The following is a 288358-nucleotide window of genomic DNA, read 5'->3' on the forward strand; positions in this document are numbered from 1 at the left end:
TCTCCCCATCTATCTGTTTCTCCATGTGTTGTCTCATGTCATAAATATAAAGGGAAGGGAAAATACCTTTAAATCCCTCCTGGACAGAGGAAAAACCCTTTTACTTGTTAAGGGTGAAGAAGCTAAGATAACCTCGCTGGCACCTGACCAAAATGACCAATGAGGAGACAAGATACTTTCAAAGCTGGGGCGGGGGAGAAACAAAGTGTTCTCTCTGTCTGTGTGATGCTTTTGCTGGGACTAGAGCAGGAATGCAGGTCAGAACTCCTGTAAAGAGTTAGTAAGCAATCTAGTTAGATATGCGTTAGATTCTATTTTGTTTAAATGGCTGATAAAATAAGTTGTGCTGAATGGAATGTATATTCTTGTTTTTGTGTCTTTTTGTAACTTAAGGTTTTGCCTAGAGGGATTCTCTATGTTTTGAATCTGATTACCCTGTAAGGTATTTACCATCCTAATTTTACAGAGGTGATTCTTTTACTTTTTCTTGAATTAAAATTCTCTTTTAAGAACGTGATTGCTTTTTCATTGTTCTTAAGATCCAAGGGTTTGGGTCTGTGTTCACCTATGCAAATTGGTGAGGATTTTTCTCAAGCCTTCCCCAGGAAAGGGGGTATAGTGCTTGGGGGGATATTTTGGAGGGGAGACGTCTTCCAAGTGGGCACTTCCCCTGTTCTTTGTGTAACACTTTGGTGGTGGCAGCGTTTAACCTAAGCTGGTAAGAATAAGCTTAGGGGGTTTTTCATGCAGGTCCACACATCTGTACCCTAGAGTTCAGAGTGGGGAAGGAATCTTGACATGGTGGCAGAACGGTGGGATTTATCTGAAATCAATTTGAGATTTTTTTTTTTTTGAACCAGAAGCACAGAAGGATTTTAAAAGATTTTAAAGGGCTTTGTAAAAGGGGACAAAGCAACAAGCATAACAAAAGGACATAATTTTCCCCCTTTGGGCTGCTTGAAAGCAGGTTTTAAGCTGAAAAACAGTTAGAGTTTTTTGTCTCTGCTTGGCAGCCAGAGTAGAGACGAAAGGGATTTGTCTTTTGTGAGCTGGAGTTTTCTCTGCCTAAAGGCAGGGTAGTTAACCTCCTGCAGGGAAATTCACAAGTTCTTCACAGACCTGAAGAGGTGGGGTTTTTTTAAGCTAAGAGCAACTAGAGGGTTTTTCTGTCTATTTGCCTGGAGACAAAGGTGTTAGGTTTTTTAAAGGATTTTTCTGTAGGCTGACAATCACTATCCAAGAACATCGGTATCCGGTTACAGCACAACCTATTTTTGTTTTGACAAGCCAAGTTTTGTTTGTTTGTTTGATTTCTAACTATCGGGTGTAAAGTTAGTTAAAAGCAGAGAGGCTAACATGACAGAGCCCAAGGCAGAACCAGCCAAAGAGGCTGCCCACAGGAGAGAACTGGAGGCAGCGAAAGAGGCAGAAAAAAACCAAGAGGCTGCCCACAGGAGAGCTATGGAAGCAAGGGAAAAAGAAATGGAGGAGAAGGAAAAAGAGGAAGCACGAACTGGAGTTGGAGAAGGTAAGGGCTGAGCAGAATCTACTGGATAACCCTAACCAACAATCCTTCCCCAACAATCACAAATGGGAGTGACTGTGTCCACAGTATGATGAATCCAGTGATATTGCTCAATATTTTCTCATCTTTGAGAGACTGTGCACTCTCCATAAAATTCCTAAAGCTCACAAGATGACCACATTGGTTGCAAAATTGACTGGAAGAGCTCTGGACATATTCAATAAGATGCCTATTGATGAGGCTTCTGACTAGAATAAGTTCAAGGATTTAGAGTCATAGAGTCGAAGATAGTAAGGTCAGAAGGGACCATTATGATCATCTAGTCCGACCATCTGCACAACACAGGCCACAGAATCTGACCCACGCACTCCTACGAAAAACCTCTCACTTATGTCTGAGCTATTGAAGTCCACAAATCGTGGTTTAAAGACTTCAAGGAGCAGAGAATCCTCCAGCAAGTGACCCGTGATTTGGTTATAAAGCAATTTCAAATTACATCTGAAACGTACAGAGTAAAATTTTGAACCCTTAAGAGAGGGCCTGGACTAAGTAATGTGACTTATCTAAACCAGACGAAGGATCTGTTAGATAAATGGGTCCAAGGAAAGGATGTCACTAGCTTTGACGAAATGTGTGATTTGATAGCTCACGAGCAATTCCTGAATATGTCCAAGGAGGAAATAAAACAGTGTTTATGGGATAAGGAAATGGACTCAGCAAAAAGTCTTGCTTCTTATGCTGATCGATACGAGCAGTCCCAGACCGCCAGAGAGGCGGGGCAAGCCGGAACAAAATGGGTGGAGGGAGGAGAGAGGAACAACCCTGATCACAGTTGGAGCGCATACCAGAAGGGACACCCTCAGACCACACCCTACTACCGGGGGCAGCCCAAAGCCCCAGCTACACACCAAGGAATACTCCAGACACCTTATCGTTCTGCCACACCGTTCTCCAGCAACCCACCTCGCCCCAGTGACCCGTCAGCTGGATGATGTTTTAAATGTAATGAGCTGGGGCATGTAAAGGCCAACTGCCCCAAGAACCCCAACAGATTACAGTTCATTGCACTGGGATCACACCAGAGGTCCTCAGGCCCAGATACCTCCCAGATATCCTCAGAGCGGAGGAAAACTGTGAGTGTGGGCGGGAAGAAGGTCACCGCGTGGAGGGACACCGAAGTACAAGTGTCGGCTATCCATGCTTCCTTAGTGGACCCAAATTTAATCGACCCAGCGATCCAAGTGACAATTCAACCCTTCAAGTCCAACTCTTTCAATTTGCCTACAGCCAAGTTGCCTGTCCAGTACCAGGGCTGGTCAGGAACATGGACTTTTGAAGTTTATGATGATTATCCCATCCCCATGCTGCTGGAGGAAGACTTGGCCAATCATGTGAAGCTAACCAAGAAGGTGGGAATGGTCACCTGCAGCCAGGCTAAACAAGCTGTCACGCCTAGCTCTGTTCCGGAAACTTCTATCAGGACCTGGTCAGAGGTGATGGAACTGGACTCCATGCCAATGTCAGCAACAGCAGCAGTGAATCAAGTCCCAGAGACCCAGACAGAGCCAGCCCCAGAACCGGCAGAAAAACCAGCACCAGACCCATTGCCAGCACTGAATCCAGTACTTGCAACCCCAACACCAGAGGGCCCCACGGAACCTGAACCAGCAGCAGCCAATAACTCTACACAAGAGGCTCAGCTGGAGCCTAAACCCCAACATAGTGCACCAGTGGAGAGTGGTTCACAGTCAATGGAAACAGCCCCATCCCCTACATCACTTCCAGAGGGACCAAGCCTAGGTCCACAATCCAATGAGGAACTGATGTCTCCAGCATCAAGGGAACAGTTCCAGACCGAACAGGAAGCAGATGAAAGCCTCCAGAGAGCTTGGATGGTGGCACGGAGCAACCCACTGCCTCTCAGCTCTTCTAATCTATCCAGAGAATTAAAGGTTTGTCAGTTTACAGCCCAGGGAGAAGATGACGCTGAGTGGCCTGAAGGTGTCTACTACGAAGGGAAAAGTGTTGGTGGCGTGGGAGAGGTGAACCTCTCCATGACCCTTGGGCGTATGCAGCAACAGCAGATCAAGGAGCTGTGCATTAGCTATGCGCTGACATTCTCAGCCACCCCAGGACTGACTGAATGGGCATACCACTCCATTGAAACAGGTAATGCTCACCCAATTAAAGTCCAACCTTACCGGGTGTCTCCTCAAGCTAAAACTGCTATAGAACAGGAGATCCAGGATATGCTACAGATGGGGGTAATCCGCCCCTCTGGCAGTGCATGGACATCTCCAGTGGTTCTAGTTCCCAAATCAGATGGGGAGATACGTTTTTGCGTGGACTACTGTAAGCTAAATGCTGTAACTCGCCCAGACAACTATCCAATGCCACGCACAGATGAACTATTAGACAGACTGGGACAGGCCTAGTTCATCTCTACCTTGAACTTAACCAAGGGGTACTGGCAGGTACCACTAGATGAATCCGCCAAGGAAAGGTCAGCCTTCACCACCCATGTCAGGCTGTATGAATTTAATGTACTCCCTTTTGGGCTGCGGAATGCACCCGCCACCTTCCGAAGACTTGTAGATGGTCTCCTAGTGGGATTAGGAGAATATAAAGTCGCCTACCTTGACGATGTGGCCAAATTTTCGGATTCCTGGGCAGACCACCTGGAACATCTACAAAAAGTCTTTGAGCGCATAAGGGAGGCAGGACTAACTGTTAAGGCTAAGAAGTGTCATATAGGCCTAAACAGAGTGACTTACCTTGGATACCATGTAGGTCAAGGAACTATCAACCTCCTACAGGCCAAAATGGATGCTATCCAAAAGTGGCCTGTCCCAAAGTCAAAGAAACAGGTCCAATCCTTCTTAGGCTTGGCCGGATATTACAGGCGATTTGTAACGCAATACAGCCAAATCGTCGCCCCACTGACAGACCTAACCAAAAAGAAACAGCCAAATGCCGTTCAGTGGACCGAAGAGTGTTAAAAGGCCTTTAACCAGCTTAAAGCGACACTCATGTCTGACCCTGTACTAAGGGCCCCAGCCTTTGACAAACTGTTCCTAGTAATCACAGATGCATCTGAGCGTGGTGTGGGAGCAGTTTTAATGCAGGAAGAATCGGATCAAGAATTCCATCCTGTAGTGTTTCTCAGCAAGAAGCTGTCTGAGAGGGAAAGCAACTGGTCAGTCAGTGAAAAAGAATGTTCTGCCATTGTCTATGCTCTGGAAAAGCTACACCCATACGTTTGGGGATGGCGTTTCCACCTGCAAACCGACCATGCTGCGCTACAGTGGCTTCATACCACCATGGGAAATAACAAAAAACTTATTTGGCGGAGTTTAGCTATCCAAGATTTTGATTTCGACATCCAAGACATCTCAGGAGCTTCTAACAAAAGTGGCTGATGCACTCTCCCATGAAAGTTTCCCAGAATCAACTGGTTAAAATAGTCTTTGAGATGTGGAAAATATTGTTAGTCTTTATATACTTGGAAGTATATTTAGAGGTGCATGTGTCTTATTAACTCTGTTTTCTCCTAGACCTCCCGGAAGAAATCACAGCCAGCGTTTCACCCTATCTGTGATTTGGGGGGCATGTCATAAATATAAAGGGAAGGGTAAACACCTTTAAATCCCTCCTGGCCAGAGGCAAAACCCTTTTACCTGTTAAGGGTTAAGAAGCTAAGATAACCTCTCTGGCACCTGATCAAAATGACCAATGAGGAGACAAGATACTTTCAAAGCTGGGGCGGGGGGAGAAATAAAGGTTCTCTCTGTCTATGTGATGCTTTTGCCGTGACCAGAGCAGGAATGCAGGTCAGAACTCCTGTAAAGAGTTAGTAAGCAATCTAGCTAGATATGCATTAGATTCTGTTTTGTTTAAATGGCTGATAAAATATGTTGTGCAGAATGGAATGTATATTCCTGTTTTTGTATCTTTTTGTAACTTAAGGTTTTGCCTAGAGGGATTCTCTGTGTTTTGAATCTGATTACCCTGTAAGGTATTTACCATCCTAATTTTACAGAGGTGATTCTTTTACTTTTTCTTGAATTAAAATTCTCTTTTAAGAACGTGATTGCTTTTTCATTGTTCTTAAGATCCAAGGGTTTGGGTCTGTGTTCACCTATGCAAATTGGTGAGGATTTTTCTCAAGCCTTCCCCAGGAAAGGGGGTATAGTGCTTGGGGGGATATTTTGGGGGGGAGACATTTCCAAGTGGCCACTTCCCCTATTCTTTGTGTAACACTTTGGTGGTGGCAGCGTTTAACCTAAGCTGGTAAGAATAAGCTTAGGGGGTTTTTCATGCAGGTCCCCACATCTGTACCCTAGAGTTCAGAGTGGGGAAGGAACCTTGACATCTCATTTTATTATTAGGTTGTAAGTTCTTTGGGGAAGGGACAGTATTTTGGTTCTGTTTGTACTGTGTCTAGCACAATGGGGTCCTGGTTCACGATGAGGGTTCCTAGAAACTATAGTAATACAAATAATAAATAGTAATAAATAAAGGGCATATCTTAGAGGTACAGTGTATGAAATGTACTTCCTGGAATTAAAAAACGTACATGAGTTTCCTCATATGCATAATCAATAGTGAGCTGTCTCAGTACATGCTAATTTTTCACATCTTTTAGCTAACTCAGGGATCCAAATGTAAAATCATAGACATTAGAGGTGGAAAAGACCTGCTCAGTCATTTTGTTAATCCCTTTGCCATTGCAAGTTTGTTCCCTATAGTATATTCTCAAGTGCACTTGAGGGCATCATATGGATTTGTGACACACTGTGTGACTTTGGCTCCACAAACCAATGACTGGATTACACTCACCCACCTGTGGTTTATTCATTGGTTCAATTCAATAAACTCGGACTTAGGATACAAGCATTGCCAAAGTTAATTAATCAACTCCGATAGCCATTGCTTCAGAGAAGTCCTTCCTCTATCATTTCCATTTGTCAGGGCAGATTTCACTACAGTATAGGTAATATTTTTTGATTATTAACAAAGCCAAGAAAAAATTGTAAAATGTTGCTTATATGGTAGAAATATTATTCATCTTATTTATCCATTGCACCACTGTGTGGGAGAACACAGCTCAGTGGGAATTGCAATTCCCCCTCATATATTATGTAAACAGCATTTTGTTAAACATGTAGCATACATCTTAGTAATATAACAGCCATACAATTTTTGACTGAGGAATAGTATGGTAATATGCTTTTCAGTTCAAACAAAGCTGTAACCCTAACTGCCCCATCTTGTAATACTGTACGTATTGCAGGCATACAATATTGTGGGTCTATATATAATTTTGGATTCCATCAATCACAAATAGATTATTAGGAATACAAGTATATATTATATTAATTGTATCTCTTGCTAATGCATATGTTGGCTAGGTTATTTAGAACGTCCAGTTTTAGCAAATTAAAATTAATTTGATACTTAATCTTAGTCACTGTTCTGAGTTATTTTTATTTAATATTTGTATTATGGTAGCACACAGCAGCCCTAACCCAGATCAGATCCCACTGCACTTTCCACTCTACGAAGAATGAGAGACAGTTCCCACTTCAAAGAGCGTACAGTCTATATAGACCAGACGGATAAAGGGTGCAAAAGGAGGCATAGAGAGTGTCTCCTGAGTCTTAGACCAGTGACCTATAAAGAAAAAAATAATTAGAATCCCATCTTGGATTAGAGAACCAGAACAAACCTCACAGGAAACCTATACTTAGCTAGAGGTAAGACGTGAACAGTGGCCATATTTGTCAGAACATGGAGCACGGATCTGGATATTCTGTACATGCAAGATTGCCAAAGAAAATAGCACAATGTATAAGGTAAATGCTGCTACTGTTGTAGTGCTCTGAGATACACCTACTTTTTTAGGGTTTTTTTCCCCCCAAAACAAAGATCAGACGTGATCTCCCAGTGATTGAAAGAGATATAGACAAGCAGGTTAGGCACAAAATTTCACTTACCGTAAAAATACTCTATGCTGGTTTAGAAGTATCCTGTGGATCCTAAAAACCTATTTTTGGAATCTGCTACTCCACCAAGAAACTTTTAATAGGCAATTGATATCCATTGTAAATGCTGGTCTCCCAACAGCTTTGTTTTTACTGTTGAAAAGATGGCAACATACCCAGCAGGTTAACTAATGAACTGTATTTCCTAGAATTGTGCTGACGACATTGACGTTATCAGTTATGCTTATGACAACAACACAGGCAATGAAGGAAAATCCATTTGGTTTGTGTTCTCTGAGAAACAGAAGGAAAAGTAAATCAATTATTTGCCAAAGAGAAAAAAGGAAACCATGACAGGAAAAAAAATTACATGCTGGCCCTTAGACAGCAAAAATAAGAATTAAAATATACTTTGTATTATCACTTTAAATTGCTCTAAAGGTGATTCTTGGAGTAGGATATTGTGGGCTTACAAGTATATTCTCTCATTACTTCCAAGTCAAATTTGCTTAGTTTTTCAGTCGAAAGATTAAGGGTGAAATCCTGGCTCCTTTGACTTCAATGGGAGTTTTGGAACCAGGATTTCACCTATAGATTCAGTGCCCATTGAAGACAGCAATACAGCCATGGGTCCTGATCTCTCCAGTGCTATTTTCAGCACCGGGATTGTCCATGACTTGCTTGGCTTTGCAGCCAAAGGCAGCCTACTGTCCCTTCATGGGAACAGACAGCTAACTCTGACGCTGGATCCATAGACTAGGATGGCCTCCTAGAAGAGGAAGGTATAGAGCCTCTGTTGTCTATTAGTGTGGGCTCAAGGAGGGTAGGCTCCACACTGGGAGTAGCCATCTGTGAAATGGGAATCCTGAGATGTATGTGTCTACTTCTGGGAATGTGGAGGGGCAAAACACAGAATCACAGAAAAGTAGGGCTAGAAGGGACCTTGAGAAGTCATCAAGTCCACCCCATTGCACTGTGGCAGGATCAAGTAAACCTATATCACCGCTGACAGGTGTTTGTCCAAGCTGTTTTTAAAAACCTCCAATGATGGGGATTTCACAACCTCCCTTGGAAGACTATTCCAGAGCTTAACTTCCTTATCGTTAGAACGTTTTTCTTAATACCTAACCTAAATCTCCCTTGCTGAAGATTAAGTCCATTACTTCTTGTCCAACTTTCAGAGGACATGGAGAACAATTGATCACAGTCCTCTTTACAGCAGCCCTTAACATATTTGAAGACTGTGATCAGGTCCCCCCTCAGTCTTCTTTTCGGAAGACTATACATGCGTATGGGTTGTTTGTTTTTAACCTTTCCTCATAGGTCAGCTTTTCTAAACCTTTTATAATTTTTGTTGCTCATCGCTGGACTCTCTCCAGTTTATTGACATTTTTCCCAAAGTGTGGTGCCCAGAACTGAACACAGTTTACCAGCTGAGGCCTCACCAGTGCCGACTACAGCAGGACAATTACTTCCCATGTCTTACATATGACAATCCTGTTAATATACCCCAGAATATTAGCCTTTTTTTGCAGCTGCATCACATCGTTGACACTTATTCAATTTGTGATCCACTATAAACTCCAGATCCTTTTCAGCAGTACTGCCACCTCACCAGTTATTCCCCATTTTGTAGTTGTGCATTTGATTTTTCCTTCCTAAGTGAAGTATTTTGCACAGAGCCATCCCTAGGGTACAGTGAATCTGGGCGACCGCCCCAAGCCCGGCACTTTTTGGGGTCCCGCGCTTCGTGAGAAGGCGGGCAAGGAGGTGAGATGGGTGGCTGAGGGGGGGCAAGGAGGAGCCCCCCTACCAACCTTCCCCTCCTTCCCGCACCTCCTGCCCGCTGGTTGGCCCTGCCAATCAGCGCCTCCCACTTCCTCCCAGGTCCTACAGCGTCTGGAGCTGCTGGGGGGCAGGAGCGAGGGTGCAGCGCGCTCGGGGGCGGAACTGGGCGAGGCAGGGAAGAGGCAGGGCTGGGGCTTTGGGGAAGGGGTGGAGTGGGGGTGGGGCCTGGGCAGAGCACCCCCCGGCAGATAGAAACTCGGCACCTATGTCCTGGGCCCCGCACTCTCCTAGAGACGGCCCTGATTTTGCACTTTGTTGAATTTCATCTAGCTGAATTCAGACCAATTCTCCAGTTAGTCAAGGATGTTTTGAATTTTAATCCTTTCCTACAAAGTGCTTGCAACTCCCCCCAGCTTGATGTCATCCACAAATTTTATAAGCATACTCTCCACTCCATTATCCAAGTCATTAATGAAAATATTGAATAGTACTGGACCTTGGACTGATCCCTGCAGTACCCCAATAGATACGCCTCTCAGTTTGACAGCGAATCACTGGTAACTGCTATTTGAGAACAGTTTTTCAACCCGTTTTGCCCTCGCCTTATAGTAATTTTTTTTAGACCAGTGGCTCTCAACCTTTCCAGACTACAATACCCCTTTCAGAAGTCTGATTTGTCTTGCGTACCCTCAAGTTTCACCTCACTTAAATACTACTTGCTTACGAAATCAGACATAATACAAAAGTGTCACAGCACACTATTACTGAAAAATTACTTTTATGTTCTCATTTTTAGCATATAAATATTGTGCTTACATTTCAGTGTATAGAATATAGAGCAGTATAAACAAGTTATTCTCTGTATGAAATTTTAGTTTGTACTGACTTAATGCTTTTTATCGGTTGATGTACCCCCTGGAAGACCTCTACATGAACCCCTGGTTGAGAAGAACAGTTTTAGATCACATTTCCCTAGCTTGCTTATGAGAATCTTATGTGGGACTGTGTCTAAAACCTTATTAAAATCAATATCAGATCTACCGCTTCCCCCTGTCCACTAGGCCAGCAACCCTACCAAAGAAGAAAATTAGGTCAGTCTGCGCATGATTTGTTCTTGACAAATCCATGCCAGCTGTTCCTTATAATCCTATCATCCTCCAGGTACTTACAAATTGATTGTTTGGCCATGACGGAAGTGGTCCAAGAGCCCTGGCCCAAATGAAAACGAAGAGTTGGATTTTCATAAGCGTTCAACACTAGCCTAGCAATGCTTCCCTTTGAAGTCAAGAGGGGAGGTAGGCCAATGCTGAGCATTTATAAAAATCGCACCCCAAGTCTTTTGCACCATTACACACCTAACATTACTAACTCTAATGCCACTAAACAATAAAAATTAGGGGATTTATAGAATTTAAAAATGTGAACTTGTTCTGGGCAAAGGCAGCTAGCTGTGAAAAAGAAGAAATTTTGGGTAGTGGAGACCACATAGTTCTTTATTAACATTAGCTCTAAACTGGTGGTTCCCAAACTTGTTTCGCCGCTTGTGCAGGGAAAGCTCTTGGCAGGCCAGGCCGGTTTGTTTACTTGCTGCATCCGCAGTTTTGGCCGATCGCGGCTCCCAGTGGCCGCGGTTCACTGCTGCAGGCCAATGGGAGCTGCTGGAAATGGCACGGGCCAAGGGACGTACTGGGACAAACTACTGATGCCACAAAAGCAGGCGTGTATGCCCCTAATAGGTAGTGCTTTCCAGGAGGTTCTTGAATTTCAACAGCACAGTGGAAGCAATAGCATGTATCCCACCAGTGTGAATATGCAGCCACCACCTTGAATAAAAATAGCAGCTTTCATTTAAAATTAAGGTCTTGTTCATATTTGGGAGTAGCTTCAACTCAGCTACCAATGGTGAATAACTGATTTTACCACTTGAACTTACCCTTGGTAAACTCACAAATAGCAGCTTTCCTTGTTGGCACTTGAATGGTAATGATACCCAGCTCTCATATAGCACTTTTCATCAGTAGATCTCAAAGCGTCTTGTATTTATCCTCACAACATATTATTATCTCCATTTCTGGGGACTGATGGCCGACTCCCAAATATAGATAAACCCTTAGGTCCAGATCCTCAAAGATACTGAAATCAATGGGAGTTAGGCATGTAACTAGTCTCTAGCCGTTATGGTGACAAAGGAAATCTTCACCATATGAAATGAGTGTAAACCTACAGCATAAAGCAAGCACACAAGGAGAGGGATGATCATATTATAAAGATCAATTGTGAGCAGTGTCTTGTTTTGGAGGGTGGACTTTGATTTTTGTCAGTGGATCTTGGCTAAGCAACCTTGTTCTATCCTCTCCATCCCCTCAGTGACTTCATAATATATAAATCAGTATTCCTCAGGATGCCTACATTTGCTTTCCGCAAGGTGCTGCACCTGCAAGATTACAAGCAGTGCACACTGGTTGCCTGGGGTTACAGAAGACAGAAGGAGAGTGCACCTGAAACACATTTCCCCACCCAAAATGGCCTCTTGCTTGGGCTTTGTGATCTGTGTCTGTCTTGGAGTGCCAAGGACTTCAGTACAAGAGTTAGTTTTCTGTTTGTTTTGACCTTCCTGTGTTTTACTAATGTGAACGGCAGATCTGTCTTCCAGTTGGGGATGGGGGAAAATACTTAAGGGCAAAGTTAACTGTCCAAATGATGAAGCACAAAAATCCTAAAATCTCCTACCCATACTCATCAGGCAGCTTGAGCGTTATAAGCTGGCCCATTGCCTTGGGCTGCCTCCCCTCCCTGGGGCCTCCTCTCGCTTTTTGACTTGGCTCTGACATTGAGGAGGTTGTGCAGGTGCTGAAATACTTATGCCTAGTCCATCAGCAGCAAAGCAAGCAGCGCCAGGAAAGCCGAATAACGGATCGCGTCCTCCCAATTACCAGGGCCCAGGAAAACAATGCAATTAAAATGATAGATTGGCTGCACCAGCGAGCAGGGCGCACCGGGCGGCTTATTTAGCGCAGATTTTCCTTCTTCGTTGTGGATTGCAGCGTTTTGGACCCCCTTTCACCAACCCCCGTCTAAGGCGAGGAGCGAGCAGCGCGGGCGCCTGGCTCCAGGGGTGTGTTCGGAGGCAGCGGCTCACAGGTGCGAGCCCCGGGGGGAGGGAGGCGGGCTTCTCCGTGCTAAGGGGCTGAGTCAGCAGACTGGAAAGAGAGGGGGCGCCGACGCGACCCTCCCTGTGCTCCCCGGCCATAACGCGGCTCCGCAACATCGCCGTCTAGAAGGGGGCAGGCTCGGGGAGCGCCGCACGCCCCCTTCTCGGCCCCCGCCGAGCGCCGCTGCCCCCGGGAGAGAGCGACGAGCGCTCGCGCCGCAGGAACAAAGCCCCCAGCCCCACCCAGCCCCTTTGCACCGCGCCTCCTGCCAGAGGCGCGGGGAGGGACCTGCAGCTCCACCGGGAGCCTGGGGGCAGCGACGCCCCCAGCCCACCCCCATACTTGTGCCGCGCAACCCCCCGCTGGTACGGCTGCCTCACGAGGTCACTGTCCCCTCCCAGCCCGCTTGTACCGCCGGGCGCTGACCTCGACGAGGAGGGAAGAGCGACGCGCCTCCGCTGCTCCATGCCACGGCTACCCTGGCGGGAGCAATGCACCCCCCCCCCCAGCCGCTTCGCGCCGCCGCCCCAGGACCTTGCCGGGGGACTGCGCCCCCCACGCCCCTTTGTAGCGCTGCTGCAGAGGGAGCCTTGCATCCCCCCTCCAGCTGCACCAGTGGCCGGCGCAGGGGGAGCTGGTAGCGCGCCTCCCCCGGGGCCCCTTTGTGCTGCTGCTCGGATCTGCCCTAAGACACGCGGCGGATGCGTCACGGCGGAGGCGCTGCTGCTGCTAGCAACGCGCACAAGCCCATTCACCTCAAGGCAACCCATCCCCGATCGATCCTTTCCCGCCCCCCCGCCCCAAGCCGCTCCGGAGAGCCGTCCCAGCAGCTCCGCCATTTCCGAGAGCTGAAACAGAAGGGCTTGGAGCATCCCCTGCCTTGCACCCACCCACCCACCGGCCCCGCACAAAGGGAAAAGGCAGAGGAGTAGGTGGGGTAAGTCCAAGCCTGTTCTTTCCCGTAGGTAGCGACTCTTTCGGCTGCGGCTATTTGGGAGAGGGGAGGAGAGCTTCATGCCCAGCATCTCGTGGTGGGGAAGGACGCTGGAGGGCTTCTCGTTGCGCTCTGCTCTCTCGCCCCCCTCTCCTGGAGATGGGCACGTTCAGAGTCAGCCGAGAAGGGATGGATGCGGAGAGGGGGGCGATGTCGCTGGGCAGAGAGAGATGCAGAGATGGGGACTGTGGAAATGGATTGATGGACGTGGGGGGGAAAGCTGTGTCGATGGAGAGATGCGGTGAAAGGGGCTGTGTGGATGGAGGGGACTGCGGGGATGGATGGATAAACTACATAGAAGGATGTTGCATTTCCACTTGATGTTATTCAGGGCTTCCAGAAAGCGCTCTGGAGAGGATGCCATTCGCCCTTGGACTGGGAAGGAATACAGAGTTTTAATTAGTCTTCTGTTTAAAAAACAAAAAACCAAAAAAAAAAAAAAAACCCAACCTCCACCTCCTCCCAAACTGTGACACAATTATAGCTTATGCCTTCCTAATGACAATTCAGAAAGTAATAGCAATGTAAAAAAGTGGAATTAGATCACTTGAGATCAACAGAAGAAATTTTCCCTGAGGGGAAAAAAACAAAACAAAAACGTGTTTTAGGATTTGTGTGTTTGGGGCATATTTTTGGTGCAATATGAGTTTAAGACCTATCACTGTGTTAAGGTTATCATTTTTATGTGTGTGTACTTGTAGGACTTTTTTTTTAAATTTTTTTAATCCAGGAAGGATGGTGAAACTAGGGAATAATTTCAGTGAGAAGAGCACAAAGCAGCCCCTTTTGGAGGATGGATTTGACACTATCCCCTTGATCACACCCCTGGATGTCAATCAGCTACAGTTCCCGCCTCCTGATAAGGTACAGTAGGCTACAGTTTCCACCACAGAGAATCACACCCAATCTCTCTCAAACAACAGGAGAATCATTTGTGTAATAAGCCATTTAGAAAACTCCATTTATTAGAGGGCATTTTAAGGAGTGGCTATTTCTTCTTGAGAAAAAAATAAATAATTAAGCCAATGATCATCATAAACATTTCAGTAAAAGTGATTTTTTTTTTCATTTAAATGCCATTAGTTATCATTAAAACACATATTATAGGGTTAGATGGTACTGAAAAAATCAGTGATAAGTACTTTTAGATTTCTTTAAAAAAAGAAAAGGAGTACTTGTGGCACCTTAGAGACTAACCAATTTATTTGAGCATGAGCTTTCGTGAGCTACAGCTCACTTCATCAGATGCATACCGTGGAAACTGCAGCAGACTTTATATATACACAGAGAATATGAAACAATACCTCCTCCTACCCCACTGTCCTGCTGGTAATAGCTTATCTAAAGTGATCAACAGGTGGGCCATTTCCAGCACAAATCCAGGTTTTCTCACCCTCCACCCCCCCACACAAATTCACTCTCCTGCTGGTGCTAGCCCATCCAAAGTGACAACTCTTTACATAATCAAGTCGGGCTATTTCCTGCATAAATCCAGGTTTTCTCACATCCCCCCCCCACCCCCATACACACACAAACTCACTCTCTTGCTGGTAATAGCTCATCTAAACTGACCACTCTCCAAGTTTAAATCCAAGTTAAACCAGAACATCGGGGGGGGGGGGGGGTGGAAAAAACAAGAGGAAACAGGCTACCTTGCATAATGACCTATGCAAGGTAGCCTGTTTCCTCTTGTTTTTTCCACCCCCCCCCCCCCCCCAATGTTCTGGTTTAACTTGGATTTAAACTTGGAGAGTGGTCAGTTTAGATGAGCTATTACCAGCAAGAGAGTGAGTTTGTGTGTGTATGGGGGTGGGGGGGGGATGTGAGAAAACCTGGATTTATGCAGGAAATAGCCCGACTTGATTATGTAAAGAGTTGTCACTTTGGATGGGCTAGCACCAGCAGGAGAGTGAATTTGTGTGGGGGGGTGGAGGGTGAGAAAACCTGGATTTGTGCTGGAAATGGCCCACCTGTTGATCACTTTAGATAAGCTATTACCAGCAGGACAGTGGGGTAGGAGGAGGTATTGTTTCATATTCTCTGTGTATATATAAAGTCTGCTGCAGTTTCCACGGTATGCATCTGATGAAGTGAGCTGTAGCTCACGAAAGCTCATGCTCAAATAAATTGGTTAGTCTCTAAGGTGCCACAAGTACTCCTTTTCTTTTTGCGAATACAGACTAACACGGCTGTTCCTCTGAAACCTTAGATTTCTTTGTTGCTTTGGGGATACGGTGTAGTATTTTGCAAGCTTGTCTGTGATATGTTGTCATTCTTTTCATTGTATGTCCTTATCTTCAGAATCTGTAAGGCAGCTGTGAAAATTCATTGGGGGTGAAATGTATCCTGCTGGCTGTAAGACCTCCCAAAGTGTGGAAGCATTGCTTTAGAACTCCACAGGGTGGGCTCAGGCAGGACAGCCACACAGGGAACTTCCACACCATTTGTGTGTCTCAGAAGGGGCTCCATGCTGATAAGCCAACTGGAAAGGGGAAGCTGTGGATAGGATAGTGGCTGGGCTACTAGATGCATAATTAACAGATTCTGTGGTCCAAAACTCCTGAATAGGGTGTGTGGATTAGTATCTGCTGTTCCAGCCCATAGGCTGGAGTGTGGATCAAAGAAAGGTTGTACTGCCACCCCCTATCCTGCCCACTTGGGGGAGAGGCTTGTATTTCACCTCCCTGACCGCTGCTAGTGGTCCCTTATGCAAAGCCTGATTATTCAAACTTTGATGCAGAAGGGCAAATGCAGAAACCTCAAGACATTTTTTCATTCCCCACACAAATAATCTGATAATAATTATCAGTTATGGGACATAATGGAACAGATACAAGAAAACAGTTTTGTGTTTTGTGTTTTTTTTTTTCAAACATTCTTCCGTTTGTATAAGTTAAAAGCTTACTGGTCTCTGGTGTTGATACCTTCTGAAAAATAATATAAGCAGCCATAAACTTGAACTGGAAATGGTCACTAAATACATATGGTAACAAATTTCATGGTGAGTTTTTGCTTCATAATCTTTGAAGGCTTAGTTCTTTTCTTAGATAAATGGTAGGTATAGGTTGCATATCTTGAAAATCTCATGTGCTCTTACCCTAGAGATAAAGAATATCTGTAAAATTGTCTAAACGTTCATGTATGGTGACAATAAGGGTCTATTTATACCCTCCATTACATGGGTGTAACTTCCATTGACATTTCTGTATAGTATGTGGTCACCACTTGGCAGGCACTTTAGATGGGATTAGCCCATAACATTGGCTTCAAAGCCTGAGAGCCTGTTTCTGCCCTCAGTTACATGTATGTAATTCCTGTGCTGAGGGCAGAATTGGACCCAAACGCTTTAAAACTGTTGTTGTGGCTGACTGTGTCTGCCAGTTGGTGAGCAGACAACCAGTTAGCAGGGTCCTGCATCCAGAGGCCAAACTTGCTGAGTGTGCATGTTATATTACTCAGCTGCTAAGCAGAGCCTTGAACCAGGAACCCCTGTAGTCCACAGGCAGCAGATTAATGAAAATGGAGCCACTGTGGTTAATCCAGTAAGAGCTGTACTAAGTTTGTCATTACTGGAAGTTGTTCTTTGATTAGTACGTGGTCAAGTAGCACTGGGCAGAACTCCCACTGCAGATAACAGGAGTTGTGTGAGCAGAACCAAGGGCAAGTTATGGACCCGAACAGAGGACTCAAACATTTGGTTAGCATTTCTTCTTTCCCCACTGCTCATCTGTGTGTGTGTGGTGGTTCCTTTGTGCAATCATTTACAACGAGTAGAAGAGTATTTTACAGGCCTCAATGGGTCCCTTTTGTGCCCAGCCAGGTAAGATGCTTCTTAGTTCGTAGACCACTGATACAGACTTAAATGTTTTTTATTTTTTAATAGAGCTCATATTAAAGATGCCAGTAGTAGAAAGGATTGACAGAAATCAAATTCTGAAGTAGCAGTGTAGTCTTGTGTAATAAATGTAAGTACATATTTCACATATCCAAGCTTATGCAGTTACAAAGCTCTGGTGTTGCAGTGAAGCATAAAACCTTCATGAAGAGTAGTGACTAATGCTAAGAATTTGATGTTTTTGACAGTTTCTAAATTAAAGGCTGAATTGATTTAAGTATACTTTTGGTTATATTAAACAAAAGAAAACATTATATAACCAGGCAGCTACAACTATGATCACTGTCAGTTGGATGTGATTTTTTTTGAATGCCTGCAATTATGCAATATGATGAAAGGGGGGTAGGTGGGGGGGGAAAAATCCCAAAACCAATGAACTCCCATGATGCCACTGAACATAATTATAATCAAAATGAAGATAGGATGTTTGGAAACTAGTTTCCAAAACTAAGCACATCTATGTAATATTCTAAAGATATTGTGTATGTTTTGTGGAATTGGGCCCAAACCATCATGTTTCAGAGAAGGAGCTGGCTGAGAAAGTAGGCAAACCCAAAGCTTTTGGTTTAGTGTCTGGCTTAAGTGTCACAGTTCTGCTTTCAGAGGTGTATAGTTCCCACTGACATCAGTGGGTTTCATCTAATGACAGTACTGGGCCCTAAAACCAAAAAGGATACAGAGTTATAATCTTTGGAAGATGACAAAATATGGAACAGATCATTAAGGCTTTGGGAGGCAAAGGGAGGATTGTGCCCAGTTTTGAATGCGATGCTATAGAGACGGTATTGGAAAAAGTTGTAGAAGATGATGCACTATAACTTTGTGAAGGAATAAAGGAATCTAGATTTCTATTCACTAGAATACAAGAGATTAATAGGGACATAACTGAGGTATGGAATATTTTAAGGATATGATGATGAGATGGAATTGTTTGATGGGGCTTTTAGGGCCTTATGGGATTTCAGGAGTCTCTTTACAGAGAAGGCCTGTGTGCAGTTACTACCATAGGTAAATATTTTTTTTAAAAGTTAGCCTGACACTTGAACAATATCACAGCATAGATGCAAAACACAGTATGTAGATAGGTGGGTGGGTGGATGGACCTACACTTCTTTCAGTCCCAGAATGCTACTGTGGAAGAATACTGCTATTGTTACTATGTTGTCATCCGCTCGATTTTATTTTTATTTTTTTAAACTGACCTCTTAATTGACTATCTGATCCAGTCAATCTCTGGTTTCAAACCTCACTAGTTGAATTCCCCTGAAGCTGATAGAGATGACCACTGTGACAGACTGACTATCCTGAACAAACCTTATGGAATTAAGATCAACTTTATTGAATTAAGCTAAATCGTATTGAATTTGGGTTAATATCTTTGGAGTACATTGTACTAAAAATGCAATTGTGTATGTGTTGTTGTGTATCTTCTCTAGTAAGGAGGGGGAGGCTAATGTACTGCCTCTGTTTTCAGACCTTTGAAACCCACTTCCCCAGCCTCCTCCCCAGAAAGGTGCACAGATACTAGCTCAAACTGGATTTTCCAGGGACCAACAAACAAAGGAAGAATTTTGGGATAAACAGCATGGTTTTAAACTGGCTCTTGACCTTCTTCCTGATCCAGTAAACGGACAGGGCCCTGGTCCAGAGCGGGCCCCAATCCTTTGGGAAGGATTGGAAGGACTGGGCCTAATGAGGCCCCATAAGACTGGGTGCTTGTTCTGAGCTGAAGCTGTGATGAGCTTGTAACCAGAAGGAATCCCCTTGGGTGAGGGGTTGAAGGACTGCTCCTGACAGACTCCATGTTAGGGTGATTTCTAGTAAGCTTATTAAAATGTGTATAGGTACTTTTATTGTTTTTTAGTATATTTTCTTCGTAGTGCTTTTTTACCTTAAGAATAACATAAGCGTGCATAGGAAGTGTTGTGTGGTATCTTATAATGGTAGCAATTACGCCTGGTAACAGTCTCTGAAAAGAAAGCAAGTAGGTGTCCTTGGGCAACCTGTCTGTGCTGGGAGTAACACAGTGAAGGCAAAAAGAAAGGGAGTACTTGTGGCACCTTAGAGACTAACCAATTTATTTGAGCATAAGATTTCGTGAGCTACACGAAATCTTATGCTCAAATAAATTGGTTAGTCTCTAAGGTGCCACAAGTACTCCCTTTCTTTTTGCGAATACAGACTAACACAGCTGTTACTCTGAAACAGTGAAGGCAGAGAACTGTGCTGCCTGGAAATACCCCAGTCAGAAGGGAGAGAGATGTGGATCGTCACCCAGAAGGACAACAGCTGGGAAGCTGAAAGCCTGAGAGTAGATTCCCCTCACTGGTCCAGCAAGGGCAATACAGGTGCAGTTATATTTGCTCTTAAAATATACTAAAGGAATGGGGAAACAAATCAGCACCACATCATATTTGATCTTGACCAATAGTGGATTGAACTAACCAATTGCATTTCTGATGGGCTCACATGCACCTACACCCCTATGCACAAATAAAATGTAGCAACATAGCAATTCAGCGTTTAAACAAAACCAATCATTTGTGGAATAGTCTTCTAATTATATGCTCCCTTCAGCTTCCTCAAAAACACATGGAAGGGAAATTCATCAGTATTTGCTAGTTGAAAAAGGGTAAAATTGATAGGAAGGATATTTTAATGTCCTCCATGAGGGAATGATATGTAATAGGAAGAATTAGTTATCATCACTAGTGTGTCTGATGCCAGTGAAAGTAGATAAAATGAATTCAAAAAATTACTTGGTGGTTGTGACCCAAAGCACCCCTGCATTTACACACTACAGTATTGTAAAAATCTTGGCACAAAATATGCCGTATGAGGTATCATTTGAAAACTAATAACTCACTCATTAATATTCTTGTATGATGTATGTATGCAATGGGTATTAAGAATTATGAATCTATGCTGCAATTATAACAGTGTGTGTAAACCAGGTGTGTTGGGGAGTTGTTAAACGGGTGTATCCTGAACAAAGGAGTTTGTGTTTCCATCAATTTACATGTAAACAGGCCCATCAAGCTAACAAGAGGTGGAGGAAAACACACTAACAAGTGGGAGAGAAGACAGGATGGTGTCTACTACACCCAGCAAGAGAGAGAAGCTTGGTCTGGGTATTACTTTTCAGAAGAATCCATTTCAAACTGGCCTATAAAGACAAGGGAGCTGTACCTCAAGTGATAAGCAATTGAATCAACAAATTGAATGCAATATTAATGCATCATGTAAGATCTTTTATGAATGCATGCCCAGATAGGAGGGACTGTCACAGCTGTCCACTTGTCCCTATGTAAATTAGGCATGGTGGAATCAAACAATAGAAATCCCATTTACATAGAAATCACCTAGGGGATGGGAAGCCCACAGGAAGAGAAGAACAGTATGAGGTCATCCTTCCTCTTGAAACAAGTTCATTGGACTTTGGAAAATAAAAGTAAAGATGGAAGCCATCTTTGGCATCCACCACTAGACTGACACAAGAGGCCAGAGTTCTTGCAAGCTGAGAAAGATGGGCCTTAAAACCAAGATGCAGGGGAGGGGTTTGGAACTGAATATAGGTGAGAAACCTGCTTAGGCAAAGATCTTTCATCTAATAAGACAAGGGAAGCCAGTCCCTTGTATTTTTGTGGAAGGTCCTGACTGAGGGAAAGTCAGCCATGACTTGAAGAATGACCTGGTTAGCATAGGTGCTGGGAATAGGTGTGCGGGGGGTGCTGCAGCAACCCATGGCTTCCATTATATACCGAGTTTACAGTTTGGTTCAATGTCTCTCAGCATTCCCACTATAAAAATTTGTTCCAGCACCCCTGCTGGTGAGAGGAACTATCTTGAATAAAGCCTGTATCTTGTTAGATTAAGTTTTAGGCTTTAGTTTTGTTTTACTTATACTTGAACTCACTTAACCTATGTTTATTTTGTTAATTTTTTTCATTTTTACTCAGTGCTGTGTTTTACAGGGAAGTGTGTATTTACCCTGGTTAGCTTAATAAGCTGTGATGTTTTGTGTCTTTAGAGGAATAAACAAACAATATTATTTCTCTGAACTTTCCAGGACAGAGCTGGGCATTGCAGAGCACACAGTTTTGGGAAAACTTGGGACTGGGAGTGTGCTGGAGTCACACTGCAAGTAGTAACCCAGACTGATGAAAGCCAGAGTTAGGCTGTTGACAGGCTGCTGGGGTCAGGGCTGTCTAGCACACAGACAATCAGGGTGTGATCTGCATGTTGGTAAGCTAGTTATGAGCAGCCCAGGTTGGAAGTTACAACAGGAAAGCATTGTGAGGCACCCAAGCTTACAGGGCAGGTGGTGACAACTCCTCACCAGTCCAGATTCCACCCCAGAATGTGACAATGGTATCCTTTTAATTGCATTGGGAAATTTACATTATTTCATATGTAAAGCTATGACCAAGAATAGTCCCATGTCTAGTGCAAAGCTAGGTGTTTTGGGGAAATAAGCCTTAGGGTGTGCAGATCTAATTAGTAATCAATCGCTTTTTTGTTGATGTTTTTGATAAGGTTGTGGTCAAAACGAAAACAGAATATGAACCTGATCGCAAGAAAGGAAAATTTCGTACCCCCAAAATAGCTGAATTCACAATCAGCATAACTGAAGGAGTTTCGGAAAGATTTAAGGTAAGCAAGGCTATCTATGCTGTTAATAACTCAGTTGCTGTTACAGAACTACACTCAATCAATTACCAACTATAGTCAAAGAAAACTTGATTTAAAGAACTAAGATATGGCAGAAAATTTTTTAAAAATTGAGTGCAACTACAGTATCTCAGCATTAGTAATTAGGACCAACTCTTGCAATCCTTACATCCAGGTACTTCACTCCTTACTTTGACAAAAATCCCATTGAAGTTTGTCCGTGGAAGTTCAGCATGATTAAGTGGCGAGTATCTTACGGGCATGTAACTCCCATTATGTGACTAATACTCCCATTAGCTTTAGGGGAGAAGTACTGTACAGGCATCCACTTTCTTTTTTGCTTATTTTTTTTTACCGTATCAAACACATTCTGTTAAAGGAGCAGTCTTTTCCCCAATGTTATTCCTTGTGATGGTCGGTGAATTTGAATGCACTGATTTGGTGGCTCAGGGAATTAGTAAGATGGTGGCGAACAGCTCTGTTACTAGTTCAAATTTATCCCCTAGTATGGTGATGTATGAAAACTCTTACCATCTGATGCCTGTTCAGTGAAAGTGGGTGGTCTAAGTCCATTCCTTGGTGAAAATGTGTCCACATCACAATAACTCCCTTTGTAGGTAGTCTGACAGAGACAAAGGACTTACCGGATGAAAAGACTTGAATCATTCCTCCGCCCCAGGATAGGGTTCCTCAAGCCATATTAGCAAGGCAAAGTGTTGAAATGTCAGCAACAAGGCAAGCTTCTGTACCTGTTCTGTCAAACTTCAATTTCCTGTCTGTCTGGCACCTTGCACAGGCATTAAGTTCACTCAGAAAACATCTTTAAAATATTTTGTGTGTGATGGCAGTTTAAAGTGCACAGACTAAAACATGGCTAGAAGGTTTAAGGTTTAGTTTGGAGATAGAATGCTGGGCTGAAATAAAGAACCATATTCTTTTCCCAGTGCACATGTGTAACTCCCATTGGTGTTAATGGGAGTTTTGTGGGCACATCAAGAGAAGAACATACTCTTTAGCATGCAGAATAGAACACAGCAACCATGCATGAACAATGATTCTGAAAGTTCTTTAGGCCAAAAGCTGCCCTCAGAAGGGTACAGATAGCTTGCTTTGATTTCAGTGACAGCTATATGCATATAGCCAACAGTGGAACTGGAGTCTTTGTGCCTGTGTTGAGAGAGAGCTGAGCAAAGAAGACCTCTCTGAGCAGCAAGTACATTGCTTGTAATATTGTTGTGCAGTCATTTCTAATTTGTACGGCTGAGCAGTTAGAAGCATACTTGAAACAAAATGTCTTTTAGATATGACTTTACAATTACCTCTCTGGGATTAATCTCAAACTACAGGGTTGCTAGGTAGTGCTGCTAGGTAACTGCTGCATCAGAGATTTCTGTAAGATTTTTGTATCTCTGGGGAATTGCATGATGAATCACACTATGGCTGTATGTCTAGGTTTCTGAAGGGAGGGCGTGAGGGGTTGACCAATTAGGAAAATTGTAGTTTGTTTAATAGAAAACAGTAGTTTCATACAGAACAATCAAGCCCTAAAAATGTCCCTCAATTTCCTTATAGCAGTGTTAGGATTAAGTTATGCTGCTTTGTAACATTTTAGAAAAGACTGACTGCTTCTCCAGCAGAGACTATTGTTATATTCACCACTCCCAGTAGTAAACAGTTCATGAATAATTGATAAAATTTCATAAATATGCAGATGAAAAGAAGATTGTTGTGGGATTTTCTCCTGGGTCCTTATTAATTGTGAACCATCATGTTAACTGCTGCTGCTGATTTCTGAGAGAGCAAAAGGATGTTTGTTTGAAAGTCAAATATTTGCTATAATTATAAAATGCATTATTTAACTGGTAGGATATTGACTTTGGCTGGTGTGCATGGAAAAAGCTTCAGAAGCTGTTTTAATGACTTTAGTATTGTACATCAGCTATGCATATGCTTTCTGCAGACTAAAAACATAAAGTTGCACTAAAAATATAAACAAACATATTTCCTAATAATTCACATGTGTATTCCAAGATGTAGTCCTTAAATAAGGACAAAGCAGATTGTATTTTGGGGATTCAGTAGTGCAGATCATCTAAAGCTGTGCTTCTTAAGAAGTTCTACATTATGACAAACTAAGCAGACAACAGGTGCATATGTCATATACCTCATTTGTTTCAGCAGTTGGGTGAATAGGAAGTTGTAAAATATATTCATTCCGACTACACTATCATAGTTATAATACAGCTGAAATTGTTTTAGAGTAGAATTAAAGTGTAATTTTTCCCTATAGCTTAATTAGATATATACAGTCAGATTCTGTTTGTTACTTCAATGCAACTGAAATCAGGATTTGTCCAAAATGGACAGAATATGGACATTGTGTATATATGAGAATCCAATTCTGGTTTTCCGCAAGTAACCACTCTGGTATGGACATGAATTTAAATGGCTAGTTTAGAGTATAAATAGATGTCTGTGGAATTACTGTGGAGAAATATGGGGAATTATTCTGTCACCTTTGGAAAGCCAGCTTCAATTGAATTACATGTAGAGGTTTTTATCTTGTCTCCAACAAGTTGTCCACAACACAGAAACACTACACATAGTTCAGCATGGCTGGCAGTCTCTGCTCAGAAGAGACCTATGGTGGGAATTGTGGGAAGAGGAAGAAGCTATTGCAGGTCAGAATTGAGGTGCATTGACACCTAGGAGTGAAATACTGATTCAACTGAAATCAGTTATGACTCCCATTGACTTCAGTGGAGCCAGGATTTCACACTAGATGTTCGATATTCCTCCCATTGAACACTGGCATAGTGATGCACACGCTGTCAGCTGCACACAACAGTTTCAGAAATAAAGTGGTGCACTATTGAAAGATGATGCTTTTACCTTTTGTGAAATAAACCTTGGTACAGAAACACAATTTAAATGATTTGGAAAGTAAATGTTTCAGTTTCCCCAATACATTTCAAGCCTTTTTTAAAAAATTGTAGTACATTTTATAATCCATGTTGTACTTACAAAGGCAAATGAATTCTTCAGACATTATCCTTGACATCTATGCACACATCAAACTACACAGCCAAAGTCCGAAGCCTATCTGCAACACAAGTCATGTGCTATGAAGTAACAAACAGTTGTTTAAATGTTTACAAGCGGTTATGGGAAAGCAAAAGAGGCATCCTCCTAAAAAAAAAAAACAAAAACAAAAAAACCCCAGTTTTCATTATTCACATCCTACAGTTTGGTATCTTTTCCCTATTATTTCAATAAGCCATTTTAATAGATGGAAGAAATGTAAGTGTATACAACATACTTAAAGGTTTCATTATTGATCTACTTAAAGGGATAGAATCAATTTTAAGAATGACCTTTCTCTCTGAAGAGACTCAAGGTGGGTGAGGTGATATCTTTTCTTGGACCAATTTCTATTGGTGGAAGAGACAAGGTTTCAAGCTTCATAGAGCTCTGAAGAAGAGCTCTAATGAAGAGTTCTGTGAAGCTTGTCTTTTCCACGAGCAGAAGTTGGTCCAAGAAAAGATATCACCTCACCCACCTTGTCTCTCTTGTACCCTGGGACCAACACAGCTACAACAACACTGCAGACATCGTTTTATCTCAACTTTTTGCCGGCTGTTCCTATTCATAACGCCTAAAGTTTCTGTAACTGAAAAAGAGACAAGAAAAATATATTTCTGTATTTTGTTTGTTTACTTTGTGGATTTGATGGCACATTGGCTCCAATTCAACAAAGCATGTAAGTACATGAGTAATCCCATTCCTATTCAGCAAAGCACTCGTTTAAAGATAAGCATGTGCTTAAGTGCCTTTGTGTCTAGTCATTAAGGCCTATAACCTGTAAACACTTAACTCACATGAGTAGTTCTTTTGATTTCAGTGGAACTACTTGTGATTTAAAGTTACATGCATGTAAATATTTACAGGACTCGTGCCTTGGTCATGTCTTCATATTATTTGTGAAAATCTTTCTTTCCCAGAGCAACAAGTGTGAGGATTTTTATTTTTTCCCAATAGAACTGCCATTGTAAAATCATGCACATGGGGAGGGGCGCTCTGGGGCAATTGCTTTTTTGTATTTTTGGATAATATCAAGTTGACAATATAACTTTTAAATATCACTGATTGAAAGGTGTGTGTTTGCTTACAATGGGAACTAGTAGATTTAATGTCAGCCGCAAAATGGGAATGTAACAACATCTTATCTGGTCCACCAGCTGGCTGCCATGCCTCAGTTTCAGTAGAAATCCTCTCTTTCTGAGACATTGCAACACTCTACAAACAAACTGGCTGCCTCCAGACTTAAACGCTTCCTTGGCCCTTCCTCAGGCTCCATAATCCTTTCCCCAGCCTGTCATCCCCAGTGCCTGCCCTAGTCCTTGCTCACAGAGTTTACAAGGTTCTTCACTTCACGGTCACAGGGTTTCCCCAGAGTTGTCTGTGTAATCCATTGGTTCTGTTTACTATTGTGGGCCACACATGCAGCCCAGTGTGTTATGTCACATGGGCCGCAGTTGTGTGCTGGTTAGGCCGCAAGTTGAGAACCACTGGTAGTCACGGAGGTTACAGCACCACCAAATGGTGGTGCTATGTCTTCTCAATTACAAGCCCCTAACTCTAAATCCTATGCCATAGACCAGTGGTCACCAACAGGTCGATTGCAATCGATCCTAGAGGATCTCTTGGTTGATCGTGATCTCTGCTGGCACAGCAGGGCTGCCGCTCAGTCAGGCTCCCTACCTACTCTGGCCCCACACCACTCCCGGAAGCGGCCTGTGGGGGAGAGAGGGGGGTGAAAGGGGGTCTCCCTCTGCATGCTGCCCCTCTCTGCAAGCACAGCCCCGCAGCTCCCATTGGCTGGGAACCAGGAGCTATGGCCAATGGGAGCTGCGGGGGCTGTGCTTGCAGAGCGGGGCAGCACACAGAGACACCTACTGCCCGCCTCCCCGGGGCCAGAGGGGCACGTTGGCCCCTTCAAGGAGTCGTGCACCCCAACACTCTCTGCCCTAGCCAGAGTCCCCGTCCCACCCTGTGAACCCCTTGGCCCCAGCCCAGAGCCTGCACCCCCTCCTGAACCTCAACCCCCTACCCTAGCCCGGTGAAAGTGAGTGAGGGTGGGGGAGAGAGAGAGTGATGGAGAGCGGGGGGGGGGGGAATGGAGTGAGTGGGGCAGAGCTTTGGGGAAGGGGCAGGGTAGATCCTGGGTTGCCCTTAAATTCAAAAAGTGATCTTGGGTCTAAAAAGGTTGGACACCACTGCCATAGACTGTCCACTCTAAAACTGCCCTCTTTCTCTGTTTTCAAGGACAACTTCCTATTATATCTATCTGCCTCTTCCTAAATCCTTTAGCCAATCCCCTCATAGACTCCATTCCTGGCTCACTCTCTAGTTGGAAGCACCTGGTCCCTGGCTAACTTCCCCTGCCAGTTGTCATCTTCCCCAGACTCTTCTGCTGCTGGCCTTTTATCAGAACTCTCACTTCCCTGGAGCATCTCCCCAGCCAAGTCCTGCCTCCTCCCTTCTCTCTCTTTTGAGAAAGGCAAACTTAATATCTTGCTGCTTCTCCCATCATGCATAGCAGCCTAGCCAGTAATTCTGAGACATCTCCCATCCTCCTTAGCTTTAAGAGGCTGGGCCTTGGAACAGGGCTGCCCATAAAGGCAGTTCTTTTTACCGGGAGTTTTAGAGGGAAAGTCTAGGGCAACGTGTGCTGGCCATATGGCCAGATCTGACACAGCATGTTAGAAATATCCTTCTGAAAGAAGGTGCCTGTTACTCTTTTGAACTAGCAAAAGCATACACCATATGCAGTACTGTAGCAGTTTAATAGAACTGTTATGTATAGTTTGAAGCGTTTCATAAATCAGAATTAATATGGGTTGAAACTTAATGTAGGTTTGAATATTCAGTCTTTGACTTCCAGTTCCCATTTTTTCTCAAGGCTGACTCTTTCTCTTTTTACCATCAGGCTGTGTTGTCTCAGGCTGTGCTATCACAAGAGCTCATAAACTAGGAGGGATGAGCTCACTTGGATGGGATACTGTGCGCTTCCTAGGGGTACCCAGGGCAGTGAGGCACCTCGCTTCCACCTCCCCTTAATATGATGAAGCCTTGTCTGTGCCTGCCATGGGTCAGCTCCCCAACTCCACTGGCAATGGGCAACACCTAGCATTCCCCTCCCAGCCTATGCAGGTTGTATTGTCCCTCTGCAGGTTAGTGATAAACGTACCAACCCCTGAGTTCTCCAAGCATCTCCCTGGAGTGTCCAGCCCGTTTCCTGAGACAGCATGCTGCCAGCTTGTTGCTTTGGTAAAGGATATCCTATTATGTCTCTCTTTGCAACCCCATATATGTCAGAACAGTCCATTGACCTTTATTCCCATGGTATGTTTTACAACAGCATTAACCTGCAGTGATATAGCCAGACTTAGTCTTGAATAATTACATTCTGCCTGCCTAAAATTCTCCTGGATAACAATAGACTTCTCTGTGTGGCCTAAACTGTTTTGCATTGTTGCTGTATTTCCTCCCAGACGTGCCTGCATTTCAGTGGTAAGTGGAACAGATGTATAGGTTGTGAGTCACTTGGATGAAAGGTAAATACAAGTTTTCACTCTTTAGTGTGGCATCAAGTGTGCTAGGTACTTTACAGACAAATCAGAAACGAGGTTCCTGTTCCAAAGCGTCTGCAACCTAAATTGCTTAATATGGAGACAGAGACTGGGGGATGGAATGCGACGAAAAGTAAGTGGCTGAGCAGGGAAACCTAGAGCATGCCATGTTAGTTCCATGTTTACTAACATGAATGTTTTTAGGAGGGGAGGAGTAAGATTTATATGCCTCCTGACGGATGTGTGCTTTGAGGAAAAAATTTGATGGAGGGGAGAGTGGTTAACCCAGTCTATCAGGCTTCCAAAGGCTTCAGGCAGAAAGGGGCTAGTTGAAAGACAGTGTGGAGGTGAGGACACAAGGAGCAGTAAGCCAAGTAACTGAACAAGAGAAAGTAAAAGGAGAAGAGAACAGAGATGGGAGCTAAATTGCACATGGCATTGAAACAAATTGACTTTTAGCTAAGGTGGTTAAATTTAATTCAGAAGGGGAGGGGAAACCAGTAAGGGATTTGAAGAGGGGCAGACGGTGTTTGAGCAGTGGATAACTTTTTGCATTAGCATTTTGGGTTGGTTGAAAGGGAGCAAGGTAAATGTCAGCAAAGTGAGAGAGGAGGAGGTTGCAATAGTCAAGGAGAGAGGTGAACACCGCTTCGACAATACGTGTAGGGGAATGGATTGATTAGAAGATCTTGTAGCATTACATCTGTTGCTTTTCAGACTTTTTGATTTTTGTGTGTATCATTTGCCTCTTCCTATGTTAGTTTAATTGTCAGAACCCGGGAGTTTTGTTTCTTTAGTATCTCCAAAATCCATAATCATTTAACTGTACCCACAGTAGGAACCTTGGTTCATTTGTTAGTCATCTCTTGCCTAGATTATCGTAATGGGCTTCTGCCACAATTCTGGGATTACTGACAGGTGCCTCCTGCTGTTTGGGTGCTGCAAAACTTGTAGGGGACCCCCATGTGCATAAACAGGAGTCTCAGAACTGAATAGTCTGTCTGCGTTTTGAAGGGGATAGGGCTCCTGGCTCCCACTCCCCATGTCCTTTCAGTATAGTTCCGTATTCCCTAACCTCGGGACTTTCACTTAAAATCTATTCAGAAATCTGTCATATGCTTAATATATTGTCACCTCTTCCGTCTGAGGAATCACACCACAGTGCTGTCTAAAACCAGGTGAAAAGGACTCTTTTAAAGAACAATATAATAGAAATATTTACATGAACTGTTTTTGTACTTATAAAAATCATTTAAAGGGGTAATCACTCCTGTGCAATGGTGGAGACCCAAACGCTTCCCAGGAGAGTACTCGGGCATGCACGCTCACTAGCAGACACGCTCTCTGCTCCCACTGTGTCGGCACTCCGGCCATGAGCAGAAGAGATGTGAAGTCCCCTTGGGGACAAGAACAGCTGTGTCTGTACCAGGATTTCTACCTTTTTCCCCCATCTGAACAAAGGATGAGGGTGAACTGCCAGGACCACTGTAGGAGGAAGAAAAGAACCTTCCCCTAGGTGAGGGAGAGGATGAAAAGCTACTGGAGGGAAGCAGTAGAGTGACTGTTTCAGTTGGGAGTCATGGATGTGGAGCACCTTGCTCATGTCCTTTGCCTCCATCCTCCCACCCCTCAAATTGCCGTGGGCAATTGGTTGTTCTTGGGGGGGGGGGGGTGGCCATGGGGATCGAATGAGGGTTCTGGGGGGCGGTGGGTGAGACTTGCTATAAAGATGGGGATTTGAATGGGGAGGATCAGTTGTGTGGGAGAAGTGGATTTCTTGCCAGGTGATTGGATCAGAGTCTGGAGGGTTGCTCTGGGATATCAAAATGAGGGTTATTGTGTGATCAGGGGAAATTTGGCTGTTGGCAGGTAGATGAGGCTTTGGTCAGGCTATAGGAGAGGATGAGTGAATTGGGTGGAACTGAGGGGAGTTCAGATTGTAATCTACGGACTTTATTCTTTCCCTCTCCTTGCATATGCCTCTATGGATATATACAAGGAGTAACTTGTATCTTGGAGGGGGGAAGGATGGGAGGAGGATAAGACACCTGGTTGGAAGGAGCCAAGAGATTTCTGATTAGGGATTTGGAAATGTAGCATGGTTGTAAATTGCAAGCATCACAGGAATAAGAATTCACATTTGAATGCCATTATTAATTAATTAGGTAATATATTTTATAATAGTGTGGGATAATGGTAAGACCTGGGAACAGAGAATTGGGAGACCTGGGATCTATTTCCAGTTGTGGACTGTGTGACAATGGGCCAGTCATTTAGGACCTGAGCTGCAGAAGCACTGAGCACCCACAGCTCCAAATGAGGTCAGTGAGAGATATTTATAGTCAACACCCCTGAAAATCAGCCCCCCAAAGCCTTATTAGCAAGGTGCCAAGCACCTACAACTCCCAGTAAAATTGCAGGATTGGACATAAGAATGGCCATACTGGGTCAGACCAGTGGTCCATCTAGCCCAGTCCCCTGTCTTCCAAGTCACGTAATTTTGTTTGGCTCTGTTTATTGTTGTTTCTCTGGCTGAAACGTGTGCTATTTTTTCTGATTTTTTTTTTTTTTTTAAAAAGCCTTTTGCAGCATCTAGGCACATGTGCATCCATTTAGAATTTCAGTTAAAAATAACAAGGTCATTTCAAAGACAACTCCCCAAACAACAAATATAAAACACTCAGGCTACACCTCTCTCAGGCAAAGGCCTGATGAGATAAGCTCTGCAACATGCCCTTTAGCTCAACCATCTTGGGTTTCTAAGGACAAGGGGAGAGCCCCACCCGCAGTTCCATTCTGGGAATGGGTAGTTTGAACACGGGAGCTCACATCACAACCATCAGGATGATGCTTAGGGAAAGAGATTGTCTAACGCCCTGCTCCAGCACCCTTTCAAGTCAATGGGAGTCTTTCCATTGACTTCAGTGAGCATAAAGACCCTCAATCATGGGGCTTTTTTAGGTCAAAGTCAACACCATGAATTTTACTCAGTAACAGACTGGTAACCAGTGCAGTCTGTTGAGCACAGATTGTCACATGCTCTACCACATGCACTGCTAGGTAGCTGGGCAGTTGTATTTGGAGTTTCTAGTCTTCAAAGGTAGCCTTATTTTGAACACATTGCTGTATTTCCATTTGGAGGTGGCAAGACACTTCTGCAGTGCAGCCTGCATGTGATAAGTTGCTGGTGCAACCTATGAATTCTAGAGCACTGAGAATCCAAAAAGGACCCCCAGACTGCAAAGGTCACTAACAAAAAAGTCTCACATCCCCTAACTAGAGGAAGCAGATAACACTTTCTCCATACCCTCTGGATGGTTTTCTTGCACCCACCAGTGGCAGTTCTGTCATATCTAGATTGATCTTAAGTTGCTGACATCCAAACCCCTGTTTTGGGAAGGCATTGGGAAAGGAAATACACCTAACCAATGCAAGCTAGACTTAGAGCTTATGTTATCCTGATACTGCTGCCCCAAACCACCTCATTCTGTCCCAGCAGGCTTAAGCACATATTGAACAGGAAAGGTGACAACAGAACCTTTCAATACAAGGGCCTTTTGTATTAATTTAGATGGAATAAATGGTGCAGAGGTGTTAACCCAGTCACTGTCCAGCATTAAACAGTGTTAAAGTCTGGGGCTTGTTATACAGAGACCTCAGCTTGCTTAGAACCATGGAAAATCCACATTAAACATTCTTTTAACTTTTTATTAAAGAAAAGCAGGAAAAACCGTTAGAACACTTGAAATGTACAGTAGTGAGGTTTTCATATTAACAACATCCCTTGTTTCCTTTCCCTTCCGCTTGAGAGAGATTTTTAGAAGGAAACCCCCCTTGTTTGACAGTCTCTTAGATGGTAATAACTGTCCTTTTGGGGTAAAGAGAAGCTAGTTGAGATGGGCAGGAGAAGTTGTTGTGACCGTTGCTGTTAAAATCCGATACCGTTGAATCCCAGGTGGTGGTTGGGATTCAGCTGGCCTGGTAGAGGTGGTGATGTCATCTGGGTCCCTCTTTCTGGCCTGATATGGTCAAGACATCTCTCAGGATCAGGACGACGACGGCCTGGGGTCCCAGGAGATGGTGGGGATGGCAACCATGATGGTGAAGCTTACTCCAGTAGCCACCTTCTGTTCTTCCTCTTCCTCTCAAAGACTTTCTTTAAGGACCCCAAAAGGGAGTGATGGGTGGAACAGCCCATCCCCTGATAACTGAGGGACAAAACAAGGCCAAGTTTCCAACACACCAATTGCAGTCCATTAATTTCCGGACACTTTCTTGTTTACCAAGCATGATCTCAACATAGTCCTGGAGTTATACTAATTGTCCTTTTTGTTAGGACTAATTCAGTTTTTGTGTCTGGTAATTAGTTGACCAACTTTTCATGGTTTAATTCCCAAGCAGACACAGTTATAGGCCCAATTGTCACAACAGCCCTCTAGGCAATGAACAAATGACTGGAACTATCTTCTGTCTTCTCTAATTGGGAGGAACAGGGGCACTCTTGCTACTCTGTTCACCACTTAGTGGTTAATTACCTGTTTGATTTTTTTTCTTTTATTGCAAAGCACACTGATACTAGACAGGTGTTAAGTACATTAATGAGTGATAATGTAATAAGCAATGCATTAGTAACAAGAATGTTGTATTTTCTCTCCTTGCAGGTAACTGTTCTGGTCCTTTTTGCCCTTGCATTCCTAACATGTGTTGTATTTCTAGTAGTCTACAAGGTTTACAAGTATGATCATACCTGTCCGGAAGGATTCGTTTTCAAGGTAAAGCACACACATTCTAGAAAAACAGAAGAACATGCAAAAGTGTCTCTGCTACTTTTTCCTTATCCTTGGGGAAAGTTATGTTTATTTGCATAATTTAATTTTTTTATAGAATAAGGCTCTCTCTATTTCTTTCTGCATACTCACCACCTCACTTATCAACTATCTCATAATTTTCATAATGTTCTTGATTCTTTTTGCTGCTGCTCCAGAGATCAGGCGAACATCATTCTTAATGCCTGTGCACTTAAAATTAGGTAATCTTCACCTGCAGCTGTTTGAAAGATGTTCTTAGTTATTAGGCAAGATGGATATCACGTGTGCCCCCAAATTTATAGGCCATAGGAAAGAACAAAGATATAAATCTAAATCATGGAGTGAAGCATCTGGACTCAGCTCCTACTTTGGATTTATGACAGATGTATGAAAGTTGTCATAGTGTGAGTGAGAGTGTGTGTAAAAAGTTCTTAATGCTCTGGGGGGAATTCTGCATCACTGCACATGTGCAGAATTTATGTCCCCTGCAGATTTCTTTGCTTCCCTGCAGAAAAATGTCTTTTTGAGGGGGAAGCAAAGGAAAGACACAACAGTCATGCGACCCTCTCCAGCAGTATGTTTCGGGTGCCCAGGCAGCTGGCAGAGAAGTAATCACTGTGGGGCAGGGGTTGGGACTGGGGAAGACCCAGCTGGTGGCTCCTATCCTGTGGTGGGCTCAGCTGCTAGTCCCAGCTGGGCTCGGGGGGATGGGACTTCCTCTTCCCCCTGCACGGTATCTGGGGCCAGGTCAGATCCCAGATTTCTCCCCCAGCTGCAGGAAGCTCTGCAAATCCTCCCACCCACTTCCTGAATGCATCGCTCCTCAGATGCAGCAGGATCCCTACACAGGGAGCTGCTTCCCCCATCTGCCCAACCCCTGTGTATCCAGACCCCCTCATACCCAAACCTCCCACTGAGCCCCCGCCCCATTCGCCCTGCACTTGGACCACCACGACGAGCCACCTGGATCCCCACCCTTCTGAGCCCCAACCATCTTCACCTGGACCCCCCTGCAGAGTCCAATTACCATTGCACCCAGAACCGCCCAATAAGCTTCTGCACCCGATCCCCCCAGTGAGCTGCCTGCACCCAGATTGCCCCACACAACACTCAACCCACACCTGGATTCCCCCCCACACTAACCCCCTCCACACTTGGATTCTGCCTTGCTGAGCCTGCCTGCCCACACCTGGTACGAAGGGGAAGAGCCTTGGGGTGTTTCTGGGGTAGGCCCAGTCCTTGTGCTGTGTCAGAGTTGAGGTCAGGAGTCACACCAAAGGTCACAGCCAGAATTGCAGTGAGGAAGCAGGAACAGGCACAAGGAGTGGGAACCAGGCGAGGAGGCAGAACTTGATCTCATGTTAGAGATCTCATCTCTGGTTAGCAACTGGCTGCGTCAGGAACAGGACGCTTTATGCTGTGATATGTCCAGTCAGCAGTCTGCTGCTAGTGAGCTGATCCTGTTGAGCCAACAAGTTCAGCCTCTGTTTGTGGGAGTGTTAGCTAGTTTCCTGGTGGCACAGATAGTAAGGCTTTCACTCAGCAACTCTGCCTGAGTTCAGGAGATCAGACTTCAGTTTCTGTTTATGCCTTGGAGATTTCCTGTGTGACCTTAGGCAAGTCACTTGCTGTCTGTGCCTGTCTCATTTTTAAAATGGGGACAATAATACTTTCTCCTAACCTGTGTCCGTTTTGTCTATTGAGATTGAAAGCTCTCTGAGCAGGGACTATGTGTTTGTACAGTGCCTAGAATGATTATCTCAGTTGGGCCTGTTAAATGCTACTGCAATAAAGGCTGTTTCTTCCAGGAAGACTTGTATCATATTCTCCTCAGCAGTAAACTCTCTACATCCTCCCATACTTGAATTGCTGTCCCATGTGCTCTGTTGTCTTTGCTTGCCTTTTCTAGCTTGACTGGTCAGTGAAGGGAAAACTTCTTACCTCTAATTCAGCATTTCTGAGGATATTATTTGACTGGATTCCTACTCTTGGCCTTGTCCTTCTAACAAAGGACAGGTGGGATCTCCCATGGCTCTCAAAGCTTTCTGGCTGTTTAATGCACTGGTACATACAGCTCATGCAAAGACCCTTATTGCTACTTGTTACGGTCCCAGTGGTGAGGGTTTTGTGGAGACTGTTTCCAAAAGGAAGTGTAGATCTATGACCATCTCATGGTACAAGGGATCGTAAACTTACATTTTGTCAGATAAATCCATAGAATATCAAAGCTGTGCTGCAATAACGGATTTGCATGTCATGAGGCCTAAAACTGACGCAATGCTGACTTGAGTCTGTCTTTGGTGCCAATGTCTGTGCCTCTTTTCTGGAAGATCAGGCAAAGCTCTGCACAAATGTCACATTCTGAGACCAAGGAAAAGTCTGCACCAGCAAAGATTACTTTAACTGTCTTACATTGACCATGCAGCCCTTTGGGCAGACTGTCTATGCTAACTTTGCCTGCACTGAAGTTCTCTTGCATCGACGTCCCCAAGACTAGGATGCTGATGTGCTTTGCTTGCAAAGGGTAAAGAGTGTCCCGCATCAGTAGTTCTAGTGCCATGCGATATCTTTGCAAAAGGCCATGCTGCCACGTCCTTGAGTCAAACTTAGTTTACTCTACGCTGATGTCCACACATTGTGGGCCATCTTCAGACTGAAACAACTTGTTTTTAGGCCCTTGTTGAATCGATGCCTGGCTGTGATGGGCAGTCCTACCATGTCATGGATGCCTCAGGCTCCATGGTCTCAAACCTTTACGTTGTTCTGTACATCCAAGGCTTCAAAGTGTCTGTGTTGGCTTAAAAATGCTATATTGTCATCTCCCATGGCAATGGTACAGCTGCTTAGACCATGAAGGCCAGCTGTATTAACATTACCTAATCTGAGGCTTTCAATGTTGTTGGTCATGCTTGGAGCACAGCTGTGTGGAAATCTCATGGAAGTAAGATCCTGCTTTGACCATAAAATGTCATGGATGGCTTTGTCAGTTCCACATGACTCTCTAGCTGCCCTGAGGTGGATCACATGGCATGTTATGCACTGGAAATACTTCCATCGAGACTTTAGTAGCTATGCTCTATGGAATAGCTTTGCAACTGTGTCACAACCATAAAATGCGTGTGTCTTGACTCCTGCTTGCAGGCCCAGAGGGTCCTGGATTGTGAGACAGCTCTGTAACTCAACAACCAAGAACTGAGACACAGGAAATAACTAACTGCTTCTCATCTTGACACTTTAGGGAGTCAGTGATCCTGTCCCAGAGAGTCTGACGACCAACCTTGTTGCTTCTAAAATAATCATGGTGCAGCTCTGTGCCAGTGGCTCAATAGCATAAATTTGTGTTGGCTCCTAATTTGGCCTTGTGGGATAGCTTTATAGCCTTTAAGCCTTTCCACAATGAAGTCTCCTTCCACCAGGCAGCAGACATAAAGCCATGGCTTATTTAGATGCTGGGTGAATTTTGACATTGTGAGCCTAACCCAGATATCTGCTATGAGGTAGACTGCACCTCTGAAGCACTCTGAACTGGCTACATACTGGTCTGACTTACAGGAGTCTCAGCTGGAGACATGGGTCATTCCACTCTCATCTAAACAGCCTGGGTCAGTTTCTCCAGGATATGGAGTTACCTTAACATACCCATAAAGGAGTTTTTAGCCCCAGATGCCAGAGTGCTTGCGTTCTGATGAACCCAGAGACAACAGGTCAAAACAATTTCAATAGATCAACTAGAGGCCAGCACAGCCTTGCACATTACACCTGAAGCTCCACAACAAAATTAGTGGAGCTGAATAGAGTCACTCTCCTCCTAAAGGAAGCATTGAGGCCATTAATGCAGCCCACCTCAAGAGAACTCAAGAGCCATCCTGATGCAGTCAAATTCAGGTCAAGCTGGAAACCACAGTTGCCACAGGCATGAAGGGCTCTGCCTGTGACTAGCTACTGTAGCAGGCTGTGAAAAAGACTGGTGCCCCAGACTTGAGGTGTACACCTCATCTCTGTCACCCCTCTGTGTTAGTTTCTTTTCTAATGTGGGCATTAGGAAAACTGATAAAAAGGATTCAGGATGATGTCCTGAACTAAGACACAGGCTGCAGGACAGGTAGAGGTCTGGAACCAGCCTCACAAAACATTTACAACAGGGAGCTCATTTGGTGGCTCTGACCAGTGCCTTACTGGTGGGGAATGTTCAAGAACTCTGGGCTGGGCCATACAATAGGTACATCTAGGAGTTCCTCAAAGGGCCAAAAGCCTTTCATTGCGAGTAAGAATCCAGTCAAAATGGGATCTCTAGTATGTGTGTCTTAAGCTGTTCTGCCATGTGCTGTATACATCTGTGACTGTAAAAAAAGAAAAAAAAAAACCTTAATAGGGGATACTGTGCCATTTGGGAAGCTATTCTTTGGGTGTGATGAAATAAAGTGCATTTATGATCAATTAAAGATCCTGTGGTACCTTTTGTACTGCAAGTAGATTTGGCTTGGTTCCAATGCTGGTAATTCTTCTGTTTGCCCCCTGCAATTTTAATTAGGTAACTAGATTGTGCCCCCCTAATCACTAATAACAGCTTAAAGTATACAGCCCCTTTCATCTGTAAGGCACGCCAAGCACTCTGCAAACATTACACGTTCACTGTGATGTATCAGTTTTAAATGTAAGAGCAGGAAAGTCAGGGAATGGTACCATTAAGGTTCTGTTAGAATCACATACAGAATGTGCTATATCCATGTAGTAATTTCGATATGCAACGCAGATGAGTTGGACACCTGACATGGAGTATTTTAACTCAGTTTGTCAAAGTTATAAGCAACTGAAGATAGGGGCCTATAATGAGAAGAATCAGGCATTGCTTCCAGTTTGTGCTATAATGAAACACAGTTGCCATAAATGCCAACTACAGAAGCATTTTAATCATTTTTCTGTTTTAGTGCTAATGTAAACTATTCTAGTTTTTCACATTAAGAATTGATATTTTTAGATGACCATGTGGTTGCTGTAGCTGAGCAAAAACAGCTAAATGATTACTATCCCGGAGTTACCCTTGCCATTCTTCACCAAGGCTCCCATCCTCCAACTGTCTCTGGGTGCTTTGACCACTGTGCTCATACAGAGCCCCATTGACTTCACTGGGGCTCTGCGTGAGCCTAGGACTCTGCTGATATGGGGTGAAATTCTGGCCGCATGGGAGTCTGTGGCAATGCTTCTATTGATTTCAGTGGGGCTAGGACTTTATTCATGGAGCCAGTTGTAGGATCCAGGCTAGTGATAAGACAAGACAAAGCGGAAAATCCAGGTAGATTGAGTCTATCCAACAAGATTCACTGTCCCTTGTCCTATGTTATCGTTAATCTGACATGCATCCAGCTTTTGTAAACACTGAATGGATGAATGGGTTAAAACTGCAAAGTCATCAACTCCAATGTGCTCTTACAAATTAAGAATTTCAAAAGGGTGTTTACTGAAATGCTCTTTGGCAGCAATGCTTCCTGCACTGGTCAGGCCTACCACAATATTTTATTCTTCAGACCCTTTCTGATAGATATAACACATACAACCTCACAGTTTTGGTTTGCCTTTACTTTTTTCCTTAAGTTTTGTGTGTGTGGCCTACAGAATGGGGCTAGTGTTTATCTAATGCATGCTCTACCCCAACATTTTAGGACACAAATTATTCTAAATTAATACTTTTCATTGTATCTCCCAGAATATCTTGTTTTATTTTTGTCTGTCTCTTTAAACATTAAGCTGTTTGGGGAATCCAAGTTATTGGTACTCAATTAAAAGCCACTTTCTTTTCTACTAAGGTGAGGATTCGACAAACAGAAAAGTAAACACTGTTAAAGTGGTATCTAGTCATTAAGGTTGTAATTTTAACATGCCCTCTATTGTGCCTGAGAAGTGCTGCCACTCAACTTTATTGCTGTTGTGGAGTTCTGTGAGAATGCTATTAAAATGTATTGTGTATTTGAACATGATTTATATAAATATTCCATTTCTGTAAGGAGACTTCGCATACTATTTCTTTTAAATGTGCTTCTAGCTGAGGTAGACGTAATTAGACTTCTTCATTCTTCAAACTGATCTGAGTAGTGCAAGTACCAATACCTTGGGGAAAAAAAATTATTTTTAGTCATATTTTCCTTCATCATCTTCACTTGAACTAGCCTCCTAAGCAGAGTTGAAATTGCCTTAGCTAGTACTGGTGTTGCTTACTACATCATCACTGGAATAATAGCTTATAGCTAGCCAACCGATAATGAAAGCATGCACATGTCCCCATCTGACAAAGTTTTCAAAAATAGGTGGCTACATTTAGACTCTGAAATCCATATTTAGAAGCCTAAGCATGGATTTAAGAGCTTAACTTTAGCCATGTATTTTTGAAAATCTTGGTTTCTTTTTGTGTAAACACATACAGGCATATATTTTTTTGCTGTGGCATTAGGTTTACTACACTGACATAGTGTGTTCATAGTTTGGCAACAGCATATTTGTTAGCCTGGTTTCAGTCTGTTTTGAATAAAAGCTATTAAAGTGCCTACAGCCATATCTAACTATGGAACTGTAGCTTTAACTGCTTGAATTGGCTGACTGTTGTATTGAGAGGCACCAAAAATGTCTGGTTCTAGACATTTAAAGCCTTTTAAAAAACCTTGTTAGGGTAACAAACTAAATTTGACTGCTTGATGTTGTCTGCTATTTTAGAGTGTCTGTATAATAACTACTGAAGTATAGTGGAATACAATTGCATGACTATTGTCCCCTGGGGACTCATGAAAATAAGATGTGATCTAGGAGGTTTATCACAGTAAGGAATGTATTCCAAAATAAATTTGGATCATTGAGACCACTGTATACTAGTATCATCACAACGATTCAACAATATTGTGTTGCTTCTAGACTCACACACAAGAAAATCATGTAGACTATAAAGAGAAGTTGCTTGTCTTTGGAACAGTCTCTAATGTAAATGGTGGGTTTTCTTCCAGAATAATCAATGCATTCCAGCTGGATTAGAGAACTACTACTCTGAACAAGACTCCAGTGCTCGAGGGAAATTTTACACTGTCATAAACCACTACAATCTGGCCAAACAAACCATCACACGCTCAGTGTCTCCGTGGATGACAGTACTGTCAGAAGAGAAATTGTCTGAACAGGAGACTGAAGCTGCTGAGAAATCAGCTTAGTGTGATAAGCTAATTATTATGTCATTTGAAGGTAACTAAGGGACTTTAAGGAACTTTTCATTAAATATAATTATGGATAATTTAGAGGTTACTCATGTTTATGGTGCAATTGCTTCTGTTTGCTGATACTGCTTTGCAAAAAATAAAATTTGCTACAAAACATTCATGGGCATAAAATAAGGTGCATATCAGCGTCGCTTTAGAGCTCTGACACCATTTTCAATGTTAAAAAATTAACTTTAGATATTTTCTTGCAATTTACTGGATGCTGACAATTTTTCACTGGATTTTTCAGTGGTTTGGACTTCACATAATGTGCTTTATTGTCTGAACTGATTTTGTTTTTATTATGTAGCCATTTTTGCAAACTGAACCACCGTAGCCATAACTAGAGTGATCTCTTGTTTAGCAAAGAGCTGTATTTAAAACTTTTGTTTTCAGCTCAAGTAAGGCTGATATCAAGGACATGCTGTAATGATTAGAATGGAGAAACTGTCAGGTAGCATATTTTTCTTCACTGTTGATTTGTAAGTGATAATGAAGTTCTCTGCAACAAGGCATGCTCAATGTTTTATTATTACTGTCAACAAAATTTCACCACATTGCCACTATGGCTTTAGTATGTTAGGGTGTGCACTGAAACACAAACTAGATAGGACACAGTGGGGAGAGAGACACATTTTTAGCTGTGGATTTGTTCAGGTGGTGTAAAAGCAACTTAAGAACTGGAGGGTGTTTTGATGAGAAAGGACATCCTTTGATCACACTGAAGAAAGAGGCAGAAAGCCTTTCACTCTAGATATAGTCTGTAATTTGTCTGATATGACAGAGGGAGCAACATTTAAAAAAAAAATCCCTTTTATACAACATTAACACTTTTTTCCCCTTTTTATATATTCTGAATAGCTTTGAGTTAACTATGCTGTTTGCAATTTGCTAATTTTTAAACTACACGACATCACAAGTGAAACTAGTGTATTAGTTTACGCTACTTGCTGTTTTAAAGTGACATGTCAAAATTGAGTGAAGAAGCATAACTGTTTATGTATGATTTTGGAGGAAAAAAGATGTAGACAAGCCTAGTATTGTGGGTGCACGTTCAAGTTTGATGTTTCATTGTATTGACAAATTTCTTATTTTGTATGAAACCATGGTTTTTTCATTTAATCCTAAATATGCATTACAAAAATAATTTTATTAATCTGCTGGTTAGACAAAATAAGTGTGTGAAGCTTTTAGGTATGAGATTCACTTTTCCTTTCATGTTACTTGAATGTGATATTTCTAGTGGACATGTCAAAAGTTTCATTGTTATAGGCACTATACAAAAATGAAGGGAAATCATTGGTTATTTGTCTAATTCTGTAGTAGAACAAATTTGGTCAGCTCCACTTTTGGGTTTTCTTTTAATCCATTATTAATGTATTTAGTATCAAGAATTTTACATACCAATAAAGTACAAAATGGCCACTGCTTCTCAATTCTATAGGTTTGATACCAAACATAACAATGAGTGTGCATTATATAGTTATGAACTATAAAAAGCTTTGTTATTATGCTGTGTGGAATGCATAAAAAGCAATAAATTATGTGCCAAAATTTTCTTTGCATTTTTAAAAAAGTTCAAACTCCTGTAAACACATTACAACATACCATGTTTTGTCTGCTAGTAGACATGTACTTTATTGAATGTAAATTAATTCACATGTAACTTTTGACATTTTCACTTCATACAAAATAAAGAATAAGGATGATATTGCCTGTTGCATACAGTATGTTTACATACATTTCCCAAGACACACAGTAAAATGAACTTCGAAATCAAAATTTTTACCAAAAACATGAATTCAAATTTTATAAGATTTGCTTCTCATTATTATCCTCTAGCGATGTAATTTAAAACTATATTTTTCCCTTAACCTTAGACCACTAAACAACTTCATTGTAGAGCCAGCTGCTGAACAATAAGGCTAGTTACTATCCTCAAAAGAAAACATTCAAAAATTTCAAGCAGCTGGAAACAACTCATTTGGTGACTGATACTGTACCCTTTGAAGTCAAAGAGTTTTCTCACTGACTTCAGCAGGAGGTGGTTCATAAGCTCCTGGCTCCAACAGGAGGTGGTTCATAAGCTCCTGGCTCCAACAGGAGGTGGTTCATAAGCTCCTGGCTCCAACAGTTTCTGAAGTGTGGGTTTTTGTTTTGAACAGGTAGTTAATTTTAATACTTCAAAAAGTTTGGCTTCTATATTATCTATTCTTCGGCTTTGCTCCAACATCTCAATACATCAGTTGCATCACAAGGGGTTTACTATAATTTAACAAACATGACACTTTCCAAACTTCTTGGAACCTAGTGTAAGTAAAGCTTTATAACAGTGTTTAAAAGACAGTTATTTCCCAACAAATACAAGTGACCCCTGCGCAAACTAACTCTACAGGAGTAGGAGTGGCTGTCATACATGAACAAGGTCTCTACACTTTGTAGTGAGTGATGTGACTAAAAAAGAAACCTGAGAAAACAGATAGAAAAGCTCAACCCTGTCTGCATTGCAACAATTTTCTTCTTTGTACATCCTGTCTACATTGTGAACTTTCCACTAATTGGTTTGGTGGGCTAAAATTTCCTAAACGTATAACTTACATTTTATTGAAAATTTCTTGCAACGTACTAAACTGGAGTCTGCTTTTCACTTGCTAGCTGCCTCAAAGTTTTTAGCTTTGAAAGACTACCTGTTTTATGAAGTTGCTGAATGGACTCAAATGGTGTTGATCTGTTCACTGCAAGAGTGGTACATACACACTTTTTTGCAGGAAAATATTTTCCAGTCACAACAGTATGTCATTTGCAGATAGTGTATCTTGCTTTGAGAGGAGGAATGTCTAAATCTTATTCAAACATAGCACATAATAAAACAAAGCCTAACTGTCATACCAGTCCAGGAAAAGCAAGGAGAATGAACACATTACAAGGAAGAAAAGGATCCATACTCGAAATCCAGCATTTTTTTTGATTGCCTGTAGGAAGATATGAGCTCAATGACTATTTTTCCCTAAAAATACTGATTTCCATAATATGACTCAACCAACAGTCTATCTGGGCCCAGTCTGGCACCTCTTTAAGCCAGTGGAAAAACTCACCATTGACTTCACTTAGAGAAGAGTTAGGCCCATATTTCTCTAGATTCTCACCCCATGACTCAGGCCTCAAAATTCCAAAAGCAGAGTCAGCAGAAGGGAAAAAAGGAATCCCCCATCCCACCAATAGAGTTGGGTTAGTTAATGATTAGAACTGTTCATTCTTGTGCATGGCATATGTTCTAAGAAAGCGATACAAGAATTGATTAAAAATGCATACATTATCTATTTAAATGCCAAAAGTTAACTTTAAGAACAAGAGAAATGGCTTCTCTAAACAGTTTATTAAAGCTCTTTAGTGATTTAAATAATAGCTGTTACTGAGGGCTGATTTAACATAGCTCAAGGCAATATTTAAATATTGTAAATGACCAAGTCCAAGTTTAAAATACCAAACACTGATTCCAAGATTTGTTTTTCAACTGAAATGGGAAGGATGGGGGGTTATTTTAGACTTCATATCAATAGACTATCATTAATAGTATCAGTCTCAATTAAATACAGAAGTTTTCATTTGTGGATCTCAGAGTTTTAAGGGGAGGGAAACTGAAGCACAGAGGTTAAGTGACTTCCCCAAGTTAACGTGCATCAGAAGATCTGTGTTTTAGTCCCAGCTCTGCCACTGACACACTATGTGACCTTAGGAAAGTTAGTTACACTCTCTGTGCCTCAGTTCTACCAGCTGTAGAATGAAGATAATGATGCTTTGAGAGCCATGAATGAGATGCACTGTACTTAAGTGCTGAATATTATTAATAATCTATTTAGTCTATTGGCAATGAGTCTAAAAAAATTCATCCCTGCCATCATATGCTCTGCCTGCTAAGCCATGTTACCTTTTGGATAGTTGAATATGAGAAATAACAATCCTAAATCAAGTCTCTGAAAATAAAGTCCCAAACAGATTTTCAAAAATAAGTGCCTAATGATAGGGTCCTAAATTCATGTTTAGGCATTTAGATAAGACAACCTGTAAACAAGACCTTATGCAGTATGGGGAAGGGCCTCTTCGAATCAAGATAGCATATCAAGACTGCATTCCCATCAATTTCAGTGGTGTCTTCTTCCACCAAACTCCTTTGCATAGATGACTACATGCAGCCCAGGGTTATCCTCATCTTTAACAAGGAGGTAAAGACCAGCAAAGTTTACAGGTCCCAGTGGTTGTTCAGATCAACATTAGTGAAACATGAAGTTTCACAGGCTACACTTCAGTGTAAGGGATCCGGGTAGCTTCCACCCACACTGCTATTGCTAATCAGATATGCCCATAAGGCAGCCTGCAAGTTGTAAATATTGCCATAGTATAGGGTATTGCTTAGGCAAAAATGCTTTGATAGCTAGGAACAATAAATGCATCAAAACACTACTTAGTAACATTACCTCTCTTATGTCTTCATTGCCTTCTTTGATATTCTCTGTTGCACCCACGACTAACTGATGAATATTGTCAATTTCAGTGTCCTGTTGAGCAAGAGTTCCATAAAGACAATGACAAATTCTGTAGAAAAATGTTAACTGTAAAGATCTGGGTCAGAATAGATCACAACTATGAAGTAAAGAAGTATGTGTCTTAATATTTTATGTGCATCTTTACCAATCTTCAAGGAACTGAGGGTTAATTAAATCTTAAATTTTCTGTCTATGTCACTAGGACCCTGAAATCAATAGAAAAACTTCCATTGACTTCAGTAGCCTTGTATCAGACCTACGTGTAGCCTATAGTTTTTCACCAGTTGTCTTAGGAAAGATGTTTAGTTTCCAAAATGCCATTAACTGAGCATAAGTAACAAGCAACATTAACAATACATTGTTCTGGAGCAAAGAGACCTTACTAGGAAGATGTATCTACTAAGAATATTATGCAGGAAAAGCCATTCGGTATTTGGCTTTGAAACACAACTTTTAAGTTCCATTTTTCCTCAGTGTCTGGGTTTTCTTTTATTCACATCTCTGATAACGTAATGTAAATAAGACACAGAGCAGTTTCACAACAGAGAAATGTCTGCAGGAAAAGCTCATTTCTCTTAAGCATACAGTTCAGTTGTTTCTCTTGACATTTTGACATTACAGCAGCAAACATTTTTTACCTGTTGCAAGACTTTTTCTGTGAATATCTCTTGAAGTCTGGAGATTTCAACCACTTTCCCTTCAATTTGTCTTGACAAAACAAAACAAAACACCCCCCCAGATATGTCATTGTGTTAGTGCAAAGATTTTCCACTGTAGATTACTCTAGACTCACATCCTCAAACCCAGCAAATCATACTATTAATATGGTAGTCATTTTGTCAGCAATTTTAGTTAGCAGTAATGTACAAATATTCCATGATTTATGGTGAGAGGGAGTGGAGCCTGCACAGGTGCTGGAGTATACTGGAAGTTCTGTAGCAGCTTCACTTATCTTAACAATGAGGGTTATCCAAATGAGATGGAAATTAATAATACAAATACAGTAGCCCTTAGATTAATTAATTATTTTGACATATCTATTTTATGATGATCCCATGTTTAAAATTTTTGATTGCTGAAGACTTGTATTGACAACACATGTATGGTAGAAGTTGTCAGAGAAAAGATGGAGAGGTTTGGTAGGTGGGCAGTTGGGTCTTTTGCACCTGGAGAAGCATGGGAGATAATTGGGCATTATAGGATAAACACAATCTGGATTTATCTATCTATTAAAAAGATCAGCAATGAAACAATTAATATTTAAATGGCTATATTTGAGTTTTATAACCCATCAAATGGAAACCAAACATCAGATTTTTTTCAGGCTGCCTGCAGACTCGGGAAACAACATGGCATGAGTTTACATTCAGTTCACATTTTCAAGGTTTATACCCAACTTTATGGATTTAGCTTTTTAAATGAAAGTTCATATTCTGGAGCAAGATATTAGCAAGGGGTGGATTCTGTAGCCCTGGAACACAGGGGACGCTGGTTATAAAACATGCAAACGCAGCAAATAAGAGAAAGTTGTACCTCACTTCATCAAATAGGCTATTCATCTCACCAACAAGTCGCTGGTTTTCCTGTTCAAACTAAAGGAGGAAAACAAAACAACAACAAAAACCACATGAAGTCACAGATTGTTGTAAAAGACATTCTAAACAAGAAAGCAAGATCTCAATATTAATTATAAACATTGACTGTTAGTGAATTAATTAAGAGCTGCAGAGATCTTTCTGTATTACTCACCCCAGTTTGAGAAGTAGAAAAAACCAGCATGAACATGTTTGCTTTAACCAGCCACCTGAAAAGCCACTATTTTCCTCTTTTCCCCCAAAGATGAGCCAAAATGGTTCTACAGATTTGCTCAATACACAAGTACACAAAAGACACAATAAAAGCAACAATCCTCCTGATTTAACATATGTTTTGACTTGAGAAGCAGCCATAGTATATGATATTATTCTAACCTAGTGTAGTATGAAATTAAGAGCATGAGTTTGACAAAATATGAAACCTTCTGACATCTAGTACTGATACTTTAGAAAATAAAGCAAAGGCCAGTACAATTGCAGTCTCTCTAACTTGTCACTTTCCATTTTAAATTGGGGTTACTTAATGAAATAGCTTTTAAATGTACTATTATCATTACATTTTCCAAGCAAACAACCATAAACAAATTTTATTAGGGAAATAAGCTCTTCTTTCAGAGATGGACTACATTAATTGCCAATTCATTTGCAGTTCACCATAGTAGTTTTTGCATCATGCTCATCCAAAAAGACTAACAGAGATCTGAAAATGATTTAACAAGTCTGCACAGTCAAACTGTAACATATAAATAACAGGCTAACTGCAATCCTCACCTTAAAGAAACTGTTCCAAGAAGAACCAGTTTCTATGCCCTAATCACCAGATGAAACTCTACGTAGATGGGGGATGGGATTTTCCAAAGTGCCTAAGTGATTTAGGAGAACAAATCCCATTGAAAGTCACAAATTCCATTTGAAAACCACACCCAGGGGAATTCAGAATTATGTTGATTACTTCTCAAAGAGCAGGTATGCTTCTGAAATCGCCCACTATAAAGTTTCAGAGTCCCTGAACAGCTATAGGTGGAAAATGCTGGGTTGATTTATTTTGTGTGAAAATTTTACTGGATATGAAACCTTAATACTTATAAGACACATCCTAGGTAGGATGCGCCTGTGATATATTGTATTTCTAAATATAGAGCCCCATACGTAGCAGTATGAATAGTGGAAAATGTGGTCCTTGCAGTCCAAATAATTTGACACGAGAGCGGAGTGAAATAATCCAGCACCTTAACTGTGCAAAGAGAATGAGTATTATTCCATTTCCTTCAAGAACACTTGGTGTTTACACTGAACTCATCTATTAAAACACTTCCTTTGTGTTTTGCATAAGCCAATCGAGTTTCAATTTCATTAGCAATAAAAATCCAATGCTTCTGCATTATAGGGTTGCCAGGTGTCCGGTTTTTGACTGGAATACCCAGTCAGCAGTGCTGACCGGATCATTATAAGTCCGGTTGGTGGTGCTGCCGGCAGGGCTGGCAGGCTCCCTGCCTGGCACCACACGGCTCTCAGAAGCAGCCAGCATGTCCCTCCGGCTCCTAGGCGGAGGGACGGTCACAGAGACTCCACGTGCTGTCCCCACCGGGAGCAATGGCTCCGCAGCTCTGTCCAATAGGAGTTGGTAGCAATCTGAGCAAATGCCAAGTATTTCTAAGAAACAGAAGTTCTGTAGGGATTAAGCAAAAATTACTCAGAACACTATATGTCAATGCAAAAAGTAGAGGAATTTAGTAACTGCCTGAGAACCACTATCTTTAACAAGACAGACAGGTAGTTACATTCATGTGAAATTAGTCTCATGTAGGTAGCTAGACATTTCGCTTTCTACACAGACATTACTGAAAATGCCCTCACTAAGCTGTATTTTTTTAAATGATGGACAATGTAAACATTTCAATACTTCAGAGTAATTTAAACATTTAATTCATCATTAATTTTTTCAAGATACTGCATGTAAATCAATGTGCACAATATGGCACAGAGCTAATCAGACTCAGCTTTTGTGCAGCTCCAATCTGCATAAGTAGGCAACTTTAATGCCATTATGCTGCCATCTTTCAAAATTAATCACAATGTTCGTTTCTCACCCTAGTCACTTTCCCCCCAGTCCTCTTAGCATAAAAAAGGATTATGCTCACAGCACAAATTTTTCAAAAGATCTACTTTTATCTCAAACTAATTGACATTAATTTGAAAATCCTCAGAAAATTCAATCTTTATTTACAGATTACATGCTGTAAATTTCAGGAAGATACACTGGAATCTTTGTACTAACCCAGAAGTTGAATCTTACTTTCAGAGATTCAAGAGGCTAAATCAACACTGTCTCCATAATGTCTACTAGTTGATCCATATTCCTAGGATATGCCGTTGAATACTGTGTATAACAGTCCAGTATTTTTCTTTCCTGCTGATAACACTATTCCAACTTTCCAACACAGCAACAGTACAAATTCTTTTCTTTTTGCTTTTGGGTACAGTCAGGCACTTCTTCCCTTCCAAATGATCTTAGTTCATAGAGTGACCATTAGACCATTCCAGGAATAGAACATACCAAGCAGATCTATGAGGAGGAAGTTTGCCCTTCAAGAAAGGAAGCCTGAATTTTAGAATATTTCTTTTTAGGATATACTGTTCTGGGATTTATTTACTCATTACGGAGAGATGCTGTCACAATGTGACTGGTCCCTTTAAGGAGAATTGGGATCAGCCCCGTATATGCCATAATTAATTAGCTGCTTCCCAGCCTGAGAGGGCAGGATTAAGGAGTGTCAGCTGATGCTTTAATGTACACCTGGGTCACAGAAGAAGGGCTGAGAGAGATCAGTCTAGAGTGGAATCACAGACAGCAGGCAGGCTCCTGTGAAAGGCCGTGAGTGATGGTCCGCAGGAGGCTGGGTACTCCAAAGCTATTAGCCTTGTGGCCTGGTGCTCTATACCAGAATAGGGAAGGACGCAAGGAACAGAGCCCAGCAGGGAACGTGGACAGTATTCCAGGGGAAATGGCCTGGGGGCTGAGCGCTCGATCCCAGAGCCAGACAGACTCTCAAAGGTAGCCCAAAAAGGGGCTGGGAATGGAGCCTGTGGCTGAAGAGAAGCTCTTGAAAGGCAGAAGAACCTTGTGTTTGTTGGGAATTTTAGCTGACTTGTGCTATCCTGGAAGAAGTGTTTGTTTGTGACTTGGTCACATCTCTAGAACAACCTAGTGTCTGGAAAGCTGAGGCACTACACCTTCGGGAGGAAAACCGAGGCAGGGGGTGCCTTCAGTGCCCAGGTTTGGCCAGCAAGGGGCGTTACAGAGCAGTCACCACCCCACAACAGATGGTCTTACATTTTGAAATACTGTTTTAGTAACTGTGTGTTATTTACTTCATTCTGATATTTAAAATGAGCATTAACCCATTAAAAGGAGCTAGTGTCCAATTAATATTGCTTCAACATTCACAACAGAAGAGTGGGTGCTGACTATGATAATTTTTAGCAAATCCATTCATCTGTTTCTTCCCCAAATGTCCTATCCTGTCTACAGATATATCTTTAGGGATGGCTTCGTAACAGCTACATTCCATGTATCAGGAATATTCAACTGTATCAAATATTCACAGCCTGGCCTACCCATCCTCAACTACAGAGTGATTCTAGGGGAGTGATATCTAGTGATACAAGTTCCCTTTCCCCACAAGCATTGAAGCACTCTAGAAAGTCTCTTCCAGAGGTTCAGTCCTATCAGCAGTAATCCATCCATAGTTCAGCCTATTCCCCTGCCCACAGATTCATGATTAGATCATGGCAGAATTCTAACATCCCAACCTAAATGATTAAATTACCTCCCATCACAAGGACCCTGTCTTTGGAGACTCTTCCTCCAAGGGAGCATGCATTAACAAAATCTAATGACTGGTATAGACATAGTTACAATTATAGTAATGAATGGCTAGAAGAGTTAAACCCGTGGGACCTGATTCACCATTGCACTATGTCAGGTTTACACAGGTGTAAGTATTAAATGGAGTCACACCAGTGTAAACCTGAAGTAAAGTGGTGTACCGAGTACAGAAGGTCCAGCACCAAATAGTCAAGATAGTCATTGACTGGAGAAGGCAGCCAATTTATAGCTGTTGGTAAAATTTCTGGTGCTGAATTTTTCACGCAGGACTATTCAAACTTGTTCATGCTGCTGCGGGAATAAGTTGGAACAGTCCTGTATTAAAAATTCAGCACCAAAAATGTTACCGTTTTTTAGCACCCTAGTAAGAATTATATAACCAGTTTAAAAGTCAGATTTTCAATACACAGTAAATGCTTGTGATCTGTTACAAATAGTATAAATCCACTTTGAGAATGTATTTTAAAAGAAATCCCAAACCCGCTACTCATATTTAAAAAAAATATCCCTAGATAAACTTTGTAATTTGAAACGATGGCTGATGAATTATTTGGTCTGCACTGTAATAAACTATGATAGAATAGTCAATTGAACAAAAGGTTAGAACACACCACATAATACATCAATATGTCACAAAAGAATTTACATGATAGGAACATAAAACTGAAACGACAACAATCTAAATATAGCTCAACTATCTATGGCTTAATAAAGAAAGCGCTTTTTATGACAGTAAACTATGCTGCTACAAAAGGATGGCACAAAGTGACAAATTGCTTAGACTTTGTCCAAGATTTAATGAATAGAAGTAATAATCAGAGTTCTTTTTTGTTATCCCAAGAGACACATCATTAAATGTCTGTATGTGATTTCACCGTAGACAAAAAATAATAAGATGAAAGTAGTTGAGGAAAATTAGACCTTTTCAGAACAGACACAGCAGAAACGGATTTTACTCCACTCAATCTGACCACAAGACATCTGCTTACAATAACTATAAAAGCATTAATATACCTGCACTATGGGATATAAATTAGGATTTATTGTGCAAATCGTACAATAGTCTGCAACCATTTTGGACCATGTAATGATCTCTCCTATGGGTGAAATAATGAATTAAATTGCTGTTGTAGCCATATGAGAGAGGTTTAACTCATTATTTTACCCTTAAGAAAGATCATGAAACACTGATTGTGAATTATGGGTATAATTTGCCACAACACTTTAAAACCAATACTCCAGTTTCTACAGTATTTCTCACCCTTTGGGAGTCAATTTACTTAAAATAAATGTAACTTCCATGCAATTGGACCATTATTCACAGAAAAAGAATTAAAAGAGTAAAAATTAACTATTCCTGTAATAGCATACATAAAAATAGAGGAGAAATGTCTAAACACCCCTTATCAAATCAGCTATTGGATGCTGTGAGGATTCATTGACGTTTGTAAAGCACATTGAGATTCTTGCATTGAAGACACTAGGTTGTTGCAGTGTTGTGATGAAGCATGTTATCTGGTACAATGTCCTAATACAATGCTCAAGGGAAGAGCATATAGCTGCCTGATTTCTGCTCGTACTAATGTAACTCCACTGAATTTAGTTTTCGCACATGAATGGAAAAACTGGGTCCAGCGTTTTGTCAAACATTTTATTTCTGCCAGGGGAGAAAATCTTTCAGAACAGCTTGTAAATTTATCAGCTTTGAGTTCTTGTTAATTAACACAATAATATTAAAATAACCTAAAATTCATCAACATATGCACAAAATCCTTTGGCTAGGTGCCAGCAGGTTTCCAAACCTCAGGCATACCTGGAGAACTATTGCTCAAAAATGCTTTCAGGTGTTGGAGACAGTGCAGTTTCATTTCAGCAAACCACTACACACATCCCTGCATTTTGTAAATACCGTCATCTAGTTATATTTAATAATAAAACTATTCATATTGGGTCTAGAAAATGCTAGAAGCACTTTAAGCATCAATCAATTAGAGGGAAAAGATTATATCAGTAACATTCTTACTGCTCATATGAAAAAAGAGAGAGAGAGAAGGAAAGAGGGCAATACCAGGAAAGAATGATTACTCACCTCTCATAACTATTGTTCTTTGAGATGTGGTGTAGATGTTCATTACACTACATGTGTGGGCATCCCGTGCACCGGTGCTGACGAGTTTTCCTTAGCGGTATCCATAGGGGCCATGCCTCTGCCTGGTGCCCTCATGCTCCAAGCCAAGGGTCTAAAGGGCAGAGCCATGCTGCCCACCCTTCACTTCCTTCATACCCGACCCTCAGATTAAACATCTGGAAGTTTGGGGAAGGAGGGTGAGCTCTATGATGGACATGCAATGCATCTTGAAGAACAACAGTTATAAGAGGTGAGTAACGGTTCTTGCTTCTTTGAGTGGTTACATATGTCCATTAAACTAGGTGACTCCCGTGCAGTTTCCACTGGAGGTGGGGCTAGGAATCTCACTGGAAGAGGGACTGCAGAACTGCTTTCCCTACATTAGTATCTTCCCTTGACTCGGTGGCAATCACAATGTCTCGATCACATTGCTGCTCTACAAGTGTCCACAATAGGGATGTTTCCTACAAATGTTGTGGACGTTGCGTGCTCTGGTTGAAAGCACAGATGGTGTTTCTTGAGCGGTGGAAACCTTAGTGTTGTAGCACATGACAACAGAGCTGATGATCCACTTGGACAATCATTGTTCTGCATAGGAGACTAATAGTTGAGAAGAGATCTGAAAGGGCTTCATTCTATCTAGAGAAAAAGCCAGAACATCCAGAATGTAGAGCTTTGGTTCGTCCTTACAAGCTTGTGGCTTTGGAACGAAAACCAGTAAACATACTGACTGATTGAGATGGAAGACATATACTCCTTTGGAGAGAAACTGTGGCCTAAGCTATATCTCGTCCTTAACAAAACAGTATATGGAGGATCATGGACATGCAGCTCACCTACTCTCCTCATGGAGGTGACGTTCACTAAAAAGACCACAAGCAGGAGGCTAACAGACCAAAAACGGGGACCCATAAGGGCAGATAACACTAATCCCATTTGAGAGGGTGAGAAGCTAAAGTACCTTACTTACAGCTTTGATTAGTGTTGGCCATATTCACCTCTTATAATGCTGGTGTAGCAAAAGAGATCAACTCTGGGTAAGATATCAGTGATTTTTCAGGTAGGACTCCAGCGCTTGAACTGCAGGTATGGTGTAGCCTACACCTCCATCAAAAGAAAATCAGCCAACCAGTTCAGGATTGACTTTTGGCAACATTTTAAGTAAGTTAGGGCAGGAGAGAGGGTAACTCTAACTATAGCAATAGCTCACTTTTGTATGCTTCTTTCACCTCTTGTTTCCTGCTATATTTTCCAGTGCTATTTGCTCCAGTACTAAGGGAAGCTACTTTTCCTTTTATGCTAACAAAAACACATTTGAAGTGAAAATTTGTAGTTAATATTTAAAAGTAAACTAATGCACAATCCCAGGAGCAATTTACTTACCATGTTAATATATTACTCTGCAAGCAGAGATTTAAGAAAAAAATCTCAGTAGCATTCTGCATCTGATGCTCCACTGACCAGGCTATTACATTTGGAGCTAAGGTTAAAACTTCCAACACAAGTTATTCCACTAGCCTAGGCATAGCAGGGGTGTCAGGTCGTTGTCATGTTTGGGGTATCATCCTGCAAAATGTCGGCAGAACAAGGCATGTTAAAAATAAAAGTGACAGGATGGCCTTGTATTTGTTTATTTAGCTCAGAACTTCAATGTTGTTTTTAGGCAGGTTTTTTGGATATGTCAAATTTGAAATGTCACTCGTGACACACAGCAGATGAAGTGTAAAAAGTGAGTCGGTTTAGTAAGATGGACAATGCCAAGTGCAAATATATAAAAAATAAAAATGAAGAGCAGGAGGAGTTTGAAAGATTGCATGGAGTAATAATGCACTTTCTAAAAACATCCAGCAGCTATCCCTTAGGAATAGCTGACAGAATGTCAGACTACAGCTAGTTCAGGACTGTGAATTCTAGAATTCCTTTCGTCATCTCATTGTGAATATTTATTTCTCAATCACTTAAAAAAATCTTGAAATACTATATAGAGATGCCATGAAACTTTATCCTAAACTGCTAGAATAAAGAGTATGGCAACTGGTCCAAAACCTAGTATATAGCACAGAGCCAAAAGAAAAGACAATAACAAGAAGGTTATTAATCAACTATTAGAAAACCATTTTTTATATATAGCAACTCAAATAGCTGGTGTTAACCTCCATTTGACCTGCAGGAGATTTACATGGAGAGCTGCAACATTAGCATGCAGACTGCTGGAAGAAAACAGGCCTCTGTGAAAAGTGGCTTTTTTACGTCAGATTGAGAAAAAAAAAGATGGTAACGTGTGAGGAGGAGGATGTTGTCATCATCCAGGGAAGCCTGTGAAGGGCTTTAAGTAGGATCATGTCTGCTCCCTTCTCTTGAGAGGGGCCACATTCGCTCATTCTCAATATGGTCTGCAATTCAGGGGGCTGTTTTGGTCCCTCACCTTCCTCCTAGACACTCAGCAACTGTGGTCAAGAGTATTTGTTTTTTCAATCTGCAACTAGCTAAGTTAGTCTGACCTTTTTCCTTAGATATAGCCCTTCCCACAGTTATTTATACCTTTGTCATGTCTAGGATGAGTATTATAGTGCTCTACCTAGGACCTAAGTTCCCTCTAAGCTATATGGCCGCCCAGCAGTCTATCCAGTGTCTTGCACTTCAGGTACCCCTCCCCCCACTGCTGCGCTACTCCTTCCCTCTGCCTTGGAGCCCTTGGCCAGCTGCTCCTGAGAGCCTCCTGCTTGCTGTGCAGAGCGGAGGCGGGGGAGGGGGGGAGAGAGAAGGGGGCACTGATGTCAGGGTGTCCCCTTCCCCCTCCCCCACCCCTGTACCCCATCTCCATAGAGCAAAGGAGGGGACATGACAGGGTTCAGGAGTGGGACAGAGCTTGCTGGCAGCTGCTTCTCTGTCTGAACAAACAGGCTTCAGACTGGTGAGTGCCAATCTACTTAAACGGGCAGCATACTTAAAGGGCCAGCATGCGTCTCTCTCTCTCACACACACACACTCAGTGTGTGTCTCTCTCTCTCTCTCTCTCTCACACACACACACACACACACACACACACAGAGTCTTTCACACTCACCTCCCAACACATACTTGTATTATTGTGGTTGTTACTTCTTGATACTTCCTGCAATGCACACATATTCTCTGTAATTTTATTCTTTCAAAGTGCTGTTATTTTAGTTTTTTTATTGGTCTATGCCTTTCATAATTTTTATTTCTCTCTTACGCTTACATTTAATTCTTTGAGTAGTGAGTTCTAAAATGCCTAATCTGTCTTGGCTGGTGTAATTATCCCTATAGGTAACTTTTTAAAAATATATATCTAGTTTTTTGTTTCTACTGGTGGCACATATCCGCACATTACCTCAATATTGATACACATAACAAAATTCAATCCGCACATGGATGGAAAAAATTAGAGGGAACATTGCCTAGGGCTACTCTTGAATACCATCATGGAACTTCAGATACTGCTGCATTCAACAGCCTTCTGCTTAGCAACACTAGTCATGTTGAGGACATTACAACCTATAGCCTGTTTGTTGTTATGCTTCTGGTTTGCTTCAAAGTGCAATACAAGGTGTTTACTTTAAAGCCCCACGAGACCTGGTTTCCGAATACTTTGGGTCCTGTCCACACTAGAGAAAGTTCAGTGACATGGAGACCTCATGTAGATGGGCTACAGCTGCTACGTGCGTTTTAAAGCACTATGTCAATCAGCTCTACCAAGAGCAGGGTTAACTGACACAGAGCATGAAATTATGGTGATAGCCAGTGGCCTATTTACACCAGGACTCCCAATATGGCTGACAAGGATAGCGCTAACCTGGTGTTAGCAATGGCAGGAAAGATTCAGAAAATTTCCCTAGTGTAGGAAGAGCCTCAAAGACTGCCTCTCTCCTTACCTACCCCCTTCTGACAATTGGGATCAGAGCATTTGTTAGTCCCAGGGTTTGAGTTTTCTAGCTTTCCAACACATTGCTCTGAGAACAAGCCTCATAAAGTGGCAAAGAGCTGCACAGACAGCTGTGAAGGAAAGCTTGCAGGCTGCCTATTCACACTAAAAAAACTACTCAATCTCTTTTGTAAGCTCTAAAAATTCACAGATAAAAAGAATAAAATTACATAAGAGTAACTGGCAACAGAACAACTCGAACAGGGACGGCAATAGCAGCAGCAACTATCTTTATCTTCCAAAAGTTTTTTTATGCTTCTCTTAATGTTGCCATGACTTCCTTGGTTTGCTGATTTAAACAGCAAACCCTAGCAGTAATTTAAAAGGACAATTTAAATTTAAATTTCAATGGGCAGTTTTAATTGCTGAAAAATACTCTCTCACTAATACCATGGCTGCACAGCAATCTCTCTTTTTTTGTAGCAATTTTAAATATTAACTGATACTAAGAATTAGGAAACCAAGTTGAAAAGGCACATTTGTTATTAAGTTCCTCTGCACAAAAAGCAAGTCGAGAGCCAAGTGAGAGTGTGTACTGTGTTCCTTAATGCACCATATGCACAGATAGCATTAGCTGGAAAGGTGGGCGGGAGGGAAGATATAAAACAGAATTTACCATCTGAATTTCTTCAGGTGACAGTTCATCTTCACCTTTGCCATCCCCCCACAGCCCAAAGTTGGAGTTGGCATCTGTCAGATTCTGATCTGTAAAGATAACCAAAAATCCCAAACACATCAGCATACTGAAATGTGAAGCTACAACCACCGCTTACTCATTTAGTATCAACTATCAAATGATTAGATTTCATTTCTAGTTAATTGAGATTCATGCTCTACATCTATCAGCAGTTCACACCGCTAAGGTACAAGTGCAGGGCTGGGGCCAAAGATTTATACACCCGCTTAATTTTGTCACTGGGAGGAGCTGCATTGAAGTATGGACGTTGCAGCAAGTAGAACTACTCATAGCGCATAAAGTTAAGCCCGTGCAGAAGCCTTCGCAGCATCGTTTCCTTTCTCAGGAAACGAGACATCTGTAAAAGTCGAAACAAAGTAATTTCTCCCATAATTTGCACTTTAACAGAAATATATGTACACTTTTGAAATTGACACCAACTGTATGAAGCCATTACCTTTCCTGAGATTTCAGAAAACCACCTCCTTGCTACTCACATTATTTTGCAAAATTAAACCCAGAACCTCATTTCAAAATATTAGCATAAACCTCCCAAGACTGATTTCGTTTCCTTATGTTGTTGACTCTGAAGATTATGGCCCCAATCATCAACTGATTCCTCACAAAGGGTCTGCCTACATGCAACAAGTCAGATCAGGCTCCATCCTGCAATCACTTAACACCAATTTTTATTTTTTTACATACTGGAGCAGCCCCATTCATCTCAATAGGGCTACTCTCTCATAAGTGAAGTTGCCTATTGATTTGCAACACTGGGACCTAAAACATCTTAAATATATAAGTTCTGAAAATGGAGTATACAACAGAAATTGAAGTTTAAGATTAACTACTACAAGGTACTTCTGTACAAGGAGAAAAATACCACTTTCTTTTCATTCCTTTTATCTCAAAGGAATCAACTGATTCTGACATTTTGTCTGTTTTGGCAAGAAGCAGCATCAGTACCCAAAGTGTCGGAGTTTTTACCATATCCCTGGGAGGTTCTTTACTACCACACAACTGGGACGTTGTTACAAGCCTCAGCACAGAGATCTGTGCCATCCCACAAGGGACTCTATGCCTTGGTTGCTTAGAGTTACCAGATTCAAGTAACAAAACTAAGATGCAGAAAGGATTTTGTTTCACTTTTTAGTAGGTTTTGGAATTGCTGTTAATCATAATATTTTTCCTTATTTAGATGCTTAGATACTTTTTTATTTGATTTATTGTAATTGTTTATAATCTTGTATCTGAATGTTTTCAATTAAATAAGCAATGTTGATGCATCACTCTAAGAAACCAGGTTTCAGAGTAGCAGCCGTGTTAGTCTGTATCCGCAAAAAGAAAAGGAGGACTTGTGACACCTTAGAGACCAACAAATTTATTTGAGCATAAGCTTTCGTGAGCTACAGCTCACTTCATCGGATCCGATGAAGTGAGCTGTAGCTCACGAAAGCTTATGCTCAAATAAATTTGTTGGTCTCTAAGGTGCCACAAGTCTTCCTTTTCTTTTTTCTAAGAAACCAGCTTCTCTTGGGAAACCTCTGACAGCAGTCTGTTTAAAAACAATTTCATGAGAGATATTTTAAGGGGATATTTTCCTCTTGCTCTTTGTTACCAGAACATCTGCATGAAACCCATCTTTTTTTAAAAAAAAACGCTTCTGTTACTGCTCATTCCTTCTCCAAAAATTATAGGACTGGTTTCTGACATCACAACTGGTTTCTGTAGAAATGTTTGCAATGTTACAAACAAGGGATTGTGAATGAGCAGCAGGATCAGCTTAGCTCTTATGAAAACCAGACTTTTTGTTTCTTACAAGTGCCCTAACTAATAAAAGCAAGTTAAGATAAGAAAACATATAAGATTGTTTACAAATAATTCTGGTTATATTTTCCCTGGGGCATCATCAGCTCTTTACACGTATTTCACAGAGACATAAATCATTTTATTTAGATGTTACACCAAAATTATAATGAATACACGTCACTTCAGGAAAATATCCTGTTCAGTTTTCAGTGAAGTAGTTGTTCAAGATTTCATCTGTCATTCTGAGCTTATTCACTTGATTCAAAGAAAAGAGGATAATTAGTTTACGGAACTGACTATAAAATAATAATAAATATTCCCTTTTTTATCCCCAAGGAACCAATTATTTACAGGCACTGCCAATACTTGGCAAGAAACAGTACGTGTATCCAACAAGTTCATTAATAAGCAAATACTTATTTGGTATAGGTAAGGTAAGCAGCAGGTGAGAGACATTCTCTCATCTTCCCAGATTTCAGAGTAGCAGCCGTGTTAGTCTGTATCCGCAAAAAGAAAAGGAGTACTTGTGGCACCTTGGAGACTAACCAATTTATTTGAGTATAAGCTTTCGTGAGCTACAGCTTGCTCTTGTCACTACAGCACGTTTCCTGCTACTGGGAAAGCAGATTTTGGGCTTTCCTGGGGTATACCTTAATGCTGCTCAATGATTATGATTCATCTAGCAAAACCTAGAGAAAGAAAAATATCTATTTCCTAGGATTGCTGAAATAAAGTACTTCATATCTCTGTTGTTTCTGAAAGATGCATTAACTGTTTTAAATAACTATCAAATTCCTTTTAACCCATTTCCAAACTGGTTTACTTCACACTGAAATGAAAGAAGTGCTAAAATGAAGGATTAATTCAGAAGCTATAATTTATATTTCATGCCATAAACAAACTGTCCTGTTTGTAATAAGCAAATCAAAATTGGGCAATATATAATCTTTCAAGACTTATCAAACACCAAATGGGCATTTCCTACAATGATCCATGTTTTTTATAATTCTGATGTAAAAAAGGTGTTCAGTATCAAAACAAAGTAATCTAATCTGCCAGAGAACAGACTAAACGATGATGAACTCAGGAAAAAGATTCATCCAAGATTCCAAATGTTCTAACAAAGGGCAGAGTACGTGCGGATTTGGGCGAGAGCTATGCTCCCAGCAGGGAACAATCTTTGTAGCACAGATGTTTGTGTAAGAGTGCCCAGAGGCTATGGTGATAGACACTTCAGAAATGCAAACGATCACCATTCCCCAAGCTACTGATACCCCATGGAAAATATTCTATTTAGAAATAACCTTGATTCTATTTTTTCAATTTTCTTTTGTTTGTTTTTTATTACAGAAAACACTTCTACGAAATGAAAGGTCAAAAGATTTAAACTCACAATCCTAGTCTCTAAGGTGCCACAAGTACTCCTTTTCTTTTTGCGAATACAGACTAACACGGCTGTTACTCTGAAATCCCCTATTGATAGCATCACCATCATTTTCACTACTGTGATGCCATAATGAAAATTATGGTTTTATAAACAATAGCAGCAAACTCTTAAGTCAACCTCATACAGTCAACAAAGAATACGGGGTGTAGGGTGAGTGGGGGTAATGTAGGCGTGTACAAAATATTCCAGGTAGAACTATTTTCAGAGAGACCTCACAGTGTTCTCAAAGAGTAATTAGCATCTCTAAGAGCTCTGCATCAGCTTTACTTATATAATAAAACACACTTTTAGCTACTTGCTTCTAAACAATTAAAGGTAGGCTAATAATGAAAATAACTAGCACAATCAAGTCTGAAATGCGGTGAAAGGTGCAATAAGTGACACCTCTTTGCAGTGTAATCTTGTTATCAGATCTGATGGCCCCAGGCAATCAAAGACTAGAGTCTCTTGTGGCATGACACAGATTTCTGAGCTGAATATTATAACCGTGCTCTGGACGATTGAGCTGCACAGAGTTGTCCAAAATTGCAGTGGTGTCCTAGGCGTCTGGAACCACACAGAACCACTGACGCTACTACTACATTGCCGGTTCTCTGCAGGAGCGCCTCACAGCTGTAAGGTGCTGATAATATGAGCTAAGGAAAAACATGACTTTAACCTACATGCTGCATTGCTCAGACTTACTATGGAAATGTAGGTTTCAGAGTAACAGTCTCTACGTAAAAGAATAAATGGACACAAATCAGATGTCAAGAATTATAACATTCATAAACTAGTCGGAGAACACTTCAATCTCTCTGGTCACGCAATCACAGACATGAAGGTCGCTATCTTAAAACAAAAAAACTTCAAATCCAGACTCCAGCGAGAAACTGCTGAATTGGAATTCATTTGCAAATTGGATACTATTAATTTAGGCTTAAATAGAGACTGGGAGTGGCTAAGTCATTATGCAAGGTAGCCTATTTCCTCTTGTTTTTTCCTACCCCCCCCCCCACAGATGTTCTGGTTTAACTTGGATTTAAACTTGGAGAGTGGTCAGTTTGGATGAGCTATTACCAGCAGGAGAGTGAGTTTGTGTGTGTATGGGGGTGGGGGGGATGTGAGAAAACCTGGATTTGTGCTGGAAATGGCCCACCTTAATTATCATGCACATTGTAGGGAGAATGGTCACTTTGGATGAGCTATTACCAGCAGGATAGTGAGTTTGTGTGTGTGGTTTTTGGGAGGGGGGTGAGGGGGTGAGAGAACCTGGATTTGTGCAGGAAATGGCCCAACTTGATTATCATGCACATTGTGTAAAGAGTTGTCACTTTGGATGGGCTATCACCAGCAGGAGAGTGAATCTGTGTGGGGGGGTGGAGGGTGAGAAAACCTGGATTTGTGCTGGAAATGGCCCAACCTGATGATCACTTTAGATAAGCTATTACCAGCAGGACAGTGGGGTGGGAGGAGGTATTGTTTCATATTCTCTGTGTATATATAAAGTCTGCTGCAGTTTCCACGGTATGCATTCGATGAAGTGAGCTGTAGCTCACGAAAGCTCATGCTCAAATAAATTGCTTAGTCTCTAAGGTGCCACAAGTACTCCTTTTCTTTTTTATGGAAATGTAGCATGTACCATAAACAGACACTCACAGTCTGCAGCTTTATGTCTTTTAGCAGGGTCAATTTGAGAAGAAAAAGCTTACTGTAAAGTTTCAGAAATGTAGCTGGTTAAGTAGATAAAACTACAGCATCTGAGGATTAAAATGTTTGTATGTGCTGAGGGACCATTCAAAATTAAAGCCTTCATTCAGAAATGGAGTTTCCACTTCTCCCCAATCATCCTTCCGTATGACATGTAAAATCACTGCTCAGAGGGGCTTGCCTCTTTCACCAAAATTGTTTAAGAAAAGCACTCAATAGCTGATGACCAGAAATACCCTTCTGATTAATAGACTGTCTCCATGTACATATTCCCCTCTATCAGATGCAGTCTGACCCAAACTTCAAGTAACAGTCATCCCACGTTTTGTTTCCCTCTAAACAGAATTTCAGTGCTATATATCATATTCATACAGTACCCAGGCTCTTCTATCAGATCAAACGGCAGAACTAATGCTGGAAAAGCACTTGTTTCCATAACATCATTTAGAAAATAGAGGTCCCTTTGGGGATGAACCCTGAAACTATCCTTGAGGTTGCTGGTACTGCACAGAAAGGCTTCCTGCAAAAAAGTTCTGCCAGTTTACCTGCCCTGATGCAGACTTAGAATATGCTTACACTGCAAAAAAAAAAAGGTGTGCTTTTAACTTGCATTAGCTAACCCACCTTAGCCAACTCAGCTTAAAATAGCAGCAAAGACACAGCAACTCAGCTTTTAATTCAAGTTAGCAACTTAAATTCAACCTCAGGCTCCCTAACCTGAATTAAAAGCCAAGATGCTGTGTCTTCATTGCTATTTTAACCAGAGCAGGCTAATGCAGGTTAGGTAACCTGAGTTAAAAACACTTTTTTGGGAGAGAGGGGTGGTTTGCAGTTTAGACATACTCTGAGAAAGCTATCTTGACAGATAGAGGAGAAAAGTGAGACACATCTCACAGGCTCAGGCAGACACCTTTAGAGAATTTCTAACACTATCCTCAGGCTCCAGCCTAAAGGGAACTGGCTGAATTGAATACTTATCCTAAGTACCATTTTTAACAACCTCGCTATCAGGCAATGCTCATCTACTGATGGACAGGACACAATCCTTTCAGAGCAAAAATCAGGATTGTGGTTCACAGGAACCAGATATTTGCCATCCCATCTGCCTCCTCTCCCTCAATTCACACACACTTTTTCTTAACATTCCAAATCTTTGTTGTAGGTGCTAGATTGAGTGCCTCCCTTGGGCTTTAAAAGAGCAGATGTTCTTTTAATAATATAGGAGGCTAATTTTCAGACAGCCTGCCCTTTTATCAGTTAAGGAAATTCTACAGAATCTTACAGGACCTCAGGGCAGATGCATTTAGAGGAGTACTAAAAAAGTGAGAACCAAGATATTCACAGAGTTGGTTTAATACGGGTTGAGCTGTCATATCCTAAATATTGGGGGAAAAAAATCAGGAAATTATAAACAACCAGGGAACAAAGGCTTTTGGGAAAGTTTATAGTGATCTCTGCTGGCAGCTCTGCGTGGAAAAATGTGCTTCAAAAAAAAGTTTTTGCCATTGGCTGAAGAATGCTTCTGAAACATGCCACAAAGTTTAAGACTTTGCTGCCTCACTCTCAGAATCTGCTTTGCGACAGCCTGGTTACCATAGGAAGGGAGAGAGAAAGAAGAGGAGGTAAAAGTGACAAGAGGAAGCCTTACAATAGCTCTGTGATCTGAAAAAAGAAAAGGAGTACTTGTGGCACCTTAGAGACTAACACATTTATTACAGCATAAGCTTTCGTGAGCTATAGCTCACTTCAGAGTGAGCTGTAGCTCACGAAAGCTTATGCTCAAATAAATTGGTTAGTCTCTAAGGTGCCACAAGTACTCCTTTTCTTTTTACGGATACAGACTAACACGGCTGCTACTGTGTAATCTGTGATCTGAGGAAGGTATCCAGTTGGGTGAAGAGTGCCTGCCACAAAAGTAAAAACGAATAGGATTGGATTCTTACCTTTGTTTTCCTCATAAGCAGGTTTTTCTTCAGATTCTTCTGAAGAATTCTTTACAATTTTTTCAGGGAAAGAGGATGCTTGAGCTTTATTGCTCTGTTCAGGTTCAAGCCTGGACCTACAACACAAGAGCCCATAATTTAACTAAGTTTATACAGCTGATTCTCCCTAAAATGAGAATAAGGAGTTGATCAAAGATTACTTAGAAATATACCATACAGTAAAGTCAGCCTTACAAAACTCTTACGAAAATTTACCAGCCAAGACACAAAATCTATTTACCACCCTTTACCATGATGTTTGAGAATAATAAAGAAAATGAAGGACATTTTACTCACTCCAGAAAAAAATAATTACTTGCTCAGGGTAAGCAAAATATTGTATCCATTTATTGCAGCCTTACTAAGGATTACAATGAACTTCCTTTGATAAACCTAGCATATTAAAATGTCAATTCTAAACTAATTTGTTTAAACAGTCCTCTAATACCAAACATGCTTTCTGTTTGGCCAATGGCCAATTCAACATTACTTTTCAAGTAATCTTTGAGTTCTTACTGTATATATTGTCAAAATATCATCAAGCAAAGGTAACAAAATATAAACTCTGAGCATCTGGTTTCAAACATAATTATCTTTATTCAGCAAGCCAACGTACTCCAGTAGTGCAGCCAGTAAAGGAAAATTAATCTCACATATACTGTTTGCCAAAGAGCATAGCAGATACTTAGAAGCAAATCAAGAAAGTTTGTATGTGATGTACAGATTTATTGTAAAGTAACTCCCTGCAACTGTCTGTAATATTAATAAGTGTGCTATGAAAAGAGCATTGGGCTGGGACCAGGGGTGAAAGTAACTTAAAGGACTTACCTGTATTCCGGAGTCCTGAGCAGGGGGGCGTAGCTTCGACAGGAAGAGGCGTGGTCTCAACCAGAAGAGGCGGGTCCTTTAAATACCCGGGCCCTTTAAATCAAGATTTAAAGGCCCCAGGGCTCCGGCTTCAGCTGGGAGCCCTGGGGCCTTTAAATCACCCCCAGAGCTACCAGCTGCAGAGGCAGCTGGGAGCCCCGGGGCTCAGGGGCGATTTAAAGGGCCCCAGGATCTGGCCGCCGCTACCACAGCAGAGCTCTGGACCCTTTAAATCACTGCCAGAGCCCTGCCGCCACTACCTCGGGGCTCTGGCAGTGAGGCTTGGGTGGCGCTTTAAAGGGCCCAGGAGCTCTGGCCGCTGTGGGCAGCCCCGGGGATTCAGAGGGGCTGATTTAAAGGGTGCGGGGCTCCCCGCAGCGGCCAGAGCCCCTGGCCCTTTAAATCAGCGCTGAAGCCTTGCCACCACTACCCCACGGCTCCGGCAGCGGGGCTCGGGGGGCACTTTAAAGGGCTCAGGGCTCCCCACAGGAGCCGGAGCTCCTGGCCCTTTAAAGCGCGGCCGGAGCCCTGCCACCGCTACTCCAGGGGCTCCAGCAGTGGGGCTCGGGCAGCACTTTAAAGGGCCTGGGGCTCTGGCCACTGCGTGGAGCCTGGGGCCCTTTAAAGCACCAGCCTGGGGAAGCCGGTCTGGTCCGGCACGGCATACTGGCTCTTGCCGGTACGCCATACCGGATTGGACCGGCTTACTTTCACCTCTGGCTGGGACTTAGGAAACATGAATGGCATCCTCAGCTCAGCCACTGGCCTGTTTAGTGATTTTGGGCAAGTCACATCATCTGTAAAATGGGGATAATGATGCTGACCTCATTTGTAAAATGTTTTGAGATCTATTGATGAAAAGAGCTACATAAGATCTAGGGATTAATTAATGTATTAATTATTATTATTAAAAGACCAATTAAAATATCAGTTATTTATTCAGCGATCTCTTGCTAAATATCCGTCACACATATTTCTCCTAAAAAAATACAGAAATAGAGTAATAGTGGAATTTAAAATGAGCAGTAAACTTCAGTGGTTTGTATTTGTCAGCTATGAACTCTAATAGCAAGGGACTGGAGGACTGAAGCTAAACTGGTATGCTGTTATATGGAGAAACTAAATAGCAGATCTGACCTCTTTATATTTTTTCAAGTATTGATGAAAATTTGCTACCCAAGAATGCAAATGACTGATAAAAACTATCAGGCAATAACACCTGCCAACCCAGTGCACTAGGTATTGCAGTAGCTTTCTCTAACACACAAAAAATCTCACATATGACCTTTTACTCTGTCTAAATACTTGTGTATAATTCCTTTGGTATGTACCCAGTTAGGATATTAATAAAAAATGGAGAAAGTGGGATAAAAAGTCTAATCTGCTCATTCTCACTATATTTAAAACAAGACAAAAAGAGAGGTAACATGAACTCTGGTCCTATAAATTAACTACAAGAACTGGGTCTTGGGGGAAGCATGTACAGTAAAAAAAAGCCTCCTGCATCTGTACTATAGATAGAAATCTATGACTTGCTGAAGATGACAATAACAATTTGCATAATTGCTCTGAAAAACAATACAATACTAATTCCCCATGTAAATGAAAACTAACTTGAGTTGAATAAAAGATCTGTTCTCTCTTTAAAAGCTGTATCCACTGCCAGAGTTTGCAGTCTGTACCTATGAACAGTTTATAATAGGAGATAAAATATAATTTTAAATATCAATTAATATAACTATTTTTAACTGATTAGGCACATTTCATAAAATCGTAGCAATGTAGGGCTGGAAGGGACCTTGAGAGGTCATCATGTCCAGCCCTTTCTGCTGAGGCAGGACCAAGTAAACCTCGACCATCCCTGACAGCTGCTTGCCCAACCTGTTCTTAAAAACCTCTAATGATGGGGATTCCGCAACCTCCCTTAGAAGCTTGTTTCAGATCTTAACTACCCTCATATCTAACCTACATTCCCTTTGCTGCAGATTAAGCCCATTACTTCTTGTCCTGTCTTCAGTGGACATGAATAACAATTAATCATATTCTTCATTTAACAGCTTTTAACATATTTGAAGACTATTACCAAGTCCCCCACAGCCTTCTTTTCTCAAACTAAAGGTTATTTTGAATTCTAATCCTGTCCTCCAAAGTGCTTGCAACCCCTCTCAGTTTGGCGTCATCTGCAAACTTTATAAGCATACTCTCCGTTTCATTTTCCAGTTATTAATCAAATGCTGACTCGTACTGGTCCCAAGACTAATCCCTGCAGGATCCCACTAGATACACTCTCTGTTTGACAGCAAACCATTGATAACTACTGTTCGAGTACGGTCTTTTAACCAGTTATGTACCCACTTTATAGTAATTTAACCTAGACTGCATTTTCCTAATTTGTTTATGAGAATATCAGAGGGGACTGTGCCAAACACCTTATTAAAAATCAAGATATATTACATCTACTGCTTCCTCACCATCCACTAGGTCAGTAACCTAGCAACATAAAATGGAAGGGTAACAGCCCACTTCTCTTAACATTCATTTTGGGAAATTAGTCGAATCTAATTGGCAGAAGTTTTGAATACACAAAGCCAAATTATATTATGTCAGGAAATTACAACACCCAGATAGTTTGTTTAAGATTTAGAATGCTCATCTAAATAAAGAGAAACAAGATTTACTTATATAATACTAAAAAAGGCTCCTATTAACAAGCATATATTTAATGCCTGCTAAACTGCAGTAAAGAAGATCTGATGAAGGATTAATTGACTTTTAAATAAATATATCCCTTTATTTTTTGTAATCCTTACCTTCCAGAGTATGCTAACATACCCATTTTCAATTAACAATTAATAAAAAGTCTGCAATGCAGCAGACTTTAACAAAACCTAGTTTAAATAATAAAACAAATTCTTATTATCACATGAAGTGTCTACTGAAATCCGTAGGGAAATTACAAATCAACTAGTTGAAGGCATATGAAAAAAACCAATTTTTCTTTAAGTCATCAGAAAGATTGGTTTATGCCCTGTGATTTATTTAAATTGAATTTTAATTTAAATAGCAATTTAGCTATTGCATCACATCTGCAGTGCATACAGCCTCCACCTGGTTAACATCTGTTTTCTGGTCCTTACACTGGGTAAGACTGGCAAAACAACATATTTTGGTCTTTTACTCAAGATTTTATTTAAGTGTTATACTGTGGTTTAGCCTTGAGAGAAGTTCTAACTTCTAGTGTATCTCTTTTGCTCCATTGTTAGCGCACATAAAATTGATTTGTTTTCCCCATTTACTTCAATGAGGCATCTTGAAAATGGGCTTCACATGGAGGTGATAGCACAACAACATGGTGAGCAGAATAGCAGGGAACATTTATTAGCTTAATTAGATGACGGCTGGAATCAAACTGTTTTTTTCTTCAAAATTCAATATGAAGAATACTGAATCTGACAAGATTTTATGCCTAATGTGCAAGACTTTATTGCTGGGTTGGTTTTTTTCCATTGTGTTGTATGAGAAGCTGCCTCTCAATGGGTTACAAAAAATTGTAAGGCATTATCCTGACTTTCTAATATAGTTGGTTTGAACCTCTCCACAAAAGAAAAATAAAATATATCTTACAGCTATTTATTTCTAAGGGGAAAAGCCTCAAGTGAATCCCATCACCTCTAATTACAGATTTTGTATGATTCTGGAGATACAACATCCCAGAGGATATTTAAAGACCACCCCACTAGTTTTAATTAAAATAATATCTGACATGTTCGCACTCTAACCAGATAAAGGAGTATGAGTTCTTTGAAAAATGTTTGAGACTTTAACTACTGGCACATACATTGTGCAATTTGTTATTTCCACATGAAAACTTGCCTCAGGGAAAACAGGGTTAAAATGTGCATTGTGAAGACTCAGAAAAAGTTGGCAGTATTACAACTTTAGAGACTTTGGTTTTTAGAAGTGACCAACTTTAAATTGTTAACTTTCTCACTCAGTCTCCCCACATGAAAATGAACAAACCAAAAAGAAAAAACTTGCAGGCAGCTGTGTTTGTAACCCTTGGTTGGAAAAAAGCAACAACCTTCATATTCTTTCATAGTAGCCTTCCTTGGATGACCAGATGTTTCAGGGGAGTAGTAAAACAGTACTAAGACTTTTCACCTCTAGGTGACTAGTTCGAATCTAACTCATGCTAGTGGCAGGAGAAAGCTGTTATTTTCCAATAGCTGTTTGATGAGCTATGAGTTTGTGGTTTCAATCCAGTTTCTAGTTAGTCCACATCACAAAAAATGCTAACTCAAGCATTCTTTTATCCCTCTTAGCAGTGTCCGCAGAAAGATCAGAGCTGAATGGGCATGAAGAGTGAACAATTACACACGGAGAGGGTATCCTCCCTATCAGGTTTGAGGAATATTGTCAGGTTGCACTGTCCCCAAACTGGATGATCTTACACACAGTAGCATAGATCTAATTTTAAAAAGGATGGATTACAGAGGCAATTTCAGATCTACACAAGAGTTTCCTTGTATTTGTGGGTTTCAAGTCAGATTGTTAATCCTTCTTTTAACAATTCTGTGGTTTATTCATATACTTATCTGAAATCTGGAACAAATGGTTATATATTTTAGCATTCAGCATTTTATAGCCTTCACGGTGTGACACAGGCATAAAAAGTACGAATATGCAGCCGTTCACAATGAAAGCTGCACATATTGTTGCTTCTAATGAATATGTGCATCAGCTGAAACTTGCTAGTCCCATGCACTAGGTTCACATTTATTCAGCTAAAGAGTTACATAGGGAACCAGGCAATTTAAAGTAACAGTACTCACAATCTTTTCTTATCTACCATTCGTTTGACTCGGATGGCTCTTTGTTCAGAGTACAGCTTACACACTCCTGTTCAAAAATGTCAAGAAGAGCAGAAAAAAACGTAGTTAGACGACCATGATTTTCTCTCAGAAATTATCAGTATGATCTTAAAAATATGAAAATAAAGAGGTTGACAATATTGTACAATCAAATAATTATTCACTTTGAACTGTTATACATTTGTAGAAAAACATGCATAAGGTACTTTTTAAATAATCTTCAATGAAATCCAAGACAGCTGCTCTGTGCTCCCTCACTTGTGGGGATTGGACGTTCTTGTGTGCTGAAATGAAAAATTTCAAGATAATATTTTACACTTTGTGTTGAAGAATATGAAAGCCTACCTTTTCAGTTTTCCACAGAATATACTCTTTATATACAACTTTATATTTCCAAAAATCTATTAGTATATTTTAAGAAATTAAATTTATATCTTCACAATAGCAGTTAAAGAAAATAAAAAATAGTATCACGTAGTTTACCTTTTATCATTGCTCGTAGATAGTTTCTTCAGGTTCCCTAGTTATGTGTCAATTACATTTGTATTAAAAATAGACTTTTGCTGAAGCTAAGCTTAAAGAGACAAATCTAAAGACTCAACTTGCCTGTAACGTACTAGACTATAGACTCTCCAGGATAGAGATTGTCTTGATATTTATGTCTTGCCCAGTGCCAAGCACCAATTTGGCCCTTAAATATTTATGTTTTTTATTTTAATAACATATAGCTCCCATGGCTACATTACAGAAATACATTTCTTATTAGTGCTGCAGATGTGTATCTATCTATCTATGGAAGCTTAAATTTGATGCAAACCTTTGGTACACTTATCACATATTAGGAAAGACCGGCTTTTTAGCAAGTCAACCTAGGGTTATCCAACCCTGACACAGTATGCCCACCCATTCCTTGAATTTATCTTTACCATGTGTTCCAGTCTCCTCTCTTAATAGTCTACTCCCTGTGCTGATGGTCCTCTTTGGAATGCTCCCATTGGCATTAGTTATAAATCGGGCTTCTAATTTTAAGATTTTAACCAATAAACACAGATAAAACCTCTCAGATACAAAAAATGAAATTGGTGTTTATACAATAAAGACAAGAAATAGATACTTGTTTCTAAGGGCTTGTCTACACAGAGCAGTAATACAGACTACAGAAGTGTGATTTCTAATGTGCACTAAAGTGTTGCAAATTAACTGGTCCATGCAGATCCTGCTGGTGAGCACTAAGGGTACCCCAGTGTGCTTTAATGTAGTGCTGTTTGAAACAGTACTATGTTAAAGAGCATATGAAATATTACAAACAGATTACTCATTACAGTATATTTGAGTAAAATATACAAAGAATGTATACAAAGAGAGCCCCAACCTCCCCTCCCTCAATTTTTGGACATCTACATAAAACTCAAAAATTGCTAAAAAGAATCCCCCCCAAATAAAATTAATAAACCCCCAAAATCAAAACCCTAGTTAGAAATTATCTTTTATCAGTTCAATCAATTTTGTCCTCTTCTTGTAGCTTGACCTGTCATGATTGACCATGACCTTGGACATGCCACGTACTGACATGACTTGGTGCATGCAATCAAATCAATTTTAAAAAGGCAAAAGAACACTCAGGTCATGAACCCTCATAAAATATATCCTGCAAGGCTTTCATCTGGATATCAGAAGCTTCTTCCTCATACTATCAAGATTGGCCATATTCCTTTACAAACTCAGTATCCAGCAGTGGCCACAATATTCCAAGCGTGCTATCAAGAAAACTTTGCATAATGAAACCATTGTCACTTAGTTGTATACAACTAATTCTTCTTGGCTTGTCTATATGAATGTTTAGTTTGTGGCAAGCGGGGGTGTGAATCTACTAACAGTTCCCTAGTGCACTTTGATCTACCCCGCTTTGAACCAGGAGTAGATTTAAGACAGTGGTGGGCAACCTGCGGCTCATCAGGGTAACCTGATTGCGGGACGCAAGACATTTTGCTGATGTTGACCATCAGCAGGCATGGCCCCCCGCAGCTCCCAGTGGCCACGGTTCGTCATTCCCAGCCAATGTTTACTCAAACAGATGTACATCAAAAATAATTCCACTGAAGTCAATGGAGTTACAAGGGTTTAAGTGAATGGAAAATTAAACCCTATGTATCTTTCTTTTTAAAGGTTGCTCAGAATATTGTTCAACCTTCAAAGTCATATCAGCATTTATCATTAACTCTTCAATAATTAACATAATCCATTTACCATTTTATTAATTTTACCTTCTGTTCTCAGCTGTTGAATGGCATCAGCACATGTCCTCATAAATATTTGAGCATCTTGATCAATCTGATCACGTTCTGGGTCTGTCATCCTAATGTATTCAGACATAAGATGGCTGAGGAAAAAAATGAAATACTATCATTTTTTTAAAATCCTGTATAATTTATAAATGTATGTTTTGACCTTCCTTTCTCTACTTCTCTTCATTGAGATGTATTTATTTATTTATTTTTGTGTCAAGTTATTCAGCCTGATTTTCATAAAGACCAAGAAGGTGCAATGGGCCACTCTCAAAGTACAATACCCAGCATACTGGTGGAATATCACTAAAAAACAGTCACCTACCTTTCTGTGACTGTTGTTCTCCGAGATGTGTTACACGTCTATTTCACTGTGGGTGCGTGCATGCCTCGTGCGCAGTTGTCAGAGAACTTTTTCCCCTCTTCAGTACCTATCAGGGCAGCTTGAGCGCCCTGGGCCGTCGCATGCCACTGCATGCATGTATAAGAGGACAGAGCCACCCCGACTCCCTTCTTACTGGATAGACTCCGATAGAGAGGAGGAGGAGAGTGGGTCATGGAATGGACATGTGCAACACATTTAGAAGAACACCACTTACAGAAAGGTAGGCGTGACCGAACGTACCCCTGTATTCACCACTATAGTAATAATCTTTGTACAAAATAAGCCTTGCGAGGTAGCATTTGAAAATTAACTACTCACTAGTCAGTAAGATCATGGTGAAATGTGTGTAGCAACACTATAGGTAAAGTTATAAACATAAGGGGAAATTATGACTCAAGGTGTTTACCAGACAAGTTTGGAGGGTGGGTAAAACAGTTTCTCAAAGTTGACACCTCTAGCCAGGTGTCATCAAAGCTGATGGGCAATCACCTGTCATGTGGCCATGCTTTGGCAAGGAATGGGGGCAGGAACAAACAGATCTGCATTTTAGCAAACAACAGCATGGAACCTCTTACACCACAAGACTCCTTGTCTCCGTCCTCACAGCAGGAATTAACTTTATCTCAGGGTAACCCTTCAAGGAAATGCATTTCAAAGGGGGACTGGACTACAAAGTGAGGGGTAAAAACACCTCATGGTATCTCTTCCTATCCATCTCTCTCTCTCTCTGACCTAAGACAACAAAAGGAAGCAGCCATTTGACTTTTGGAGAGAACCTGACCTGAAATTTGGACAGCCGTGTTGTTGGGATCATGTGGTAAGGATCTGATCTTGAACCAAGTCTAATTTGTTAAGTTTTAGCACAAGAAGACATTTTCTCTTTATTTCTCTTGTAATCATTTCTGACTTTAATGCCGTATGGTTGTACTCACTTAAAATCTCTCTCTTTGTGGTTAAATAAACTTGTTTTCTTCTTGAATCAAACAAATCCAGTGTTACATTCAAACTGAATTGTTTGGGTAACCCCATTTAAAGTAGCAAACTGTTGGACATTTTTCCCTTACAGGGGCAACAAACCTAAAATATTTTAACTTTCCAGGAAAGGGCTGGACATTGCAAAACCCACATTTTGAAGGAAAATTCAGGACTGGGAGTGTGTTGGGATCACCCTCCAAGTAGTAACTCAGGCTGGTGGAAGCCAGAGTGTGACTGGAGTATGCTGGCAGGCTGCAGCTATACACAGACACTCAGGGAGTTACCTACATTCTGTTTGGCTGTTTGTGAGGGGCTCAAATTGGGAGCTACATCTGCAAAGCATTGTGAGGTACCCCAGGCTGCAGGGCAGGCAGTGACACAACCCCTCACTGGCTGGATTGTACCCCGGAATGTCATAGTAGGTAAATATTTTTTCTTCTTTGAATGATTGCACGTGCCCATTTCACTGTAGGGGAATCACAAGCAGTTTAACATGGAGAAGGGATCGGAGTCTACCTGAACAGTGATTGTAGAACAACCCGTCAGAAATTGGCTCCATTCCTACACTGACTGGAAATGGCATAATGAGCAGCAAAAATGTGAACCGATGACCAAGTTGTTGCTTTGCAAATGTCTTAAATAGGTACTTGCACAAGGAAAGCTGCTGAAGCTGCTTGAGTGGGCAGAAGCTCTAGGAAGTGACAGGATATTCGTTAACTGGTAGCACAAATGAATGCAGGAAGAAATTCACTAAGGGGAAGCCAGTTGGCCTTTCATCTTGTCTGCAGTCATGACAAATAACTTACACTGAGGATCCAAAGGACCCAGTGTGGTCCCCCCAGCCCAGACGAGTAGCTGGAAGACAGATGCATACCCAAGGACATGCTATATGGGGAGCTATCAGAGGGAACAAGAACAACCAGACATCCCAGGCTTCGCTATAAAGACACATGCAAGCGAGATATGGAGGAATTTTGAATTGCTCCCAAACAAAGGGAAATCTTGGCAAGTGATCATAACAAGTGGCGCCATTATCTCCATCAGGGTATCAAAGTCCATGACAGGAGCTGACTCCTACAGCTTGAAGAGAAAAGTGCCCACAGGAAGCAAGCAACTCCCAACCAAGACACACGTATTTGCAACTGCCAAAGATCATGCAAATCTCGGATTCGACTATTCAGTCATATGGGACATTGAAAACCATTTACATCATAGGCTGCAATTCCCACCGTCTCTCACTGATGAAAGGATGCCAATATCAGCGTGGTCCAAGTAGAAGGCTAACACTCTTAACATCCAATGAATGAAGTTTATCCTCATCTCTATGTATGTGAGGCTTTGGGAAGAAAACTGGCAAATAATTTGCTTGGTTAATGTGGAAATTGGAAACCACCTTTGTCAGGAATTTTGGGTGGAGGTGGAGGTAAACTTTATCCTTCTAGAAAACTGTACAAGGAAGTTCTGAGACTAAGGCTCTCAGCCTGCTGAGGTTACCACAACCATAAATGCCACCGTCAGAAAGGTGGAGTACGGAGCAAGACACAAAAGGTTCAAAGTGTGATCCCATTAATTTTGCTAGCACCAGGTGGAGATCCCCTGGAGGAACAGGTTCTTGTGCCTGTGGGTATAACTGTCTAACCCTTCTAGAAATCTGATATTGGGACTGCAAAAAAGCAATCTATGACTCACTGAAGGATGGAAAGCTGAAATTGCTGCTAAATGTACTGTAGCAGAACGGTCAGACCTTGATGTTTTAGGTGCAACAGATAGCCCTAAATGTGGTTGATGGAGGCTTGCACTGAAGAGACATGTTTCTGTTGAGCCAGATAGAAAAACATTTCCATTTAGCCAGGTAAGTACACCTAGTTGAAGCCTTTCTACTATTCAGAAGTAATTCCTGAACGTCTTCTGAGCAAGCCCTTTCTAATGGTGTTAGCCAGGAAGCATCCAGGCTGTCAAGCTTGCAGATTGCAGTGGAGCAGATGGCCCTGGTCCTGAAAAATCACATCTGGGTGCAACAGAAAAGGCAGACGAGATCTCATTGACAATGCTAGTAGGGTTGAGAACCAGTGTTGTCAAGGAAACGCTGGTGCTCTCAGTACGAGGTAAGCATCGTCCTGTTTGGTCTTGAACAAGACTCTGGGAAGTAATGGTATCAGAGGACAGGCATAGAGCACAGAGTTCTTTCATGGTAGCAAGAAAGCATCCATTAATGAACTCGGACTGTGATGCCCCCAACCCTCCTCCATGGAGCGGAACTGATGGCGCTGAAGGTGGACTAGATGATGGTCACAGCAGACAGTATTTGAATCTCGGATTGGCCTCTCACTAGCCTGTCATCCAGGTAGAAGAACACATGGATCCCCAACCTCCGAAGATATGCATCTACCACCATCATCATGCACTCTGTGGGGGGCTGCTTATAGGCCAAACAGAAGTACTGCAAATTGGTAGTGGCTTCCATTCACTATGAACCTGAGAAATTTCCAGTAGTCTGAACAGATCTTTAAGTTGAGGCCAGCAGGGAAGGAGTAATAGAAACTAGGGTAACCATGCAGAACTTTATTTTCCTCAGGTATTTGTTTCACTCAGATCTAAAATAGGCCTGAGATTGCCTTTTACTTTGTGAATAAGGAAACAGCAGGAATAAAAACCTTTCTCCCTGAGAAACAGAGGAACTTCTGCTATGGCGCTGTGACACTCTGTACCTCAGGGGAACACCCTGCACGCCCATGTTCATCCTTATAACATGATTGTGTGGTAACCAATACAAAGTTTGTCATGTCAGGTATCTTTGGAAGGCTCATGGTGCACTGCACACTGTTGTTATAGTAATGTATATAGTTATGAGGCTGAAAATGTGTCCTCATGGCTTAAAACAAGCCCAAACAAAACTCTCCAGGAGCAGAGGGGCAGTTCACACCTCATCAGGGTACGTATGGGACAAAGCCAGCCCGGCCCTACAGGAACAAAGGACACTAGCCTAGGCAGCAACAAAGGATCTGTTGGACTCTTGAGTGAGTCACCCCTCTTTCCTTGGTCAGTTTGGGACTATAAGGTAATGTTCACCTGATTCTGATGGGGTCGGGACAGGGGAGCAAAACCTAGGGAAGAAAGAACATGATAAAAGGGAGAGACTTTTGCCATGCTCTCTCTCTTCCAACTCCATCTACAGACACCGCCAACAAGCGACTAAAGCACTGACCAAAGGGGAAAGCCTAGCTGAAGGGCAACCAGCCAGCATATGGTGAGAAGCATCTAAGTTTGTAAGGGCACTGAAAGTGTTAAGATCAGCTTAGAATGTGTTTTGCTTTTATTTCTTTGACCAAATCTGACTTGTGCATTGACTTATAATCACTTAAAATCTATCTTTTGTAGTTAACAAATTTGTTTGTTTATTCTACCTGAAGCAGTGCCTTTGGTCTGAAGTGTGTCAGAGACTCCCTGTGGGATAACAAGCCTGGTACATATCAATTTCTTTGTTAAATTGACAAACTCATATAAACCTGCAGCATCCAGAGGGCGTAACTGGACACTGCAAGACCGAGGTTCCTAGGGTTGTAACTGGGACCGGAGATATTGGCTAGTGTCATTCAGTTGCACAATCCAAGCAGCGGTTAGCCAAAAGTGCTCACTCACGTAGCTGGGAGCAGCTTACATGCCAGAGGCTGTGCGTGAACAGGCCGGGAGTGGGGGTTCTCACAGCAGAGCAGGGTAAAGCTGGCTCCCAGAGTCAAGGATTGGAGTGACCTAGCAGATCACTGGTCCAGATAACACCAGGGGAACATCACAGGTGCCCACTAGAAGGAGAGATTCGACCTCCTGCTGAAGAACAATCTCATGAGAGTGGTTCCTGAAGAGGGACAGGGAAGGCAGGTGGGAAGGGGGATAGAACCAAATTGAAGGGAATATCCCAGCTCCACAAAGGTTAAGACCCACTGAAGAGTTGTGATACAAGTCCAAGCACAGAGGAAGTGGGAGAGACTATTGCAAAACATAATCGGTAGGAAAAGATGGGCCTGTAGGCACTGGTATATTGCCCTAAACAAACCTGTCAAAATGTGTGTCTAGACTGAGCTGCTGATCAAGAGAAACCTACTGTCGCAGAGGAGAAGGGAGGTGGTCACCTCCTGTAATTCCTGTCCCTTATTCTCTGCAGGTCTTGGGGCTCAAGCTCCGATATCTGTAAGCTTGCTGTGGTGGGAACTGCTTCCTCTTCTTCCATAGTGTATAGATTCCAAGTGGCTTCAGAGTTATCCTGGACTCTGCTAAGCTATGTAGTGGCACACAACAGCAGAGAGCGCTTGAGCCACCCTGACAGATATCACTGAGAGAAAAGTTATCTGACAACTGTGAAGGAGGCATTCACACGCCTACAGTGGAATGGACACATTCAATGAAATAATCAATATTTGAGAACATGCTTTTTGGGATTTGTAAGAAAAATAACATTTGTGGAAACATTTATTTCATCCCATCAAACCCCTAGATGAAAGTCCACCACAGATTCTCTTTTACCAAACTGAAGAAAAAAGAAAAAAAGAAACATGCAACTGAAGGGGGGGGAGGGGAGGAGAGTGATAGCTCAGTGGTTTGAGCATTGGGCTGCTAAACCCCGGGTTGTGAGTTCAATCCTTGAGGGGGCCATTTAGGGATCTGGGGCAAAAATTGGGGATTGGTCCTGCTTTGAGCCGGGGGTTGGATTAGATGATCTCCTGAGGTCCCTTCCAACCCTGATATTCTATGATTCTATGAAGAACCCACCATCTATTATTCTCAGTACCTGTTCTTTTTAGACAGTTTTTGGTTCTGAAAGTAAAAGATCCATGTTTCAGAAGCACACTAGCTTACTCAGTAGGATGTAGGACCAACTCAAATAGTGAAAGAACTATAAAAATGTGGAGATTATGAGTTCCCTGAAATTCATGTGTTAATCATTTCATACTCTGAACTTGCCCTTTATAATGCACACGGCTTCACTTCTACAAAATCTCTGACTTCAAAGGACAGCACTTGGAAGAAGGTGTATGGAACAGAATATATTTAACATGATATAGGTTTATCAGATAACTGAAAACATCTACTACTGCTTGCCTCTTTATTTATAGATGATATATTATGCAATTAATAGTTTCTAACAACATTTTACAATTAGTCTTGTAGTTCAGAGATAAACTAAAATGGAAGCAAACATTTGGAAGCAAACAAAGGGTCAAGTACTACCAGGGAGTTTTAAGCAGAACTCTCCATTCAAAGGCAAAACAGGTCCAATGCATTTAAGTGCCCACATTATAGCTTTAGTTTTTTAATTCAGTGTATTATATTAACAACATATATAACACACTAGATACCCAGTAAGATAATATACAAGGAGAGAATATCTACGGTCTGACTGTATCCACTTTTTAGGGATTCCATAGTTGCTCTGTACATGAGAGGGTGATCAAGCTTTTATTGCGGTGATTTATTAGATATTTATCTCAGCCCTCCTGGCTATATATCCACCACAGCACATTACAACCCACTTTAAAACCATAAATGGAAACCTTCCCCCCAATTTTAATTAGTGCAAACCTTTATATGTGACCCAACTCTCCCATTTGTTTACAGCATGTATATTATAAACATGCACATATAATTCTATTTATGTATAGCATATAAAAGTAAAAAGTGAGATAGTTGGTAATCTGTATTTTATTCTGTTTGGTTTCTTATTATTCCCAGCTATGTGGTATACCAAATGCATCACTGAGGAGGTCAGAGTTGCCAATGAGAGCAATTCTAAATGCGAAGTACTACAAAATTATTTCAGTTTCTTTAAATAGAAGATAAACCAGCTAATCCAATTAGGGGAAGAAATGGGGAAAATTTTAACTCACAGGTGCAGCCACGTATGCTTCTTCCATTTACATAGTTAGCCATTTTATTTGTGGGGTTTTGTTTTTTTTAAGAATTGAGAGGTTTCATAAATCTGTGAAAAAATCCCAGTAGGAATTCTAGTCTTCCTAATTTGCACTTTTTAAATAGGATTTGGAGGATTAATGCTCAGAGATTGTCTCATTTTAGAAAAACAGTAGAAATGCCATCCCACAGCCAGATTAAAGTTATATATTTCAAACATAACAAATTATTTAGAGACAGATCATGAGTGATTATATAAAAGAAAATAGCAGCAATTATTTGAAATTATATTTCCATTATTTCAAAGTGTTACATCGAAGTGTTTTGTCAATACCTGAAAAAGACAATGCAACTGTGCTGCAAAGTATTGGTTATTATTATTATTTTCTTATGAGAGATTTACAGTGTACATATAAATTCCTCACCCACAGTATAATAAAATGAATGCCATTAAACATATTGGGACAGATCCTCTGCTTTGCTCCACTCCCTCTCCATAGCTCAGGCAGTGTTCCTCTGACTAGGGTTCACTAGCGTCCCCACAGGTATAGAGCCAGTAAAGCCAGCTTTTACACCAGCCTCCACATAGACCAAATATTGCGCTATGAATCATAGAATCATAGAATATAAGGGTTGGAAGGGACCCCAGAAGGTCATCTAGTCCAACCCCCTGCTCGAAGCAGGACCAATTCCCAGTTAAATCATCCCAGCCAGGGCTTTGTCAAGCCTGACCTTAAAAAACTCTACGGAAGGATATGCTATGCCGCATATCAAGGTAATTGGGGATGGGGCATACCACAATGCACTCCAGCTATCCATAGCTGGTGAATGGTCACTAGGGGAATATTGTCAGATGGAGTAGAGGTCTGCCTGACCTCAACCCGATTAGCCCAAATCCGACAGGAGTCATTTTCAGACCCAATGTGAACCTGATACTTCCCTCCGAACCTGTCTCAACACTGCCACCTCATCCTTGGGGCTTGGTCTGGTGGGGACTCCATACTCCCTACGCCCAGGCCTGCAATCCATCTTCAGCCACCTCCTGCCCATGGGGTCAGTGTGGTAGTGGCCGTGTGCCCCACTCCTGCCTTCTGACACTGCCTTGCTATGCTGTGTGTGCTGCAGAGCAAGCCACGTTGTGACTCACTGGCACACTCTCTCCACAGCACACACAGCATAGTGAAGTAGCAGTGGCTGGCAGGAGCGAGGCACACAGCTGCCGCTGACCAACCCCACAGGCCGGAGGAGATGATCAGAGACTACCCAACCCAACCTGCGCCCAAGAATGTCAGGTTGTTTTCAGACTCTACTCAACCTAAACCAGACACGTGTCGTCAGGTTTGGGTTGGGCTGCAAGATTCTAAGCTGGAGCACCTTACAACAGCCCCTGGGCTTCTCCAACATGTGATCCACATGTGATTGTCTCTTCCTGTCACATGTCTCAATCTGTTCTGCAACGCCAGGTACAGGGCAGGGAAGTAGTGTGTCAAGATCTAGTATGTATATTTGTAGAGAGAATTAGAGGAATAACGGACAGCAATTTCCCATCAAATAAGCAGAGGAACTAACCAGCAATGCGCCTAGCCACAGCCTTGATAGTGAGGAGACATTCCGATTCCCCAGAGAACACACATCATCACCACCAAAAAACTCTTAGCTCGTGAGAAGCACCTAATACTCCACTCAACTCAGGACTTGGGCATGAACAGTAAACAACACATAAGCATTGCAACCTGGCCTCGGTGAGGTAGATACCCCTCCAGGTTTGGCAAAAGGTTCAGGTCAGACGATGCTACTAAATGACTGTACTTGTACTGGCCAAGCAACTGTAAACCACCATGTCAACCCATCTATCCAATGGCAAGGCTCTAGTAAACCGATGTATCATCATGGTCTTGATAAAGAGCCAGTTGCTAGCTTTTAAGACATGTTATTTCTATGATCTGCTATATCATTTGAGTAGGGATTTTCTTAAAGATTTGGAGGAAAAACGCTGCTTAAAAACCTTCAGTCAACCATTTAGACTTCTGTCAGTATCTCAAAATATTGTAGAAATATTTTGGAATGATGCCATTAATAAGTTAGATTTTTAAAATATAAGTAATATAAAATAGTGTCCATAACCTTAGTGGAAAACAAATGTGAAAATAAATCTTTCTAGTGAAAGTAAATAGGGTATATTCTGTTCCTAAAGGGAAAGATATATATTTTTGAAATAGACCCAGATGACCTGCAAATTTAAGTACATGAATACAGCAAACTTATACTTCTTTCTGTGCTGTGATAATGTGATTTAATCAGCACCAAAAAAATGTATGGCAATGTGCAGGAGCCAGAGAAAGACTTTATTTTCAGTCTCTAAATTAACTATTTTATTTTCTATTACTGGTTAACATCACCTGAGCGCTCTCAGCTGTATAAAGGGAGCATGCTTTATTGAGTTCACAAATAGTTAACTGATTTGGTGTTTGTTTTCAAATACTGTTAGGTTCATAAATGAAATATAAGTCTCTGGTAAATAAAAAAATGAAAAACAAACAAAACAAAGCTTATTTTCTTTTTTTCCAATTTATATTGCTTGTCTGTATACCCAGGCTATATTAGATGTACAAATATCTAAGAATCAGTATAATTCATAATGAGGTAACATTAAGCACTGCCAAGCCAACACCAACTCTAAAACAATATCCTCCTCACTCAACACACCCTGAGAAAGCCTGAATAACTACAAAAAGAAAAGGAGTACTTGTGGCACCTTAGAGACTAACCAATTTATTTGAGCATGAGCTTTCGTGAGCTACAGCTCACTTCACATATATTATAACAGCTAATTAACTGAATTCCAGTTTACAGGAAAGAATCTATAAATGTCAGTTTAACCATGGTGGTTTTCTGACATGTGACAGGAATCAATATTTAACCTTCTGATATTTTCTGTACTGATCATGGGTGTAAACACTCTTTGTAACTATCACTAAGCTTTAAAAATAAATGTGTTTACAATTCGAATAAACTCTGCTTTAGGAAAGTCTTTGACTCTGTTCATTTTTTTACTTTCATTAAAATATATGCAATGCCGCAAGTAACTACATCTAACAGAACATGTTCTCTGAACATCAGTCAGAAATTTAATATCCAACCAGGAAACAAATTATTAATGAGCAAATTGTTGAGACAATGACAAACCAGATATTAACAAGCACTTAAAATACTATTATTAAACAATACTTCAAAACAGCTTGATAGCACCTCTCAAATATTAGCTAATTTATTTAAGGCCATAACTAACTGCCAAATTTTACCCTCCCCAAAAGGAGGATTGTGACGGGTTAACCCCCACTCTGGGGTGCCACCTGATATACTGGGGTACCACTGTTCCACCCGACAGGGCTCCCTCACCCTGCCCTGCAGAGCCAGGCCCTCAAGCCTCCTCTAGCACACACACAGGTAGGGAAACACTCAGCTGCAGAAAGACAAAGACACTTAAATCAGGACTTCATGGGGAGTCTTTCAGCTAAGGAACTGCCCAGCACTCAAGTGCACACCCCTCTGGAGTGTAAACCAAGATTCCCTCTAATTTTTTCCACCCACGTGCGGAATAAATTTTGTTATGTGCACCAAGGTAATGTGCAGATGTGCACCACCAGTAGAAACAAAAAACCTAGACATAATATATATATTTTTAAAAAGTTACCAATAGGGATAATTACTGCAGCCAGGACAAGTTAGGCATTTTAGAACTCACTACTCGAAGAATTAAATTAAGTGTAAGACAGAAATAAAAATTATGAAATGCACAGATCAGTCAAAAAACTAACTGAAAGCTCTCCTCCTGAACCATGTCCCCCTCCCCAACTCTGTGGAGATGGGGTACATGGGCAGGGGGAGGGGAAGAGACAGAGTGTGCGTGTGTGCACGAGACACACACACACACACACACACACACACACGGAAATTGTGCGTGCTGGCTGCTGGGGAAGGCTCTGAGAGACCATGCACTTTCTTTTTAAGGCACTCACTCACCCGAAGGCCTGTTCAGACTTCAGAGCTGCTGCAAGTCCTGGGCCCTGTCCCCTCTACCCTGCTCTGTGGAGATGGGGTACAGCAGCTGGGGGTGGGGGGACACCCTGACATCAGCACCCTCCTCCCCCTGCTCTGCACAGCCAGCAGGAGGGTCCCAGGAGCAGCTGCAGGAGCAACATGGCTGCAAAGCAGCAGGGGAGAGGAGCACCTGAACACATGCTGCCAGCTGGATGTGCGTGGCTCTGCTAATCAACTGCGCGGCACTTGAATCTCTCCTGGGTGGCCACCCAACTGCACAGCTTACAGGGAACACAGACATAAACCCCAAATTGTATTGTCTTGCACTGCACAGAGAACTGTATGGCGTAAGCTAATTGACATTAACCTCCTCCCTCAATGTGGAGGAAGATATGCACAGCTTTTTGCCCCCCCGTTATGAATTTTACAAACTGGTTTAGAGAAAACAAAAAGAAGTTTATTAACTACAAAAGACAGACTTTACATGATTATAAGGGATAGCAAACAGATCAAAGCAGATTACCCAGCAAATAAAAACAAACACGCAAACTAAGCTTAATACACTAAGGAATCTGGTTACTAGTAGTAATTTCTCACCCGAAATGTTGTTTTGCTCTTTCTTGCAACTTATAACTCCAGATATTTCTTTCACAGGCCAAACACCTTTTCCAGCCTAGGCTCAGTCTCCCCCTACCCCTTTTGTCTTTGTTTCTTAGATTTTTCCAGGAGTCATCCTGGGTGGGGATTCAGCGAAGAATGAATCTTGATTAACTCACTTCCCTGCCTTATAGAATTTACATATGGCAGGAATCCTTTGTTTCCCAGTTTGATACCCACCCCGTATTAGTAGTTCAAGATGGAGTTCAGTACCAGGTGACATAATCACATGACCCTGCTATGTCAAAGCAGCATCCCAGGAAGCTTCTCAGGAAGGTGGGAGATTAACATCTTCAAAGTCCAATTGTTCTCCCTAATGGCCCATCCATTGCATTCTGTCTGGTGGGCGTTCCCCTGGTGTAAACCCACTTGTAATTGTTACATAGTCAATATTCCTAACTTCAGATACAGAAATGATACATGCACACAAACAGGATAATCATATTCAGTAAACCATAACCTTCCCAAGGATACCTCACATGACCCATCTAGCATAGAACACCTCTTAATTATGCCATATTCATATCATAACAATATCTCTACGAAGAATATGGGATGCAGTGTCACAAGGGTAAAGCCAGAGAGTGGCTGTAGTTTAAAAAAAAAAAAAAAAAGATCAAAAGGAAAGCGGAGTGACAACTAAGGCTATCTCTACACTATGCACCTTTAGCAACATGGCTGTGCCGCTACAGCCGTGCTGCTAAAAGGTGTGCAGTATAGCCGCTGTTTGTCAACAGGAGAGAGCTCTCCTGCCGACAAAAAACTTCCACCCCAATGAGTGGTGTTAGCTCTGTCAGCAACACTCCTGCTGATAAAACGCTGTTCACACCAGTGCTTGTCGGGGACAAAACTTTTGTCTTTCGGTGGGGTGTTTTTTTAACACCTCTAAACGCCCGAAGTTTCGTCTTTCGCTTGCCAGTCTAGACAAAGCGTAAGACTTACAAGAGGCGGCGATCAAACAAAACTCTCTGGACATTACTGATAAACTGTTTCTTCTCTCATCTTTGCAGTGAAAATACTGGGCCAACAGGTATATCTATTTGCCTAATGATTGCTGTTTGCAGTGTATTTGTAGCCATGTCAGTCCCAGGATATTAGAGACACAAGGTAGATGAAGTAATCTCTTTTATTGGACCACCTTCTGCTGGTGAGAGAGAGAAGCTTTCGAGCCACACAGAGCTCTTCTTCAGGTCTGGGAAAGGTACTTCCACATCACAGCAAAACGCGAAGTGAAACAGATTGTTCAGCATAAGTAGTCAGCAAATATTGTAAGGGACTATTCAAGGTAGAGGGGCATGTTAACTCCTCTGCAGTCATAGGACAAAAAGAAGGGATTAGTGGTTACAGATTGTGTAATAAGCCATAAATTCAGGGTCTCTGGTCAGTCCATCATTTTTAGTGTCTAGCAGAGTAATGGATTTAAGCTCCCAGGCTTGTCTTCTGAACGTGTTGTGCAGGTTTCCTTTGAGGATGAGGTTACCACTTTGTGAAAAGTGTTCACCCATAAGTAAGGCTAAGATTTTGTCATGGTTATTTTTAGTAAAAGTCACGGACAGGTCACGGGCAATAAACAAAAATTAATGGAAGCCGTGACCTGTCTGTGACTTTTGCTGCTGCAGTTCCATGGTTTCCACTGCCACCATGGGGGCTGGGAGCTGTGGCATTCCCTCGCTGCCTGCGGAAGCTGGAAGCTGTGGGGGGGCCCTCCACCCACGGCAGCAGGGAGAAGCTATCACCTGTCACTGGAACCCTGAAGAGGGCCCCCTCAGGAGTCTGTTGTCTGTCCCTGAAGCCCTGCCAAGGCCCCGCTGGCTGCCAGCTCCAGAGTCCCACAGGCCCTGGGGCTGAAGCACAGAATGTCACGGAGATCTCTGGAAGTCTCGGATTCCATGACCTCCGTGACATAAACGTAGCCTTACCCATAGGTGATGAGGTGTTTTTGTCTTTTATCATTTTCCTGTGTGAGTTCATTAGAGAAAGTAGTAATTGTTTGGTTTCACCCAGATAATTATTACTGGGGCACTTAGTGCACTGGATGAGGTACACCATATGTTGTGATAGGAATGTACAGAACCTATGGTGTGTTGTAGGGAGTGTTGATCATTGCTGTAATGGAGATAAGTCTGCACAAGTTATGCAAAACAATCTGTTCCACCTTGCATGTTGCTGTGTTGCTCATAGTACCTTTTTCAGACCTGAAGAAGAGCTCAGTATGGTTCAAAAGCTTGTCTCTTTCACCAACAGAAGTTGGTCCAATAAAAGATACTACCTCACCCACCTTCTCCTTGTTTTTGACTTTAATGTATAAATGGAGCCTGTACTTCTTAATGAAGATTAGATTTTTTTTCTTCTAATTTAAAAGGGGATAGTCAAGTAGTTAAGGTCTAAGGTTTTTTTTTAAATAAGTTTTACAAAATCTAATAAATTTAATTACTTTAGTGCTAATGAAAACATTATTTTTAAAGGTTTCAGAGTAACAGCCGTGTTAGTCTGTATTCGCAAAAAGAAAAGGAGTACTTGGGGCACCTTAGAGACTAACCAATTATTTGAGCATGCATCCAATGAAGTGAGCTGTAGCTCACGAAAGCTCATGCTCAAATAAATTGGTTAGTCTCTAAGGTGCCACAAGTACTCCTTTTATTATTTTTAAAGTCAACTGCACTGTGTTACACTGATCTTTTGTGCTAGAACATGAGGAAAAAATACTGAGATCGACAGACCAGTCAAATTTCACTAGCCAAACAAAAATCCCAGCATAATTAGTGAAAAATAAATTTGATTTTTAAAATTGATATAATTTGAATAGTTCAAGTCATTAAAGAAAACCTCTTAAGGTACTGAATGAAATATTCATTAAGAGTGGTAGACAGATAGCCCTAGAGACTATGATCCTCTCTTTATCCACAGATAAGTACATCATGGACAACAGAAACTTCACCACACTCTCCCAGCAGCATACCTCAGTACTAAAGAAACAATGAACGATTGCACAAAACCATATTTTAAAAATATCTGTGGAGAACCTGAAGCTATGAAATACTAAAGAGCGGGAGGCAAAGGATGCAAACAGATACTCCTATGAAGATGAGGTTACACATCTTGTGCAGAAGCTGCAATTCTTTGAGGTTTGTCCCCCTATGGGTGCTCCACTTTAGGTGCACATGCACCTCTCGAGCCCTTGATTGCCGATTTTTCCACTAGCAGTGCCTGTTCAGGTCGCACATGTGCCCTATGCCTCCTCGTGCCAGATACAAATCTACATAGGGAAATATATATGTGGAACTGCCCTCGGCTACTTCTCCACCCGAACATATCCACAGAGAACAGTCCAAAGCAGAGGGGAATGAAGGGGAGGTAGTGGAGCACCCACATGGAGACACATCTTGAAGATCTGCAGTTACTACAAAAAGGTGCACTGGATGATAGTAGGTAAGTAACCTAGTCTTCTTTGAGCAGTGCCCCTTTGGGTGCTCCACTTCAGGTGACTTCCAAGCAGTTTCCACAGAAGGCGGAGAGAGCTTCAGAACTGAAGACAATACTGCAGTACCCAGAGCATCATTAGATCTGAGAGCATGGATTAAAGCACAGAGCTCTGAAAACGTAGGTACTGAAGCCCATGCAGATGGACCTGATGGCAGCGTCCACAACACCTAAGGATGCTTGAAGAGTGGTCTTGGCTAATAACTGGCCCTCTGAAATAATGGACTGGACTTGCTTCCTACTTTTCTGTGGCAGTTGTTCAATAAAGGCCATCTATTTATAGTTTGTGAAACTGTATCTGACCATGAGTGCCTGATAGTTTGCAATACTGAACTGCAGGGTTGCTGGTGAATAGAACTTCCATCCAAATAGATCCAGTCTCTTTTGTTTCTTGTCAAGTGGAGTAGACCTGGAGAAGTGTTGCCTGCCCACTCATTTCCTGAATGGCCTACTAGGGAGTATGGTGGAGGATGGAAATTTGGAGTCCTCAGAAGGAATGTAATACTTTTTATCCACCCTTTTACACACTGGTGGAATAGTAGCAGATGTTTGCCACAGTCTTAGCTGGTCCAGGAGCACCTCGTTGATGGGTAACATCGCCCTGGATGTTGTTGCTGACTGTAGGATATCCAACAGCCTGTATTGTGAATCCCTGACTTCTTCAACTGGAATTTGAAGCATATCAGCTACCCTCTTTATGAGGTCTTCAAATTGCTGAAAAACATCAGCCATGGAAGGTGGTGGCAGCATAAGCATTTTGTCTGGTTGGGTGAGGAGAAAATGAGATGGGTGTTTGAGGGTGGCCTCTTTATGTGCCCTGGCCTCCTGCTCTTCAAATGTCTCCTCCTGTGGGAAGATTGGTTGGAGAGGACAGGATTGAACAACACTAGTCTCTGTTTGACATGGTACCAATGGTCTGGAGCAGTGGTTCTCAACCAGGGATATGCAGAGGACTTCCCAGGGGTACATCAACTCATTTAGATATTTGCCTAGTTTTACAAAAGGCTACATAAAAAGCACTAGTGAAGTCAGTAAAAACTAAAATTTCATACAATGACTTGTTTATATTGCTCTACATACTATACACTGAAATGTAAATATAATATTTATATTCTAATTGATTTATATTATAAATATATGGTAAAATTATAAAGTAGCAATTTTTCAGTAGTAGCGTGCTGTGACACTTTTGTATTTTTGTGTCTCATTTGGTAAGCATGTAGTTTTTAGTGAGGTGAAATCTGGGGATACACAAAACAAATCAGACTCCTGAAAGTGGTAGAGTAGTCTGGAAAGGTTGAGAGCCACTGGTCCGGAGAATTGCTGTCGGTAAGCAGCCTAGAGATCCTAGTATGGCCATTGCAGCAGCCCCCTTAATGTATGGGCACTGTGGGAATCCATCCTGGAAGCAGGGGTGATATGCAGGGTTGGTCCCATCGCTCTTAATGACAGTCATGATCTTCTCCGTGACTGTCAATGACAGGATATGTTCCTGACAGGATAAGTTGGGGAATCCTGGACTGAAAGAGAAGAGACCGACTGGGAATCCCATTCACTTTCCTCAACATTGTCCAGTGGAGGAGTCCCCATAGAAAAGGGTGGAGAGTCCTGTGGTACCCAGGGATGGTAGCAGCCTGGAGACCGAGGTCTCAATACCAAAAGATGCTCAGTACCCATGAGGAGCGGGGATTCCAACTCACTTGTTATGAACAGGTCCCTCACGTATCCAAACTGTTGCAGTATCAAGCAGGGAATCGGTACCAATGTGGTAGCTGAGGAAGCAGTAGCTGAAGCTGATGATAACTTTGACGGCAGGCATATTGATGTAGGTGCCCATGGAGTCCGGCGCCATTGCTTGCTCGGTACCAAGTGCTGAATGGGTAGGTGCCAATGACAGGACTGAGCCTGACAGCACCGGACCAGATGAAAGTCTGTACTCCATTTTTTGGGAGCCCGCTCAGAAGCCTCCACCTTCCTTAAGGGAAGCCAGCATCAAAGTGGAAGGGGCACTGGATCTGTCCACAGACAGATGTACGTGCGGGTGAGGGGAGAAGGGGTGTGTGTGCATGTGTGTGTGTTTGTCTGTCTGACCTGACTCAGATGCTGGTCAAAGTGAGCATTCCATCATTAACAATTTGAGCTTAATTTCCCTGTTCTTCCTTGCCCTAAGCTTGAAAGTTAGGCAGACATTGCATTTCTGGGAGACATGGGACTCCCCCAGACAACAGATATACTCAGAGTGGCCATCGCTTACAGGTATAGCCTCTCAACAGGCGAGACAGTGGTTAAAGCCCAGCAAGCCAAACATGCCATGCCAGAATGACATGACTCCCCAGGGGAAAAAAAAATTATCCTCTCGCTACTAACACTTATTAACTGACTATAAGTATGCTAAAAACTAGGTATGCTATCAAAACTTAACAAGCAACAACTATAAGTATACAAAACAGCTGAGGCACACTCAAGGTGGGCATGCTAGAGCTCCATCTCAGACTGAGGTGCTTGAGAAAGAACTGAAGGCAGTTTGCTTCCACATCTATATATAGACTCAGAGTCTGGCAGCAGAGCATGCCAACGGGCACTGCTGGCGGAAAACTCTCCAATCAAGAGCTCAAGAAGTGCATATACACCTGAAGTGAAGCACCCACAGAGACACTTCTAAAAGAATATGACTGTTAGGAGAAGCAAAACCAATAAATTAGGAAGGAAAGCAGATGGATTTTTTGGGTTACAGAACATGAGATCTTTTACAATTTTATATGCTTTCACTGCGATATATTATCATTTACGTCATGAGAGCAGATTATTCTACTCCTTGGCATCTATTCATGGGAAACTGAGATCTATTGGAAATTATTTTTCATGAAAATAATGAGCTCATGACAATTCAGCAACCTACTATAAACATTTGACAATACTGTATATTTTAGGTTTCCACTTTAAATACAGGCTCTATTGCTATTGGTGCTAGCATCTGTGGAGAAACATTGAGGATTACTGCTGTAAGAGATTACAAAAGAGCATTTCCAAAAAGCACACGGCAATATTTTTAAAATCCAACGTGAAACTAGACTACTTTTCACTCCATCCATCACTTCACTTTTAATCTCCCTTTCAAGACAGGTAAGCCAAATACAGTATGAAAAGTTAGTGCATCCAGAATATTCAAATAATTTAAGAGTTAATATACACCCAATTATTACTGACAGCTCTTTTTCCTCATTGCAGTTACTGAAATTCCACTACTGTACCCATTCATATTGTGGCTTTCACAAAATAAGACAGCCTTTTTTGTATTAAATTTACAGCACCACCTATTTTGTTGTTCATTAACTATTCCAACCAATATTACAAAAACAAGAGTTTATTATACCAAGTATCTTTATGCTGGTTTCGTTTGTTGTTTTGGAGATACAGTTACTCTTTGTCTGGCTTTGGCGTATGTCAATATGTACAGATGGGCTTGATTTTCAGAAGACCAGAGCACACATAGCTCCTGTTGGCTTGAATACAGTTGAGTGTGCTCAGCATTTCTGAAAAATCAAGCCCTTAGTGTCCTTTTTTGGCACACACAACATTTGTTACCAATATCGGGGGGAAAAAAGGGCACTCAGTAATTTGTCAATTCACCATGGAACACCTTTTGATACCACTGATCATATGGCATTGCTGACACAGCCACAGAGCCTCACAGGGTTGGAAGGAGTCGTTATTGAGTGGCTCTGTTCATCTGTTACCGAGAGGAGCCAAAGGGTAGCATGGATGATTGCTCATCTACTTCCAGCATTCTCTAATGGGAGGGGTTCTATCTTGTCGTCACTTCCATGCACCTGTGAGGCCTTTGGAGGAAAGGTAGAGAGATGATTTGGGACTCAAGGTCTTCAATATTCAGTTGACATTCAGTTCTACATCTGCAAAAAGAAAAGGAGTGCTTGTGGCACCTTAGAGACTAACCAATTTATTTGAGCATAAGCTTTCGTGAGCTACAGCTCACTTCATCACTGCATCCGATGAAGTGAGCTGTAGCTCACGAAAGCTTATGCTCAAATAAATTGGTTAGTCTCTAAGGTGCCACAAGCACTCCTTTTCTTTTTGCAGATACAGACTAACACGGCTGCTACTCTGAAACAAGTTCTACATCTGTATTTCATCTGGCTTGGCTAGTGCAACTGATTAGCTTACCCAGTGTCCTGCCAGAATCAGGAAGTGGATAGGGCTGGCTGCAACTCAAAACCCCAGTTATGCTGATAGGCTGGGAAAAAACACCAAAGAAACTACAGAGTGGTATCAATGCCCTCAGCTGGAGAAGACTGCCCACATTCTTTTACTCAAGTTTCCAGTTGGGGAATCCTGATGGCTCTCCAGCTGATGCTGGAAGTTTATATAGCAGCAGAAGCCACAAGTAGTTTTTATTATTTATGCTTGACCAGTATGCTTCTTTTTCAGATATGGGCATTGCCACATTTGCTTTTGTCATCTCACGAATGAATTCTAGCATGATCCTTTACACAGGGCTACACTCCAAGACAATTTGGAAATGTCACCTCGTGCAAAATTTGATGGCCCATTTGTTAAAGGGTGTTTCTTGCAGGAAGCACATGATACATCTGTGTTCTATGATCTGCATGGGCTTCCAATTCACTTTTAGGTGAAATGTAAGCTGTTGGCAGGGCCCTGGTAACCTCAGAGGCTACCTTTTCCTCCATATGATACCATAGCACAGAAGATCATCTTAAAATGCGAGTAGGTTGGAGGCATGGTAATTTCTATCTGGGGTATTCCACACTTGAATATACTTCCCTTGTCAATTAGCCAAAGACTGAATGTATTGATTTTCAGGTTACAGTGCAAGGTTCATTTTCTCTCTCAGACTTTTTGGTGGACTGGAGGCAGGAAGGAGGAAGAGAAGAATGATTAGATAGAGTTGGAGTGAGATGGAGTAAGTCCTAGTTTGAGGCTTCTGGGAGAATTTAGGTAACTGGTTCAAACTGTTTATAGTCTTCACAATGAGTGTGCTATGACCCTAGGGCACTGGATTGGCATATTTTAGGAAGAAAGAAAATAATATGACTAATTATCAAGTATTTTAAATTGAACTTTCAAACATCTGCTTATAGTCATGGAGTTGATAAACGGGAGACCTTTCCTCTACACTCTCCACACTAGTTTTCCATGGAGTGGAATGTTGTTCACAGTGTGTAAATACATATCGATACACTTATTAAGGTTGACAGGTATCAAAAAGCGTCCCTAAAGATTACATTTTCCTGTTTTTAAATGTTTCCTACAGATTATTTGGACTGAGAACTCCAAATTTCAGGTTGCGTCAATATTAAAACCTCAGGCCTTAGACTGTGACCTACCAAGAAACAGAAAATGCTAAGTTTGCTGGGATGGTAGATGTAAGGCTACAGTCACATTACAAGCAAGAGGTCTGATTCCCAGTTCAGGCTGACATAGCTCGATGAGAGCTCGAGCAAGTACAAATAGTAGCGTAGCTGTGGTAGCACAGACAACAGTGGCACAACTTAGCAATGCCAAGTACAAAACCACCTGAACCTGCGCTAGCTCTAGTGTGACTATGTGTACACCAGCTGGGAATCACACCCCTATCTCACAGTGTAGACATAGCCTAAGTGTGCATGCTACAGCACCCCTTAGCTTTTCCTACCAGCGCCAATCTTGTAAACAGACAAAGGATTGAAAGAGACAAGACACCTGCTCCTCAGGCAGCAAATAAATTCAAGAATGTCAAATGTTTCCTAAATTGACTTAAGTAAGGATGGTTTTACTGTCACAAAACCAAATATATTCTCCCCGTAAGTTCAAGCATGCAGAATTGACTCCTCAAAATTTCCATGTAGGAAAGGAAAGAAATTCAGAGGTAGTGGTATTCCAATATGGTGTTCTCAATGAGGTCCCTAAGTTCTGGAATTCACTTCCCAGAGTTTGAATCCTTATCCCGTGCCATTCATCATCGATCTGCTCAGGCTTTCCACCGATCACTTCGGGCATGTCTACAGCACAACTAGGAGGCGTAATTCCCAGCTCGAGTAGAGGTGCACATACTTGCTCTGTGGAGCTGGTGCACTAAAAGAGCAGTGCGGCAGGGATGGCACAGGCAGTGGCTCAAGCTAGCCGACGGAGAAGAAACCTAGGATCGCAGGCAATGTTATACTCAGGTGGCTAGCCTGAGTTGCTACCTGCACTGTCCTGGTCACACGGCTATTTTTAGTGCACTAGCTTGAGCAGCTAGTGCCTGTATATCTCCCAGCTGCTATGCAGACATAGCCTTAGTAGTAGGCAACAAATCTAGCTTATCCTGAATGGCATATGATCTGGTATGAAATTGATCAGCAAACTGTATATTTTGTTTTAAATCATGTCAGTGTGCTCATGAAATTTTAGTGGAATCGTTTTATACATTTGAAAAATCAAGTTTTAAAACATAGAGACTATTTAAACACAATACAGACTTACCTGTAAGCATTAATATAATTCTTTCTGTGTTGCAGAAGAAAATCTTTCAGTTTCCCAATATTAGTAATCTAAATAGGAAAGTAAAGTAAAAATGTTAACTCCACAATCAGCTAAAATGGATTTTTAATATATTTCTCTTTTCTGTTCCATTTTAAATGTACAAATATCAGTATGTCTTGTGCACTTGAACTATATACTAAACTACGACCTATTCTGTAATTCGAGACTATAATTATAAAGGCTACACAGAGCTCTAAGTTATTTATACAGATTCCCCGTTGCAATAAGATTCTCATTTTTATTATATATGTAGCCAATGCATAAAAATCGTATAAGGGAGAAAAGTTTAAGTGAGGGTCCAGCTTGAACAGAAAAAAGCACTGTATTCAAAAGGCGATTACGTGAAGTATATACTTAATCACTAAATGTAAACTGAATGTTGGCAGGCAATGATCAAGCACACATTTTAGAAAACAGGTTCCTTAAAAAAAAGGATTTTTACAAAAAATAAAATACCAAATTATACATAAATGCTTTATAAAACAGAAAACTTGACCCAAAAATTTGAGTTCAATTGTAAGAACGAACCTCATAGCAGCTACATTACCCATGTCCACCAAAAAAGGGAAGCAAACTGATCAATATTATTTATCTGAATATTTTTACCTATTTTTGCAGTGACTGCTTTATTATCCAGACTGACTAATCCCTGCTCCACCTCAACCAAAAAACTTAAGCCTATCAAGTAACTCCTCACAACCATTTCATGATCAATTGCAGAATTTGAACATATCTGAGTGCATGTGCATGCAGAGGGGAAGCTGTTTTTCCACCCACCTCTCCATTTTACACTCCTCCTGTCATTAGTCCATACATTTTCCTCTATATTATCTTTACACTCTCCCAAAGATCACTTAAAGGGAACGATGAACAACCTTTTATGAGACTTCAATGCCTTTTAACAACTTTTAAGTCTGGGTTTAAAGAGGCTGGTACCATACAAGATGCAATTTGGCACAGAGAAAGGAAGAAGTCTCAGAAATACAGCCTTTGTTAGCCCAAGGAGGGAAATCCCCAATGTGATTCCCTTACTGAGCCTAAAATATGGCTCAGTATCTTTAAAAACATTTTTTACATGTACACAATGACTATGTAGAACAAAGAAAGTTTTCAAAGGAGAAACCAAAAATCTCTCTGAGGTATGTTAAAAAAATGGTATTAATTATTCAGTGTACAAAAATTTGCTAGGAATTTTACAGAGTACAGCAAATTATGTTGTTACAAATGCAGAATTATGACATTTGGTTGAAAATAAATATCAGGCCATGATGGGGTAGCTGGTGGCATGGCTACCTCTAAAAAATGCCCTATGACAAGGATGTCAAGGTGAATAAAGACCACCTTAAAATAAATCTTGTTGGAGCAGGTGGGCTCCAGTAGTCTCAGTAGGCAGCTCATTTACAAGGAAAACTCTGATTTCAAAGTTCCAAAGTTGTCAGCATTGGACAGCCAACCTGTAAAGCTTGTCCATTAGATACGCTCATAAGCACTGATGTCCATGACAAGTGTACCTCAGAGTTAGGGCATTCCCTGCAAGCAAAGTGCAACAGCCTTGCCTGGCTGTTGTAATTGGTTAAGGGATGCTAAAGTTAAAGGGAGTGAGTAAGCTGAAATATGCAAGCTGGAATGTAGAAATGCTGACTGGAAGAAGCTTGGAGCTTTGTGCGGTCTTAAAGAGGAAGAGAGTAAATGTGGCATGTGTACAAGAGACTTAATGGGAAGGTCAAACTTCAGACAAAATCCACTATTCAGGGAGTTCAACTTCCTGAAATGGTGTTGGAGTTTTTCTGGATGGAACCATCCAGAAACATGTGATAGAAGTTATCAGACAGTCAGACCAACTGATAAGCATTAAACTGAGTTGGGAAGAGGTAACTCTCCATATAGTCAGTGGGCACGCTCCACAGTTAGAAGAGGGTCAAAAGGTAAAAGAGGAGTTTTTTGATGAGGAGGTGTGTCTTACTGGAAACATATCACTCAACAAGAAGATAATCATGAGAGCAGAGGTAAATGCATGTGCTAGAACAGGCTGGATATGAAACAGTCCATGAGGGCATAGCACAAGAACCAGAAACCCCAGGGGTCCTACAGGCTTGTCTGGCACTGAACATGGCGATTACAAACACACTCCGGTTTTCTCTCCTCTGACTTATGCCAGTGTCTCACATTGATCTCTTTTTAACCAGAAGAGCTGTAATACGCGATGAGAGTACTGTGAATCAGCACAGACTACTTCTTATGGACTTCTGAGGATTCTGCATTCTGAAACATCTGAATCTCTGGGCATCGGAAAGGTCTAAGTGGGGGAAACAAAGATGGGAATGAAAAAAATCTTTAAACAGGAAGTAATGTGTAGATTTCCTGATTACACACAGGGATCTGAAAATGATAAGTGGTACAAACTAAAAACAATATTGCTGGAAATGGCACATGAAGTCCTAGGAGTGATGAAACCAATGTTCAAAGAAAACAAAGGGAGACATGGAGGTGGACTCTAAGTTAAATAATCTGTTGAGAAGAAAAAGGTAACTTTTAAAAAATGTCAGGCCAGTGGGCGTAAGCAGTGAGTGATCAGATGGAATGTATGGAGGCAAAAAAAAAAAAAAAAAGTTGTGAAAGTTAAAAATTTGGCCTGTGAAGAGCTAAATAACTGACTAGGTGGATATGAGGGAGAAAAAGCCATCTACAAACTTTCTAAGGCAAGAGAGAAAACGAAAAAGGATGTGAATGAGTTTACTTACATTAGAAATGAACATGGTATATTGCAAACAATGGTGAATCAAAGTTTGGGGCGATTATTTGGAGTGATCAATAAGGTAAACCTAAGGAAGGAACTGAGAACTGGGGTGTGATAGATTACATAGAGGAAGAAAAGGTTGCAGAGGCACTAAGAAAAATGAAAAAGGGGAAAGGCATCTGCATCAGATGAAGTACCGGTGGATGCGCTGAAGTCACTGGGAACAGAAGGCATCAAGTATTTTACAAGTCCATTCAATTATATTTTTAAAAGAGAGAAAATGCTGGATGAATGGGGTAAAAGCTTTATGGTGCCCATTTTTAAAAATACAAGCAATAATATTCTGTGTATTAACTGAGTGATAATTAAGCTGACATCCCATGCTACAAAAATATGGGAGATTATTGAAAAGTGCCTGAGTGAAACAGTTGAAATTTGGAAGTGTTAGTAAGGACTTATGCTGGGAAGGAATATAATTGATACCATGTTTGCTATTTGAATCCTCTTAGAGAAGTTCAGAGAAAACAGACAGCACTTGGACATGGTCTTGGTAGACTTGGAGAAGGCATATAATCATGTACCAAAAGAATTACTTTGGTGGAGTTTGCAACAGAGGTGTGTGCCAGAAGGGTATGTCCATCTTATCCAGGATGTGTGTGATGGTGTGACTACTGTAATCAAAACCAAATGGGGTACAGCAGAGAATTTCTAGTAAATGTTGTACTGCACATGGGGTTAGTATTGAGCCCTTTTTTATTTGTGGGTGTCTTGGAGGTGATAAGTGAAACTATATGAAGAGCTACCTTGAAATTTGTTGTTTGATGATGATCTACTGATATGTAAGGAAGATCGTGAGACTGTGTAAACCAACTCTGAACAGTGGCAACACAGTTTTGAGCAGGCCTGACTTAGACTGAACATTGGTAAGACTGAGGCTATGGTAACTGACAGAGGCAGACCATCAAAATAATATTACAGGTAGAGAGCTTAGAAGAGTGAAATAATGTAAATACCTAGGATCAATGGTTGCTGATAATGTGGCCCTCTTGACTGATGCCTGGTATTGTACTAAATCTTTTGGATCAAATGGTGGCAATGGACCCCAATTTACTGTGATAAAAAGATGCCAGTATAAAGGTTGAGTGTATAAAACTGCTATTGACCACAATCTAACATACAGAACAGAGATCTGGCCAGTCACAAGAAATCAAACCAGTATGTTCCACCAGGAAATGAAGATGTTGAAATGGTCAAACCGTAGGAAATGAAATGGTTGTGAAGGGTTTAATGAGGGTTGCTGCAATTGAAAACAAGTTGAGAGAGGCTAGGCTAGGCTACGCTGCTATGGACATGTGCAATAGAGACCTAAGAGTTACATTGGTAGGATGGCCTTTGCAATGATTGTGGATGGAAGATGATAGAGGGAGAGGCCAAAGACATGGATCAGATATGAGCATACTTTAGAGAGACCAGGCTGCCATGAGTTTAGGAAGAAAGCTTGCTTATTTGTGTAACTATGTAAGTAATTTAGTTGTACCTCACTACACATAAAAACATGCATGTATTTTTTAAAAAAAACCTTACGCTCTCTACCCCCTTCCTTCTCCAATTGCCCCTTCTTACAATTCATAATTTTAGATAAGATTTTCCCCTAGTTTAATTTCTAAGGCTTTCCATGTAGTAAATAGAGGGCAAAATACTGGCCACACTGAAGTCAAAGGGAATTTTTGCTACTGGCTTCAATGGGGCTGGGTTTCACCCTGTTTATTATTAAAATGAGTTGTCAAAGGAGAAGTAACCTGGAGTAGTAACTTGGATAATAGGGCCCGAAGGGGAACCAGGCAAACTCTTCTACAAATGTGTGGGATTTCCAGGTGGTTTTCTTCTCATCTTTATTTGAATTTGTTTTCTGTATGCCCTCTTTTCCTTGCCTCCCACTCCATATGGTGTGACATGTATTTTATATATACAGTATATTCATTAGAACAAAATATAAAAACAAAATATATTCCCAAATTAGTATTTCTATACAGTGTCTGCACAGAAAAACATTACTGAACAGGCAGCAAGAAATTGTTTCAGAAAACAAAAAGTAGAAATGTAAAATAGTGACATATTTCACATTTAAATTAACATGTAAAAATAAACAGTAAAGTCAAAAAGAGGCAGATTAGCACAAATATATAAATCTCTCTCAGTGGCCAACATTACTGCATGATGAAAGTGTCCTTCCAAACTTTAGTTAGGAATGGTTCACATAAACAGAAGTCTAGATTACAAGCAAGAAAGCTGTGGTAAGAGAAGTATTTCAGCCGTTTGCATGCAAAGTATTCTATCTGTGCTGAAATTCTCTTCTCACATTTTAAATTGCATTGACACTACTTTGCCTCTCCTCCATTTGTAACATTATTTCCATGAATTTGGACTCAGACTGACATCGTTATGCCTCCACTCACATCAGGCTTTTATTTCCCAGGACTTGCACCAGAAAAGAGTTTTTCCCCCTTTCCTTAAATCCTAACGGCATCCCCTCTGTGGCCATGTACTGATGCTGTTTCTTTTTGCCTTTTCTCACTTGCCTCCGCAGTGTTCTATTGACATGTGCTCAGCTGGTCATTGCCATAGGCATACATTGACCCAGACAGGTCACTGTGAAAAGAAAAAGTTTCACTAAAAGGGACTAGACATTTTACTTACTTTTTCAAAACACCTAGCCAATGCTTTATGTACTATGTTTATTTTATATCACAAAGAATCTATCATAGAAAAATACCCATGAAACTCCATAAGTCCATTCCCCTTCAGCCTGCTGAATATCCGCTATAATTTGTTCATCCACCATAAATAAGATGCCCTCCCCACAAAACACACTGCTATTCCCCCAGGAATAGCAGTAGTAGCCTTCTTCACACATTGGAGAGGTAGGGAGTGGCAGCCGGGGGGGGAGGGGGGGTTCCAATTGTACATATCCCAGCAGCTGGGATGCATCAGCTTAGGTAGGTGAGCTGGGCCCATTGCACTCTTTTCCTCCTGCTACACAAAAAGAGTCCCCTATTGTAGCATTAGTGGTGGGACCCCCACAAATTACAGGTGTAGCTAACACCTCACTGAGTTGCACAAAAGAATTTACACCTCTGAGAGTTACTGTTTCTCGCTGACAGCAGATTCAGACCTGGTCTACACTTAAAGATTAGGACAACATAGCTATGGAGCTCCAGGGGTTGAAAAATCCATACTTATGAGAATAACTATGATGACTCCACCGCTGGGGTAGACACAGCAAGGTTTACGAAAGCATGCTTCCATCCACTCAGCTGCCATCCCTCGGGAAGTGTTCCTACAGCAATGTAAAAACCCTTTATGTAGGCTGTACCTATGCTACAGGGTTATGCCGGCATTACCATGATGCCATAGCTATACTGCTCTAGTCCCTATAGTGTAGACGCGGCCAGATAGATATTACTACACCAGTTACACTAATGTCACATTTTCAAGCTTTTCTCTGCCATTCTGAGGGCTAAGAAACTACTTTTTTTAAATGAAAGCTCAGATTCCAACATCACAAGACTCCAGAAACTGCAGCCCTAGACATGAAACTGTAGTGCCAATGACTTAATCTTGTCCTGCCCTCCAGGAGATATCTGGGAAGTTAGTCAGGCCTTATAGACCATCATGGCATTCAACAAATGTAGGCTCTGTTGGACCAAAAAGGTGGCAACAGAGTTACAGAGTTGAGGGCCCCTCACTGAAGATGCCGTGATGCTACCTCCTCTTTCAGCTGTGTATCTGCTGCACTATTACTTGAGAGACAAAGTCTCTAAATCAGTCATTACCAAACATATACGACATTATCAAATCAACAATTTAAGTAGGGTACTAGAGTAATAAAATTCTGCTGCAGGCTCGCACCTTGCAAATTACATTTTTAAATTTAAATTTAGTTTTTTTATCCTGCTATGGTTGGGGTGAGATTTTTTTTTAATCGAATATAGAAATAGAGTAGGATTAAGCATTTCTAATATCTATAAAGAAAAATAACTTCCAATAATAACTTATATCACAAATTGCAACCCAGTCTAATCTTAAAACACCACAAAACTAAGCACCCAAATCACAGTAATATTTAAAAATTCTCTCATGTAATCCTATTAGAGAGAAAATGCTTGACTCTTGATCCTCTAGACAAGAGTTAAATGAAAATTCAGTATTGTGATACATAAAGCATCCACTAGATGGCAACAGAAAGTTTCAGTGTCATGCCAGTATCAAAGATTCTCTGTAGAGTACATTCACATTTGTAGTTTTAATATGGCATTTTTTTAACTTTAGGTCCCAAGCTTTATATACTTTAAAAGTTGTATCTTCATTTAGACAGCATCTTGAATGCACACGTATTTAGTTTTTAAAAAATAATGAATCTAGTTATTATTAAAAACATGAGAACAAATGTTGCATTTAGTGCAAGTCCAACAGAAAGGAAGCTGTGAACGGTTGCCATCTGCTATCACAGGTGGCATGCACAACTTTATTTATATTTGAATAGCAGTGGTACATACATTTTTATTTTTGTATTTTTCAAAGTGGGATACTTTTAATAAATGAAAAGAGATAAACAGGAGAACATTTGCTAAGAAACACCTTCAAAAGACACATACAAATCAGGCTGAACAACTTGACTTGTATCATTTTCGTATCTCAGCAATATATACAAAATTTCTGTTCTACTTGCAACAAGCACTCATGAAACTGTATGCTCCAATTTGCATAAATTTACCACTGCAAGAAGCAGCAGCATGGTTTATGATTAAAGTGATTGGAGTATTTCTATGACATATTGTAGGGAAATTCTGCAGTACTGAATAATTATTTTCACTGAACAAATGTGGCATTTTGTCAAGTTTACACTTCCATCTGAACAATAAAACACTATTTCCTGCTGTATGAAGTTGCTAACTATACGTTAACTTTAAAACTTTTTGAGATGCAGTTTGTAAAAAAAACAAAACAAAACCCAAAAAACTTTAAAATACCTTACAGTGATGCACTATAGAACAGCTTTTACATAAGTTTTCTGTAACATATATGTAACATGTATGCTTTTTAACTTAAGTTTTAACAGAAGTTAAAATCTAAAGCCAAGGTGCTGTCTTTTTTTTTAAAGGAATCCTAAAAGTTAAGCTCTAACTCCATATTTAGACACCTAAACAACAGTCCTGATTTTCAATAGTTTTGAGCACCCAATAGATCCCACGTAAAGATTCACAGAAGCTTCTTTGCATTTACCACTAACCCCTCTTGCTGAGTAAGCAAACGATGTAAGGTTTTAAAAAAACTGCTATATTTATAAAACTTTGTTATTATTATTTTGTTTTCTACAGTGGAATTTTTGTTAGTTCAAACACATCCGTTGACTGTCAACAGAACACATTTTAGAAGGATTTGTGACTTTCAAACAGCAGCCAGAAGATATACAGACACTGCCTGGCTCAAACATGAAAAGCTACAGCCTCCGTAGAAGTGGGAGATGTACCAACAGCTATAATTAAGCTTGCATACATGTTTCCATTATAAAACCCTGTAACCTAAACTTCCAAAACTTTCACCTTGTTGGCTGAAATTTTCCAAATCTGGCCTCTACTCAAAGGTGAACTTTTCTGGGAATTTGGAGCGAAACGTATTCAAAATTTAAGAGTACAAGGGGAGTTAAAACCAATGAACTTTTTCCATAATTAAAAAAAAATTCTTGTTTTGTTTTATTTCGTTTTAAAAACTACTAAATAGCAGGTTTCAGAGTAGCAGCCGTGTTCGTCTGTATTCGCAAAAAGAAAAGAAGTACTTGTGGCACCTTAGAGACTAACCAATTGAATTTTTACTAAATTTTTTTCTACTATTTTTTTATTTACTATTTTACTATTTTTTTTACTTTTCTTTTTACTAAATAGCAGGAAAAGTTAGAACTAGAGGACATTTGGCAAGGATATAGCTAAATAGCTCTCACTGAAAAGTCTGTCAGTGAGAACTGATACTGATTTCATAGAGTGCCACTTTCAAAGGTTCATAGTAAAGCCCAGATCCTGCCAAAAAGTTACACATGTGATTAAGCATGGTAGCCCCACTGAGTCTGCACACAGAGGGGTGCACAAAGGGGGGCAAGCAGGGGCACAGGCCCTCCCAGTAATCATCTCCACCATCATCCGCAGCTTCTGCCCTGGGCCCCGACCCAGGGTTCCCTTCCCTGAGCTCCTCCTCCCCCCTTTCTGCCAGGGTGGAAGTCGGGCTGAGCACAGCAGGAGACATGCCTGGGAAAGGCACGGCAGCTAGTGCTGCCCCTGAACCCCACTAGATGGCGCCCAGAGCAGGGAAGCTGGGCTGACAGCAAAGTTCAGTGAGAGGGGGCCCGGGAAGCCAGCTGAACCCTAGGGTTGCCAAGCCTCCAGGATTGTCATGGAGTCTCCAGGAATTAAAGATGATTTTTTAATTAAAGATTATATCATGAAATGAAATCTCCAGGAATATGTCCAAACAAAATTGGCAACCCTACTGAGCGCCATTCCTCGCCCGCAGTCTCCAGTAAGTGTTTGGAGCCCGGGACAATGGGGGTAGGGGGAGGCAGCGAGAACCAGTGGGGTGAGAGAGGCAGCAGGGCCCGGAGACACTGTGGGGGTGGTGTTTAAAGTGCCCTCCCCCCCACAGTAGTCACATTTAAATCCCTGAGCACACCCCGGTCCGCACGTGTAACACTCTGCAGGATTGAGGACTAAACACAAACTGCACATTTTGCATGGGGATTTTTTTTTAAGCTGATTAAGTGAGTGGCTCAGAAATGCTGAAGTGTATCTGAGCACAATGTCTTTTTGGCTGTGTGGTGAAAAGAATACAAAAAGGTGCACATGGGTTCTGCAGAATCCCTTGGTTCAGATACTGGCATCTTGCAAGGAATGAAAGTTAAGAAGGGAGTTTAAGATGAGCAGGCAAAAGCTCTACTATGAGGCACTTCAGGAAATGCACATATAATACACAAATTTACAATTTAGAAGCTGAGATTCAGGGCTGACTCTCAAACTCGTTTCCAGGACTTCTAGCTATACATTTCAGGAGCCTGAGGTCAGTATACAATATGCCATACTATATATGCTGCAATTCCTAAGTACAGAACATATGATGAAGATTAAACCCAAATGTTCAACTTCAATTCTGAATTTCCTGGTTCAAATAATACTGGCTTCACACCATTCTAATAGTTTTTGGTGGCTGATTATTTCTAGTCCATCACGTGGTACTGTCCTATATGAATTTCCTGAAAAAGGTACATTACATCAAAATGACAACTGCCCAGTTTTCAGATGATCTGTTTCTTGAAGATATACATTTGGTTTAGGTTTCCACTGCAATGTTGAAGTTCCTAAAATAGGTCATACAGATCAATTGGTCTTGTAATCTGAAACCCAAAAGAGCAAGTAATATCTAAACAATAGGACACGGGTGGCCCTGCGCTTAAATGGGGTAACAGAAAGCCAGGAGACAGTCAGCCTGGCTACCTCTAATCTCATGAAAATTGTTACCTTGTTTGGTTTTTGCTTTACATCAGCAAAAGGATTACACCTACAACAACAACAATCCATAGGGAAAGTCTAAAAGGTAGAGCATAATTCAGAACTACCTTATTAATAATGTAATTTACATATTGTATCACAGATGTTTGTTCTATAACAATATTTCTCCTATGACAGAAATAAATGTTACAAAACAAGTTTTATTTTTAAAAACAAAACACAAAAACCAAGCCCAATGCAGTTTGACTGTGAAAAAAGTAATCCCTGTAAAAAAGAGATATGTGGATGTTCCAGAAGTCAGTTCTTGGTTCTACATACATACGAGGACACAATATGGAGCACCAGGACCTCTGCCAACAAAATTATCCAAATTCCAAGTTAAATCCAAAACCATACTTCAGAATTCTATTATCTTAAATCACATTCCTTTCTTCCATTGTGGTCTCCTTCAAAGTAAATAAGGCATGAAACTTTAAGCAGTAAAAATAATAATAAAAAAAAAGTACTTGTAAAGTGTTTATTATGTATTTCTCCATACACCTAGTGAACATTCAAATATTTTCTGTTTGGGGAAAGCCAAAAAAATAAAATCTAAACACATGCCTGCAAAATTTATATTAACCATTGCAAAGACAGTATCCAGTAGTGATAAAAGAAATCATCTGATTATTTATCATTTGTATTAAGATGCAATAGCTAATAAACTATTACCAGTTTTATAGAAAAAAACATTTCATTTTACACAGTATCAAAATGACCAAAAAAAACCCAAAAGACATTTTAAAAGCACTCTCTAATATAATAAGAAAGAAAGTTTATTTTGGAATGAAACATTATTCATTTTATAATTTTACTTTATTAAGCATCTATTTTTATACATTGTACAAGGTTCAAAAATTATCTCACTGATGTCGATTTTTATTACTCTCAGTTCATATTTTAAATACTACAACTTTTAAAATATATTCTGCAGCTGCATCTGATCATTTTCATTTTTTTCTATTTTACAATATAAAGGTGGGCTGAGGTTTGGGGGAATTTAAGTCAGTTTCAACTTACGTCAGTGAAGAACATTTTGCAATACTGTTCTTAAAAATGAGCAGTTCAAAATAGGATCTAGAAGATTTTGTAAAAACACATGCTGGATAGGCCATTTTTAAGAAGAGTGCAATTGTTACTAGCGTTTTGATTTTAAATTTAGTTTTACTAGACAGAGGATGGTAAAATTAGGTCCTAATCCTGGTAAATTACTTAAACACTATCAGTGCTTCCACTGACTTCAGTGAGCACTGAGAACACTCAGTATCTTATAGGATGTGGGTCACTGGTTGTTTTGCTATACATTAGAAACTTAGCATTGTACTTAAACCAAACTCTAGAACTGTGCAAAAAACAAACAAAAAAACCCCAACACTTTCACAGCTTCAGAATATATTTTATGTTTTCTAAAGCCAAAAGATACAATCTTTATCAGACAAAAATCTGTGTAATGATTACTTAAGTGTATAGGTAGAATCATTCTATGAATTGCTAAAAATATAAAATTTGAAGACAGAAACTGCTTTATTTAATAGATTACTTGAAACAGAAACTTAGGAACTTTAAAAAAAGTAGAGTACATTTTGAATTAATGGTAATAATGCATACAATTAGCTTTTGTGGGATTTTTAAATGTCTTAACAGAATAGATTAGTTTGCTACCTATGTGTACACAAACTATACAGACATTTTATGAGAATGCACTGTAAGCAATGACAATTAAAGGGCTCAAAGAACACATCCTGAACTCTAGACCAAATAAATGGAAGATCTCACATAGTCAAAACAGTCTAAATTTTCAGCTCTACTCGTCTGCTTATATTCACTCTCTCTCTCTCTCTGTCTCTGGCAACAAGCACATTCAATAAGAAAAAAATAGAGGCAACATCTGATTTTAATAGACCTTCCCAATTTGTTTTTTCATGTTTGTTGTCCAACTCCAATCATAACTTTCCTTAACATTTATATTTTCACACAACCATCCAAACCTCACTGACTAAAATACAAACCCCACAGCAATTGTGGGGGATGTTTTGCTTGAGAGATAAAAGCAAACTGGTCAAAATATGTATTTGCAATAATTGGCCTTTACTGTTGTTGTTGAAAAGACTCAATTTTTGCAACTTTTCAGTAACTGCATTAAACTTCATTTGTGTCTTTTTGTAAGACATATTTTTTCTTTTCCCTCTGTTCTCACAATTGAAACTCATTTAATATAAAATATTCTTGACTCAAATAGATTTTTAAAAATGATAACATTTCCAGTCACATAACACATTCAGTAATGAAATGTTTTGATTTTTTTCTGAAGTTCATTATGAACTTTTGAATCCAAGTTTACACACTCCAGCCCCAATCTGAAAAGACTTGCACATAAATATGCTTAACTTGACTTCAGTGGAACTAGTCATAATGCATGGGAAAAAGCAGGTAAAGTCAATAGGACTACCCACAGTGTATAAAGTTAAGCATGTGCTTAAATCTTAGTTAAATCAGAACTTAGCATGTGAAAACAATGAGGTGACTATTTGTTCCCACTGAAATCAGCAGGGGCAGGAATCACAAGGGGGACTCAGGAACCTAACTGCCCCCTTAGGCACCTAAGTCCAACAGTTAGGGGTCACTTGCATTCACAAAATCCCCTGCTCTGCTGCCACCTAACTCTGTAGGCATCTCAGTTTCCATTGTAAAGTCCCCTAGGTACGTAAATTTTTGCTAGTAGGCATGTGCACTAGTCGGCATGCTGCCTCAGTTCTGACACTGTCAAGCAGCTCAGTGCCTAACTTACGCCTAACCCCGATGGGATTCACAAAGGAGGGTCTCCCCATGCCTATTGCACTTACAGGGCTCCACCTGGTGGTGTTGGTGCCTCCCTTTTACTTAATACCCCAGTAGCTGGAGCACTGAGCCACGATGTGGCCTGGACATAGGCATCTGATTCCCTGAGGAGGGTGGGGTTTAGGTCACCCTCCGCCCTCTACATTTACTACTGGCTAGCTTAGGCAGCTTCTCACTCAGCTTGTTGACTTCTGTGAATCTCTTTTTCAGGCATCTAACTCTCCCTATGCATTGCAGAGGAAGCCTGGGAGCCTAGCTTGGGGTTGTAAATTCCATTTGGTGGCAGGGCGTCTGAAAGTTAGGCTAAGTGTTGCAGAGCCTAAGGGTACGTCTACACTGCCCCACAATTTAGATTACATGGGTGTAAATAGCAGTGTGGACTAAGTACTGCCCTGTCCCTGTGTGGGCATGAATTTAAATTTCCCTAGTTCACATATAACCCCTTTTGAAGAGGACTACATTAGTGTGAACTATGGACTTTTAAGTCTGCACCCACAGCGTCCACACAGGGAATTACACTGCAGCATTTTAGTGCACACTGATATTCACATCGGGGTGTGTGTGTGTGGGGGAAACAGGGGAGTGTAGGTATGCCTTAGTCCCCCCTTTATGAATCTAGCCCCAGGACTAGACTGACTTCAGCGGAAGAGACTGTGACCTAAAACTGTAACACAACCTGGTAACAGGGTGGTGCATGATATAGGGCTCACAAATAAAAATGGTGTAATATGACAGAAAATCAGCAGAAGAGAAACTGATTTTACTTTTAAGATATCATAACCAAGCATCTTTTAGTTCATTAAATTCTGCATCAAAACAGATATAAGTAATTGTACACTGGCTTTTGAATTTAGAATTTTATAGATAGCTATTAGTATAATTTAGACAAGCAAAACTGTCATTATTTATGCTACTGTGCTCAGGGCCTTCTTTGAAAAACTACACTGTAAAGCTTTGTCACAAATATTTCAAAGGGTACATTTAATATAATCAATCTCTAAGGATACCATCTTGCAGGATCCTCACCCTTATCTCCCTTTCTCCAAACTGATGGAAGTTAAGGTTTTGACCCTTAAGAGCAAAAACAAAGATGCAAAGTGTCAGCCAGGCTTCTTACTGGATACCATTCACCACCAACTTCTAAGTAAAAAGTGATATCTTCTGAACATTCCCATCAGTTCTTTGGCCAGTTTGCTTAATAAAGAAGCTGTACACAGGATCTCTGTGACATCAGCTACTGCTCCAGATATCCTTCAGCTACCAGTGATGCTCATCTGGTATATTTCTTTGGGCCAATCTTTCCTTCCATTCAGGTCCAGTTCAGAGTTCTACAGTTTTGAAGCCTTTGCCTTAAGCACTTTGGGGTAAGACAAATACTCAGTTATCCTATTAAAAAGCCTTTTATTGACAGACATACTGTGTGCACATTAGTTTAAAAGAGATTCAGGAATACTAATAGAATTGATAATTATTTTGTTTAAGTACAAGAAACATTTTTTTAAAACTAGCAGAATCTTTTGACGTAAAAGAAGCATTTTAAGTGCAACTACTTGAGAACTATGGTTCACAATGCTTTAGCAAATGGCCAAAGTTGATCCTATCAAAAGAGAGTATGGGCACAAATCATCACTCAGAACTAACTCAGGAGTCCTCGAGCTGACGGTAAAATTCCATTAGGCACTGTGCCTTTGAGAAGATGGCTTGGGTCTGCATTTTAGTAGATGGCTTCCTAGGTATAAGGAAAAAATGGTTACTAACCTGTTCTGTAACTGTTCTTCAAGATGTGGTGCATATGTCCATACCACTTCCGGTGTGTGCATGCCCAGTGCACTAGCAGAGATTTTTCCCCATTAGGGTGGTGCACGTACCCTCTGCTGCTACACCCAAACCCCCTTCAGTTCCTTCTTATCAGACAGACTCTGATATAGAGGAAAAGAAGGGTGGGTTGTGGAATGCACATGAGCAACAAATCTTGAAGAACAACAGTTACAGAACGGGTTAGTAACTATTTCTTCTTTTTTGAGTGATTACACATCTTGATCCCACTTCAGATAACTCACAAGCCGTTCAATCTGGAGGTGGGATCAGAGTCTACCTGAATAAAGAATGAAGAACTATGCATCCAAATCGGACATCTGACTGTTGACAAATGGCATAGTGAGAAGCAAAAGTCTGTTCCAATGACCAAGTTGCAGCTCTACAAATGTGCAGTAGAGGCACTTGAGCCAGAAAACCTGCAGAGGCCGTATGCGATCTAATTGAATACGCTAGCACCCTGTTTGGCAGGTACACTGGCCATGTCATGCCACAAACATATACAGGAGGAAATCCATGATGAGATTCTTTGAGATGAGACTGGAAGGCCCTTCATCCTGTCTATGACTGCCATGAACAGTTGTGAGGATGTCCCAAATGGTTTAGTGCCGTCCAAGTAAAACACTGATGCTCTCCAAACATCCAATGTATGTAATTTCTCGTCATCCTCCCAAGCATGAAGCTTAGGAAAGAAATATTGCCTGATAGACATGTGAGAAATGACTTTGGTGAGAAATATGGAATGAGGGCTTAAGTCCTTGTAAACAACTGTATACAGTGGGTCAGATACCTGATTCTCGATTCTCCTATTCTCCTGCCACCAAAAAGGCCACCTTCACGGAAAGATGAAGCAACAAACAGATGTGTCCACTCTTTGAATAGCTGGCTATTAGCTTTGGTAACACCAATGTGACATTATCCAGGGTAAAACCTGGAGTTTAAAACTAGGTTCACCAGGGGAAGGAGACCAAAGCCCTGAGGTAAGTGGGGACGTGGGATATTGGGAGGGAGACAACCAGGAGAGCGCAAGAGGGGAGGGCTCCTGCCTCATACTGAGAAAGAGGGATGATCAGCGAGTTATCTCAAGTGCCTATACACAAATGCAAGAAGCCTGGGAAACAAGCAGGGAGAACTGGAAGTCTTGGCATAGTCAAGGAATTATGATGTGATTGGAATAACAGAGACTTGGTGGGATAACTCACATGACCGGAGTACTGTCATGGATGGATATAAACTGTTCAGGAAGCACAGGCAGGGCAGAAAAGGTGGGGGAGTTGCACTGTATGTAAGAGAGCAGTATGACTGCTCAGAGCTCAGGTATGAAACTGCAGAAAAACCTGAGAGTCTCTGGATTAAGTTTAGAAGTGTGAGCAACAAGGGTGATGTCGTGCTGGGAGACTGTGATAGACCACCGGACCAGGGAGATGAGGTGGACGAGGCTTTCTTCTGGCAACTAACGGAAGTTACTAGATTGCAGGCCCTGGTTCTCATGGGAGACTTCAATCACCCTGATATCTGCTGGGAGAGCAATACAGCGGTGCATAGACAATCCAGGAAGTTTTTGGAAAGTGTAGGGGACAATTTCCTGGTGCAAGTGCTGGAGGAACCAACTAGGGGAAGAGCTGCTCTTGACCTGATGCTCACAAACAGGGAAGAATTAGTAGGGGAAGCAAAAGTGGATGGGAACCTGGAAGGCAGTGACCATGAGATGGTCGAGTTCAGGATCCTGACACAAGGAAGAAATGAGAGCAGCAGAATACGGACCCTGGACTTCAGAAAAGCAGACTTTGACTCCCTCAGGGAACTGATGGGTAGGATCCCCTGGGAGAATAACATGAGGGGGAAAGGAGTCCAGGAGAGCTGGCTGTATTTTAAAGAATCCTTATTGAGGATGCAGGAACAAACCATCCCGATGCGTAGAAAGAATAGTAAATATGGCAGGCGACCAGCTTGGCTTAACAGTGAAATCCTTGCTGATCTTAAATACAAAAAAGAAGCTTACAAGAAGTGGAAGATTGGACAAATGACCAGGGAGGAGTATACAAATATTGCTCAGGCATGCAGGAGTGAAATCAGGAAGGCCAAATCACACTTGGAGTTGCAGCTAGCAAGAGATCTTAAGAGTAACAAGAAGGGTTTCTTCACGTATGTTAGCAACAAGAAGAAAGTCAAGGAAAGTGTGGGCCCCTTATTGAATGTAGTGTGGGCCCCTTACTCAATGCTTTTTTTGCCTCTGTCTTCACGAACAAGGTCAGCTCCCAGACTACTGCATTGGGCAGCACAGCCTGGGGAGAAGGTGACCAGCCCTCTGTGGAGAAAGAAGTGGTTCGGGACTATTTAGAAAACCTGGACAAGCACAAGTCCACGGGGCCGGATATGCTGCATCTGAGAGTGCTAAAGGAGTTGGCGGATGTGATTGCAGAGCCATTGGCCATTATCTTTGAAAACTCATGGCGATCAGGGGAGGTCCCGGACGACTGGAAAAAGACTAATGTCATGCCCATCTTTAAAAAAGGGAAGGAGGATGATCCAGGGAACTACAGGCCAGTCAGCCTCATCTCAGTCCCTGGAAAAATCATGGAGCAGGTCCTCAAGGAATCAATTCTGAAGCACTTAGAGGAGAGGAAAGTGATCAGGAACAGTCAGCATGGATTCACCAAGGGCAAGTCATGCCTGACTAATCTAATTGCCTTCTATGACAAGATAACTGGCTCTGTGGATGAGGGGAAAGCAGTGGACATGTTATTTCTTGACTTTAGTAAAGCTTTTGACACAGTCTCCCACAGTATTCTTGCCAGCAAGTTAAAGAAGTATGGGCTGGATGAATGCACTATAAGGTGGATAGAAAGCTAGCTGGACTGTCGGGCTCAACGGGTAGTGATCAATGGCTCCATGTCTAGTTGGCAGTCGGTATCAAGCTGAGAGCCCCAAGGGTCGGTCCTGGGGTTGGTTTTGTTCAATATCTTCATTAATGATCTGGAGGATGGTGTGGATTGCACCCTCAGCAAGTTTGCAGATGACAGTAAACTGGAAGGACAGGTAGCTACGCTGGAGGGTAGGGATAGGATACAGAGGGACCTAGACAAATTAGAGGATTGGGCCAAAAAAAATCTGATGAGGTTCAACAAGGACAAGTGCAGAGTCCTGCACTTAGGACGGAAGAATCCCATGCACCGCTACAGATTAGGGACCGAATGGCTACGCAGCAGTTCTGCAGAAAAGAACCTAGGGGTTACAGTGGACGAGAAGCTGGATATGAGTCAACAGTGTGCCACTGTTGCCAAGAAGGCCAATGGCATTTTGGGATGTATAAGTAGGGGCATTGCCAGCAGATCGAGGGACATGATCATTCCTCTCTATTCGACATTGGTGAGGCCTCATCTGGAGTACTGTGTCCAGTTTTAGGCTCCACACTACAAGAAGGATGTGAAAAAATTGGAAAATGCCCAGCGGAGAGCAACAAAAATGATTAGGGGACTGGAACACATGACTTATGAGGAGAGGCTGAGGGAACTGGGATTGTTTAGTCTGCAGAAGAGAAGAATGAGTGGGGATTTGATAGCTGCTTTCAACTACCTGAAAGGGGGTTCCAAAGAGGATGGATCTAGACTGTTCTCAGTGGTAGCAGATGACAGAATGAGGAGTAATGGTCTCAAGTTGCAGTGGGGGAGGTTTAGGTTGGATATTAGGAAAAAAACTTTCACTAGGAGGGCAGTGAAGCACTGGAATGTGTTACCTAGGGAGGTGGTAGAATCTCCTTCATTTGAAGTTTTTAAGGTCAGGCTTGACAAAGCCCTGGCTGGGATTATTTAGTTAGGAATTGGTCCTGCTTTGAGCAGGGGGTTGGACTAGATGACCTCCTGAGGTCCCTTCCAACCCTGATATTCTTTGATTCTATGATGGAGAGCTGTGTCCCCTCAATTCTCTAACCTAGTGTGCCTCTACACTGCTTCGCTATGAGAGCCACCACTCCTGGTCTGCTCACACACAGCCTCTGGCATGTAAATCACTCCCAGCTATTTTGTATGAGTGCTATAGCCAGCCACTCATGAATTACACTGTAGGGCAATATCCGCAAACTCCCAGTCCTAGAGTTTCCCCCAGAAATGTGTGTTTTGTACCGCCCAGCACCCTCCTGGACAATACAAGTGCATATAAAGTTCATCATTTCATTAACAGAAAATGATATGCACAGATCCTGTTATCTCAAATGGAGTTTCCCAAACACTTCGGTCCAAGCACACTGGTTTAGATAAATCAATAAAACAAGATTTTAAGTGGTTACAAGTAATGAGGCATAAAAGTCAGAACTGGTTACAGGAAAATAAAAGGTAAAACAATTAATATCTAACTTAACATGCTAAATGAACTCAAAGCAAAGGAATCTCTCACCAGATGCTTTAGCAGTCTGACTGGATGGACTCCTTTCAGCCAGGGACTCCCCCCCCCCCCCCCCCACAGTTCACTGTTACTTTCTTGTCCTTCAGGTGTTGTTGATGCAATGAGTAGAGAAAAGGGTAGGAGTATTTGGGGGCATCTGTTCTCCTTTCTTATTGTTCTCGAGGTCCCTTCCAACCCTGATATTCTATGATTCTTTTTCTTTGAAAAATTACCTCCAGCTGAGGGTCAAGAGACGGATGGTCTGGGGAATGAGAACCTCCAGCTGTTTCTTTTCCAAAATGTTGACTTCTTGCTCACACCCTTTTTCCTGCTGAAGAATGGCCTCTTAACCAGGTGATTGTCCATTTGATTTTGTTGACACCTGGCTGAGGCATTAGTTTGCCCTTTCCCTTTGGGGAACTGGTTTGTGCCTGATTTCCTAAACTTGGAATATGTCTTAGTCATGTTATATGGTAGCATCTTATAACTTTACATACAACACTGCCACACATATTTTACCAGGAAAATACTGATCAGCAACTTCTGAGTTTTCAAATGGTACCTCACAAGGCATACTTTGTACAAAATCCATTGTAGTTTTGTTAAAAGGGTGAACATAGGGATACAGAATGTCACAACCAAGCTTAAGTCCCAAGGGGGAATAGGATTATGTGGGGACTGCCCCCAAGTCTGAATAATAAGTCTGACTATATCTGGCTGGAAACACTGCTATTGGTGACTGGGGAAATATCTGCTAAATCGATCTGCCAGAATGTTCTGGGCACTCGGAAGGAGGGAGGCTTTGACGTGAATTGAATTGGTGATGCAAAACTCCGAAAACAGTACCGCTTCTTGGCATAGAAAAATAGATCTGGTCCCTCCCTGTCTGTTCACATCGAACACTGCTGCCATGTTGTTTGTGAGAACTAATAAATTCCTTCCCTCGATATGAGGAAGGAAAGCATGACAAATTAGACAAATGGTCTCAACTCTCTCATCTGGCAAGACAGAGATCTTGAGTCTGTAGAGTCCCCAGGTAAGTTCCCCAACCTAGGGCAGAAGCATCTGTAACCAGAGTCAAAGTAGGTTGGGAGGGAATAAAAGGAACTTCCATATATACATCAGTTGGGTGCATCTACCTGTCCAAAGAGGCTAAGACAGTGGTGGGCAACCTGTGGCCTGTCAGGGTAATATGCTGGCTGGCTGCAAGACAGTTTGTTTACATTGACTGTCCGCAGGCACAGCCACCCTGTCATAAATATAAAGGGAAGGGTAACCACTTTTCTGTATAGAGTGCTATAGAATCCCTCCTGGCCAGAGGCAAAACCCTTTCACCTGCAAAGGGTTAAGAAACTAAGATAACCTCGCTGGCACCTGACCCAAAATGACCAATGAGGGGACAAGATACTTTCAAATATGGAGGAGGGGGAACAAAGGATCTGTCTGTCTGTGTGATGCTTTTGCTGGGAACAGATCAGGAATGCAGCCTTACAACTCCTGTTAAATTAGTAAGTAATCTAGCTAGCAATGAGTTAGATTTCCTTTTGTTTAATGGCTGGTAAAATAAGCTGTGCTGGATGGAATGTATATTCCTGTTTTTGTGTCTTTTTGTAACTTAAGGTTTTGCCTAGAGGGATTCTCTGTGTTTTGAATCTGATTACCCTGTAAGGTATTTACCATCCTGATTTTACAGAGGTGATTCTTTTACCTTTTCTTTAATTAAAATCCTTCTTTTAAGAACCTGATGGATCTTAAGACCAATGAAAAGAGTTTGGGTCTGTGTTCACCTGTACAAATTGGTGAGGATTCTTATCAAGCCTTCCCCAGGAAAGGGGGCGTAGGGCTTGGGGGGATATTTTGGGGGAAGATGTCTCCAAGTGGGCTCTTTCCCTGTTCTTTGATTAAAACGCTTAGTGGTGGCAGCATACGATTCAAGGACAAGGCAAAGTTTGTACCTTGGGGAAGTTTTTAACCTAAGCTGGTAAGAATAAGCTTAGGGGGTCTTTCATGCAGGTCCCCACATCTGTACCCTAGAGTTCAGAGTGGGAAGAAACCTTGACAAGTCCGCAGCTCCCAGTGGCTGCGGTTCACCGTTCCTGGCCAATGGAAGCTGCGGGAAGCAGCGCGGGCTGCAGGGATGTGCTTCCCGCAGCTCCCATTGGCCAGGAATGGTGAACTGCAGCCATTGAGGGCTGCGGGCAGCCATGCCTGTGGAGGGCCAATGTAAACAAACTGTCTCGCGGCCTACCAGCGGATTACCCTGACGGGCTAAGATTCCTTAGCCCACCACTGGACTAAGATTCCTGTGGGCACTCAAACCCACATGTCCAGTGGGTGACAAATTGTGTGAATAAAAGCCCTCTCCCCCCGTGCAATGGAGGAATGTCCTCTATGGCTCCAACAGGGGAGACTGGAACTTCCAAAGGAGGATCTCCTCTTGAGAGTGGTTCCTGAAAAGGGATCAGGGAGGAAGGAAGGGGGGTGAGAAGGAGGGATAGGAACAAACTGAAGAGTATCTGAATTCCACCGTGCTTAAGACCTACTGGTCTACAATAATGAGTCCAAGCATTTTGGAAGTGGGATAGCCACTGGAGCCAACGTCCACACTACTATTTTTAGAGTGCTAGCTCAAGCCAAGCTAGCGTAAGCCTGTTCACCTGGGCTGGGAGGCTTATACACCCTTAAACTGCTGTTATGGCCTATCATGAGAAGATCTTCAGGGAAGCAAAGCTACAGGTAAATAATTTTCTCTTGAGGACTAAAAGTTATAGCTTAGATGTGCAGACTGAAATTCATCCCAAGGAAGGATTTGAGAATTCTGTACATTATGCATCAATAAGGACAGTTTTAGGGATACTGAAAATGGGAAATAGACATTTTTCTTAACATCCAGCAGATTATTTTAACATTTGTAAGAAAAGACTTGTAATTGTCAGTCAATCACTGAATACCTGACAATAGAGTTTGTTTGTGTAGCATGACATTCCATTCCTCCCACCCTCTCCAAGCTAACAATTCTAGTAAAAAATTTTAAAAAGCCTATTTCCTGTAATTTTGGTTACTTTAGTGTACAATTATTTTACATTTTTATGATGCCACTGGGGTACCATTACAAATTTTTTTTATGCATTTAAACCTAGGAAAGAATGTAAGTAATAGTTTCTCTTAAGGAGAGGCTGTCAACCCTGTTCTGAACAAACACAATCTTTCTTTAAAGCAATCTAGAGATTTATTTCTCCCTGTAACCATAGGAATTAATCTTGAGCTTAGACAAAATAGCATAAAATACCATCTATTTAATGAAAATCAGAACACTGCTATTGCAAATTAGGGTTGGTATTTTTTCTTTAATTGAACAGAAAGTTCTGTATGTAGTCATAGGACTTTACTTGATGGGCTGCTTCTTACAGCTTAATTGTACCCAATTAACCAATTTCAACAAAGCATTTAGATTTCCATGCATTTTAATTTTACTCCAAAAGGGCATCAATCAGGAAGAAAAAAGTCATTAAAAAAAGCCATGTTCAATAGGAGAGTTCTTTTAATGATGTCAAGCAGCCAAGAAAAATCACAATTACATTGTGAGGTTAGTAAGAAAACAGCACAAAAAAACTTAAGTATGATAGACAAGACACAACCACAGACTGAGCAATATATTTATGTCAGCATGACTATAAAATGACAGGACATTATGAAAAACAGTTTTCATCATGGAATAAAAGTATTTACAAAGTTTCATGCAGCAGTTCTGTATTGGGTTGCCACGGGAACCCGGCAGTGTACAGTCAGATGTACTGACCGGACACCAAAAGTCTGGTTACCGCAGGTGGGAGAGGAGCTGGGTCATTAATTCATGCCAGCCCCTGCTCAGCTGGGGTCGCCTCCTACCTGCTTCTTGTGGGCAGGCAGGCAGGCTCCGTGTCAGGCTGCAGCTCCAGAGCAGAGGGAGCATAGCTGGAGGGAGGTGGAGTGGATCTAGCTATGGGGGGCGGAAACAGCAGTGAGCGATGGGGTAGGGAAGCAGAGAAACAAGTGCACAGTGGGGCCTGAGGAAGAGGCGGAGCAGGGATGGGGCCTTGGGGGAAGAGGCAAAGCAGGGGCAGGGCCTTGGGGGTCCAGCTGTCTATAATGAGAAAGTTGGCAATCTTAGCTCTACATGCTTTACATCTTAGTAAACTACAAAGCCACAACAACAAGTAGCACAATGTCATACAAGGAACTATAAGATTAAAGGAATTACTTTTTTATAGCTTGGTTAAAAGAGAACTAAGGGGGACATAACTATCTATTATTTTTTCGGCAAGGGAGAAAAAGTAATTGTTTAGGTTCACACAAGGGAGCATAGATAGGTTTGATGTTATAAAACCATTGAAAGGAAAATGTAGCCCAAATACCAGAAAAATATTCACACTGAGGTATATTAGATTGGAATAGTTTCCCAAGGGAAGTGGTGAAAGCCACTTAAATTTGACTGGAAAGGCCCTGGAAAACATACAGCTGGGAATAATTTTAAACTCACAGGCAGCTGTCCCCAGTAGTCTTTTCCATTTCTAATTTATATGGATTTTATGATCGAGTCCATTATATGTAGATTTACAAGGATTAGATTTTTGCTGGTCAATGTCGATTTCACAACATCCACAAATGAAATAATATTTCCACTAATAATAATGACCTTAGAGTTTGATTTTCTTACAATTTAGATGTGATGTTGACAATTTGTGTTTTAAGTTATAAAGCTTTAATTTTTTTAATATCAACATCTGTTTAGATTTAATATTTATCTGACCCTTCCCCCGTAATCTCCCACAACTTTCAACTTAAACTTTGAAAATTTAAATCAATAGAAAAAATGCTTGACACAATTTTGTGCAACTGTGAAAATTAAACTAATAAAAATGTTAAAAGCTTAAAAATAAACAAACATAGATATCTGTCAAAATTTAAAAAAATATAAAAATAAAATTCTGCCAAGCCCAATTATGAGACACTGTTTTCTACCTGCACACACTCCTTCCACCTGAGCCTACCCAAGTAGATACGAAAATCCTTTTAGCCCTTCAATAGGTCGAGTTTTTATCAGACACAATGTATTATTAGCTTGCCAATAATCATACCACATACTTAAGGACATGTGTTGCAGAAAGACATGGAATGACATTTGCAATGCATTGAGTCTGTCCGTGGACTATCTTCAGCTGTATTATGAGAAAATATCAGAACACATTAGGCAAATAATTCCAGGTCTTTCTCTTGGCTGGGAGGCCTACCATAATTAGAACCCATAATTACCCTACCTCCTACTACATGATGAATGGAGTAAGCAGGTCTGGTGTATAACTGAAGAAAAGATGGTGCAAATCTTCAGAGAAAACAACAGAAGTTTAGAAATATATAGGAACCATTCTAGAGACATGGCCAAGCTACCTTTTCTGTCATTATCTGGACTGCTTTCTACACTGATAAATTTTCTACCAGGCTTGATGCATTTCCTCAGTTTGAAAATTTGTAAGCTTCTGTTTAAGATGTTTCCTCCTCAAAAGTACAAACTTTCTCCATAGATTAATTTTTAGTTCAGCTTCAGACACTAACCAAAGAAAACCCTGTGAGGAAGTAGCAACTATAAAGATGGATAAAGGAAAGGGTCCCCAGAACGGTATTTCATTATATTAATAGTTTTTAAAAAGTTGTTTTTGTTTTAAAAAATAGTCTTTAATTAGCAATGTAAATAGAGAGAAAAAAAATCCCACCCTCATGCCAAACGCGTGAGAGATTTGATGGCGAGAGCCTCTTTTCAGACTAATCAGGCTAAAGTAATCGGTTTACCGACAGATCTCTTTATAGCACCTCATTGGAGCAGAGACTGGAACCTCACTCTTCAGGTACATCTACATCAGGGGTGGGCAAACTTTTTGGCCTGAGGGCCACATCTCGGTATGGAAATTGTATGAAGAGTCAGCTGGGGCAGAGGACTGTGGTGCACAGGGGTGGATGAGGGCTCCAGCTGGGTGCAGAATCTGGGGTGGGGCTGAGGGGTTTGGGGTTTAGAAGGGCACTCTGGACAGGGATGAAGGGGTTGGGAGGGCGGGGTCTGAGCTGGGGCAGGGGATTGGGGCGCACGTTGGGGGTGAGGCTCTGGGGGGGGGGGCTGGGGATGAGGGGTTTGGGGTGCAGGAGGGTGTTCCAGGCTGGGATCAAAGGGTTTGGAGGGCGATCAGGGCTGGGGAAGGGGAGGAGGCAGGGGTGCAGGATCTGGGCAGCGCTTACCTGAAGCAGCTCCTGGAAACAGCGGCCCATCCCCCGTTCAGAGGCGGGTCCATGCTGCTCTGCACGCTGCCCCATCTGCAGGCACCGCCCCCACAGCTCCCGCAGTTCCTGGCCAATGGGAGTTGCAGAGCCGGCGCTTGGGGAGGGGGCAGCATGCAGAGCCCCCTGGCTGTTCCCACTCCCAGGTGCCACAAGGAGCTGCTGCACATGCGGAGCGGAGCAGAGCAAGGCAAGCGTCTGACCCCGCTCTCCGGCTGGAGCACCAGAGCGGGGAAAGCTCCCAACCCCGCTCCCCAGCGGAAGCTCAAGGGCCGGATTAAAAGGTCTGACGGGCCGGATGCGGCTCACAGTTTGCCCACCCTTGATCTATACAGTGAAGAAAAACCCACCGCATGGCTGCGGCGGCCCAAGCTTGGGCTGCAGGGCTATAAAACTGCAGTGTAGACAACTGGGCTTGGGCTAGAGCCTGGGATCTGAGACCCTGGGAGGAGGCAATGTCGCAGAGCCTGGGCTTCAGCCCAAGCGTCTACACTGTGGTTTTTAGCTCCACAACCTAGCCCCAAAGCCCAAGTCAGCTGAGCTGGGCTCAGAGACATGGTGCAATGGGTTTTTTTTAATCACAGTATAGACATACCCTTAGGGCTGGTCTACACTATAAAGTTAGGTTGGCTTAACTGCATTGCTCAGGGCTGTAAAAAATTTCACACCCTGTGCGATGTAATTAAGCTCACCAAAACTCAGTGTCAGTAGAAGAATTCTTCTCCAAGAGGCAGGTTTACTACAGCGATGGAAGAACCCTTCCACTGCTGTACTAAACATCTACACCACAGTGCTACAGAAATGCTGCTGTAGCAGTGCAGCTGCAGTGCTTCTAGTGTTGACATACCCTAGGGTTGGTCTCCACTGAAAAGTTACATCAGTACAGCGACATTGCTCAGGTTTGTGAAAAATCCACACCCTGAGAGATTTACGTAAAACAGTGTAGACAAAGCCAGCTGGAACTGCCATGTGCCACTGTGCTGCACACAACAGCCTTGGAGACCTTCACAGCTGAGGCAGAACCGCTATTGCCTGCACCAAAGCACAGAGCCCTGATGTCTGAGCTAGCAGAGAATCTCTGCTCTCTTAGCAGTGTAGATACCGTGGCAGCTAGGACAACCACGAAAGGTATATGGTGCACATGCACACCAGCCCATTCATTACACAATTGCCTAGACAGACAAAGCTTGCCCTCAGAACTAGCTGTTCAGATCTTACTTCTGACATCAACATAAGAAATCTCTGTGTACCAAGTGCTTCTACCCCGTAACTTCCAGTCTTTGCTCAGGCTTGTCTGAGATGGGATCTTGGGACCTTTCATTCCCAAATCCAGAATTCTCCCCTGAGAGCAACAGGCCCTTCGGTGACTACATCACCTCCTCCTCATATGGGACTTTATCCTGGCCATGGGGGTTGAAATGGACTCCTCCCATTCCCAAAGCACAGGCCCCTCCCCACAACCAACTGAGCTGAACGAGGGTCTCAACGGTTAATGGCAGGACACAGCCAAACAGTTCTGACTCCACCTCAAGGTTTGGTATTAGGAATATTTTGCTGTATTATCTCTGGATTGTTCTAAACTTACATATAAGCTTAAAATATGGCTTTAATTGGTGTTTGTAATAGGACTGTCAAGCGATTGAAAAAATTAATCGGGATTAATTGCACTGTTAAACAATAACAGAATACCATTTATGTAAATATTTTGGATGTTTTCTACATTTTCAAATATACTGATTTCAATTATAACAGAATACGAAGTGTACAGTGCTCACTTTATATTTATAACAAATATTTGCACTGTAAAAAACAAAATAAATAGTATTTTTCAGTTCACCTAATACAAGTACTGTAGTGCAATTTCTTTATCATGAAAATTGTACAAATGTAGAATTATGTACCAAAAAACCCTGCTTTCAAAAATAAAACAAAGTCCACTCAGTCCTATTTCTTGTTCAGCCAATCGCTCAAACAAGTTTGTTTACATTTGCAGGAGATAATGCTGCCAGCTTCTTGTTCACAAAGTCACCTGAAAGTGAAAACAGGTGTTCTCGTGGCACTATTGTAGCTGGCGTTGCAAGATATTTACATGCCAGATGCGCTAAAGATTCATATGTCCCTTCATGCTTCAACCACCATTCCAGAAGACACGAGTCCATGCTGATGACGGGTTCTGCTCGATAACAATCCAAAGCAGTGCGGACCAACGCATGTTCCTTTCATCATCTGAGTCAGATGTCACCAGCAGAAGGTTGATTTTCTTTTTAGTGGTTCGGGGGTCTGGAGTTTCCGCATCGGAGTGCTGTTCTTTTAAGACTTCTGAAAGCATGCGCCACACCTCATCCCTCTCAGATTTTGGAAGGCACTTCAAATTCTTAAACCTTGGGTCAAATGCTATAGCTATCTTTAGAAATCTCACATTGGTACCCTCTTTGCTTTTTGACAAATCTGCAGCGAAAGTGTTCTTAAAATGAACATGTGCTGAGTCATCATCTGAGGCTACTATAACATGAAATATATGGCAGAATGCAAGTAAAATAGAGCTGGAGACATACAATTCTCCCCCAGGGAGTTCAGTCACAAATTTAATGAGCGCATTATTTTTTTAAATGAGCGTCATCAGCATGCAAGCATGTCCTCTGGAATGGTGGCCGAAGCATGAAGGGGCATACAAATGTTTAGCATATCTGACACACAAATATCTTGCAACACCGGCTACAAGAGTGTCACAAGAACACCTGTTCTCACTTTCTAGTGACACTGTAAATATGACATTGGTGAGGCCTCATCTGGAGTACTGTGTCCAGTTTTGGGCCCCACACTTCAAGAAGGATGTGGATAAATTGGAGAGAGTCCAGCGAAGGGCAACGAAAATGATTAGGGGTCTGGAACACATGAGTTATGAGGAGAGGCTGAGGGAGCTGGGATTGTTTAGCCTGCAGAAGAGAAGAATGAGGGGGGATTTGATAGCTGCTTTCAACTACCTGAAAGGGGGTTCCAAAGAGGATGGCTCTAGACTGTTCTCAATGGTATCAGATGACAGAACGAGGAGTAATGGTCTCAAGCTGCAGTGGGGGAGGTTTAGATTGGATATTAGGAAAAACTTTTTCACTAAGAGGGTGGTGAAACACTGGAATGCGTTACCTAGGGAGGTGGTAGAATCTCCTTCCTTAGAGGTTTTTAAGGTCAGGCTTGACAAAGCCCTGGCTGGGATGATTTAACTGGGAATTGGTCCTGCTTCGAGCAGGGGGTTGGACTAGATGACCTTCTGGGGTCCCTTCCAACCCTTATATTCTATGATTCTATGAAGTGGGCAGCATTATCTCCTGTAAATGAAAACAACTTGTTTGTCTTAGCGATTGACTGAACAAGAAGTAGGACTGAGTGGACTTGTAGGATCTAAAGTTCTGCATTGTTTTGTTTTTGAGTGCAGTTATGCAACAACAACAAAAATCTACATATGTAAGTTGTACTTTCACGATAAAAAGACTGCACTACAGTACTTGTACGAGGTGAATTGAAAAATACTGTTTCTTGTGTTTATCGTTTTTACAGTGCAAATATATGTAATAAAAAATAGTAAAGTGAGCAGCATACACTTTGTATTCTGTGTTGTAACTGAAATCAATATTTGAAAATGTAGAAAAAAACCTAAAAATATTTAATAAATTTCAATTGGTATTCTATTGTTTAACAATGTTATTAAAACTGCAATTAATAGCGATTAATTTTTGAGTTAATCGCGTGAGTTAACTGTGATTAATTGACAGCCCTAGTTTGTATATATTTTTTCTTTATTTATATAGGAATTGGATACAGTGCTCTGGTCAACTAATTTCTAAGTAATTATCTACCAAAAAACTTAGAGTTTTCAGGTGCCTACGTAGTCCCTGGAATCATAGTTAAAGTTCCCCCCCAAATCTGAAATGGCGCTCCTGCCCAGCCCTGGGGAGGGGGAGAGGCCCCCAGGAGGCACTGATTGACAGCTGGCGCAGCATCCATGGCCTGCACCAGCCACCCTGCCACTGTGAGAGAGCAATACTGCTCCCCACCTCCAGTGGGTACTCCCACCACAGGTACCCACTCCAGCACCCCCCAATATCCCTCCCAGTACACAGACACCTCTCCAACACCTCCCAACTACTTCTTCCAGTGACCCTTATCTGTACTCCCCCCCCCCCCCCCAGCAGTGTCCTCTAGTGTGGAACTTGAAATATAGTAAGGCTAGGGGTCGCTCCGTTCTCACAGCCTCAGTTGCTGGAGCTGGAGGGAGCAAGTCTGCCCTGCCAGCAGCAGCCACCTTCCCCCAGAGCCTGAGCTGGGTACTGGGCTCGGGCTGTGTGACCACAAGCCCAGCAGCCACAGGGCTTGGGCAGGGCAGCCCGGGGGGGCAAGGGGCAGTTCCGCTCTGCACACAGGGAGTGTGGGGATAGTGATGTCACTGCAAGGGCAGGTCCCTGGGTTGTGAGGAAGGTGTGACCAGACTGCTGAGAGGCAGGTGCCCAAGTAGGAGAAGTACTCCAGGGAGCACCTTGCATAGCATCTCATGGCAGCCAGGCTCTGTGGGCAGGGGGTGGCACCAGGGGCGTCACTGGCCATTGCCGGGTTCCTTCGGGGCAAAGGCAAGAGCATATCAGGGGTACATCTTGGAGCTGTGCCATCCGCCCTGCTTGGGGAGCATCTGGCCACGCAGAGGTGGCAGGGAGGGCCGCCAGGCAGCCATACAGCGCCCCGGCTCCCTCAACACGGAGGGCCAGGGACTCGAGTGGGCCGGGCGACTCCCACCAGCTTCTGATCTGCTGGCTCCTGGCAGGAGGTGACAGTTTTCAAACTGTGGGGCGCATCACCCTAGGGAGGTGCACCCCACAGTTTGAAAATGTCTGTGCTAAATGGAAGGCAGAAACTGGGGCGGGGGGGAGGGGATCCCACATGACCACCCCCCTCCCCCCCACACATCACCTCTGGGGGCATAAATGTGCTTGCTCGCCCCAGGCACTAAAATGCTTAGTTATGGCTCTGATGGCAGTGCTGGGAATACACCCCCCTTCTCTGATTCCTAGCCAAGTGTCTTATCCACTAGATCATGCTGCCTCCCACAGTTTGGTTGTGAGAGCACATGACCATGCCCCAAGCCTCCAGTGAGCATCCCCCCAACTCATAGCAGCATGTAGCCTTTTGGTAGGGGAGGAAGCAAATGAACAAAATAATTGGGGATGAGATGCAAACAAAGAAGAACAGAAAGCAAAACAACAAAAAGGAAAAGAAGGGTGGAGGGGAGGCACAAGAGAAGAAAGGAGTGGGAGTGGACAGAAACAAGTAAACAAGCAGCAGCTGATCTGGGGCATAGCACAAGTGCATATGGCGGGGGTGAGGAAAGAGACTCTCATTCAACATTCTACAAAAAGGGGCCTCCAAGAAGGAAAGGATGATGGAGAGTAAATGTCACTTTACTTCCATCTTTTGTTGGGGTTTGTGTCCCTTTTTTAAAATTCTGCAGAGTGGGTGATGATCTGAGCAGTGAGAAGAGGGAGTGGATGAGCTAGGGAACATGGGAGTGGGAAAAAAGCGCAATACTAAAGAGGGAGGAAGGGAGGAAAGCAGTAAGAGAGAAGTTGCAGCAGAGGGACTGTGAGCGAGGGCTGAGCGTTGGCAAAAACCACCAAAAAGAAATAAATCTAAATCATCACTTAGCCAAGATATGTATTAAGTCAGTGTTGCAGGAGAAGGAGATATGAAAAGTCTGCAGTTATCTGAATGTATATACCAAAGGTGCGGGAAGAATTATTTGAGTTATACAGACAGATATTCATAAAAGGCAAAATATAGGCTGGATATCAGGAACAAATGTGTGACAGTGAGCGCTAGTAGGCTGTGAAGCTGGCAAGGGAAGGGGCAGAAGATTCCTTATCATGTTAAACTAAATCAACATAAATCAGATTAAAATAGAACTAAGAGTATCCACACATGGTTTTGCACAAGTATAACTACATCAATTTAAACATCACACCTTTAATCAAATGTGTGCAACTCTGATTCTTGGGAAAATAAAACAGAAAAGCAAGGGCTGAGAAACAGAAGAAGAGAGGAGAGCAATCAACAAGGAAGGGAAAGGAATTTCTACTGTTTATCAGGGTTTTCATTCACACACACCATCCTCTTTTTCATATCATCATCCTAGATCATCATTCACACAAACTGGAAAAATGAAAGACTGCCGTTTGGTGCATAGGGAGGATAAGAACAATGGCCAGAGATCTGCAGGCCACTAAGTCATCCCCACGCCAATTTTTAATTATCTTATTGCTCAATTAAATGAGTAGTTTTTAATTCCATGGTGCATGCTAATAGAAAAGGAAGTACAGAGAAAGAAAAACAGTATCAGAAAGGGACTGCCTGGACCATAGACAAAAGGAGACTCAAGACCGGAATATACTGAAACAAAGCCTACATGAAATACAGACTGCAACAGAACCAGACATGAAAAGAGTGATACACTGTGACAGAGCAAATAGAGCCAGAAATAAAAACGCACATACAAATAGAGAAAAAACAAAAATCAAGAATTAGAAATAAACCAAGAAAAATATGGGACGGGGAAAAAAAAAAGAGATCCCCTAAGAAAGCATGAAATAGAGGAGAATGGAATGACTTTTTAACAGGATAATAAGCAGTAAGGAGGAATCCAGCCATTGTAGTTTGTTATAACATTTTACTTTTAGATTAGAAATGACAGCACCAAGAAAGCAGGGTCATATTTTCAACATTTAGTTGAAAGGATGCAGCTAAACCAAAAATGTGAGCACTCAGTGATTCTGAATCCATGTATGATATTTCCATCACAAATTAGGTCTGGAAAATGTGGATGCAACTGCAGGGACAGATTTATGAAACTCTGGTCCAAAATATTACAAGGGAAAGATTTCCATTGGGACGCAGAGGACATTTACCATCACTTTTAAAAACAAACTAAAAAACCCATCAACACTAGAATTTCTCTTTTTAAAAATACAGTTGTTCATTTTTGAACACCTGCTTTACAAATATCAAGAGTATGTAATCAAGGAAATGACGAAACATACACCAGGCAGTATCAGAATGAAATGTAACCTGGTTTCCTAATATGGATTCCATAACCATGTTGTATCATCTACACTACAAACAAAAATTGTGTTAACCCACAGACAACCTGAATCACAGCAAACAATTGTGCACTGGTACCAATAGACTGGTAGTATAGATGGGGCCATAAGTAACCTAGTAAGTTGTATACTATGTATACATACAGTAAGTTGTATTCTATAGCCCCAAGATGTCTTTTTTATTTGTTTCTAACTACCATAATATCCATCACAATGTACAACCATTTTTTGTTAACAGTCTTAACATTTTACTAAGCTTCAGAACTAAACCACCTTAAGTTGCATGGAGGCTGCGAGACATCACAAATATTGATATAGGTTGTCTACAGACTCAGGAAGACACTGCTTTAGTTTACTTTCAGAATAATCTCTTTGCAACCATGAAAGGCTAAAAAAATTATTTGTTAATTAAAGCTGAAGTTCTGCAGAACTAGGAGATGAAAAAGAAATTTTGGTGCACGCCACAGGGTCAGCACCACAGAGGTAGGAGGTCTTTTGTATTTCTAACTGCTGTGAACCTATACACTCAACTTTAATAACTAGAATCACAATTTTGAAATGGATGCCTAACGCTAGGCTCCTGAAATAATGTTTTGTCAGATTTTCAACCTTGTTAAGTACCCGCAACTCCTACTGAAGCCAAAGGAGGGGAGACAGGTTCTCAGCACGTTCAGAGAAAAACCTTTAGAAATGAGTAGCATATATAATTCTGGCATTTCCTAACTTTTCAGAACTCAACTTTGCAACCTTAATGTTCTTTTAACATAATTTTTGGTGTGTAATATGGGTATATTACAATGGCATTTCTGGAATAATATCTTGAATGTCTTAGGTATTATGTTTTGCTTAAAAAAATAGCAACATGAACACCCAGCTAATGAATGTAAACTACAATTAATTAATCGAGAAAACTGGCATCAAGTGACTTTTTCCAAGCTTATCAAGCATAGAGAGAGAATACATTTTGAACAACACAGACCCCAAAAAATAAGCTTCAACTTTTATTAGACACCTCACTTTCATAGTCATTTAACATCTCAATCTTATCAGTTTTTCCTGGCTAATAGGTGTTTATGACCAACAAGGAAAGCTATTTAAACATGAAAAAAAAAAAAAAGCCCTAGCGTTGCAATAAATTAGAAAAGCTGATTATTCACTGGAAGAGTCGGTCTTCTTTGTTATAAAATGGTAGCTGAGAACGTGAGAAGTCATCACCAGGTTCATTCATTCTTAAGTAATTACACCAACTACTACACAATATTGATTTCTACACTATTACAAATCAGAACGTTAAACTAGATATGTCTATTACTATAGTCATATCCCTTTCTCTCACTATTTGCACTCCAAAAAACCCCTATGATTCATAATAATGTATGTTTACAAAGGTTATTTCTTCATGTTTCAGCAAAAGTCTTATGTATGAACATGTGTTAAAAACACAATATTTATTCTTCACACTGTTGCCATCAACGTATGAAATGAATGAAATTACCTTACCACCAAGAGTCATTACTTGTTAGGGTTATGTTCTGTATAGTAAGACAGGCTCTGTTTGCATACTATATATCATTCTTATTGTACAGACCACTTTCTAATTAATGGTTGCATATATAAGCCACCTTATTAATCACTCAGACTGGTAAAATGGAAATATTATTACTATCCGATGCAGCACACACCATGTATTTCCCAAAGATAAAATAATGAACTGGTGGTTTATATACTTTGTGAGCTGATAACACAGAAGTTGTCTGACTTAGGACTTGGCAGCCAAGGACTCTGTACCAGCTACTGCAATTTGGAGCAGTGGAGCCTGTTCTTTGAGTATGCTTATGTGACTGAACATATAGCCCATTAACTCTGGCTATAATCCGCTTTTATCCAGAATCCCACCTGAAACAATCCCACCGAAACAAACAAACAAATAGGTGAAATGACAAACTTTTACCCTGGTTTCTGATCACTGCCAACAGGCAAGTTAGGCAACTGAAAAGCCTATCTTGATTACATTTTTCAGAATAAACCAAAAATTATTTTCTCAGGATGTAATGTCTATTTATGTGACTGCACAACAGAATTTAAAAACATTGGTTTCAGAGTAGCAGCCGTGTTAGTCTCTATCCGCAAAAAGAACAGGAGTACTTATGGCACCTTAGAGACTAATAAATTTATTTGAGCATAAGCTTTCGTGGGCTAAAGCCCACTTCATCAGATGCATAGAATGGAACATACAGTAATATATATATATACACATACATACAGAGAACATCAAAAGGTGGAGTTAGCATTGTTAGAACTCTTCAAAACTTAATCTAGTACAACAAAGTCTCAATTAAAAGCAGCACTGTTAAAAAAGACACAGAATTGTAACAGCTGATTAACAAAAGCTTTTGTTGCACTTCAAATGTGTTAACTCAATGTTGAGAAAGTAAATACTAGGTCCCCATCCTGCAAAATTCTTACTAGTAGGTGCAGATTTATTAACTTCAAAAGGACTAAGACCAGTAGCTAGCACTGTGCCCAGCAACAAGAGCTTTCATGATCTGGCAACTACGTAGCAAAATGAATCCTTTAAGAGCTATCAAACCAAACAAAAAAAATAAAATTAGATATAAATTCAAGTTTTAGACTGCGGTCAATTGAGGTCTAGACAAAACCCTACATTTGTTCACTGCCTAGTCTCCAGTCTGCTCCAAGTTTGAAAAGGTAATTGAACTCTGTCTGTAATTACTGGATTAGACACAGATGGGCTCTATACATTTCAGGGGGGGAAAGCACTGTTTTGATTCATTTTATGATTGCCTGTAAGGTTGAACTTTTCAAAATGTACTTTCATCTGTTAAATGGTTTCTCAAATTCTCAGGGGTATATCTTCAATAACTGATGTTTTAAGCAATTTGGGCCTATCAGATCCTGTCTTTGAATGTAATAAGCTGCCCATTTTCTAGTATTATAAACGTGCATGTAGGTTAATAGCTACATCTCTTACATATTTTCAAAATTGCACTTTTTTGGAAAACTGAAAATTTTACTCAGCAAGGGGTATATAGAAACTCTTAGAAATACTATATTTTAGGGTGAAAAATATCTACACAGGAATCAATAAATTATCCAATTAAACCATGAATGCTCTTACTCATAACAGCAGTCAGATCAACTCCCTACAGTAATTGATAAAAGATAGGCTTTTCAGTAACTGATAAAACTTCTCTTCTAGGCTCCAATTCAGTAAGGTATGTAAACACGTTCCTAATTTTAAACATATTCTCATGCTTAAAGTTAGACATGTGCTTAAGCATATTACAGAAATGGGACTTAAATACATTTTAACAGTGAGGTTTCCCTTCCAGTGAACCACCCCATCCCCCAAAGCAACAAGCAAAATTGTGGAACATGACATGCCATCTGCTGACCATCACTGTTTACTTTGCTTGTATTTCACGAGTGAAATCCTGTCCTCACTAAAGTTAATGATACTTTTGCCACTGACTTCAATAGGGCCAGGATTTTGTATATCCTTCCCCTGTAACCCTTTTCTATCTAGATTGTAAGCAGTTCATGAAAGGGACTATCTAGCTTCCTGTTATTCTATGTCTGCTAGTGCCCTGCACAGTGGAGCCCTGATTTTGGTTGGGAACCCTGGCCATTACCATAGTACAAACAATAAATAATAATTTAACAATAACCAATCAGAATGCTATGTAGCAGCGAAGACTGTAGCCTCAACACATAAAGGGAAAGATTATTTAAATAAAATAAGACAGATTTTTATATTTTACTATTAATATCTCAGAAGTTGCACTTCAGCCTTTTTGTTCTGCATAATAATCTTCCAACTAGAATATGAATGAGCTGTATATGAGCAAAAATACATGTAGGTCCTTATCCTGTGAAGAGATCTGGCTGTGCAGACCCTTACACTCAAGCAGTTGCTTTTGCAGGATCAGACAAGATTGTCTACATAGGGAGTTATTCTGGAATTGTTATTCCTAATTTCCATATGTAGATGCTCTTATTCTGGAATAAGAGTGCCTTAATCCTTTGAAATAAAGCACTCTTTATTCTGGAATAAAGTAGACTTAATTGGGCATAGTTAATCCACTGAAAGTGTACATTTTGCCTCATTTCACATTAGTTTTTGTCGACAAGCCCTAAGAGAGTATTTCATCAAAGATTTAGGATCTAAGCACTCGTAATAAGGATAATATCAAATATGTTAATGTAAACCCTCTTGTCTCCATATGGGATGCTGAGAGAGGCTGAAAAGTATGGCATTTACTCCAGGGAACTTCAAATGTTTAATATTTTAATCACATTACTTTCAAATGATTCTTCTCTTCTCACTAAGGGCCAAACCCTGGTTTTATTGAACTTAGAGGTAGCTACTGCAAAAGCTTAAGTGGAAAGATGCTTCAGAATATATAAGAATAATGTTCATCATACAACCTCTATGACAAAAACGTACCAATGTCCTAATACATGGATTGTGTAATATATAGTGACAAAGTCCCACTGAAATCAGTAAGAGTCTACAAGTATATTTCCATGGTTAATATAATTGCTGCACAATATGATAAAATAGTTGTTCTTATATTTTAGGAGTTAAAAAGTGTTCTGTTCATGGAAATGCCCTCATACAAGTAACAAAATTAAACACAAAGCAAAAAAATTTCAAATAATATGAAGAATCTTAAAATATTTCTTTTGCTTTCTTTTATGTAGTCATAGTTATTTAATAACGCTGACAACACAGCCACCCCTACTCAAAGCCAAATTCTGCCCTCAGATGTGCATGAATGACTCCTATTGGTGTAATGGCAACTATTCACATGCACTCCAGAGCAGATTTAGACAATGAATATTTGTAATTATTTCCTAGATCTCTCCTGCGTGCTTTTGACTACATTTCATTACAACAAGAATAATGTTCATATGGCTATCTATATGGGGTAACACTGTTAAAAATAAACATATAAAAATACACACACACCCCATTTTAGGAAACAAAGGAAAAGGCTTCTTTTCAGCCCATCATTCTTGGGGGTGGGTGGGGACTGGACTTTCTTTTTTAAAAATGTACAATGTTTTATTTTTCCTACAAAAGAAAATTATGCTAAGTGATATTCCAAATGGACTGTGTGAACTCACAAACTACATCTAAAACTACTATAATTTTCCAGGACAGGGACAATAAATTTTCAAACAATGCTACCATCATAGACCACAGTATAATGCACTTTATATGCCACAAAGCATAAGGACGGTAAATATGAAATAAAATGATAATGCAAGGTCAGATTTTATTCAAACTGTTTAATTCTTAGGTAAGTTTTTACAGTGTTCTCTTGATTCTTTACATCTTTGATTCTGTAATCAAAATACAGATGCAGCATCTGTGTTTTCATAAGTGTTTCCCATCTGTAATATTATATAATGGGTTTATAAGCAAGGCAAGAATTTAAGGTTAGGAAACAAAGAATATCATTGAACAAAATTCATATTTTAATGAGCCAGTTGCACGTATTTTATTGCAGAAATTGAGTATCATGATTTTTTTAGAGAAATGAGAAGTAGAATACATGAGAAAGGGATACCTGATATATGTATGAAACTGAGATGGTATAAAGAGCAAAGCCGTTCAAAGGATATAATTATTTAATCCTCCCATCCCTCCCCTCACTTCTCAACTCAAATAGAATGATTAAATATTCTTTGGATTTGAGTATCTCCACTGGTATTTATGTAGGAAGAAACCACAATACCAAACTATTACAGAAAATAGAGCTTTCTTAATTCACAAAGGTAATTTCTACAACCAGTTGTTAAACTAGGCACAAGACTAAATTCAAGACTGGTTCAGCTACATTAGAAATGCTTTAAATTAATGCATCATTGCCTAGTTCTCTTATTATTAAAATGAAGACAGAACATTCATAGATTCATAACTTCTAAGGCCAGAATAGAACATTATGCTTGTGATCAGAGGAAGGATGGTCCACGGGTTACTGCATTTGCCTGGGTCTCGAGAGACCTGGGTTCAATTCTTTGCTCTGCCATAGACTTCCTGTGAGACCTGGAGCAAGTAATTTAATCTCTCTGTGCCTCAGTTCCACATCAGTAAAGTGGGGATAATAGTACTTCCCTTCTTACATGGGTGTTATGAAGATAACTACATTAAAGATTGTGGGGCATTCTGAATAATAATGGGGATGATAGTACTGTACGCATATAGATGTAGTTTGACCTGCTAAATAACACAGGCCACAGAATCTCACACAGTAACTCCTGCATCAGGCTCACACCTTCTGGTTGAACTAGAGCAGACCTTTTAGAAAGATAACTAATCTTGATTTAAAAACTTCAAGAGATGGAGCGTCTACCACATCTCTAGGATCCTAAGGTTAATTACCTTCATTGTTAAACATATGCACTTTATTTCTAGTTGGAATTTGTACGATGTCAGTGTCCAGCCACTGGATCTTGTTATGCCTTTGAGAGATGAAAGAGCCTTCTACTACAGTATCAGAAATCATCCACATAAGTGCTTCTACATCATGATCAAGTCATCTCCGAACCTCTTATTGGATAAGCTAATAGGTTGATTTATTTAGTATCTCACTGCAAGGCAGATTTTCCAGATCTCAGATGATTCTTGTAGCTCTTTTCTGAACGCCTTCCAATTCTTCAACATCCTTTTAAAAGTGTGGACACTGGCCACAGTATTCCACTGCTTCATTAATGCCATATTCAGTGACAACACCATCTCCCTACTTCTACTCAATATTTCCCTGCTTATTTTATTAAACTAGATTTTAAAATTAAATCTTAGTGTTTAAAAACGTAATATCATTATTTCTGTGTACATCTTCAATTGGCCAGGTTATGCTCTCACATATTTCCCGATGAAGTCAATAAAAGCAGTATTTGCACATCTCCCAGTACAATTTGGCCTATGAATCTTTGAAAACTTTCAATAAATCCTTTAGATAATGAAATCTGCTGTACTCCAATTTAAATCTACACGGTGAAACTCTTTGCCCGCCCTGAATAATACAACAAAAATTATACTACATATATTATCCAGGTGGATCTATCTAGAGTACAATATAGAATAAAAGCTGAAGAAAAAAGAAATTAAAAATAATCAAAAATTTGTAGCTATCATTTAAAAATAAAACCTCTGTAACCAAGTTCTGAAAGAATATCCCAAGAACACGCACATCTGTTTAATATTACAAGCCAACTGTCAACATCCTAAGTGAAGTTTTAATTTAATATTTTTTCTTTCTTGATGTTTTACCTTTAATCAATGCCTCGTGAGAGTATCAGCTTTCTACAAGAAACTGTTAAATATAAAGAAATGTTATTGTAGCATGTTTATAAAATCATAGTTCGAGAACCTTTTATTTTTCTAAAGCCTGACCACAACTTAATTATCCGCAGGACATTCCAAACTCACAATTGCAAGCTCCAGTTCCCAAGCAATTTTAAACAGTATCTACTGTACAGGACATAGGGTATTCCAAATACCACAACATGGTTATATTTCCAAAAGTCAGCATTAGGGCCTTTAGACCTGGTTTTTATTTTCAATAAATATTTGTTTCTCCACAAATCTTTAAATGGTTATCATCACAATCACGTTTTTATTTCACATGTCAGTTTGCTATCTCAGTTATTTGTTTTTACAATTAAAGTAAGCTAGGTTTATCTATCTTTGCATAATATATTACCTCCAGTTCAAAGAGTTTTGTTAGATACCTATTCAACTCTCACCTCCATTGCTCATACTCTTCCCCTAATCAAATAAAAACAAAAGAAAGAAATTCCCAGGCAAAAACTTTGTAAACCTGGAGTTAAGTTTGAAGGAATGTATCACTTAGTTCAGCCAAAAAAACCTCTTAAAAGAATGCTGGAGTTTCCTCAAGTGACAGAAACACTAGAAAGCTTGGAAATTCCACATTAAGTTTCCACTTTACAATATCTTCCAAACTATTTGAAGGTATGCAAATACACACACAATCCAATTACTCAAGCAACCTTAGCTCTGCATACATAGTGCCAGTCTGAGAACAACCAGAAATTCTGAGACTGTGTCATGAGAGGTGGTTGGAAATTCTCCAAGAGAACGTTTTTCCATCAGAAAATGCTGATTCTTCAAATTTGAGATTTTCCAGGGTACATGTCAGTTTCTACAAAAATTCCAACAGAAACTTGTCTGGTTTCTTGCTCACTCACCCACCTCCCTGTCTCCTCAGCAGCCCACCTGGTGGGATGCTATGAGGTTGGAGCTCTCCCTCAGTTCACCTGATGGGCTACTGCAGAGGCAGAGCTCACAGGCTGCCATGGAGCCAGGCATTCCAGTGTCCTGGGGAGGATATTCTGCTTTGAAAACACCAAAACATTCCCCCAGTGGGAATATTTCAGTGTTTCCAAAATGAAATATTGCAGAATTTCACTTCTGCAAAAAATGTCCAGTGTTTGGCTTTTCATCCTGATTCAGGATAACAAAATCTCCAAAACCTTGAAATTTTTTTACAGTAGTGAAATTCAGTTGGCAGCCAGCTCAAAGCCTTCTACATCAGAGTTTCAACTCTTTAGTGACCACAAAACATTAAGACCTTGCTCTTAATTTTAGTGAATCTGTCTAATTAACTGATATGCTTTTTCTCAGAGCTTCTGGGGGATACGGCTACACTGCACACTAAGCCCAGGCCCTGTCCCAAGTTTGAGCCCAAGCCTCCCTTCCATCCATTTTGCAGTGTGGACATAGGTCAAGCTGCATACCAGAAACAGATTAAATCCACAATACCCCAGGAGAAAAACAGTCAACCAAAAAAGGAAATACCTGACAGATGGTGATTCAAGTGCTGATTCTGCACAAGTTAATTTTTTCATATTCATCTACATCTAAGCACTTATATGGCCTCCATGACACCTTAGTATAAATTAAAAATAGATAACCGGGTGAAAATATTTTAAAAAATTTCATCCATTGTGGGCTTCATCATGAGGACTTTATTTACCAGGAAAATAATACTTAGGAGGAGGATGGATTACCTTTAAATGTATTTGTTTTTTCAAAGATGTGAGACAAAATATTTGTGTAAACAGAACAAAAGGCAGAAACTTAAACTTGAGTATATGATGTACATGTGTTTGTACTATACTGCTGTTCTACCCCCAAACAAAGGGAAAGATGGAAGCTGAGGCAGAATGAAAGGGTGAGAAGGGGCAAACACACACCGGAAAGGTTGGCACCTGACAACTATGAAGTGTTATTTTTGGCAGACAAAGGTTTGCCACCACTGCCCTGAAATCAGGAAACTTATGTCTTCAGTAAAGTAGCCACTATTTATCATTCTAAGCAATTATTTTAAACTGTAATATTTTAGTTATTAGAAACATTTTTCAAAAATTGTTGGCAACAACTCTCCCCGACCCCACAACTTTACCCTTTAATTGCTCTAACTGCTAAAGATGTAATTCCAATCCTTAACCTACTTATTCTCCACGTTGAAAAACATTTTACAGGTATAGTCATGGAGATCCCAAGACCAAGAACATTACACAATATTTTACTGACATACAATATCTCTTCATCAATGCTGAAACAAAAAGAATTTTAATCCATTAGGTGCCAAAAAATACAAGGAAACAGCTTGACATTGAGATTTTACCCTAGCATCTAATTATGGTGATAAAAACAATTCCAAAGATACTGCAGCATAAATCTGAGCACATATTGATAGCAAATATATATTACTATTTGTTTACATAATACAGTTTCTTTGGTTTTTCAGCTCTGAATGCCCACATCTTAAGTACTTCCTACTCACCTACCTTTGTACCTGTGCTGAGAGAGACAATACGTCAACCAAAAACCTCCCATTTTGTTGCTGACAAAATTTAATGTATAATCACGCTAGAGTCCTAAACTACAGTACCACAATTGTATTTCTGATAATATGGTAAAAGTTTCACGGCACAAAGTTGCTAAGATCTATGATCTCTCTGAAATTCTGTTAGTCAGAGAAAGGAAACCACTTCGGCCTGCTTCTGTATTCAGCAGATACTATGGTGAACAGCATTCTAGAAATGCCCAAGACAAATAGGGTATCCCTCCCTGCCTCATCATGATTTTCTTTTTTTACGTCACCATAGTATAAAATTAAAATGTGGGACATATGCCATACACACATATAAAAGTTCAGGCCTACCTCCCCTCCCCTCTAAAATAAGAAAAGGGAGAAATGAGAATATTCAGGTCTCTCCTGAAGAAGAAAGAGAGCTGAGGTATTCTCAAAGCAAGCAACATCTGGGGAAAAAAACTCCCCAGTGGACAACTCTCCAAAGAATGAAGCTGGTTTTCTGTTTGCTCAGCTAAATTTCAAATTTCATTTTTGCCTTTTTCATGAGTTCTTTAATTGCAGAATCCAAAATTGCCAACAATATTAACATAATAGAAGTGGTCAAAATGGTCGGCCCATCCTACTCCCAAAATTTAGAGATACAGAACATCTGCCAGAATAATAAATAAATAAATAAATAAATAAATAAAGCATAACAAACAAAATTCACTAACCTAAAAGTTCTCTAGGTTTTTCCTTGCTTTCCCTTCTTCATTCCCTTTTTTCTCCTCCCATTTCAGACCCATTCTATCATTCTCCATGCCATTTTCTGTTTTCTCCCTCATTTTCTCTCTCTCTCATTTGTCCTATTTGTTGTGTCCCTCTCCCTACTCTGTGTGTTCAACTATCTCTCCTCCTCTTCTGTTCTCTCTAGCTCTCTGGATCTCACTCAGTATTCCACTTTATCTCCAGTCCTCCCCCCATCTCTCTCTCTCTCTCTCTGTGCCTGTCTTTCCCTATCACTTTGTTCCTCCACTTAAGTTCACTCCCCTTCTACTCCCTCTGAGGCTCTCCCCCCACTCTCCTTTCTGTTTCCCCTTTTCCTGGGGTTCATCCCTTGCCCCAAGTGTGGCCTGCTTCTGAGGAAAGCAGGAGGCAAAATCCTCCCTTCTTCACCAATCCACCATGTGCTAGAAGCTTGTAACTGAGCCTCTGTTGAACTTATCCTGTACTTGTGGCAAGATGTCAAGTCTGCAACTCAGAGGAGAAGCCAATTCAACTGCTAGCCAGCAGCTGAAAAGAGTTTACAGTGGCTCTAACTCCATCAACAGGAGCCTAGGGAGTTCCTCCCATAGTTAAAACCCAGTAAAAAAATCCCCTTCCCCCTCTCATCCAAAAAAATCAGTGACCCAGGGGCATCAAAGTTAGCCCTGGAAGACTGAAATGGGAGGATGGGGAGGAATGAATATCCTCCATCACAGAGGGCATATGCCCTCACAATATTGAGTGGCAGACTTGGAATACTTTTGGATGCTTCACTGCCACTGGATGGTGGATTAGCCACAGTGGCAAAAATGACTAGCAACTCGGGGGGGGGGGGGGGGGGGGCAGAAATCACCGTAATTTTCAGCCCTGTCATTTTATATTGAGAAAACAACTTATACAATGGGGTTAGGAGTTTACTTTTCTTTTTTTTTTTTTTTTAAAAGGTAGCTGAATTTGAACTGAAATTTAAGAGATCACAAAAATAAGGACACTCATAACTACATCCTCCAAAGGCTAACCATGTATACTTGCCACTATTTCTTAAATTAATTTGGCTGAAACCAGAAACAGTCACATGGGGACCATTAGTTGATTGAATTAAAGCTTTTTATTCTACTCTGAAATCATTAATATCTTTCCTATATCATTTTCTCTCATTGCTTTTCACTCTTTCTTCTCCAGCACTTTTAATATGACCTTCATAGCTTCCCTCAACTTTTTAGGACAAAATTCTTCTCTAAGAAGAATGGAGGGAATGCAACAGGGGAGGGAAGGGGCAAGGGGGGATGGAAATAAAAAATCAGGGCGAGAATAAATCGGACACCACTTTCAACCTCAGTTATGAAGCAGAATCTGACATTCATACTGGAAAGAGATGCATTTAAATTGTGCTGAAAAAAATTTACAATTTGGAATCAGTCAAAAGATAAAAGTTTGTGTGCAAGTACTGTACAAAACACAGCATTATCAAGGAATATGTTATGAAATAATGAACTTTTTAACAGTTAGAAGGGGGAGAAATAAATCTCTTTTGTTCCTAATGACCTCAGCTATGAGCTCAATTTATTAGACTCTAACTCATTGCCACAGTAAAAAAAAAGTGAACTGAAAATAACTTGTAGTCCAAAATTGGTCATATTAATTAATTTCTACTAAAGAGTATAATTTGCAATACCAAGAATATGATATATTACATTTTCAGGCATATGTTCTCTTTTGGGAATTATTAGGTAACCATTAGAGTCTATAAACTAAACAGTAAATCTGTTTAGGATTATATATATAAGGATTCTAACAACTTCAATTCTGACATTTTTGGCAGTATTTGTTGTCCCATAGTATCTCTCTGAGTGAGATTTTGTAGCACTAATTCTTATGGTGTATCTCATCACAGAAAAACTAATTAACTATGATGAAACAGACTCCGTTCTGATGTTGTCTCAATTTTCTCATAGATTTAAATGAAATTAGTCTCATGAGCAGAGGTTTTCAGGATTAGGCCTCATCAATTATTATATCCTACAGCAAGCCTGAATTTTTAGCAAATACAGTACTATATTAACATACATAAAGTGTTAAGGAACTCATGCCACTATGATATCAGTAGCTTCCCTTAGTCACCGATCTAATTTTCTAGCATAGACCAGTCCTCTGTCTCATCCACCACAGAAGCTGGTCCAATAAAAGAGATTATCTCACCCACCTTCTCTCTCCTATATCCTGGGACTAACATGGATACAACAACACTGCAAACATTATGAAACTATTGCAATATTATGGGTAACAGCTATCTTGTTTGAAATCTAGATCCAATTAGCTAGACTAGCAGCGTTCTATTTCTGCCTGTTGTTGCTGCTGATTACATACTGGGACTATGTCCACAAATGTTGTTCTCAGACCCCCTTCAAGTCAGTAAAGAATAGCCTGATGGGATTAAAGCATCTACATTTGGGCCATTTGGTTTTACCATATAACAAGTCCAAGAGACTGCTTTGCTGTAAGTGTATGCATGATTTTATTTTTGTTTGTTTTTGTTTTTTAAATAAATGGAAAAACTGTCACCACTGCAATGCTACAGGACAATGAGAACTGTCTTTTACCAATGGCAATATATCAGGAACGGCAGGTGGGTTGGTGGTTAAAAGCTATGTTAGACACGCATATACACTGTCATTTGTTATGGATTTGTAGTAAAGTGTAATTTCAGACACTAAACCGCTGAGATGGGGAATTTTTCTTTTCCTCCTTACTCAGTACCTGTATAAAGAAGTCTAGCATATTCTTGATGTGTACACTGGCCCATTATGGCAATTCTTTTTTTAAAAAATGATTATATCATCATGTAAACTGAAAACACCCCCAACCACATGAATTTTATGTGCACCAATATGAAGGTGATGTGTCACACATCATTCCATATCGGTGCCATTAGCAAAATTCATTCCACACAGGGACGTAAAAAATTAGAGGGAATACTGGTGTTTTCCTTCATCCACGTGTCTTACTAGTAACTGGGAGACCCTGACACATCCCTTAAAAATGGAGTCTTCAAGGACCCCTACAAAGTGAATATATACTATTGTCTCATAAACATCCTTCTTTTCAATTATTGGAAGGGAAAATGAAAAACAAACTTGAAAATCTTCTGTAAAGTGGTAACACTGATATCCTGGGAAACCTAGCTGTGGTAACAATCTCTGTGACTAGTTGTGTTTCATTCCTATACCAATCCAGCAAATATTCACTGGTGATGAGGCTAGGCATCTTCCCCATTTGGATATCTCTTAAAGCTTCTTGAATGTTTATGTACCCATTGCACTGCACATTATATCCTTAGCTCTACTATAATTTCCAGTTTTAATCATTATTGTGATTAATTAACCGATTAATCCTTTTTTTGGGTTTCCCTTAATACTTGGGAAATAAGAATTGTACTAGGGTGTGCGGGGTATTGATAATCAGTGGTTCACAGTCGTGCTGGAAGGGCATAATGAGTGGGGTCCCTCAGGGATCAGTTCTGGGTCCGGTTCTGTTCAATATCTTCATCAATGATTTAGACAATGGCATAGAGAGTACACTTATAAAGTCTGTGGACGATACCAAGCTGGGAGGGGTTGCAAGTGCTAGGATTAAAATTCAAAATGATCTGGACAAACTGCAGACATGGTCTGAAGTAAACAGGATGAAATTCAATAAGGACAAATGCAAAGTACTCCATTTACGAAGGAACAATCAGTGGCACACATACAAAATGGGAAATGACTGCCTAGGAAGGAGTACTACGGAAAGGGAACTGGGGGTCATAGTGGACCACAAGCTAAATATGAGTCAACAGTATAACAATGTTGCAAAAAAGGCGAACCTCATTCTGGGATGTATTTGCAGGAATGTTGTAAGCAAGACATGAGAAGTAATTCTTCTACTCTACTCTACTCTGCACTAATTAGGCCTCAGCTGGAGTATTGTGAGGGAAGGGGGATGGAGAAGAAAAGGGGATAGGGGAATCACGGGGGGGAAGGGGAATCCTGGCATGCAGAGTCCCCTCGGCAGCAGCTGGGGCTCTCCCATTAAGCAGGCCCATTGAACCCTCACCCTGACAAACCCTAACCCCTACACATGGACCCCTCCGACAAGCCCCCCAGCCCAGAACCCCACTGAGCCCCACTCCTCCAGCATCCAGCATCCAGACCCCCCCATGAACCCCCAGCCCGCCCTGCCAAGCCCCATCTCCCCACACCCAGACCCCTCCGCTGAGCCAAACCACCATCACCTGGATCCCCTGCAGAGTCCCATAGCTCCTGCACCCAGAACCCCCCATGAGCCCCTGTGCATCCAGATCTCCCACTGAGATGCCCACACCCAGACTGCCCCACACAGAAACCTCCCACCCCAAACCTAGATCCCCTCCACACTTGGATCCTGCTAAGCTGAGCCTGCCCACCCACACCTGGTGCACATGACACAGAGGGACGGGGCCCTGGGGTGTTTCTGGGGAAGGCCCAGCCCTTGCACTGTGTCAGGGTTAGGTGCAGCCTCACTGCCAAGTCCCTGTACTGGGCGAGGTGGGGGCTTCGGGGTGATCTCCCACCCCAATGCAGCCAGTGTCCTGTGCTCCCCACTGCCATGCTGGAGCCACATTTATTTATTGACAAATAAAATGTGCAGAATTTTGCAGATTTTTAAAATATTGTGCATATACTTTTAAATTTTTTGGCGCACAATTCCCTTCGGAGTAAAGGCGGGTGCAGTACCTCTGGACTGGCAAACTAGGGGGTCCCAATCTTTAAGAAAGGAGATCAGAATATGTGTTCCAACTATAGGGGGAAATCACACTCCTCAGCCTCCCCTGCAAAGCCTATGCCATGATGTTGGTGAGGAGGCTATGCCCATTAGTTGAACCTCGGTTTCACGAGGAACAATACAGAGTCCGTCCTGGCCGTTGAACAACAGACCAGCTCTTTGCTCTCGTGAAGATATTTGAGGGGTCATGGGAGTTTGCTAATCCGGTCTACCTTTGTTTTGTAGGCCTGCAGAAGGCATATGACCACATTCCCTGAGATGTCTTGTGGGAAGCATTGCAGGAGTTTGAGATGCCAATGCCACGTTTGCATACTATCTGGTCTCTCTATTCTTGGAGTGCGAGTCATGTCTGTATTCTTGGCATTAAGTCAAGTTCATTCAAGATGAGCATTGGACTCCGCCAAGGGTGCAACTCGTCCTCAACTCCCATTCGTGATTTTCATGGACAGGATATCAAGACGCAGCCAAGCTGTGGAGTACATCTGGTACAGGGACTCGGAGATGGCATCTCTGCTCTTTACAGATAATGTTGTCCCTGCTTCTTCAGACTGTGATCTTAGATGCACACTCAAACATTTTGCTGCCAAGTGTGAAGCGGCTGGGATGAGAATCAGCACCTCCAAATCGGAGATCATGGTCCTCTCCCGGAAGAAAGTGGACTCTTCTCGCCAGGTGAAGGGGAAGCAGCTGCTTTAAGCAGCTGCCTTAGTGGAAGAGTATCTAGGGGTCTTGTTCACAAGTGGTGGTAATTACGAGCGGGAGCCTGACTGGTAGATTGGAGCAGCAGCGACACTAATGCAGGCACTGTACTGGTCTGTGGTGGTGAAGTGGGAGCTGAGTTCTTGGATGAAGTTCTCAGGTTACAGGTCAATCTACATTCCCATCCTCACCTATGGTCATGAACTTCGGGTAATGACCGAAAAGGACAAGATAACAGGTATAAGTGGCGGAAATGAAGTTTCTCTGCAGGGTGGCTGAGCTTACTCTCCTAGACAAGGTGATGGGCTCGGTTATACGGGAGAGCCTCAGAGTAGAGCCACTACTCCTCCGGATCGAGAGGAGCCAGCCGAGGCGGTTCGGGCACCTGATAAGGATGCCCCCGAAGAGGCTTCCTTTGGAACTCTACTGAGCAGGTCCCACTGCGAGGAGGCGCCAAGGCCAACCCAGGACACGCTGGACAGATTATCTCTCCCATCTGGCCTGGAAACACTTGGGAACACTTTTAGAATCCCCCAAGAGATGGAAACTGTTGTGGAGGAAAGGGAGGTCTGGTCCTCCCTACTCTCCATGATACTGCCACGACCCTCACTGGGAAAAGTGGCATAAAGGAAAAAAGTGGAAAAAGAAGAAATGTAAAAAGAACAACACGTGACACAGAACATACAACATATAAAACTATAAGGCTAGGCAGGTGGAACCAGAGTTTTCCAAAGCAAATACAATGAACAATTTAACATAGTAAGCTGAGTGAGGAATATAGAAAATGCTATTGGGGTTAGTCAGTGGGAAAAAAAGACATACGCTGACTGAGACCAACTGTTGATTCTTAAAAGAAAAGAAAAAAAATGTTTGAGTTAGTAACTGCACTTCAGATGAAGTTCATCCAGGACTCTGTTTGTCTTGAATGACTGTAACAAAAGAAACACTATTAAACAAATGATTAATTTTTTTAATATACTTAATTCTTTACTTTACCCAAAGGACTTTATAAGTTTTATGTTTGCCTTTCCCCCCTACTTTCTCATATGTGTGCAACCATATGTTGTCTGCTTGCCATAGGACTTTCACCATTGCCTGTCAGCTTTTTAACTTAGAACCAAAGATGATAAGATTAACTGACTTTACATATTTAAAATCATGAATAAATTTAATTCTTTGACTGTTAAGGCAAATAGATTTTAGTGGAATTCTTTTAAAAGCCTATTAATTTTACACATGCCTTCCTCTTTAAATGGGGTGTGACGTTCCTGAAGTTTTTCCTTTGTATATTGCAGATTGTAAACTGTTGACACGTTTAAGCTGCTCACATGTCCAAACTGCAATTTTACTTGACCATTTTCTCTGTTTCTAGCAAAAACTTAACATACATGTTTTCATGGATCTGGGTGGTATGAGGAATCCAACATCATATTTGCTCTTCCATGACTTAACACAAACTTTTTAACAAACTATTTGAGAGATCTATAATAATTAAAATTACCAGTGGCCGATATTTTAACAGAAGAGTTCACCAGAGTGAAGGAGGGGGAAGAACACAAATCAAGCTCATCATTATCCTCTTCCCAAAGAGGCAGATGCGGAAAATGCAGCAACAGTGACAGTGCCCTTACGTTTCCTTAAATTCTCTATAGTTTGATAGCACTCTCTCCGTTTGGGCACATCACTACGCATTTTGTCTTCTCACGACACATATTCTGTGTTGTTTTTGGTTTCTCGCTGTCCCAACACTGTGATTGATTTTCACGAAGAGCACTGGCCACAGCCTTTTTTAATCTGTACTTTTAACTGTTTGCGGGACTAACACCTTTTAACTTGTCCCACACACAAGACCGTTAAATATAATTCTTCAATACATAATCCCTTTTTATGGAAGTTCTTGTATTTCTGTTTTTCAGAATATTACTCTTAAAAGTCTTTTCAACTATGTCCTACCGTTCTTCCTTGGCTAAGACTTTTGTATCAAATCCCCCTCTGTAGGAGATTATAAACTGTTTGACATATTCCTTCATTATGATAATGAGAACTTATTTTCTGACCTGTTTTTTTTTTTTTTTTCCAATCCCACGGCTAGGGGCTCCCTACAACCTCCTAGGCCTTGTTAATACTCCAAAAGTCTTTAGGTCACAATCCCAAAGACCCAGAAGTGGCAATAAGAAATCCTGGACTCATCCCCATCCAGGAAGTGTAAGGTGGTAAACAGAGTCACAAGTCCACCCAATTTAGGCTTACTCAATTTTCACCTTTACTTATAGAATTTCAGACAGAATTATCATCACTCATGGTGACTGAACACATATTTATGCCAGATGATAAAAAGATAAAACAGAACTGGTAGGGAGTCCCAGTTTCCACACTGCAGAAAGTTCTCCTCTATTTCATGACGGTCATCGCCACCTCCGATCCCTGGTCTGGTATTTCAGCCCCTTTCCTTCAGTTTCTGATCCAGTGTTTCTCCAATTTAGGCCTTGTTCACCTGGATCTTTTTGGACATTTTCTCATTACATTTTTATAAACCTTTCCCCAACCAACATTAAGCATTTGTTTTAAGTAACCTGTACAATACACATGCTCAAGCTTCAATTTACACAGCCTTTGCTGTGTAAATTGAACCCTTCCACACAATGTTACCTTTGTCCTGTCAGCAATAACATCATTTTAAGCAAATTAGCAATTCTATACAAAAAGAGAACCAGCAAAACCACACTCATGCCATCAAGGCCTTGACTGAAATGTTACCTCATCTAAACTCATTTACTATCCATAATTATAAATGATTAAAAATATAACTAACAATGCTCTCAATCTTGCCATTTAGCCATTCTTCATATTTATTTTTCAATATCATAGTTCAGTACGTGTGTATTATCATGCCTGGTGGGGTGGAGTGGGGAGCAATTAAAGAGCACTCGGACCCCAAAATGTCAAAGCTTTTTAAAATCTTCTTTAAATATGGGTTTTCAAAGGCCTTTTTCACTCAAAGTCTATCCCCGATAATGTCACGGCTAACCTGGTGGCTGAACTTTGTGACTTTGTCCTTACCCATAACTATTTCACATTTGGGGACAATGTATACCTTCAGATCAGCGGCACTGCTATGGGTACCGGCATGGCCCCACAGTATGCCAACATTTTTATGGCTGATTTAGAACAACGCTTCCTCAGCTCTCGTCCCCTAAAGCCCCTACTCTACTTGCGCTATATTGATGACATCTTCATCATCTGGACCCATGGAAAAGAAGCCCTTGAGGAATTCCACCATGATTTCAACAATTTCCACCCCACCACCAACCTCAGCCTGGTCCAGTCCACACAAGAGATCCACTTCCTGGACACTACAGTGCTAATAAACAATGGTCACATAAACACCACCCTATACCGGAAACCTACTGACCGCTATTCCTACCTACATGCTTCCAGCTTTCATCCAGACCACACCACACGATCCATCGTCTACAGCCAAGCTCTGCGATACAACCGCATTTGCTCCAACCCCTCAGACAGAGACAAACACCTACAAGATCTCTGTCAAGATTTCTTACAACTACAATACCCACCTGCAGAAGTAAAGCAACAGATTGATAGAGCCAGAAGAGTTCCCAGAAGTTACCTACTACAGGACAGGCCTAACAAAGAAAATAACAGAACGCCACTAGCCGTCACCTTCAGCCCCCAACTAAAACCCCTCCAACGCATTATTAAGGATCTACAACCTATCCTAAAGGATGACCCAACACTCTCACAAATCTTGGGAGACAGGCCAGTCCTTGCCTACAGACAGCCCCGCAACCTGAAGCAAATACTCACCAACAACCACATACCACACAACAGAACCACTAACCCAGGAACTTATCCTTGCAACAAAGCCCGTTGCCAATTGTGCCCACATATCTATTCAGGGGACACCATCACAGGGCCTAATAACATCAGCCACACTATCAGAGGCTCGTTCACCTGCACATCCACCAATGTGATATATGCCATCATGTGCCAGCAATGCCTCTCTGCCATGTACATTGGTCAAACTGGACAGTCTCTACGTAAAAGAATAAATGGACACAAATCAGATGTCAAGAATTATAACATTCATAAACCAGTCGGAGAACACTTCAATCTCTCTGGTCACGCAATCACAGACATGAAGGTCGCTATCTTAAAACAAAAAAACTTCAAATCCAGACTCCAGCGAGAAACTGCTGAATTGGAATTCATTTGCAAATTGGATACTATTAATTTAGGCTTAAATAGAGACTGGGAGTGGCTAAGTCATTATGCAAGGTAGCCTATTTCCTCTTGTTTTTTCCTACCCCCCCCCCCCCCCCCAGATGTTCTGGTTTAACTTGGATTTAAACTTGGAGAGTGGTCAGTTTGGATGAGCTATTACCAGCAGGAGAGTGAGTTTTTGTGTGTGTATGGGGGTGGGGGGGATGTGAGAAAACCTGGATTTGTGCAGGAAATAGCCCAACTTGATTATCATGCACATTGTGTAAAGAGTTGTCACTTTGGATGGGCTATCACCAGCAGGAGAGTGAATTTGTGTGTGGGGGGGTGGAGGGTGAGAAAACCTGGATTTGTGCTGGAAATGGCCCAACCTGATGATCACTTTAGATAAGCTATTAGCAGCAGGACAGTGGGGTGGGAGGAGGTATTGTTTCATATTCTCTGTGTATATATAAAGTCTGCTGCAGTTTCCACGGTATGCATCCGATGAAGTGAGCTGTAGCTCACGAAAGCTCATGCTCAAATAAATTGGTTAGTCTCTAAGGTGCCACAAGTACTCCTTTTCTTTTTGCGAATACAGACTAACATGGCTGTTACTCTGAAACCTGTCCTTATGTTTACAAATCATTACAACACACACACAATTGGTAATTTCCCCTGTGTTGTATTTTGAGAGATGTCTTAATTTTAGAGCCTTAATCATCATTCCCCAACAAGCTCCAGCAACTTTGCAATAGCTCTGCTGAAGTCTGAGATTAATCTGAACTAACTATCAGTCTAAAGAAGACAATGATTGTGGTACAAGATGTGTTGACTGCACCAGAAGTTTTACGAACTAGCACCACTGTAGAAGTTCTGCACAAGTTCTGTTATCTAGGACCAACTGCATCGGATAACTTCTCTTTTGACAATGAGCTTACTGCTCATATCAGAAAGGCAGCTACTACATTCGACCAACTGATCAAGTATATGTGGAATAAAAGGAAACCAACATTGAACATCAAGATATGGGTCTACCAGACATGCATTCTGAGCATGTTTCTGTATGATGGCAAGATCTGGACCACCTACAGCAGGCACAAAAGAAGGCTAAACACCTTTCACATACTTTAAATATCAAAACTCATGACACCAAAGAACTTGCGAAAGCAAAAATTACGAAGTCTAATTTGCAAACACAGACAACTCCATGAGCTTGTTCATCTGTGCCGGATTGATGACTGACATACTGCAAAAGGATCTCCTGTATGGAGAACTTGCAGATGCCCCAAGGTCACTGCACAGACCTAGCCTCAGGTTCAAGGACATTTGCAATAGGGACTTGAAAACTTTCATCATTGACACCCCAAGCTGGGAAGATGCAGTAGCAACAAGCCACACTAGAGGACTGCACTGCACCACAGAGTCAAAGAGGCTGATCAGAGGTAGTTGCGAGAGAGAAAAGTGCAGAAGCCATCAAGCAGATAACTGGCTTCATTCTCTGTGCCTGATGCCTGCATTGTAAGTGGCATGGACTGTTGCTTGAGAATTGACTGTTTAGCCACTCATGATGCTTGATACACAGTAAGTGAACTGCTTTCCCAATTACACCAGAGTCTTTCAAGACAGTCAATTGCCATATATTTAATCAAAAGACTAAAATGTTGATTTTATGCATTCAATTGAACTTCCATCCAAATAGAGCTTGACACAAAACAATCTCAAATAAAGAATTAATCCTCTTCTACCAAATAACAAATCAATCACCATTTTCTAACAATTAAAAAAAAAAGAAAAATTAAGAATCTGAATAAATGTAAATTAAGCTATATAATTATTTAAATAAATGTGTATAGATACAATGCATCCTCCTAGATAGCAAAAAGAAGCACCAAATTTATGTAGAGGCCACATATATGTTGATTTCAACATGTTTTAATGGCTACCAACTAATGAGAATCAACCTTTCTTAAGGAAAATAATGTTGCCCCTTTTCGACCTGAGCAGCTAGTCAAACTTTGGGGCACTGGGGATATTCCAGCTGGGAGTAGAAATTGGTGATAAACAGGTATTTCGTTGAGGCAGTTTTGTTTATTTACAAATGCGTCTCTGAATGCAGAAGGAATCAAGCAGGAAACAGCTTCTTTTCTTCACAGCGCCAAGAGCACTTTTTTCAGCCTGCATCCCTGACCCGAAAACCTCTCCCCAGTTTTCTTTCAAGGTCAGACACTGGCCTTTCAGCTGCATCATTAGAATCATAGAATGTCAGGGTTGGAAGGGACCTCAGGAGGTCATTTAGTCCAACCCCCTGCTCAAAGCAGGACCAATCCCCAATTTTACCCCAGATCCCTCAATGGCCCCCTCAAGGATTGAGCTCACAACCCTGGGTTTAGCAGGCCAATGCTCAAACCACTGGGCTATCCCTCCCCCCTTCATTCTCTGGTCCTCTGTGTTCTACCTATTTTCTCAAACTCCCTCACATGCTACTCAGCAAACCCTTCCACCCACCAACCCACCCACTCAGTCCAAACTCCCAGGGAGGTTCACATAACCCTTATCTTAGGTAGGGGCTTGTGATTAATTTATTCTTATGGTTATGCTAATTCAAGGACCAGTTCACACCCATCCTTCTCAGCAGGGTTTAAGTCGACCCATAACAAGGTTTCACCCAGCTCATAACAATAACTAAAAAGTACAAATGCAAAACGTGATTAAAATGGATTATTTAAATCAAAGTTTCCTGCTTGCTGATTTAAATCATGATTAAAATCGGTATATTTAAATCGCTTTGATTTAAATCCATCCACCAACCAGGGCTATCTTGAGCACATCAGACCTATTCCCTCTATTCTCTACATTGGCTTCCCATGGAATATTGAGTTGAGTTCAAGGTCTTGGTCCTTATCTTCAAGACACTCAATCGCCAGGGACCAGGATATCTAAAAGATTGCCTAAATCTCTGTGATGAGGACCATGGTTCAATTACTCTACTTTTCAAACACAGTGGAACTTTCTACCATAAGGGCAAAGCTCATCCATGCAGAATGTAGAGCTTTCTTGCAGGCTGGTCCAAAACTGAGGAACAAACTTCCACAGAAAATAAGGACCGTCACAACCTTCACCACCTTCTGCTCCAAGTGCAAGGTACACTAGGATAAACACACAGCACCATGTAATTATTTATAAACAAACAAACCTACCTAAACAATACATGACACACAGAATTTTGCCCCGAGAAGAAGCTAAGAGAACAAACCACACACGACAGATGTTAGTTATGTTGCTTAATGCACTATCGGAAGGTGCGCTGATACGTTGGTGATGGAAGGTGTACAAGAACCTATAAAGAATCGAATAGACTGCAATAGGATGGCCTTTATCTGTGAGCATCTCATACTTTCTGAAAACTACATTAAATAATTCATCTTTCTGACATGGATATTTACTGTTCCATAAATTGTGAAAACTGTGCTTTGGTCTAAATTTCTATTGTTCCCGAGCATACTCTACTATGGTTAGTTAGCCCAAGGCCTGCAGAATTACCCTCTGCTGATTCTGACTTATGAGCTCTTGGAAGAGGTCTGGTGGTCTGATATGTTCCCAACATCTTTTTCTTTTAAATCAACCAAGCCTGTATGCATAAACATATTTGTATAAAAATTAAGAGTTAATGTCAGGTTTCAGAGGAACAGCCGTGTTAGTCTGTATTCGCAAAAAGAAAAGGAGTACTTGTAGCACCTTAGAGACTAACCAATTTATTTGAGCATGAGCTTTCGTGAGCTACAGCTCACTTCATCAGATGTTTACCGTGGAAACTGCAGCAGACTTTATATACACACAGAAATCATGAAACAATACCTCCTCCCACCCCACTGTCCTGCTGGTAATAGCTTATCTAAAGTGATCAACAGGTGGGCCATTTCCAGCACAAATCCAGGTTTTCTCACCCTCCACCCCCCCACACAAAATCCACTCTCCTGCTGGTGCTAGCCCATCCAAAGTGACAACTCTTTACATAATCAAGTCGGGCTAAGTTAATGTGTAAATCAACAATTAATTTGCAAGTTAAATTGCCTAGCTCTGGCAAAACCAGCTACATTTGTAATTGCAAGCCTGTAACAAAGTATTAGAAAGAGGTGCTCTCTCTCCCATATAATCAAATCGTGTTTTGCAGTAGCAAACAAATTATAGTTTATTTTACTATAAGCCCTACCCAGACTTAGTTTAATTTGCAAAAAGTCTCTTGCCTTTACAGCAAAAATAAATGCCTCGGACTGCAGCTTATAGTTTGCATTATTTTCCCTCTTAAAATCAAACTGTATCTCCATAAAACAGCTACGACCAAGTTTGCAAGGCCCTAAAGGTTGCTACACAGCCTGCTCTGGTTTGGCTGGAAAATTAAACTGTGGGTTGCCATTCTGGCAAAAATACTGTGAACTACTTAATTAGCTGACAGGCCCATATCTAATCTCTCCTGTGAAGTTGCCAGAGACCACTCGCTGACCAGGCATCATGTTGAAACTGGAACTCAGCCTCAGGTATCCTTAGCAGAACACTTATCCTTGGTTCAACTCATTTCTGAAGCAATTGCTATGTGGCTGAGATCAGTTATGATGGGATAGCCTAATTTTGGCAATTAATTGATCTTTGACTATTAGAAGTAAATATGCTTAATGGCCTGTGATGGGATGTTAGATGGGGTGGGATCTAAGTTACTACAGAGAATTCTTGCCTGGATGTCTGGCTGGTGAGTCTTGCCCACATGCTCAGGGTTTAGCTGATCGCCATATTTGGGGTCAGGAAGGAATTTTCACAGTTTTAAGTGATTTAAGATGAGAGATTTCCTGGAAACAAGCTTCCAGTTTTGATAAAATTGTGGTGGTAATTTGACTTTATCAATTATCTTAAACTAACAAAATAGTCTTTAAATGGGATTTTAATTTAAGAATATTTCTACCTATGCTAGACTGTAAAAGCTCAGTTTATAAAAAAAAAAACTAGATAGAAAGATCATTACTATTTTTAACAAAAATATTTATTTCAGAGACTTTCTCACTCCCACCTCTAAATCCATTCTTCTGCAAATCACTGATATTGTCAAAAGTAAAATATTCCTGTGACATTATGCCAAAAAGTGCAAAAACTCTGCAGATACCTTCCAGCAAAAGTGCCACAACATTTTTATTTCTTAATAATACATTTTCTCTCTAATATATATATTTTTGTTTCCAGTAACTGCAGGTTATATATTTCATTTATATATATCAGGTCACCTCTAGTGTATGCAGGTACAACTCCACTGACTTCAATATTTAAACCAGGATTGAATTTAGCCTATTAAATATATTTTTTAAAAACTGCAACTCCAGAAACAAACATTTCTCTGGTTGTTGACTTTAAAAAGTGGCAATTCATTAAAGCTGTTCAAGCTTTTAAAGATGGTTGGAATTATAGACTAAAACCCAAAAAGGGAGATTAATGAACAGAAGGCAGGTAAGGTTGTCAAGAGGTTCATGGTGAATACAATTTACCACATGGTTATGACGCTATACCTGTATGGTGTGTAACATTTACCTGCACACAGAACATATACATAAATCTGCAACTCAGCTCTGCATGAGTAGCAGTCAAGAAAACCACTGACAGTGTCTATGGCCCCAGTTCTGGAAAATTAATTATGCACATACTTAAGTTTATTCATGTGAGTAGTTCTAGTAACTCCTATGCCACTATTCATATGAGTACATTTACACTCATGCATAAATGTTTGCAGGAGCAGGGGCTATAGAAAGGGAGATGACTTGGTGTCTTTGGAAATTCTGGTCTTTGCAGGCAACAGAATCAGCGCAAATGAGTACAGACTAGAGGCTATATAACATCACCAGAGACTGTACTACGTGTCATTATTATAAGCAATATGCATGCCTTACTAAGGATCTGCCAAGTCACTTGGGGGAGGGGTTAGTTTTAAAGCGATAATGTCAACCTGGAAACTAGTCCTTTTTTTTTTTTTAAAGCGTTGAGAGCAATTTTAGGTTCTCCTGAGTCCCCACACCAATTGCTGAGCGTTTTACAAGGATACTGTTTGCTATTATTTTATTTATTCTAAGGTTTTCTTTCTCTCGTCTTCTTGCGTGAAAGTCCCACACAAACCACAGAAAGTCAACGGCCACCGGGCAGATTTCTTCAGAAGCGCCCGGCCAGCAGCTGGGTCTTCGTGGGAACGGAGCCTTTTAAAAGCCTCCTCCTAAAGCCCGCAGCCTGCCCTCTGACCCGCGAGGGCAGAGCCTTGCAGCCAGCGAGGGACTCGGCGGGCACCGCAGCTGGCAGGACGAGGGGGTTACAGCGGGGAAAGAGAGACAGCGCCCAGGCGGGCGCGGGGGTTGCCAAGTGCACGAAGTAAAAGGGGGAGAAGGAGAAGGGAGCCCCCAGCCCATCACTGCACGGCACTCATCTGCGGGTCACCTGGAGCTGCGGAGGGGGGCTGGGGGCTCGCGGAGAGGCGCCGGTGCAGACGGGGCGGTTGGCTGTGACTACTATTACCCCCCCCCCCCCTCAACTATCTTCCCCCCCGGACGCCTGGGTCCCCTCCCCGGGGCAGTCCCGACGCCGGCCCCCGCACTCACCACCTCGCGGGCCCGGCAGGAGAAGTCGCTCTTGGGCCGCTGGCTGCCCCGCTTGAGCAGCTCGTCCCTGGGGCTCTCGCCGGCCGGGACCCCCAGCGCCTTGTTCCGGGTCTTCACCGTCTTCACGCTGGCTTTGAACAGCAGCGTGATGTCCACGGCCATGGCGCTCCGCTCCCGCCGGCCCGGCCCGCGGCCACCGGCTGCCAGACAGACAGACAGACCGGCTCCGGTCCCTGCGCACAGTCCTCCCCGCGCAACTCGGCCCGCCGCGCGGGGTTCCGCCGCCTTATCCGGCCGGCCCCGGCGCCGCGCCAGGGGGGGGACGCCAGAGGCAGCCCTAGTCCCAGCATGAGACCCCCCCGACCCCCAGGGAGACCCTGCACTGCCCCAATGTGTGTGTGTGTGTGGGGGGGTGAGTCCTCAGGGAGACCCTGCACTGCCCCAGTGTGTGTGTATGGGGGGGGTGAGCCCCCAGGGAGACCCTGCACTGCCCCAGTGTGTGTGTATGGGGGGGGTGAGTCCCCAGGGAGACCCTGCACTGCCCCAGTGTGTGTGTATGGGGGGGGGGTGAGTCCCCAGGGAGACCCTGCACTGCCCCAGTGTGTGTGTATGGGGGGGGGGTGAGTCCCCAGGGAGACCCTGCACTGCCCCAGTGTGTGTGTATGGGGGGGGGGGTGAGTCCTCAGGGAGACCCTGCACTGCCCCAGTGTGTGTGTGTGTGGGGTGAGCCCCCAGGGAGACCCTGCACTGCCCCAGTGTGTGTGTATGGGGGGGGTGAGCCCCCAGGGAGACCCTGCACTGCCCCAATGTGTGTGTGTGGGGTGAGCCCCCAGGGAGACCCTGCACTGCCCCAGTGTGTGTGTCTGGGGGGGTGAGCCCCCAGGGAGACCCTGCACTGCCCCAGTGTGTGTGTGGAGGGGGGGGTGAGCCCCCAGGGAGACTCTGCACTGCCCCAGTGTGTGTGTGTGTGTGTATGGGGGGGGGTCAGCCCCCAGGGTGACCCTGCACTGCCCCAGTGTGTGTGTATGGGGGGGGGTGAGTCCCCAGGGAGACCCTGCACTGCCCCAGTGTGTGTGTATGGGGGGGGGTGAGTCCCCAGGGAGACCCTGCACTGCTCCAGTGTGTGTGTATGGGGGGGGTGAGTCCCCAGGGAGACCCTGCACTGCCCCAGTGTGTGTGTGTGGGGTGAGCCCCCAGGGAGACCCTGCACTGCCCCAGTGTGTGTGTATGGGGGGGGGTGAGCCCCCAGGGAGACCCTGCACTGCCCCAGTGTGTGTGTATGGGGGGGGGTGAGCCCCCAGGGAGACCCTGCACTGCCCCAGTGTGTGTGTATGGGGGGGGGGTGAGTCCCCAGGGAGACCCTGCACTGCCCCAGTGTGTGTGTATGGGGGGGGGTGAGTCCTCAGGGAGACCCTGCACTGCCCCAGTGTGTGTGTATGGGGGGGGGGGTGAGCCCCCAGGGAGACCCTGCACTGTCCCAGTGTGTGTGTATGGGGGGGGTGAGTCCCCAGGGAGACCCTGCACTGCCCCAGTGTGTGTGTATGGGGGGGGGTGAGTCCCCAGGGAGACCCTGCACTGCCCCAGTGTGTGTGTATGGGGGGGGTGAGTCCTCAGGGAGACCCTGCACTGCCCCAGTGTGTGTGTGTGTGGGGTGAGCCCCCAGGGAGACCCTGCACTGCCCCAGTGTGTGTGTATGGGGGGGGTGAGCCCCCAGGGAGACCCTGCACTGCCCCAATGTGTGTGTGTGGGGTGAGCCCCCAGGGAGACCCTGCACTGCCCCAGTGTGTGTGTATGGGGGGGGGTGAGCCCCCAGGGAGACCCTGCACTGCCCCAGTGTGTGTGTGGAGGGGGGGGTGAGCCCCCAGGGAGACTCTGCACTGCCCCAGTGTGTGTGTGTGTGTGTGTATGGGGGGGGTCAGCCCCCAGGGTGACCCTGCACTGCCCCAGTGTGTGTGTATGGGGGGGGGTGAGTCCCCAGGGAGACCCTGCACTGCCCCAGTGTGTGTGTATGGGGGGGGGTGAGTCCCCAGGGAGACCCTGCACTGCCCCAGTGTGTGTGTATGGGGGGGGTGAGTCCCCAGGGAGACCCTGCACTGCCCCAGTGTGTGTGTGTGGGGTGAGCCCCCAGGGAGACCCTGCACTGCCCCAGTGTGTGTGTATGGGGGGGTGAGCCCCCAGGGAGACCCTGCACTGCCCCAGTGTGTGTGTATGGGGTGGGGGTGAGCCCCCAGGGAGACCCTGCACTGCCCCAGTGTGTGTGTATGGGGGGGGTGAGTCCCCAGGGAGACCCTGCACTGCCCCAGTGTGTGTGTATGGGGGGGGGGTGAGTCCCCAGGGAGACCCTGCACTGCTCCAGTGTGTGTGTGTGTGTGTGTGGGGTGAGCCCCCAGGGAGACCCTGCACTGCCCCAGTGTGTGTGTATGGGGGGGTGAGTCCCCAGGGAGACCCTGCACTGCCCCAGTGTGTGTGTGTGGGGTGAGCCCCCAGGGAGACCCTGCACTGCCCCAGTGTGTGTGTATGGGGGGGGTGAGTCCCCAGGGAGACCCTGCACTGCCCCAGTGTGTGTGTATGGGGGGGTGAGCCCCCAGGGAGACTCTGCACTGCCCCAGTGTGTGTGTGTGTATGGGGGGGCAGCCCCCAGGGTGACCCTGCACTGCCCCAGTGTGTGTGTATGGGGGGGTGAGCCCCCAGGGAGACCCTGCACTGCCCCAGTGTGTGTGTATGGGGGGGGGTCAGCCCCCAGGGTGACCCTGCACTGCCCCAGTGTGTGTGTATGGGGGGGGTGAGCCCCCAGGGAGACCCTGCACTGCCCCAGTGTGTGTGTACGGGGGGGGTGAGCCCCCAGGGAGACCCTGCACTGCCCCAGTGTGTGTGTGGGGGGGTGAGCCCCCAGGGAGACCCTGCACTGCCCCAGTGTGTGTATGTGTTGGGGGGGGGGACTCCCAAGGAGACCCTGCACTGCCACAGTTATGGAGGAGTATAAAAATATTGCTAGAGCATGCAGGGGTGTAATCAGGAAGGTCAAGGCACAATTGGAGTTGCAGCTATCAAGGGATTTGAAGGGTATCAAGAAGGGTTTCTATAGGTATGTTAGCAACAAGAAGAAGGTCAGGGAAAAGTGTGGGACCCTTATTGAATAAGGGAGGCAACATAGTGATATATCTTTACTTTAGCAAAGCTTTTGATATGGTCTCCCACAGTATTCTTGCCAGCAAGTTAAAGAAGTATGGATTGGATGAATTGACTATAAGGTGGATAGAAAGCTGGCTAGATCGTCGGGCTCAACGGGTAGTGATCAATGGCTTGATGTCTCATTGGCAGCCAGTATCAAGCGGAGTGCCCTAGGGGTCAGTCCTGGGGCCGGTTTTGTTCAACATCTTTATCAATGATCTGGATGATGGGATTCATTGCACCCTCAGCAGGTTCGCAGATGACACTAAACTGGGAGGAGAGGTAGATATGCTGGAGGGTAGGCATAGGGTCCAGAGTGACCTAGACAAATGAGAGGATTGGGCCAAAAGAAATCTGATGAGATTCAACAAAGACACGTACAGAGTCCTGCACCTAGGACAGAAGAATCCCAGGCACCGCTACAGGCTGGGGACCGACAGGCTAAGCAGCAGTTCTGCAGAAAAGGAGCTGGGGATTACAGTGGACAAGAAACTGGATACGAGTCAGCAGTGTGCCCTCGTTGCCAAGAAGGCCAATGGCATATTGGGCTGTATTAGTAGGAGCATTGCCAGCAGATCGAGGGAAGTGATTATTCCCCTGTATTTGACATTTGTGAGGCCGCACCTGGAGTATTGCATCCAGTTTTGGGGCCCCCACTACAGAAGGGATATAGACAAATAGGAGACAGTCCAGCAGAGGTCAACAAAAATGATCAGAGGGCTGGGGCATATGGGGCTGGGGCACTTATGAGGAGAGGCTGAGGGAACTGGGGTTATTTAGTTTGCAGAAAAGAAGAGTGAGGGGGGATTTGATAGCAGCCTTCAAGTACCTGAAGGGGAGTTCCAAAGAGGATGGATCTAGACTGCTCTTAGTGGTGGCAGATGAAAGAACAAGAAGCAATGCTCTCAAGTTGCAGTGGGGGAGGTTTAGGTTGCATATTAGGAAACACTATTTCATTAAGAGGGTGGTAAAGCACTGGAATGGGTTACCTAGGGAGGTGGTGGAATCTCCATCCTTAGAGGTTTTTAAGGGCCGGCTTGACAAAGCCTTGGCTGGGATGATTTCGTTGGTGTTGATCCTGCTTTGAGCAGGGGATTGGACTAGATGACCTCCCGAGGTCTCTTCCAACCCTAATATTATATGATTCTATGAACCCCCCAATGAGACCTTTCACTGCCCCAGTGTGTGTGTATGTGGGGGGGTGAACCCCCAGGGAGACCCTGCACTGCCTCAGTGTGTGGGGGGGCATGAGTTTCCTTTCCACCCCCAGTGAGATTCTGGACTGCCCCAGTGTGTATGTGTGTGGGGTGAACCTCTCCACTGCCTTACTGTGTGTGTGTGGGGGGTTATCCCCCTCCATCACTCAGAGAACCGTGTACTGTCCCATTGCGGGGGGGTGAGCCCCCTCTTCAGTCTCCAGTGAGGCCCTGCACAGCCCCAGTTTGTCAGATGGGAAGGGGTGAGCCCATCTAATATCAACAGGACTCCCTCCAGGAGTGGTAGAGGTCCATCAAGACTGGGGTTTGGGGAATAATTTTTCTTCAATTGAATCATGTAAAATAAAAATTGGAAGTGTTCGTGCATTTACTAAAAAGATCAATATCTGTCTTTGGATCTTTGCACTCTAATCCCATTTACTTCCATGACAGCTCTGTATGTATCCAAGAGCATAGTTTAGTCTTATGTTTAGCATTCACTTTTTGTTTCTTAGAATAAACATTTTGTATACAGTAAAGGAAACACTTAGCCATTACAAGCCAACACTAATTTAAAGCCTTGGTCACACACACGAATTTTCCAGTATAGCAATACTGGCCAAACCCTCCTAATACAGATGCAGTTATATGGTCACAAAAGTGCTTTTGCCAGTATCTCTTTTTCTGGTTCAGTGAATGAAACAAGTTGTATTTGGCAAAAGCACTTTTTTGTTGGTATAACTGCATCTACACTAGGGCTTTTGCCAGTATAAGTGTCGTAAAAAAAATCATAACTCTAACTACATAGGTATGTCTGCAAAACTTGTAAGTGTAGACCTGGCCTTAGGGGGGTGTTTTCATGCAATGTTTTCTTATATACAATATTGTTATGGCAGGTGTCACCAGGTGGTGCTATTACAGTGTGTTATAGTTGTCCAGTTCTTTTTCTCGGGATATGTCTGCACTGAAAATGTGTGCCACTGTAGACACTACCTACTACCATTCCATTCCACCATCAACCTCAGCCTGGACAAGTCCACACAAGAGATCCACTTCCTGGACACTACGGTGCTAATAAGCTATGGTCACATAAACACCACCCTATACCGGAAACCTACTGACCGCTATTCCTACCTACATGCTTCCAGCTTTCATCCAGACCATACCACACGATCTATTGTCTACAGCCAAGCTCTACGATACAACCGCATTTGCTCCAACCCCTCAGAGAGAGACAAACACCTACAAGATCTCTATCAAGCATTCTTACAACTACAATACCCACCTGTGGAAGTGAAGAAACAGAATGACAGAACCAGAAGAGTACCCAGAAGTCACCTACTACAGGACAGGCCCAACAAATTAAATAACAGAACGCCACTAGCCATCACCTTCAGCCCCCAACTAAAACCCCTCCAACGCATCATCAAGGATCTACAACCTATCCTGAAGGACGACCCATCACTCTCACAGATCTTGGGAGACAGGCCAGTCCTTGCTTACAGACAGCCCCCCAACCTGAAGCAAATACTCACCAGCAACCACACACCACACAACGGAACCATAACCCAGAAACCTATCCTTGCAACAAAGCCTGTTGCCAACTGTGTCCACATATCTATTCAGGGGACACCATCATAGGACCTAATCACATCAGCCACAATATCAGAGGCTCGTTCACCTGCACATCTACCAATGTGATATATGCCTTCATGTGCCAGCAATGCCCCTCTGCCATGTACATTGGTCAAACTGGACAGTCTGTACGTAAAAGAATAAATGGACACAAATCAGATGTCAAGAATTATAACATTCAAAAACCAGTTGGAGAACACTTCAATCTCTCTGGTCACTTGATTACAGACCTAAAAGTGGCAATACTTCAACAAAAAAACTTCAAAAACAGACTCCAATGAGAGACTGCTGAATTGGAATTAATTTGCAAACTGGATACAATTAACTTAGGCTTGAATAGAGACTGGGAGTGGATGGGTCATTACACAAAGTAAAACTATTTCCCCATGTTTATCTCCCCCTCCCCCACACACTGTTCCTCAGACATTCTTGTCAACTGCTGGAAATGGCCCACCTTGAGTATCACTACAAAAGGTTCCCCACCCTCCCCGCTCTCCTGCTAGTAAAAACTCACCTTAAGTGATCACTCTGGTTACAGTGTGTATGGTAACACCCATTGTTTCATGTTCTCTATGTATATAAATCTCCCCACTGTATTTTCCACTTTATGCATCCTATGAAGTGAGCTGTAGCTCACAAAAGCTTATGCTCAAATAAATTTGTTAGTCTCTAAGGTGCCACAAGTACTTCTTTTCTTTTTACTACCTACACTGTTGGCAAGATAATCCACCTCCCCAAGAGGTGGTAACTAGGGTGGACAGAAGAATTCTTTCATCGATCTAGCACTATCTATACTGGGGGTTAGGTCAGCATAGCCACTTCTCTTGGGGGTGTGAAAAATCCACAACCTGAGAGAAGTAGCTATGCTGATGTAAATTCCCAGTATAGATCCACCCTAGTTTCCTCAACCATGGGAAGACATGTTTATTAGAATTGGTTAGTTGATTGAATCAGGTTTGTTCTCTGGAACTGGGCATTTTTGTTAGGTTGAGATTCCCGAAAAAAGGGTTGCATGCAATCTGTTGACCACCTCTGTTCCATGACTGATGTATAAGTGTAAATAAAACAAGTTAATGTGTCAATGATTTCTCCACTGGGAAGCTGAGCTGCAGGGCCCTGGACATCTGCTACCACTCAGCAGAGGGGCAACGGTAGTCTCGGAACATAACACTGGTGATGAAAGAAGGGGCAATAGTATATTGCACTTTGAATTGTCATGCAGTGACACTAGCAACTCCATGGAAGGGCTGGAGAAGACTTTAAGAAATAACATTTGTTATGATTAATTAATATTATTGGGGCAAATTCATTCTCCCCAGGGAAGCAGAAGTAGCCAGCCTTTGTGCAAGAAGAGACTGCAGGCATAGAGGGGAATGCAGTCTCACTCAGCAGGCTATGATGCTTCCCCCCCCATTAATTTCTGTACATGGAGAAGGGATAGGAGGGTGTGGATATAACTGGTGAATCTGCATAGAATGTAACCTCCAACTCTGCTCCCACAGTTCCCCAGCCTGCTATTGGCCCATAAACTCCCATGGGAGTCCCCAAAGAGCAGAACTCCTCCCCCCTAGAAATAATAGGTTCACAGCTTGGCTCATAGTAAGGTATTACTAAAAGAGAGAAGGTGGCAGAATCAGGATCTAGTTCCTATGTATTCTTATGCTTATGGAGGCTGATCCAAAAAATAAAAAGTCAGTGGAAAGTTTTTCATTGACTCCAATTGGCTTTGGATAAGATTTAGAGTTTTTATATTATTGGACTGTAGCTAATATAGCTCTTATGCTATTTGATTGTACTGTAGCTCTTAGGAATATAAAAGACGTGTTTGAAACCTTGACATTCATCTTATCTTCCTGTGTTCAGAAACAGCATTTCATTGGTGCTTATTTCATATCATGGCCTATTCCATTTTTGCTTTATTATATGCATGTAGGCACTTATAATTAAACAGTATATTAAACATGATTTTGGAATGAAAATTTGAACTATTACCGTGGGTGATTCACTATTGGCTGAAAGGGTCATATTAATCCTATTTGCTAAAGTAAATAAAAATCTGAGCAGTGACTGGGATAACAGAAAAAGAGGGAAGTGGGAGCTTCAGCATATTAAAGCAAAATAGATTTTAAACCACAAAGTATAATTTAGGTCCTGATTCTGAAAAGACTTACGCACATACTTTGTGCACTGTGAATTCTCTTACTGAGGTCAATTGGATTACTCACAATGCATAAATTAAAAACATACATAACTCTTTGCAGGATCAGGATTTAAGACTATAAACTCTTCAAACCAGGATTGTGTCTTTACTTGTATTGTTAGATCCCTGCATGCTTTTAGGTGCTAAGACATAATGTGTGGGTGGAGAATGAGATATTTTTCATCTATTTACTGAAAATAGCAAAATTATAATATTGGTTAATTCATAATAAAATTACAGAACCATTCTTGAACTTTTACAGTCCTTAAAACTTCTACTCAGAGTATGAGGACAGAAGACGATATATTTTTCAGTGGCAACATGGTGTTAAAATTTTGCATAGCTGATCTCATCTGTCAGCAATAGACTGAGTAGCTAATCTGAAAGAGGAAAAAGTTAAAATATTTTTTTTACCTGGAGAGAAGGCTGCTTAAATGGTCTTTCTCATTAGGTATATAATACCCTTGTCCTCTTCCGCAGAGATAAACAGATAGCTTTGTAGATTCAACTACTTTAAAATCAGTTGCTAAGAACTGGTTGCCAGACCTTTTATTTGAACTTGATCCTAGCTTCCTGTATACAGTAACTGCATCTACTCAGTGGTTATTTGCAGTTCCACAGGCACGCACCTTGTTTTGAAAGTTTAAAGCTTAGTTTGGGGCCAGATAGGTTTCAGTAGTACATGCTGTAGCTTCCTGTAATTGCTAAAAAGACTAACCTTGAAACTTAAGATTTTCAGGTTGGAGTAAATTTCCTAAACACACACAAAGAACTACATTCTTTCCATAAGCACAGCAGGTAAATATGTAAAAATGTATACACTGAGGCCTCAGTTATACCTCTGCAGAGAGAGACCCAAGCAATGCCTGGAGGCATTAGGCCTTTGCAAAGTATAATTTTCCAGCCATTGTGAGGAGAACTTGGTGGGCATCAGAACTTGATATATCTGTGCAACAGCAACAGGTGTATCTAGTGCTGTCCCCAGTGCAGCCCTTCTGGGATAAATGGGATCTGGGACAGGTTAATCCTCTGCAACACAAGATTCCCTGTCACATGCAGTCTCCTGTACATGAGTAGCTCAGTAGAGGGAAAGAAGCTCCTGAACTTTCTCCTCTCCAGTACACTCATGCTGGAGCAGCAATAATTTGGCCATAACTATATAAAACTACCTCAAATGTATTTTATGTGTTCCATATTTTTTTGGCATAGAAACAGCAACTCCTTTTATGTGATGTTAATGTTGAAAACTTAATCAACATATCAAAAGGTAAGGCAATTTGCTTACAAATCACATTTGTAATCATGGCAAATCAAAAGGGGAGAAAAGCTGTATTTGAAGATTGTTTAAATCACTGAGCAAATTGCATGCATTCTCACTGGCCCAAATTCAAAGTAAACTCAGCAACTTCATGGATGTGTAAAGAACTCTTTTTCAGAGTTTAAAACTAAACTTAGAAAAAAGTACAGTGTCTGTATGAAGAGCCTCACCGAAAGAATGTTCAGTATATACTTAATGTTAAGAACATAAGAAAGGCCATACTGGGTCAGACTAAAGGTCTATCCAGCCCAGTATCCTGTCTATCAACAGTGGCCAATGCCAGGTGCCCCAGAGGGAGTGAACCTCACAGGTAATGATCTAGTGATCTCTCTCCTGCCATCCATCTCCACCCTCTGAGAAACAGAGGCTAGGGACACCATTCCTTACCCATCCTGGCTAATAGCCATTAATGGACTTAACCTCCATGAATTTTTCTAGTTCTCTTTTAAACTCTGTTATAGTCCTAGCCTTCACAACCTCCTCAGGCAAGGAGTTCCACAGGTTGACTGTGCGCTGAGTGAAAAAGAATTTCCTTTTATTTGTTTTAAACCTTCTGCCCATTAATTTAACCTGGTGGACTCTAGTTCTTATATTACGGGAACAAGTAAATAACTTTTCCTTATTCACTTTCTTCACACCACTCATGATTTTATATACCTCTATCATATCCTCCCTTAGTATCCTCTTTTCCAAGCTGAAAAGTTCTAGCCTCTTTAATCTCTCCTCATATGGGACCCGTTCCAAACCACTAATCATTTTAGTTGCCCTTTTCTGAACCTTTTCTAATGCCAGTATATCTTTTTTGAGATGAGGGGACCACATCTGTACGCAGTATTCAAGATGTGGGGGTAACAAGGATTTATATAAGGGCAATAAGATATTCTCCATCTTATTCTCTATCCCTTTTTTAATGATTCCTAACATCCCGTTTGCTTTTTTTGATTGCTGCTGCATACTGCGTGGACGTCTTCAGAGAACTATCCACAGTGACTCCAAGATCTTTCTCCTGATTAGTTGTACCTAATTAGCCCCATCATACTGTATGTATAGTTGGGGTTATTTTTTCCAATGTGCATTACTTTACATTTATCCACATTAAATTTCATTTGCCATTTTGTTGCCAAATCACTTAGTTTTTGAAGTTCTTCACAGTCTGCTTTGGTCTTAACTATCCTGAGCAGTTTAGTAGCGTCTGCAAACTTTGCCACCTCACTATTTACCCCTTTCTCCAGATCATTTATGAATAAGTTCAATAGGATTGGTTCTAGGACTGACCCTTGGGGAACACTACTAGTTACCCCTCTCCATTCTGAAAATTTACCATTTATTCCTACCCTTTGTTCCCTGTCTTTTAACCAGTTCTCAATCCATGAAAGGATCTTCCTTCTTATCCCATGACAACTTAATTTACATAAGAGCCTTTGGTGAGGGACTTTGTCAAAGGCTTTCTGGAAATCTAAGTACACTATATCCACTGGATCCCGCTTGTCCACATGTTTGTTGACCCCCTCAAAGAACTCAAATAGATTAGTAAGACATGATCTCCCTTTACAGAAACCATGTTGACTTTTGACCAACAATTTATGTTCTTCTATGTGTCTGACAATTTTATTCTTTACTATTGTTTCAACTAATTTGCCTGGTACTGACGTTAGACTTACCGGTCTGTAATTGCCAGGATCACCTCTAGAGCCCTTTTTAAATATTGGAGTTACATTAGCGATCTTCCAGTCATTGGGTACAGTAGCTGATTTAAAGGACAGGTTACAAACCATAGTTAATAGTTCCACAATTTCACATTTGAGTTTTTTCAGAACTCTTGGGTGAATGCCATCTGGTCCCAGTGGCTTGTTACTGTTAAGTTTCTCAAATAATTCCAAAACCTCCTCTAGGGACACTTCAATCTGTGACAATTCCTCAGATTTGTACCCTACAAAAGACGGCTCAGTTTTAGGAATCTCCCTAACATCCTCAGCCGTGAAGACTGAAGCAAAGAATTCATTTAGTTTCTCTGCGATGACTTTATCGTCTTTAAGTGCTCCTTTTGTATCTCGAGCGTCCAGGGGCCCCACTGGTTGTTTAGCAGGCTTTCTGCTTCTGATGTACTTAAAAAACATTTTGTTATTACCTTTTGAATTTTTGGCTAGCTGTTCTTCAAACTCCTTTTTGGCTTTTCTTATTACATTTTTACATTTAATTTGGCAGTGTTTATGCTCCTTTCTATTTACCTCAGGATTTGACTTCCACTTTTTAAAAGATGTCTTTTTATCTCTCACTGCTTTTTTTACATGGTTGTTAAACCACAGTGGTTCTTTTTTCGTTCTTTTACTGTGTTTTTTAGTTTGGGGTATATATTGAAGAGCCTCTATTATGGTGTCTTTGAAAAGTGTCCATGCAGCTTGCAGGGATTTCACTCTCGTCACTGTACCTTTTAATTTCTGTTTAACTAACCTCCTCATTTTTGCATAGTTCCCCTTTCTGAAATTAAATGTCACAGTGTTGGGCTGTTGAGGTGTTCTTCCCACCACAGGAATGTTAAATGTAATTATATTATGGTCATTATTTCCAAGTGGTCCTATTATAGTTACCTCTTGGACCAGATCCTGCGCTCCACTCAGGACTAAATCGAGAGTTGCCTCTCCCCTTGTGGGTTCCTGTACCAGCTGCTCCAAGAAGCAGTCATTTAAAGTATCGAGAAATTTTGTCTCTGCATTTTGTCCTGAGGTGACATGTACCCAGTCAATATGGAGATAATTGAAATCCCCCACTATTATTGAGTTCTTTATTTTGATAGCCTGTCTAATCTCCCTTAGCATTTCATTGTCACTATCACTGTCCTGGTCAGGTGGTCGATAATAGATCCCTACTGTTATATTCTTATTAGAGCATGGAATTACTATCCATAGAGATTCTATGGAACATGTGGATTCATTTAAGATTTTTATTTCATTTGATTCTACATTTTCTTTCACATATAGTGCCACTCTCCACCCCGCACAACCCATTCTGTCCTTCCGATATATTTTGTACCCCAGAATGATTGTGTCCCATTGATTGTCCTCACTCCACCAGGTTTCTGTGATGCCTATTATATCAATATCCTCCTTTAACACGAGGCACTCTAGTTCATCCATCTTATTATTTAGACTCCTAGCATTTGTGTACAAGCACTTTAAAAACTTGTCACTGTTTATTTGTCTGCCCTTTTCTGATGTGTCAGATTCTTTATGTGAATGTTGCTCTTCTGATCTGGCCCATACTTTATCCTCTTCCATCCTCTCCTCCTGACTAAAACCTAGAGAATCTCTATCAATAGACTCTCCTCTAAGAGAAATCTCTGTCCGATCCACGTGCGCCTCTGCAGCCATCGGCTTTCCCCCATCTCTTAGTTTAAAAACTGCTCTGCAACCTTTTTAATGTTAAGTGCCAGCAGTCTGGATCCACTTTGGTTTAGGTGGAGTCCATCCTTCCTGTATGGGCTCCCCCTATCCCAAAAGTTTCCCCAGATCCTAATAAATATAAACCCCTCCTCTCTATACCATCGTCTCATCCACGCATTGAGACTCTGAAGCTCTGCCTCCCTATCTGGCCCTCCACGTGGAACTGGAAGTATTTCTGAGAATGCCATCATAGAGGTCCTGGATTTCAGTCTCTTTCCTAGCAGCCTAAATTTGGCCTCCAGGATGTCTCCCCTACCCTTCCCTAAGTCATTGGTACTTACATGTACCACGACCACTGGCTCCTCCCCAGCACTACACATAAGTCTATTTAGATGCCTTGAGAGATCCGCAACCTTCGCACCAGGCAGGCAAGTCACCATATGGTTGGTTCTCCTAGTCATCACAAGCCCAGCTATCTATGTTTCTGATGATCGACTCTTCCATTACTAACACCTGCCTTTTCCTAATGACTGGAGTTCCCTCCCGCAGAGAGGTAACCTCAGTGTGAGAGGATACCCCACATCATCTGGAAGGAGGGTCCCAACTATGGGAAGGTTTCCCTCTGTTCCCGTTGACTGCTCTCCTTCTCTGGACCTTTCAGACTCCTTAACAGCACAGGAGCTGTCTGACCGGAGGTGGGACAAATCTACAGTGTCCCAGAAAGCCTCATCAACATACCTCTCTGCCCCCCTACAGCTCCTCCAGTTCCGCCACCCTGGCCTCCAAAGCCCGTACATGGTCTCTGAGGGCCAGGAGCTCCTTGCACCGAATGCACACATACGCCACCTGCCCACAGGGCAGGTAATCATACATGCTACATTGAATGCAATAAACAGGATAGCCACCACTCTGCTGCTGGGCTTCTGCCTGCATTTTCTCCTACAGCTACCTAGGTTAATGATAGGGTTTTTGTTTAAATCAAGAAGTTTTGATTTTTGTTTAGTTTAAAGGTTTTAAAGAATGGCAAGTGTACCTCACCCCCTTTCCAAACTCCCTCTCGAAACTCCCTGTTAGTGGCCCCTGGTCGCAAAGCTCTCTGGTCGCTTGCTCACTGATTTATAAAGCCCTGGCCTTCTTGGTAGCCCTGACTAAGGCTCAGCCAATGAACAGACGCTTCTGTTCATGTATAGAAAGATGGATCTGAAGAGCACACTACTTTCCAAGTTGGACAAAGTAAGTTGCATTGTCTATGGCAACAAATTGCATTTTCTGTGGCTGCTAGATACTAATACAATTTGCAATAACATCAAAGTTATATTATTTCTTTTGACTCTAGACCACTACTATCCAATCTGCACCAAAAAAATCCTTAAAACCCAATGTATCATTTCCTAAAATCTTCTGTGATATGGGATGTCCAGGGAAACATTAAAGTCTGAGTAAGGGTTTAGGGAAAAACAACAACCTGTCTTTATCATTATTCAGGGACATGGGTACCCTATAACATTAAACCATTTTTAAATTGTATTGGAGGACAGCTGTATGGTAAGTGTGTCCCCTGATATGGTAGATACCATCTAAATTACATGATCAAAGTGCTAAAGATTTTTTTGTATATAGTATAAACAAAATTATGGAGCTTTATAAAGTTTGGCTTTCTACAACATTCAGGGCTGAATCCTGGCTCTGCCAGTTGACCCACTGTGAACACTAGAGGGAGCTAACAGAAAGAGTCAGGAGGAAGGGAGACTGTGACAAGAGAGTGGAGCTATTAGAAACTCCTTTGATTTTATGGCAGTAAAGAATAAAGTGGACTAGGTTTGATGCAAATTGAATTAATGTGGTCTATTATTAGGGTGGATGCAATTTCTCTGCACCACTTTTTTCCTCACTTCCAATGGCTATCCCACAGTGCTTTGCAGGTGAACACTGATCTGTCTGTTCACCTGTGTGCCCTCCTCTGGTCTGGTGTCAAGTTCTCAGAATATCCCCTCCCCCCTTTAAAAGCTGACACAGGGACAGAACTTGCCCATTTGCTCCTGGAATCAAGGGTATTAGCATTCTTGTGATATGACTAGGACAGCACTCCAGAAGCCCTACAACATGCCTCAAGCTGTTTGAGGTCATGCTGAGACGCTGGATCTCATCGCCTCATCAACATAGGAAGCTCTCGTGGCCAGCCACCAGAATAGAGACCTTTTTGTAGACTTTGCCAAGCAGATGTCCGAGAGGGGCCATGACCAGGGTACCAACAGTGCTGGATAAAGACCAAGCAACTCAGGAGTAAGTACATTGAAACGAGGAACAAAAGGGGATAATCCAGCAAGGGACATGTGACCTGTCCATTTTTATGATGAACTGGGCAGGATCTTATGCAATTATAGCACAACCCGTCCAAGACACAAGCTGCGCCTGCAGGCTGCACTCTACCCCTCAATGAGGACAATTGGCAAGGCCAACTGGGGATGAGCTGTCCCCTCAGAGCCAGGATCTTTTTGAAAAGCCAAGGGCAATATACCTTCATCCCCATTTGCATCGGGCAAGCCCAAATCCCAGCCAGAAATACTAGCTGGGACTGAAGAGGCAGATCCTCTGTAGGGAACTTGGGCCTGGAAGTAGCTATGCTTGCAATGTATTATTTATTATTATTGTGCTATTCTGCCATTCTACCTTCTCTCTGGGTGACCTTTGAGAATCCAACCCCTGCCTCCCTCCTTCCCATACATGTTTCCAAAATGCTAGCTGCTCCGCTCGGGCGATCGGCTTCGGTCTTCTGCTAAAGCCACAACTATTGACAATTTTCAGGACCGAGGGATGGAGGGCACTTGCCCATTCCCCTCTTTCCCTTTCCCTCAACTCTTTCTGCCTAGCAAACACCTTTCCCCCTTAAATCCTATTTGCCAGCCCAATATGGAGTCTGGCAGCACAGTTGCTGCCCCAACCCACGCCTCTCTCATGGCATATTTGAATAATGAAAAAAATCATTTGTGCAAAACATGACAGTTTATTGAGACAATGGTTACAGGGAAAGAAGCTTGGTTAGTGTGTTTGTAGTTTACCTGCGGTATACATGGACATTGCATGCGTGGGGTACAAAGGTACAAACAGGACTATTCCCTGCTGAAGTTTAAATGCTGTGTATTCCAGCTGACAAGCATTGGAGGACTCTGATTATTTTTCTCTGCACTTTTTCTTCTTGTCTGCAGAAATAAAGCAGAACTTAAGCCCAAGGAATTGCTCAATTTTGGGTTCACACACTGTAAGGAATAGCCACACACACCCATGCCCCATGGCATAGCTCGCAAGCCCCTCCCACTCCTGCAGCATTTCTGGAGGGGCCATCCTGGTGAACAACTTCACAGGGTTTGTCACTGGTCTGCTCTTTGCCTTTTTGAATAAGATCATTCTCCGCCTCCTAGTCACCCGCCGCAGTCTAGGTTCAGCCTAAAGGAGATGCAGGGGGGCTTAGCCCTGATGTTCCCCCATATCCCCTCTGACATCATAGAAGTGCCTCAAATACATAAATACAAAGCATTTCTATGGCCAAGGAGAGCATGGGAAAAGACAGGGAGATGCAAAGGCCACTCATGGCATTGTGCTGAGCCAGAAGACTCTTGTTCAATATCTTCATAAATGATCTGGAGGATGGTGTGGATTGCACTCTCAGCAAATTTGCGGATGATACTAAACTGGGAGGAGTGGTAGATACGCTGGAGGGGAGGGATAGGATACAGAAGGACCTAGACAAATTGGAGGATTGGGCCAAAAGAAATCTGATGAGGTTCAATAAGGATAAGTGCAGGGTCCTGCACTTAGGACGGAAGAACCCAATGCACAGCTACAGACTAGGGACCGAATGGCTAGGCAGCAGTTCTGCGGAAAAGGACCTAGGGGTGACAGTGGACGAGAAGCTGGATATGAGTCAGCAGTGTGCCCTTGTTGCCAAGAAGGCCAATGGCATTTTGGGATGTATAAGTAGGGGCATAGCGAGCAGATCGAGGGACGTGATCGTTCCCCTCTATTCGACATTGGTGAGGCCTCATCTGGAGTACTGTGTCCAGTTTTGGGCCCCACACTTCAAGAAGGATGTGGATAAATTGGAGAGAGTCCAGCGAAGGGCAACAAAAATGATTAGGGGTCTGGAACACATGAGTTATGAGGAGAGGCTGAGGGAGCTGGGATTGTTTAGCCTGCAGAAGAGAAGAATGAGGGGGGATTTGATAGCTGCTTTCAACTACCTGAAAGGGGGTTCCAAAGAGGATGGCTCTAGACTGTTCTCAATGGTAGCAGATGACAGAACGAGGAGTAATGGTCTCAAGCTGCAGTGGGGGAGGTTTAGATTGGATATTCGGAAAAACTTTTTCACTAAGAGGGTGGTGAAACACTGGAATGCGTTACCTAGGGAGGTGGTAGAATCTCCTTCCTTAGAGGTTTTTAAGGTCAGGCTTGACAAAGCCCTGGCTGGGATGATTTAACTGGGAATTGGTCCTGCTTTGAGCAGGGGGTTGGACTAGATGACCTTCTGGGGTCCCTTCCAACCCTTATATTCTATGATTCTATAAAACATGCTCCTGTTAGGCCAGGACCCAACTATAACCTTCAGCCCCTGGACAAAACTGGCTACTGGCACCAACACCAACTTCCCCTCACCAAACCCGAACAGGACTTGTCCCAGAGGCCATTCCCCTCTGAGGTCCAACATCTGCCCACTGAAAACACTGGCTCCTGGAAGCCCAGAACTTTTGAGCTCTTCAATGCACCAGAAAATGTTATGCTGGGGCACTCAACTCCAGGACCCCTGTGTATAAAAAGAGGCACAGGAAAGACCTATATGGGCCTCTAATTTAAGCCTTCCCACTCCTCTGTTATTTTTGCACTGTCTGCATTGTTGAACTTTCAATATGGTTTACACTGTGTTTTTATTTAAAGGTTTGCTCTTTGTTGGTCAGTAAGTAGATTGCTTTGCTAAATGAATTTTCAAATAAAACATAGGTTCAACAAAAACTTTATTTTTGGCTTTATTACTGTTGTTTCATAATAAAAACCATTTCAAATCCATTTTGGCCCATTACAACTCATCACTGCATGTAACACATACAATCCTTTAAATACAGCTAAAATAATTCATAGAGTTTTACAAACAAACTCTACTGCACTGGCTCACAGTCTATCCCAACCCCACCTCCATGGATTAGCAACTGGATGTATAGCTACACATGTTCTATCATGAGACTCAAAATATGAACAATAGACAACCCTGACAATATTCCCTCAGGTGCTAGTGGTCTCTGTGGGGTGCCTTACTGGTTGCTCGAATCACTGAGCAAGTCTCTGCACCTCAGCCTCCCACCCGTCATTAAGACATTCCCCTTGGTCTCACAATTACTGCACAGAACACAACACATAGCTATAATGGTTGGGGCTTGTTTTCTGCTTCTTGCAAATAATTCCATAAGCAGTGCCATCTCCCCGTTCAGACAGCCAAATACCCACACAACTACCATTTTTAACTACTCAAGGGATAGTTAAAATGTTCCTTCCTTCTGTCCAAGTGGCCTGTGTATGACTTCATTAACCAGAGCATCCCAGAATAACTGGACCAGCTTCAAAACCAGCAATGTCCAGCGTGGTCCTGGGGCAAACCTTCCTTTCTCCATTAATTTAAATAGAACGGAGTTCTGAAAGATCCCAGCATCGTGAACCCTTCCAGACCACCCAGCATTTATGTTTGTAAACCTGCTGCAGTGGCTAACCACTCCTTGGTGCACCATGGAGAAATAGCTCCTTCTATTTATAAATTCTGTGCTTTGAGAGGTGGGGAAGGGCATGATAGACACATAGGTTCTATCAATTGGCCCAATACAGTCTGAGAACCCCCTGCATATAAAGCCATCAATGTCTGAGCATTACCCAGCTAGACAGTATCTTAAAATAGCACAGCAAGCCTGCATGACAAAGGCCCCAACAATTGATCTTCCCAAGCTAAACAGGTTGACTATAGACCATTTACATTCTGAGGTGGCCAGCTTCCAAAGGGCAATGGTGTCCCCCTTCTCCACGGGCATGGGGCACTATATGTTGGTATAGCTGCTGCTGTAGCTCTGGGCTCAGTTCCGCACAGATCTCAAAAAAGGATGCAGTCCCCATCCTGAAAATCTCTCATCACTGCTGATTGTCCCAGGTCTGCAGACCCATCCTCTCCTACCATTCCATGCTGGTTTGCTCTCATGATTGGGACAGAAACAGTGCTGCATGGTGTGTAGTTGATCCTGGAACAAATCCTCTAGTTCTAACAACTCAGGATCCTGAACCTGCCGCAAGAGGTTCACAGTGTTCTCCTGCTGCCAGAGGAGCCTCTGATGCTGTCATTGAATATTCTCCTGCACCCCCGCCCCATCTGCTTGATGGTGGGCAAAGTCCAATGCTGAATGTGTCCAGGTTTGAATGTTGTGACACAGCCCAGGCAGTCTCTCCATATTCATGCATGCCACCATAGCAGCACGGTGCATTTTTAGACCAGTGCTGGCAGACAGCCATTCAAAATAGTGCTAGCTTGCTGTGACCTACCGGAGTCAATCCAGACCATTGAGGGGGCTATGTCACCCCTGTCATGCAACCTTGAGTGCCTTACAATGCCTTGCTGAATTAGTTCCCACTTGGGCTGCTCACAAACAGCTTTCCTGCACACAAGCCACACCCTGAGTGTCTGTGTTGATCTGCAGCCAGTCAGCTACACCCTGGCTTTCACCAGCTTTGGTTATACTGTAGGGTGACCCCAGCACACCCACAGTCCTGGATTTTTCCCCAGAAATGTATGTCCTATACTGCCCTCTACTGGACAGTACAAATATTTTAAGTTTTATTTTACTTTAAGGGAATAATATACCAGCTTATTATCTTAAATAAAGTTACCCAGACACTTCAACTTAAATACACTGGATTAGATAAAACAGTAAAACAAGATTATTAACTACAAAGAAATAGATTTTTAAGTGATTACAAGTAATGAGGCATAAAAGTCAGAAATGGTTTCAAGAAAAATAAAGATATAAAGCTTACTAGTATCTAACTTAACAAACTATATTAGAGTCAAGCAACAGTTCTCACCAAGTGCTTCCAGCCAGATTACTGATCAAACTCTTCATGACATCTCCCCACTACCCTGAGTCCAGCAGCTGTTTCCTTTTGTCTTCTCAGGTGCAGTGGCCATAAAGAGAGAGTGAGGGATCCCTTGGGGTGTTTGTCCCTCCTTTTTATAGTTCTAGTATCCCCCTTGAAAAACCTTTCCAGCTGAGAACGAGGAGACAAATTGTCTATGTGGAAGGATGTTCCCTGCTGGTTATTTTCACCTGTTTGGGATTTCTTTGTTTTACCTTTCTGCTTGATGACTCTGTTTGCTGGTTAAATGCAAATTAAGAGAAGTACACACTTCTGTGTTTAGGTAAGACCTGTTTGCTGACTTCTGCCTGGGCAGGCTGTGGGGTTTGGAACATGTGTTAATAACATCATACAGGGGAATCTTAGAACTTCACATTCAGTGTTACCACACGTATTTTATCAGGGCAGTACTAACCAGCAATTTGTGTGTTTTCAAATGATACCCTACAACGCATACCTTGTACAAAAATTATTACAATAGTGTGTAGGGTGTGGACACAGAGGTGTATTCCATCACACTTGCCCAGAAAGGAAGCATGGGTGGAGACAATGGAAAGAACTTTTTAAAAAAATATTTGAACCCGCCTGGCTTCCACATGCCACAATTCACAGCTCTAACAATCCCATGATGCATGCTGCTCCGCCACAAAGCAAAGGACCATGGATACCCTGCAAGAACGCTACTCCCTCAGTTAGCAGCAAACCGCCCCATGTGTTCAGATGATGAAAACTGAAAATGGAAGAGGAATCCCGTGTGCATGCTATTGGTGTGTCATGCATACTGCAAGTTATCAGATGCCCATCAAAAAGTTTTGCACTAAATCCCCCATGAAGACCTACCCTTAGGTTAAGTATTAGTTTGTTTCCATTTCTTACTGCATTCATATTATGGCATCATTAGGATTTGCTAGTTGGAATATGTATATTGAGAATACAAACATAATAGAAACATAAGAAATGTCTTTTCTTTTTCATTTAAATTGATGTTTATTTGTGTTCTCTTGTTTCTACTCTCTTGGCTTCATCCTCTGCAGTCTGATATTTCATCTAAAACGGGGAAGAAGGATTGTAAGAAGACTTTGGCAAACTGTAGTTATACATCCCCTAGGAAAATACAATCCTTTTCAGTGAACACAATACAATGAGGAGGTGTCTTATTACATAATTGAAGAGACAATGTCTTTTGTATGCATTCTGGTTCACTTTTCACACTAAATTCATCTTAATAAGCATCTGCTTTGAGTAAAGAGAGTTTTGTGATAATTCAACCATGACCTCTCTAGAAGTCCAAATTATTTCACTTTATGTCTCAGACTGGAGTATTCTTTTGAAACATTCCTCTTTACTGTATGATAATCAGTGTGTTAACATGAGTTGAATAATCCCATCAGTCTAACTAATGTTGATATCCTGGCTCTTGTGCTCTTTTCCCGATAAACTCATGATTATGAAATCACTGGCTTTACAACCGAAACTGGAAGATACATAACTGCATTTATCTTATCAATTAGTCAGCCATTAGACTTTTTGATATTTATTCAAAGAAGAAAATAAAAACCTTTTCTAAACCACCAATACAACAAAATAGAAAGTAAAGTCCTTTTAAAGAAGGCTTTCTTTTAATTTTAGAATATAGACTGAGTTGAGGTGTGTGAAAAATGCTTATTCTGATTTGTCAAATTATATATAAACTTGGAAGGATTAGATTTTTATTGGTAAATGTTGGTAAACGTCAATTTAACCATATACACACAAAGGAATGAAAACATATTTAAATTAGGGCTGTCAATTAATCGCAGTTAACTCATGCAATTAACTAAAAAAATTAATCACGATTAAAAAAATTAATTGCAATTAATTGCACTTATAACAATAGAATACCAATTGAAATTTATTAAATATTTTTGGATGTTTTTCTACATTGTCAATGTTGATTTCAATTACAATGCAGAATACCAAGTGCACAGTGCTCACTTTATATTATTATTTTTGATTACAAATATTTGCACTGTAAAAATGATAAACAAAAGAAATAGTATTTTTCAATTCACCTCATACAAGTACTGAAGTGCAATCTCTTTATTGTGAAAGTGTAACTTACAAATGCAGATTTTTTGGTTAGATAACTGCACTCAAGAACAAAACAGTGTAAAACTTTAGAGCCTACAAGTCTACTCAGTCCTACTTCTTATTCTGCCAATCGCTAAGACAAACAAGTTTATTTACATTTATGAGAGATAATGCTGCTTGCTTCTTATTTACAATGTCACCTGAAAGTGAGAACAGGCGTTCGCATGGCACTTTTATAGATGGTGTTGCAAGATATTTATATGCCAGATATGCTAAACATTCGTTTGCCCCTTTCATGCTTTGGCCACCATTCCAGAGAAGATGCTTCCATGCTGATGATGCTCGTTAAAAAAACAATGCATCAGTTAAATTTGTGACTGTACTCCTTGGGGAGAGAATTGTTTGTCTCCTGCTCTGTTTTACCCGCATTCTGCATATATTTCATGTTATAGCAGTCTCAGATGATGACCCAGCACATGTTCGTTTTAAGAACACTTTCACAGCAGATTTGACAAAAGGCAAAGAAGGTACCAATGTGAGATTTATAAAAATAGCTACAGCACTCAACTGAAGTTTTAAGAATCTGAAGTGCTGTCCAAACTCTGAGAGGGACGAGGTGTGGAGCATGCTTTTAGAAGTCTTAAAAGAGCAACACTCTTACAGAACCAAAACCACCACAAAAGAAAATCAACCTTCTGCTGGTGGCATCTGACTCAGATGATGAAAATGAACATGTGTCAGACCGCACTGCTTTGAATCGTTATCAAGCAGAACCCATCATCAGCATGGAAGCATGTCCTCTGGAATGGTAGTTGAAGCATGAAGGGACATATGAATCTTTAGCACATCTGGCACATAAATATCTTGCGATGCTAGCTATAACATTGCCATGTGAATGCTTGTTCTCACTTTCAGGTGACAAGAAGCAGGTAGCATTATCTCCTGTAAATTGTAATCAGCCTGGTTTGTCTGAGTGATTGGCTGACCAGGAAGTAGGGCTGAGTGGATTTGAAGGCTTGAAGGTACATTGTTTTATTTTTGAATGAAGTTTTTCTGGTACATAATTCTACATTTGTAAGTTCAACTTTCATGATAAAGAGATTTCACTACAGTAGTTGTATGAAGTGAATGGAAAAATAATTTTTTTTTGTTTTTTACAGTGCAAATATTTGTAATAACAAATAAATATAAAATGAGCACTGTTCACTTTGTATTCTGTGTTGTAACTGAAATGAATATATTAGAAAATGTGGTAAACATCCAAAATATTTAAAATAAATGATATTCTAATGTTGTTTAATAGCGCGATTAATCATGATTAATTTTTTTAATCATGATTAGAGATGAGAACTTATTAGAGTTTGATGTAAGGATATTTACTCTGTATATTTTGACATGTGATGTTGACAATTTGTGTTTAGAGAGTAATAAAGCTTTAAGTTTTTGAATCTCAGCGTCTACTGTCATTAAATAATTATTGTCTACCCCCTCCATAATTTCCCACAACTGCAAAAATTTAACTTGCTAAAACTAAAAAAAGTTTCAAAAATAAACATCAATATTATCTGTCAAAATTAGAAAAAAAAAATTGAGTTCTGCCAAGCCGAAATATGTAGCGATGCCTGAGTAGCGATAATTCAAAAACTCCATGGCTGATCCTATTTACTTTGAAGTCAATGGAAATCAAGAGTATACAGCGACTTGCTAAATAAAGCCCTGTTTTGACATTCCAATGCTAACATATTTTCTTTAAATAAAAAAAGCAGCAAAGGAAAGAAAACCATAGCAAAAGCAGGCACCTTTGTTTTTTTGTGATTATCTGCTCAAAAAAATTATATTAGCACATTGCACACATTTAAAAAAAAAACTGTTCAAAATACATTTCAGTTACATTTGTTGGCTGTCAGAGCTGTAAGACCAGAAAGGGGGAAGCTCAAATGAAGCAGGGCTGGACTGGGCCAGGGCTTCAGTTGGAGACCATGTAGGTCCTGCAGGAAGTGGCTTGGTGATTTACTCAGTGACACTCTTCTCTCTGAGGGTCTGATCCTGCTCCCATTGAAGTCAAATGATAAAATTAACATTGACTTCAATGGGAGCAAGGATGGGCCTAAATCAGTACGGAATTTATGCTTTTACGTGGTGTTCACAGGTGCATAAAAAGGAGCTTGTAATTACTATTGGTCATTAACAATTCCATAGCATTTTTTATATGAATAAGAATGTTAGCCCTACTGTCCTGACCAAAACTCAACTCCAGTACTCATATTTACCTACTTTAAATTCCTCCTGCAGTTTCAGTTATTTATAGTATTTTTCTTTACTTTGTCCAATATTTGTGTACTAGTGCTATTCATTTTCACATGGGCTATGCTTCCTCCCAGATGAGCTGGCATTTCAGGGGTAGGTATATATACACCTTCTCTACCACACAGGGGTTTTGTGGGACTCAATTAGTGTTTGTAAAATACCTTGAGATGGAAATGCAAATTAGATTCTATTTTAAATACATTATTATTATAAATCTAAACTGCAATTATACATTTAAAAATATTTAGAAGAAATAAATATTTAACTCAAACTCCTTTATTGTCTCCCCAGACTCCTCCCTCCTATTTCTTTCTTCCACCCCAACAGCAAAGTCAGAACATTTGTTTTATTTAAGAGAAATATTTATCAAGCAGCTTAGTGTTTGGCACAGTACAAGCTGCAAATACACATATAGGCCAAGAATTTCAAATGTCATGAGTGATTTTGGCAGCCTCAATTTTTGGGTATCCAATTTGAGACACTTTAAATTGTCAGAAAGGGCTAAATTCACACACCCTCTAAAAATCAGGTTCATTTAAGTTCTCTTTCAGCTTGCTTACTTACACCGATCTCAGACTTGTCAATATTAATACCCCAAAATACATACAACTTTCCCAGCTTCACAACTTTCTTTCAGGTCTAAACTATAACCACACACGCTCAAATGCACAATTTTAACTCGGATCTCCATACTTTTTGTTTTTCAAACAACACATTGTAGACTTCAATGATACAGGTATGTCAATAGGTAATTTTTACCTTAATTTAGCTAAGTTTGAGTGTGATTATGAAGAACTAAATGTGAGCATAATAGCTGGGTATGTAGTTGGAATTGACAGGGAAATTTGTTTTGGAGTGGAGAGAGCTGTAAAATGTCTTTATGTGTTAACATGTTAGGGTAGTGTGGCATGTGAGTTGAGATTGGTGTGCTTATGGATGCTCATTTAATTGGTGATTTCCTTGAATTTTAGTGATTGTGTTGCTAGAAAACACACTTCAGCAATGTTAACTGTCCATTTAAAGTGGGGGCTTGTGTGGGATTAAATAAGAATATAATTTTTGGCTACGAGAAAATTATGTTAATTAGAAATTCTTTGGGTTAAGTGTTACCTCAACACTGCCAAGGTGATCTTTCATGGGTGGACCTTCACTGTTTGGGTGGAATGTGGAATACTGACTGTATAGCACCAAACCTCTTGCGCCAGGTCCTGCAGATGTGTTTCCATTGGAATATAATGTTCCATGGTGCTTTGGGGGCAGGAAGGGATGGAGAACTGTAACACATGCTCTCTGAGATACCAATCTATACAGACTTGTAGAAAACCAGCTGGGTCTTTATTAACTCCCTGTGGGTCATAGATCATAGTTGCTCATAGAATATCAGGGTTGGAAGGGACCTCAGTAGGTCATTTAATCCACCCCCCTGCTCAAAGCAGGACCAATCCCCAATTTTTGCCCCAGATCCCTAAATGGCCCCCTCAAGGATTGAACTCACAACCCTGGGGTTAGCAGGCTAATGCTCAAACCACTCAGCTATCCCTCCCCCCCAAAATACTGCAAAGAACAAAGGGGGGGTCCCATTCAGAGCTGTTACTGAGAAGCCAAAAGAGAGTCCAGGGGAGAACACTATGGAATGAAGTAGTACTGAGGGGCATCCCCTATATAAATGACTCTATGCACCCAAGATTTGGGATGTCTTTCCCTGTGGACCCTGGAGATCCACGGTACTGACAGGACTTATCTTTGTGGCCCTAGAAGCCCCTTCCTACTGAAGGGATAGTTCATAGAAAATGCCATGAAGTCAAACCTCACAGTATTTTTCTGCCTGTCTGACCCTCTCCTACAATGTTCTTGAGAAGGATAAATCTAGCTCCTTGTCAAGGTTCCTTCCCCACTGTGAACTCTAGGGTACAGATGTGGGGACCTGCATGAAAACCTCCTAAGCTTACTTTTACCAGCTTAGGTTAAAACTTCCCCAAGGTACAAACTATTTTACCCTTTGCCCTTGGACTTCCACTGCCACCACCAAACTTTATCTGGGTTCCTGAGAAAACATTGTTTGGAAACGTCTTTCCCCCCCAAATCCTCCCAACCCTTGCACCCCACTTCCTGGGGGAGGTTTGGTAAAAATCCTCAGGAATTTGCATAGGTGACCACAGACCCAAACCCTTGGATCTTAGAACAATGAAAAACCATTCAGTTTCCTTACAAGAAGACTTTTAATAGAAGTAAAAAAAGAATCACCTCTGTAAAACCAGGATGGTAAATACCTTACAGGGTAATTAGGTTCAAAACATAGAGAATCCCTCTAGGCAAAACCTTAAGTTACAAAAAAGACACACAGCTAGGAATATTCATTCTATTCAGCACAGCTATTTTCTCAGTCATTTAAAGAAATCATAATCTAATGCATATCTAGCTAGATTACTTACTAAATTCTAAGACTCCATTCCTGTTCTGTCCCCGGCCAAAGCATCACACAGACAGACACAGACCCTTTGTTTTTCTCCCTCCTCCCAGCTTTTGAAAGTATCTTGTCTCCTCATTGGTCATTTTGGTCAGGTGCCAGCGAGGTTACCTTTAGCTTCTTAACCCTTTACAGGTGAGAGGATTTTTCCTCTGGCCAGGAGGGATTTTAAAGGGGTTTACCCTTCCCTTTATATTTATGACACTCCTCATTGGGAGTTTTGTCTCAGTAAGGAATATGGGGTTGGGTCAATTATTAATACATTACTAGCACCTGATTTGATTATGATATGTGTACATTTCACAAACAAAAAGATGTACTAGACATGTGTTATCACTACCTAAATGTGAACACTTTAGTACATCGTGGATAGGGTGACCAGACAACAAGTGTGAAAAATCGGGACGGGGGTGGGGGGTAATAGGAGCTTATATAAGAAAAAGACCCCAAAAATCGGGACTGTCCCTATAAAATTGGGACATCTGGTCACCCTAATCATGGATAATACTAGCATTAGAATTAGTCCTAAAGAAGTAAGTAAAGATTTCAGATTATGGCCCACAGATTTTTTTCAAATTGATGTGCAAAGCCCTATATTAGCCAACCCAGTCACACATGGGCATATCACATTTTAATTTAAAACTAAATCATATCAAGTAACAACCTTTGTGGAAATTTTTTTGAGGGCTTGTTTACATTCAATTCCTGTGCCAATTTAAACTAAATTGGCATAGAACATGATTTTAAATCAGTACAACTCTTTAATGTGGATGCAGTTACATATATATACACACACATATAGCTAGATGATCACAACTGACTATCTGATGTAACTTAGCTAAACCAAAATAAACACCTTTCTGTCATTATAACTCCAGCCACACTTAGGGGTTGCACCAATTTAATAGTTTTTTCTATTATTTAGTCAAATCAGTGAAAAACTGAATGTAGACCAGGCCTCAGAGCATGCTCTTATTAGTAAAGCAAACACTGACTTTGTTTTTGCTGCTGTTATTTGTTTTCATTGCTGTCTGAATGACCCTTTTGTGGTGTCTGCCTTTGCCTGGATGGCTGCACCCAACTGCATTTAATTACACTTACTCGATAGTTTTTTCCAGGCTCACTGATCATTACCCATCAAGTCCAATAACTATTATTTAAATCCAATGATTCAGAATTGGATAATTTATCTGTTATACAATTATTGCCTAAATATCCAGTGTAAACATGCAGAAAATCTGGAGGACTTGTTCTGACGGTGGTGATTAAAGGCAAAGAGCAAGATGGATGGAGTCAGTTGTGATCAGCTGGCTCAGTTTCCTGCTGTGGGCCAGTCTCTACCATTGTGCTGGGCTCTGGGTACCAGACTTGCCATGGTCCTCCCCGCTCTAAAAGGAAAGCTGGCTTTGTTTGCCTGTAAGCATCTGCAAACTGTTCTGACACATGATCTACCCTCTCAGCAAGGCCACTCATTAGGCTGATTATCACTTCAAAGTTTGTATTATCATCCATCTCTAAAGGCAATTAGGAATGGGTGGCTTTGAGTATCAGACACTGGGTGACACTAAGTGACTCATCTTTATTGATTCTTTTGTGAGCAGAGACAGTGATTGAGATGATAGGATTGCAGCCTACCTGCCCCTTTGACTGGTAAATACTGAAGAAAACGGTGTGTAATTAACTGACAGTTAATATAGGTTCTGTTTAGTGTTCAGAGAGCACAATAGGAGAAGCTGCCCAAAAGGAACAAAGTAATGCAACTCCTTTGACAAGTTAAACTCTAAAGCCAACTGTGTAATTATCTGACAGTTAAAGGGGGGAGGGAGCAGGGGAGGGGAAGAACTCTGTTTAGCATTTATGAGACCAAAGGAATTCCTGTGTGTGAACAACAGAGACAGTTACGGACAATAATCATAACAGCTGCACAAAATATTTGTATCAGTTTGACTTTCAAATGAATGACGATTGGTTTCATGGACAGAGGAAACAATACAACTTTAGAGATGGAGCACTAGTGTTATAACTTGTATCAGTTTGTATGTGAGAAATAAGTCGAGCTGTATTATAGGCCTATATTCTAAACAGCTTCCATTTTAGACTTACGAATTAGGGCTTGACTACATTTATGCTACAGTGGCACAAATGTGTAGCGCTTCTGTGTAGATACTACCTACATCAAAGGGAGTGGTTCTCCCGTTGGTGTAGATAATCCACTTCCCTGAGAGGCGGTAGCTAGGACAACAGAAGAATTATTCCGTCAACCTAGCTCTGTCTACATGGGGATTTATGTTGGCTTAACTGCACCGCTCAGGGATGTGGATTTTTCACCCCTGACCTAGTTAAACTGAACTAATTTTCTCATATAGACCAGGCCTAGATTCCAACCAGACCAATGTTTGGAAGGTCAGACTTGCCTGGTCTACAGTAGAAAATTGTATCAACAAACCTCAGCACAGCCTGGCTTGCGCCTGCCCTTCCTTTTGTCTCCCACCAATAAAACTCTCCACTTTCTCCAGCATAGCTTTTCTCCTTTATGGAGTAACATAAGCTGGTATAGTTTTACTTGGCACAGTGGCAGCGTGGATGCACATACACCTGTACCAATATAAGCAGTCCTCCAGCTGCAATCCCACAGTGCAACCTTCCCTTCAGGAATGGGCTGTCTGATAGCACTTTTGAATTCCACTGTGCAGAGGTCCCAGTCAATGAGAAAGACAAAGCTGACCTGATTTTCATTTTAATAATAACTGTTAGGAAATGGAGATATATTAGCCTCATGCTGTCCTGACACAGCTGTAGTTGGAGCAGGTGGTCAAGACCAATTCACCTCGCTATAAAAGAGCAGGGACTGGAAGCAGAGAGTTCTGTAACAACCTTTACCTCCCCACACCTCAGGCCAAAATAGCCTCTCAGGGCATGCACAAGGCACATCTGCTTATGTAGGCTGCTGCAGAGGGTGGGGTTTCATGGGGCTGTTATGAGTGTGTGGGAAAGGAGTTTTATGCTCCCCTTCCCTCTGTGCCCATCCTCTCTGTTTCCATTGCCTTTTTCTCTATGGAAACTGGGAAAAGGGGAAAATAAAGGCCAGGTCCTTCTTACTTGGGTTAGTCCCTACTGTCCCACCTGTGCAGCAAGAGGTTGATTTGAGCTGGATGTGACCTCCTGTCCATGGGTGAAAAAGTTATAATTGGGAGGAAAACTACCTTAGGAGTAACTAGTTTGAGGGGTTTGGTTGGAGGCCACCATAACTAGAAGGGACTAGGATGTTCTGGAAAGTTGATAGAGAGGGATTGTGAGGGTGTTTTTCTTTCTTTTGGGGGGCGGGGCGGAAGTCTTTTCACCCCTGTCCGGGGTGGTTGAGAGGGAGGTTGAACTGGTTGGTTGGTATCTCCCTCCTGTGTTTCAGGGGAAGGGCCTCAGTAAATTAGGAAGTGCGGTTACCAGGGAGGGATAGTTCCTTTGGCAGTGGGAGGACAATGGTGTGTGGGTGAAGGTATGAGACTCACTTGAATAACATGTGTTGCAATACAGCTAAGCATACAGTCGCACACCTAGGAGCAAAGAATGAAAGTCACTCCTATAGGATGAAGAAAAGGAGTACTTGTGGCACCTTAGAGACTAACCAATTTATTTGAGCATAAGCTTTCGTGAGCTACAGCTCACTTATGCTCAAATAAATTGGTTAGTCTCTAAGGTGCCACAAGTACTCCTTTTCTTTTTGCGAATACAGACTAACATGGCTGTTACTCTGAATCCTATAGGATGGGGGACTATTTCAGAAAGGAGCAGCTCCCTTTGAAAGGGACTTATGGGTCATGGAGGATAACAAATGAACATGAACATAGATGCTGTGGCTAAGAAAGCAAATGTGATGCTTGAATGTGCAATCAAGGAAATATAAAAACAGAAGTAGGGAGGTGCTATTACCACTGTATACAGTTAGTTAGACAGTTATTGAGATACTGTGTCCAGTTCTTGTGTCCACACTTCAAAAAGAATGTTGACAAATTGGAAAGAACTGAAGAAAAGAGCTACAAGAATTATTTGGGGTCTGGAAACCTGTTTTACAGTCATAGATTAAAGAAGTTCAATCTGTGCAGTTTATATAAGAGAAGGTTAAGAGGTGACTTGCTCACAATCTATAAATATCTACACAAGGAGAAGATTTCTGATAGTATAGAGCTCTTTAATCTGTTAGACAAAGGCATAACAAGATCCAGGGGCTTGAAGATAAAGCTAGATAAATTCAGACTTGAAATATGGGACACATTTTTTAGTTAGGGTAATTAGCCACTGCAACAATTTACTTCGGGGGATTCTCCTCCATTGCAAAGTTTTTAAATCAGCACATCAAGATTGGATGTATATCTAAAAATATGCTCTAGCTCAGCTAGAATCTATGAGCTTGATGCAGGAACCACTTGTTGATATTCTCTGGCCTGCATTTTGCAGGAGGTCAGACTAGGATGATCATAATTGTCCCTTCTGGCCTTAAAATCTATGACTCTGAGTAGGGAGAGTTAAGATGCAGCTTGGGGGACATTAGGAGTTGGGACGGCAGCTGTACTGGCAGGATGGATAGAGCTTTGGACTAGGACTCAAAACTCCTGGCTCTGCCACTGACTGGCTGTGTGACCTTGGGCATGTCACTACACACCTCTGTGTCTGTTGTCCCGTTTGCATGCTTTGATTGTCTTATCTGTTTGGAATGTAAACGTCAAGGCAGGAACTGTCTCTCACCATGTGCTTGTACTACACCTAGCAACCCACTCTCAGGTGGGGCCTCCAGATGCTACTGTGTTACAAAAACAACATCAAAGCACTTCTCTGTCATTGCTAGTTCCTCCTCCACAAAAAGCATCCCTGGAGTTTCTGGGGGGCAGGAAGTGTAGGATCAAGACCTATACTCGTACTTCAGTAAAACGAAGCAATGTGAGAACTTCACAATACAGCAGAAACTAAAAGTAGCAGCTGGAAGAATTGTCAGCAGGCAGCAGAGTCCAAGGAAACTACATTCGCTGTAATTATGTGTTGGGTTTTTTTTAATTCTATCCAAGGGGGAAAATCCTTGGTAAATTTAATAATTCCAGACTCACTTACATTACAAAGTTATGGGAAGGTTTTCAAATCCACATAGTTCCTCCTGGACATGTAACTGTAACTAGTACACCCCCATAAAGTACTTAGAGTAACCAGATTGGAGGGGTGGGGGGGGGGGGAAGAGAAGAAAACTGCAAACAATGATTTTGCTAATTCATTTTGACCTCCGCTAGCTGTTTGTAGGGTCCACACTACTTTCTCTGTCTCCCACTTTTACCTTGATTCCAGTGTAATCTGATCCAAACAAATTATATGTAAATGGTTGTTTTTATTTGAGCCTTGTTCATTGAGACACTTAACATACGATCAATTGACGAACAAGATAAGAAAAGCAAACAAAGATTAGCTTTTGTTTAGATAGTAGAATCACAGATAATGGCCTAACTAGAAATAGGCTGCACAGGCTCAACACTGAATGATATTATCTTTTAAAGTGCAGCATTGTGATCCCATACATTGTATTTATCTGTTAGTACTACTCATGAAGCCTAATTTACATGAAGACTGATTTGTCAGTTCATTTTAAATAGGTACAGAATAGAAATAAGGCATATTTTTAGAGTGAGGGTAATTTTTTTTGGCTGAAGCTAAGAGAAGATGTCTGAAATATAGATTATTTGCCTTTTAATCTCTATGTTTTGTCTCAAGAAAAGCAGACTCACTTGAATTGGAAGAAGGAGAGGAGCACATGGAAAAAAGGAATAAATGCTTTGGTGAAGTTACAAAATGACAACCTGGATTTGTGCTGGAAATGGCCCACCTGATGATCACTTTAGATAAGCTATTACCAGCAGGACAGTGGGGTGGGAGGAGGTATTGTTTCATATTCTCTGTGTATATATAAAGTCTGCTGCAGTTTCCACGGTATGCATCCGATGAAGTGAGCTGTAGCTCACGAAAGCTCATGCTCAAAGAAATTGGTTAGTCTCTAAGGTGCCACAAGTACTCCTTTTCTTTTTGAAAATGACAACAATCCTTCTAGGTTGAACTGCGGCTTTGTCTACACCAGGGATTCCCAAACTTGGTTCGCAGCTTGTTCAGGGTAGGCCCCTGGTGGGCTGCGAGACGCTTTGTTTACCTGGTTTCAGAGTAGCAGCCGTGTTAGTCTGTATTCGCAAAAGGAAAAGGAGTACTTGTGGCACCTCAGAGACTAACCAATTAGTCTCTAAGGTGCCAGTAGTACTCCTTTCCTTTTTGTTTATCTGAGCATCCACAGGTATGGCCGCTCGCAGCTCCCAGTGGCCATGAACCAAGTTTGGGAACCCCCGGTCTACACTACCCACCTTTTAGTGACACAGCTGTGCTGCTACAGCTGTGCTGCTAAAAGGCGCACAGTGTAACTGCTGTTCTGCCGACAAAAAACTTCCACACACCTTTGTCAGCAGGAGTGCGCGCCGGTTGACAAAGCGCTGTTCACACCGGCACTTTTCGTCGGTAACACTTTTGTCGTTTGGTGTGTGTGTTTTTTTAACACCCCTGACTGGGAAAAATTTTGCTGATGAAGTGCCAATGTAGACAAAGCCTGAGTTTCATTGGTGGAGCAGTGTGGGAGATCTTGCACTGTCATTGTGAGTGCTGTATCTTTTCTGTGGATAAATGAATAATACTTTTCACTTCTGTAATATCTTCCATACAAAACACATTACAAACATGAATGAAATCAGTCTCATCACTTTCCTATGAAGTAGGTAGGGACTATATTATCTCTGTCACAGATGGGGAAACTGAGTCAGAGTGATCAAGTGACTTGCCTAAGGTTAAACAGGAAGTCTGGCAGAGTGGGTAATTGAACCCACATCTCCTGACTCATAATCATGTGTCTTAACCAAAAGACCATAATTCCTCTAATAGGACCTCCCCCAAAATCCATTGATGTTAAGGGGTTTTGGATCAGGCCCACAAAGAACTTCAAACTTTACAGATATTTAACTGTCACCTCTGACCAGCACTAATGTCACATAATTACATTTTTAAAAAGAGCACGACAATTTTAAATGTACTGGGAAAAAAGGAGCGTAGTTCAAAGATATCGGTTCTGGGTCATGAGTTCTATATTTCAGAAAACACGTATGTACAATTGGAACACAACCAAATGTTTGCATTGAATATATCTGGACATTGACAACAAGCTTTTCTAAGAAGTCATGCATAAATATTGTTCCACTGAGTGAAGCATTTTGTAAACAAATCCTATTAATTAAAACTCCAATTAACATTAGTCTGTGTTAGAAAGTCTGATTCACGTTCCATCATGTTTTACATGTGTAATATGAAAGTGTATGTACACACACACACACGATGTGCAGGAAATGTTGGTGGAATGAGTGAATTATTATAAATTAGAGATGGACCCAAACTTCAAATTTCAGATTCAGATTTGGAAAGATACCTGAATTTTTTTCAAAGGTCAGGAGTTTTTAGATCTGAGGCTTTGGTTTAGTCCAGTGGTTCTCAAATGTTTGTACTGGTGACCCCTTTCACATAGTAAGCCTCTGAGTGCGCCCCCCACCCTGCATACATTAAAAACACTTTTTATATATTTAACACCATTATAAATGTTGGAGGCAAAATAGGTTTGGGGTGGAGGCTGACAGCTCACGACCCCCCATGTAATAACCTTGGGACCCCCTGAGGGGTCCCAACCCCTAGTTTGAGAACTCCTAGTTTAGCCCATTTTAGAGACATGGGCCCATTGTGAAGTTTAGTGGGTTTGTACATGTGTAACAGAGAATGTAACTTGTCCTTGGTCTACATCACACAAAAGCTTTCAACACCATTCAGTACCGTTATCAGGGGACTATGAGAAGACTGCAGTCTACCATGGATAACGTAAGCAGGGGTTCTCAACCTTTTTCTTCCTGAGGCCTCCCAACATGCTATAAAAATTCCATGGCCCATCTGTGACACAACAACTGTTTCTCAGTAGATTAAAAGCCAGGTCTGGCGATAGGGGATGCAGGCAAAGCAATTGCCCGGGGACCCACGGCACAGGGGGCCCCATGAAGCTAAGTTGCTCAGGCTTCAGCTTCAGCCTCAAGCAGAAGTAGACCTGTAGGAGGAATTTGAAGGAAAGGATAGTGGTCTTACAGATCACATCTAGGAGCACATTCCATTTCCCCAGGTTTCATGCAATAAAGCTCAAAGATGGTTATGGGAGAAGTGGAAAAAAGAATAATGGAAATGTAGGGCTGGAAGGGACCATCATCTTGAGAGTTCATCTAGTTCAGCTCCCTGCGGTGAGGCCATTCCTGGCAGTTTTTTTTCTAACCAGTTCTTCTAAGTCTCCAATGATGGGGATTCCACAATCTCTCTTGGAAACTATTCCAGAGTGTAACTATCCTTATATTTGGAAAGCTTTTCCTAATATCTAACCTAAATCTCCCTTGCTGTAAATTAAGGAAATAACTTTTTGTCCTACCTTCAGTGGAATACAATTGATCATCATCTTTTTTATAACAGCCCTTAGCATACTGACGACTGATAGCAGGTTCTCCCTCCTTCTTTTCTCAAGACTAAACATGCCCAGTTTTTTAAACCTTTCCTCATAGGTCAGATTTTCCAAGCCTTTTATCATTTTTGTTGCTCTTCTCTGAACTCTCTGATTTGTCTCCATCTTTCTGTTAATATTAATTGTGCTAGTATCTGGTCACCATTAACCTTAGTGAAGACGGAAGTAAAATAGGCATTAAACACCTTAACTTTCTTGATGTTATCTGTTATTAGCTCACCTTCCTCACTAAGTAGAGGACCTACAGTTTCCTTCATCTTTCTCTTGCTCCTAATATATTTATAGATCTTCTTCTTATTGCCTTTTATTTTCCTTGCTAGGTATAACTCATTTTGTGCCTTGGCATTTCTAATTTTGTCCATACATGTTTGTGCTATTCTTTTGTTCTCATTCTTAGCAATTTGCCCATGTTTCCTCATCCAGTCATTCAATGCTGGGGGATAAGACTAATATCACTGGTAAAGTTGGAAGGGCTGCAGGGATGAGGGGGTGTTCAGACAACAGCAGATAAGTATGGATGGGCAAAGTTGTGAAGGGTCTTGAAACTGTAGACAAGAAATTTGAATTTGATGCAGTGAAAAAGGGGGAGCCAATTAAAGGATTCAAACTGTGTGTGTGTGGGGAGTGGGGGGATAACATGGTCAGTATGGTGGATGACAACCATAGTAACAAGGTTTTGAATAGACTGGGGCAGGGGCATAGGATGTGGGTATTGGGGAGGCCAGAGAAGAGGAGTTTTCAGTATCACACAAGGAGGTGATGATGGCTTGAATGAGAGTTCTAGTGACGTGAGCAGCAAGAAAAGTTCAGATCTTAGAATATTATGGAGGAAGAGTGGCAAAATTTCGACCATGGCCTGTATGTATTGGGTCAGGGAGACCAAAAAGTTGCAGATGAAGATGCAATTTAAAAAGAAAGAAAAATATTAGAGAATGGCCTGGTCACATTCAGATCCAGAGATGGATCAATCAGATTTCAAGCATCCTCCACTCCAGAGTTGTGGTTCAGCTCAGAAAGATAGGGTCTATTATCCAAATTCAGATATTGGTTCAAGATTTCAATGATCCAAGGAGTTGGTGTGATATTATCTCTAGAAAAAATCTTATATGGAGTTAGGTTTATATAGAGAACAAAATGTTCAGAACAGGAGTTTTATGCTGATTGATATTTGCTGGGGAGTCAAATTTGTTCTGCCTGAAAAAAGCTAGGGAAAGGGTTCCTCTTCTCTGATTCACTGAACAGAAGGTAATTGAAGGATCTCTTTATGGGAGGATTTACGACCCTTGAGCCGCAGTCGTTTTGAACTAAATAATAATGCATTTGCATCGTGACTGTATCTAATTTGAATTTCGTTTCCTGCCTAAACACTTTGAAAAGATGCATGCCTTGAGGTGTCTGCCTGAATAAAATTCCTGTGGAATTGAGGCTTACAAATAAAGTCTGTCGTGGTGCGTTAGAATCTGCCTTGCCCTAGAGAATAGCTCTCCTGATAAATTGTCTGATTTATAATGACAATTGCTCCCACTGTTGTATACAAGTATACCTTACAGTAATGGGGAATTAAAGAGGCTTTTATGTGAACCAAATATTTAGCTTTGAAGTTGTCGGGAATGGAGTGCTCAGTACATCGCAGGAGCAGTCCCTAAGGAACTAACTTTTTCACTTTATAATTTCTTCTCAACATTTCTTCCTTCTCTATAATAATGCTATCTGAGTTCGTAACTACACCGCGTAGTCAGGATGCTGAGATTTCATAATGTAGGGTGGGTTAACATGCGCTTCTTTCTGGTTTAAAGAACTCAGGGCTTATTCTTTGCTCTGTTACCCGAGTTTTACACCAGTCTGATGCCCCTGACTCTGGTGTGAATTTAGTGTTTGCTCGTGAATCTTTTATAATAGGTTTGGTGTTTGACCATAAAATCCTCAGGAAGGGGCTTTGTTATCCATGTATTTGCAAAGTGCTGTGGACTATTACAGTACTCTGTAATCCATCCCTTTACTTCTTATGCCAGAGTCATACCAGCTCTGTAATTCTCTCTCTTGCCTGTTAGATATTTTCTATTTGCCTTGTGTCCTGCCCAGTTTGGATTAATCAAAGTGCACATGGAAAGCTGGTATGTTCTCCAGTTACTTACTACCCATGCCATAGGGGGAGCACTTCATTCGAGGTAGCCCTTTGTTAATGACAATATTATAAATGACTTTTAAATTGGTTGTTATGAAACAAACAACAATGAAATAAGCCAGTGTGAGAACTAACACACTGCTTACAATTAGTTCTGGTTGTTGGAGAATGGCACCCTTGCTGCTGGCACTGTAAAGTATACAATGTCACATTGCATGAATTATGTGGGGTCAGCCTTCCAATACACCCAAACTACTAGTTATTTATTAATTGGTAGTATTATGGGAGCGCCCAAAGGCCCCAGTCAGGATCTGGACCTGTGAAACAAACAAAGCAACTTAAAAAAATCCCAAACAGGACAGAAGTGGATAATGATGAGGGTGATTCTAAGGAAATACATGTACAGGATCCAATTCTTTGAGGTGCCAAGCGCCTCCACCTTCAAATGTTTTGGCTTCCATGGGAGTTAAGTTAATACCTTGCAGGGGTAGTTAGGGGACTGAGCTCTAAATGACATGTTTTCTCCATGGAGAATTGAAAAATGAGTAAAGGGCATAAGCAGACTTTTCACATACAGACCTTTGACACTCGTCACTGCTTTCAGTGCCTTCGACTTGCGCATGCCAGCTTTCCTTGCAAACTCCAGTGATTTATGTGAACTATGTGAATGTTATATTGTTCCGTGGGGCTTTTTGGGCTGTTAAATTGGGCAATTAAGCCTTTTGCTTGAAGAGAATATGGGAGGAGGTGTTAACCAGTAACCCTAATAACATGGGAAAGTAGATAGTGTAGTAAGTAATAGAAATTTTAACAGTGCAATTGACTGCAGTTACAGGAGGCTTAACTCCATTCCTTTATTAGGGTTGTAACATATTCAACCCTTACTAGAGGGTCTGTCTACACTAGACCCTCTAGGTCTGTCAACACTAGTGAATTTTAGTGCAAACAGCACCAGCTGAAGCACTCGTGAAAGACTTCATGTCAACACATACAAGTGCTCCAAATGCTTCCCAAGCATTCCAGGTACCACTGCAACTGCACCAGAACCAAGCAAAGCTGGCATTTCAGTCTAGCATAGACGGACGTGCAGGCAACGAAGCTGCACTTGGTCAACCGTTCTTCAAGCACAGCGACACGATGTTCTTGATCAGTTTTCAGTGACAAACCTCAGAGCACTGGCTCTATCACCTGTCAAACCCAACCACTGGCTGCACGCATGAGGAAGCTCTTGGCTCTGCCTATTACCCCCAGTCCTCTGTTGCACGCAGGTTCAGGAGCAGCCAAGGGAGTGCTCAGCTGGTCGTCCTCCTGCCAATCACCCCCCTGCTTCTCCAAGGGAGTAGTCATGCAGGATGCAAACAGGTTCCTTAAAATTAAAAACCAAAGTCAAAATCCCATTTACAAACAGTAACAATTCTTCCCATCTCAAAACTAGTTTTTTCAATTTTAATGAAGAAACTAATTTTACTTTAACTCTCACCCCTAAATCCTCCTCCTGACATGTCACCTGAAAAACACAAGGTAAACATGTATTGAACACATTGCAAACATGCATGCTCATGTATATACTTAACACATTTACTCACCGCACTGAGAGCTGTGGTTGGCACCGTGGGTAGAAGATAGGGCACAGAAGGTTAGTAGCTCATTATGATACAAGCTTTCTAAAATTTTCAATGATCAGCCTTAAACATTTTTCAAACAAGTACATTTGGACTTCTTGGAAATAGGTGTAACAGTAACAGAACACAAAAGCCCAGCTCCAGACTTAAGTGATTTAATGTGAAGGGTGTTTAATACTATTTCCAAGCTACAATTTAAAAGAAGGCTTTTAAAATAGATTTTTACTATTATGCGTAATGTATCGAGTTCCATAGATGTTCATGGTGCTTTGTAGACATGCAAGACAACATCTTCTGTTCCCAGAAGACCTTGCAATCTTGATTACTATTAAAAAGTGGTAAACAATCACAAAAGGATGCAGGGAAGGGAAGGAGAGTTAATAGAGAACAATGAAAAAAGGGATGCTGTTCTTCAATGGGAAGCAACGGGTGCTGTGTGCGCTCAGCACCTCTGAAAGGCAGGCCGCTCATTTAGGAACCTACACATGGATTTAGGTGTCTGTGTCTAGGCATCCAAGATTGAAAATTTTAGGCACATAGTAAGTTATCATAAAAGACATTGGGCCAAATTCCAAAGTCCTTACTCAGTTCTTACACTGACAAAAGCCAGATTGGCATCTGATTGCGCCTGAAGAGAGAATGAGTAAAAACTGAATAAGAACTTCAGGATTTGGACCATTGAGATTGGAGCTGGAAAAGACCTCAAAGGTCATTGTTACCATTGCAGAATTATTCCCGTCACGAGACATGTCAGTAGCGTTTCACTGTGATTGTTATTGTTTCTTAGTCCTTTTTTTCACAGTAGGATGTTTTCCCAGGGAGCAGCACAGATTCTCATTCACATAACGCACTTTGACCCAAAGATAAGAGCATGATATTGCCTGAGACACTTAATTAAGAGAACATCTTCCCAGTGGTCTGTAGCTGGAGCCTTCAGAAGCATGATCTTGTTTCAGACTGTAGATTAATTAATTAAAGTTGCAAGCACATTTTTCCCTGTCAGACTTTTGACTGGTTCTGAAATGTGTGTGGACAGTTTAAAAGAAATATCTTCTGTCAGCACAATCGCACCAGCTTCACTTCATATTTTGTTTAAAACAAAAAAGAACAGATGCCTGATAAATTGTAGCACCAGGGTTGAAACTCGCATGGTCAGCACTGACTTCATAACTGTGTGAACAAACCCCCTGGGCCAGGGCTGATTTCTGTTACATGAGTGCAAACCCACAGTAAGACTTTTGAATTCAGTGAAGGTTTTCAGGGTTTATACTGGTGTAAATGAAATCAGAATTCATCTCCGCGGAAGGACAAACCATTGAAACTGTTTATACACAGTCTGAAAAAAAGTTGTAGCACATTTTGGCACTGAACAGGGGGGAATGGGCAAGCTGAGGAAAGTCTGGGTTTGGCTTCTCCTATTCATCATAAACGTTTCTGAAACTGAACTTCTTCTGCACCCTATGCTCCAAGGATAGGTTCCCAGAGTGCAGGGCTCTTAATCAGTCACATTCAGAAATTATTGGCCCTACTCTAACCCTTGTGCTGCGGTGGTGATGTTCTCACTTTTCAGCTTTCTGAGGAAGTATCTAACCCTAGTTTCATGCCCTCAGCCTGGGGAGGGTCACCCAGAATATAAGGATCTGGCACGTGTTGGAATCTGTGCCACAATGCGAGCAACACGGTGTCTGCTAAACCTGACCTCACAGTGACTGTGTTAGGCTCAGCTCACTCAAACTGGTTGGGATTTCCACCTGATTCATTCATAGAACTACAGTGAATATCGCAAAGGGCATATCACACACCTGTGATTCCAGCACGGCATGACACGCTTTATCTTCTCACAAGCTATCTACATTGTACACAGGCAACTGAGGCAGCTTGTGAAGAAGTAATCTGCTACTGGTAAGGGCCATGAGTAGATTACGTCCAACTGGGGAGTAACCAGGGAAGGAAATGTACTTTTTCAAGTCACAATTTCTTCCCTGGACTGCTCCAAAGGTGGTGCAGCTATGCACCATCCCTTATCTAGCTGAGATGTAAAGTCTCAATCTTGTCCTAAGAAATTAAGGGTCAACCCAAAGTCCTTACTGATGTCAGTGAGAGTTTCTCATGAAGGAGGGATGAGCACAGATGTCAGGATTTGGTCTTAGATGCCCAGTGAATTCAGTGGGAATTGAGAGTTCTCTGCACTTTTCAGGAAATCTCTAACTTTCAACATAAATAGATGAAAATGTTACCTTTACAAGGACACTGCTGTTTGGCATAAGGCCCCAAGCTAGTTTTTTATAAGGTTTTTTTTTTTTTTTTTTTTAAGAATAATATGAATGGAAAAGTCGTTATGGCTTGTTCTCATTATAATGAAAAGCATTTTGCATTTGAACATCACTTGCCACGTTGTGAGTCCAGCTCACTCTGGAATGTGAGTGCCTGAAAACCAGAATATGAACATTACCAGAAAGTGAGTATAAAAAAAAAAGTGACACTGATGACTGTTTTCAATTTGCATTTCATGCAGCTGAGAGAAAGTAAATAAATGGTATCAATAATAAAAAGAAAAGTAGATTTTGAGAAATCCTTTGAGCCAAGTTCTGGTTGGCATTTGTACCTAGCTGCATAAGGAAGCACCCCAAATCTGGTTCCCCCAAAACCTACAGAAAGACCATATCACAGGCCTCTGCAAGAGGTTCAGAAAAGAATCATGGAGCAACATTCATTGTGAGGTCCAGGGGCCAGGAATGTTCATTTAAACTCGTATATGCTCTTGCCTGGCCATAGTCCTGCAGATGACACATGCACCTGGAAAAAATCATCTAAACAGAGATAATGTGCATAGGGCCATAGGAGGCACAAAACTAATACCACAGTCGGTGCTCTAAAGGGCTCAGTTGTATCTGATGAGCACAGACTGCTGTTGGGGGTGGTGAAGAACTACACTACTACAGGGGATCTCTGGAAGGCCATGATCTCATCTCCTCACTGCTCTTCCCCACCCCCTTTGGGGTGGCTAGCATCCCAAGGCACATTAAGAGAGACTACAATTGCAAAACTTCTTTGCTCTTGCCTTCCCTGAGCACCAACAATGATGCCTTTTTGAAAGGGAAACCCAAAGAGCTCTAGAATGTGCCCAGATGTCTTTGAAAATCAAAGCTGTTTGCTAGTACAGCTGATTGAAATTGTGTTTCAGAAAAAAATGTGGTAATTTTTTTTCATGAAATACAAACATTTTGATGGGAAAATAATTTTCAATCAGCCTTTGATTTTATTCCCCCCTCCCCTTGAAATGTCAAAGTGAAAAGACAATTTGTTTAATTTCAAATTGTATTTTGTTTCATTTAAAAAAAAGTCTATTCAAATAGAAATGAAAATTTGCTTTTAGAAATTTCTCATGAAAAATAAAAAAAATTTTGCTCAAAATTTCTCATGGTAAAAATGTTTTTGACCAACTACAGTCACTAGCAATAGAAGTAAAGATTTTTCTTTAAATACATGTATGTAGAGAACCCTATAAGCAAATATCCGTTTTGTCATTTACACTGTCAAACACAAATATTGGGAATGACAGTTTTTAAATCTGGAAAAAGCTCAGCAATGCTGTCTTAACCATTTCTGAAATGCCTTGAATGAGAAGTATAACCACATCCTGCTGAATATCTGGATAGTAATAACATGGTGTGAAACTTTGCGGAGATGTGTCCCAAATAATTAACCTCTTTGGTCAACTTCCTTTTGTCTGGTGCCAGTTGCCATATGGAACCTCTAAAATGTTCATTTACGATCAATGGAGAATTTGCTCTGTTGTTGTGGTGTTATTTTACTTTAGAGATAAAACTTTTTTTTAAAATGTCCATTGAGATCTTAACTCATTAATAAAAATAAATATTTAGACAGAAAATAAACAATTACTTATTCATAATGAATTCTTTTTACTCGTGCTGGGTGAACCAGTTGAGATAAAATTGAAACTGACTCAAACTGAAAGAGTCAAACAGAACCAATTTTTTCTTCAGTTAATAAAAAGTTCCATTAATTTTTTCGGGGGGAGGGTTATGACATTATTTTGCATTTACACTTGCCTCTATCCTTCCTGGCTGTACCTGAGGCTAGAAGCACAAGAGTCAAAATACTAGCCTTCTGTCCATTTTGTGCCGAATTTGGAAAGAGCCATAAATCCCTCAAGAAACCATACTTGCTTAAGAATTCCAGCCCAAGGGCCTGATCCTCTTCCTGCTGTAGTCAGTGAGAGGCCATTTACTGATTTCAAAGAGAATTGGATTGGGTCCAGGGGTAGCAGATGTCATTGTTTTGGATTGTTCAGTTGGGATGAGGTTTGGACAAGCATCTACCCATTTAATTCATTACCTGACTCCAACTGAGTTGCCAAAATGGAAGGTTCACCTACCACTTGTTTTTACATTTCAAGTCCTGAGCTCAGGGATTTGTCTGTTCCTCTTGTAACAATCATGTCACTAACGTGATCATCTAAAGTAATGCAGGAGCTGCGTTTTTCATAGTGCTTTTAGAGGAGGCCCCTGCAGTGCGGTGGAGACAGGATACGACTGAGTGAATACCATGCACATTTGATAGACAGGGCCTTGTAGTGCTCTCTGACACTCTAGCTCCAATCTAGCTAAAAAGAGTCTGCTGGCTAATATCATGATGCCAGGCCTTGGCTAAGCAGTCAGGGAAGGGACTGCAGACAATCCCAAGACAAACCCCCTTGAAGTCTGGAAAAGTTCAAATCAAGATCCAAATTTTGCAGCTCAAAGCAATCTGTAAGCGCTTTAGGTGTCAGTGATTTCTCTATCTAGGTTCTCTTACTTCACCCATCACCAGAGCATTTGAGTGTGAGAGCACAGCAGGCATAAGAAACTCAGAACTCCGTTGTCCTTAACTCATGTTTTTGAAGCTACATGAAGAAAGAACTAATTTTTAACAACTTCTTTTAAGCTACATTTACAGTGTAATATTTTTAACTTCTAACTCTACATATGTGTTCTGTTAGGGAAATGAATCTCCAAGAGCTGTGCGTGTGTATATTTAAAGCATTTCAGTTCACCTTTAACCACAAGTTTCTATAACACAAGAGGATGCTGTTTCAACTTCAGAGCTATAAGCTCAAGGGTCTTCAGGGGCCTGTGACCTTGGAGCCTTTTGAGCAGGACAAACCAACAATCAACAAAGGCCACAGTACCCAGGCTCTGCCACCCTACCTTCAAAGCATCTGTGGGTGCTCACACAGCAATTTCCTCCTTCGTAATCTGACAATTACAATGTAGTCATGGGGCTTTTCTTTCTCTCTCTTTTTTTGCTGGTATTGGTGCCTTTTTCAGCTTTCAGGCTGCTACACGTTGTCAGAAGTCTGGCTTCAATGGTCTGAAGGGAGACAGATACTGATAAATTTCCTTTTGATCTCTGCTCTGCAAAACCACTCAGTCAGAAAAAATAGAGGGGTCTGTGTGCGTAGGGGTTGGACGATGTGAAAGGCAGAAATCACCCTATCATGCTAGAGTGAATATAACTTCCATTTCACATTAGATCTCAAAGAGGAACATAAAGAGCTGTGTAAGTATTTTGCAAATCAAGGCAACACAGCATAAGGAAATGAAACAAAAACTAATTTAAGATCATTACAATTACTTTTCTCAAATAATTGCCTTAGTTAAATCATATGCATTGATATCACTGTTGAAAGGCTGGAATTTGTAATCTATAAACTAATCTACTTTGGTGCTGTATTCATGACACTGAATTAAAAGTAACTATTTCATTTTGATGAGAATGTACTAACTTGCATTTATCACTTAAGGCTCATTTGTGCAACCTTTAATCACCCTGGTGAGCGTTTACACAAGTAGTTCACTAGCTTTGTCTGCACTAAACTTAGTTCTCTAAGATGTCTCTACCTAGGGTTAGACGTTGGAAGCACTAATGAAGACAGGGTGCCAGTGTTCTAAATGCCATGTCATGTAGATGTGCTGTTGGCAGAATTAGGCAACACAATGCTTAAGATACCAACTGCTGCCTCAAGCCCCTTCTACTCAAAAGCTCACAACATTGCTAGTACTGGAGAAATTAAACCACTGGAAACAATGGTGGACCTTTTGGAGCAAAAAAAGCCTCATTGTAAATACCTCCAAGGGGATTATTTGGATGGCCAAGTGCTTACCAACCTGAGTTAAGGCTCCAGAAAGAGGTCCCAGATCACAATATCTCCCAAACTAGCTTTTTCTCAAAGGCATATCTGTTTCTTTTGATTACTACATACAATCTGCTTAACAGAACACACAAACATTTATAACTGGACCTGTAAAGAAAAAAAATTAAGCCACGTGTAACATATTTTCTGTTGACAGGAATGCTTTTTTTAAGGTAAAAGGCGTATATTAAACTTATAAAATAGCTAGTAATTGTAATGTGTAGCAAGAACTGATAGCAAAATGCTAGCTGCAGAGTGTGTAGACAAAACTATCATCACTTTTATATATGGTTTAACAGGGTTTGTACTATATTAGTTTACAATAAGGTATGTGTTATGTCTTTTGCTTTTTACACCAAAAACAACAATATGAAGAAGGGACACAGGGACAGTTAGGTTCTAAATAACCGGTCTGTAGTCTGTGTATTCTTATCAGTTCAAAACTCTGCATTTTAATGGTCCATGACAAATCCATTATATTTTCAAATAAACCATTCCCCTTTCTCTGGAGGCTTACAAAGTTTTGATACAAAAGGAGTCATTCTACTATAGGCTCTTCCAAACCATATCACAGAATGTACAGTACATCATCACATTGTTCTTAAAGGAAATCTCAGTTTAATATAAATGATATGCTTCTCACCACCTTTAATTACAAAGAAGAATAAGTTACTGAAAAAAGGTTTTAAAGATAATTAACAAATAATAAAACAGGAATATGACCTCTTGACAGTCTCATATACTTAAATATAGTTGAGATTCTGTTCTTCTTTTAGGGGTCAGTTTTATCACCCATACCCATGTGACTAAGGATAAGGATTTCAAGGATTAAAGATTGTGAGAGCTATTCCTGTGAGCAAAGGCTGCAGGATCAGGAAATTAACAATATTTTGCATTTTTATATTGCCTTTCATCCAAGGATTTTAAACCTCTGTTACCAACATCAACAGATGTAGACTTCAAACACCCCTCTGAAGTAGGGGATTCATATTCCCTCCACCTCCTTTTAGGGCTCACTTGTACCTACCAGATGTGCATTAGGAGGGTGAGTAGCCACATCTCCCCAGAGGGTGTTCTAGGTGGGATTGTGTTTCAGGGTTCCACAGTCCTTCCTACAGTTCCCTGGCATACAGAAGGAAACAGGCACACTGCACGATCCTTTAGACTGGTCCCATGTACTCCCCTCTCTGAGTCCAGCTAGCTCTGTTGGCCAGTGTGTAGGGATTGACTGGTGATAGTGGGATCACAGTCTTGTCCATGCCAACTTGGTGTGAGCAATGGTGTCTTGCACCCTCCTGTACCTGTGCAGCAATTGGGCACTAGCTGACCCTTTCAGGTGAAGTCACTCTGGCACATAGAGGATGCTATTATTGTCAAAACAACTATTCGAAATCCAGGAAATTAAGAGTAGGGTGAAACTTTAACAGAAACCCACATCTGCAAAAGTATGGATAATTGGGTTTTTAATCTCAGCGGGAGACATCACTAGTGGTCATTTTACACGGTTTCACAAGGAAAGGCATAGAAATTACAGATGGGTAAATAACTGATTTTTTTGGTTCATTGGCAGTTCAAAAAAATAGCTTTGGGTTGAAAGGCAACTGTTTTTTTTGTTTTAAATTTTCAGAAAATTAAAAAAGTTGGAAAAATTTAATTTTGGGTTGAACAAAACATTCCATCTCTGTGTAGTGGGGTCTGCGGTAGGGTAGGTGGCCTAGCGGTTAGCACCCTCCCCAGATGGAGGTTGGGGTTAGTGGTAGGGGAGCCTGGGCCCACCTACTCCAACAGGCTCTGACTCTGGGCCATATGAGGGTCATCAATGTTGGCGCCTGGAGAGGATTGTGGACCCCCTATGCTATCCTTCATGAGTCGCTTCCTATCACTGCTCTCTCTGCTTCCAGTCCCAGCTAAGGAGAAAGAAAATATAAAAGGGAAACCAAACTGTCAGTCCCAACTGGGCTCAGTATCCAGTCTTAGTGTCTCAGGGAGGCATCTCTGACTCCTTTCACAGGAGCCTGCAGGATAGGTCTGCACTCTTCTCCAAGTTCTCCCCTTCTGAGCTGGGTTGCTCCCTTTTCAACCCTGTTTCCAGTTGGAGCATGCTTTGCAGGGTTGGAGGGGCAGAGCTATCTGAGCCCAGTATAGTCTTTTATCCCCTTCTGTCCCAGTGTGAGGTTTATATACCGATCACACTCTCAAAAGTGGCTTTTCTTTTATCTACAAGTATATCTACATGAAATGGGGTCTACAAACCCCATCCTGAGCATAGACAGTGGGGGGAGGAGAGTCTCTTCTGTTTACAAGCAAGCAGCTTGATCACAATCATACGCAGCTGCCAGAGCTGCCAATCATGGAGGCAGGCACCCACAGCGGCAACCAATAGAGGAAACAAGGCCTGGTACAAAAGAGGGAGAGTGCAGAGAAGGAAAGGGAGGTAGAAAGGACTGGGACAGCAAGGTGGTGACAGTCCTGCAACAGGCTGCCTCCAAGAAAACAGCCAAGAGATGGAAAGAGACCAAAAGCCCAGAAGGTGAAGGGCTGACAGGTTTAATTGAAGATGATGGTCCAAGAATTGACCTGACTGAGAGCAAACTAAGGAGGGTCAATCAAGAGAAGCTAAGGCCCCTCAGAGACCACCCCAAGAGGCAGTGACAGTGTGTTACTAAAGGTGCAATTGCAGTTAACCATCCCTGTAAAAAGGGATTGAAAAATAAAACCAAAAAGCCCTTCCCTCCTTTTTTTCTTTATACACAAGGGAAGTATGGAGGTGAATCAGCGCCTGCAATGGCTGACTGACTCACAAGCACAACAACAATAGGGAGAACAACAGGTATTTGAACAGATGGCAGCCCATCAGCAACTGTTTTTGCAATGGTTGGCAGCACTAGTACTGGCCGCTAATCCCCAGAGTCCTGCCCCTGCGGGGAATGCCTCCCCCATAATTCAGGGGATCACTGCAATCCTGAAAAAGCCCATCTTTAAAAAAGGGAAGGAGGAGGATCCTGGGAACTACAGGCCAGTCAGCCTCATCTCAGTCCCTGGAAAAATCATGCAGCAGGTCCTCAAGGAATCAATTGTGAAGCACTTAGAGGAGAGGAAAGTGATCAGGAACAGTCAGCATGGATTCACCAAGGGCAAGTCATGCCTGACTAATCTAATCGCCTTCTATGATGAGATTACTGGCTCTGTGGATGAGGGGAAAGCGGTGGACGTGTTGTTCCTTGACTTTAGCAAAGCTTTTGACACGGTCTCCCACAGTATTCTTGCCAGCAAGTTAAAGAAGTATGGGCTGGATGAATGGACTATAAGGTGGATAGAAAGTTGGCTAGATTGTCGGGCTCAACGAGTAGTGATCAATGGCTCCATGTCTAGTTGGCAGCTGGTATCAAGTGGAGTGCCCCAAGGGTCGGTCCTCGGGCCAGTTTTGTTCAATATCTTCATAAATGATCTGGAGGATGGCGTGGATTGAACCCTCAGCAAGTTTGCAGATGACACTAAACTGAGAGGAGAGGTAGATATGCTGGAGGGTAGGGATAGGATACAGAGGGACCTAGACAAATTAGAGGAGTGGGCCAAAAGAAATCTGATGAGGTTCAACAAGGACAAGTGCAGAGTCCTGCACTTAGGACGGAAGAATCCCATGCACTGCTACACACTAGGGACCGAATGGCTAGGCAGCAGTTCTGCAGAAAAGGACCTAGGGATTACAGTGGACGAGAAGCTGGATATGAGTCAACAGTGTGCCCTTGTTGCCAAGAAGGCCAATGGCATTTTGGGATGTATTAGTAGAGACATTGCCAGCAGATCGAGGGACATGTTCCTTCCCCTCTATTCGACATAGGTGAGGCCTCATCTGGAGTACTGTGTCCAGTTGTGGGCCCCACACTACAAGAAGGATGTGGAAAAATTGGAAAAAAGAGGGCAACAAAAAATGATTAGGGACTGGAACACATGACTTATGGGGAGAGGCTGAGGGAACTGGGATTGTTTAGTCTGCAGAAGAGAAGAATGAGGGGGGATTTGACAGCTGCTTTCAACTACCTAAAAGGGGGTTCCAAAGAGGATGGATCTAGAGTGTTCTCAGTGGTAGTAGATGACAGAACAAGGAGTAATAGTCTCAAGTTGCAGTGGGGGAGGTTTAGGTTGGATATTAGGAAAAACTTTTTCACTAGGAGGGTGGCGAAACACTGGAATGCGTTACCTAGGGAAGTGGTGGAATCTCCTTCCTTAGACGTTTTTAAGGTCAGGCTTGACAAAGCCCTGGCTGGGATGATTTAGTTGGGGATTGGTCCTGCTTTGAGCAGGGGGTTGGACTAGATGACCTCCTGAGGTCCCTTCCAACCCTGATATTCTATGATGCTCCCCAAGGTGACAATAGATGATGACCCGGAATCATTCCTGACAACTTTTGAGAGGATAGCCATGGCTTTCCACTGGCCTCCAGCCCAGTGGGTGATCTTGAGCCACATACCTGGGGCTCGGTGATGCAGTGGCCCAGGACTATGAGCAAGTGAAGGCAACCATATTGGACATGCTTGGACTAGATGAAGAGATCTACCACCAGTGTTTCTGCCATGAGTGCTACCTCTCAAGGAATGACCACAGGCAATTGCCCAAAGCCTTAAGATTAAAGCCAGAGTCCCGGATGGGACCCCAGATAGCTGATCTCAGTAATGGAACAGTTCATACAGATTCTTCTACCCGCTGGCTGAGACTGGGTTTGTAGACACCGACTGGTAATTCTAGCTGAGGCCACCTGCCTCATGGACTACACAAGCCATTTGGGGATTTTCTCCAGAAGAAATAACTGCTGCAGCTACACTGAGGAAGGAAATGGGCCAGGGATCCAAGTGTGGTGGCCCCCTCATGTAAACTTCAAGAAAACTCTGACAGCTGACTGGTTGATGGACAGGATGGGGGCAGGCAAATGCTTCAAGTTTCATGAGTAATATTTCCTTGCAACAGTAGGCCTGTGCCTTTAAGTGCCCTGCCAGCTCCTTGCCCCACCCCTACATAGGAACAAGGACCCAGTGGACATTAGGCCAAGACTGGCCGTATTTCCCTGAGCTCTTGCAGAGACTTCCATTAACACAGGAGCCTGAGAAAAACATCCTAGAAGAGATGTTAGGGTTCTTATTCCCTTTTGAGGACCCTGACCTTTTTACCTCCGAGCCTAACAACAGATAATCCCAGAAAGAAAAAAGGAGAGAAAGGAAAAAGCAAAGGTTGGTGAGAGAGGCAAACCCCTCTGTATGCATAATTTTTCTTTCTCCTCCTTGTAACAACTTTTTATGTATTTGAAAACTGTTATCATGTCCCCTCTCAGTCTTCTCTTCTCCAGACTAAACAAACCCAGTTTTTTCAATCTTCCCTCATAGGTCATGTTTTCTAGACCTTTAATAATTTTTGTCACTCTTCTCTGGACTCTCTCCAATTTGTCCACATCCTTCCTGAAATGTGGTGCCCAGAACTGGACACAATACTCCAGTTGAGGCCTAATCAGCAAGGAGTAGAGTGGAAAAATTACTTCTTGTGTCTTGCTTACAACACTCCTGCTAATACATCCCAGAAGGATGTTTGGTTTTTTTGCAACAGCGTTACAGTGTTGCCTCATATTTAGCTTATGATCCACTATGACTCCCAGATCCCTTTCCGCAGTACTCCTTCCTAGGCAGTCATTTCCCATTTTGTATGTGTGCCACTGATTGTTCCTTCCTAAATGGAGTACTTTGCATTTGTCCTTATTGAATTTCATCCTATTTGTTTCAGACCATTTCTCCAGTTTGTCCAGGTCATTTTGAATTTTAATCCTATCCTCAAAAGCACTTGCAACCTCTCCCAGCTTGGAATCACCTGCAAACTTTATAAGTGTACTCTCTACGCCAGTATCTAAATCATTGATGAAGATATTGAACAGAACCGTACCCAGAGCTGATCCCTGTGGGACCCCACTCATTATGCCCTTCCAGCATGACTGTGAACCACTGATAACTACTCTCTGGGAATGGTTTCCCAAACAGTTTTGCACCCACCTTACAGTAGCTCTTTCTAGGTTGCATTTCCCTAGTTTGTTTATGAGAAGGTCATGAGAGATAGTATCAAAAGCTTTACTAAAGTCAAGATATACCACGTCTACCGCTTCCACCATATCCACAAGGCTTTTTACCCTGTCAAAGCTATGAGGTTGGCTTGACATGATTTGTTTTTGACAAATCCATGCTGACTGTTACTTATCACCTTACTATCTTCTAGAATATGCTTGCAAATTGATTGCTTAATTATTTGCTCCATTATCTTTCCGGGTACAGAAGTTAAGCTGCCTGGTCTGTAATTTCCCGGGTTGTCCTTATTTCCCTTTTTATAGGTTGGCACTATATTTGTCCTTTTCCAGTTTTCTGGAATCTCTCCCGTCTTCCACGACTTTTCAAAGATAATCGCTAATGGCTCAGATATCTCCTCAGTCAGCTCCTTGAGTATTCTAGGATGCATTTCATCAGGCCCTGGTGACTTGAAGACATCTAATTTGTCCAATTAATTTTTAACTTGTTCTTTCCCTATTTTAGACTTTTCTGATCCTATCTCATTTTCACTGGCATTCACTATGTTAGACATCCAATCACCACCAACCTTCTTGGTGAAAACCAAAACAAAGAAGTCATTAAGCACCTCTGCCATTTCCACATTTTGTGTTGTTATTCCCCCCCCCCACACCTCCCATTGAGTAATGGGCCTAACCTGTCCTCGGTTTTCCTCTAGCTTCTAATGTATTTGTAGAATGTTTTCTTGTTACCCTTTATGTTTCTAGCTAGTCTGATCTCGTTTTCTGCCTTGGCCTTTCTAATTTTGTCCCTACATATTTGTGTTATTTGTTTATATTCATCCTTTGTCATTTGACCTAGTTTTCACTTTTTGTAGGACTCTTTTTTGACGTTTAAGATCATTAAAGATCTCCTGATTAAGCCAGGGTGGTCTTTTGCCATCTCTTCTACACAGTATACTTTCTCGCAGGGAAAGAGTTTCTGGCTGACATATACTATCGGATGGTCTTCTCCATCTGCCTCTTGGGAAAGACCCCCCCCAGTCCTACCTCAGATGCGTCTGTTTGTAGAACAGAGAGCTGTGGGTGCTGGGGGGAGGGGAGGTGCCGCAAGTGCTGGTGGGGGGGTGCCATGGGTGCTTGGGGCAGGTGCTGGGGAATCGCAGCCAATGGGAGCTGCAGGGGTGATGCCCGCGGGTGGAAGGCCTTTGGACATCACCATATACTTCTCATTGTGGACTATGCCACCAGCTACCTGGAAGCCATACCACTCTGGTCTACAACTGCTAAGATTATTCCTAATGCGTTGCCGAAAGTCTTTGCATGGGTTTCCTAGAGAGGTCCTGACAGATCAGGGACAAATTTCACATCCTGGCTGATGAGAGAAGTAAGCCAGTATACATAGTATACTAGATTGGCAGCATATATGCCAATGATGGAGGCAGGCACCCAGACTGCAACCAGAGGAAACAAGGCCTGCTATAAAGGGAAGAGTACAGAGAAGGAAAGAGATGACAAGCCCAAAAAGTGAAGGGCTGACAGGCTTAATTGATGGCAAGGATCCAGGAACTGACTGGACTGAGAAAAAACTAAGGAGGGTCAGTCAGGAGAAGCTGAGGCCCCTTGAGAGACCACCTCAAGAGGTGGTGACACCACATTATCTACACATGTTGATAATGGCCATTAGCTGCTGTATGCCCAATCCAGAAGTGTTCGGAGTTATACAATTAAGCTTCAATTTCAGAGCATAAATTTTTACTTACATGAAAACTTTATAGGAACACAGCAGAGAAAACATACTTTAATAATAAACACATAATTAAAAACATTTGACACATGCCTGTGTTTTATTAGTAACTAAAAACAATGGTATGTTGCAATTTAGTTATGTGGGTTGATCTGGTGCTATGTTATATGCCAGTTACAAAGACATGTGAGGAACGCACCATTAACAAATTCAATTTTTTTCTTTAACTACTCAGAAACCCCACTTTTCTTCTAAAGTGAAGTCACATAACATCCCTCACAAAAGGCTCAGTCCCGAGGCAAGCTGAAATAATGACAATCCTTAGTGAAACATTCCCACCCTAGATATGCATGTTTATAGAAAAGAAGAAAAGTAAAATCTGGAGGAAAGTTTGGTTAGTTTTTCAGAAGGCATCAGTGCTTTTAATGGAGCAGAGATACTGTGATGAAGAGTACCTTAGAAATGTTGTTAATATTACTAATTAATATGAAGAATTAGAAGTGTAAGGGACCAACAAAGATGCTCAGCTGGTGTAAAGCTTAACAGCTCTACTTAAATCAATTTTTCCCACTGCTCTGGCAGTACAAATTGGCCGCATAGCTTCCTTAAATAGCCACCTGGAGATTCCCCCATTGCACTTGGAATTTGTTTAATTAACTCATTTGTTAGGGAAAATGTCAAGGTGATGGAAGGTTTCTCCAATAAATTTTACAAAAGAACACAGTAAAGGTTTGAATGCTGCCTCATGTATTCTTCCTCAGAAAGGATGGTGGTTAGTTTGCCATTGGCATCACTTTGGAGGCATCTACCATATTTGAACTCATTAACCCTTTTTATTCCATGGGACTGTTTAGTCACAGTTGCACAATTCCCTGAAGTTTAACTATTACTGTACATGTAGAGGAACACAGATAATTCGTGAGTTATAAGTGGACAATTTACTGTTAACTGTGTAATCTAGCATATGTGTCTGTATTTACATAGCACCAATCATCATAGTATGTAACCACATGAACCTGTGTGCCCTCTAACAATGCAGTAGATAAAGAGGGTCTAGGCCTAAATATCACAAGATTACCAAGGCCAAATGCTTCAAAAATAGCCTCTAATTTTGAATAACTTGGGCTCGATTTTCAGAAGTGTTGAGCACCCAAAACTCCAGCTGAAATCAATGGCAGCTGAGGCTGCAAAGCACCTCTGACTCAAAGAATCAGAACTTAGGCAATCAGAAATCAAGGGCACCCAAAATAAGAAGCCATTTTCATAAACGGTTTGGAAAGAGAACACATGCTGAAGCCCATTTTGGGGAAGACAAGGAATATGATACAACATGGTCCTTTACATGAGTTATTCACATTCTGTTGTAATCCTTGCTCTCCTGCCTCCCTGCCCCCCCCCCCTTTTTTAAATCTTGCTTTAAAAATCTTCTTTGTGATTCCAATTAAAGCATCGTCCGGATTCAGCAGATGGTTGCATTTAGTTATTTGTTTGTCTGGTTATTGAGTTTCATGGGATGGAATGATGAAACAGCTATTGTACTTGCTGCATAACAAGTAGAGCTGGGTTGAAAAATGGAAATTTCTGTTCTAAGGTAATTCCAAAAACAATTTGTTTTGGAAATGTCAAAACATTTAGTTTTAGCTCAGTTTGACATTAATCTGTGCCCCCTGAGCTACCATGGTGCCTCATGGGAGCTGTAGTTCGAAAGCCTCAGATCCTAATTCACTCGTATAGGCTGGGCTCCCCAATCGGACTAACTCTCCCATGAGGCACCAAGCTCACATATCTCCTATGATGTACCACAATCAGTTCAGCCAGATGGGACACCATAGTGCATCATGGGAGAAGTATTTCAGGTGCCCCAAGTCCCTCCTCTACAGGCCAGGCTCTCACTCTGGCTAGACTACAATGCTCATGAAGCAGTACAGCAACTCAGGCAGACAAAAATTAATGTCAACCTGATCCAAAATTAAACATTTGAATTCAGTTTGACAAATTGAAATGTTTAGATTCAGGTTTACCTGATCTGAAACAAAATATTTTGTTTAAATTATTTCAGTAGAAAATTAAAAAAAAATCAGCAAAAGTGAAGTTTTCTAGAGGAAAATTGCATTTCCCATTGAATAAACATTTCAATGGATCATAGAATCATAGAATCATAGAATATAAGGGTTGGAAGGGACCCCAGAAGGTCATCTAGTCCAACCCCCTGCTCGAAGCAGGACCAAATCCCAGTTAAATCATCCCAGCCAGGGCTTTGTCAAGCCTGACCTTAAAAACCTCTAAGGAAGGAGATTCTACCACCTCCCTAGGTAACGCATTCCAGTGCTTCACCACCCTCTTAGTGAAAAAGTTTTTCCTAATATCCAATCTAAACCTCCCCCACTGCAACTTGAGACCATTACTCCTCGTTCTGTCATCTGCTACCATTGAGAACAGTCTAGATCCATCCTCTTTGGAACCCCCTTTCAGGTAGTTGAAAGCAGCTATCAAATCCCCCCTCATTCTTCTCTTCTGCAGACTAAACAATCCCAGCTCCCTTAGCCTCTCCTCATAACTCATGTGTTCCAGACCCCTAATCATTTTTGTTGCCCTTCGCTGGACTCTCTCCAATTTATCCACATCCTTCTTGAAGTGTGGGGCCCAAAACTGGAGACAGTACTCCAGATGAGGCCTCACCAATGTCGAATAGAGGGGAACGATCACGTCCCTCGATCTGCTCGCTATGCCCCTACTTATACATCCCAAAATGCCATTGGCCTTCTTGGCAACAAGGGCACACTGCTGACTCATATCCAGCTTCTCGTCCACTGTCACCCCTAGGTCCTTTTCCGCAGAACTGCTGCCTAGCCATTCGGTCCCTAGTCTGTAGCTGTGCATTGGGTTCTTCTGTCCTAAGTGCAGGACCCTGCACTTATCCTTATTGAACCTCATCAGATTTCTTTTGGCCCATTCTTTTGGATCATTCCTGACCAGGTGTAATAACGAGTATTGTAGGTTCTCTTGTATCCCATTGGAAAAGGAGCCTTTTAAGGGGTTGCTTCATCAATCAAGAGCTTAGTTTAAGGGCATGACATCAATAAGTGCTATAGTAATTACACAGTAGGCACAGGTCCTGGTCTCTGATAGCGAGCACCAAAGGTTACATTGGGAAAACAGCTCTGAGCTGTTACCTGGCAGGTGTGTGAAAGTGCATTCCTTATACTTTGCCTTAAAGTCTATTTGTAGTTTAGGAACTTACTGGCTATGAAAAATAAATGCCATTAAACAGCATTGTCAAAGGCATTAATGGCAATTAGGCTCGTGGCTGCCATTGACTTTTAATTGGATTTAGATGATTAACTGCCACTGGTACATTTGAATATCTTTTTCATATAAACATAATGAAACAGCGCCTAAAGGCCTCAACCAGATCAGAGCCCCATTGTGCTAGATGCTGTGGAGACATAATAAATGACAGTCTCTGCCTCACAATTTAGAGATGCAAGCTAATCCCATTAAAGCAAGGGTGAAACTTGGTTAAATGCATCTACACGAGGGATTTATACCAATTTAACTAGATCAAGTTTTAACTACGTTTAGGTAAATCTGTGCACATTTCTAGTATAGACATGGTCTTAGACTCTCTTACATTCAGTTTATTGGGCCAAATTGATAGGTGATGTGCAAGTGGTGGATTATAAATTATACAGTGGTAAGCAGGTGTGAGTCTAGGGGCTAGCTGCTTCACAAAGGAATTTAAGCATTGCAAAGTTCAGCATTGCAACACCTTAGATGCCTTACTATTTCATCGAATTCACAGCACTGAGTTAGGCACTTAGGCTCCCGATACAATCCATGTGGAAAATTGGGTGCCTAAAAAGCGATTCACAGAAGCCAATATGATGAGTGGGCAAGTGCCTAAACTAGCCAGTAAGAAAAGCTAAGGAAAGGGATGTGGCTTAAACCCAGCCTCTCAAAAGACATTAAGTGCCTAATATCTGGCTGGAGGGAGGCAGGGACTACCTCCACTTGGGATTTACACTGTGAACCTTCTCACATCAATTCTTTCTCAGGAAAACTGAAGGAGGCTTATACCTAATAACCCAGCGGTTAGGCACTCAGCCACAAGGCAGGAAATCCAGGTTCAATCCTTGGTCTGCCTGACTCAGAGCAGGGACTTGAATCCATTTCTCCCACATAGGCGCCTTAACTGGTGGTCTAGAGAGTCATTCTCTCTCTCTAGCCCAATGACCATGTAAGCATGTCACACAAATGGAACAGGACAGTTTAGGTTGGACATTAGGAAAAACTTCCTAGCTGTCAGGGTACTTTAGCACTGAAATAAATTGCCTAGGGAGGTTGTGGAATCTCTGTCATTGAAGATTTTTAAGAGCAGGTGTGATGAAGTGGGGATTTTCCCTTGTTAGGTTGTATGTTAGCCTATGTGAGTCTTACTGTTTTGCATGAATGCTGTGTGTGCCTCAGTTTCCCTGTGTATTGCACCAATGTCTAGGTGGTGGGAATAAGGGGGTGTGACTTCTGTGGAGGCTGCTCCAGCTGCCTGCACCAAGGCTATGGCTGCTGCTTTGTAACCTGAGATCCAGGAGGGGGATGTGACCAGGTGACTCTTGGCTGGGAAGCGAGAGAAAGGCCAGAGGAGGAGCAACAGGCAGGGCAGGGGTCAGGCAGCTGGAAGAAAGTCAGTCTCGGCTGGCTTGGGGCTCAGGGGGAGGGCCAGAGCCCTGGCTCTGGGCTCCCTCCCCCCCCCCCCCCCCCCCAGATGGACTGGCTGAAAATCACTGATTTCTGTGCTAACAAGTTTTGTCCTCGCTGTGTTCCTGTTGACTAATAAACCTTCTGTTTTAATGGCTGGCTGAGAGTCACATCTGACTGCAGAGTTGGCGTGCAGGGCCTTTTGGCTTCCCCAGGAGCCCAGCCTGGGCGGACTCGCTGCGGGAAGCGCATGGTGTGGAAGGGGATGCTGAATGCTCCGAGGTCAGACCCACGAAGGTCGAAGCTGTGTAAGCTTCTTGCCCTGGAGGCAGTATGCTCCCAGAGAGGAGGCACCCCAGTGTCCTGACTGGCTTTGTATGGAGTAGTTCCAGAGAGCATTGACCCAGTGACTCCATGATGGCAGGTTAGACAAACACCTGTCAGTGATGGTCTAGATAATACAGGGGTTCTCAAACTAGGGGTTGGGACCCCTCAGGGGGCCGTGAGGTTATTACATAGGGGATTGTAAGCTGTCAGCCTCCACCCCAAACCCCGCTTTTCCTCCAGCATTTATAATGGTGTTAAATATATTAAAAAATGTTTTTAAATTATAAGGGGGGGGGTCACACTCAGAAGTGCTATGTGAAAGGGGTCACCAGTACAGAAGTACAGAACCACTGAGATAATACTTAGTCCTTCTTTGAATGCAGGGGACTGGACTAGATGACCTGTCAAGGTCCCTTCCAGTCCTATGATTCTATGATTACATTATAAAATTGGCATCACTGGTTTCTTGCTTGCTTAGATGAAGGAAAGAAACCCTTTAAACTCCAGCAAGACTTGATGATCCCTTGTAAATAAAAGAAAAGGAGGACTTGTGGCACCTTAGAGACTAACAAATTTATTTGAGCATAGGCTCAATGCACCTGATGAAGTGAGCTGTAGTTCATGAAAGCTTATGCTCAAATAAATTGATTAGTCTCTAAGGTGTCACAAATCCTCCTTTTCTTTTTGTGGACACAGACTAACATGGCTGCTACTCTGAAACTTGCAAATACGTTGAAGTATAACCTGTGTGGTATTTGCTCTTTTCAAAAATGCCAATATTATTACTCTTTCTGGTGTATTTTTGTGTCTTCATGGGATATTTGCCTTTCAGGAATTAATTGTGTGTCAGACCATGCCAGCAATAATATTCACTCACAAAAAGGAAAACCATATGAAACTCTTGCTGATAAGTTGCATTTAAAAACATATAAAGGAGGAAATATCTTAAGCTAGACAAAATATCATTTTATTACATACAAAAAATATATTAAAGAAGTTAAGAGTCTGGCTTAAAGGAACAAAATCCAGGACATTCAGAGGTAAAGATTTTTCTCTGCCCTTAATTTACCCCTGAGCTATTTAAAGGGTCAAGTGAAATAAGACAATTAGGGCTAACTTGGTGATCCTGTATATAAGCTTATTAACCCTAGTAGGGTAGTCAAGTTAATCCAGTTTATTTAATATGGTGATCAGTTACTGCTCTGATGGGGTCTAGATGAGAAACTAGATAGCAAATTTTTGCTCAGTTTGTTCTTACAGAAAACTTCCATTAATACCAGTGGACATTTTGCCTGAGTAAGGGCAGCAGGAATGGATCCTTAGATGGCTAACCCTTTCTAGCATAGCTCCTTTTAAAAGATATATTAGGCTGGTTTTGCCTCTCACTTAACATACAGGTTTCCAATTTCTTGTAGTTTATTGGTTATCACATTTGTCTCATGTGGTCCCTACTTTGAAACCAGACAGAAACAGTCTTGCTATCTTGCTATCACTGCAAAACCTTCCTCTTTGAAAAGGCCTTTCTATCATACGATTACCACAACATTGACACCCCATTCCTCTGAAAAACCCCCCAAAAACCCTCAACCCCTCAAACAAAACAAAAAATAACCCGGAAAAAAATCAACCTTAAAAAATAAATTAAGGAAAACAAAAACTTCCTCAAGTAAAGTTTCTACCCCAAAAAGGGAGATGTGCCAGAGACGCCACAAAATCCAATAGAAACATTGCTGTTAATTGATTTTATGTCAAAGGTGCTCAGATACCACAGTGGTATAAAACCCTAGGACAGATGGGTGCATAAGAACAGCCATATTGAGTCAGAACAAAGGTCCATCTAGCCCAGTATCCTGTCTTTCAACAGTGGCCAATGCCAGGTGCCCCAGAGGGAATGAACAGAACAGGCAACCACCAACTGATCCAACCCCTGCTGTCCACTCCCTGCCTCTGGCAAACAGAGGCTAGGGACACCATCCTCTAGAGGTAGATATATTGGGAGTAACTCCATTGAAGTTACAGCAGTTCTACACTGGTGCAAATAAAGAAGAATCAGGCTCCGTATACCTTTATATGGCTGAACTGATCTTTTTGTAACTTGGAGATTATATAACACCTTTTTGAACCTTTTGAAGTCATACGCACCTGTGCAGAGTAGGTGTAAAATGCACCAAATGAAAATGCACTTCCACCTGTGCACAGTGGGTGGGAGGTATATCTGACCCACTTTGCACAGAATAAAATGATTCCATGAAGGACAAGGCAGTGGGGAATTATCCTCATACTCCTCTTGATCAGTTATGATGATCTGATTTGAGTTAAGATAATGATTTTTTTGGTTCTACTTTTTAAAACTATTTAGTATGGCTTGGGAAACAAGTTATGGGATCATAGAATCATAGAATATCAGGGTTGGAAGGGACCTCAGGAGGTCATCTAGTCCAACCCCCTGCTCAAAAGCAGGACCAATCCCCAATTAAATCATCCCAGCCAGGGCTTTGTCAAGCCTGACCTTAAAAACTTCTAAGGAAGGAGATTCCACCACCTCCCTAGGCAACGCATTCCAGTGTTTCACCACCCTCCTAGTGAAAAAGTTTTTCCTAATATCCAACCTAAACCTCCCCCGCTGCAACTTGAGACCATTACTCCTTGTCCTGTCCTCTTCTACCACTGAGAATAGTTTAGAACCATCCTCTCTGGAACCACCTCTCAGGTAGTTGAAAGCAGCTATCAAATCCCCCCTCATTCTTCTCTTCTGCAGACTAAACAATCCCAGTTCCCTCAGCCTCTCCTCATAACTCATGTGTTCCAGACCCCTAATCATTTTTGTTGCCCTTCGCTGGACTCTTTCCAATTTATCCACATCCTTCTTGTAGTGTGGGGCCCAAAACTGGACACAGTACTCCAGATGAGGCCTCACCAATGTCGAATAGAGGGGGATGATCACGTCCCTCGATCTGCTCGCTATGCCCCTACTTATACATCCCAAAATGCCATTGGCCTTCTTGGCAACAAGGGCACACTGCTGACTCATATCCAGCTTCTCGTCCACTGTCACCCCTAGGTCCTTTTCTGCAGAACTGCTGCCTAGCCATTCGGTCCCTAGTCTGTAGCTGTGCATTGGGTTCTTCCATCCTAAGTGCAGGACCCTGCACTTACCTTATTGAACCTCATCAGATTTCTTTTGGCCCAATCCTCCAATTTGTCTAGGTCCCTCTGTATCCTATCCCTTCCCTCCAGCAGATGATTTCAAATGTTATGTTTGGACCTTAAAAGACTGATTGACCAGGGAGGGACCAGTTGATAACACATTTACTACTTGCTGCCAAATATGATAGCTCATTCACTTTTGGAAAAGGACAGATCCCCTTACGTTAGTGGCCTGGAAAAAAAAGGTATGGGAAATCCTTTCAATGGCAAAAATGACAGACAATCTTATATCAGGATCAAGTAGATTTTATAACATATGATTAACATCTTTGGAATAGGGACAAAATAAATACACAGATAAGAGGCTGACGAAATCCAAATGGGTCTTTTAACTCAGACTTGTTAATATTTCTATAGAAAGTTAATGTATGTTAATAATGATAAAATAAAAAGGGGTTTAAAAGGCTTGATTAACAGTTGGACATTTGAAGTAGTGCAATGGTTTGTAGGGCTTTGTACTTCATGAGAAAGAAAAGTTGTTAGACTAAGTTGCTGTGAGTTTTGCATCTGGATTTTATGATGTTTGGCTTTGTAATGGCTGTATATAGAACTGATTCCAGTACTTTAAAATTTTGACTAAATGTAATTAGCTTAAGTGCCTAGAAGATGAAAGTTTATTTGTTTTATACTGGATTAAAGCATAAGTAGCAAAGGTAGCAAGAACAGTAAGTTATATCTAGTTACTGAAGTTTCCAAAGATCTACATGTTAGTGTAGGACAGTGGTGGTCAGGAAGTCCAGGGATGTTAGAATTTATTAAGCTTGTAGTAAAAAAACCCCCCAAATATGTATAATGGAATAAAGAGGTTAAGTGAAAACACAACTTGCATAAGGAAGTGTCTGATCATATTTCTTCATAGAAATGCTATCATAAATGGGTATCAGACATCAGTGTTTCTAGCTTAAACAACGTAACACATAAAATTTTCTGGGGTTTTCAATACGTTCAGGTTTTTCTCACCTAGTTTTCACTGAAGAGGATAGCTTTGATACTCACTGTCTTGTGTTCAAGAGGATAAGGGTAAGGGAGGTATACAGGTGATAATTAGCATTACATCCATTGTGGCATCAGTGATTTATTCTAACCGCTAGTACAGGAAAACAAAGTGCCACAAAACTGACCATCGGGACCCAGCTCCCTGGCAGCCTAATTTTACATGTATGACTAGGTAATATGCCGAAGTACAATTCTAAATAACTAAAAACAAGATTAAAATAAAGTCAGAGTGCCAAAACTATTCCACATGGGAGAGCTCACTGCTGAATACCAGATCTGGAACCCATGAAATACAGATAAAACCCAACCAGAGGCTACTGGCAGATGGAACGCTTTTATCTTTTCCAGGGAGATAAACATGCATACTTGGATGGGTATTCTTTATTTACAAGAGCAAGTTAAATCAGTTTTAACACTTATATAATCATGTAAAACACGTTACCTAGTAACTGCTATGAACTCTCCTTAGTACTATTCAAGCTTGGCTGATTTACTGTTTTTGTTGTTGTACTTTTTTTTCTTGATGTTGAATTAGCTTGGAATTTCTTCATTCCTAGTGATGCATGAGGTGATAGTCTTTCAAAAACACTTGACCGTATGTTCATTTTCTGCCTCTCTAAGACAACTGCTTTTTCTCAGTCAAGGTAAGATACCAGTATTCCCCATGGATAGGATTTCTCCCCTCATTGGCTCAGTTCTGCTGGTGTTATCATTTGGAACTGGGAGTAAATGAAAATGGAGTCAAAAATGTGTCACTCTTTTTTGCAGGCTTCCTACCTAATGTTTCTTGTCACAAAATATCTCTAAAAATGGCAGCTGTGCATCAACTCATGGAAAATTTTCATAAGTGCGATTTAAAAAAAAAAGTAGAATTTTTTTTTTTGGCAAAAATATTATTTTGATTCTGCAATTTATTTTTAAAATTGTTTTGATCAAAACCAGAGCCCATTTTCACTCCACATTGATCCTATTTTTGAGCAAAATCCCATGGAATTTCATTTAACACCCCCCTCCTAACCCCTCAAAAATAGAGCCAATAAAACTGCAAAAAACTAAATGACATGCAATAACTTTGAAGTGTCACTATTTCGAGGCACAAATGTCATTGTAACTGCTACATCTTAAAAACCATAGTGTCCATCCTCCTTTAGGCAGCTCACAGTACCACCATCACAAGTTATTTTTTTCTCTTTTACGAGTCTCTTGTTAAGTTCTCACAGCGGTAAGACAGGATGACTTCCACATTAGCCATCTCTTCATTGGGAAATACTCTGTCAGTTTAGCTGTGATATGATGGACCCAAGGTCTGCTTATCTGACCATTTAAATAGTCAGAAAGCAATGTGTTAACCCTTTGAACAGCATACAATACTGAGGATATAGAGATAGGTATACTTGTCCTCTGCTCCTAATCCCTCCATTACCAGTGACCACTTCCCCACTGTCAACCAACCAGCATAGATTTCAGAGTAACAGCCGCGTTAGTCTGTATTCGCAAAAAGAAAAGGAGTACTTGTGGCACCTTAGAGATTAACCAATTTATTTGAGCATAAGCTTTCATGAGCATCCGATGAAGTGAGCGGTAGCTCACGAAAGCTTATGCTCAAATAAATTGGTTAGTCTCTAACCAGCATAGAGAAAGCTTCCTTGACCTGACATGCTCTCCTGTCTTCGGGATCCCATCCCTAAGGACCTATGCATCACACTACTGACCTGTTGTGGCATGTCTTCTTGAAGGCTACAATAGCTAGATAGTATATTCCCTTCCCTTCTCCTGTGGGGCACTTTTTAGACATTGATCAAGTAGGTCACTACTGATCTCGTAGGTCACTATCTGCTCTGCTCCATGAAGACCCATGCCAATGGGCCTGCTGAACTAGGGTTGACTCCAGGAATTAAAGATTAATCTTTAATTAAAGATTGAAACCTCCAGGAATACGTCCAACCAAAACTGGCAACCCTATGCTGAAGTGGCTACTTTAAAATGTTGGGTTTTCTTAGAATGTCTTCCCAGAGTGCAGAAAAAGCTTAGAGTGAGTGAAAACATTACTTGTGGTATTAGTGTTTCCTATATGAAAGGAGGGAGGGAGCTTAAATGCTCTGTGCTTTCAGTATCCTACTGTGCATGCTGGGGCATAAACTGCAGAGACTTTTCAGTCATGCTAAACTTTAAGGGTCAGATTTTCAAAAGTGCTCGGAACCCAGAAGCTGCCATCGAGAACAGAGGGAGCGGCTAGGTGCTGAACACATTTGAAACTCTGGCCACTTCCAGTTGCCTAACTGGACGCTGAGTTCTTTTGAAAGTCCAGCCCTAAAGCTGCTCAATATGAGGGCCCATGAATGTTGTAGGCCGCTGGTCTCCATAAAGAGGGAACACAACAAATAATAGAGCCAGGCTTGGGGCTGGTGATAAGTCAGTGTAAAGGTTGGATAATTAGGATAAACATTGGGGATGAAATCCTGGCCCCACTGAAGTTAATGGGAATTTTTCCATTGACTTCAAGAGGGCCAGGAATTCACCCTCGATATTTTGGAAGCATATCTAAACTGACCCTTTAGTTATTTACCCATAACTAACACTTATTTCAGACACTGCCTTCTGAATGACTTTGAAATTGGAAAGCTACTTTATTTATTTTACATGGCCCTGGCAAAAAACACCATTTGTATTTGGTTCCTTCAAGACTGGGGAACGTCTGTTTTCCATAAGCAGTATGCATATTCAGAGGTAACAAAGACAGGAGGCACTAAAAGACCACACACAATGCTCACCCCATTATAATGTTGGGAGATGATGTTTTTATTCAGTGGATGGACTTAATTTTCTGACATGGCAAAACATTGAATGGGAAATACCTGGCGCAGCTATAAACGGCAAAGTGCCAGGAGTGAACTGCGTGCAGCAGTGCAGAGAATGGAGCCTTGCTGTGCCCCATGGAGGTTATTGTTATAGGAAATATTGAAGAAAACTGGGGGGCAGGAGGTTGAGAGTAACTGGTGAAGAGGAGAAATGAAGATTGCCTTGTCTTGCTCTTTGTCACTCATGCTAGTTGGGTCAGATACATTTGAGTCACGTTTATAGCTCTCTCATATTTACCATACAGAGGAAGAAAATATAGGAATCCATTAATGTAAGAATTAGAAACACAATATACCCTGAAAGAGATGCATCATGAAGTTCCCTGTTTCCAATCCACACTTTGTGTGTGTAGTTATCTTCCCTGACTATTTGGTTTATGCTCTGGATTTATGCATTGCCTCTTCTTCTAGAGAAAATAGAATCTCTCTAGGCTCTAAGTCTAAAATCTGGCACTATATGGCTTTTCATGTACAATATCTCCCTTCAGAGGCTAATTACATGCAGACTTTTATTTGAAACAACAGATAACCATTAGATCTCTTTAGAATGGTATTTATTATTTATAGATATTCATAAAGAACTAGTGCAGAGAAAATACTTGTTGAAAATAAGATAACAGAATTTCTATTGCATTTAGATCTGTCAGTATAAGAATCCAAAAAGGTATAAAAACAAGATAGATTCATGAAACAAAGTATAAGAAAATTACAAACAAAAATTAAATCTTACCATTTCTCTCTCTATTTTAGACCTCGGCCCTGATACTCACTGTGCACAGAGTCATCATTCTTCTTTTCCCCTCTGACTCTCAGTAAATAGCCATTTGACATTTAAGATTTTTCCCTGTACACCCATTTCCTGGAAAGTTAGATGGACAGCTAGGTTAGATCAATTCCTATTGGTCATGTCAAAACACCTGAGCATATACAAATAAATCTACGATGACTCTACTATGCTTTCCTAGCTCTGTGTATTGCAGTAGTCTGGCTCTTCAAGGTTACAGTGTATATCCTCCCTATGGCATCTCTTTTGCTTTAATCTCAGATTAAGTGATGATATTTTCATTGAAAATTACTTACAACAGGGGGCAGTTTTTGGTTATATGTTAATATTCAATTGCCCTCATTATCAATATATCAAACAATACATGGTTGTTCGGTCTGTGCTAGCTAGGCCAGAAGAAAATTAGTATTCAGTATTGCCAACCCTAAGTAAACAAAAATCATGAGTCAGGCTCCAAAAAAATCACAAGACTGGTTTAAAAATCATGATATATATAATGAATGTTGGGTTCTTTAAATTTGCTTGTGGGTTTATTTTATGTTGCACTCGGTTCATGTTTTCAGGCTTGTCTCCACAACCATTAGGGCTAAGAATATTTTTTTTTTAAATGAAATCTAAGATTCTCAAGTAGTCACTGGGAACTGGAGTTTTAAGAAAAAAATCAAATATCATGAGATTTGCTACAAAAGCAAGAGAGTTGGTAACATTGGTTACCCCTAGGTTATTATTTATATTGCAATAACAGCCAGGGGCCCCAATCAAGGATCAGGGCCCCACTGTACTAGATGCTGTATAGACAAGTAGTAAGAAGACAGTTCCTAACCCCAGGGAGTTTACCATGTAGATGAGCCTGAATGAATTAGCAGTTTACACAGTCCCTTAAAATTACACTATTACAGGTATAGTACTTTCACCCAGAATGCTGCAACATTGGAAACATTGTTTGCCTTTATTGAAGAAGGTAAAAGAATGCACCACTATTAATTGACTTGTGATAAATAAAAGGTAAAGAATCAACCTGGTAATTTTGACGGACTGTGCAACTTTCATGCGAGATGAGAGGAAGCGGGGGAAGTGAGATGCGAGATCTCATGCAAGATGAGAGGAAGTGGGGGGTCAGTGTGAAGAAAATGGAAGAGCATTTGCTAGGGTGGATAGATTCAGCATTAGAAAAGGCCATTAGAATGTGTCAGGCGGTGGAAATGGCTCTAGAACAAGATATCAGCCAGTTGACTGTGCTCATATCTGCTTTAAAATACAAAAAAAGTATGGAGTAGTAGCACAGAAAAAAGGCTTAAAGGAGCTCCACTCACAAATATGGGAGTGTAGAAAGTGACTGGCAAGGTTATAGTGTGAAAGCTTGAAGCATTCCACTTAGGTACTGTTAGTCAGAAGGGACAGTTCATACCCCTGGCACAAATAGGCAACATTAACTACAGCAACGTTGAGTGATGGATCTTTTAATTTGTTATGAATATTCTCATGAAAAGTGGATAGAGCAAGCAAAAATTTTCACTGGACTTGAGTGAGCTTTGAATTGGGCTCACGCTTCCCTAAATCTTGATCTGAAAGAAACCTTTGATCTGAAAATGATTATAGCAGTGTCAGAATGAAGGTGAGGGATTTCCTATCCCCTGCTCCCTACGCTGGCTCTCTAGCAGCACTGCTCTGCTCACTGCTGTCTCTAGAATTCCATTAGAGGGCAATTCCAAGTCATGGTGGTAGCTTACAGAAAAGTTCATGCACCTTAAAGCTTAGCAACTCTTTTCTGAAGCTTCATCATTGGCTGAGACAACACCTGAGTGTACCTGTCTCCCAGACTCCATCCTCTTAACAGTGACCCTGGTCCTAACAGAGGTCCCACAGGTCTGGGAAGAGAAATAGTGCCATAGAGGCCATTGACCTTCTCCCAGGGGAAAGGGGAATTCATACAGGGAGGAGAGACTTTGCATGCAGAACTTGGGATGACAGTCTCCCCCAAGGAGCTTGAATTATCTTGCTGAGTAAGAAGGGCTGAGCCCAACCCATCAAGATTCAGACCAGTGGCTCTATAGTTCAGGTGTTATAAAACTAAGGTGACATCCTAGGCCCAGTGAAGTCAATAGGAGGTTTGTCATTGATTTGACCCTGATACTTACCCATTCAAGTCACTCACTTTGGAGATAACAAGCTACTGACTGTGTACAACTTTAATTGAATAAACCAAACAACTATTCACATATGAGATCCAGGTATTACTGTAGTTTTCAGTGCATAATAACTATACTGAAGCTCAGCTTTTAGGATAGTTGTAAAATTACTGTTTTTTCTTTCTTAGGTTACCTCTTATTTTCATGTTCTTGACCAGTCAGAATAGATTTTCTAAGTTACTTTCACTTTGAAATCTTTGATAAGTGGTTTGCTGTTTTCAAATGACCAGTAGTAAGTGTGAGCTTTTTAACAAACTGTATGAAAAGCATTCATTTGTAAATGAAGTCAGGGGCTTGGCTTCACTGGGAGTTAACTCCACATGTGGACACTTACTCTAGAATAAGAGTGCATTGTTTCCACTTTCAAACTGGTTAAGTTCAACAGTAACAAGGCACTTGCATTCAGTATGAGTGTCCACCACTGGATTTAATCGGGAACAACTCCAGGCGTAGACAAGCTCTAAGTTCCAGTGCCATTTCATGAGTCCATGAATAATTGTTTCATATGAACCAGAAACTGGAGGCAGGAACAACCTCTCCTTTTATGTTGGTAGAGGCCTTTGTTTATGGCTTTGGCAAGGAGCTGAACTCAGCCTAACATTAGGTAGGTTCTTTCACTTTCAACTTTTCACTCAACTTTCCTGTGTGTCCTCTGCGCAGCCAAGGCAGGCAGTACAGAAAAGGGACTCCAAGCATTCAGTTAACAAAAGCATGATGAGCCAGCCTCAGCCTTCTGGACTGGGGCATAGTCAAATTCAGTCTCTTGCTCCTAGATCCCTGTAGAAGCCCTCCCACCAGATCTGGGCAATCTCACTATTCCCAGCAGGAGTTCAGTTCACTTCTGAGTCTCTGGTGGTGTTCCCCACCCAGGTCTCACCACCAGTTGCTGGAAGCAGCCTTCCAGGGCTCCTTTCCCATATCAGGCTTGCAGTGTCTGTCTACCCCAAGCAAGGGGCAGGCAGAAATGCTGGGCTGCACTTCCTACCAGAGCTCACTAGCAATCCCCTGCAGCCTCTCCTCCTAGGCAAACTCAACTCCCCACAGTGGCAAGCTTCAACTTTTTAAGCTCCACTTCTCTTCGAGGCTCGTGTTTTGCAGGTGCACCTAACTGGCACTGCCTGAGTGCAGGAATGCTCTCTGTCCTTTCTATCAGTGGGATGGGGGTATGTCCCATTAAAGAGCACCAAGGAAAACCTCTTGTATCCTGTAGTGCCTAACAGGAGGATCAGCAGTGACCAGAGACCTAAGCTAAATGTGGTGGTTCCTTTCACCACAGAACAAGGAGGGACTCAAAAAAAAAAATCTGAAGTTGAACCAACCAGCAGAAAATGAAGCTGGGCTATGAAAAAACTGAGCAGCGCAGACTGTCATTAAAACCATAACTACCTCTCCACCCTCCCACCAATTACTTTATACAGTGATTGTGCCAAATTTTGGTTTGTGTTTAGAGCTTGGCTCCTGGCAGCATTATGGAATAGGGTTTGGTTTGGGGTTTTCCTATACTCTGCTCACTCCTTAATGCTTCATTTAAGTCTCTTTCTCCTGTTTGTGACTTTAGGCCTGAATCAGCAAAGCATTTCGACACAAGATTAACTTTAAGCATGTGAGCAGTACGATTGACTTCAGCCCTTTGCTGGATCTAGGCCTCTGTGCTTTCTGCTAAAGTAGTGGGACTACTTATAGAACAAAGAAATAATTAGCTCATCATGGCAGAATCTGGCCCTGGAGATTGTTTCTGGTGTGAAAATGATCATCTTCATTAAAGATAAAAAAATCTACCCAATAAGCAAGTTGCCTTTAAAATAATATTCTACTAGTTCATCAGGCTTTTGCTAAGGGGCACCCATTCACCGTCAAGCATGGTCTCATTCACCAAAGAGAGTTACTGCAAAGTTACTAATATAATATACTAGAGACTATTTTTTAGCAATGGCTTTATCTTTCTTCCCTCCAACAGGCTGATCTGCATGGGTCTGAGCACCACCTCTTGACTTCAGTGGGACTCGGCAGTTCTCAGCATCTTGCAGGGCCAGGCCTTAAGATTTCTCATACTCACTTTTGTTTTCGACTACAACTGTTTTTTTGTTTTACAACTATAGGTATTATTCCTGTATGCCAGGTCTAGACCTCCTTATGACTCAGAAAAAAGCAGTATAATTAGAGCAGTTTTATGGGTGAATCTTTCAAACCATTGTCCTAAAAATTCCTCCTTTAAATTTACTACCTTTTTACAAAACAGTACCGTTTTCATCTTTAGTCATCACAGATATTACATAAGGATAATCCTAGTGACCATGCATGCAAAAACCCACACACAAGTAGTGTTTCTGACTTCAGTGCTTTTTTTTTTTTTTTTTTTAAAATAAAGCACCCAAATGGCTTCTGGGTATCATTTACATTCCAGATCTCAGACTGGTGGCAACCTTGTATCTCTGGTCTTATCAACTCCTTCCCTTGGATGGTTTTAAAACCCAGGTTTAGTAATCCAAGAATGGTGTTCCTCCCTCGATTTCAATCATGGACATTTATTGACAGAGCAATTTGTAGCACTGGATGGAATACACATAAACAAACCTATTTAGAGAGTAGGTCATATACTTCTAAGATAAAAATACATAAGCCACAATCATGCATACTTGAGCACTAGCTTTTCAAGTTCTGGTCACAAAATTGTAACTATTTAATGAACTGTACACTGGCCCCATTGTACTCAATGGGAGTTTTGCTATTGACTTCAGTGGGCCAAGTGTTTCACACTGTGAGTAATAATGGAATGAAAAAAAATCTTCGTATGTTGAATCGATTTTTATTTAAAAGATTATATTTAGCTTACATATAAAGCTACATTTATTGCTATAAACCAATTTCACTTCTCTGTACACTCTACTACTATGGCTTTTAATTCCAATCCTAGCTAAATATCTTTCTATATATTTATATATTTCTCTCTTTCAAAATTCATATTTCCATTGATCTAGACTTATGTTCACTTATTTTAGAAATAAAATATTATTTATATGTTGAGACAAGAGAACCCAGTAACCTATGTTAAAATGGAGTTAAGGTTGAGAATACACATCAGTAACTTAAGGGTAAAATACTTTCCAGGAATGTTTTAATGAAGTCAGAACCAACCATTATGAATCCAGGAAATTCAGAGTTAAGATTAATCTAAAAAGAAATCCATGCATGTTAAGGAAAGGAATGCACAGTTAAGGCACCCAAACAGCCTTAAATATGCCCTGTAGTGATGCCATGCAATAACCATGTAGTTATGATTACGGTATTTAATATTTGGGGTCCCAGATTAGATTAAACTAATTTTTAAAAACATTAATTTTTGTTCATATTTTTCTCCCTTCATAGCATCACAACAGGACAGAGCTAAGGTGGTTTGGGTGCCTTAAGTGTACATATTACAGATTTGGGGAGGATATTCTGTATATGTCATACAAAACACAGAGCTTGAATCCTTGCTTTAAGTGAAAAACAGAACTCAGCCTCAACTATGATTTCATGACTGGCACCTCCATAATTACAATAATGCCCAGAGGCCCCAAGTGAGATGGGTGTACACACACACAGAGCCTGATCCAAAGCCTATTGAAGTAAGTGAGAGTGTCTCCCATACTGAGAGTCAGTCTTTGCCCCCAAGATCTTATAATCTAAATAGGCAAAAGAGACAAAGGTCAAGGTAAAGGCAAGACTATTATTGTTGTTTTACATGGGGCATAGCCTCCAAAACCAAAGCTCTCCCATCCCCTCTGCTCATCCCTACTGCTTGGAAAAGTTTGGGAGAACAAACAGACTTTGCAGCATGAAGTAGAGGTCAGCAAGGTCAGGCTTTGGTGAAGTGACTTGATAAGCTCCTTCCACAGTGGAAGACCTAGCTTCTGGAAAGCCACTGGCTTTTCCAGGTAATGAGAAATTTAAACAAACCTTTTCAGCAAGTTAGAATGTGCCTGGTTTGCTACTGGTAAATAGACCTTGAAGTAAGAACAGCTTTTGTTTATACTGGTAATATTTATTTTTAGGAGTTACTTTGATGCAACAAATATTGCTATACACTTACCAAACTTTAAATTGTAGAGTGGTCCATTAGCAATATTCAGAGAATCCTTTCTACATAACTCTCTTAAAAAGCTGTCCACCTTTCCCACGTTCCCTTTGTATTATGTATGCATCTTGCTTTGTAGCTCTCCTGGTGCATGTTTATATTTTGCATTTAATTGATATGCATCTACAACACAATATGCTTCCAAATAGGATTTCACTAGGATGCAACTAATTTTAAGATTTGAAACAAGTTGTGGCCATATTGACTCTATGGGACAATAAAACTAGGATTAGAATGTAATTAAAGTTGGGGATAAAGAATGAGCTCATGGAGTAGTTAGATGGGAAAAGTATAGACACATCAACAGAATGTAAGTTCTCTTTCTAACTCTTTACCAAATTAACAGTTTTTACAGCAATTACAGTGTGTGAGAAATTCCTGATTAAATCTTTTCATCAAAGACCAAAACCCCAGTTTACACTGGCTTATGAAAATACTTTCAATTGTTATTAGCAGACCTTAATTGCACCAATATGCTTTTCAGTGCTTAGAAAGGCCTTTGTTCTTCACAAATAGTAATACAAAGGTAACAGCAATACTTTAGTGGCTTTTACTGCTTGGATGCAAAATGTCCTTAAGCTTTAAAAATCTTCTCTCTTAGAGATACAATCTTTTGCCTGCAGCTAAAGGAATTAGGGGATATTTACATGATTTAAAGCTAATTTTATAGCATATTATATTCCTCCTCTGCCATGGAATCAAATACTGGAGGATTTGATTTTTTAAAAAATGTAAATATTGGTAGAATGTAATAAAACTATTGTTTGTATTGGAAATTTTCATATTAATCTGGAAACAATATACAAATATTTGAGGCATGTATCTTGGTGGTCAGCAACATGAAAAAAACAGTATGGAATCTCTGAAAAGATAAGCACAATTGCGTCTGAATGGAGGCTGCAAGAAAAAGTAGCGTGTGCTATTGGTATCTATGCTAGACTCTTGAAATAATGTAGAAGGTGAGATTTAGAAGGTGCCCGGTTTCTTTGGCACTGGAAAACAGAGAGAACTGTGTGATAGATGAAAACTGGATGCCACCAAAATCTGAAAGAGTTTGTAAATCTCAATCAAAATAATTAAGCATGATGTTTCTAAACTGGTTACCCAGCATCAGAGTCTACGAACACATTGGGAATGATCTAATCTTTAGGTTTGAAATAAACTCACAGAAAAATGATTGCCTTTATTTTGGTTAACCTTTAACACTTCTTAAAGACACATTTTTGAGAAAGGAAATAAATGAGTCAGTCTAGCATTTGACTATTTGGGTCTTAACTGTTCCATATGTGGTGGTGAATGACAGAGAGTAGAGGGTTGATTTAACAGCAGTATTTCTAGCTAGTCCTTTCAAATTTGTTCTCTGTATAAAAACAAATCTGAAGAGCTGTGTAGTGTTTCCAAAAATAGCTGACAACATATAATGGCTCTCCATTCAAAGTACATTTATAACTATCCTTTTACCCTTTCATGTACCAAGTTACTATCCAATGTGTACTTAGATACCATGGTGATGGGCACCATGGTCCCAATCCTGCAAAAATATATGCACAGGTACCTTTGTCTATGCAAGTAGTATTGCTGAGCTCAATGGCACAACTTATGTTTGTAAAGGTATTTACATGAATAAGAATTTGCAGGGCTGTGGCCTTTATAAAACCTAGACAGAGGACAGCAGGATATCTAAGTCTTCAATCAAAACACATGCTAAAATTAATTGAAATTGCATAAGGACCTAGTAAAGACTGCAGGAACTGGCACTAAATTCAATCTGGTCATATATGCATTTATTTTGTGTTTCAACCCAAGTACCTATACACAGGGCATTGTTGAAGCAGTAAGAACATGACTGATGAGAAAATACTTTCCAAGTATTAGTATTTAAGACTTGTTTACATGAGGCATTAGTCTGCACGAGAAGGGTGTAAATTCTAGTACGCACCAGTGTCTCATGTACTAACTGGTCTGTGTGGACCTTGCTGGTGTTCACTAAAAGTTCCTAGTGCACATTACTGTAGTCCCATTTCAAACAGTACTACATTACCGTGCACGAGGAACTTTTAGTGCATGCCAGCGTGGTTCAGCCGGGCCAGTTAATGCACTACATGCTGGTGTGCATTAGAATTTATTCCCCACTAGTGTGGACTAACATACTATGTAGACAAGCCCTTAGTCATTTCTTTGTCTGCTGTGTTTCATTTTTCTGGGTATACAGATAACTCTGGGATTCCCTACCTTGTGATGAATCTCCCACACTGTTTTCATGTCCCAGAGCCATTTCCTTCCCTCCCTCCCAACCACTTCACTTTGCCTTCATTGTACGGAATTTGTTTTAGGTTTTGTGCCTGAAAATGTCATTAGAGCCATATTTAATGGTAGAAATGCTTGGTCCTTCGAGCATGTTTACTTGATTTGACTGACTAGATTGATGTACAAGCAATAGCATCACTGGCACACAAGCGAGCAAGTCTGTATCAAAGTAATCTGTGGATCATTGTTTAAATGACCACCAAGCATGCGTGCTGTAAAAATGTGACCAAGCAGCTATTTCTTTGAGTTAAAAGTTCTTATACTTAATATTAGCACTTTCAAGCCACAAGCAGTAAACTTTTAACAAAATATACTGCAATTTCATAGCTGTCAAATATCCAGGCAAAATCTGAAGTGGAGTCTCGACCTTGTGTGATTTGAGTTTGTTTTGAGCAAGGGAAAATACCTTGCTGATCTTTTTTTGGAATGAAGTTCTCAGACACTTTTGACTTTGCTTTTGTCATGAACCTCCAGGCTTTGCAGTATAACAATTTTGGCTTCTTTCAACAAAATATCCCTTTACCTTATAATTTTTTTTTTTGCCATTTGAGCATGGTTGCACTTTAATAATGATACTTAACACTTGCATGGCACTTTGTCTCTTCAAAGCAGTGTTGAGAGTTTTGCCCGAGTAAGAACTGGGTAAAGACTTGAGGGCTTTTCCCCCTGTGGTGATTTAATATGAGACCAAGAGATTTTAGGTATCTGTTTGCAATGCATGTAACATTTAAAGAAACCAATGCATTGAAATTCATTTTTACAGTAATCTTTATACACTGTTTGGGTTTGCAAATAAAGTTAGACTATATTTAATTTTTTTTAAATTGTTGCTTAAGAAAAGTTACCACAAAAGCACATTGTTTTAAAAGAAACAGAGTTAACAATAGCAAATAGCGTTCAAGTGTTTTGAAATGAATTAGAGCCATAACAAAAAGAAAAGGAGTACTTGTGGCACCTTAGAGACTAACCAATTTATTTGAGCATAAATTGGTTAGTCTCTAAGGTGCCACAAGTACTCCTTTTCTTTTTGTGAATACAGACTAACACGGCTGTTACTCTGAAAAGAGCCATAACAATATCAAAATATTGCAGACTTGCAGTTTTCAGGACAAACACAAGAGGGGGCTTCTAGATCCTATTGTATCTTTCCTTTAGCTTGCTGCTATACAACCTTTTAGCAAACAGTAGGCCCACAAAGCATGTATAGACTGGCTCTGGTTCTCCTCTCACACCAACGCCATAACTTCAAAATGAAATTACCTCACTTTTGTACCAGTGAGAGTAAGAACCAGACTCTGCGAGGTTAATTTATTTTCTGTCTGGGAAAATTCAATGTGTTGAAGTGTGTATCTATTTATATATTAGACACCACACAAAAGTCTTTGTGAATGTTGGGCATAGCCCACAAAAGAAAACACAAGGCAGTTAAATCATTTCCCACCCCATTTACAGTCTACTCATCCATTTCTCTTCTCAACCCCAACTACTTCCCTTCCACCACTTGCAGCCCACATTTTGCCACCTCCAACCAAAACAACCAACATGCACTCTTGAACTTTGGCCAGGTTTACTGGTTATAAGTTCCTATGTTTTAATGATTACTCTATGGCTAGTGTGGCTTTCATGAATTACACTCTAAGTGATTCTGTATGTGGTTTTCTATTGGGGTGTGTAAGTAAGACACACAGTGTCAGACTGCAAATAGTAGCTATAAACTATATTTCTTGAATGTTCAGGGAAATGTCTGAATGTCTGATGATCTATGTTGGCGATTGTTCTACATTTGGTATTAATTTTTATGAGGAAATTACAGTATTGAAATCTGCATGTGCTTTGGTGTATTACATTTATGGATGGAGTGAAGGTTGCACAGTGATTGTTCAGGATGTCAGCATGGTATATGGGCCAAGAGGGGGGTGGTAGAGGCAGAGTCTGAGAAGGGAACTGATTGTTGGAGTATAGATGAGGTGTTGAATGTCCTAACTGCTTGTTTTCTTGCTTCTTACAGTTTGCATTGGTGGAATATGGGGTCCATCCACTATCTCTAAAAGGTAACAAAGTTTTTTGGGGGAATTTACCAGATACTTAAAAATTTTGTATCAGTGTTAACAGTTATAAATAGCTATCACCGGTTACGTATTATCACCTGTATGCCTCCAGGCAGACCCCCATTGTTCCTCTTCCCCAATATAGAGCTGTATTCCATTACCCCCATGCCTTCATAGTTTCCCTGCTCTCTCCCTGAAGCCACCTGCTTCCTTCATTCCCCCCCGATCATGCCCTGCTCCACAACATGCTCCCCTCTTATCCCCATTCCTCATCACAATCGTTTTTTAAAATGTTGATGGGTATCAATATTTGTAAATAGTCCCAGGGACATATATTGATGTTTGAGAACTGAATGTGGTAGGGAAGTACAGGGCATGGTGGGGAATGAGCATGTGGGGTGGAGTCGGGGAAAGAGTAATATTGGGGTTTGAGGGTTTTGCTGGTGGGGAGGAGATGCAAGACAGGTGTATAATGGTGGGTGAGGGGCATAGAGGGAAGACCGGGGGTGGGACGGTTATATAGGACTTGAGCTAGGAGGGGGCGTAACCCTTCTCCCAGGTGTCGTCTGCGGCAACAAGGGCCAGGTTCAATTATCTAATGTTTCCTTCTGAAAACTTAAATAACATTGCTCGAGACCCTGCTCAGAAACCTGGGGAAACTATATTGCCTCCTCTGGATGACCTTGATAAGCAATAGTTGCCCGTACACAAGCACACAGTCCATTGTACAAAACCAATAAAACTTTACTGGAGGAAAAAAGGGCACCAAATAAATCAGGGAAAGCCAGTAATAATATATCAACAATATCTGCGTGTATGTAAGTGAGACTCCCCAACCCTAGGTGTCTTGGCAATGGTCTTAAATAAATTCATCCACCTGCATTGTGAGCATCCAGTAAAGTAATGTGATCCTAAAATAGTCACTTCCCTCCTTCCCTTCATCCCCCACTCACTGTTTGTTGTTCAGGGTTAGCAGAGTCCAGAGTTCAGATAGGCCCACCTCCAGCCCCTAAGTTCTGCTCCAGGGGCCTCTACCACCTAACCCAGCTGTAATGATTACAGCTTTAGTGATTACTGCATAGGGGGGTCCTCACTGGAGATGCACAGCTATATTGTTGCTCTTTATGGCTTCCATAAACGCCACCTCAGTACCACCACCCACCTCAAAATTGCCTCTTCAGTTGGTCTTCAGAGAGGGATCAATGGCTTCTAGGACCCTGAGCAGAGTCCTGGGATGCACTCCACCAGAAGACAGATACCCCTTTCCCCATCTTTCTCTATTTAGCTTTGTCCAGGCTCCACTACCCAACCATGCTGTTTTGGTTAGGGTGAGTGTTTACCCCAGAATCATTTGGTGCAGTTCTCCTGTACTATCATTACCTAACAGGGATAATTCTGTTTTATTACTCTCATATTTTAAACATAAATGAATTTTGACCAAAAGGCCCCAAAATGTTACACAACAAAGATGCAAGTAAGACCTGTGTCATTCAGTCATTTTGCCTTGCTCACCAGCAGATGCCAGCAGAGAGCTCCCTCCCATATGGAACTTCTCTCCATGTGGAGTTCTCAAGCAGCTCTAGATCACTCTTCTCCCTGTTTACCAACAGGTGTCACTAGTCAGCTCTCTACTCTCTAAGGCTACAGGGCTTACAGGAAGAATTGGAGAGTATAGATCCCCACTCTGACAAAGCACCTACGGTTCTTCAGAGAGACTGCTTGTTCTTGATGTGGGTGGTGGAAGGAAAGGTAACTGAGGATGAGAAGGGGAACTGATGTTTGGAATATAAATGGACCACTGAATGACTTAACTGCTCATTTCAATACATTTTATGGTTTGTGTTGGTAGGAGATGAGTTTAATAACCTTACCTCAAAATTAACTATTGTATGCACCAAGTGTCTATGCAGCTATGACACTTGTGTATGTCTCTCATGCTACACGGTATAAGATTCTTGACAGATAGGGCCAGGAAGAAATTGCTGTGCCCAATGGTACAGTATCATGGAAAGTTTATTCCTTTGAAACATTTGGCACCTGTCACGATCAGAGACAAGATGCTGAACTCAATGAACCATTGGTTTAATTTAGCAATGGCAATTTTTATGTACTTAAAGTAACGTTAAAGTTCAAAATATTATTTCTTCTCCTATCTTGAGTTAACTCTAATGAAGTACATTGGACATCTCAGTACAAAATTTAGTGGAGTTTAAAACTTGCTAGAACTTCTACTGTAGATAAGGAGAATTACGTTTAAAAAGTTTCTTTCCACAGAAAGCATGAAAAAGTAATCATCTAGAAAATGCTCTGAAACCCTTTATATTTGTATATTTTCAACATGGACTAAAACATCTGAAGTAAGAATCTGTCTCTCCAACCTCCTCCCCAAATACTATCATTGGCCCATGAATTTCAGAACAGTCTCACAGATCCAAAGGAAAATAAAGATATTTTTTACATGTAAAAGTTGAAGTCATGTGTCAGGCCAAGCTCTGTTAATTTTCAGGTTAAAAAATTATTTTAGATACCTCTTAAACATTCAAGTCTTTTTTTCAAAGCCCTATATATATATATATATATATATATATATATATATATATATATATATATATATATACACACACTATGTGTCAAATTAAGACCTGCGGTACTTCACTGAAGTCCCATGAGTAGAGTTACACCCACTTTGTATCGTTTCTGAATCTTGCCTATTACTTGTTTGTAATTAACAACCTATTTCTTACCTCTAATAATTGATCTCTTTCTTACCTCATCCTTCTTGATCTCACAGTAAACTATGATGACACCACTTTCTCCTCTATCCTCGTTGGACTCTGAGCACACAAAAAACAAACAAAAAAATGACTATACCAGTCTCCCACGTACTTTGAATATTTTGGGACAATTTGGACCCTTCCAAATCCACAAAATTTGCTCTTTAGATCTATTTTTATGAGCCTCAAGAGTATCACTTGTTTTTTCTCCCTCATTTTTTTGTTAATTTTCATAAAAAAAGAAACCATAAAAAATACAAAAAGGTAAAACAACTTGCAGCTTGTATGTGTTACCAAATACCACACATATCACAGGATAGCCAATAAAATGATGCAGTTATGCAACTTTACAACTTGTTGTAAGGGGACTGTTGTAGCTGAGGCATTACAACAAGCTAGAACAGAACAGAGAGAAGCCTTATCACCGGCTAAGGCAGTAATAGACCAACAGGCAGCAGAAGCTAAGAAACCCCCTACTATTTATGTCTCATAGGAGCGGAAGGGCATAGAGTTTGGTGGCTTCCCGACAAGACCAGGAGACATTACGGTAGAGGAGTGGGTCAAGTCTGTGAAGGCAGCTCTGCATGTGCTAAGAGTACCTGAAGAAGATTGTGTAGACTTCACAGAGGAACACCTCAAGGGCCAGGCCAAGGCCACAATAAAGTTCATGGCAATGGCGAACAAGAAAGATGTGGAAAAGGTATTTGAACTCCTCCTAGAAGTGTATGGAGACAAGGTACCTATTGGAACTCGACTAAAGGAGTCTTTTGAGAGGAAGCAGGAGCCTGGTGAAATTGTCCGGGCATACGCATATGACCTCCAGGAGAGAATGAGCAAAGTGGAGGGCGGGACCCTCAATGAGTTCCAGACCCAGATATGGTTCTAAAAGAGCAGTTGGTGCTGGGGCTCTGGGATGACTCCCTCCGACATGAAATGAAAAGGAGGTTTAAAGAAGAGCCCAGTAAGAAGTTCCATGAACTCATACAGGCTGCCATTATGTGGTCCGAAGAAGAGGAAGTCCCTCTTAGAGAGGGCCAACTCTAACCCCCATACACCAAGTGGGGGCCTAGTGAATGCAACTACTGAGGAAAAGACCCTGCCTCAAACACAGTTAACACTGGAAAGTTTAAGTGAGGCTTTCCAAAAACTGGCAGTCCAACAGGAGGAGATGATGAAAGTGATAACTGAGTTGATGAAAGAAAAAAATCCCATTAGTATGTCAAAGTATCCAAGGGCACTGGGATCCCGAAGAGCCCCACTGAAGGATGAGCTGGGAAGGTACCTCTGTTACACTTGTGAAAGGCCAGGGCATACTAGCCGGGAATGTCCACTGAGAAGGAGAACAGAGTCCCAGGCACTGGAAACCAGTGGGGCACCAGGAGCAAGTGGTCCATCTACAGTAGAAGGCCAAGCAGTGGCAGAAGGATTCCTAGGCCTTTCCTTGGTAGAAAATCACTCTGCATACAGTGTTGAAAGGAATGTGGGCAATGCCAGCATATCTAGTGACTTCTGTAAGTGAACTTTTGGAGACTAACTGGTGAAGTATGTATAGCAGGGGTGAAGACCAGATGTTTGTTAGATATTGGCTCAGAAGTCACCACCATTACTGAGTCGCATTTTCAAAAATATTTGAAAGACAAGGAGCTGACCATGCACAGCACACAGTTTGTATATCTAACAGCAGTTAATGGACTGGCAATCCCAGTGGTGGGATATCTTGAAGCAGACATAGACTACATGGGCCAGACACTGCTAGGGAAATGCATCTTCATCCTGAAAGACAAAGACTCTGAAGGGAGCCATATGGGAGAAGGAGTCCCAGGGATTCTAGGGATGAACATCCTGAGCTGAAGGAGCTGCCACTGCCATTAGAAGGAACTAGGAGGATGAATCGTCATGGGCACTCTAAGAAGAATGCTGTGCTGAGTAGAGTACTGGCTCGAGCACAGAGACAAAACCATTCATTGGGCCCTGCGGGGCAGATTGGAAATGTTAAAGTGGGCAGAAAGCAGAAGACTGTTATTCGTCCTTGGAAAGGGAAGATCCTTGACGAACACTGCTGTGTATCAGAAAATACCAATAGATATCGAGCTCTTGTAGATCCTACATCTGGGGTAAACCTACCTAATGGACTTCAGTCAGCCAATGTACTGACTAATGCCATCAAAGGAAGAGTACCAGTGAGTCTTCTAAACTCAAGCGTGAAGGCTATGGAGTTGCAGCCTGAGGAGGTGATCCCTCAGGTGAAGGTAACATTTGGGGAGAAGGGAGAACAAGTTACCTTTCTTCAGGAAAGATGTGGTGGGAGACTGCCAGTTCCAGTTCAAGCAGCATGCCAAGGGCTGATTCCTGCATAGATGGCTAACTTAAGGGTGTTGCCAGAGAAGCATCAAGAAGCCTTTTCAAAGGATGGGATGACCAATTTCGATGACTGGGTCAAAGGTGTCCTTGACAGGCCAAAGACAGCAAGTGAAGTTGCTCCCAGTACAACTAAAGACACAGCCCAAAGTAGAAAAAGGACTTATGATTGCAAGTCCAGTGGGGCTCTCATCAGACCTGGTGACTGTGTACCAGTTCGTAGCCACAGATGCCAGAGACGTAATAAAATACAGGACAAATGGGAGCCAAATCCCCACACTGTGGTCACTCACAACAGTCCCGAACTGCCAGTGTACACTATCCAGCCTGAACAAGGAGGTCCTGAGAGAGTAGTACATAGGGACCGGTAACGAATCACCAGTCTTAAGAAGGTCCCAAACGGCTAATAAGGGTGTACTGCCTGTTAAATTTAGAGATGATTATGTTATTGGTTCTATGTAGTATTTTAATGAATATTGTCATGTATAGTATGAAGAAGTAGATGTGGAATGTTAAATATGTTAAATGTTCTTTTGATAATTGTTAATGGGTTTTTGATATAGCATGATGTGGATATATGTTGTTACTATGGGGCCCAGATGTGCTGGTGTGAATATTGTGGCTGTAGCAGAATTTTAGCAAGGGGGAATGTAAGGGGACTGTTGCCCCCTTACTAACATTCAGTGGGGGTGTTTTGGTTGGCTAGCTCCCAGTACTAAAAGGGGAAGGGTCACTGGGAAATCAGGACCCTGAGACTGGCAGTCCCCAGGAACAATAGGGAGAAGCCAATGCTCCAGGTCAGCCTGAATGACAGGGTGGGCAGGCTAATCAGTGAGTCAGGAGGCCAGGGGGTCCCGTCCTCCATGTAAGCTGGAATTGCCTGCGTCAGACTGAGTGGGGCCAAGTTAAGGAGAAAGCAGGGGTCCAAACTGAGCTGGGGAGCAGAGCCATTCCAGATGCAGAGGGACCAGAAAAGCAGCCCAGAGAGAGCAGACCCTGTCCTGGGAGCAGAGCTGCAGCCCCAAAGCCAGAGGCACAGCCTGGAGAGAGCAGACTTGCTCTGGGAGGAGAGCTGCAGCAACCAGAGCCAGAGGGGCCAAAAAAGCAGCCCAGGGAGCTGGAGGCAGAGCAGCAGCAGCGCTGAGACAGAGTGGTGGGGCTGGCGCTGGAGCAGCCCGGAGCCGGGTGTCATGAGCAGCTGCGGAGAGTGAGGGGGACCCTGGGCAACGGGCCCAGCACAGGGAGATGCCTCAGCCAAGAGGCTCTGCAGGCCAGGCTTGGAGAGGGATCGTGTAACCCCGACAGAGCGGGGGCAACACTGGGAAGAAGGGTCCTGCCACTCAGAGCCTGAGAGCGTGTGGCCACCACCAGAGCAAGTGTCCAACCCACAGCATCCCTGCAGCACAGCCAAGGCCTGAGAAGAAGGCCTGGGACTTACAAGGAACAGACTCTGAACTGCCCTGACATTCCAGAGACACTGTTTGTGATGTTCCCTGCCACAGAGCGGGGTGATATGTTTTCCTTTAACCTTTGCCATTTTTCCTTATTCCTTTTTAAACTAATTGTTGATTAAATACATTGTATTTGCTTTAAGTCATATGTAATGGTTAGGGAAGTGTCCAGTGCAGAGAGAGTACCCCGGAGTGGGGACACCCTCACCCCTGTCTTAGGTGACTACAGTAAGGTTGGGGGGTTGAGCCCCCAGGAATCCTGGGCCCAGCCTTGTTGGGGTTACAAGGAATCTGCCAGACAGGAGAGTGGAAGGGGAGTGCTTGAGGGCAGGGAGGCTTCTGGGTAAAGAAAGTGGGAGCGAGGACTCAGATCCTTCTGCTAGCCCATTTCACTGGGGTAGTGCAGAGCCAGGAAAGTTCCCCACAATAGCGGGACCATTTCCCCGCTTACATTGTCAATGCTGCAAGATCAGAGAATGCAAAATCAGACAATATTACACAGCCATAGAATGGGGGAATAATATAAAAAAAGAAGACAACATGAGCAAATAGGTGAGAAAGGGAAGGAGGGGATCGAGGGATGGGGGTGGGAACAATGAGAAGAGGGAGTGAAAAAGAGGAGAGGTCAGTTGGAATGGAAGTCTGGCATTATATAAAGGAATATCATATCTGGCAAGGATGATATACCCACATCCAGAGTGGGAGTGAGTGGTGTCAGAAGCAGGGAAATTATCCCAACGCTCCCTTCAGCATGGTGCTGATATTTTACCAAGGGTCTCCTCAGAGCCTCCTCTAACACATCACCATGCGGGGGAGGCAGTTGTCAGAGGGTCACTAGTTCTATCTGCCTGGAACTCCATCTTTATATCTTGCTTTACAATTGTCTCTAAAAACGTGTGTGATACAGGGGACCCATTTTTCAGATATGGCAACCTTAGGCCATCTTTTGTCTGCTCAGACCTTGCTTTTGAATATTCATATGGCACTTAAGCACATAAGTGGCAATAGGGAATTTGGAGCTCCTATTAATGACCCACTAATAGAGAATTGGGCTAGTTTCACAAAGGGGACCTAACCGCCTAACTTCCCCTTCAGGTGCCACTGGCATTCACAAAGCCACTGTTCAGCTGCCTTTGGTACCTCTGGAGGTGCCTAAAGTCCCTAAGCTCCTAAATTCCATTGGTAAAGTCCCCTAGGTGTCTGAGTTTGTTCCTGTGGGCATGTGGGAACCCACCTAAGTCCTGACACTGCCTAGTACCTCAGCCCCTAACTCATGCCTAAGCCCTGGTGAGATTCATTAGCTAGGCATTTCCCTACCTATCTTGCCTGTGGGGCCCTATTCAGTAGGCATTCTCAGAGCATATCTACCCCACACAAAAGATGGCTGAGGATGAGGTATTGTGTCCTCATCACCCTTTATACCCAATAGCTCAGTGGTTAGGGCATTCACTTGCGATGTGGGACATCCAGGTTCTAGTCCCTAGGCTAATGAATATTTATACATTTTTTTCATACAGAGTGGAACAGCTCCAACAAGAGAGATTGGGAGAGCTCCCTAACCCCAGAGTACCCCCTAAACCAGTGGTTAGGATGCTCTCCTGAGAAGTAGGAGAGCTGGGTTCACATCTCTACTCCACCTCAGCCAGAGTGGGGATTTGAACCTGGATCTCCACATCCCAGGTGAATGCTGTCAATATTAGGGATGTATAGGTTCCCCCTCTGCTTTTTGGGAGAAAGGCACCAAAGCCAGATAAGCCCTATCCCCAGGAGAGGGCTCATGGCTGAGGAGAGGTTTATGGCTGCGAATCCTGAGTGAAGGGAGGTGCCTCCTTTCAGCTAGGATTTAAAAGGCTAATAACTCCCTGAGAGATGTGGGACTCAGGCCCCACCACCTCCTGGGCATTTCCTACTAGGTAGCTTAAGCAGCTCCCCCTCAGCTTGCTGGCTTCTGTGAATCCCTTGCTTAGGCACCTAATTCTCTCAATGCATTGTATAGAGAGCCTGAGTGCCGAACTCAAGATTAGGAATTCCACTATGCAGCAGGTATCTAAAAGTTAGGTGTTGCAGCCCTGTGTGTTGCAATGCTTAAGTCCGCCCTGTGAATCTAGCCCTGTGTATTAAGCATGCTATCTAAAAATGTATTGTTTTTCTGGATAGGTGTACAACTTCATATGATGGACAAGGGGTATTGCTAAAGGATCTTTTACCCTAAAGTGGCCTGTACTGGTGATCTGATATTAATACAGCCTCAAAAGCCAATCAGTTCATAACAGCGCAGACCTTAGGGGGAACAGCATGTGCTATGAATCTTTCTGCTGGTGAGTAAAACAACAAAGAAGAGATGCAGTCTCTCCGCTGCAGTCTAATCTGGAGATGGATCAGTTGTGGAACTCTGCAGACAGCCTTTCTATGGCAGAAGCCCGTGCAGTTGTCACTCACACTGATGCAACAGAGGATCTACTATGACAGTTCCCGGGCTGTGTGTTCATAACAGTAGTTCGAGCTGCATTTCAAGCATTCAGACTCTGAGTGGGGGATATTTCTTCAGTCATGAATCTTTTCCCCTCAAGTTCACAGCCAACAAATTCCTCATTCACGACAGCATGAAGCATTCCTTCCAGTTTCAGATCCTCATTCAGTTCAGGAGCCGGGAACCGGTTCTCCAGCTGTACAGAGGGCACAATTTCTTTGAAGTACTACAGGCTGAAAAACGCTTCAGACATTAGTCTATCAAGTTGCTCCTCTGCTAGCAGCACATCGCCATAGGGAGCTTTGGGCTGTGGAGGTGCTATTGGATCCAAGTCCAATGTTTAGACAGTTTCTTCTGCTTATTTAATAATAGACACAGTTGAATCACTTCTTTTGCCTCATTAATTTTTCTTTGACAAAGTTTACTTGACATACCCAGCTTGGTACAGTGCATTGGCTCTCCTGTGAACTTTCATTCCAGAGGTGTCTAGGATTCTACAAGTGAGGGACATTAAAGCAAACCCATTTACAATTGAATTATCCTATTCAGAGACAGCTGGCCTTTGTTTTTACATCTCCCAATTTAATTTCTTCTGTAGTGTCACATGGCTGGATAACAGCTTTTAACGATGCTGTCCCTTTATGAAAGGGGCCAGACTAGATGATCGAATGGTCCCATCTAGTGATCTAATGGTCCCATCTATGAAACCATGTGCACCTGGACACCTTTAAAGTATTGACTTGGCTTATTCAATATAGATGTAGTCGTTTTTGCAGTGAAATCCCCAGAACTGCCTGTTGGCTGGTAAAATATAATTGATTCCTCCCAATGCTGAGTGCCAGGGTCTACATGGTGGGGACTAACACTTTCTTACTGCATGCCATATCTATGTAATCCTGAGCTCCATCAGCTATGACAGAATGGCATTGTGAACCACAATTAATTTCCTTTACAATAGTGTGGATAACTTCATGGCTCATTAGACTGATGATTTCATTCTGAATTGTTGGACTTGTGTAATCTTGTTTTCTCTTCAGCTAGCTTCCCAGGGTCTCATTGTCATTGCTGTGAAGCTTCAGTAATTCAATAAAATTCCCTTCATCAATCTGATGGCCATGAATTGCCAAGCCTTGTCTACTCAAATAAGATACAGAGAGTATTATTTTATACAGTGTGCAAAACCAATCTCTTTGAACATTACATCTTGCCAATCTTCTTCAAATGATGATGAAAAGTGTAAAAAGAAAAGGAGTACTAGTGGCACCTTAGAGACTAACCAATTTATTTGAGCATAAGCTTTCGTGAGCTACAGCTCACTTCATCGGATGCATACTGTGGAAACTGCAGAAGACATTATATACACAGAGACCATGAAACAATACCTCCTCCCACCCCACTCTCCTGCTGGTAATAGCTTATCTAAAGTGATCACTCTCCTTACAATGTGTATGATAATCAAGTTGGGCCATTTCCAGCACAAATCCAGGTTTTCTCAAACCCCCCCCCCCACCACAAACTCACTCTCCTGCTGGTAATAGCCCATCCAAAGTGACCACTCTCTTCACAATGTGTATGATAATCAAGGTGGGCCATTTCCAGCACAAATTAAGATTGTAAGGAGAGTGATCACTTTAGATAAGCTATTACCAGCAGGAGAGTGGGGTGGGAGGAGGTATTGTTTCATGGTCTCTGTGTATATAATGTCTTCTGCAGTTTCCACAGTATGCATCCGATGAAGTGAGCTGTAGCTCACGAAAGCTTATGCTCAAATAAATTGGTTAGTCTCTAAGGTGCCACAAGTACTCCTTTTCTTTTTGCGAATACAGACTAACACGGCTGTTACTGTGAAACCTGATGAAAAGTGTGTGATTCTGACACGACAATCAAAATGTGAGCATTTCTGTGATATTTAAAGCTCACTGGTACCTGGGGGGAATCCTTGGATGGTGGACCTGTGCCACTGGAGTTGGCGCTCCTTTCCCTCTGCTTTGTTTTAGGAACAGGTCATGCTGAGCAGAGGAATTGTGACATCATAGAAGTCACCTGTTCAGTAAAATAATTAGAGTGGTGGAATTGTGACATCACACTAAGGAGAACAGCCATGCCGCAGGCAAGGATGGTTGGAGACCAGACAGGAACAAAGACTATTTTTTTTAATAAATATGGGAACAACCCACTTCTACTCCCCAGAGGAATACAGAATATTTACACAGCTGGATCTGCCAAACTGCCATGTCATTATATTTTCCTGGAATTACATCTAGAATGAATGACACTGCAGCAGCATCCAGTCAGAATTCACCATCACCAGGCATGCAAAATGAAAGACAAAAGAAATGGAAAAAGAGAGATAGTGTGTCAGTGCCAAGAGCTGTGGGTTTTCAGGAGGGATTTGAAGGCAGAGAGTAAGGATGCTTTACATGCTGGGAGAAAGCAAATGTAAGTTGTTTTTAATTTTGGTTGTAATGTTATAAAGCCAAAAGGATACAATCATGTGGTTTTATTTCCCTCTTTCAGCAAGGACATTTGTTTATACTCAGGTCTTGAGATATCCAATCTCACTGTGCAGCATTTCTTTAGAAATGTCACCCCCATTATTCCATCTGTGGTTGGAACAAGAAATTGAGAGGCAGGATTATCCAGTGGTTAGGGTACTAGCCTGGAACTTGGGAGACCAAGATACAATTCTTTGCTCTGCCACAGACTTCCTGTGTGACTTTGATTAATTCACTTAGGGATACATTCACAAAGGGGACTAAGGCTCAGCGTTCCAATACCTAACTTTTATGCGCCCTGCTGTATAGCAGAATCACAGCCCTAAGTTAGGCATCCAGGCTTCCTATACAATGCACAGGGAGAATTAAAATCGGATTTGTAGAAGTCAGAAAGCAGAATGGGGGCCACCTAAACTAGCCAATAAGAAATGCCAAGGAGAGGGGCAGGGCTTAGGTCACACCCCTTAAAGAGGTTTAGTGCCTCTCTGTTTGGATTCACAACTGTGATGCCTAAACCACATCAGCCCTTTCTTTAAAAAGTGATGGTGATGTTGTCCCGGTTCCCTTTCACCCAGTGGTTAGAGCTCTCACCAAGGCTGTTGGCAACCCAGCTTCAAATACCACTCTACCTGATTTGACTTGAAGCCAGTTCTCCCATGTAAGTGTCCTAACCACTAGGCTATAGGGTATCTTTGCTCATTCTCTCCTACTCTGCTTTGTATGACATTTATTTAATAATCTAATATTCATTAGAGCCAGGACTGGAACCTGAGTTTCCTAGGAGATTGCTCTAATCACTAGGCTTAGAGAATCACTCACTCTCTTTCTGACCCAATAACTATTTATATCTTTATGCACACACAACCAGTAGAGGCCAATTGGAGTTGCATATATGTATGTATATTCATTTTGAACCCTCCTAATGTAGCATGAATTATGTGAATAAGTCCAGTTTGGTTCATTTGGTGATCCCACTATTCCATATGTGTTACATCACAGCTCTCCTTTCACGGTAGTGAATTGGAAAGTCACAGTTAAACATTGGATAGCAATATTGCTGAACAGGGCAAGAAGAACAGAGTAATTAGAAATGAGGATATTTTTCATAACATAATTAATATAAATGAATAATGAAACACTGGTTATACTTTTTAACAGAGTGACTAATGGCCTTGTAGTTGCCTTGCGTTTACAGTGCAGTTATGCTTTGACTGCTGGGAACTAATTCATATAACTTTAATCCACCTACAAAGTAAATATTACTAATTACCCCTTTTTCATGTTTTTAAAACCAAGTACATGTAGTGTACATACCCGCGGTTCTCTAACTTTTATACTTATAGCAAGCCTCTCAGTGTGACCCCCCCTTATAAATTAAAATCACTTTTTTATATATTTAACACCATTATAAATGCTGGAGGCAAAGCGTGGTTTGGGTTGTAGGCTGACAGCTCATGAACCCCGTGTAATAACCTCACGACTCCCAGTTTGAGAACCCCTGGTACATACACTGCGATTAGACTTTTGGTTATAGGAATTATTGGTAATTAAATTACATGCATCCAAAAGCACAACCATAAAGTAAATACATAGGAATTGAAGGTCGCTATCTTAAAACAAAAAAACTTCAAATCCAGACTCCAGCGAGAAACTGCTGAATTGGAATTCATTTGCAAATTGGATACTATTAATTTAGGCTTAAATAGAGACTGGGAGTGGCTAAGTCATTATGCAAGGTAGCCTGTTTCCTCTTGTTTTTTCCTACTACCCCCCCCCCCCCCAGATGTTCTGGTTTAACTTGGATTTAAACTTGGAGAGTGGTCAGTTTAGATGAGCTATTACCAGCAGGAGAGTGAGTTTGTGTGTGTATGGGGGTGGGGGGGATGTGAGAAAACCTGGATTTATGCAGGAAATAGCCTGACTTGATTATGTAAAGAGTTGTCACTTTGGATGGGCTAGCACCAGCAGGAGAGTGAATTTGTGTGGGGGGGTGGAGGGTGAGAAAACCTGGATTTGTGCTGGAAATGGCCCACCTGATGATCACTTTAGATAAGCTATTACCAGCAGGACAGTGGGGTGGGAGGAGGTATTGTTTCATATTCTCTGTGTATATATAAAGTCTGCTGCAGTTTCCACGGTATACATCTGATGAAGTGAGCTGTAGCTCACGAAAGCTCATGCTCAAATAAATTGGTTAGTCTCTAAGGTGCCACAAGTACTCCTCTTCTTTTTGCGAATACAGACTAACACGGCTGTTACTCTGAAAAGTGTTATTATAGTCACTCCATTATAAAGTGTAATTTGTATGTGACATATGAACTGGGTTTGACAAAAAATACTTTTGAATGGAGGTCTGGGTATGTGCCCTGATTCTTTGCAGTACAACAACAAGATTTTCATTAATGTAAGTGAAGTCTCTCAGATATTTCAGGCTAAATCCTGAGCTTCACTGGGACATCTTTTTATTATATTGGACTAGGCCATAAGGTTCAATACCTAATAGCAGGTACTCCAAGAGTTCCACATAGCTTCCAAAGTCAAGAGTCCATACTGCCAGCTTAAGCATCAACTGAAGATTCCTTCTGTGTATGGGGAATCTTCTGGTAGCATAAACCAGATACACACAGATATATAGGCTCCTAAATCCCCAATTTAGGTGCTTAAGTCCCAATAGGTGCCACTGCAACCCACAAATCTCCCAGTCAGCTGCTGCCTAACCCGGTAGGGTTAACTCTAAACTCACTCAGTGCCTACATTTTTTGGGGTAAAAGTTCCCTAGGATGCCTAAATTCCTGCCTCTGAGTATGCGCTTTGCTACCTTGCTCTATGAGCCTGGATGCCTATCTCACAACTAAGCCCCAGTGCAATCCATGAACTGGGGGAAGATAGGCACTCCTCCACCTATCTTGCCTGCAGGACCCAATGTGGTAGGCATGCTCTGAATATGCCCTTATCACATTGGGCCCTGTTCAAAACCTGGCCAGCAAAGGCTGCTGCCTTCCTTATATATTTTAGCCAAGTGACTTGAACACTTACCTGGGATGTGGGAGACCTGGGTTCAGTTCTCCTCTCTCGACAAGGGGGAGTGAGGATTTGGCCAGGGGTCTCCTACAATCTCAGGAGCAATAGGATATGCTAATGTGGATTTTCCTCACTTTTTCCTGTTGAAGCCATTCCACTTTGGATAAATACTCAAATAGTCCTTGAGCCAAAGAGGGAACATGAGAATGACTGACTCTATAGCCTGATGGTTGGACCACCCACTTGGGAGGTAAGAGATATGGAATCCAGAACCCCTTCTCCAATGACTATTTATGTACCGTGAAATGGCTTCAACAGGAGAAACTGAAGGACAGCAACATTAGACTGTCCCATAGTCCTGTGGTGAGGGAACTCCTCTGGGAGGTGGCAAAGCCCCTCTTGAAATCCTTTCTCCCATTCAGGCAGAGTGGGGGGATTGAACCCAAGGTGTCTCACATTCTGGGAGAGTGTTCTAACCTCTGGGATAAAAGGTATAAGGGAAGCCTTAGTGGCATATCAACTTGGCCCCTGTTTTTTGTAGTTAGGCACCTGTTTAATTCTTGCAAGAAATGACTTAGGCACCTAAGCCATCAGGCTCAAGGAAAGGGGTTTCTGACAGTGGGTCACCAGCAGAGATGGCTGTCTCCCTGTAGCATGGATTTAGGCATTGAAATTCCTGGGGGAGGAGGGACTTAGGATAATATGCCCCTTTTCTCACCATCTCCCATTGGCTAGTTTAGGCAGCTCCCTGCTTAGTTTGTTGGCTTTTGTGGATCCCATTCTTAGGCACCTATATCTTTGCAGGCATTGTATAGGGACTCTATGTGCCTGACTCAGGCTTTGTGGATCCCATTCTTGTTGCAGTGATTACCTAGGCATATAAAGGTCTCTCTCTGCTGCAGTGGGGAGTAAGCCTCCCAGCCTGGATATACATATGCTTGCTGGCTCTACTGTAGCTAGCCCACTAAAAATAGCAGTATGGACATTATGGCAAATGTGGTGGTATGGACTAGCCACCCGAGCTTGGACCAAAGGGATTAGGTGGGCTTGTACTCAGGTGGGTAGCCTGAGGCAACCACCTGTGCCAGAATATACACATTGCTATTTTTACTGCGCTAGCTAGAGCAGAGCTACTGTGTGTCTGTCTACCTGGGCTGGGGAGCACGCTCCCAGCTCACGTGTAGATATACCCTAAAACATAGGCATTTGCAACAGTGAGGTTTGCAATGCCTAAGTCCCTTTGTGGATCCTGGCAACAAAGATGCCATAGCTGGCTCTTCATCACCCTCTTCCTAGCCTCTGGTGTAGGGTGCATGTTGAGTACTGAAGAGGGGATGATTGAAGTGTGTCTGCTCCAGTAATTTTTAGCTGGCACAAAGCACTTTGAGGGTGGGAGGGTGTTGCAGTAGGATTAGAAAATCTGTCCAAGTTAATCTTTTTTATATATTGCATAAAGCACTATAATAGATAAAGGATGTACCATACAAATCTGGAAACTTCAAGACAAGGTTTTACTCACACAATGGGTTGGGTTATTTTGTATCTTTTAAAGCATTATTATTTTCCACCTCTGTATAATTTTGATTCTTGGGAAAAAATAGGTGATGTAGGATTTTATTCTTTTGGGACTTCTTCAATGGTTTCATGACTATTCATCATAGTATTAGTAAGTCTAGACAGTTTAACACAAGTTGTATACTGTTTTCTTGTGATCTTAATATATCATATTACACTCTCCATGGAATAGTCTTTTAATACTGTGGCTAAATTGTTATCCACATCAGTAAAAAAGAGGTCTACTTGCACTGTTTGATCTAGGTGAAAGACTGGCCATGGATTGAATTTTGACATTTGGAAATAGTGGGTAAAATTACCCAGCTGTGCACCAAAAGTGGATGTGTTTTTTTGTAGTAAATTACAGGTATTTTACACATAGTTTCTCAAAGAAATGCCTTACTGTATGCATTAATTCTGTGACAAATCCATCACAGGCTTTTTTGCATAGCAGGGAAGAGACTAGGGCTTACTGCAGATTTATAAAGAAAAGCTGGTCTATGTGCCAGAACGTCTGTTTCCATTTGGAACAAACCCTTTTTATAGTCATTCTACTCCAAAATGCAACAGTGTCTTTACTTCTTGAGATCAAAGCTTTTCAAGGTACAAGACATCTAAAAGAGCAATGTGGGTCACTTATTTTCTCTACAACAAGCTATGTCAAAACCCCAGTCTGGCACAACCCACTTAAGGCAACAACTCTAGATTGACTTTTGGATGAAATTTAAAGATGGTTTTGATTTATAAAGCTCGGAATGGTTTGGGTTTGAGAGACTGCATCTGTTCCCCAGTGGTACTAGTTACTTTTCCCCAGATAGCCTTCTCACAAAATCTACTGCTTCCTGATAGCTACAAATCCTCCCATTGCGCTGGCAGCAAAGGTGTGTTATTTCCTGATCCAAATTCCTGCTCAATTTCTGATAAACACCTAAAGGTTCAATCTGCACAACACTCAAGCAGCAATCTATTTCACTTACCCTAAGACATGCCCAGTCTTTCCAAATCTTTTGGGCCCTTGTCCTTTCTGCTCCAAGCATTGGCATCATAATCATGATAACCATGAGCAATCTTGTATCTTGTTCTCTAACCAAAACTCTAACTGATGTCAATGGGAGCTACAGGTTCTCAGCCATTGGGTTCTGACCCCACTCCCTGTTAAGTCATTGGGAGTTTTACTATCTGTTTCAATGGGAGCAGGTTCAGCACTTGAGTGCCATGAGCAAGGAGGAGGTAATTTGCAGGGAAACCACCAAAACAAACAAACAAACAAAACCCCGAGAATGAATCCTGAAACAGGCCTATTAATTTATAAACATAAAACCTAGAACTCAGTTTGTGGGAATTAGAGTGCAAATTAAGTAGCCTCTCAGATTTAAAGTACATAATTTTCATTTATATGGCAAATAGATAAGCAGGGTAGAGATCTCTTTTTAAAGATGAACTGATTTAGAAATATTTGACTAATGTGCAAACAGGCTTTAGACATGTTTTATTCCTCGTTCGTCCTAATTTAGTATGAAACATATTTTTTGTGGATTGTAAGAAAAATCCTTGAAAAACTGTGAGCTAGATTCAGTCTAGAAACAACTGAAAAACTGTATATTAAAATGTCCTTTTAATTTTCAGCTAATCTCTTTACAATTGTATATTGAATTGTTTGTAATTTCTTTTAAAGAAGCTTGAAAGTCTATTGAGCCTCTCTTAATTTTGTCCTGTTACTTCATACGAACATGGAAAATACTGTGTTTTGAATGAGCTGAAATTAACCTGTCTTTGGCTGATACATTATTTAATGGTGGAACATTGCACTAAAGAAGAAAAGTGCTATTGAAAAATGTTAAGTATAACAGGACAGATTTTCAAAAGTGCTTAGGACTTATAGGAGGGACTTGATTTTTTTAATAGAGCTCAGCTGTGATTCAAGCACCTACATGAAGTGGCCCAATTTTCAAAAGTATTAACCTCATTGTGAACACTTCTGAAAACTTGGCCACTTAATTTGGGTGCCAGAATGAGAGCTGAGTTTGTTTTTTTTTGGTGGGGGGGGGGGTGGGGAAGGAGTCAAGCATTGTTGTTATTACACACCTCTTTATATCAAAAACACCTTTGTTCTGGACCTCATTCTGTAGTTCTTACACAAGCAAAAGACCTTGTTATCATCTGGGAGTTTTCCTTGAGGACAGTCTACAAGAGTGGACCGTTTTTGTGGATAATATTTGGAGCATTAATATTTCTTAATATATCTTATTTAACTAGTCAAATGAAATGTAATTCAGCAGCGGAATTAAAGGGGGATTCTGAAATTGCTACTAGACTGATCCATGACTTACTGTAACTGTGAACATAACAGTACCATGTTTTCTTCCTTTAGGGTCTTGTAGGACCACCACTGAGCACCCAAACAGCAAAAGCCAGTCTGAACATTTATAGGTGAATTACAAAGTTTGGTTAAACTGTTTAAGGTTCTAAATTAATAGACTATGGGCAGAAAAAACCTACATGCTTATTTCAATTTTGATTCAATTTATGAATCACCTAAGCCTTTAAATGTAGCTAGACATTGAAACACCATGAAATAAAATTTGATATTCCACCAAGTGGCAGCAACAAGATGAACTCCTTGAATTCCACGGTATACATCTGATGAAGTGAGCTGTAGCTCACGAAAGCTCATGCTCAAATAAATTGGTTAGTCTCTAAGGTGCCACAAGTACTCCTTTTCTTTTTGCGAATACAGACTAACACGGCTGTTCCTCTGGATCCTTGAATTTACAGCTACTTCTGACAGAATAAAAATAAAGACAAGCATAAAGTTCTTAATCCATTACCTTGAGCAGTCCTAAAACAAAGCATGATGAAAGCATGAAGAAATGGGCTGTGCTCTGAAGGTGTGCAGACTGGGGTCTGGTCTACACAAGACATTTTTCATATATAGAGGTATGATTTTGTGCCACTATTGTTATACTGGTACAATCCCTAGTGTGGACACTGTTATATTGGTACATTAAATAATGTATTCCCCTTGCCAGATGGGAATAAGCTATTCCAGTATGTGTGTTACCCACTGGTGAGTGGGTGTTACAAGTCCACTTCTGTGCCAGTCCATAGTCAGTGTGTTGTTACAACTCCCGGTACAAAAGCTTGGCTTTTTAGCTCTAGCCTTCTGATGCTTTTGACTCTGGAAGTTCCTGGTTCAATTCCCAGTGTGTGGGGCAAAAAAGCAATATCAATACAACTGAATCCACACTAGCACTGTTGTGGCACTTTAACTATACAGGTATAGATACAGAAGTACAACTTTTGTGCAGTACACAAACCCTTGGGCTCCACTGGACTAAATGGGGTTGGAAATTCCATAGCTGAGGACTCTCAGAATATTCTGCCCTCAGCCCCAGACATGACTCTAAAGACTGTTAGCCAGCATCTCATTTGATCTCTACTGTTGCAGCAGTGCACAGAGAGAGAGCTGGTTTCTAAGGTGGTTAGGCCCTAAATCATGTAAGTCTCTAGAGAAGAAAAAAGTCAATATTTTAGTTTCTACGTCACTTCTGAGTGCAAATTAATAGTTATCTTTGGAGCACCGATACTACGTTCTCCCTTTCTCCAATCCTACTAAGCAACTAGACCACTGCATTCTTCACTAGCTGGAGCTTCCAAGACTTTCAAGAGCATAATGTGTTCAGAAGGCAGCACAGTAATCCAGTCAGTGGAGCAAAAATACAGAACAACTGTGGTCAACATGTGGGAGAAAAGGATGAACATGTCATCCCAAGATCAGTTAAAAAAAAGACTTCACAAACCACTGGAAAATACAGGGGCAAATGAGGGTTCAAAATTCCCTGTATTTTGCCATTGCCAAAAAAGATAACATAACAATGGCAAAGCGTAACAGTATATACGACTTATTCTACTGCACAAAAAAGAGTTGACAGAACCATGGACAAAAGTACTTGCTCCAATTTACAATTAATGTGGCATCTTTCACACCACATGTTGCTATGCCAGTGACACAACTATTCTGTCCTACCTAGGATTTTATACTGTGCTAATCACCAGAGTATCTGAGTGCTTACTTCTCACTTTGATTTCAGTGGGAACCACATCATAGGAGACTTACAATCTAGTGAAACTGAATTGTGCACATTTGAAAACTCAGATAGTTCTTCTATTGGTCTGTTTCAAGCGAAAGCTTTGTGTCATATCATGCTAAGTATTCCACAGCATTCAAACATTTTTGAACACTTCTTTCAAATGACTTTGATATGGAAACAAAGACTACTATGCCATATTACAACTATTTCGATGGTACTGCATGTAGTTTGAAGTGAACATATTTCTGTAGGGACCATTGTCTTTTTGCAGGAATAGGAAACTTCAAATATCTCCCTTGTACTGTAAGCTTCTGAATCATAATATAGATACTCAGTGGAATTTAGGAATTGCCATAGGGGATCAAACCTGTGGTCCATCTAGAGTCCAGTCCCATTTCTGACAGTGGCCAGTACCAGGAGCTTCAGAGGAAAGTGCAAGAAATTCTGCAGAAAGCAGTTATGGAATAACCTGCTCACAAGAATAGAAATGTAAAAAAAAATGGAAATAGAGAAAATGTAATAAATGCGTAAAGAGAGATTCTCTCTTTACTCTTATAAAGATATTTGTAATTGGGTTCCATAGCATTTAAAGAACCAACTGGCATCCTTTTATTAAATATTTAGAGTAAATTCTCTATTTATAAAAATGCTGGACGACTTCTTTTGCATCCACTGAATATTCATTGGGAAGTTCATTGGTGAGTGCCTATTCAAAACTAAAAGATCAAAAGGGAACTGTGTCAATTTTGTTCTTTTCTGGGGTGACTGCTATTTTTTGATGTAATAAATTGCCAATTTTGGAGGGGTAAAGAACAGAAATGGAAACGAGTATGCCTTTCAGGGGACTTTTGACTGTGCCATTATGAATAGTCTCCAAACAAACAGCTTGTTGCAGGCCATTCAAATAGTAGATAGACATCCAATTGTTAACCATGCAAATAGCCATATCCAATGGTCAGACAGCTGTTAGCTGGCTTTTAGAATGTTGGTAACCACATTTTTGTAGGACTTACCCCTGTCTACAGGCTGCTGGGTCTCATCTTTTTCTGAAGTCTTAATAAAATTAAGAAGTTTTATGCATGCAAATGTCTTTTAAAAAACCCCTAACAGTATTTGTTATATACTGTACTAAATGAAAGAAAGATGTTTACATGTTATCTTTATAGCCACAGTTTACTCCACATAAATTTTATGCATATAAAATTATCTTTGTGTGACTATTGTACAGCCTTGTACTTGGAATGGTCTATGTGTTTTGTGTATATAAAACACTCACAGTTTATATGCATATATATACACTCACACTATGTAGTGACATAATCACAGGACTATACCCTGAAAATGGAGCATATAGTAGTTTCCAAAACTTAGCCACCTAAGGGCCCCATCAAACTGCCACTGGTGTCTATGAGAGTCTCTAATGAACACTCCTTTAGAGCATTAGACAATTGAACCCTCACTTGGTTCAACCTAAAGTTTTGCACAGTCTTCTCACCATTATGGGGATGGTTTTCATGTCACAAAAATGTTTGTATATATCAGTGAGATTTTTTCCTACAGATAGACAGATTAATGGGAAAAAAATCTGAGGATTAATCTAATAATCAGAGCAATAGCTGGATCTGAATTTGGCATGCAGATAAAGCAAATGATCCTGTAGGATGTACCATTTGCAATTAATCAGAGGATCACATGGGATAATGGGGCTTGATTGGGACTGTGTGACTCTTCTGTGCATGAAAGGATCATGCATTGATAATATTAACTTAAATGGAGTGCACTATAAAAATTATTTTTATAATATTTACAGGCCAAAGTACATTCCAGCCTAAGTGTATCCACTGTAAATAATTTCAACACATAAGGAGAGGAAGGGTGGCTTAGGGGTTGGAATACTTCCCTGGGATTTGAGAGATGGAGTACTTGTTTACACTACACAGGTTTGTCGGCAAAAGGCAACAGTGGAGAAGTACACACTACAAATCTACTGCCAGGCTTCAGAGTAGCAGCCGTGTTAGTCTGTATTCGCAAAAAGAAAAGGAGGACTTGTGGCACCTTAGAAACTAACAAATTTATTTGAGCATAAGCTTTCGTGAGCTACAGCATCCGATGAAGTGAGCTGTAGCTCACGAAAGCTTATGCTCCAATAAATTGGTTAGTCTCTAAGGTGCCACAAGTCCTCCTTTTCTTTTTACAAATCTACTGTTGGTGGCAAAACTTGCTGTTTTCCCAACAAAATAAAACCACCGTGACAAGAGGCATAAAGCTCTTTGCGGCAAAGTTAAAACGACCAAGTGTCAGTGCAGACGCTGCCATTCATTATGTCGACTTAACTGGTCTCCTCCAGTATTCCACAATGCCCACCGTGACCGCTCTGCTCACTGTTTTGAACTCAGCTGCCCTGCAGGCATGTGTCCCTCCCCTTTCAAAGCTCCAGGAAGTTCTGACAGCTGAGCCTGCTGCTCTGCTGCAGGCAACAAAGAGCAAATCATTAATGTGGAATGTTGCTCTGTCCCCCACAAGGAACACAGAGGCAGGCAGGCCGGGGCAGGGGTTGTGTGTGTGTGTGTGTGTGTGTGTGAGAGAGAGAGAGACTGCTGTACAAAGCCAGGGAGAGGCAGGGGCTGATGTCAGGGGTGTCCCCCTCCCTCAGGATTGGTTGCTTCCAGCAGCTGTCTGAATTTAGAGACAACATGCCGACACACTCACTCTCCCCCAACACACTCTCCCCTGACCATAGGCGCCGAGAAAAAAATTAGCGGGTGCTTGGCACCCACCGGCAGCCAGCTGCCCTCACCCCCAGTGCCTCCCGCCTGCCACAATCAGCTGTTTCCTGGTATGCAGGAGGCTCTGGGAGGAAGGGGGAGGAGTGGGGATGGGGCACACTCAGGGGTGGGGGTAGAACTGGGTGGGAAGAGGCAGGGAGAGGGTGGGGCAGAGCAGATGCGGGACAGGGCTGGAGGCTTGGGGGAAGGAGGCGGGACCTGGGGCGGAGCAAGTGGTTGAGCACCGCCCCCCCCGGCCCGGAGGAAGTCAGTGCTATGCCCCCAACATATACTCTGTCTGTTTCATAGAATCATAGAATCATAGAATATCAGGGTTGGAAGGGACCTCAGGAGGTCATCTAGTCCAACCCCCTGCTCAAAGCAGGACCAATTCCCAATTTTTGCCCCAAATCCCTAAATGGCCCCCTCAAGGATTGAACTCACAACCCTGGGTTTAGCAGGCCAGTGCTCAAACCACTGAGCTATCCCTCCTGCTCCCACACGCTCCCCGTCACACATTCTGCTTCCCCTCCTCCACTTCAGTCGAAAAGCATCTGGCAATCTAGTAGGATGCCCATGGAACAAAGGGATTGAGAAACCTGCGTGCATCATGTGACTCTGTATCTGCCCCATGAGGCATTGCAAACCCTTTCCAAAGCACTCTGTGGCCAGTTGCACAATGGGATAGCTACCCACAGTGCACTGCTCTCTGTGTCAATGCAAAAGCTGCTAGTGTGGATGCGCTCTGCTGACACAAGGAGCATATTGTGGACATGCACCAGTGCTTTAATTAAAGCGGCATGACTTTTGTCAACAAAACTCTGGAGTGTAGACAAGGCCTCGGGTTCATTTTCCTGTGCTGCCACCGACTTGCAATCTGACTTAGGGAAAGAGATTTTGTCTCTCTGCCCTCCCAGTAGTGCTAGGGAGGATAATAAATACATTGAAGATTGAGAGAGCCATAGTGGGTGAGGCAATATCTGTTAGACCAATTTCTATTGGTGAGAGAGACAAGCTTTCACAGAGCTATTCTGCAGCTCTGTATAAGCTTGAAAGCTCGTCTCTCAGCACCAGAAGTTGGTCCAATAAAAGACATTGCCTCACCCACCTTATCTCTCTAAAATCCTAGGACCGACATAGCTACAACACTGCGTACAACAATTAAAGACTGAAAGGCATTCAGGTATTATAGTAATGGGCGCCACATTAATATCTTAGATAGATGTAAGGAAAGAGAGACACAGTCAGGTCTAGAACCAGATACTGCCCAGTAAAAGCCACCAATGACCATAACATATGGGAAGATAATTGTTTATAGCGTCCTCCTTTCATAAGTTGATCATTGAGCTAGTTTTGCTTCTTGCTCCAAGCTAGGTATTTTTGCATATAAGAACTTCTTGGCTTCACAGGAACAATAACTCTTTGCAGCCATATGACTCAGTCAAGGAAATATAAAGGGCCAGATGTGACGCTGGTGTATGGTGAGAGATCTTTTCCTCCTCAGTTGCCCCACCCAAGGGCCAAGCACAATCACAGTCCCTGTACTCAGGGCAGAGCTGTGCTACTGCCTTTGTGTGCTCTCCAACATGAATATTGCCTCAACGGAGATAGGGAGAAGTGGGGCCATAACAAGTGATGAGCTGCCAAAATCTTAACAACTGGTTCCCTCCTCACCCCATGAGGAGGTTGAGGCCCACCCCCGCCCCCCGGGACTCCTGCCCCATCCAACGCCCCACGTTCCTTGACGCCCTCCCCCGGGACCCCTGCCCCATCCATCCCCCTCCCCTGTCCCCTGACTGCCCCTAGAACCGGGCAGGAGGGTCTCGTGGGCCACTGTAGTGGGTGCCCACCCTGCCCCTAAGAGCCAGAGGGACCTGCTGGGGGGTGAGGTGGGGAGTCCCGGTGGTGCTTACCTGGGGCGGCTCCCAGGAAGCATCCAGCAGGTCCCTCTGGCTCCTAGGGGCGGGGTAGCATAGCTGGGCGGGGGGGGGAGCGGCCTCTCCCCCCACTGATCACATCAAAAGTGGCGCCTTAGGCACTGACTCCAGGGCTGGAGCACCCATGGGGAAAATTTGGTGGGTGCAGAGCACCCACCAGCAGCTCCCCACCCCACGCCCGGACCCAGCTCACCTCTGCGTGGCCTGCGCCTCCTCCCCTGAACGCACCGCCCTGCTCTGCTTCTGTGCCCCCTCCCGGCTTCCCGCGAATCAGCTGTTCACACAGGAAGCCGGAGAGGGCTGATAAGCAGGTGGCGGCTTCGCGCTCAGGTCCAGGGAGGCGGAGGCAAGCTGGGACGGGAAGGGGTTCCCCTGCACCCCCCCGGGTTACCTGCTGCTGCGCGGAGGGCCCTCCTCGTGCCCCCCCGCCCCAGCTCACCTCCCCTCTGCCTCCCTGGGCCTGAGTGTGAAGTCGCCGCTTGCTTCTCAGCCCCCCTGGCTTCCCGCGTGAACAACTGATTCCCGGGAAACCGGGGGGCGGAGAAGCAGAGCAGGGTGGCACATTCAGGGGAGGAGGCGCAGGCAGAACGGAGGTGAGCTGGGGGTGGGCGCCTGGCGGGGAGCTGCCGGTGGGTGCTCCAGCCCTGGAGCACCCATGGAGTCGGTGCCTAAGGAGCCACTTTTGTCTGGTTGTTAAATTTAGAAGCCCTTTTAAAAGGGCTTCTAAATTTAACAACCGGTTCCAGCGAACCGGTAGGAACCAGCTCCAGCTCACCACTGGCCATAACCCTGACACCACCACACAAGTGAACAGGCTGTGCCTTGTTCCACCCCCATGGCAGGACGCCAGAACATTCAGGCGGTGCTCAACCACTTGCTCTGCCCCAGGTCCCGCCTCCCTGCCCCAAGCCTCCGGCCCTGTCCCGCATCCGCTCTGCCCCAGGTCCCCACCCTCTCCTTGCCTCTTCCCACCCAGTTCTATCCCCACCCCTGAATGTTCAGGAAACCAGAACATTTCTTTACCCTCCTCCCCGCAAAGTAACAATGGGTCAGCTTTTCTTGCTAATATTATGCTCTGTCCTGTAAGGATTTGAACTAGACCCATTGTTTCAAAAAATACCAAGATTCCAGCCAATTGCTGCAAGGAGCTGAGCACCTGTCAGCTGTGGGCCTATATTTTCCAATAACGCAGGGTGTTCCAACAAGCTGCTTCCCAGCTTCAGACACATTCCACATACTCGATTATCCCAGATTCCCAGTATTTTCCAGTATTTCTGAGTTTCTTAACTATAGTTTCTTTTATCAATTATGTCAAAACCTGCTTTAATACTCCGTACCTGATTTTCTTGTTGCCTGATATTAGTGTACTGTGAATGCTACAGTGAAACCATTTAACAGGAACTTTAACTTCATTGTTTATTATTAATTTTTTCTTTAATGTATCCAGCAACATAGGTATGTATGATGCTTAAAAAAGTGGGACATGGTAGATGAGGTAATATTTTTTATTCGATCAACTTCTGTCAGTGAGAGAGAAGCTTTTGCGTCAGACAGAGCTCTTCTTCCAGTTAAAAAAAGTGACAGGGCCCTGTCCCTGGCAATCTAAATTAGGTCGAACACAGCAACAACAAAAGGGATGAGAGTGTTTAGAAGAGGGGTGGGGAGACAAAGATTATTGCAACAGTGAAAGGTCAGATATACTTATTGCTACAGATGTAGTGTGTCAGTTCCCCCTTTTACAGCTGGCTGAAATTGGAGGAGAGTGGGATGAAAGCTGGGGAGAGTTCATTCAGCACTGGATGGTTAACTGGCAGTTGTGGGTTTTGAGGTGAGATTTGAAGGAGGAGAGTGAGGTTGCATGGTCTAGAGATGGGGGTGGAGGGAATCTTCCAAGCATGGAGATGGCATAAGAAAAGATGGTAGCTCTTGAGGGGCAAAGAGGCCCAGGGAGCATCAGGAGAGGTGGATCAACAGATCATAGGGCAGCTGGAAGAGAGAGGGTGCAACTTGGGAGAGCTGTGCAGAGCCTTGGAGGTGAGGATGAGAAGCTATTTGTTGAGCTCTCTTGATGTGCCTGGAGATGTTCGTTACATAGAAGACACGGTCCTTACCCCAAAGGTGTATAAAGTCACCAAGACTGGCAGTTTTATTTTCCAGTCTTTTCAATTTATCCTCCACAGCTTTTACAACTGAAGATATCCAACACCAGGAACATTGCCAATCTCTCAAGTCAGAGGTGGTTTACGCTGAATGTCTCTCAGCGTGAAAAGGAACAGTAAGCGGAAACATGCAAACAGTCTATACCTCCTCCACACTGATCAGATCTGATATGTGTTTTTGCCTTCAATCTATTTTGCCTAATAGAACAGAGGCAAGTATGCTTAAATTAATGTACATGACTAGAGTCAACCCATTTACTATGTCTGACTTACAGTTCCATCTTGCCCTATAAGTGGGGACAGGGATTCTGCTGTATTGACTTGCACTGTGACATTGGGCAGAAGACTGTATAACCAATAATCATGGGTATTTGTCCTTTTCAGTTTTGGTGACTCTTGGAAATTTTATGTCAGACTCATATCTGGAAGGAGGAAGCCCTTATATTACAAAAGCCTTTTTTTGAAAGTTTGTATAGTTTAATCTACTGAGTGCTGTACTGATTTGGTCTAGTTCTGGTGGTTATGCTTGGTGTGAGGGGTATTTAGTAGCCTGTGATATACAAGAGGTCAGGAACTAGATGATCTTAGAATTATAGGACTGCAAGGGACCTCGAGAGTTCATCTAGTCCAGTCTGCTGCATTCATGGCAGGTCTAAGTATTATCTAGACTAGGGCAGTCAATAGGCAGACTGCATGTCAAAGCTGGATCACCAGATGCTTTTGAATGGACCCCATAATCTTTTTATTTACTTATCATTGTTATTTTTTTTATTATTTTTTCTGGAGTCTGGATCTTCAGTATACCTTGGCCAAGAAATTTGGACCTTGACAAAAAATAATTGACCACCATGAGAGGTGTTTGTCTAACCTGCTCTTAAAAATCTCCAGTAATGGAGATTCCACAACCTCCTCAGGCAATTTATTCCAGTGCCTAACTACCCATTTAGTTAGTTTTTCCTAATGTCCAACCTAAACTGCCTTTGCTGCATTTTAAGCCCATTGCTTCTTGTCCTATCTTCAGAGGTTAAGGAGAACAATTTTTCTCCCCACTCCTCATAACAACCTTTTATGTACTTGGAAACTGTTATGTCCCCTCTCAGTCTTCTCTTTTGCAGACTAAACAAACCCAATTTTTTCAATCTTCCCTTATAAGCCACGTTTTCTAGACCTTTAATCATTTTTGTTGCTCTTCTCTGGACTTTTTCCAATCTGTCCACATCTTTCCTCAAATGAGGCACCCAGAACTGGACACAGCGCTCCAGCTGAGGCCTAATCAGCACAGAGTAGAGTGGAAGAATTACTTCTTGTGTCTTTAGAGTAACAGCCGTGTTAGTCTGTATTCGCAAAAAGAAAAGGAGTACTTGTGGCACCGTAGAGACTAACCAATTTGAGCATAAGCTTTTGTGAGCTACAGCTCACTTCATCGGATGCATACTGTGGAAAGTGTAGAAGATCTTTTTATACACACAAAGCATGAAAAAATACCTCCCCCCACCCCACTCTCCTGCTGGTAATAACTTATCTAAAGTGATCACTCTCCTTACAATGTGTGTGATAATCAAGTTGGGCCATTTCCAGCACAAATCCAGGGTTTAACAAGAACGTCTGGGGGGGGGGGGGAAACAAGGGGAAATAGGTTACCTTGCATAATGACTTAGCCACTCCCAGTCTCTATTCAAGCCTAAGTTAATTGTATCCAATTTGCAAATGAATTCCAATTCAGCAGTCTCTCGCTGGAGTCTGGATTTGAAGTTTTTTTGTTGTAATATCACAACTTTCATGTCTGTAATTGCGTGACCAGAGAGATTGAAGTGTTCTCCGACTGGTTTATGAATGTTATAATTCTTGACATCTGATTTGTGTCCATTTATTCTTTTACGTAGAGACTGTCCAGTTTGACCAATGTACATGGCAGAGGGGCATTGCTGGCACATGATGGCATATATCACATTGGTGGATGTGCAGGTGAATGAGCCTCTGATAGTGTGGCTGATGTTATTAGGCCCTGTGATGGTGTCCCCTGAATAGATATGTGGGCACAGTTGGCAACGGGCTTTGTTGCAAGGATAGGTTCCTGGGTTAGTGGTTCTGTTGTGTGGTATGTGGTTGCTGGTGAGTATTTGCTTCAGGTTGGGGAGCTGTCTGTAGGCAAGGACTGGCCTGTCTCCCAAGATTTGTGAGAGTGTTGGGTCATCCTTAAGGATAGGTTGTAGATCCTTAATAATGTGTTGGAGGGGTTTTAGTTGGGGGCTGAAGGTGACGGCTAGTGGCATTCTGTTATTTTCTTTGTTAGGCCTGTCCTGTAGTAGGTGACTTCTGGGAATTCTTCTGGCTCTATCAATCTGTTTCTTCACTTCCGCAGGTGGGTATTGTAGTTGTAAGAAATCTTGACAGAGATCTTGTAGGTGTTTGTCTCTGTCTGAGGGGTTGGAGCAAATGCGGTTGTATCGCAGAGCTTGGCTGTAGACAATGGATCGTGTGGTGTGGTCAGGGTGAAAGCTGGAAGCATGTAGGTAGGAATAGCGGTCAGTAGGTTTCCGGTATAGGGTGGTGTTTATGTGACCATCGTTTATTAGCACTGTAGTGTCCAGGAAGTGGATCTCTTGTGTGGACTGGACCAGGCTGAGGTTGATGGTGGGATGGAAATTGTTGAAATCATGGTGGAATTCCTCAAGGGCTTCTTTTCCATGGGTCCAGATGATGAAGATGTCATCAATATAACGCAAGTAGAGTAGGGGTGTTAGGGGACGAGAGCTGAGGAAGCGTTGTTCTAAGTCAGCCATAAAAATGTTCGCATACTGTGGGGCCATGCGGGTATCCATAGCAGTGCCGCTGATTTGAAGGTATACATTGTCCCCAAATGTAAAATAGTTATGGATAAGGACAAAGTCACAAAGTTCAGCCACCAGGTTTGCCATGACATTATCGGGGATAGTGTTCTTGACGGCTTGTAGTCCATCTTTGTGTGGAATGTTGGTGTTGAGGGCTTCTACATCCATAGTGGCCAGGATGGTGTTATCAGGAAGATCACCGATGGATTGTAGTTTCCTCAGGAAGTCAGTGGTGTCTCGAAGGTAGCTGGGAGTGCTGGTAGCGTAGGGCCTGAGGAGGGAGTCTACATAGCCAGACAATCCTGCTGTCAGGGTGCCAATGCCTGAGATGATAGGGCGCCCAGGATTTCCAGGTTTATGGATCTTGGGTAGTAGATAGAATATCCCAGGTCGGGGTTCCAGGGGTGTGTCTGTGCGGATTTGATCTTGTGCTTTTTCAGGGAGTTTCTTGAGCAAATCAGATGTCAAGAATTATAACATTCATAAACCAGTCGGAGAACACTTCACTCTCTCTGGTCACATGATTACAGACATGAAAGTTGCGATATTATAACAAAAAAACTTCAAATCCAGACTCCAGCGAGAGACTGCTGAATTGGAATTCATTTGCAAATTGGATACAATTAACTTAGGCTTGAATAGAGACTGGGAGTGGCTAAGTCATTATGCAAGGTAACCTATTTCCCCTTGTTTTTTCCTCCTCTCCCCCCCCAGACGTTCTTGTTAAACCCTGGATTTGTGCTGGAAATGGCCCACCTTGATTATCATACACCTTGTAAGGAGAGTGATCACTTTAGATAAGCTATTACCAACAGGAGAGTGGGTTTGTGTGTGGGGTGGGGGAGGGGAGAGAGAAAACCTGGATTTGTGCTGGAAATGGCCCACCTTGATTATCATACACATTGTAAGGAGAGTGATCACTTTAGATAAGCTATTACCAGCAGGAGAGTGGGGTGGGGGGAGGTATTTTTTCATGCTTTGTGTGTATAAAAAGATCTTCTACACTTTCCACAGTATGCATCCGATGAAGTGAGCTGTAGCTCACAAAAGCTTATGCTCAAATAAGTTGGTTAGTCTCTAAGGTGCCACAAGTACTCCTTTTCTTCTTGTGTCTTGCTTACAATGCTCCTGCTAATATATCCCAGAATGATGTTTGCTTCCCCCGCCCCCACCCCTGCAACAGTGTTATACTCTTGACTCATATTTAGCTTATGATCCACTATGACCTCCAGACCTCTTTCTGCAGTACTCCTTCCTAGGCAGTCATTTCCCATTCTGTATGTGTGCAACTGATTATTCCTTCCTAAGTGGAGTACTTTGCATTTGTCCTTATTGAATTTCATCCTATTTGTTTCAGACCATTTCTCCAGTTTGTCCAGGTCATTTTGAATTTTAACCCTGTCCCCAAAAGCACTTGCAACTCCTCCCAGCTTGGAATCATCTGCAGACTTTATAAGTGTACTCTCTACGCCAGTATCTAAATTATTGATAAAGATATTGAAGAGAACCAGACCCAGAACTGATCCCTGCTGGACCCCACTCGTTATGTCCTTCTAGCATGACTGTGAACCACGGATAACTACTCTCTGGGAATGGTTTTCTTGTGGTCCCTTCTGGCCTTAAACTCTGTGACTACGACTAACTGCAAAAAAATGTTGCGTGGGCCTCCTGCCTTCAGCACTTGATCTCATTATTGGCTTCATGAGGAAACTCTACCCTGCTCATGAGTAGTGAGTCAGGAGTCAGTATTAGTGTACAGTAGGTCAACCCCAACAATAGGCATAAGTGGCATATTTAATATTTGTAGCTGAAGTGTGCACATACACTAAAAATAGAATATTGTATGAATTCCTTTTTTAGGCAGATCTCAGCTACTGTGAAACAGAAAGTTATTTGATACAGTTCTGTGTGATTTCAGACTCGGTGGTACCATAAAAATCTTCACTGACTGTACATCAGGGTAGCTCTGTTAGCGTCAGTGGACCTACTCTGATTTATACTAGCTGAAGATCTTGCCCACAATGTCTGTTTCTCTCTTGATTTGCTAAAATATGGCATATCATTTATGTTTGATTCCTTATAAAAATTCCCTGGTTCTAACCTGAGCCATGTCAACTGAAATATTAGAGTTAAAGAACATTCAGTTACTAACTTAACTGCTCTGAGGCAAGAATACATAGGAGTTAATGTTACACTGTTCCCACTGTGACAAGATATTGCAGTGCACATGTTTTACTCATATTGTCAACTCTGCTTTCTCTCAATAGGTTCTTCATACACACCAGTGCCATAACATATGATTATGTTAAATTGGTAAAGAAAAAATGCATCCCCTGGTTCTGTCTTTGCCTGTCTAAGATAGGGTGACCAGATAGCAAGTGTGGAAAAAGGGGAAAAAACATTTCCAGGAGGGTGCGGGGGGGGAGTTGTGTATATAAGATTTAAAAAGTTGAAAGTAGAATGTGCACACAGGGCTCCTCGAAGGAGCCCTACAGTACAAAGTAGGCCTCCTTGAAGGAGCCTAAGCCTGAGCTCCTCCACGTGGCATGGCTCGGATTCCTTCAGCACTGTGAAAAATCTGGGCAAAATGACGTCCTGACAGGACTTTGATTGGGATGGGGACAAAGCCCCTAATATCAGGACAATGCCTGTTTTACTGGGACATCTGGTCACCCTAGTTTAATATCAACATTAGCATTAGCTGGTGAGTTAGAACTGCCCTAGAAAATAGGATTAAGACCAGAAATGCAGACTGACCCTTAACAGCGGTGCCAACAGGCACTGCTTTGATCGACTTGTATTTAGCAGTCGAAGATTGCAATCCACCCTCCAGCAAACTTCCTGCGGCTTCCAAATACAACATGACACAGTCAGGTAGGGAGGGGAAAAGCAAGCTATTTATTTATTTTAAATAAGCCTCTTTTTTTAAGTATAACCATTAGTTTTTATTGATGGGACTAATGCTTTGCATTTAACCTAAATTACAATAGGAAAGGAGATGCTTAAGGGTAACTGGGTGATGAAAGGACTACATTAGTGTACATGTCCAACGGCTGCTGTTTCTTATTTGTAATGCTGAATCCACATGCAAGTCAAATTTAGTCTATAAACGGTGGCGCCTAGGGAGTATACACTCAGATTGCCTTGAGAAACTAAATACTTTTATCAAATCACCAGATGGCCCACTATTCAAAAACCACTTTCCTGAACAACATTGTTGGTAATATGCCTACCCTCAGTTAAGTTCATGGGCATTTCATAAGTAAGGCTGATAAGCTAGTGTGTTTGGCCTTATCTTTCATTTATTTAAGCATTTCATTTATTTCAATAAGTTTTCTATATAATGCAATTTAGTCTTCATGAACCTGGCATATTTTAATCCAGATATTGTATAGTTCAACTAGCATCAAATTTTGCTCCTCAGAAATGCCATGATATGCCACTCATACTCCCACATTTTAGATAAAAACAATTTTGGCTAACTTTCTGGCTTCATAAAGAAGTTTGGAATATTGCATGGACAGATGTTGGAAGAAGATAGAAGAGCAGATGTGGGCTGCAAGGAAGAATCATGCCCCACATTTGAAATCTTGATTAGGGTAAGAGAGGAGGGTTTTGGATTCATGGATCATTAGAATGGTTTCTGTGATGATAGCTTTAAGGACCTAGCTAGAGATCAATGTGGGTGTTGCTCAATCTGCCAGGAGGTTACGTCCCATTGGGATTTGCCATTATGAGAGCCTATTTGGGTTAAATAATCTTCATTTTGGCAGAAGGGGCATCAACCTCCTAGGTGCAAACCTTTCAGACCTCTTTAATTATACTTTAAATCAGTAGGAGCAGAAGAAGGGGAAAGTTTTGTTAACTCAAATGATCGTATAAGTACTTGCAACATACAAAATAAGGTGGAAAATAGGGTTGTTCTGAAATAAAAGATGAAGGAGAATAAGAAGAGTAGATGAGTTTAACCTCTAGCATGGTCTGTACGGATGCAAAACAAGCAAGACAACCTAGATATATTAGATGATGGGAATTATGGCTTACTTAGTGAGCATTACTGAGCCTTGGTGGGTTAATTCTCAAATGGAGCGTCAGCACAGCTATATGGAAAAGATCAAAAGGGAAGAAGAGGTGCACTCAGTGTCAAAAATATTTACAGTGTTAGCAATTACAGTTTGACAGTGCAGTGGGTGGTGGTGCTAACAAACATATCTGGACTAACATTTAAAGCCCAGTTCTCAGAGCTGCTGAATGTCTGATATTCTCCCCTCCATTAAAGTCAATAATAGCTGCAGAAGCTCAGCGCTTTTGAAAGTCAGCCTGCTAATCTCGCTACACATCTCTAGATGTATTTCTAGTGTACCAGTGACCATTGTGTCTGGGTGCTAAAGCACTCTAAACCACATGACACCAAACCCAAGGGATTTTTAAATATCCTGTGTTGGGGCGTATTACCTCTTTAAGGGATAGTCTGATACTTACAACCAAGACAAAAAAGGGGAAAAAGTCAAAGAACACCTTGCCCTGTCCTTGGGGCTGGGCTATATGAACAAGAAAAGGAAGCTGAGCAAGACAGAACAATGCTGGGGCTAGGAACAACGCTGGCTGTTACAGGCCCCAGACCACTAGCTTGACCTGAGCACAAGATGCTTTATTTTTCTGTGTATAAGTTGGGTTGCTCTGATTGAAGGCTTTGAGGTAAAGGCCTTATGAACTGGGTTAAATGGCTTCTCCCCTAACCCCAATGGCTAAGGGAAAGGGAGAAAGCCACTTTACCTCCTAGAACGATAGGGGAACTAAGAACTCTGCTAGCAGGGCTTGGCTTGGCGGCCTTCCTAAAGGGGGCATTTGTTGTTCGTTGGCTTCCCTCTTCTTGGAATCCTGTATACACCCATACAGCTGCTCAGTAACAAATACAACCAAACATGCATTCAGGAGTAGGAGTATGATGTTCCTCCTGTTCCTGTCCAGTTGAGCCTGCTTCCAGTCAATTCCCATCTGCCTGGCTTCTCCTCCAGGTGCAGCCTGTGGAGTTAATTGGCCCACCTGCCCACCTTAGTACCACACTGGATACCCTACCACATTGCCAGAAAGATATATAAATTGAGCAAAGCACAGAGAAGAGAGACAAGGATGATAACCCAAATAGTTATCCAGACTAGCTTTTGCAAAGTATAAGACTAAATGTGTTAGACACACTATTTCTTTTCTTTCAAGCTGATTTTCTGTCCTGGTATTTAATCTTGTTTTACTACAACCCACTGTCCTTGGGAAATCTCTTTCAGGTCATCCTGAAGGGATGAAATAATGCTTAGCCTAAGGGGCTTGGTCTTCACTGAAAAAAAAAAAAAGTTTGTTGTGGTTTTTTTAAAGACACAGAGAGCTAACTTGGGATAGTCATTTTATGTAAAAGCACTCACCTGTTTCCAGTGAAGAAGCAGTAATGAAGGAAGGGTTTCTGAAAACTACCATTCTGGATTCTCTGTTAAAAAAGCAAGGACGAAATAGCGGCGTTTAAATTAAGGATGAAGATGGTTCCTCTGCTGTTGAAATTGGAGAGGAAATTCCCTTTCATCTCCCTCTCTTGAGCTTGTGGGAACTCATTTTCTCCAGAGCTACTCCTATTGCTGTTTCTGCATTGCCTGGTGAAATCAGGCAGAGAATCTGATGTAGGAGCAGCAAGAGAAACTGTGCCTGACTCAAGAGTGTACTGATCTCCAAGACTTTCCCACCAGCAAGTGGAGCAGAAACCTTGATGTAGGTCCAGCCAGTTAGAGTTGTCGAGCAAATACTCTCAGAGACCTGTGCTATGACATCAGTCCATCAAGTTAGCAGTGGTGAGCTAGTGGATTTCACAGAGGCCTGAACCTGGATGCAGGAACAGATAGCCAAGGATGTTGAGCCAATGACCTCATAGGGGCTTGTACTGTGACAACAGAACAGCTAGCTATGGATGTTCTGAAGCTTGATTTTTCAACACTTGAGGTTGTTAATACTGAATTAGTGCCTGTAATGGGGTTGGCACCCACCTCTCATGAGTGCCCCCTTCTGGTTGGGCATGTCTGCATTCTTTAGTTCTGGTGACCCCTTTCGGGGGTTCTCAGTTGGGTTTGTCAGTGACACAGTGCTCCGGCCAAGTTACACTGTCTTCCTGTTAACCAGCACAAACCCCTTCCAGGGTATACAGTCCACCAGGGCCTATCTCAGCATCCCTTTGGTGGTAGTAGTCCACCTCTGGTATAGGGCTGTATCCCCAGGCCTTCCTCCCTGGAGACACTATCTTCCTGCAGCCCTCCCCAGGCTCAGTCCCCACTCAGTCTTTGGAACCAGCCAGGAGCTTCCTCAATGCTCCCCTAGTCTCTGCTAGCAAACCATCCTTGGCCCTGCTGCTCCTACAGTCCTTCTTCTTCTGCTCCAAGTAGCAACTGACTACTGCTGTGCTCTACAGCTCCTTTTATATGGCCCTCCTGGGCCCTGATTGGCTGCTTCCCCTGCAGCCAGTCCAGCCTGCTCCTTTCCTGGGATGGGTGTGGCAGAACCCTGAGGCCTCCAGCAAGGGGGCTTTTGGGACTAGTCCACCCCATCACAGTGCCATTTTTTTATGTCCCCATTTCCCCAAAGAGCTGGATAAAAGCAGCCATTAAATGGCAATAACTTTTGGTAATCACCTGCCCAGGCCTGACTTGAACCAAGGATATCTATATAAACTGTCTGTCCTTTCTCTCTCCCTCCTTCAGCTATTTCTAAAGCATCTTGGTATATAAAATTAAAAGTTAAAATTAAGTTAAAGTTAAAATTCTTTGTTTCTTGTTACCAGTCCTCAGTGCCATTCCATCCCCTTAGTATTATTCTTCATTTAGGAAAGGACATTTTCTGTACAGAAGGACTGTGGTAGAAGGAGCGTTTGAAAGATCTGATAGTGAGAAATATTTGGAATTTTCCTTGTTGGCGAGAGATGTGTGGTGTCTAAGCCAAGTGTCCATTCAAGATTATGTAGTAAAACTCTCCCTGGCATAAAAGAAACAAAGACTTTCATTCTGGTTTTCTATAGGCTCTTAGGCCGCTTTCCTGAACTGATTGTCTTTCTGGTTTGTTACACAATTACTTTTAGTGAATCACCTTTTTAATAAGAGCAGAAGGGAAACAGCCAAACAAACATTACTCCAGAAAGGCCCACTGGAATTTTAAATGGTTCTTATTTTGTGTTCTTTGCATAATTTGTTACACTAAATATGAAACAGATTTCATGGCAACTGTAGTGCATGTGTTGTTATTCAGAAAAGCTCAAGTCTCATAGAACACAATTGCTGGCTAATTCAGAGTTTGTTAAAATTGTAATTGCTGGGCAAAATGACACTGACTAGAAATGCTGTCCAATGATGAAATGAAACAACCAACCAGGGGCAGGTGACATTCAGCTGAGAAATGACATAACATTTGCTCCTCCTCACCTTTATTCTCGGCAAACTGCGTTATGACTTAAAGTTATATGTACTGAGGGAGAGAGCAGCAAATCTTTTACCAAACTGTTTTGTCAGCAGCATTATCATCACCAGGAGAACATGCAAAGAAAGAAACATGGGGCTTGTCTGCACTGGGGACTTGCCCCAGTTACATCCATTGAGGGCTGGCCACCAGTATAGCTGTACTAGTGCAAACCCTGAATGTAGACAGGCAAAGCTGTATAAATCACAGTTTGTACCAGGCAGCAGTTTCAAGCAGGGACACTGATGCAAATCTTGTTTATAGCAGTTTTGCCTATCTCCACTTTGGTGTTTTATGTAACTTCAAAAACAGCCACCAGAGGCTGGTTTTGACTGCAGCTCCCTACAGTCCAATGCCTCACTTTCCAAAATGGAGGATACCTTTGGTCTCTGCAACAACACCTGCACCCTGGCACATCAATCACAGCTGCTCCCACATAGATTAAGGGTATGTCTACATTACAAGTGCTACAGGCACTGCAGCTATGCTGCCTAGTGTAGATACTTACTACAGAGATGGAAGGGGGTTTCCCATCACTGTAGTCAATCCACCCCCTTGAGAGGCGGTAGCTAGGTTGTCGGAAGAATTCTTCTGTTGCCCTAGCTGTATCTAGAGAGGAATTTAGGTGGATCTTACAGTGTCACACAGGGCATAACACTTGTCACAGCCCTGAGTGATGGAGCTAAGTTGACATAAATGTTAGCTGTAGACCAGGCGTAAGGGTTTGATTAGCATGGCTATACTGGTGGCTAGTCCCTAATAGCTGAAACCCCCAGTGTAGGCAAGGCTGTAATTACAGGTGTTTACAAAATGGAAATAGTGCTTTATTTCTGCCATATTTTCAGAATCGTTTTTTAAAAAAAGGTTTTATTATACAGCTTTTTGGGAGCAGGAGTTAGTTTTTGTTCTGTGTTTGTACAGTGCCTAGCGCAATGGGGTCCTGGTCCATGATTTGGACTTCTTGGTGCTACTGCAATACAAATAAATAAGAATAATAATTGATAATGTTGGTGGAACTGGCAGCACCACCTACAGGTAAGGTTGCCTTACATGTCCCATTATAGGACTCTGTTTGAATTTGCCTATAACTTTGCCAAATTTTAACCATTCAGGCTGAAATTCTCCATGCTGGGGGCCTGCCTCAAGCTGAATTTTTGGAATCTTTTTGTTGAGTTGATTTGTTGAGCATCTCCGTGGTCTGTGGCAGGGACTTGAAATTTGGCTGGCAGTCAGGTGTCACCCCGCTGTCAGGAATGAAAAAAAAAGTCTGATTTGGCCATGTTATAAGCTTTAGAAAAATCATACTGTGCACATGCTCAGTAGAGACTGGTAAAGTTTGGCAGCTAGATTTTCCAAAGATCCTGTTTACATTGAGTACGGTTGATCACAGGGGTTTAGAAGCTGAACAGGACTTTCCCTGAACTTGCTGCAGCTGGGGGCCATTGTGGTGCCTGGCACAGTAACTGAGAGTTGGGAGACTGACTTTCCTGTGCTCTCAAGGTCCCTCCTGCAGCATAGAAGAGGAAGCCACCTGAATGATATGAAGAGGGGTAAGAGGTGAAATTGGGAATGGGGCAGAGGGAGTAGATTGGGACAAAGCCTCTAGGGTAGAAGCTGAGAGCTGGGCTATTCAGGGGAGGATACTGGGAAAGCTGGGAAAAGTGATGGGGACATGAACGCCAGAGGGGTGGGGGGAAGGAGGGAGATGTGCACTTACTGGGTAAAGAGATTGGGGCTGGGATTAGGCACCTGGGGTGGGGTCCTGTGGTAAAAATAGTATATGAACATGTGTCAAGGTTCCTCCCCCACTCTGAACTCTAGGGTACAGATGTGGGGACCTGCATGAAAAACCTCCTAAGCTTATCTTTACCAGCTTAGGTCAAAACTTCCCCAAGGTACAAAATATTCCACCCGTTGTCCTTGGACTGGCCGCTACCACCACCAAACTAATACTGGTTACTGGGGAAGAGCTGTTTGGACGCGTCCTTCCCCCCAAAATACTTCCCAAAACCTTGCACCCCACTTTCTGGACAAGGTTTGGTAAAAAGCCTCACCAATTTGCCTAGGTGACTACAGACCCAGCCCCTTGGATCTTAAGAACAATGAACAATCCTCCCAACACTTGCACCCCCCCTTTCCTGGGAAATGTTGGATAAAAAGCCTCACCAATTTGCATAGGTGACCACAGACCCAAACCCTTGGATCTGAGAACAATGAAAAAGCATTCAGTTTTTTACAAGAAGACTTTTAATAAAAAATAGAAGTAAATAGAAATAAAGAAATCCCCCCTGTAAAATCAGGATGGTAGATATCTTACAGGGTAATTAGATTCAAAAACATAGAGAACCCCTCTAGGCAAAACCTTAAGTTACAAAAAAGATACACAGACAGAAATAGTTATTCTATTCAGCACAATTCTTTTCTCAGCCATTTAAAGAAATCATAATCTAACACATACCTAGCTAGATTACTTACTAAAAGTTCTAAGATTCCATTCCTGGTCTATCCCCGGCAAAGACCCAGCATACAGACAGACACAGACCCTTTGTTTCTCTCCCTCCTCCCAGCTTTTGAAAATATCTTGTCTCCTCATTGGTCATTTTGGTCAGGTGCCAGCGAGGTTACCTTTAGCTTCTTAACCCTTTACAGGTGAGAGGAGCTTTCCCCTGGCCAGGAGGGATTTCAAAGGGGTTTACCCTTCCCTTTATATTTATGACACGCCCCCCAAATCTCAGCTAGGGTGAAACACTGGCTGGGATTTCTTCCTGGAGCTCTAGGAAAAACAGAGTTAATAAGACACATGCATCTCTAAATATACTACCAAGTACATAAAGACTAACAATATTTTCCACATCTCAAGGACGATTTTAACCAGTTGATTCTGGGAAACTTTCACGGGAGAGTGCATCAGCCACTTTGTTAGAAGCTCCTGAGATGTGTTGGATGTCGAAATCAAAATCTTGGAGAGCTAAACTCCACCGAAGAAGTTTTTTGTTAGTTTCCTTGACGGTGTGAAGCCACTTCAGTGCAGCATGGTCGGTTTGCAGGTGGAAACGCCGTCCCCAAACATATGGGCGTAGCTTTTCCAGAGCATAGACAATGGCGCAACATTCTTTTTCAGTGACTGACCAGTTGCTTTCCCTCTCAGACAGTTTTTTGCTGAGAAACACTACAGGGTGGAATTCTTGATCAGGTCCTTTCTGCATTAAAACTGCTCCCACACCACGCTCGGACGCACCTGTGGTTACTAGGAACGGTTTGTCAAAGTCTGGGGCCCTTAGTACAGGGTCAGACATGAGTGTCGCTTTAAGCTTGTTAAAGGCCTTCTGACACTTTTCGGTCCACTGAACAGCATTTGGCTGTTTCTTTTTGGTTAGGTCTGTCAGTGGGGCAGCGATTTGGCTGTAGTGCGGTACAAATCGTCTGTAATAACCGGCCAAGCCTAAGAAGGATTGAACCTGTTTCTTTGACTTTGGGACAGGCCACTTTTGGATAGCATCCACTTTGGCCTGTAGGGGGCTGATAGTTCCTTGACCCACCTGGTGTCCAAGGTAAGTCATTCTGTTTAGGCCTATTTGACACTTCTTAGCCTTAACAGTTAGTCCTGCCTCCCTTATGCGCTCAAGGACTTTTTGTAGATGTTCCAGGTGGTCTGCCCAGGAATCCGAAAATATGGCCACGTCGTCAAGGTAGGCGACTGCATATTCTCCTAATCCCGCTAGGAGACCATCTACAAGTCTTTGGAAAGTGGCGGGTGCATTTCGCAGCCCGAAAGGGAGTACATTAAATTCATACAGCCCGAGATGTGTGATGAAGGCTGACCTTTCCTTGGCAGATTCATCTAGTGGTACCTGCCAGTACCCCTTGGTTAAGTCCAAGGTAGAGATGAACTGGGCCCGTCCCAGTTTCTCTAATAGTTCATCTGTGCGTGGCATTGGATAGCTGTCTGGGCGAGTTACAGCATTTAGCTTACGGTAGTCCATGCAAAAACGTATTTCCCCATCTGGTTTGGGAACTAGAACCACTGGAGATGCCCATGCACTTTCAGAGGGGCGGATTACACCCATCTGTAACATATCCTGGATCTCCCGTTCTATAGCAGTTTTAGCTTGAGGAGACACCCGGTAAGGTTGGACCCTAATTGGGTGAGCATTACCTGTGTCAATGGAGTGGTATGCCCGTTCAGTCAGTCCTGGGGTGGCTGAGAACGTTGGCGCATAGCTAGTGCACAGCTCCTGGATCTGCTGTCGCTGCATACGCCCAAGGGTCATGGAGAGGTTCACCTCTTCCACACCACCAGCACATTTCCCTTCGTAGTAGACACCTTCAGGCCACTCAGCGTCGTCTCCTCCCTGGGCTGTAAACTGACAAACCTTTAATTCTCTGGAATAAAAGGGCTTTAGAGAATTAATATGGTACACCTTAGGCTTTCGGTTGGAGGTGGGGAATGCTATGAGATAATTAACAGCTCCCAGGCGCTCCTGGACCATGAATGGCCCTTCCCACGATGCTTCCATTTTATGGGCCTGGAGCGCCTTTAAGACCATGACCTGGTCTCCTACTTTGAAGGAACGCTCTCTGGCATGTTTATCATACCAGGCTTTTTGCTCTTTTTGAGCATCCTGTAAGTTTTCTCTAGCGAGGGCTAAAGAGGTTCGGAGGATGTTTTGTAGGTTGGTTACAAAGTCCAGAATGTTAGTTCCTGGAGAAGGTGTAAATCCCTCCCATTGCTGCTTCACCAACTGCAATGGCCCCTTAACCTCACGGCCATATACAAGTTCAAATGGGGAAAACCCTAAACTGGGATGTGGTACAGCTCTGTAGGCAAAGAGCAACTGCTGCAATACTAGGTCCCAATCATTGGAGTGCTCATTTACGAATTTACGTATCATGGCCCCCAAAGTTCCATTAAACTTCTCCACCATGCCATTTGTTTGATGATGGTAAGGAGTGGCAACCAAGTGATTTACCCCATGAGCTTCCCAAAGGTTTTTCATAGTTCCTGCCAGGAAATTAGTCCCTGCATCTGTGAGGATGTCGGAGGGCCAACCTACCCTGGCAAAAATGTCTGCTAGTGCCTGGCACACACTTTTAGCCCTGGTGTTGCTTAGAGCTACTGCTTCCGGCCATCGGGTGGCAAAATCCATGAAAGTCAGTATGTACTGCTTTCCTCTGGGTGTCTTTTTCGGAAAAGGACCCAGAATATCCACAGCTACTCGCTGAAATGGAACTTCAATGATGGGGAGTGGTTGTAGAGGGGCTTTGACCTGGTCTTGGGGTTTTCCCACTCTTTGGCACACCTCACAAGACTGGACATAGGTAGAAACATCCTTGCCCATTCCCTCCCAGTGGAATGACCCCCCCAAACGGTCTTTGGTCCTGTTCACCCCAGCATGGCCACTAGGGTGATCATGGGCTAAGCTCAAGAGCTTGGCCCGGTATTTAGTTGGAACTACCAACTGTCTCTGAGGATGCCAGTCTTCCTGGTGTCCACCAGAAAGAGTTTCCTTGTATAAAAGTCCTCTTTCTACAACAAACCTGGATCGATTAGAAGAGCTGAGAGGCGGTGGGTTGCTCCGTGCCGCCGTCCAAGCTCTCTGGAGGCTTTCATCTGCTTCCTGTTCGGTCTGGAACTGTTCCCTTGATGCTGGAGACATCAGTTCCTCATGGGATTGTGGACCTAGGCTTGGTCCCTCTGGAAGCGATATAGGGGATGGAGCTGTTTCTGTTGACTGTGAACCGCTCTCCGTTGGTGCACTATGTTGGGATTCAGGCTCCGGCTGAGCCTCTTGTGTAGGATTATCGGCTGCTGCCAGTTCAGGTTCGGTGGGGCCCTCTGGTGTTGAGGTTGCAAGTACTGGATTCAGTGCTGACACGGGGTCTGGTGTTGGTTGTTCGGCTGGTTCCGGTTCTGGGACTGGTTCCGTCTGGGTCTCTGGGACTGGATCCACTACTGCTGTTGCAGACATTGGCCTGGGGTCCAGGTCCATCACCTCTGACCGGGTCCTGATAGAAGTTTCCGGAACAGAGCTAGGCCTCACGGCTTGTTTAGCCTGGCTGCGGGTGACCGTTCCCACCCTCTTGGCCTGCTTCACATGCTTGGCCAAGTCTTCCCCCAACAGCATGGGGATGGGATAATCATCATAGACTGCAAAAGTCCACATTCCTGAACAGCCCTTGTACTGGACAGGCAACTTGGCTGTAGGCAAATTGAAAGAGTTGGACTTGAAGGGTTGAATCGTCACTTGGATCTCTGGGTTGATTAAATTGGGGTCCACTAAGGAAGCATGGATAGCTGACACTTGTGCTCTGGTGTCCCTCCACGCGGTGACCTTCTTCCCGCCCACACTCACAGTTTCCCTCCGCTCCAAGGGTATCTGGGAGGTATCTGGGCCTGTGGACCTCTGGTGTGATTCCGGTGCAATGAACTGTAATCTGTTGGGGTTCTTGGGGCAGTTGGCCTTTACATGCCCCAGCTTGTTACATTTAAAACATCATCCAGCTGACGGGTCACTGGGGCGAGGAGGGTTGCTGGAGAACGGGGTGGTGGGACGATAAGGGGTCTGGAGGGTTCTTTGGGAGGTAGGTGGGGCTTTGAGCGGCCCCCGGTAATAGGGTGTGGTCTGGGGTGGTCCCTTCTGGTCTCCGCTCCAACTGCGACCAGTTTTCTTCTTCTCTGCCACCTCCACCCATCTGGCTCCAATCTCTCCTGCCTCGATTACAGTTTTGGGTTTCCCATCTAGGATGTATCTTTCTATTTCCTCAGGAACACCCTCTAAGAATTGTTCCATTTGCATTAGGAAGGGCAAATTTACTGGAGAGTCAACACTTGCTCCTGATATCCAGGCATCCCAATGTTTCACAATGTGGTTGGCATGTCGGGTAAATGACATGTCTGGTTTCCACCTTAGGGCTCTGAACCTCCGACGAGACTGCTCGGGTGTTATCCCCATTCTGACTCTCGCCTTGGATTTAAACAGTTCATACTTGTTCATGTGTTCTTTAGGCATTTCAGCTGCCACCTCAGCTAAGGGTCCACTGAGCTGCGGCCTCAGCTCTACCATGTATTGGTCAGTAGAGATGTTGTACCCAAGGCAGGCCCTTTCGAAGTTTTCTAAGAAGGCCTCAGTATCATCACCTGCCTTGTAGGTGGGGAACTTTCTGGGATGGGAAGTGGTACTTGGAGAAGGATTGCTAGGGTTTGTTGGGATATTCCGCTGAGCCTTTATCTTCTCCACCTCCTCCACATGCTTCCTCTCTTTTTCCTTCTCCTCCAGTTCTTTGGCCCTTGCTTCCATTTCTTTGTCCCTTGCTTCCATTTTCAGCCGCATGAGTTCTATCTGTCTTTCATGTTCCCTTTGTTTTTCCGCAGCCTGAAATCTGGCTAGTTCCAGCTTTTGTCAAGCCGTGGATTTTGTCATTCTAACCTCTCTGTTTTTAACTAACTTTACACCCAAGGTTTAGAAATAAACAAACAAAACTTGGCTGTAAAATTTTGCTGTGCTGGAATAGAATACCTATTCTCTGATAGTGATTGTCAGCCTACAGAAAAAGACAATTCCCTTGTCTCTGCTCTGGGCCCAAATCAAAGCAAAAAACCTCCAACTACTTGGAAACCTGCTTACCAGCACCCAAAGGAAAAAAAAATTCCTTTTCAAACCTGTGCTCCTTGTAAAACAAAAAAATCAAAATCCTAAAAAAAAAAACCCTGCCACTTTTGTCTCCAGGCAAATGGGTAGAACACACACCCCCTATTTACTTTTAGGAAGAAAAGAAAAAAAAAACACTCTGGGTTGGAAGACTGTGAATTTCCCTGCAGGAGTTAAGTACCCTGCCTCCAGGCAAAGAAAACCTGCAATTCACAAAGATAATCCCCTTTTGTCTCTGCTTGGCCACAAAGCAGAGAAAAACCAAGCTGCTTTCAGTTTCAGCTGCTTTCTGGACTTCCTTTCCAAAGGAAAAAAAAAATTTCCTTTTTAAAATCTGTATTTCTAGTTCAAAAAATCTCAACTGGATCTCAAAATGATTTCAGGTTAATCCCACCACTATGCCACCATGTCAAGGTTCCTCCCCCACTCTGAACTCTAGGGTACAGATGTGGGGACCTGCATGAAAAACCTCCTAAGCTTATCTTTACCAGCTTAGGTCAAAACTTCCCCAAGGTACAAAATATTCCACCCGTTGTCCTTGGACTGGCCGCTACCACCACCAAACTAATACTGGTTACTGGGGAAGAGCTGTTTGGACGCGTCCTTCCCCCCAAAATACTTCCCAAAACCTTGCACCCCACTTTCTGGACAAGGTTTGGTAAAAAGCCTCACCAATTTGCCTAGGTGACTACAGACCCAGCCCCTTGGATCTTAAGAACAATGAACAATCCTCCCAACACTTGCACCCCCCCTTTCCTGGGAAATGTTGGATAAAAAGCCTCACCAATTTGCATAGGTGACCACAGACCCAAACCCTTGGATCTGAGAACAATGAAAAAGCATTCAGTTTTTTACAAGAAGACTTTTAATAAAAAATAGAAGTAAATAGAAATAAAGAAATCCCCCCTGTAAAATCAGGATGGTAGATATCTTACAGGGTAATTAGATTCAAAAACATAGAGAACCCCTCTAGGCAAAACCTTAAGTTACAAAAAAGATACACAGACAGAAATAGTTATTCTATTCAGCACAATTCTTTTCTCAGCCATTTAAAGAAATCATAATCTAACACATACCTAGCTAGATTACTTACTAAAAGTTCTAAGATTCCATTCCTGGTCTATCCCCGGCAAAGACCCAGCATACAGACAGACACAGACCCTTTGTTTCTCTCCCTCCTCCCAGCTTTTGAAAATATCTTGTCTCCTCATTGGTCATTTTGGTCAGGTGCCAGCGAGGTTACCTTTAGCTTCTTAACCCTTTACAGGTGAGAGGAGCTTTCCCCTGGCCAGGAGGGATTTCAAAGGGGTTTACCCTTCCCTTTATATTTATGACAACATGACACTAAAGACTTCATCATAATTCATATGCATAAAGGGTCTGAATTAAGATTGCTGAGGCAACCTTATTTTTGGCATTTCCTAACTTTTGAGTGCTTGACTTTACATAAGAACATAAGAATGGCCATACTGGGTCAGACCAAAGGTCCATCCAGCCCAGTATTCTGTCTACCGACAGTGGCCAATGCCAGGTTCCCCAGAGGGAGTGAACCTAACAGGTAATGACCAAGTGATCTCTCTCCTGCCATCCATCTCCACCCTCTGACAAACAGAGGCTAGAAACACCATTCCTTACCCATCCTGGCTAATAGCCATTAATGGACTTAACCTCCATGAGTTTATCCAGTTCTCTTTTAAACCCTGTTATAGTCCTAGCCTTCACAACCTCCTTTGAAATTTTAATGTTCTTTTAACCTCCTTTTGATATTTATATATAGACTTAGCAACCAACTTCATGTATAAAATTAAAACAGATCCAGAAATAAGCCAGAAAAGTAGGAAAATCAAATGCATTCATTTAAATTTTAGACATTATTTTAAAAATGCTCCCATTGCATACTGCAGAACTTTCCAGCTAAAGTCTGCAACAATCATTATTCTGAAACATATTAGCTCACTTTTAGTAAAATACATTCCTTTATAACAGACGTTCCCAAACTTGTTCTGCTGCTTGTGCAGTGAAAACCCCTGGCAGGCCGGGCCGGTTTGTTTACCTGCCACATCTGCAGATTCGGCCGATCGCAGCTCCCAGTGGCCGCGGTTCGCTGCTCCAGGCCAATGGGAGCTGCTGGAAGTGGCACGGGCCAAGGGACGTACTGCAATCAGATCCAGTACCTCCCGTTCGGTCCATGCTGGAGCTCTTTTGCGATTCTGGGACTGCATGCTCACCTGTGCTGAAGAGCTCTGCATGGTCATCTGTGCTGATCAGCTTGCCACGCTGGCCAAACAGGAAATGAAATTCAAAAGTTTGCGGGGCTTTTCCTGTCTACCTGGCCAGTGCATCTGAGTTGAGAGTGCTTTCCAGAGCGGTCACAATGGAGCACTCTGGGATAGCTCCCGGAGGCCAATACCGTCGAATTGTGTCCACACTACCCCAAATTGGACCCAGCAAGGTTGATTTCAGTGCTAATCCACTTGTCAGGGAGGAGTACAGAAACTGGTTTTAAGAGCCCTTAAAGTCGGAAAAAATGGCTTTGTAGTGTGGACGGGGGCAGGGCTAAACTGATCTAATGCTCCTAAATCCAACCTAAACTCAAAGTGTAGACCAGGGATAATTAACTTTCTATATGGACCAGCCACTAAAGAGCAACAAGATCGTTTAGACAATCTTCCACCTGAAAATCACCCATTCGCATCAAACTTGGTAATAACTAGCTGGCTCAGTTGTAGGGCTGTAATGTAAGTAACCTTCTGAGAAATCCTTTCTGAGCCTTCTAGGTCAGAGTTCTGGAGCTGCCTAGGCGCTCCAAAAACTGAGAAATATCTACATCAAAAACTGGTCTTGCTCCAAAGGAATTCAGTGACAAAACTATTGACTTCATTGGAAGCAAAATCACACCCTTAATTTTTCAAGCAAAATTGTTAAAGTCCCTGCCTCATCTTCATCCCAACTCCTCGCTAAGGCAGCTCCGTTTGTTATGTGACTGCCAAATAATTGCTAGGGCCACCGGACAATCAAGGTTCTAAAGGAGCACTTAAGGAAGACAAGGCTGTTGTGGAGAAGCTAAATGAATTCTTTGCATCAGTCTTCACTGCAGAAGATGTTAGGGAGATTCGCTTGAGCCATTTTTTGCAGGTGACAAATCTGAGGAATTGTCACAGATTAGGGTGACAATAGAGGAAGTTTTGGAACAAATTGATAAATTAAATAGTAATAAGTCACCAGAACTGGATGGTATTCACCCAAGAGTTCTGAAGGAACTCAAATATGAAATTGCAGAACTACTAACTGTGGTATATAACATTTAAATCAGGCTCTGTGCCAGGTGACTGGCGGATAGCTAATATAATGCTGAGTTAAAAAAAAAAAAAGACTCCAGAGGTGATCCTTGCAATTACAGGCCAATGAGCCTAATTTCAGAGACAAACTTTCAATCTTACACAGAGCAGTGGCAGCAGCAGAAGAGCGCTGTGTAAACTCATAAGCCTGTCTCTTTCGCCAACAGAAGTTGGTCCAACAAAAGATATTACCTCACCTACCAATGTCTCTAGAATCATCAGACACATAAATGAACATGATTTGTTGGGGAAGAGACAACACAGTGTTTGTAACAGGAAATCATGCCTCATAACCATATTAGAATTATTTGAGGGGCTCAGCAAACAAATGGTCATGGGGGATCCAGTGGATATAGTGTACTTGGACTTTCAGAAAGCCTTTGACAACATCCCTCACCAAAGTCTCTTAAGCAAAGTAGGCAGTCATGGGATAAGAGGGAAGGTCCTTTCATGGATCTATAACAAAAGACAGGAAACAAAGGGTAGGGAATAAGTGGTTTATTTTTCACAGTGGAGAGAGCTAGATACCCGGGTCCCAAAAGGATCTGTATTGGGACCAGTGTTGTTCAACAAATTTGTAATAATCTGGAAAAAGGAGCAAATAGAGAGATGACCAAGCTTGCAGACAATATAAAATTACTTAAAATAGTTACATTCAAAACTGACTGAGAAGAGTTTCAAAGGGATCTCACAAAACTGGGTTACTGGCCAACAAAATGGTAGATGAAATTCAATGTTGATAAATGCAAAATAATGCACATTGGATAATGCCAGCTATACATACAAAATTAAGGGGTCTAAATTAGCTGTTACCATTCAAGAAAGAGATCATGTAGTCATTGTGGATAGTTCTCTGAAAACATCTGTTCAACGTGCAGCAGCAGTCAAAAAAGCAAGCAGAATGTTAGGAACCATTAGGAAAGGGATAGATAATCAGACAGAAAATATTATAATGCAACTGGATAAAGCAGTGGTATGCCGACACATTGAATACTGTCTGCAGTTGTGGTCACCCCATCTCAAAAAAGATCTTTTTACAGAGAAGGCAACAAAAATTATTAGGGGTTTTGAACAGCTCAAAGGCGTCAGCTTCCTCCAGGCCCTGGGGTTGCTCAACCCCCTGCTCAACCCCAGGGCCCACCCCACCCCTTCTCCCAAACCCCCACTACTGCCCCGCCTTTTCCCACCCAGTTCTGCCCCCTCACCCAAGTGTGCCCTGTCCTCCACCTCCTCGCAGTGCCTCCTGCATGCCGGGGAACAGCTGATCACAGCGGGAGGGAGGTGCTAGAAGGGTGTGGGAGGAGTTGATCAGCAGGGTGACTAGTGGATGGGAGGCTCTGCAGAAAGAGGGGGGCAGCAGGCTGCTGGTGGGTGCTAAGTACCCACTAATTTTTTCTCTCTCTTCTTCTTTACCTTTATTATTAATGCTTTAGTTTTTAGTTATTAAAAGATTGGCATCACATAATTAGTGGGTAAGATTTTAGTTATATATTGACCTGGCTAAGTGGCTGATCCCTTGGGATTAGAAGGACCCTATATTTGATGAAATTGGTTTTCAGTAACCACACATCATAAACTCCAGTGTCTGGTGAGCCAAGGGCTGTGATACCTACAGAGACTGCATTTTTGACTTCTCGTTAACCAGTGCGGTGAGTCAGTAACTTCACCTTTGTTACTAACTTGGTATAATCTAATGATAGAATACCCACGAGTTTGGGGTGAGTCTGTCCTGTTTCTCAGCAGTCTGTCCTGAATCTGGCATCTTCAGCTGTGACCCACTGAGGCAAGGTGACAGGCCGTTCTTACGTTAAGTGCTGATGTAACATCAATCAGCATGCCTCATCTGAGAATGGATTCACATTTTTAATGGGTTTCATGTTCAAAAATGGTCTCAGACCCTGAGACCATAAAGAACAGGGGTGCAGACGGGATGACTGGGAAGAGGTATTTTGAGACATTTCAAGTCAGATGGTATATCCAACGTGAAGAGAGGGATGTAGCTATGAATGGCTGGGAGGCTGAAAAGGTCAGGCTAGGAGAAGGAAAAATGTTACCTTCTACATGCAAGCTATTTAAAAAAAACCTCATGAAATAAACCTATGGAAGACTTGTCTGGATAAGTTTTGCAAACTTTAAGACTCACTATGTTCAGCATGCTCTCCTTTGTTTTACTCTGATCTTCTCTCTCTAGCCTTTCATTAGACCTCTGGACCTCTTCTGTGGATTGGGAATTTCATGCAGACCCATCCTAGAAAGTCCACTTCATTTGAGATTCTCAGTCAAAACAGCACAAATAAGGAGTCCCCTCCCATCAGGCATGTCACTCGCAGGGCAGTGTTCCAGTGAACACATGAGAAATGCTTACTGAACACAGATGACAACTGATCTTAAAGTGGATGAGGTGACAGTGTTTGGAATAATCTTTGACCTGCAGCCACAGATAAACAGGAATATGTCTGTGACTCAGAGAACTGAGGGACAGATCCTCAGTGGGTATAAATGGACATGGCTCTGTTGATGTCAACATAGCTATGCCTCTTGGTTTGAAACCCAAACTCTGTGATCCAAAACAGAGGTGGAGGAAGGTTAAGAACTTAAGAGATATGGTGCCTTATTCTCCTCTCAGTTTCACTAGTGGAAATCGGGAGAAATTCCACTGAAGACAATGGAGAGCCATAGGTTTAAAACTGGTTTAAGTCAGGACAGAATCAGGAATGGGGTCTAATCCAAAGCTCACCGACATCAATGGGAGTTTCTTCATTGTCTTTACTGAACTTTGGACCAAGCTACCCGTTCCTTGAATTACTACAGCAGTAGAGTTGCCAGCATTTCTACAGTAGTCAGCCATGTTCTGCTTCACTGAATGTAGGAGAGCCTTGGGGCCATACTTCCATTAACATAGTTGTACAAAACAAAACCAAGTACTTGTGTGTGTTCTCTCTCTGTTTACCATGTAAATAACTTACTCCACTGTGCAACAAAGCTGGAGTGAGCATGCTTTTGCATTTTATCTGTGCAAAGCATCATGTACGTCTATTACACCATGTACACAAATGTTGATAACAATAATTAATAATAATAATCATGCTACCTTACCAAATAGGATAGTGATGATTTATACCTTCCTTATGGTTAGAAGATCTGGGTATCTGTGCATCTCTGGAACTATTGATAGCCACTTTAAAAACTAAAAAGAAATACATTATTTTATGAGTGAGAACCCTGGCATTTGCTTTCATATTTAGGTTAGATTTCCCCACCCCCACTCCAAATCATCACTACCCTCTTTATATCTTTATTATAAAGCTTGCTGTATGGTTAACTCTAATCAGATTAAATGTTGCCAATTTTAAACCATTGCTGATCTAGTTTGATCCCAGTGAACAGGCTAAAATATGCAGTAATTTGTACAGCTGGCAACACTTTTAAGAGCAAATACACGGTTTTGTTTTTTTCCCCTGAGTTTGGGAGGAGGGGAAGAGCAAAGGAAAGGAGCTTGAAATTTCAACAGTTTAATGTTGCTTCAGTGCTTAGTTTAAGTATAAAAGAATCTCTGAGGCTGTTCAAGATGTGCCAACAGGTCAAAGTGCTTTCTAGTTCATCTAACAACTTCTTAATAAAGTAGTAACTGTTTGAGGATTTGACAAGTCCCATGGGTCAGGAAACACACATTAAACAGCCTTACAGCAGTTTTTCCCCTTCAGTATTGAACTGATATCGTATGACGTAAAAGGAGAGCTTCCATTCTCTTGCATGCCATACAGGGATCTCTTTCAATCTCATTTTTGAGTGTTAGGGTGTAGGGACTTTTCATCTTAAATATAAATCATGCCCAGTTCCCTACCCAAAAAAAAAAAGAAAAAAAAAAAAAGGAGACGGAATATGAAGGAGATAAGTGAAAGGGGGAAGAGAAATAAAAGGAACGGAGAGACAAGAAGGACAAACCTTCTTTTCCTCTATTTCCTGCTTTCCGTATTAATTCCTCTTCTTTTTCCTTCACCCCCCCTTTTCACCTTCTTTTACTATCCCCTTTTCTTTTCTTTTTCCCACATTTTCAACAATTTTTCTTCAGCCTTCCATTATTTTTATGTAGATGTATTAAAATGAGCATATTCAAAGCTCTAAATATTTGTTCCTTAGTTCCAAAGCCATCACTACAGGAAGTCATGGCTTCCTGAAAGGAAACAAGTCTCACCAGTGGACTTCACCAGCCTAGAAGGACATAGGTCCAATTCACAGGTCATAATCCAAAGGTCCCAAAACATTTCCAAAACCTCAGTATGACACCATCCAAAACTTAAACAAAGAAAACTCCATATTTTTCCTGTCATGATCTGGCCATCACAAAAGACAGGCTGATAGAAATCCAAGTTGTCTCACCCACAGATAGAGTGAATACCCCTCACAGTGAGAAATACTTCACTGCAAACAAATAGAGACCCCGTGGGGTTCACCACAATGTTCACCACCTAGAACAGCTACATGTTAAATATTCTGAAGCCTCCCCACTTTTCTCTGCTTGTCCCTTATTCCCCATCATTTTATTATCTTTGTGTTCAAGACTTTGTATTCAATTTCCATCCGCCTTCTCTTCTGTTACTTCCATCTTCTCCATCAAGTTTTTAACTAATTAATTTTATATTCTTCAAAGTCTTATGTTTCATCATTCTTTTACTAAGAAATCGCATCTCCCCAGCTTTGCTTTCCTATCCCTCCTTATCTAAATTCCTCAGCACCTAAAAAAGTTAGCTCTGGTGTCCTGGTCAAGTTCCAGTCTACCTAATGTGTCCAGTAGGTTAGATACTCTTCATAAAGTATTCTCAGTTTTCTACCCTGAGCAATTATGAAGTTTTGCTGTGTGCTGTTAAGTGATTGCTGCTTCTGAAGGAAGTCAGCTCTCTCTCTCTCTCTCTCACTAGGGTTGCTAGGAGTCCAGTTTTTGACCAGAATGCCCGGTCAAAAAGGAACCCTGGAGGCTCTGGTCAGCACTTCTGACCAGGCCGTTAAAAGTCCGGTGACATCTTTTGCTGAAATTTCAAATGTTGACTGAAAAACACAGGACAAATTATTCACAATAATCTTCATTCCAGTTTTTAACCAGCTCTAAAACTGAATTTGTTAGTGAAATAAATATGAACTATTATAATACAATCAAAAGAGATCTGGTTTTAATCTGATGTTCTACTTGTTTTATATAGCCTCTCGATTTTTAAATTTTCACTGTGCTGCAGAAGTGTGTATTGAAAACAGGGCAGGATTCCACTTTTTTGGTAGGCCTGTGAAACAAGTTGCCACCATAACCTCTTCGTCCCCAAAAACTGACTCCTATCTCAGCCTTCCAAGCCTCTTTCCCAAACTAACTCTTGTCCATCATGATCACACCCCTATAAACTCTACTGTGTATGAACAATACACTTTCCATTTTAATAACTAAATAAGATAGCTACGTGCCCCCTAAAAATTGGGACTATTTCAGCCCAGAATCTGCCTGCCAAAGCACACAGCTCTATTGCTGAAATTGCAGCTGTGATAAGGCTATGCTACCGCTCTAATGTCTTGGGGGGAAGAATTTTCTTGTACTTCCTTTGTCTACCAGGGACTTCTGTGGTCTATGCCTCAGTTTTATTGTGGTGATCAGAATTTGGCCTATTATAGTTAAGGGATAATCTCTGTTGCTTTGTAGTACTCAAACAATAAATGACTTTGATTGATGGCTAAAGCAAAGATGAGATGTTTATTCCATCTCTAAGGCTGTTAATTGTGAGCATACTAGAAAGCAATGGGGGATAGTCACAATTACACAATAAACTATAGCGCAAAAAAGAACAGAAATGTGCTTCTCTTCCACCAGGATCTCAGTGTAGTACTCAACATCTGTCTCAGATTCTAGTGACAGATCAACACACTTTGGGGCGTGGACATTAATAACTCAGCATGAGCGAAGCTAGACCTGATTAATAGCCTCAAAGCACACCAGGTTGGGCCTTCTTCGAAAGGATTATGTGATCACCTACATACTGTATGAATCAACAAGGGTTTTCAGTGTCATTTGTGAGACCTGCAATGCTATTATATCTATCAATCCCTTTATTTATAACAGTCACCACTGTATCTGTTGTCTATGCACAATATATTCAGCATCACTCTAAAGATACAAACATGTTACATGGGTTCTGCAGGGCTTGTAACTCTATTTTTCAATAAAAAAGGACCAAATCCTGCATTACTCAGGGGGAAAAATCATGTTGACTTCAACTGGCATTTTGCCTGTGTAAAGTGTATAAGTTTTAGCCCAGGATGAGTAATTACCAAAATACACACCAGATCCCTTCCAAAGAGTCATCTTGCAGATGTCCTTTTGTCACACAGCCTAGAAAATGTACTGTAATAAGTGAGCAATCACATTGCCATTAATTGGCATACCATGTACTTACTGATAGATTAGTCCCTGAGAATCAGTCTCATTTACAGCATGAGGCATAATATGATAATATGTAAAAGAAACAATTTTGGAAAACAGATGCAAACAAAACCACAGAGTAACATTTCCTTTTGATGTGTGGTGCTGTATCACAGCCGTTTAACTTAATCCCACAAATAACAGCCCTACAGTTGCATATTGAAACCACATAAAACTTTACCAAATGCTGTAATACTTTGTAATGATAAAGTATTTTGACTGTTTTTTTTTAAATAAATTTACTTTACAGTTACTAGTAACAGCCATTTACCAAGACATCAACATTAAAATTGGCATCTTACATTTATTATTTTACACAGATTCCAGATTCACTCATACTCCAGAGCTGTCACTGAATAATTTAATCTTTCTTAAAACAAAATCAATATTGTTTTCTGGTTTGCACTATATCTTTCTCTCAATGCAACCATCACGTCTTCAAACCTTTCTGAAAATGATCCTTCCCTTACCCAAAAAACCTCTCCTTGTGCAAGTATAATTCTGGAAAGCTGTATTCTATTTTGATCGGTTCCTCTTTTCTTTAGGAAAAAAACCCTGAAGCATAGACAAGCAAGCGTAATATATTACCTCTGTTGGCTTAGCTGGACAGCAGCGGGGGCTTGTAATAAGGATGTGGTAATACACCACAAGGAATCTGTAGACTCATAAAACCTGACCTTATAAATCTCTACGTTTATCAATTCCATACAGCAGCCACTCCCTGCGGTGGAAGTCTCAGACCAATAAACCTGCAGTTGATAACCATATAATTTATCCTCAGTTTTTTTCCCCACCAAGCCAGCTAATCATGCTACATTAATAACGTCTGTAAAAAACTGAAATGTCATTTTAAAATAAAGATACCATCTGATCATTCTCGTTACCCTACATACAATTAAAATGTTAAGCAAATGAATTTACATGTATAGCAAAGCATCCTAGAAATGTTTAATTCATATGTTTGTATCTCTTTTGTTTTTTGAAGTGCCTTCTCCCATGAAATACTGTTTTTCTCTTTTCTCACTTTATTTAGTTCCTAAGTTAGGTCAGCTTAATAGTTTCTCTCACTGAGTGATATAAATTCAAGGAACAGGGACACAGGTTTAGGTTGCAAGTATACTGAAACTATGGAATATGTCCTCTTTTTTAAGGCTGGTAGTACCTTTAAAACACTGTGATTCCTGGTTACGCATCTTAAGAGCATTAAGAAGCAAACCGTGTCCCTGCACCAAAGCAGATTTCAGAGGCTTGGCACAGGGAAACTCTGCAAGGGGTTGGAGTGGGGGGAGGAGTAATCCTCCTGCCAGGCCTTGGAATGGCAGCAGAGAGGCAGAGGCTGCTTATTGAAGCCTCATGACTGCAGTAGGTTGCTCTTTTCTCCCTTTCCAACAGTGGTGGAGGAGAGGCTGGCAGATGAGGATAGGCCTGACCCATCGTCAGCTCATTTACTATTCATATTCGAACAGGGGCCTAGAGCCCTCAACCAGGCTGGGTACTGTACAACCCCACCTTGCCTTGATCCTCAGTGCAGGAGCCCCTGCAGAGCTATGGTCCACAGAGACACTCAGGATGTATCCCCCTGCCCCTTCTCACTGTCCTGATTCCTGCATAGTGGAGCAGGGTTTTTCTTAAAAACCAGATTTCTACACTCCTTGTACAGTTTTGAATGCAGAAGGGCTGCTGCTGGCTGAGGTCCTAAATTTGAATGTAGAAAGTGACTAAACAAACATTCTTCTTTGCTTCCCAAGCCCATATCCTCCCACACAAGGTTTCCATTTTCAGCTACACACACATGACGTGCACCAACAAAACTGCCAGGCTATTATGATGTTCAGTCAGAAAGTCTGGTGACTTAGATGCAGCCTGCCAGCAATAATGAGGATGAAGTTTGGTTTATTCATGTGATATTCATGGTCTGTTTAAATGTGATTGTGCAGCATACCCCACCCACAATGAGCCCAACTCTGCAGCAACTCCACATGCTAAATGCCTATTAGAGTTATTCAGTTTCATATAGAATTAGCTGCAAAATCAGGCCCAATGTGAGTGATTTGTTCTTTTAGCTCCATAAGAGTTAATAGTTGTTGTTCAAATAAATCTCTTACACTTCAAGAGAGATATGACCCTGACTTCTGTAACTTACAAGAAAAAAAAAACCATACCCAATAAGATTAATTCAGATCACACTGAGTGACAGATGATGGTGCAACATTTGTTATATTTCTATATCTTACAAGTATCCTGTGAATGCAGTTGTCTGGTATGTGTTTAAAAGGGACAATTTTAGGTTGAAATGAGACCCTAAAAATATATATATATATTTTTAAATCAAGGTCCGGTCTGATCTGCATGGTTATTAAATGATGGCACTTTTCTTAAGAGTAGGGGTTTGTCCTGTGTCCTCGGCCAAGAAGTTACTCTTTATTCCTATTGCCTTGCACTGTTATGTGTGTGGGACCTGGCTATCATCCTCCACCCGAGAGTAGGCTGCACATTAGTATGTACTGTATATAGTTTGCAAAGTGCACTAGGATGAAAGAGGCTTTAGAAACTTAAAATGTTACTAATGAGAAATTCATAAATATAAATATCTTT

At 42.0% G+C, this 288358-nt stretch overlaps 2 protein-coding genes and 1 long non-coding RNA gene across 6 annotated transcripts; 1 reads left to right on the plus strand and 2 right to left on the minus strand.

The window, feature by feature from the left end:
* Positions 1–6793: 6793 nt before the first annotated feature.
* Positions 6794–12950, minus strand: LOC125636176 (uncharacterized). Its single transcript, XR_012668207.1, has 4 exons — positions 12876–12950; positions 11231–11517; positions 7522–7803; positions 6794–7198 (listed from the first exon to the last, which is right to left on the minus strand). It is a non-coding gene; the product is annotated as an uncharacterized LOC125636176 (long non-coding RNA).
* On the plus strand, positions 12221–42393 carry NSG1 (neuronal vesicle trafficking associated 1). Of its 2 annotated transcripts, none has more exons than XM_048848872.2 (5): positions 12221–12438; positions 14174–14307; positions 21875–21991; positions 33303–33413; positions 40439–42393. In XM_048848872.2, exons 2-5 carry the CDS (start codon positions 14179–14181, stop codon positions 40637–40639), a joined length of 558 nt encoding a protein of 185 aa, XP_048704829.1. In that variant the 5' UTR covers positions 12221–12438; positions 14174–14178; the 3' UTR covers positions 40640–42393. The 2 variants fall into 2 exon arrangements, with proteins under 2 accessions (XP_048704829.1, XP_048704828.1); XM_048848871.2 differs by lacking the exon at positions 12221–12438 and adding an exon at positions 12979–13386.
* Positions 32336–154420, minus strand: STX18 (syntaxin 18). Of its 3 annotated transcripts, none has more exons than XM_048848874.2 (11): positions 154161–154420; positions 94332–94399; positions 72392–72507; positions 70334–70411; positions 70089–70155; positions 64351–64466; positions 57403–57491; positions 46762–46820; positions 45867–45936; positions 45160–45240; positions 32336–32849 (listed from the first exon to the last, which is right to left on the minus strand). In XM_048848874.2, the coding sequence occupies exons 1-11, from the start codon at positions 154320–154322 to the stop codon at positions 32787–32789; spliced, it is 969 nt and encodes a 322-aa protein (XP_048704831.2). In that variant the 5' UTR covers positions 154323–154420; the 3' UTR covers positions 32336–32786. The 3 variants fall into 3 exon arrangements, with proteins under 3 accessions (XP_048704831.2, XP_048704830.2, XP_048704834.1); XM_048848873.2 differs by lacking the exon at positions 32336–32849 and adding an exon at positions 42297–43656 and having other exon boundaries at positions 154161–154417; XM_048848877.2 differs by lacking the exons at positions 32336–32849; positions 94332–94399 and adding an exon at positions 42297–43656 and having other exon boundaries at positions 154161–154299.
* Between the last annotated feature and the right edge of the window lie 133938 nt (positions 154421–288358).

Source organism: Caretta caretta, chromosome 4 (genome assembly GCF_965140235.1).
Source record: "Caretta caretta isolate rCarCar2 chromosome 4, rCarCar1.hap1, whole genome shotgun sequence".
NCBI classification, from domain to species: Eukaryota; Metazoa; Chordata; order Testudines; family Cheloniidae; genus Caretta; species Caretta caretta.

Excerpts from the sequence above, each read along its gene's own strand:
- NSG1 (XM_048848872.2), top strand. The coding sequence starts at position 14,179 with ATGGTGAAACTAGGGAATAATTTCAGTGAGAAGAGCACAAAGCAGCCC. Across the intron at positions 21,992-33,302 it reads GAGTTTCGGAAAGATTTAAG|GTAACTGTTCTGGTCCTTTT; the intron begins GTAAGCAAGGCT and ends CTCTCCTTGCAG. Across the intron at positions 33,414-40,438 it reads CGGAAGGATTCGTTTTCAAG|AATAATCAATGCATTCCAGC; the intron begins GTAAAGCACACA and ends GTTTTCTTCCAG.
- STX18 (XM_048848873.2), bottom strand. The coding sequence starts at position 154,322 with ATGGCCGTGGACATCACGCTGCTGTTCAAAGCCAGCGTGAAGACGGTG. Across the intron at positions 45,937-46,761 it reads AGCCTATTTGATGAAGTGAG|ACAAATTGAAGGGAAAGTGG; the intron begins GTACAACTTTCT and ends TGTTTTGTCAAG. Across the intron at positions 45,241-45,866 it reads CAGAAAAAGTCTTGCAACAG|GACACTGAAATTGACAATAT; the intron begins GTAAAAAATGTT and ends CTTGCTCAACAG.